Source organism: Chiloscyllium punctatum, chromosome 24 (assembly GCF_047496795.1).
Source record: "Chiloscyllium punctatum isolate Juve2018m chromosome 24, sChiPun1.3, whole genome shotgun sequence".
In the NCBI taxonomy this organism is placed as follows: domain Eukaryota; kingdom Metazoa; phylum Chordata; class Chondrichthyes; order Orectolobiformes; family Hemiscylliidae; genus Chiloscyllium; species Chiloscyllium punctatum.
In genome coordinates, this window is record NC_092762.1 from 57,938,470 (window position 1) to 58,191,266 (window position 252,797).

Genomic DNA, 252,797 nt, shown 5'->3' on the forward strand with positions numbered 1-252,797 from the left:
GAAAAGAGCTCATACTGTTAGGGGTCAGGTACTGGCACCGAGAGAGGATTGGCTGACACACAGAAGGCAGAGAGTGAGGATAAAGGGGGTTTTTTCAAGCTGGCAGGTGTGACTCGTGGAGTTCTTCAGGGGTCAGTGATGGAACCACACCAATTTACGTTATGCAATAACTATCTGGACAAAAGAATTGAGGGCATGGTTGCCAAGTTTACGGATGATACAAAGATAGGTGGAGGGACAGTTGAGGAAATAGACAAGCTACAGAAAGACTTGGACAGGCAGGGAGAGTAGACAAAGAAGTAGCAAATGGAATACAGTGTGGGAAAGTGTGAGATGATGCACCTTTTGAGGGAAGAGTAGAGTTTTAAACAATTTTCTTAATGGGAAAAGTTTCTGAAATCTGAAGCACAAAGGGATTTAGGAGTCCTAGTCCGGATTTTCTTAAGGTTAACATGCAGGTTTATTTGGCAATTTGAAAGGCAAATGCAGTGTTAGCACTCATTTCAAGAGGGCCAGAATACAAGAATAGAGATGTACTGCTGAGGTTGTATAAGGCTCTGGTGAGACTGCATTTGGGATTTTATGAGCAGTTTTTGGTCATGTATCTAAGGAAGGATGTGTTCACTGTGGAAGGGGTCCAGAGGAGGTTTACAAGAATTATCCCGTGGATGAAGGACTTGTCTTATGAGGAGGGATTGAAAACTCTGGATCACTCAGTGGAATTTAGAAGGATAATGTGCGATCTAATTGACGTTTACAGAATACTGAGAGGCCACTATTGAGTGGACCTAGAAAAGATGTTTCCACTTGTAGGACAAACCAGGACCTGAATGCACAGCCTCAGTATGAAGGAACAATGCATTAGAACCGAGATGAAAAGGAACTTCTTCAGCCAGAGGACGGTAAATAAATGGGATTCATTGCTGTACAGGCCAAGTCATTGAGTGTTTTTAAAGACAGAGATGGACAGATAGGATTTTGATTAGCAAGGGAATCAAAGGTCACAGGGAGAAGGCAGGAAAATAGAGTTAAGAAACATATCAGCCATGATCAAATGGTAGAGCAGACTTGATGGGTTGAATGGCCTAATTCTGCTTCTACATCTTATAGTTTTCTGATTGTGCTTCTACAAAGTGTCTCAGGAGGTTTTACTGCGTTAACATTTTACAGTTTGCTATTTAAATGTATTATATGATTGTTGCAGTACTGATGTAATATCTGAAAACACTTTAGAACAAATTAAAATATTCTTGAAGTTCAGTCACCATGTGGAAAGCTCAAAGTCATCATCTTCCGTCCCCGTTGCAGATTCAGTTCCCTAGCTACCATTCTCAGCCGTCTCCCTAGCAACTATCTAAGGCTCAACCAGACCAATTACAATCTCAATGTCATATTTGATGCTGAGGTGAGTTTCGATCTAGATTTCCATGTCGTCACTTCTGTAATACTGCTCATTACTGCCCCTGCCTCTAGATCAACAGCTGGAAGTTTCACCAAATCTTTGTTACCTCCAGACTTGTCCATATTAATGTAATTGTCTTCAATCCAAAAAAGGTACGTACTCCTTGACTCAAGCATTTGCGTCAGCTTAAATATGGTGCCATTTAAATTTTGTGTTTCAATTTAAAAATAACCAGCAATACACCTTTATATTTTATAAAAGAGCAATTTAGTTTATTACACAAGTATTGCTGAAAGTTATTGAAAAATAATAAAGTTGTTGGCTACATTATACAGACAAAGATCTGAAGTAAATGACCATGAAAGTTGTGCGTGAAGATGAAAATGAGTTAGGTTTGTAACATTGTTGTTGGCCTAGCATGCTTGATGATTCTCACTCCAAAGTGAAGGCGCTGAAAGTGGAAATGCAAATGGGCAGCTGTGAAGACTTCTGTAGTTGAATAGTGGAGGTTGCTCCCACAAATGGACTGAGAGGAATGGGCCCTGAGAATTAGTGGAGGCTCCTTTTTTTCACTTTTAAAACAATATAGGTTTTAGCTTTCGGTAGGCTGATCCATCACAGCAATCCCACCTACTTCCCTCCTTGTTGGTGTTCAGATGATTCTCCTAGGACCTCTGTCCATAATGGTCGCTCACAATCAGACTTTTACAATGTTCAAAACTTAAAAACTTTAAAAAACAATGTTATCCCAAGCTGTTGGCCGATATTACCATATTTGGTGTTGGGTTAGCACAGATCTGGGGCTCAGATCCATCCACTGCCTGTTGGTCAAGTTAATTAATATGTTACCTGTCCCAGTCATTATCTGGGATGACTCTCAATCAGTCAGGTTTTTGGTGAGCGAGGAAATGCTATGTACATCTCCAGGGAAGCCACTGTGAATTAGTTTCAATTAATCCTTGGAAATGTTCTTGGAAATTCTTGTGATCCTTCTTGAGATAAGAATAGTCAAGTACAAATACTAGCTGAATTTATAAGGGAAGGCATGTGGACTCTGGGAGCCATGATGTTAGACTCCTTGTGTCTACGTTAAGGACAGATTAGCTTTCTTTGTAAATTGTGTAGTATAACAGCACATTCATGACACACAGTCCTGGCTGTCCTCACACATTCTATTTCTGTAAAATTACATCATTCCAAAACACTGCTTCCCATGCCCCAACTTGCATTAAATAATGTTGGCAACATCAACATGTTCTTGCTGAGCTGTATTGGTTCCTGATTAAAAGACTCCCAACTCTTAAAGTTGTCACCTCACTGGTGACAGAATCTCTCCATGGCCACACCATTCTGACCTCTGCCATCTCCTCCAGCCCCACAACACCCTGCACTCCTTGAATTCCTGACTCTTGAGTAGTCCCAATCATTGGTAATTTCTGTGGTTCGAATCTCTGGGTATCCTCGCCATGGCTCTCTACCCCATATTCCTCCTTTAAGAACCCTCTTAAAATGTACAAATTTGACTAAACTTTTGATCACCTGATCTAACATTTGCTTTTGCGTTTCAGTGTCATATTTTGTTTGATCATGTTCATGTTAGGCACCTTGTATTGTTTACATTAAAGCTACATAAACACTTATTTTGTTGCTGTAATGTAGCAATCACAGTGATTTACACACAGCAATTTTGGACAAACTGCTGTTTGATTAAATGACGATATATTCTGCATTTAAACATTGGTTGGAAAATATTGTCCAGAACCTTAGAGAGAACACTGCTGTTCATCTCTATTTAATGCCGTGAGAATTTTTACATTCATCAGACCTGTTAGACCAGGCCTTTTGACATCTCATCTGAAAGATGGTTCCTCCAACAGTTCAGTATTGCCTCAGTGTTGCTGAGGATATCAGCTGAAATTTTGTCCTCTAGTCCCTGGAGACACAGAAAGATTTTTCTTGATTATGAATGTAAGAACTTGAGAATGACAAAAGTCAAAGTTAATATGTGGAAGCAGGAACATATTTTTTAAAATTACTCAAGACTAAAGGTCTGCAGTCACGTTAAAGCTTGTAGCCTCATTAAGGGAGATGGATTCTTTAGGTGGCAGGGATAACCTTTAGTAATAGCACTCCCTTGTGGCAATATTTAATTCAAATCAATAGACAGACTGGATTGTGTTCTGACCTTTGACGATCAGCTTCACAGACTGTTGGTATATACATTTCTGCCAGTTTTTAAAAAATGACCCATTGTTCTTGATGGTGAAAATTCAGGGTAGTGCTGTCTGCTCATTTTGCTTTTTGTTCAAGTCTTCTTTGTAGACGGGAATATTGTCCCTCGGGCACAGCCAGAGTTTGATAGTTTTACAGACAATGTAGGTTTTCCTATAGATTTGCTGAATCTATAATATAGTAAAATGTCCCATACCTTCTCATAGAAGAGGAGCTCTGATGATAGTTATAAGAGGAGTTCTGACAATGGTTTTGAAAGGAGGTCAGTGTCATGGGGGAATGGACTGAAGCATAAGATTTGAAGGGTTTGGGAAGGAGTTCTGATTGGGGTGGTTGCAATGGTTAAAAACTCTGCCCCAACAAAGGTTATACAGACTGCTAGAGGCAATAGATTGGGGCAGGGGAGAAATTGTAGGAGTGAAAATAGGCCAAGTGTGAAAATTGTGGCATGAAAATAAGCAAAGTATTTCAACAGATTTTTTAGGAGGTTTGCACATCATGCAAATAGAATATACAGTGCCCCAAATTTATTCTTGTGTTGTAAGTAGGAATGGGATATTTTACATACATGTAAAATGGAGTGAGGGGGATGCAAGTACAGAGATGCTTTCGGGAATGGCTCCTAGAAAACGATATTGACTTTATTATTGGGATGATCTGTCCCAGATTTGTTTCTATAGAATTTATATGTTCTTGCTACAGCTTCGCAATCTTTCACATGGAATGGATTGCTACATGCACCACTTTGTAGTTCCCTTAGATATGGAGAAGTCCAGTTGGATTAGTGTTAGGTTGAGATACGAATTTCTCACTCTGTGCAAGTGAATATGATATTGATGACATTAAAAAAATTAATACATGAAGACGTTTTTTAACATTGCATGGTTGAAAATACTGATTTTTATTGACTCAAGATCTCATTAATTTCCTGATTTTACACTCTCTGCATCTTATCTGTGTGTGGAAATCGATCAGATACGCAAAGATATTAGTTGTCAGAGCTACATTTCACAAGGCCTTGGGGCAAAGACTGGACAAGACTGTAACAAGGCAGCTGCTCAATGGATTTTGATGTTCTAATTTACTATAGTCACATGAGGATTAGCCACCTCTTGAGAAAATGAACTGCTTGCTGTCAGTAAGGCTGAAATGCTCTCAAAATGCTGTTAGCTAGGGAATTCAGAGTATTTATTCAAATCCAGATGGTGTATGCCTTGTATGGGAGTCATGACCTGGAGATGCCGGTGTTGGACTGGGGTGTACAAAGTTAAAAATCACACAACACCAAGTTATAGTCCAACAGGTGTGCTTCCAATTAAACTTGTTGGACTATAACCTGGTGTTGTGTGATTTTTAACTTTGTATGGGAGTGGTTGTGTTCCCACACTCCTGCTGCCTTTGTCATTTTTGTTATTCACTCATGGGATGTGAGTATCGCTGGCTGACCAGCGTTATTGCCCATTGCCTTTGAGAAGGTGGTGCTGAGCTGCCTTCTTGAATCGCTGCGATCCACTTGCTATACGTTGACCCACAATACCCTGAGGAGGGAAATCCAGGATTTTGACCCAGCAACAGTGAAGGAATGGCAAGGAATTCCAAGGCAAGATGGTGAGTGGATTGGAGGTGAACTCGAAGGTGGCGATGCTCCCATCTATCTGCTGCCTATGTCCTTCTAGATGGAAGTGGTCATGGGTTTGGAGGGTGCTTGTCAAAGGATCGTTGGTGGATTTCTGCAGTACATTTCTAGATTGTACACAGTGCTAATACTGAGCGTCGGTGGTGGAGTCAGTGGATGCTGGTGCATGTGATGCTAATCAAGTAGGCTACTTTGTCCTGGATGGTGTTAAGCTTCTTGAGTGTAATTGAAGCTGCATCCATCCAGACATGTGATAAGTATTCCATCACACTCCTGACTTCTGCCTTGTAGATATTGGACAGGCTTTTGAGAGTCAAGAGGTCAAGAGGTCATAAGAGTCATAGAGATATACAGCATGGAAACAGACCTTTCGGTCCAACCCGTCCATGCCGACCAGATATCCTAACCCGATCTAGTCCCACCTGCCAGCACCTGGCCCGAATCCCATCAAACTCTCCCTATTCATATATCCATCCAAATGCCTCTTAAATGTTGCAATTGTACCAGCCTCCACCACTTCCTCTGGCAGCTCATTCCATACATGTGCCATCCTCTGTGTGAAAAAGTTGCCCCGTAGGTTTCTTTTATATCTTTCCTCTCTCACACTAAATCTATGCACTCTTGTTCTGGACTTCTCCACCCCAGGGAAAAGACTTTGCCTATTTACTCTATCAATGCCCCTCATATTTTTGTAAACCTCTATAAGGTCACCCTCAGCCTCCGACACTCAGGGAAAACAGCCCCAGCCTATTCAGCCTCTCCCTATAGCTCAAATCCTCTAACCCTGGCAACATCCTTGCAAATCTTTTCTGAACCTGTTCAAGTTTCACAACATCTTTCCGATAGGAAGGAGACCAGAATTGCAGCCAATGTTCCAACAGTGGCCTAACCAATGTCCTGTACAGATGCAACATGACCTCCCAACCCCTGTACTCAATACTCTGACCAATAAAAGAAAGTATGCCAAACGCCTTCCTCACTATCCTATCTACCTGTGACTCTACATTCAAGGAGCTATGAACCTGTACTCCAAGGTCTCTTTGTTCAGCAACACTGCCTAAGACCTCACCATTAAGTATATAAGTCCTGCTAAGATTTGCTTTCCCAAAATGCAGCATCTCGCATTTATCTGAATTAAACTCCATCTGCCACTTCTCAGCCCATTGTCCCATCTGGTCAAGGTCCTGTTGTAATCTGAGGTACCCCTCTTCACTGTCCACTACACCTCCAATTTTGGTGTCACCTGCAAACTTACTAACTGTACCTTTTATGCTCACATCCAACTCATTTATATAAATGACAAAAAGTAGAGGACCCAGCACCGATCCTTGTGGCACTCCACTGGTCACAGACTTCCAGTCTGAAAAACAACCCTCCACCACCACTCTCTGGCTTCTACCTTTGAGCCAGTTCTGTCCCCAAATGGCTAGTTCTCTCTGTATTCCATGAGCTCTAACCTTGCTAATCAGTCTCCCATGGGGAACCTTGTCAAACGCCTTACTGAAGTCCATATAGATCACATCTACCACTCTGCCCTCATCAATCCTCTTTGTTACTTCTTCAAAAAACTCAATCAAGTTTGTGAGACATGATTTTCCACACACAAAACCATGCTGACTAGCCCTAATCAGTCCTTGCCTTTCCAAATACATGTACATCCTGTCCCTCAGGATTCCCGCCAACAACTTGCCCACCACCAACATCAGGCTAACTGGTCTATAGTTCGCTGGATTGTCCTTACCACCCTTCTTAAACAGTGGAACCACGTTAGCCAACCTCCAGTCTTCTGGCACCTCACCTGTGACTACTGATGCCACTAATATCTCAGCAAGAGGCCTAGCATTCACTTCTCTAGCTTCCCACAGAGTTCTAGGGTACACCTGATCAGGTCCTGGGGATTTATCCACTTTTATGCATTTCAAGACATCCAGCACTTCCTTCTCTATAATATGGACATTTTTGAAGATGTCACCATCTATTTCCCTAGTCTATACCTTCCATGTCATTTTCCACAGTAAATACTGATGCAAAATACTCATTTAGTATCTCCCCCATTTTCTGCAGCTCCACACAAAGGCCGCCTTGCTAATCTTTGAGGGGCCCTATTCTCTCCCTAGTTACCCTTTTGTCCTTAATGTATTTGAAAAACTCTTTTGGATTCTCCTTAATTCTATTTGCCAAAGCTATCTCATGTCCCCTTTTTGCCCTCCTGATTTCCCTCTTAAGTATATTCCTACTGCCTTTATACTCTAAGGATTCACTCAATCTATCCTGTCTTTACCTGACATATGCTTCCTTCTTTTTCTTAACCAGACCCTCAATTTCTTTAGTTATCCAGCATTGCCTAGACCTACCAGCCTTTCCTTTCACCCAAACAGGAATATACTTTCTCTGGATTCTCGTTATCTAATTTCTGAAGGCTTCCCATTTTCCAGCCGTCCCTTTACTTGCAAACGTCTGCCCCCAGTCAGCTTTCGAAAGTTCTTGCCTAATACTGTCAAAATTGGCCTTTCTCCAATTTAGAACTTTAACTTTTAGATCTGGTCTATCCTTTTCCATCACTATTTTAAATCTAATAGAATTATGGTCGCTGGCCCCAAAGTGCTCCCCCACTGATACCTCAGTCACCTGCCCTGCCTTATTTCCCAAGAGTAGGTCACGTTTTGCACCTTCTCTAGTAGGTACATCCACATACTGAATCAGAAAGTTTTCTTGTACACACTTAACAAATTCCTCTCCATCTAAACCCTTAACACTATGGCAGTCCCAGTCGATGTTTGTAAAGTTAAAATCCCCTACCATAACCACCCTATTTTTCTTACAGATAGCTGAGATCTCCTTACAAGTTTGTTTCTCAATTTCCCTCTAACTATTAGGGGGTCTATAATACAATCCCAATAAGGTTATCATCCCTTTCTTATTTCTCAGTTCCACCCAAAAAACCTCCCTTGATGTATTTCCAGGAATATTCTCCCTCAGCATAGCTGAAATGCTATCCCGATTCATAAATGCCACCCCCCTTCTCTCTTGCCTCCCTTTCTATCCTTCCTGTAGCATTTGTATCCTGGAACATTAAGCTGCCAGTCCTGCCCATCCCTGAACCATGTTTCTGTAATTGCTATGATATCCCAGTCCCGTGTTCCTAACCATGCCCTGAGTTCATCTGCCTTCCCTGTTAGGCCCCTTGCATTGAAATAAATGCTGTTTAATTTATTAGTCCTACCTTGTCCCTGTCTGCCCTGACTGTTTGACTCGCTTCTGTTCCCAACTGTACCAGTCTCAGATTGATCTCTTTCCTCACTATCTCCCTGGGTCCCACCCCTACCTTACTAGTTTAAATCCTCCTGAGCAGCTCGAGCAGTCCTCTTCCAATTTAGATGCAATCCATCCTTCTTGTACATGTCACTTCTACCCCAAAAAAGATTCCAATGATCCAAAAATGCGAATCTTTCTCCCATACACCAGCTCCTCAGCCATGCATTCATCTGCTCTATCCTCCTATTCGTGTCCTCACTAGCTAGTAGCACTGCGAGTAATCCAGAAATTACTACTCTCGAGGACCTCCTTTTTAAATTTCTGCCTAACTCTCTGTGATCTCCCTTCAGAATCTCAACCGTTTCCCTCCCTATGTCGTTGGTTCCAATGTGTACAATGACCTCTTGCTGGCCCCTCTCCCCCGTGAGAACATTCTGCACCCTCTCTGAGACATCCTTGATCCTGGCACCAGGGAAGCAACACACCATTCTACTTTTTCGCTGCTGGCCACAGAAACATCTGTCTGTACCTTGAAACAGAAAATCTGAGTTACTTGCTGGAGTAATCCTAGTCTCTGACCTGTTCTTATAGCCACTGTGCTTATGTGTTGAGTCCAGTTGAGTTTCTGGTCAATAGTAACCCCCAGGATGTTGATAGTGTGGGATTCAGTGGCATCACTGAATATCAAGGGGCGGTAGTTAGATTTTTTCTTATTGGAGATGGTCATTGCCTAGCACTTGTCTGGCACGCATGTTAATTGCTACTTCTCAGCCCAAGCCTGAATATTGTCCACGTCTTGTTGCATTTGAACACTGTTTTAGTATCTGAGGAGACGTGAATGTGGCTGAACATTGTGCAATCATTGGTGAACATCCCTATTTCTGACCTTATGATGGAGGGAAGGTCACTGACGAAACAGCTGAGAATGATTATGCCTAGGACACTACACTGAGGAACACCTGCGGAGATATCCTGGAGCTCAGGTGTCTAACCTCCAATAAACACAACCATCTTCCTATATGACTCCAACCAATGGAAAGTTTGCCCCCAATACCTATTGATTCCAGTTTCGCTAGGGTTCCTTGATAACACTCTCTGTTGAATGCAGCCTTGATGTAAAGGGCTGTCACTCTCACCTCACTTCTGGAATTCAGCTCTTTGCTCCATGATTGAATCAAGGCTGTAATGAGATCAGGAGCTGAGTGGCCCCATTGGAACCCAAACTGGGCATCACTGAGCACGTTATTGCTGAGCAGGTGCTGCTTGATAGTACTGTTGATGACAACTTCCACTGATGATCGAGAGTAGACAGATGGGACGGTAATTGGCCAGATTAGATTTGTCCTGCTTTTAATGAACGTGACATCCCTGGGCAATTTTTCACATTATTGGGTAGATGTCAGTGTTGTAACTGTACTTGGAGAGCTTGGCTCAGGGAGTGGCACATTTTGGAGTGTAAGTATTCAATACTATTGCCAGAATATTGTCGGGGCCCACACCCTTTGCAGTAGCCACGTGTGTCCAACCATTTGTTGATGTCACGCGGAGTGAATCAAATTGGCAGAAGATTGGTAACTGTGATGCCGGGGACCGCTGGAGAAGGCCGAGATGGATCATCTGCTCAGCAGTTCAGGATGCAGATTGATTCAAATGTATCATCCTTATCTTTTACGCTGATGTGTTGGGTGGGCTCTTCCATCATTGAGGATGGGGATATTTGTGGAGCCTCCTCCTCCTCTGAGTTGTTTAACTGTCCACCACCATTCATGACTTGATGTGGAAGGATTGCAGAGCCTAGATCTGATCTGTTGGTTGTGGGATTACTTAGCTCTGTCTATCATTTGCTGCTTATACTGTTTGGCATGCAAGTAGTCCTGTTTGGTAGCTTCTCTGAGTTGACCCCTCATTTTTAGGTATGCCAGTTGCTGATCCTGGCATGCCCTCCTGCACTCTCCATTGAACCAGGGTTGATCCCCTTGCTTGATGGTAATGGTTGAGTGGGGGATAGTGACAGGCTGTGAGTTTGCAGATTGTGCTGGAGTGCAATTCTACTGCTATTGATGGCCCACACAGGCCTCATGGACACCCAGTCTTGAGTTGCTAGATCTGATCCAAGTCTGTCCCATTTAGCACTGTGACATTGCCATGCAATGCGAAGGGAGGTATTCTTATTGTGAAGGTGAGGCTTCATCTTCATAAGGGCTAAATGATTGTCACTCTTAATGAGACTGTCATCTGTAAACTGTCAGACTGGTAAGGATAAGGTCAAGTATGTTTTTCTCTCTTTTTGACCCCCTCACCAAATGCTGCAGACCCAGTCTAACAGCTGTGGCCATCTAGTGAGTCATTGGGTTTGCAAGATGCTGTCAACAATGTCTTGAAGTGTTGCTTCCATTCACCTTGTAGATAACAGTGATTCAGAAAGTGGCTATGACATCCTCTGCACCACCTGTTATACCTGCAAGTGCTTAGTTCCACTGTTGTCTGTTCAGGCAAAATAGCAAAATGTATCAGACAACAGCTACGTTTCATCGATGTCAATTAAAAAGAGCAAATTATCAGTGGAGAGCAATCCTCAAATCTTACCCAACCACAGCAACAACAGTTGTAGCGGCGGGAGCAGTGAGAGCGAGGAGCTGAGTGGGAGCGGTCAAATTGTGCTTTGGGAAAGTGAGTGAACTGATATATTTGGGCAGCAGCTGAACCCGAGACACTACACGTGTAGTGTCTCCCACCCGCCCTCCTCTTCCAACCAAAAAAGAGACTCTGTGGTGTGTTTATAAGGTAAGGCTTTTCTATTTCTTTTTTGTTGTGTGATTGGTATAAATTTTTCTTTTCTTTTCCTTTTACATTGATCTATAACTTGATATTATAGTTGAACTAAATTAAGCATAAGATTAAAAATGGCAAGAGATTTCAGACCCATGTTATGCTCCTCTAGCTCACTGTGGGAGCTCAGGAATGCAGCTGATGTTCCTGATTTCTTCACATGCAGGAAGTGTGTCCAGCTGCAGCTCTTGTTAGACCGCATGATGGCTCTGGAGCTGCAGATGGACTCAGTTCGGAGCTTACGGCATGCTGAGAAGGTCATGGATAGCACGTCTAGTGAATTGGTCACATCACAGATTAGGATTGCTGAGGGAGAAAGGGAATGGGTGACCAAAATGCAGAGACAGAGCAGGAAGGCAGTGCAGGTGTCCCCTGTGGTCATCTCCCTCCAAAACAGGTATACCATTTTGGATACTGTTGGGGGAGATAGCTCACCAGGAGAAGGCAGCAGTAGCCAGATTCATGGCACTATGGCTAGCTCTGCTGTACAGAAGGGCAGCAAAAAGAGTGGAAGAGCTATAGTCATAGGGAATTCAATTGTAAAGGGAGTAGATTGGCGTTTCTGCTGTAGAACATTCTGAGGGGGGAGCTAGGTGAACAGTCAGTTTCCATGGTGCATATAGGCACCAATGATATTGGTAAAAAATGGTTGAGCCAAGTGCTAACGAGGTGGGGAATAGGGAGAAATGTTGAACATGTGGCTACAGAGATGGTGCAGGAGTGAGGGATTGGGATACCTGGATAATTGGCACTTATTCTGGGGTAGATGGGTCCTCTACAAATGGGATGGTCTACACTTGAACCAGAGGGGTACCAATATCTTTGGAGGGGGGGGGGGCAGATTTGCTAATGCTCTTCGAGAGTGTTTAAATTAATCCAGCAGGGAGATGGGAACCTGAATTGTTGCTCCAGTGTATAGGAAATTGAGAGTAGTGAGATCATAGACAAGATTTCAAGGTTGCAAGAGTGTACCAGCAAGCAGGAAGGTGGTTTGAAGTGTGTCTGCTTCAATGCCAGGAGCATCCGGAATACGGTGGGTGAACTTGCAGCATGGGTTGGTACCTGTGACTTTGATGTTGTGGCCATTTCGGAGACATGGATAGAGCAGGGACAGGAATAGTTGTTGCAGGTTCTGGGGTTGATGTTTCAGTCAGAACAGGGAAGGTGGCAAAAGAGGGGGAGGTGTGTCATTGTTTAGTCAAGTACAGTATTACGGTGGCAAAAAGAACATTTGATGAGGACTTGTCTACTGAGGTAGTATGGGCTGAGGTTAGAAACAGGAAGGAGATGTCACCCTGTTGGGAGTTTTCTATAGGCCTCTGAAAAGTTCTAGAGATGTAGACGAAAGGATTGCAAAGTTGATTTTGAACAGGAGCAAAAGTAACAGGGTAGTCGTTATGAGGACTTTAATTTTTTTCAAATATTGACTGGAAACACTATAGTTTGAGTACTTTAGATGGGTCAGTTTTTGTCCAATGTTTCCTGACACAGTATTATGCAGATAGGCCAACAAGAGGAAAAGCCACATTGGATTTGGTACCGGGCAATGAGCCAGGTCAGGTGTTAGATTTGGAGGTAGATGAACACTTTGATGATTGTGACTACAATTTGGTTACATTTACTTTAGCAATGGATAGGGATAAGTAAATATCACAGGGCAAGAGTTATAGCTGGGAGAAAGGTAATTATGATGCAATTAGGCAAGATTTAGATGCATAGGATGGGGAAGGAAACTGCAGGGGATGGGCACAATTGAAATACGGGGCTTGTTCAAGGAACCTGTGAAGCAGGGAGTAAGTGGTCCCTGGAACCTTGGTTTACTAAACACATTAAATCTCTTGTCAAGAGGAAGATGGAGGCTTATGTAAAGATGAGATGTGAAAGCTCTGTTAGGCGCTTGAGAGTTACAGAGTAGCCAGGAAGGACCGAAAGAGAGAGCTAAGAGGAACCAGGAGGGATATGAGAAGTCTTTGGCAGGTAGGATCAAGGAATGCCCTAAAGCTTTCTTTTGGTTTGTCAGGAATAAAAGAATGACAGGTGAATGAAGATTAGGGCTAATCACGGACACTAGTGGGAGTTGTGCGAGGAGTCTGAGGAGATAGGTGAAGCACTAAATGAATATTTTTTGTCAGTATTCACACTGGAAAAAGACAATGTTGTTGAGGAGAATACTGAGAAACAGGCTATTAGAATAGACGGGATTGAAGTTCATAAAGAGGAGGTGTTAGCAATTCTGGAAAGTGTGAAAATAGGTACGTCTCCTGGCCTGGATGGGATTTATCCTAGGATTCTCTGGGAAGCTGGAAGAAGATTGCAGAACCTTTGGTTTTGATCTTTATGTCATCATTGTCTACAGGTATAGTGCCAGAAAACTGGAGAATAGCAAATGTTGTTCCCTTGTTCAAAAAAGGGAATAGAGACAACCCTGGTAATTATAGATTAGTGAGCCTTATTTTGGTTGTGGGTAAAGTGTTAGAAAGGATTATAAGAGACAGGATTTATAATAATCTAGAAAGGAATAATTTAATTAGGGCCAGTAAACATAGTTTTGTGAAGGGTAGGTCAAGCCTCACAAACAATGTCTTATTGAGTTCTTTGAGAAGGTGACCAAACAAGTGGATGAGAGTAAAGCAGTTGATGTGGTGTATATAGATTTCAGTAAAGTGTTTGATAAGGTTCCCCACGGTAGGCTATTGTACAAAATATGGAGGCATGGGATTGAGGGTGATTTAGTGTTTTGTATCAGACATTGGCGAGCTGAAAGAAGACAGAAGGTGGTGATTTAAAGGAAATGTTCATCCTGGAGTTCAGTTATTATGGTGTACCACAAGGATCTGTTTTGGGACCACTGCTGTTTGTAATTTTTATAAATGACCTAGATAAGGGTGTAGAAGGATGTATTAGTGGAGAGGCACATGGATGTTGAGATTAAGGATAGATGTTTGATTATTCGAGGACAAGTCGACATAAGGAAGGAGAAAGTGTTGGGTATTCTAAATGGTATTAAGATGGACAAGTTCCCAAGTCTGGATGGGATCTATCCCAGGTTACTGAGGGAAGTGATAGAGGAAATACCTGGGGCCTTAATAGATATCTTTGCAGCATCTTTGAATGTGGGTGAGGTTCTGGAGCACTGGAGAATTGCTAATGTTGTCCCTTTGTTTAAGAAGGGTGGCAGGGGGACTTGGCAAGATGGCAGCAATTCATTAGAACTGCTGTGGACAGCTCTGCCTAACAGCCAAGGCATATTAGTGTTTTTTTTTGCCATACCTGGCTAAGTTCTATGAAGGAATTGTAAATTTAAAACTTTGAGAACACATATTTGTTCACATTTTGGAGTGGGAAGGATGCCAAAGGGAAAGGGAGCAAGAAAACAGCAGCGGGGAGGACAAAGTCCTACAGTACTGGACACGTCTCCTGAACCCCCGAGGGACTTCACAGACCTGCAGGAATTGGCGGCGGCGATGGTGAGACTTGCTGTGAAGATTGAGGCTGCGGTCAAGGAGATTCGTGCCCAGATTCAACCCATCGCATCCATGCTGCAAAAGCATAAATGGGAGCTCCAGCGCCTCAGGGCATGGGTGGAGGAGGTGGAGGATCGAACAACGGTCTCTGAAGCAATGATTAAGTCCTCGTCCAGGCAGATCCAGGTTCTGGAACAGCAAAAATCGACGTCGGAGGACCAATCTGCCGATTGTTGGGCTTCCAGAGGGTGAAGAAGGTGAGCAGCCAGTCAGCTTATTCGAACACTGACTGCCACAGTTCCTGGGCCTTCAAATCGAGCCTGGCCAGCTGCACATTGAAGGGGCCTATCAGGTGGCAGTGCACAGGTCCGGGGATCGGTACAGCGCCTCCACCCGGCCTAGTGCACTTCCACACATACAAGGACATGCAAAGAGTGATAGAAGCCTTCAGATCACTGGGGAAAATTCACAGGTACTGCTGCACAAGGGGTCAAAAATTATGTTCTTCCAAGATTTCTCGGCAGCTGTACACCAAAAAAGGAAGCTTTTCAATGAAGTTAAGAAGAAGCTGAGGAACCTGTGCATCCAGTACTCCATGAAGTACCCTGCAGTGTTCCGTTTCAGCCATGAGGATTCAGTTTTTACATTTGACTTGGTGGATAAAGCCAAGAACTTTGTGGACGCTCTCAAATAGACTGACCGATCTGAAGAATATGGTTAATGTTTATCCTCTTTTCCTTCTTTCCCTGTGTTTTTCCTTTTCTCCTTTTTTTCCTCTCGCTCTAATAATTTTTTAAAGTGGAAATAAATAATCTTGGAATATGTTGTTCCTATTATATTTTTATAACTGGACTTTATCATGGGAAATTTTATGGATGTTCTTTAACAGGGAGAGAGTTGATATCGCCCTGTTGCAGGATCCCCACCCTGACAATGGGGAACACCTGACGTTACAACAGGGGGGTTATGACCGGGTATTCTTTTCATCCTTTACTACTAAAAGTAGGGGAGTGGCGGTACTTATCCAGAAACATTTTCTGTTCACCTTATTAGAGCAGGTGAAAGATGAGCAGAAACGCTTTGTGATACTTAAGGCCCTGATACATGGGGAGAAATATGGCATCTTAAATATCTACTGTCCCCCTGCACATCTCCTCAAATTTTTGATTAGTGCCTTCTCTAAGCTGAGTGATTTTGGAACACGGCACGTTATTATAGGGGGAGATTTCAATTGCCTTTTGGATCTGACAGTGGACAGGATGCCTAGTCAGCCCTCAACTATCTCTTTATAGGCCAAGCAGGAGCTTATGCAAGGAGTTGGGGCTGGTGGACATTTGGAGATGTCTTCACCCTACCGGCAGGGACTTCACCTTTTTTTCAAACCCACATAAATGTCACACAAGGATTGATCTTTTTCTGATGCCCTTGACCCTTCTGGGTATGATTATGGGTTGTTAAATTGGGAACTTAGCTATTTCTGATCACGCGGCAGTATATTTGGAGGTTAAGGCCAAGAGCGAGGGGTTAGGTTCACAGCACTGGCATTTGGACCCTTTTCTTCTCAAGAATTCCAAATTTGTGGAAGACATTTTGAGGAGTTTCAGGAGGTTTTGACTATCAACTCAGGCACGGCTAGTAGTCTGTCTATGCTATGGGAGACTGCTAAGGCCTTTGCTGGGGGATTCGCTATTTCCTATTCTGCTAGCCAGAAATGACAGAAGCAGAACAGCAGCTGAGATGTGGCAGAAACCCGCTGAGACGGCACATTTTTCAAGGCCTCCGGTGACCAAGCTACAACGGATCAAGGCCCTCCGGGCTGCCCTGAATTCCGAACTTATACAAACCGCAAAGAAAGAACTTGTTTTTGCTAGACAAAGGCAGTTCAAGTATGGGGATAGGCCAGGGAAGTATTTAGCGTATCTGACTAGGAAAAGGCGTTCTCCCCAATCCATTACTGCAATCAGAGACAGCGCCAGGGTCCTTCCATACGATGCCAAAAGGATTAATGAGGCTTTTCAGAGTGTTGACTCTGAATTGTATTGGTCTGAAGGATGCAAGGATAGGAAGGCCAAGATGGAAACCTTTTTTAAGTGCTTTGACTTCTTGGGAGTAACCTTGGAACAGGCCTCTTTCCTTAATGCTCCCATTGACAGTTCAGGAAATACAGGAAGCAGCAAGGCAACTTCAGAGTGAAAGCGCCTGGCCCTGATGGTCTCCCAGGTGAGTTTTAGAAGGATTTTATAGGGATTTTGTCAGGGCCGATGCTGGAAATGTACAATCACTCCTATATGCATGACTGCCTACTACCATCTTTGAAAGAAGCTAATATTTCCCTTATTCTTAAGAAGGGGAAGGTTCCTGAGGATTGTGCCTCTCTATTAAATTCAGATTTTAAAATTCTGTCTAAGATCTTGGCGCTGAGATTGGAGAAGGTGTTGCTCTATATCGTCCAAGAGGACCAGACAGGTTTTATAAAGGGCCATATGTCCACTAATAATATTAGAAGGTTGCTGAATATGATCCAACTTTGTCAGCAACGATTGATCCAGGGGTTGATGATTTTCTTAAATGCAGAGAAAGCATTTGACAGGGTGTAGTGGCCGTATCTCTTTTATGTCTTAGAGCAGTTTGGGTTTGGCGGGGTCTTTGCTAGGTGGGTAGAGGTTTTATATCGACACCCTCTGGCCGTGGTCATCATCACCAACAGGGTGAAGTCTGGGAACTTTAGGATTAGCAGGGGTAGTTGTCGAGGCTGCCCCCTCTCACCATTGTTGTTTACATTGGTGATCGAGCCACTGTCAGAGACCATTCATCAGAATGTTCACATAATTGCTCCAGACATGGGACCGAGGGTACACAAGATTATAGTATATGTGGATGATGTCCTTCTGATTTTATCAGACCTGATGATTGCTGTACCCCATCTGATACAATGTATTAAATCATTTGGAGCTATTTCAGGGAATAAGATCAACTTTACAAAGTCGGAGGCTATGCCTTTGGGGGAACCTTAAGGAAGTGCCAGAGGTTGAAAGTGGCCCTAGGTTCCCCTTTAAGTGGTCACGGGAGGATTTCCAATACCTAGGTATTTTTATTACCCCCATGTTTGATCGGTTTTTCACCTGCTTGACAATATGTGGTGGGACCTCCAGAGATGGGAGGTTGGGACGAATAGCTCTTATTAAGATGAATGTCCTTCCTCGTTTGCTTTATTCCATGCGTATGCTCCCTATAATGTTTCCTAGGTCAATGTTGCAGAGACGTTGGTTCAGTTCTTTCGTTTGGCATCGTGGGTGGCCCCTCATCAAACTTACTAAATTGCAGTTGCATCAAGGATGGGAAGGAGTTGGTTTCCCTGACATCAGGAGGTATCAGTTGTGTTCCCTGCTGTTCTTTGTGCGCGATTGGGCAGGTAACAATCCAATCTCAATATGGCTGGATATTGAGGCCTCCCAGGTAAAGTGCCCTCTTATGAACCTGTTGTTCATGGATAAGATAAGGACTGTTATGGACCAGTGCTGGAATCTCATCGTTACTAGTACAGTCAAGGCATGGAGGGTGATGCATAAGAGTGACAGTTGCTTATCCAAGACTTTGCCATTCACCCCCAAAGTTGGTATGCCAGGGTTCCAACCAAGAATGATGGACTCACGGTTCAAACTATGGGCAGCAAGAGGTGTATCCGGCTTGGGAGACTTGTTTGAGGGGGAGGTTATGAAATCCTTTGAGCAACTGAGCCACAAATACAGGGTGCCCAGCAGAGATCCTTTTCATTTTTTTCATCCAGAAGAAGACTATGCCCTATAAGCCCGATGCAGAGAGGTTGTTGTTATGTTCCACAAGCACCCTCTTGGTTAGTGCCCTCTATCACCTATTGGATGGTATGGCTTGGTAAGATATTAACCGGCTAGGAGCAAGAGCTAGGAGTGGCGATCTCTTCTGAAATGTGGGACGACATATGGGAGAATGCGCAAAAGAGCTCAATCTGTAATAGGAGATACACTATGCAGTTAAAATCTTTGCATAGGGTTCATCTAGCACCAGACCGTTTGGTGAAGTTTAAAAATAGGGTACCTCCAATGTGCCCCAAATGTATAATAAGTGTAGGTACTCTTACACATTGCTTCTGGACATGCCACAGGCTCATGTTTATTGGAGCGCTGTGGTGGCAGAGATAGGGAGGGTATTGAGGACCAAAATTAATGTAGACCCAACATCTCTCCTCCTAGGTGTACTGAATTTATCATCTTTAGACGGGCATGGGAAGAAACTATTCAATATTCTTACTTACCGTGCACAGAAGAATATCCTGATGAATTGAGTGTCTGACAACCCGGTGAGCTTGCTAGGATGGCGAAAATTAATTATGGAGCACATTCCATTGGATTCTTTCACAAATATGGTGCACCATACAACAGACTTTTTAAATAAGACACGGCAGCTCTTTTTGAGTTATTTGCCTACAGATTTGACTGCTATCTTAACTAGGTGTTCGTTTAACCAGGATAGTTAGGTTTGCTGAGCCCTGGGCCCTGGAAGGGAGACTCCTGAGTGAACATGAGTACATATACAACGCTACCGTTTGTTATTGGTATTAGTTATATTTTTATAACTTTATATTTTTGTAAATATACTTACAAAATAAAAAGAAGGGTGGCAGGGATAATCCAGGGGATTATAGACTGGTGAGCCTGACATAAGTGGTAGGGAAGCTGCTGGAGAAGGTACTGAGGGATAGGATCTATTCCCATTTGGAAGAAAATGGACCTATCAGTGATAGGCAATATGGTTTTGTGCAGGGAAGGTCATGTCTTACCAACTTAATAGAATTCTTTGAGGAAGTGACAAAGTTGATTGATGAGTGAAGGACTGTAGTTGTCATATACATGGATATCAGTAAGGCATTTGATAAGATTCCCCATAATAGGCTGATGGAGAAAATGAAGTCGCATGGGGTCCAGGGTGTACTAGCTAGATAGATTAAAAAAAACTGGCTGGGCAACAAGAGACAGAGAGTAGTAGTGGAAGGGAATTTCTCAAAATGGAGAACTGTGACCAGTCGTGCTCCACAGGGATCCATGACCACTGCTGTTTGTGACATACATAAATGATCTGGAGGAAGGTATAGGTGGTTTGATTGATCGAGTAGCAGATAGTGAAGGGGACCATCAGAGAATATAGCAGATATAAATAGATTGGAGAGTTGAGCAGAGAAATAGCAGGTGGAGTCCAATCTGGGCAAACGTGAGGTGATGTATTTTGGAAGATCCAATTCAAGAACAAAATACATGGGAACCTCGATTATCCGAATATCAATTATCCGAATTTCAGATTATATGAAGGAGATCTCAAGGTCCCAATAGAAACATTACACCAAAGAGCTGTTTCAACCCTGATGGTATCTTTTGTTTACAGGTACAATAATTAAAAATGAACTCAGCTCACTGAAATACTGCCAAGGACAGTCCTAGACATCGATGGGAGCCTAGGCACCATCTTCAAATGGCTGACTTCCTGCCCTCTCTCTCTCTCTCCCCCCCTTCACACTTTCCCTGGAGTTCTACATAGGGGTAAACCTTAAATCCCCCTTCCCCAGATAATCTCTCCAACATTGTCCTGTACAGGACAGAGGTGGAACTTGTCAAAATGTTGCAGTAAAAAGTTATGTGCATGTGGTGGCGGGGTGGGTGGACAGGGAGGCAGTGTTGGGGGGGTGGATTGGGGCGGACAGTGGGAGTGGGGTGGAGTCGGACAGGGGCGATGTTGGGGGGTGGGTGGGGGTGGGCGTGGTGCGGTGTGGTGGTGGATGGGATTAGGAAGTGGGCAGGCAGGCGGGGGCACAGGTTGTGGGCGTGCAAGGGAGCGGAGGGGTTTGGAGGCAGGTTTGGGGAGGTGGGGGCTTGCGCGCAGTGTGCTGCTGCCTAGTCTCCTGAACAGGGAACAGACATAACAGAAAACTCTGAGCCCCAGAGGAAATCAATTAACCAAATAATTAATTATCCGAACAAAATAATGTCTGCCCATCTCATTCGGATAATCAAGGTTCCTCTATACACGGAAAATGGAAAAGCCCTGGGGAAAATTGATGTACAGAGAGTTCTAGATGTTCATGTCCATTGTACCCTGAAGGTTGCAACACAGGTCGATAGAGTGGTCAAGAAAGCATACAATATGCTTTCCTTCATTGGAAGAGGTATGTTGTAGTTATATAGGGCTTTGGTTCGGTCACATTTGGAATACTGCATACAGTTCTGATTTCCACATTACCAAAACGATGTGGATGCTTTGTAAAAGATGCAAAGGAGGTTCCCCAGGATGTTGCCTGGTATGGAGGGCGCTAGCTATGAAGAAAGGTTGAGTAAATTAGGATTATTTTCATTAGAAAGACAAAAGTTGATGGGGGACCTGATTGAGGTTTACAAATTTATGAGCAGTATAGACGGGGTGGATAGCAAAAAGCTTTTTCCCAGAGTGAGGGACTCAATTACTAAGGGTGATGAGTTCAAGGTGACAGGGGAAAGGTTTCAGGGAGATATGTGTGGACAGTTCTTTTTGCAAAGGGTGGTGGGTGCTTGGAACACATTGCCAGCGGAGATGGTAGAAGCGGGCACGATAACATCATTTAAAATGTATCCGGAGAGATACATGAATGGTCAGGGAGTAGGGGGATACAGATTCGTTAAAAAATAGGTGACAGGTTTAGATATAGGATCTGGATTGGCGCAGGCTTGGAGAGCTGAAGGGCCAGTTCTTTGCTGTAATTTTCTTTGTTCTTCTTTGTTCTAGTTACAGGATGCCAAAATAGAGCTTAATCTCAATGTTTCCTAAACTGTTTGTTTCTAGATCATACACCCTGTGGAAAGCAATCTGTTCTAATCCTGCTCAGTCAGTAATGGGAATACAGCAGTTTCATTGATACATGTTCCATCGGTAATGGATTGGTCAGTTACATCTATGTACATAATTTTCCGTTATACATTTTCAGTTACCATTTCTTTCCTCATGCTACTGGGGGACTGTTCTAGAGATGTGAAGAAACATTAGATTACATTATAGTGTGGAAACAGGCCCTTCGGCCCAACAAGTCCACACCGCCCCGCCGAAGCGCAACCCACCCATACCCCTACATTTACCCCTTACCTAACACTAGGGGCAATTTAGCATGGCCAATTCACCTGACCTGCACATCTTTGGACTGTGGAAGGAAACCGGAGCACCCGGAGGAAACCCACACAGACACGGGGAGAACGTGCAAACTCCACACAGTCAGTCGCCTGAGGCGGGAATTGAACCCGGATCTCTGGTGCTGTGAGGCAGCAGTGCTAACCACTGTGCCACCGTGCTGCCCATAAATTCTTCATTACTTCTCCAAGTTGTTTTTCTTTCTGTGTTATCCCAGACAGTGATCATCAATTTGTTATTATGTTGTGTCAGTCATTTCAGCAGAGCCCAAGCCTACTCTTGTCTATACAGCCTATACAGACTTCCTTGCGGCAATTACTCACTACCTCTCCTCTCCTAAATCAAGAGCCAGTGAAGCCAATCGTATAATCCCACTTCCACTGTTGGACATAATACTTCTTAACTGATTCTCTTCAGAGCTCCACTAAAATCTGAAGTGTGTAACATTATCTGTCAGAGTGTAAGGGTGTGATTCTATTTGTCTGAGTGTAACTGTGTGCCTGTATATGTCTGAATGTAACAATGTCTGTGTGTCTGCGTGTAACAGTGTATCTCTAATAGAAGCAAAACACTGCAGATGCTGGAAATCTGAAACAAGCACAGAAAATATTGCAGAAACTCAATAGGTCTGGCAGTATCTGTGGTAGAGACACAGAGTTAATGTTTTGAGTCCAGTATGATTTTTCTTCAGAGTTTTGTATGTTGGGCTGGAGTGAATATTTAGCTATAAAACCAAAGAATAACGTATGGGCAGACTATACCATGCCCATACCATGGCTGTGATAGCTAGTTGATGACCACACAATTGTACATTTGATCATAGATTTCAAAGTTAAGTTGGAGTACTAGTATTTTATAATAAATGGTCTTGTAGAGTGCAATTAACTGTTTAAATAGTTCCTTGCTGCTGACTGTCGCCATATTATTAAAGTCCTCAAAGCTCTGAAGAAAATGTATACCGGACTCAAAATGTTTCTCTTTTCACAGATGCTGCCAGACTTGCTGGGTCCCTCCAACATTCTCTGTGTAAGATTCTTGAGGGACTTGAAAGGGTAGATGCAGAGAGGTTGTTTCTCCTTGTGGGAAAAATCTCAGAATAAGGTGTCAAATATTTATGACAGAGATGAGGAAGAATTTCTTCTCTCATAGGGTAGTGAATGTGTGGAATTTGTTATGACAGAGGGCTGGTGAGGCTGGGTCAGTATGTATATTCAAGGCTGATGTAGACAGTTTTTTATTCAGTAAGGAAATCAAGGGTTATAGAGAAAACCAGCAAAGAGGAGTTGAGGAAATCAGCCGTGATTTCAATGAATGGCAAAACAAACTCGATGGGCTGAATGGCCTACTTCTATTCTGACATCTTATGGATTTATGGTAATAGTGTGTCTGTATGTGTTCAAATGTAAACATGGGTCTGTAAATCTCTAAGTTTAACAATGGGCTGAACTTCTACTCTGAGGAAGAGGTTTGTTTGGAGATGAGTGTGTTCAAAAACTCCCAGAGCAGAGAGACATGCTAGTTAATATCATCCATTCAGTTTATTTCTGAGATTTCACAGTGACCCTCTCAAAGTGGCAGCTACAGTAATCACTTGAGGTAGTTCATGAACCACCTGATCTATTTGTAGAGCTGGTGCTGATACTGGAGACAATATACAACAGACTTCAGCTCAGCCCAAGAGGTTGCACAGCAGGAGCGTCTCCTGACTTTGCATATATGATGGAATAAGCAAATAGGAGCTCATACCTTAGCCACTGTGTAAGCCAAGTTGAATTGGATCAGGATCCAAAATAGTCCCCACATTGGATATGGTTCCTGAAATGAAGCCTGGTAACTTCATGCGACAATTTGATTGTGTGTGCAGTTGTATCTGTGAGTGATGGAGCATCTATGTGTGACACTGTAAATTTATGTGACGGCATACTGTGTATAACAGCATGTCCCTGTATGACAGTGGTACCATGTGCGTAAAGTTTATCAGTATACATGTCTCTTTGCAAGGCAAATTTTACACAAAAACTTCACCTGTATAGATTTCTCGATGGCTCTGACATGTGGTAATTGCTATCCTTGCAAACACTTAGCTGACAGGCTCAGAAGTAATATGACCATTAGGAACTAGCTCCACGCAAACTCTATTTCACAATAAGCTCTTCAGAATCAAAAACAAAAACATTGAGAGAACAAGCACTTCAGATGAACACCAGAGGGGGCTCTTGTAGAAAGTAACGTGAATCAAAGTTGCTGAACCCATCAAAACAGAACCCATAATAGAAATTGTTTGTGGATATATTGCCAGGTAAAGAGGGCGCTGTGCATATACAGTTTTTGTGTAAATATACCCTCTGCAACTTGGCACAGTCTAAATACAAATTTTGAAAGGCTGAAAGACTGCTTGGATACTAGTTAATCAGATGTAGGAATTGCCACATAGCACAACTTAACTAGTCCAGTGACATTAATGTCAATAAAATGGATGCTATGACAATTATTCTGAAAAGTCTTGTTAAGCTGGGTGTTTGAACACGCACTACAATCATACTGATCCATCATGTTACCTGATATTCCTAATCTGAACTAAGTACTGAAGTGATCTTGTAGATTAATGATGAGGTAGACTGCTTATTCGCTTGTTATGGATATTAAGTTTAAAAATAAATGTTTGGGAGTTGTTAATTATGGTTGAAGCTGTAAAACCCTTCATGAAGCCATTGAAAAAATCTTAGATGTATCTATCTGTTTTCAAATTCTCATTTCTAAATGAATCCTTAGTAAATGTATGACAAATCATTTAAACTATGAGGATGTTGACACAAATAACATCAATTTGCGTCCAGCTTTTGCATTTTTCAGTTTTCAGCACAGATACAATGGGCTGAATTGTCTCTGTGTCAAATCTTTAGCATGATTTTGTTTTTACTTATATAACTCTCTTAACATAGAAAACCGCTCCAAGGTTCTTCACATGAACATTGTCAAACAAACTTTTGCATAATGCCACATAAAGAGATAATGATGACCATAATTTCTATCAAAAAAATAGTTTTAAGGGGATGGAGAAAGAAAGAGAGTTTCAGCGATAGAAAAGTTTCAGCAAGGGTTTAAACCAAGGCAGCTGAAGGTACAAATGTCAATGGTAGAATGATGAAAACAGTTCACAAGCAAGGGGCCAGAATTGATGTAGTGCAGTCAACTCAAAAGGTTTTGGAGGAGGTTACAGAGATTGGAAAGGGAATGCAAAAGGCATTTGAAAACAAGGATGAGAATGTTAAAATCAAGACCTTTGCTGGATTAGAAGCTAGTATAAGCTGGCCAGCCCAAGTGATTTTCTTTCTTATTCATTTATCGGATGTGGGTGTCGTTGACTGGGCCAACATTTACTTCCCATCCCGTGTTGTCCTTCAGACAGTGCTAGTGAGCTGCCATCTTGAATCACAACAGTCCGTTTGGTGTAGTTACATCCAGAATGTGGTTAGGAGGTTCAAGGATTTTCACCCAGTGACACTGAAGGACAACTCTATATTTCCAAATCAGGATGGTGAGTGGCTTGGAGAGGAACTTTCAGGTGGCAGTGTTCCCATCTACTGCCCTTGTCGTTCTAGATGGAAGTGGTCAGAGGTTTCCAATGTGACGTCAAAGGAACCTTGGTGAATTTCTGCAGCGCCTCTTATATACTGTATACACTGCTATTACTGTGTTTGATAAAGAGAGTGAATGTGGTGTGGATGTGATGACAATGAAGCGGCTTCTTTGTCCTGGATGGTGTCAGATGAACTCTCTACAGCACCTGAATATAAACCTTGCATCGTAGACTGTGATCCTCCCATTACAAATGTTTGGTTAGAACTGATACTCAAATTCAATTGTGCTAATTGAATTGAATTGAATTAAATTAGTTGTATTGTCACATGTACTCAATTGAATACAGTGAAAAGTTTATAAGGTGCCACTTAATGTGCCACCTTAGGTACGGAGTAATAAAGAAATTAAGAAAATACAACAATACAGAGCTAAATACAGTATAGCTATCCACAGTACAACCATAGGTTAGAAAAACGAGAAGCAAAGTCAAAAAGACAAACATCAGTCTCTCTCTAAAGGGTCCCAGCAGCAGACTAGCGCAGGGTGCCTCCATGTGGTCTGACTGCTGGCTGCCCCACGACCAACAAATTGGTTGATGTTTCTATCCCAGAAACCCTGCAGATGTGTCAGATTGTCTCATAATGCTTTGTGCAATGTTTCTTGCATGCTTACACTGAAGGCTGATTTAGGGCATCCAACGAGCATCATATTTCTAACAAAGTAGCATGAGTCGATGCCAAACACATATAGGTCAGTGAGAAAAATCGACCAGTTCCCAAGCATATATCTGCAAGTTACAATTAAGACTTCCAGGTTTTGGTTTAAACTGACTAAATTAGTAAAACCTCCAATAAACAGAATCAGATGGAAACGATATAACATTATTGAACCAGAGAATGTCGGAATGTTTATTGGAGACTTCAAAACAGATATTTTAAATCAGTTTGCATCTACACTGAAAGATTTTTCAGCTTTCTGTACATTTTTAATGCTCTTTCTATTAGCTAGCTGAGAATATTGCATAAACCAGTGTGCATTACCCCCTCAGTAAGGCCCCTGAAGTATCACCCTACCATTTATTGCTGAGAGCACAATATACACTTAACAATGCAGAACCGCCATGAATTAGAAAGTGCTGGAACAACTCACTAGGTCTGGCAGTGTCTGTGGAGAGAAAGCAGAGTTAATGTAAACCAGTTCTGAAGAAGGGTCACTGAACCCAGAACATTAACTCTGCTTTCTCTCCACAGATGGTGCCAAAGCTTTTCCAGCAATTTCTGTTTCCATTCACTGGTTTAGAAGGCTTGACATTATAAAGAAAGAATTTAGTAATTCTAGAGTGACATTCGTGAATTTAGTATGCCCCACAGGGTTTTGTACCAAATGAAGCCCTTCTAAACTAAAGTCACTGTTGGAAACACAACAATTTTGCTACTGTAGAGCAAGCTCCCAGAAAAAGCAATGTAATAATGACCAGATAATCTATTTTAGCAGTGAAAGGATAACTATTAGCCAGGTCACTAGATGGAACATCCCTGCTCTTCTTGGAAACAATACCTTGCAAGCTTTTACCTGAAAAGGCAGACAGAGCCTTGGCTTAGGATCTCACTTGCAGGACAGCCCCTCCAAACGTGCAGTACCCCCTCAGTAAGACCCCTGAAGTGTCACCCTACCATTTCTGCTTATTGCTGAGAACACAACATACACTTAACAATGCAGAACCACCATGAATTAGAAAGTGCTCCCAAAAAACACTGCAGTAACCAATATATCACCTCTATCCAAAATAGTCATCATGGTTTCTGCAGAGAGACAATATTGCTTGGAAACTGACATGAGTCAGGAACCAGAGTGACATTAGCCTGAAACTTGAAACTACTGCCGTTATGTCTGTCTATATCTGAATAAGCATGTTGATTTTAAATTAAAGGTACTTTCCCACTATTAATTAATGATTTTCTGAACAAATTTAGTGGCTGCAATTGCGTCAGACCTGCAAATTCCAGGTTTAATCCCCAGTCAGCACTTGCGTGAAATAAAATCAGCCATAATGCTGCAATTAATCCAAGTACCATTGATTACAGAGTGGAAATTGAACATTTAGGGTTGCCAATCTTCCAACCTTGACCTGGAGTCTCCAGCAATTAAAGATTAACCACCACTACATTGTTGACAACGATGCAAAAGTTGGTGAGAATCTGCACTTACACAGAGCCGTTGATAATTTCTGAGTGTCCCCGGTGCTTTATTGCTATTGAAACAATTTGAAATGTAATCACTGTTGTAATGCAGGAAAAATAGCAGCTAAGTTGTGCTGCAGCAAACTGCCACAAACATCAATGTGGTAATGACATTCATTAATGATATTGATTCAGGTATAAGGAATGAGATCACCCTCTTGCTTTTTTGCAAAGTAGCACCAGAGAATCTGTTACATTCACCTCAGAAAGCAGTACTTACGCAGTGTAGCACTCTCTCAGCACAGCACTGAAATATCAGAGTTCATTTTTATGCTAGGCGACATTGGTGCATTTTCCAATTCTCTTTCAATACTATGTTGTAGATGAAGAGTAAGTGGTGTTATGGTGGTAATGTCAATGGATTACTAATCCAGAGGTTCATGCTAATGCTCTGAAATCTCACCATGAATGTGAACTCTCTTAATAAATCTGGAATATAAAGCTAGTGCATGAAACTATAATTGATAAAACCCATCTGGTTCAGTAATGTCCTTCTGGGAAGGAAAGCTACCATACGTAAAGACTATTCCCTCTGTGACTACCTTGTCAGGTCATGCCCCTCCCAACATCCCACCCTCCCCTCCAGCACCTTCTCCTGCCACTGCAGGAATTGCAAAACCTGTGCCCACACCTCCCCCCTCACCTGCGTCCTAGGTCCCAAAGGAGCCTTCTGCATCCATCAAAGTTTCACCTGCACTTCCACACATATCATTTACAGTATCTATTGCTCCTGATGCAGTCTCCTCTACATGGGGGAGACAGGGTGCCTACACACAGACCACTTCAGAGAACATCTCCGGGACACCCGCACCAACCAACCCCACACCCCCGTGGCTGAACACTTCAACTCCCCTTCCCATTCCACAGAGGACATGCAGGTCCCGGGTGTCCTTCATTGCTACTCCCTTACCACCCGACACTTGGAGAAAGAACATCTCATCTTCTGCCTCGGGACCCTACAACCCTATTGCATCAATGTGGATTTCACGAGTTTCCTCATTTTCCCTACCCCCACCTTATCCCAGTTCCAACTTCCAGCTCAGCACCATCCTCATGACCTGTCCTATCTGTCCATCTTTCTTCCCAACTAAGCGCTCCACTTTCCCCTCTGACCTATCACCTTTACCCCCACATCCATCCACCTATCGCGCTCTCAGCTACCTTCTCGCCAGCCCCATCCCCCCTCCCATTTATCTCTCCACCCCAAGGGCTCCAGCGTCATTCCTGATGAAGGGCTTTTGGCCCAAATGTCGATTTTTCTAGTCCTTGGATGCTGCCTGACCTGCTGCGCTTTTCCAGCACCACACCCTCAAATCTAATCTCCAGCATCTGTAGTCCTCACTTTCGCCTACCATCCTTACTTGGTCTGGCCTACATGTGATTTCAGAAGCATAGTAACGTGGTTAATTCTTAACTGCCCTAGAAATAGCTCTCGGGAGCCATTCCATTCAAGGGCTTTCAGGCACATTAAAAAATGCTGAGTTAGTTTTCAATGTCCACATCCCATGAAGGAATAAAAACAAAGATTGAAGGAATGTCACAAACTTTTATTTCCTGACCATCAATTGTAGAATTTTAAAAAAGAGAAATTATCATAAACTTGTATTGAAACCTGGCTAAATCACACTTGGAATAGTCACCATACAATGACAATAATATAGAAGCACTGGAGAATGTACACATAAGATTTACACAGAAGAGATGGTAACTACAAGTGTATACCTATCAGGAAAGGATGAACAGGCTGAATCTCCAGTCTCTTAAAAAGAGAAGGTTGAGGGGTTAACTCACAATTTTTAAATCAATGAAAAGTTTCAATGAAATGGACAGAGTTAGAGAATGTTCCCACCTGTGGGGACAGCAAACTGGAAGAGGCCATCAATATGAAATAGTTACTAATAAATCCGATCGGGAATTCAGAGAAAATATTTTCACTTAGAGACCAGCGAGAATGTGAAACTCTCAACCACAGTGGGGTATTTGAAGAGGCATTTCAGGGTAAGTTTTTATAAGCATTTTAAGGGTTAATGTCATAGAGTCATAGAGTCGTACGTGATTCATATGTGATTCATAGCTGCAGAATTACCTTTTAAGTGTGATCATCAACCACTTTTTATCTGCAAAGACCCACAGATAGCATTAAAAGCCAGTCTGTGGACTTCTGATATTTCACAGAATCAATTACTTTTATTTGTTTCTAGTTGACACAGTTAATGACGTAGAAATAAATAGTAGAATCACAGAAATTGATCAATACCACATTTAAGTAAACATATTTAAAGATTCTCCTTCTCCTTTGATGGTGCCTGACCTGCTGCGCTTTTCCAGCAACACATTTTTAAGCTCTGATCCCCAGCATCTGCAGTCCTCACTTTCTCCATATTTAAAGAAAACTCAATCTCCTGACTTTGGTTGAGAAATGAAACTACTCAGAAACTTCCTGGAAGAACAAAATGGAGAAGGCGCTGTGCTGCTACTAATAAGAGATAGAAGCAAGAGCAAAACAAAGAAAAAGTCTATTAATGACAGCTTCAACATTACTTGAAGATCAGTGTGTGAGCTCCATTATCAAAGTGATGGCAGTAATATTTCTATCTAAACTGGTTCCTCAGATATTCATTGGTTTCCATTGTTGGAACAAGGAATGTTCCACATATCCTCACAAAGACATAAGCATAACTGAGGCTCATATGGACACCCATAGCCAATTCTTTGACCTGGAGAGAGTGAGACAAGTTAAAGGAGAAGTTGTTCAAAGTGAGAGTGAGCTCAGCCAGGCTGTGGTGGGAAGGGATGGGAATTTTTCAGGCCTCTTTTTAAAGAAGGGCGCAGAGTCTTCAGTCCATCGGGATTGAGGATGGACAGATAGAGGGATCACATATCCATGGTGACAGGGGAAGCAGCTAGGGGTAAAGAATAAAGAAATAAGTTAAAATGTTCAACACTAGAGTTTTTCTTAGTGTAAAATAGAAAAACAAAATTAAACGTTAAAAGTCCTTTCTTAAGCCATGGGCTTGCAGATGCTCCATGATGGGCTTTCCTCATGAGGGGCAGGAGAATTGACATTTTGGGAATAAGCCCTTCACGAGAATTCCTGATGAAAGGCTTATGCCCGAAACGTCGATTCCCCTGCTCCTTGGATGCTGCCTGATCTGCTGTGCTTTTCCAGTACCCCACTCTTGGCTCTGATCTCCAGCATCTGCAGTTCTTGCTTTCTCCTAGTTTCCTCATGAGGGTTCCCTCATTCCCCCCCACTGGGCACGCTTTCACCATGCTAGGTTAAGTCCTGCCCAGGCTCACCAGCTGGTTCACCACTGACCTTTGCTTCGCCACTGACCACCATCGGGGCTTTCCAGGCTTTGCCACTGACCAGTTGGCGATGCCCATTAAAGGAAGATAACTTCTTATTCAAAGGTGCATAATATCTTAAAAGGTGTTTACAAAAATATTAATTGACCTGTTTAAAATAGTGTCAATTATTTACCTCAAATGGAGACCAAATAGGTCAAGTCTCTTCCAGCCTACTCAGCTGCTGTGTAATGGTATTGTATGTTGGGTCCAGCCTTGGTTTGGGAAGTAGGCAGCCAAAGCAGAGAGAAGTATTTAAGGATTCACACAGAACTGTATAAATATACAGAAACAGCCATTCAGCTCAACCAGTCAATGTCATCATTTATGTTCCACTTCATCTAAAGTTTAAGAGAATTTTGGAAGAAGGAAAAGAGCCAAATAAAGTAAAAGTTTTTAAATCCAAGAACACTTGTTAATTAACAAATTACTATTGATGTGTAGTTACTTGTGTTGAGCAGATAAATGCAGCATCTCATTCTGTACAACAAGATACAATGACCAGTTTTTGCATTTGCCTGTACCACTTTCTCTTCATTCATAAGATTTATAAAAAGTACACCACATGACCATTCCAAATTGAGTTTACATAAAGATAAGTAAAAACACAATTTAAGTTTACAATATTTATTCCTTGGCAAGCACAAAGCCCAAGGGTTTAAATAGTATTATAGGAACTTTACGACCAGTTTGAATTGCCAGATGGAGTTTTGGTTTGACACCTCACTGACCGGAAAGCACACTTTACAATATAACACAATCACAGTATTGCAATTACATATTTTAGAAGAAAGACTTCATTTATATAGCAGTTTTCATGAATTCCAGATATTCATATTTGAACTATCATACCCCAAATAGTGTAGCATTCTCTCCAATCTACACTACAGTGTGCCATATATTTGGTAAGAATGGCAAACTATTGCTTTAAGAATTTGATCATGTGATATAATGATGATGTCATCTACCATTTGGGAGGGAAACAGCTTAATCTATCCTTGTTGCCTGTAGAATGAAGCCTCCTTAATAAAGCTGCTGTTGTGGTTAAACACTATGGCTTCCTGGTCCTTCTTGAAATGTGACACAAGAATAAAAGTATTGATGAGGATAAACACTGCTTCGATATCCATCAGATGAATCTGCTGACTCGTTGTGTCCTAACTGCAAATGTTGGAGACACCCTTGATGAAAAGGTAATTTCAAATTTAACCTTCTTTGCAGCAGTAACTTTACATTCCTCAGTCTGTTTGATCACCAAATGACCTTTGTATATTATGATTTGCCTGTACTATATGCTAAACAAAACTTTTCACTGTACCTAGGTACATGTGACAATAATAAATCAAATCAAAGTATTGTCCCTTACTATCAATGATACAGCCAAAATATTTTATGAAAAATATCACTGCATTGAAACAGGTAAAGTCAATTTTAAAAAAAAATCACCCTATCAAAGAGGTGAACAGTGCAAAAGAAGCTCACCTTATGCTCCACCCTATAGAAACAATGTGAGTATTGAGTGTCCTACACAGAGGGAAATGTTTTGAGCTGTAGTGTAGTCTTGGAAAAAACAGTTTCAGGGATATATTGTTTTAAATGGGAAGATGCAAGGTAGTACTAAACTCTGCATGGTACTTCATGCTGGACAGGTGATTCCCATTAAAAATAGCAAAAAAGCTTGATGCTGTAAAACTTTATTATGAAAATACAGAGAGCTGGAACTCTACACAAAGAGATTTTGTTATTTTGTTCATGCTAACAAAATTAAAGCAGATATTGTCGCCTGTGAGTTCTTGAGTATTGTGGGAGAGCAAAACCTTCAACCTCCTGAGGAATCTGGTAGAGGCAGAAAAGTCAGATTCCAAAACTTCTGAAGGAACAGAAGTAATCCTACTGAACCATTTTCACCAAAACCATTGGTGGTTGCTGAAAGGTTCAGGTTCCATAAACAAAACCAAATGGGGATCTGAAAGGCATGGAAAAGATGTCAGTCAAATTGAAAATCAAGGATGAGAATTAAGGCGAGTTGTTGCAAGAATAAATCATTGCTTTATGTAATAAGACCGAAGGTCAAGGCAGAATTAGTGGCTGGTCAAGGCAGGACTCCTTTAACCTGTTAATGCAAGTGATTGAGTCACACCTACTGTACCAATGATAAAATAATATGGACTGATACGCATCTGTGCTGATTTTAAGTTCACTGTTAATCTGATTCTGTATGCTGAATAGTATCCCTTGCCTTTAATTGATTACCTATTTGCTGGACTAGTTGGAAGTCAACTTTTCAATAAAACTGACTTTTGTCAAGCCTATCTCCAGATGAATGTAAATCCGGAATCACGGAAACACTTAAATATTATAACACATAAAGGACTATTCAAATATGAGAGACTTCCATTTAGAATCACATCTGCACTTGTGTTATTCAACATGCCTCAGATCAGATTTTAAGTGGATCAGGAGTCCAATATTACCTTGACAATATTTAATCAAGGTGGATATTCCTGATGAAGGGCTTATACCAGAAACATTGACTCTCCTGCTTCTCAGATGCTGCCTAACCTGCTGTGCTTTTCCAGCACCACACGCTTTGACCCTGACTCACCAGCATGTGCAGTCCTCACTTTCTCCTAATATTTTAGTTATGGGGAGAAATGAAAAAGAAAATTTCCATAATTTAGAGTCTACTCTGTCAACGCTTCAAGATTATGGCCCAAAAGTGAGGAAAAATAAATGTGATTTTCCAAATATTTTTCATAAAATATTTCACTCATTTCATTGATACTAAGAAACAATACTTTGATTTGATGTATTATCGTCACATGTACCTAGGTACAGTAAAAAGTTTTGTTTTGCACCTAATACAGGCAAATCATAGGATGATTGAACAGAATGAGGAATGTAAAGTTACGGCTGCAAAGAAAGTTAGATTTGAAATCTGAGAGGTCCATTCAGATGTCTAATAACCTTGGGGACGAAGCTGTTCTTGAACCTCTGGTATGTTCATTTAAGTTTTTGTGTTTTCTGCCAAATGGAAGAAGTTGGAAGAGATGATAACCAGGGTCTTTGATGATGTTGGCTGCCTTCCCAAGGTAGAGAGAAATGTAGATGGAGTCCATGAATGAAAGGCTGGTTTGCGTGATGGACTGGGCTGTGTTCACAAGTCTCAGTAGTTTCTTATGGTCCTAGGCAGAGCAGTTGCCGTACCAAGCCATGATATATCCGGATAGAATGTTTTCTGTGGCCTATCTATAAAAGTTGGTGAAAGTCCTTATGGACAGGGAGAATTTCCTTGGCCTTCCTGAGAAAGAAGAGGCGTTGTTGTGCTGTCTTCACCAAATGGCATAATTATGTATCCATTTCCCTAATTGTGCTGTCAGTCTAATTTACATTGGATTGCTGTTGGGCTTTCTAGATTACCTTTACCTCCAGCTAAACATATGGGCTTCCTTGTCCACAGTATTGGCTCAGGTTTTGTTGTCAAGTCTTTGGACTGTGGCCCTGTTTGAAAGATAATATTGCTGCTACTGAGCCAAGCTGACAAGGGAACAGTTTTGAAAGAGCGGGTATAATAAGATTAAAAATGTATATCTAAATGTATATCTATTATAACATAGCTTTTTTCTGTCCTCATTTTCTGATTGATCGGTGTGGCTACTTAGTGGCTGAAGCCTGATGCATGTATGACAGTCCCTGAGCTCCATCTCACTGCTCCTGACCTCAGATTTTGGGCTCCATCTCTTGCTGTTCCTGAGATACTGCGCTCCATCTCTCACTGCTGCCAGTCTCATGTACTGCACTATCTCTTGCTGAACTCCAGTCTCAGTTACTAGGCTGCAACTTTCTCTTTCTCACTGTGCTAGCAACCACTGACAACTCCTGACAACAATGGTGAGGCTGTGAAGGCATTTGGGAGAGGTGTCGGGGAAGTTATGTCATGGGGCAGGGAAGGCATGGAATGGAAAGAGCAGATGGATAGCAGTGATGGGTGCCAGGATGGTTGGGGAAGGCAATGCCAGGGATTGTCAGGGAATTATGTAGTACTTGGGATGTGGTAATGTGGGGGAAGAAGGCGTTGGAGGCAGGGTGGAATAAATGGAACGAATTTAGTGGTGTGGCAGGGAGGTGTGTGAGGACATGGAATAAAGGGTGTGACTAAATGGAGGAATAGGGTCAGGCAGGGAGTGTGGTATGGATGATATGAGAAAGGGAATGGAAGAGATGTGGAGAAAGTCAGAAATCACACTACATCAGATTATAGTCCAACGGGTTTATTTAAAATCTCAAGTGCTGCTCCTTCGTCAGGTGAAGGGAGAGATGTAAATTGGAAGATAAGGTGATCGGGATTTAAAGAAATACTGTTGCAACAAGGATATTAATTTCAATGCACATTTTCTTCAATTCTCTACAGTCTGCCCCATCGAAACTGCAACTGAACCAAAGCTCTCCAAATTGTATCCTAGACTTCTCGGTTTATCCAATCAGAGGTAGGCTAAAGTGTTGCAATGTTGGGCAATGCGGATAGTTGACAAGCATTCCAGCCAAAGGCAGCGCCGGATGGGCGGGCGGGGCTCTGGGAGAGAGCCAATAAGAGTGTTAGGTGGGTGGGACTTGGACCAGCGGCGCTGAGGGGAGAGAGAGTGAGCGAGCTCGCGGATGGTCGCCGGAGGTAAAGAGCAGAGTTAAATATTGCAGCATGGAGCTAGGGACAGCTACAAGCTGATAGCAACGACAAAAAAAAAGGTACAAATGGCGTGTTTGACAACGGTCCAGTAAGGTTCGAGAGAAGCTGCTGATCAATAATTTACAGTAGGTACGGGAAAGGCTAGGGAGGGATGCTGTCAGCTTCCAGCTTGCCTCAGATATTGTTGCATTAGGTTTTATTACAGCTGCATTCTCTTGTAGGGGGTTTGTCCTTGTAATTCACACTAGAATTAGAATCCACCTGTACTTCATCTGTGCTTGTCAATGTGTCATTTTTGTTTGCAGTACTGTAATTATATATTGCCTAACTGGTGATGCCTTATTAGTGTTTTTTAAATGAAGTCCACCTAATGTTATCAACATTTTATATTTTTAAATGTTGTAAGCAAATTCTGGATTTATAATGTGAACCTTTACGTTTATATTGCAACATTTTATGTTGCCTTTAACTATTAATGTATTTTCAATCTATATGATTTGTTATGAGTTGTCTCACTTGTAAGTTATTTGGACTTATATTTTTCAGAAGTTTCTTATTGTTGACAGCAATACAATTTAGAGATTGTTGATATTTTCTATGCAATATTTCCTTCTATTAGTCACTGTCTTCCACAATCGAGTTTTAACTCTAATATTGTCTTGTCTGTGTTTTTTTTTAAATCATTGATCAGAGTCAGGATCACAGTATTCATGTTGCTGGTGGTAAGCAAATAGACAGTGGCTTTTTGGTTGTGAACTTAGCTACTGTTAGCTAGGAGAGTATTTGGGCATTACAAGTGTTCCTGGCTTAAAATCTGATCAGATCTAGTGCCCTAGAAAGTTGGTTGGTGACCTTTTGCTGAAAGTACTGGATTATAGATGTCAGAAATGTATGATTAAATTTGAGTTGTCCAGCTCCCTTGTTGCGTGTGAGGATGGCCAATTAGGTCAGAGCCAGATGATGCCTTCTGTTTTGGAGAGGTGGGTAGAAAATAAGCAGTTAAAAAGGGTGAGGCTAACTGTCACTGAAAAGTGGCAGCTGTCTGAGTTTTTTTGTTTATAACACAGTATGCACTTGGGGAACGTGTGAGGATTCACCACATGTAGGTAGCTCATCCCTCTCTTGCTGACAGTGGGGATGGCTAACTTGTTTTACTGAGTGGCAGAATTTTTGTTGTATGACTGACAGCCTCACTCCAGGTGGGTCAAACCACTGGATGTGTTTGAGGGTGTGACTATTATGCTAGATTGATGTAGTCCGGGTGCAGTAATGACAGTCTAGCTCAAGGTATATTTAAGTGTATTTTGTAAACATACATTAAACTCACTTACTAAATTTGGTACTGGAATATAATAACAGGACATCAGTACTGCATGGCTTTAATTTGCAAATAAAAATAAATTGACTACTAGGTGACTGGTTCAGTGGGTGAGACATTGACCTTTAACTTTGTGATCAGATCCAATCCAGCCTCTTCCAAAGAAAGTCTTCTGTCTCTTTTTCTTTTTAAAGTCAGTTTTTAAAAATTCATTTATTCTGTGCTTGGTGTATATGAAACTGTGTAGCTCAATATTCTCCCTAATTTGGTAATAAACAGTCACTTGCTGAGAGGATGCAGACAGGTGTATGAGAATGAATGAATGAAAACCAAAAGAACTGCAGATGCTGTAAGTCAGAAACAAAAACACAAGTTGCTGAAGAACTAAGGAAGGGTCACTGGACCTGAAATGTTAACTCTGATTTCTCTTCACAGATGCTGCCAGATCAGCTGAGCTTTTCCAGCAACTTCGGTTTCTATGCTTAAGAATGAAAATGTTGATGTACTGTGGGACAAGGCAGTTTTACACTCCATCTGCTCCTATCCTGGGAACAATTGATCAGTGTGGATGGGTCTTTGCTGTACTCAAGCCCATAAAGCAACTTTTAGTGAAATAATCCCTCTTAGGTGCAATAAAAATATCATGGGTGTATCAATATAAAATTTGATGCAAATTACATAAGCATAAGAGTGGGTGACCAAAGTCGTCATCTAAAGAGGTCAGTCTGAAAGTGGCATAATTAGATACTTTTAGAGAGGGAATTCTTATCTTGGGACCTTGCAGCTGAAGACATAGCTGCCAGTGGTAGAACAATTAAAATTGGGTAGCCTCCTAAATGGAGTGATGCAGATAAGGTTGTGTGGAGGGGATTAGGCCATAAAAAGATTGAAAATTAAGGTGAGTATTTAATAGAGGCTTTGGTTGATGAGAACCAATATAGTTCAGCCAATATAGATGTAACAAGTGAACTAGGCTTGGTGTGAATTAAGACACCTGAATTTACATAGGGCCGAATGTGGGAGATAGAAGGTGAGTACATGGAAATAGTCAACAAGGAAAGGCACTGATGATAAAGACTTAGCTAATGGTGCAAAAATCAAAATACACTAGTCCATTTTAGTGGTGGTGCTTAAATGTGATTAGAATGTCATAAATATAACACAATGGTTTAGAACTGTCCAAATCAACCTCAGTTGCCAGGAAGAGATGGATTGTGGTGAAAGAATGGTGTGGAAACTGAAGTAAATGGGCTTGGACTTCTCACTTACTGGACAGAAATGTTGGTTCATCCAAACTGCATGTCAGACAAGCACACTGACAGTTCGGAGCTGGAGCAGGTGTTGAAAAATGTGCTAGTAAGGTGGAGTTAGTTGTTTGTATATGAATACTGACTGTTTCTGATGCTGAGGGGAAGCGTGAAGGTGTGGAGATAGACGCAGGCCAAGGGCAGATCCTCAGGGGACTCCAAAGGCCAGAGTGGGAATAATGTAACTCGATCTTAAGGATTGTTTTGGCTCCTACACAGGCAACAACCTAATTGGAGAGCTTCAAATGTTGGAGTTTTGGGAAATTTGGGCACAGGTTTGAGATCAGAGGAGAGGAAAGTTGAGGATAAGGATTGTAATTACAATGATTGAGGTGTTGACAGTTTCTTTTCTGAGCAGGACAACAGATTTAAAGGATGGAAGAACAATTAACAACAGTATTAGCCAAATTGGAAGTCTGGAAGAGAAGTTAGCAAATACAATTTAATGGATATAGGATGAAGGCAGCTGGGGTTGGGTCCCATGGACATATGAGAAGAGTTGGGAGAGAACCTGGAGAATTGTATAAATTCAGGAATTGGGTAGAGGGGTCCTCACATTTTGTCTCTTGATAGAAAGAACAAAATGGCAGTGTCAAGTGATCTTGGTGACAAAACAGATCAGGAGTTCCTTGTATGTATTTCTGCATTGTAGATTGCTGTAATTTTTACAACAGACAGCAAGACCAGATGATGCTTTGTGATCCAGTCACCTCTGGTAGTGAATGTCTCAAACAGTTTTATTGTCTTTGTTGGTAGGATGTGGGATTTGGTGTCTTGGCTGGCTATTAATCTTTCCCTGTTTGCTCTTGAGGTATTTTCAAGTTGGTGGTTTGGTGAGACAAGCTACTGCTTGTCCTTACTCCTGCAGTTCAGCATCCCCCAGGTGGTCATTGATGTATCCTGAATGTCTGTCCGGTGTTTACTTTGAAACCAGTTCAGCATATCTGTTCATATTTCCATCCTTAAGTCCAAGGGATAGAGACGAGTCATGTGCCTTAGAATAAGGATAGGGTGACTGAGTCAGTTTTGTTGTGAGTATAATGTCAAAGTTGAGCTTAATATGTGATTGAGCAAATCAATATTGCAGAGATGTCATGGTGAATGCTGCACAGCTAGAATTTTGAAAGTGCAGGTGTGTCAACAAGGAAGGGGCAAAATGTGGTTGAGTGGTACAAGGAAGTTATTGGGCATGGTCTTATCTGTGATTGCTATGTTTGGAAGGAGTGAGTCCATGTGAGATGCAATGCTGAAAGATTTGATCATGTAAATTGGGGCATTCCTGTCTTGTGTTTGACCATACAGCATAGAGGGACTGTTCTTTTGTAATGTAGGCAAAAGTGAAGACTGCAGATGCTAGAGGTTACAGTCGGAATTACAGTGGTGCTGAAAGTGCACAGCAGGTCAGGCAGCATCTGAGGAGCAGGAAAATCGACGTTTCGGGCAGGAGCCCTTCGTCAGGAAATGAAGGGCTCCTGCCCAAAACGTCTAAATTCCTGATGCTGCCTGACCTGTGCATTTCCAGCATCACTCTAATCCTGACTGTTTGTTTTGTAATATACCCACACTCTTTTCTGACATATCGGAATCTTTAGAATGAGAGCTACATACATGCGAACCATTTCTACCCAATGATTATGGTAGATATTGGGATCTCCACTTTCCTGTCTGCATTTTGATTTCCTGAGACAAATGTTTAAGTCCATCCCAGACTTAAGTAATCAATTATACCTGCAAACTCATCCATTGGATTAAAAGAAATGCCAAAGATATGCTACCCTTAGTGAAGAGATTTCTTCTCATCTGTTTAAAATCAATTGCTATTCTTCAATTGTGCCCCTTGGTCTCGATTTCCCGGGGAACTTTTTCTGCATGGATCTCCTACATTACCTGACTGGAAGTACTTGATAGGAAATTATAAAATGTGCATTATATCTTTCTTCACATGCCTTCTAAGGAATTGTTGAAAAATGTAGTCATTTATTCCATCACTTATTTGGGCAATTTTCCAACTAATTTATTCTGGGGTAGCTAGCTGGAATTCAGTAGTTAACTGATTGCAAAATATGCTGACCAGTTGAATACAATATTGGGAAAAGTGGAATAGTGACTGAGATTGATGGATCTTTTGAAAGGTAAGCAATATGGAATGGAAATATTAGAGTTAAGATACAGATCAACTGTGATTGAATTTACTGGTGGAACAGACAAAGGGCTGAATGAATAACTTTTCTGGTGCAGTGCACGTAATTCTTCGTGTTTACTGAGAAGTGATAAGCTAGTTGTTCCCTCCAATTCTTGTGTTACAATACACAAGAATGCAATTATGTTGTACATTACTAGCACTTTCACAAATAGTTCAGTGACAGTCTCGCCCCATGATTGAATATAAATAAAAATAAAATCACAGGCCAATATCACTTTAGGTCAAACTGATCACCACAAAAGCAAATTGCTTTTTGTTGGACTGGAAAGAGTTAAATGCTTCAAGTTAGCCACATTTCATTGGAACTGACCACTCCAGTCTTGCAACAATGTTATTTTGAGGTAGTAAAATGGGATGAAGGCAAGGAAAGTAGAAGACACCTGTTCGAAGCTCTAAAAAAATCAAAAATGATAGTTAATTAAGACTAAACCAGGATTTTATTACCCCCCCCCCCCCCCCCCCCCCCACCCCGCCCTTAGGTTCTGTAGAGGGGGAAAGGACATACAATTTCTCCCTTAAAATGTAATTCTCTCTATCACTGAGTCTGAATTTCAACAAAGTGAAGAGGTGAATAGAATTCTTTGAGAAGCTTGAGGAGCTCCTACTATAATGGTATTTATGTTGAAGAGAACAAAGTGAGTTTGACAGTTACTGAACGAAATTCTAAAGTCACTTTTTTAACAGAATTGTCTATTCTTGGTATTTGTATATGGACTAAGAAAATTTTAATTGGCTGGAGATTGTTATAGCCTTTAAAATTGTATGCAGAGCAAGGAAGGAGCTTGTTGATTTAACCTGCTGATATTCCATTCGCTCCATATTGGCTGGTTCTGCAAAAATATATTTTAAGGTAGCAAGAGATTGGGTATGAAGAGAAAAAGGAAATGATGATCCTGAACTTTTCACACCTATCAACAATTGAATTGTGTATTCTATTATCCATGTGATATTTCAGCTTTTAAATTTAAAAAAAATAATAAAACCAAGAATAGCACAAGCTGGAAATCTGAAACGAGCAGAAATTGCTGGAGAAATTCAGCAAGTCTGACAGCTGACTCCTCTGTGGAGAGGAAGCAGAGTTAATGTTTCAGATTTGGTGACCTTTCTTTAGAACTAGTTGCATATAGGAATGGACTTGTCCTACTTGCCTATCTCCTTTTCCACCTCTCCTCCTTGACCTATCACCTTCATCCCCTCCCCCACTCACCCATTGTACTCTATGCTACTTTCTCCCCACTCCCACCCTCCTCCAGTTTATCTCTCCATGCTTCAGGCTCACTGTCTTTATTCCTGATGAAGGGCTTTTTCCTGAAACGTCGATTTTCGAAGCTGTTTGGATGCTGTCTGAACTGCTGTGCTCTTCCAGCACCACTAATCCACAAAGGTGGTTTGTGCTGAATGACCGGTGGGGGAGAGGAGGTTAATGGAATGAATGTAGGTGGAAACAATCCAGTGAGACAGTTATGCAAAGATGGGGATACTTGCCAAACCTACTGAGTTTCTCCAGCAATTTCTATTTTTGTATATTAAGTTGGGAAATTTGTTTGAACTGTCAAGATTAACTATTAACAAACTTACAATAAGGGCTTGCATTTACAAAAAATCAGACATTTAATCTTTCAGTCTGAATCCACTTTTTTATTCCCATTATTAAACCTCATTAATCATATTCATTCCCACTGCACTCTGCCCAGTTAACAACAGCATTCTGTATTGCATGTACTTTAAGTACAGGACTCTCAAACCCCACCCCAAACCACTGTCTACCTCCACTAACCTAGGCTGTACTTGGGACCTTTCCTCCTTGCTACATACACCCTCTGTGGGCAAATGTCCTAACTGTCTGCTACATGTCCTTTGTTCAGTCTTATGCTGCTCAAAGATGCAGCCAGCTAAGCAGGAAGGGCTTAGTTAATGATGATCTAGATGAGCTAATTCTGGTCCAGTAGTGGGTTGCTATAACTATCCATGGTAGTGCAATTGTGGGAGTGGTAAGTGTTGGGAGGGAGGGATGCAAGGCAGTGGGGCCTTCAGAGTTGTAAGTGTGAAACAAGATGTTTGAGAAAGGCATTAGTTTATTTATTTTAACCCCTGGCCTTAATGCTTGATCCAATAAAGCCAGCACCAGATAAAAGGTTTAAAATTAATAATAGAATTTATGCTTTGTGTATTCAGATCATTCTCATTGTCTAAGAACATGTCACTTCCAGTCAGATGTCCCTTATTTTTGGACTGGAGAATTGAACTTTCTGTATGTCTATACCAGAAAGAAGCCAACCCCTCTCCCTTTACACAATTTATCATTGCAATGTATCCATTGTTGTAGCAGAAAATGAATGATACACTTCCTAAGATTCTGCCCTGGTTTAAATTACCAAGTTATTTTTAAAAGTTGTTAGACTATTATGTAAATAGTACAGCACTCAGCAGAAAAGAATCAAATATGAATAAAACCAGAAGTGATCCAACTTTGCTCTCCATCATCTGTAAAGAATATTGAGATTGAGGAAACTGAATAGTAAAGAAATAGGAAAGTTTTAACTGTCGATAAACCATTCCATCTACCAGCATTCTTCAGATTTTAATGCGTCGTACTCATCTTACTAGAATTCACATCACATCTATTGCCACCTTATCACATCAGCCACCTTAACCCCAACTACCCACTTTTATTGTATCCTTTGTTTTAACCTTGCTTATCCATCTCCTTGTCATATAACTTGACCTTATCCACTTGTAATTATTTCAATGAATTTACCTGGTAACTTCACCATCCCTAATTGGGGGCACAGAGGGTGGTTAGAGTGCCCCTATTGATATTCTAGAAAAGCAAATGAAGGATAGAACTAGGGCTAATTTCACACTTTTATTTTTATGGATTTAATTACAGACATGCACATTACAACATGAGCATCACATAAATCAGACCAGGGTTTGCCTATTTCTATCTAATAGGGGTTCGTGAGTCATCAGTTAATACTGATCCCCTTCATTTATTTAAATACGATAAATACCTAATTGCCTCCTGAGATCCATTATGCAATGCAGTTATTTTTGGGCTTGCAGTCCTGAGTGTGGCTATGTTGTACACTGTATGCATACCTTTGAAGGGTACTTCTCTCTTGTGTATTGTCCATTGCTTAATACTATTCTGCCTTGCCTTTGTTACTCACATCCTCTCTTTAATTGAGTACCTGGGTTTTGAACTGTTGCCAGGGAATAGATTAGGTTTTTTGGCTGCTTCAGCCTGTTTGTCAGTTCAATATTTTGGCTGATCTGTGACCTAACTCTACATCCTGGCCTCTGCCCTATATCTCGACATGAAAATCTATCAATCTCTACTGTAATATGAACTCTTTATTTAGTATCAGTAGATATTTGCAGTAGAGAATTCTGAACTTCCACTAACCTTTACATGAAAAGTTTCTTATTGTCGTTTCTGAAATGTCTGGCTCGAAGTTTTTGACTGTGCCTACCAGTCCTACACCCATTGAATAGTCTCATAGCAATTTTGTTTTTGTCTGCCACAAAAGCTGTTTACATGTTGGCAATAGCTTGTATTTATGTATGGGAATTGTCCAAGTTAAAATCCCTCTTTAATTAGATGGGGTGGGTGGGTACAAAGGAAAAGTAAAGGATGAGGCCCCAGGTGTGTTCATGGTAAGAATTTTGGAGCATTTTGAATATTTGTGAATAGGGGAATCCCCTAATTCTTCCACCTCAATTGAGGTGAGAGTGTAATGGTTTTCAACACTGCCATCAATAAATGTGGAAAGGGCAGAGAGTCAAAGGTTTTAAGTGTGGAAGCATTGGGAAAGTAGGACTGGAAAGAATTGCAGAGATTGGAGCTGTCTGCATCATTCCCCTTTAAGTGTCTGCTGCATATACAGATTGGGAACTGTGGTTGATGACTGACTGGCTGACTGCAGCTTGTGGATACAAGGATGCAGCCTATTGTATTTCTGTGTCCTAGATATAATTTAATTTGTCTGGAGTAATGGAAATATTGTTACAGTGGCTCAGACTGCAGTGAAGATGAATCAAACTTCTGAATTTTGAGTCTTGGGAATTCACACTTTGAGACTGTAATGATGACAGAATTGTAGATTATTTAGGCAGAGGTGGATAGATGCCTGACAGAACAGGTGAGTCATAAGGTAACTGGGATAACCAGGAAGTGGAGTTGAGTACAATCAGATCAGCCAAGAATTTACTGAATGGCAGAGCAGGCTGAATGGTCTACACTCATGACTGTGCCTACCTCTGCTTACAGGTCGTTCTAATACTAAAGTTGTTTACTGAAGGAAGACACTTCCTTGCTTGGTATTGAGGCTCGTGGATTAGGAAGGGCCTGGTTCAAGTTTCTCTGTACAGTTATCCTTGTACACCTGGATCTAGCTTGGCTGAGTGAAGTTGGGGGGATGTTCTAATCGCAGATCCCTGTTGGAATGTAGACATGGCTATTAGCTGAAGGTAAGGTCAGGTCTGGTTGGATGGTGTGGAGTGATCATAGATCATAGCGATGTACAGCATGGAAACAGACCCTTCGGTCCAACTCATCCATGCAGACCAGATATCTTAACTTAATCTAGCCCCATTTGCCAGCTCTTGGCCCATATCCCTCTAAATCCATCCTATTCAAATACCCATCCAGAAACCTTTTAAATGTTGTAATTGTACCAGCCTCCACCAGTGGTGGCTCATTCCATAGACGCACCTCCCTTTGCTTGAAAAAGTGGTCTCTTAGGTCCCTTTTAAATTTTTCCCCTCACCCTAGTTCTGGACTTCCCCCACCCCAGGGAAAAGACCATGTCTATTTATCCAATCCATACCCCTCATGATTTTATAAGCCTCTTTCAAGGCCACCCCTCAGCCTCCAATACTCCATGGAAAACAGCCCCAGCCTATTCGGCCTCTTCCTATCACTAAAACATCAGGAATGATAGCCCCATCAAATTTTTCATGTCTGAAAAATTTCTGTGTATGTCCTATCAAAATTGACCAATTTCTGTAATAGAATGTCCCATTGGCACTGGGTGCTAGGCAATTTAGAGGAGTTCCTGGCAGTTGTGCACTGATTCCAAGGAGTCAGTACTAGCAGAAGATAAGGAAGGAAAAGTTTGGACTAGAGATAAAAGCTAGAAGTAGTGAAATTCTTACTTCCCACCACAGGCCTATTGAGTATGTGGCAGCCTTGGGTATGTTTGTGTATGTGTGAATCTAACTGCTTTATAACAAGGAGTCCCCACTCTTATTTGTGGGTTGTTGGTTGGGCACCATGAAACATTAGGATTTAATGTTTTGATGTGACTGTAATTGGCAAATTGGCATTGTGGTGTCCATTTACTGAATTGTCACCATTGAAACAACTCTTGCTGAGGCAGTATCCTCAAATCTTTAAGGGCCATAAAATTCAAACAGAACAAAATGAGAATAAGAAATAGCTGCATGAGAATAAATTGAATTATGAAGTAGTAGAGATGTACAACAGAAACCGACTTGTCCATGCCAACCAGAACCTAAATTAATCTAGTCCCATTTGCCAGCATTTAACCCATATTCCCCCAAGCCCTTTCCAGTCATATACCCATCCAGATGCAGTTTAAATGTTCTGATTGCACCAGCCTCTACTTCCTCTAACAGTTAAATTTTCAGAATTGTGTATGGAATGCCATTGGTGCATGAAAGGTTAGGTTCTGAAGACTAGTGACCAGAACATGATGCCTTTCTCTCCCCTTCATCAATCCCCATCAAATTTTAAATAGAGCTGGAAAATGTTTCTATTAAAGTTAGACATGCACATAATTCTCAATTCAGATGCCAGCAAAGATATTTGTGTATTAGGTATTTGTACTGCATTGATACCAATCTTCTCCTTCAGCAAAAGTTTGATTGAGGGTTCACTTTGCCTGTTTGTGGTTCATGTGAAGTTAAAGATACTATGACCCCATTGGAATTGGTACAGGAAATAGATGAAAGTGTTGGACAAGCACCCAAAAATGGATTAGTTGATGATTTATCATCTTGATCTATTCCTGGCCTTATTTCTGTTTTTTAATATTGTTTGTGGGATATGACTGAGAATTGCTTCCTAACTTTCAACACTTGCTGCAATTCAGTGTAACTTGTTGTCTGGCCCACTTTGAGAAGTTTAATATGTACCTCCAATTTCTGAGGCTGAAATTTTGAGGTCACTATTTTCAGCCTAGTGGATAAAACAAAATGTTTACTTCATCCCTGATGTCCACTGAAGTAGCTCCAGAGGCTGGTGTGCCGTCACCATGTGTAAATAAAGGGTGACTTGGAAAGTCTTCGACACCCATCCAGCTTCCTTAGATCCAGTTCTGAGTGAACAGAACTTCTGACACTCCTCTTTTTTTTTTATTTTATTTTATTTTATAACTGACTTTTTAAAAAGAATTAGATTCCCTACAGTGTGGAAACAGGCCCTTCAGCCCATCCAGTCCACACTGACCCTCCGAAGAGTAACCCACCCAGACCCATTTCCCTCTGACTAATGCACCTAACACTATGGGTAATTTAGCATGGCCAATTCACCTGACTTGCATGTCTTTGGACTGTGGGAGGAAACCGGAGCACCTGGAGGAAACCCATGCAGACACTGAGAATGTACAAACTCCACACATTCACCCAAGGCTGGAATTGAACCTGGGACCCTGGTGCTGAGGCAGCAGTGCTAACCACTGAGCCACCGTGCCACCCCTTGACACTCCTGTTTATATCTCAGCCAGAGCTCCCTCATTGGATCAGATTAACAGCACCAATCCGGGAAATCTTCATCTATGATTGTCCATCTGGCTGACCTTGTTAGAATTACTATATATACCTATAATCAATGTGCTATTAGACTCTGCACCCCTGTTGAAATGGTCATTCCTGCCTTTTTCCTCCCATTACTTTCTCCTGGTTATCCCTGGTCATACAATGCAGGAAGATGGCTGAGAGTTGCACATAGAGTGCAAGTTGAGAAGTGCTATTCCACCAGGTGTTGAAAACTGACTGGATGCTGTCATACTGTTTCAGTGATGTCACCAAGGTGATAGAGGGGTGATGGCTGTCTGGAGCAGAAGCTTGGGGAGCAAATGGGTTTTGAGGTAGAGAATTGAATTAATCTGAGACTTTGTAGCAGCAAGAGAGATCATGGAGATATTGCAGAATAAAATCTCAAATTCAATTAGTTCTGACTTACACTGAAATTAGCAGTTCTAGTGTATGTAAAGGACATGATCTAGTGGGATAAGTGTGCAGAGTTGCAATCTATTCTGAGAAATGCCAACATGTTTGCTATTCCCAATAGACCTATGTTGTATAGCTTTCAGCATACGCTTTGAAATAACAGTTTGCAAAACAAATAAAAATTTATCCTGCATTTGTTCTAGGGCCGTGTTACTCCCTGACCTATGACGATCACAATCCCCAGTTTGTTTGCATTTGTCCTTTGGAAAATGTACTCGTTCCACTCTAGGGACAGAAGGGGCACTTGTATCACCCCTTATGGAGATTGTGGTCTTAAGTCATTCTGCACCTAATCCCTCCCTGATAGGCAAGATATATTTGATTGACTTAAAATTCCAATATAATGAAAGGGTTGCTCTGTGGCCACTTCCTAACTGGTGGATAGTGGATATTGAATCCTGGTTTTAAACAAGGTCCAGGGGAACATTGCACATAGTTCAGGGACTGTTATGAACGTCACTTATCTAACGCCTGATTAGAATATGATTCATGGATCTTTCTCCTGGAAAAATAAATTGCTGTCTCAGAGGAGCTTTGCAGTGTTTTGAAATGTTTGCGGTTATCCAGCAAGGCCAGTCTTCTGAAGTGAAGCAGTCTGTAACAAGAGTAATTGACTGAATAACAGGCTGAGGGAAGGAGGGAGGAAGGAAAGCTTATTTGCTGAAATGTATCTCCACTGTTCTTACACTTAGATTGTGGCATTTTAATTTTTTTAATTTAACTGAGTGAGCCAGTATTGCCCTTTTTGTGCTGCTAGTTGTGAGCCAGTTTAAATTGTTGAAGAGTGAGATGGAAACTATTACAACATTTTATCATTTTCAGTTTTCTCTGGTGGTTAAATTTGGGCTGCTCTGCTTTCTCACCCAAGTGACCATCCTTCAAATATCAGCCTCTACTGTGATCATCAGCAAACTGTTTGTTTTACTGTGAAAGAATCACACCTTTTGCTCTCTCCCCATTATTCTTTTTTAACCTGATTTGATGGGTAAGATCAGAATTGGGGACTGAATAACTCTTGCATTTCCTGTCCCTCCATAATCCAGGGACTGAGTTTGATTGTAGTATCCTTCCCACCATTACAGCTGAAGTGAGCAAATCTCACCAATAGAGTATTTACCAACAAATCACTATCTTTATCCTTTACTACTCTTGGTGTGAACATCATTTTTACACAATTGGGTAACTGTGAAAAGGTCAAATACAGGTGTACAAAAATCTTGGTAGGGAAATCGTATCTGTGTAGGTGGATCCAACTGAAGTGCTAGAACTGGTAAAAACTTAATTAGCTGAATGAGATTGTTCTGTAATTTATACTCCATATGGAGAGAGGTATATATTGAAATGTAGTAGAAGCTGAACAGGAAGTGCTCACTACTAATATCTAATTATGCTCATATGGTCAGTTCCATTGGGACTATTGTGGGTAAATGTCTGTGCTAACCTTCTCATGCTGTTAACTTGTCTCTTCTTTAGGACGTTAAGTAAAATCCTTAAAATATTTTTATAAGGGTTTTTTAGTGGGAGGATTTCTTTCCCTTTTTTTTTTTTTAAAACCATAATTTGATCCCCAGACTTGGTTTGCTTGATTCCTATCTGAGGAGTTGCTGACTGGCTTCTAGAACACTGGAAGTTTGTCAGCAGATACTGGAGACCACGTGAGGTCCAGCGATACTTATTCAAGACTCTTCTCAGGAGCAGGATGAAATAAATATGTTCACCGTATTCAAAAATGGAATTTTCCAATGTGTTGCTTGAATGTATTGGCTTTTAAGAGGTTTTACATGTTAATATTTGTGCTATTTAAATCTTAAAGATTTAATGCTACTTTTAAGCAGTCTGGGAATTTAGAGTGGTAGAGATTTCACTTCATAATTAAAATATTGAAATGTGTCTATGTTCAGTTATTGTCTACTACTGCTTAAATAACACTCACTGAAATCTCTAGTATGAGAAAGTCTTGACTGAGAAGTAGCCAATAGTGATTGGAACTAATATAAACTGTACATAGATGATGTTCCATCAGAAGAGCAGAGAAAATTTGAACTGAAGAGATCCTTATTTTCCTGCTTGTGGAAATTAAAATAAATCGAAGAAACTTGTGCTGTTCTTGTTCAATGGATGTTCCTCTCTCCAATCCAGTGCTTAAGGTGAAGCCACTGCTGAGTAAATTGTCCAGCCATCCAGACTACAAAGATCCTAGTTTTAGTCCTCAGTCTGTGCTGCTTTAACTAATGAACCAGAATAGAATCTGGGCTGCCATAGCTTAGTTAATCCATTCTCAGTCTTGTTGTCTAACTTGTGACTGTATATCACTTTGCTTTTGCATTTCCCATCATGCAGAGTTGATAAACTAATCACATTTTGGTTGAAAGTTCTATACTATAAGTTCTCTTTGTAGATATTTTCAACCTATTTAGATGTTATTACACATTATCTCCCCCTGCCTACTTGCTTACTAAAATCCACATCCATCTGCTTACCTCAAGACTTGACTATTCTAATATCTTTCTGATCAGCTTCCCATGTTCAATCCTTTGACTTGAGGTCATAAAACCTAACTGCCTGTGTTCTCACTTGAAGTCCTGTTTATTGCTAGAGGAAATTTAGTAAAACATAGGTAGGCTATCCTTTGTCTCACCAGCCCGCTACATTAACCAATGTGGTACTTTGCATGGTGTTGGATATCTTTCTTCAAGGCAGAAAGGATAGTTTCACTTGAGGAAAGGTACATGCTAGGCTTCTGTGCTAGAGTTGAATGAGAGACCACTGGATTGAAATGTAAAGTCCTCTGGGGTCTTGACAGGGTAGATAGAGAGGATGCTCCCTCTTACAGGAGAATCTAGATTTATGGATTGCATATTTAAGAGGCAAAATTATTTTGTCATGAGTTTTGGTAATTCCATGAAAAGCTAGTGGAAGCAGTGTCCTTGAATGACCTATTTTCCTTTTAGTATGTTTGTATTCACATTAATTTGTAGAGCTATATTGATTTAGTTAAGCAAAGTGACAATTTCAAAAAAAATTATTTTCAAATCCCTCCATGATCTCCCCTACATCTGCAATCTTCAGCAGTATAACCATCCTGAGAAGGCTATTTTCCTCCAGAGATGTGAAACACCACTTGGGGCAGGTGGGACTTGAACCTGGGCCTCCTGGCTCAGGTAGGGATACTACCAATGTGCCATAGGAGTCGTGCTTTACTGTGATATCAGGCAGTATTCCAATTATTATCTATTTACCATCCTTTATTTTAATCACTCCACAAGTTGTTTCACCTGCCAAAGCATTAACAGCTAGAATCTTAAACCTATGCCTAATCTTGTTTTTCTTAAGACTCTTTGAAATCTATTATTTTGTCTATGCCTTTAGCCATCTGCTCTAATTTCCTGATATGGTTTGGTGTCAAATGGTGCTTATGCTCCTATGAAGCATCTTGAGAAATTGACTGTGTTTAATGCTTTGCAAATACCAGTTGTACTTGTCATCTAACTTATGTTGCAGTCATCCTGAGATTATTCACATTTACTATCCACTCTCTTTTGTTTCTTGTAATAAACTGACCATAAAATGAGGTTTGAGCTCTGAGATCCTGGTTCATCTATGACTTTCCATTGAAACAAGAGGAAAGCTCCATATTCAGTTTCTGGTCTTTGTGCAAGGATGGTTTGGCTGGAGGTGGTTGTCTGGATAGTTGACTTTAACACTGAGTGATAGAAAAGACTGGGTTATTCCTCCACTAGTAGCTGATCCAACAGGGTTGGGCTTGGGCTTGGGCTATGATACTTCTGTCAATACCAAAATAATATTCAGTGGAGAACATGGTGGGTGGAATCTATTTTCTCTCATTTCTTGTGAAAATAAGCTGGAGGTGTTGAACACATTTTGGCAGTTCCCACATGTCAGGGCCTGGCTGAAAGTGCTAGTTGGAGGTGGCAGTACAAAATGACTTTCTCCTTGTTGGAAAAACCAAAGGCCAGGTTTAAAATGAGTCGACTCCCATTCTCTTGGGGTGCTAACTAAAGCTGATTCTGACCAACAATTGACTGTTGAGGAGAAAGAGGTAAAACAAGTTGTTGGTGTGTCATTTTGCAGTCTATTATGCTATGTAATGAAGCTAATACTGGGGCTTTAAGAGGTGTATTTTCTGATTTCTTTTGAGTTTGAATGAGAAGTGATAAGCATCCTATAAGAAAGTAAATGGGGTTTGAGGCCTTGTTTTCTTTAAAGTTGGCTCAATAGAAGCAGCCTGAATGGGTGTGGTCAGATTCCCATAGAACCAGGACTTTTTTAGTTTTAGTTTTCAGCAGGTGCTGTTGGGGAAGTGACAGCTATATTTCCCCTTGGCTATAGCCAAAAGCTAGGGATTTTCTGTTTGTCTCACAAGCACCTCCAGTAGCAATCTGATTCTAAATTTGCTTTTTTGCCCAGGTGTATTTGAGGTGTTACTGTATCTAATATTCTAAGTTTTCCAATAGTTGTTACAATTCATTTCCTTTTTTTTGTATTTTAACATTGTGGGTGAATTAGTATGCTTTTGCTTTAAATCTGGTAGTTTGACCAGGCAAATTGCATCTGGAACACAACACCTTGTATTTACCTTTTTTGTTTTATTAAAGCAAGAAAAGGTTAGGATCTAGGCTACTTAATATTTTGAGGGGGTTTGGGTCTGGTCTGTAACAGATGGGTGTGCCTGAGTCTCTCTTGGATAGGAACAGTTGACATTTGGCACAAGATATCAAGGGTTCTCAAAGATTAAGTAGGAGTGAGTGCTTTAAGAGAAATATTATGAGCTGCTACTTAAAAATCTCCTCCTTTTTGTTATCTTGTTGTTTTGTCTATACCTGAGTGTTCACGAACTCTACTTGCATTCCTCCCTGTCTTGGGTGCAGTTACTCCTCCCTGCACCCTTGCTAGTTTTGAAATCATCTGCTCTTATTTACTTCCAGGACTTAAGAGCTTATCACTCCTTCAGTCTTCCCTTCCTCCTACAATCTATAGGTTATTAAAACCAAACCAGCTTAGCCTTGGGGGCCAGAGTTGAGTCAAAGATCTGGAAAGATCCAGATAATTCAGCTGTACTTAATCTTGCTTGTTAGTAGTTGGTTTGTTCTATTGAAGCTGAGAGCCTGGTGTGTTTTGACAGGGTTGTTCTTAGCATTGTTGCTTGGTGAGCAAGTCTTAGTGCCAAAGATCTCCTGATGTGAATGAAGACTGAGGTTCTTGCGTTCTGTGACATGCAAATAAGCATCCCATAAATACCATAAACCTGTCTCTGACCTCACTGTTTGTTTCTGTTTTTCTCCTGAGTAATCTTTTCATCCTTTATGCTGTGCTGTCATGTAAGCCTTGGACTTTTTGCCTAAATTCTAGATTTAAAATAAAAATCTGAAGGGTGAGGGTAATGTCAGTTTTTCTGACTTGTACATTTCAACCTTCAGATGCACTTTGTGTTTGTCACTGTCTTGATAAAGATTTTAAAATGTATATTATTAAATGACTCATGTTTACCACATACAAGTTTTGTTTTAATGCATATATGCTACGTCAACATGTTATGTTCTTCATGTTTGTGACAATCTGAACAAAAGTTAACTTTAATGTTCATTTTTAAAAAAATAAAAATCCCTGTACATGACTCTTAAACCTCTTCTTACACTGAAGTGCCAAAAAATTGCTTGATGCTGATGGGCCAAATCAATAATGCATCTGAGTGAAACTCAAACTTGCACACTGCCTAATGATCTTATTTGCATTGACTAACAAAGGTCATGTGTGGGAACTACAGCTAATTTAAAATATTATTTTCCCACAAACCCATAGGCACTCAGGCCAGTTGTAAAGCCTCCGCCAATAACCCTTACTGAAATTGGCTAGTTGTCATAGAACAAAGAACAATACAGCACAAGAACAGGCCCTTCATCATTTGCCACCCTTTGTGTGAAAACCTTGCCTCCTACATCTCTTTAACACATGCACCATGTCCCCTAGTAATTGACCCTTCCATCCTGAGGAAAAACCCTCTTTTTTTTTTTCCATTCTATCTATACAAAAGATTTGGAGTTGTGAATAGTATAATCCTCAAACTTACGAACGAGACCAGCTATGTTTTCCTCCAAATCATTTATGTAGATCACTTCCAGCAGAGGCCCCAACACTGGGACACCACTCGTCAAGGCCCTCCATTCCGAAAAGCATGCTCTCACTGCTACCCTCCAGCTCCTATGACTGAGCCAGTTCTATATCCATCTTGCCAGTTCACCCCAATAACATATGACTTTATTTCTTTGTACCAACCTGTTATGAGGGACCTTGTTAAAGGCTTTACTGAAGTCCTTGTAGACAACATCAACAGTTTTCCCGTCCATCATCATTGTCACCTCAAAAATCAGATTAGTGATGGATGACCTCACCTGCACAAAACCATGCTGTCTGTTGCTAATGTTAATTTGCTTCTAAATGCACAAAGACCTTGTCCCTGACAATAATTTCCCTACCACTGCCGTGAGACTCACAAGCCTGTAATTTCCAGTACTATCCCTGCTACCCTTTATTAATAATAGGACTGGAGAATAGCCAATGTTGTCCCATGGAACCTCACCTGTGTCTAAAGAGCTAAAGGGGTTTGTCAATGCTCCAGCAATTTATCATGTCTCCCTTGATATTCTGGGATGGATCCCATTAGGACCCAAGGACTTTTCTACCTTTTTTTAATATTTGAGAGACACAGCACCTCTTCCTTTTCAATTGCAACTTAGCTGAGACACTTGACAGTCTCTGAGATCATCCTTCCTCAATTCCTTTCTCTTCGGTGAATACTGACCTAAAGTACAGTATTGGTTTAGGACCTCACCTACCTCTTCCAGCTCCACTCATAGACTCCTTGCTTTTTCCCTTGAGTGGTCCAACCTTTCTCCTGGCTACCCTCTTGCTTTTTATAGATGTATTAAAAAGCCTTGGGATTCTTCTTTTAATCCTGATCACTAACAACTTTTCATGACCCCCTTTAGCTCTTCTAATTCCTTAAGTTCTTTCCTACTTTCCTTGTATTTGAAGGATTTTGCCAGTTCCTTTCCTCCTAGACCTTACATATGCTTCCTTTTTTTTGCTTTTTGACCAAGGTCATAATATCCCTGATCATCCAAGGTTCATGTAATTTTCCATACCCTCTCCTTCATTCTTGCAGGAACATACTGCTCCTGAACTCTTATCAACTGCCATTTGAAATACTTCCACGTGTCCCATGTGGATTTACCCTCAAAAAGCCACCTCCAATCAAAATCCTGCCTAATATTGTTGTAGTTCACCTGTCCCAATTTAACACTTCACCTGAGGACTGCTGTTTTCCCTATCCATGAATATCTTAAAACCCACGGTATTATGGTCACTGATCCCAAAATGGTCCCCCACTGAAGCTTCACTCACCTGGCCAGGCTCCTTTCCAAACACAATGTCCAGTATAACCCCTTCCCTCATCCGTTTACATAGTGTCAAGAGTCCTTGAGCTCCTGACTTGGTATCAGTGAACTTGTCAATGGTGCAACTGGGGAGTGGGAAAGCTGACTGTGGGATATCTCAAAGCCACCTTGGTTGGGAATGGGCTTGGTGAAGTTAAAATAAAAGTAAAAGGGGGAAAAAACCAGTTTATATAATACAACTTGCATAAAACATTTTATAGCTAAGGAACTACTTTGACATGTAGTCAGTGATGTAATATGGGAAAGCCAACCTGTTCCTGCTGGAGTGGCAGCAGACTGGAGTGTTCAGCTGTTTGACTGTGGCAGGAATCTCATTGGATCCTAAACTCCACTATAATGTTTTTAGAACCCTGACATTGTAATGGCCTGAGTCTCTGAGGATATACTCTATACAGCAAAACAACTTGAAGAGGAGGAAGCCCTGTAATGTATGACACTGTTCAGCAGTACAGGGAGAGCAGAGCATCCTCTAAATCCAGAAGGGAAGTCTGGGAATGCACAGTCAACCACAAAAGCCAATAATGTTCCAGCAATAAATTCCTACCTGGCTATACCTTTTTATAAATTATCTTTGAATGAGAATCTGAGCACTGCTGTCAAAGGACAAGACTATTCTAAACACAGGTCTGTATTAAAAACAAAAATTTGAAGCCTGTTTTGGATCATAGGAGGGCTACAGCTGGTGTACAAAAACCGTACCCCCAAAGTAAAACCATGGGAGATGGGCAAAAGAGCTTGAAGTTGAAACTTGGGTACAGTCTAACTTTCCTCCATCTTTTGTAAAAGCAGTTCTCTGATAACACCTTAAGTCTCTCTCTCACATGCCAAATCCAGACATCCTTAAAGCAGAGTTGTCTAGTTGGCTGGTAACAAGTTGTTTGTTTCTGTACAGGAGTTTTTTTACTCCTGTTTACACTTGACTTCTGTGCCAGTGCAGCTTCTAATTCATGGGCTGAATTATCCAGCTCAGTGATTCCACTGTGAATGGCCAGAAGCTGACCATTGCAAGAGCAAATCTTTAACAGCCAGTCAAAGAGTACCACTTTTGAATTCTTACCCCATTAAAGCAGTCATCTGTTTCTTGGGTTATGACAAGATTTCTGCCTAACCCAGTATTCCATTTGACGTGTTTTAGAGTCATAGTCATAAGAGATGTACAGCATGGAAACAGACCCTTTGGTCCAACCCGTCCATGTCGACCAGATATTTAACCCAATCTAGTCCCACCTGCCAGCACCTGACCCTTTTCCTTCCCAACTCTTCCTGTTCATATACTCATCCAAATGCCCCTTAAATGTTGCAATTGTACCTGCCACCTCCACATCCTCTGGCAGCTCATTCCATACACATACCACCCTCTGTGCAAACGTTGCCCCTTAGGTCTTTTATCTTTCCCCTCTCACTCTAAACCTATGCCCTCTAGTTCTGGACTCCCCAACCCCAGGGGAAAGGCTGTGTCTATTTATCCTATCCATGCTCCTCATAATTTTATAAACCTCTATAAGGTCACCCCTCAGCCTCCGACACTCCAGGGAAAACAGCCCCAGCCTGTTCGTCCTCTCCCTATAGCTCAAATCCTCCAACCCTGACAACCTCCTTTGTAAATCTTTTCTGAACCCTTTCAAGTTTCACAACATCTTTCCGATAGGAAGGAGACCAGAATTGCACGCAATATTCCAGCAGTGGCCTAACCAATGTCCTTTACAGCTGCAACATGACCTCCCAACTCCTGTACTCAATACTGACCAATAAAGGAAAGCATACCAAATGCTTTCTTCACTATCCTATCTACCTGCGACTCCACTTTCAAGGAGCTATAAACCTGCACTCCAAGGTCTCTTTGTTCAGCAACACTCCCTAGGACCTTACCATTAAGTGTATAAGTCCTGCTAAGATTGGCTTTCCCAAAATGCAGCACCTTGCGTTTATCGGAGTTAAACTCCATCTGCCACTTCTCAGCCCATTGGCCCATCTGGTCCAGGTCCTGTTGTAATCTGAGGTCACCCTCTTTGCTGTCCACTACATCTCCAATTTTTGGTGTTATCTGCAAACTTACTAACTGTACCCCTTATGCTCTCATCCAAATCATTATGTAAATGACAAAAAGTAGTTATTGAGCATACATAATTTTTTTTTCCCTAAAATTTCTTCCATTTCATCCCCTCCTGAATACATCTGGAGTGCATGACAGACATGGACTCCTAAATTCACTGACATCTGCATGTGCACATGACACTGGTTCTCAACAGTTGTACATGCTGGGCAGGCCTTAGTCACCCTTCTTCTTCCCATTTCCCAGTATCCTTCTACCCTCACCCTTCACAACATGTCACTTTCTGAAACAACCCATCAAAATGAGTGGCCTGTACTCTGAATAAAAGTGTGCAAGAAAGATGCAGTGGTACAGGCTGTGAGGTGTTGTTTTGCCTTCTCTGGAACAAGTAGACTCTGGACTCTGCTCCTGTGCAGCTGGCTCTGAGGCAGGTATAGAAAAGGTGGTGAGAGATTGGGTACCATCAGATGCTTACACAGCTGGTTTGTTAAAAGGGGAGCAGGGCATCCCCTGAGCTGGGGAGGTTTGCTTATTCGAGCATCCCTATAACATACCACCCTTGGTAGAGCAAGGGCCAATGTGCTGGTGATGCAGCCTCATTACCCAGACATGCCCTCTTTTGCTATCCCCATGGTTCATTTCCAAACTGGCTGCAAGGAAAAGAAAAATGCTGTTGAACTTGGGAGTCCCCCCACCATATCCTCTCTAGGCCATGAATGAAATCTTGAGTGATAAGCTGTAGTCTGCACTCCGCCTCATGTCCAACATGATTCTGACCTCTTTTACTCATCATGGTTTGAGTACATCCTTTCCCCCTGATTAGGAGAATTGTCCTCCAGCTGGCAACAAGGTTGATCTTGGGATTAAACTTCTTGGACCTAAGCAGGTCACTGCAATGTTTCTGGCACTGCACCCAGTTTTTGTCACTCCTTGCTGCTGACTTCCTCAGCCTGGCAGAGTAGCTCTGCCACTGACAAGGACTAGGATTTATACACAGTCACTCATTACCTCTGGTATCTTTAAAAATCAGGGGACAGGGAAGTGATCATCCTAGCATCCTCCTTGCCAACTGCCCTCCATTCAGTGCCTCTTTTGAGACACATTGCAACAGCTGCCTCTTGCTCTTAAAGTTGAGTCAGTGCTTATGTTCCATGTCCTTTCCACATTCTGCTCCCAATTCTGAACCCTGCTCTAGTACAATTAACTGACTAGTGTTAGAATTGTAGTGCATACACATTGCTGAAAATAGTGAGTGGTAGATCCAGGGGTGAGCACATCTAGTTTCTGACATTAGAATTGAAATCTCACCATGACATGTTTGCTCGAAACTAAACGATCTGGGGTGGAGGGAAGTGGTGAAAAGCTCCTGTCACTGGACTAATCCAAAAGCCCGTGTTAGTGGTGTGGGGTCATTTGGTTCAAATCCAGTTCATATATTCAGTTAATACCTGGAGTTAGTTTTTGGCAACGTTTTCAGATAACCTCTAATGTGTCATTTTAAAAACACATTTTGTAGGGAATCTGTTATGTCAGGCAAGGACAATGTGGTTAACTGCCCTCTGAAATGACCCACTGAGACACTCCATTTTATTAAACCTCTACAAAGTCTCAAAGGAATTAAACCAGGTGATTCAGCCAGTGTTGACTGGCACTGGAAATGATGAGAAACTCCGCCTGTCAATCCTGCAAAATCCTCCTTTATGGCCAAGTAGGGGCTTGTGCAGCTCTCCAACATTAGTGAAGTAACAACCTGACATTTGTCTGTATTGAGTGTGAGACTATGTCCCAGACAAAAACACCACCATACCTGGGTATGCCTTATCCTAGGTATACAAGCAGAAGGGAGTTGCCCTGGGAGTCCTCAACATCCAGATCCAATGATGTCTCCTGCAGGAAGGAAACTCTTCCCTGCTGATTATCAACTACTCCCTGCCAGCATCCCACCACTCAATGGCTGTACTGACTCCAGTAATTCTGGGACTTACAACCAAAATGCTGTTAGGAAGAATCTATGTCACGTGGACAATGGTAATTCAAGTGCAGCTTACAACCAAAATCTCTTGGACAAATGTGAATGGATAATACATTTTGGCCTAGCCAGTAAAACTCTAATCACAGGTGGGGTGTGGGGGTGTGGAAAGAATGTCAAAGTCTAGTGATATCCAATGTAGTTTTTGCATCGTTTCAATTATTTAAACATGTTTTGTGAATCTGAACACAACTTCCCCATCTCCTTTTTGATTATGATATTAATTATGAAATCTTGTTTTCTCTTTCTGTTAGAGGTTAAACAAGTATGTGTAAAAGCCATGAACATCTGATTCGATCACTGGAATACTATTTTTACACTCCAGGCTGTTTTCCTAATTAATCATGAGGCAATCTCCAAGATGCTTGGGCCACTTAGGGGACAGATTTCCACTGAACACTCAGATGTGATGCATAAAGAAATACCCCATAACTGCTCCTTCTACCTGTGACCCAGTGTTAATCTGGTAGCTGTGACAGTATTGTCCTGGTTTTGTTTACCTTTTTTCTTCATTTGCAAACTGGTTTTCCAGAGGGGAAACTGGTGACAACTAACATCTACCTGGCTCTTCCAGACTCCATTGTCTCATCCATCAATTAGCTGTTTGCAAGTTGTAAAAAACTTTTATCCTGAGCTTACTTTAAGATTGAAATTGGAAGAACTCCAGCTCAACTTGCTTTTTGTCTGAAACCTGCTTTTAACATACTTTCAAGATCTTGGAACCAGCTCATGCCTATCCAATGCATTCTCAATTTTTTATAAAGCCCCAACAAGCTTATTCTGCCAGATCAATGTTATTGATATTCACATTTAAAACAGTTGTAATGCTGTCCGCAGCTGAATAGCCAACCATACTGCAGATTTGGACAGGTGTATGATGAATGATAGTTTGAATAAGGTACTAGAGGGCAGCAGTGAATCTCCTTCCCATTAAGAATCCATGCCCATGAAGTCATCTCATATGGAGATAAACAGCATTTGTAGAATGGAGTACAGGATCCTGCCCCTCAGACAGATTCCGTTTCCTAAATGGCTCAGTAAATAACACTCCTCTAAATCACACATTTCAAGGTCCACTCCTCATACCTGAGCACAAATGAGGCTGGGGCTCCAGTACTAAGCAAAATGTACGCTGTGCTAACAGGTGTTTTGTTTTGGATGGGATTTTTAAGTACAGTTGTCATGTTCATACATATAAGAATATTTTAAAAGCTATGTTCGTTTAAATTTTTAAAATGGACTTTACCAGAATAAAGTATCAAATGCATTCCGTTTGGCTGTAGTTCTGGGAAATTCTAAGTGGTAATTACAAGGATATAGTTCTGAAACCATGGAATAACTCAACTTCCAATGGGTGGCCATCACAGTCCACCCAACACTGAGCAGTATCTCTCCAACAGCATCTGTAAACATCTGGGAGCTATTGAAAATCATTGTACCTAAAATGTTTGGGAGTCAATTTAAGTCAGTTGGCTGGATGGCTGGCTTGTGATGCAGAATACACAGCAACAAAGAGTTCAATTGCTGCAAGGTTTGTGAAGGTTTGTAGCTCAGGTTGAGGTTTAGGGTGTAGGTTTGCTCACTGAACTGTAGGTTTGATATCCAGACGTTTCATTACCTGGCTAGGTAATATCATCAGTGGCGACCTCCAAGTGAAGTGAAGCTGTTGTCTCCTGCTTTCTATTTGTTTGTCCTGGATGGGGTTCATGGGGTTTGTGCTGATGTCATTTCCTGTTCATTTTCTGAGGGGTTGATAGATGGTATCTAGATCTGTTTTGTTTATGGCGTTGTGGTTGGAGTGCCAGGCCTCTAGAAATTCTCTGGCATGTCTTTGCTTAGCCTGTCCCAGGATAGATGTGTTGTCCCAGTCGAAATGGTGTTTTTTTTTCCTCAGTGTGTAGGGCTACGAGGGAGAGGGTCATAGCTTTTTGTGGCTAGCTGGTGTTAGTGTATCCTGGTGGCTAACTGTTTGTTTCTTCCTGTTTGTCCTACGTAGTGTTTGTGGCAGTCCTTGCATGGAATTTTGTAGACAACGTTGGTTTTGTCCATGGGTTGTACTGGGTCTCTTAAAACCAATGTAGTCTACAACATTTCCATGCAAGGACTGCCACAAACACTACGTAGGTGTGGTGACTTTCCAATTAAACCACCACCAGTCATCTGAGTGGTGCTCTGGGTCTATGGTGACTTTACCTTTTACTTAAAGTGGTGCTAATTGTTCAACAGTTATTTCATTCAATAAACAATAGCTTTTGCCAAGTGAAACAGAAATAGTTGTTTTTAACTCCAATTCATCCTTAAGCCCATCAGATACAAAGAAACTCCCTATCTTTTGAAAGAGATGCTTTTCACATTTTTTTGAACCTTGCGTTCTAGTAAAAGTCTTTAAATCTACTGTTGAAATCACTGTCTGCAAAATTTTTTTCCTCACCAATGCGCCCCCCCCCCCTCCAAAGAAAAACCAAAAAAGACTCCAGGCTGAGCCAACTCCACCTCTGGCCTAAAGTTGCATTGAAGCCTTGTTTCTGGAAGGTTCCTGATCTCCATGAGCATGGACCAATTCTGTACACTAACCTTATCTAGCTAAACCTAATCAAACTCTAAAGGAATTCTGCAACTTCAGCCAACTGCACACACCTAAATTAAAGTCCTACAAGAAAGAAGCTTTCACTAAATATCTGAAATAAAAGTAACATAATGCAGGTGCTGAGGAAACTCAGCAGGTCTGTCATCTGATGAATGAAATAGCTAAGGCTTTTGAATCTGATTTGACTCTTCAGGGATTCAGTGTTTAACTGTTTCTCACTCCACAGGTGCTGACAGACCTGTTAAGTTCTTCCAACACTTCATTTACATTTCACTAGAAGTTGATGGTTTGGATTCAGTCAATCATATGAATTGCTGTCTATATTTTTTGACTTAAGTTATTCTTAATTGAGTGTTTGGTTTTTTCCCTCTCTATGTACATATATTAATCATCCTGAGGTTTGAACGTATAAACCATTCATTTTTGTTTTAACCCTGAAGAGTTTGTTGTAGGTCATTTTAAAAATTGCACTTCGCAAACAGGATTTCAGGGGAATACAGCATATTTCAAAAGCCTTTCATTTGATGAAATGATTTGAGGCTTACTGCTTGTGGAAGGTGCTAGAAAAATGAAAATCTCTTTGGGAGGTGGAGGCAAAATGTAAGTAACTTGAGGGTTTGACATTCTTTCTTTGCAATGCAGGTGACCTCTGCTGCCCATGTACGATAAGGACAAAAATGAGCTTCTGGATACAGCTTGGGCTCCTCCTTTGGAAGAATTTCACCTATCGGAAAAGACAGATTGTGAGTTAGATCTATTAAGCTGATGTGACCCTGGTCTTTAATTGTTTTTGCTATCTTTGGTGTTTCCTGTTTGTAGTCTTGGTGGTTTCTGCAGAGTAGCTCTTAAAGTGGCAGTGTCTGACTTACTGAGAAAGTTTATTATAAAATACTATTCCTTAACTTGCATCTCTTGAAGTCTCACTATTTGTTCAAGGAAATTCCTTAGGTCTAGTCAGCTCTGATATTTAAGTTAACCATTTGTCTTGTCTTAATGGCTACTTCATGGAGGGTATAGGAGTATAACTATCTGTTTTTTTAAACTTAGTTGTCTGTCACTTGAATGAGTTTTGTTGTACTCTGGTTAGTTTTCCTTTTTTTTTTCCCATGTCACAGGGACAGTGACACCAGTTGTGACCCTGAACCACAATCAAAATTTGCTAAGTTTTTGGAGAGCGATGGTTTGGAAACTGCTTTAGAATTATATTTCCTTTGGGGCATTAGCATAGAAATACTTTAAAATAATTTGTAAACATGGTGACAGTGTGACATTTGTTGTAATACTTCTAAAAGTTAGGAAAATCATAGCAGGTACACTTGTGCAGGGTGCAATTTTGGCTTCCACTTCTCCTGGCTTGATGGATTCTAAGATAGCAGAGACCAGCATGCTATCTGTAAACTCTTCCACACAAGGTGGCAGGTGATGCTGAAGATTTTATCCTCTTTTGATGCTGATACTTCAGTGCTGCATGCTAGGTCTCCTGTTGTGTTTGGTATCTTCCCAAATGATCCTTCTCTATTTTAGTCCAGCACAAGCAAGTGTCTCCCAGAGGCGATGTCCCGAAAACTGAGGTCAAACATCCCCTCATGCTGCTTTTGCTTCACTTATTTCACAACTAGCTTCACCCTATTTTTCAAAAATTGTGATTTCTTACCTTTCCAGGACTCAAAGGGCCTTCTGGCCTTTCATGAGTTTGCATGATGTGCAATGAGAAATGTTCCAAACTGTGCTCAAATTTCCATTAAAATGGGATAGTCAAATAATCCCCTTTTCTTGACGTCCCAGTTGGAAAGCAGTTGTATCTACCACAAACCTACCTTCACTGGATACTACATTTCCATCTGTAAATAGATTAGTTTTATTGGCAACTTCAAATAACGTTAAGCCATTTATTTACTAGCTAGCTTGATACTGAAATAGAACACATCAAAGCTAGCTGTCAGGATAATGGCTATCCTGACATGTTGAGAATGGTTCTAACTGCAAATTCATGAAGACCCTAAAGCGGTTATGCTTGGTCATGAGAAGTGATTTGTCTATCTTGGTATACCAGGTAAAGTGTCTCAAATATTTGAGCAACAGGTGAAGCTGGCCACTTGCTGCCATTTATGCAGCAGAAGGGGAGGTTGTAGTATTATCGCTAAGTATTAATCCAGAGTATATCTGTGTAATGTTCTTGGAACCTGGGTTTGAATCCCACCATCACAGATGGTGGAATTTGAATTAGATTTTAAAAATAAAATCTGGAATTGAATTTGATGATCATTAAGTTTGTTGGAAAAACCCATCCAGTTCATCAGTGCCCTTTAGTGCCAGAAGGAAACTGCCATCTTTCTGACCTACATGTGACTCCAGACCCATAGCAATGTGGCTGACAGTCAGAACTGTCCTTTGGACCATTGGGAATGGGCATTAAATGCTGACCTACCCAGCAGTTTCCCTCATCCCAGAAATAAATAAAAGAACAGAAGTGGTGTCCTCCTCTGACAGGATGACATTGTCATGTCAAAAACATGTTCTGTCGGTCACAAATGACTGACCTGATATAGGAATTTCAGAGCTGGAGTGATGCCAAGTTTGTAACCATAGGACCCAAAGATAATATTAACTTGTGTATCCATTAGCCGTTTGCAACGAGCAAGCTAATGACTGGATAACCAATCAACCTGTGATTACAAAATTCAAGTGGCCAAAAATAGACAAACAAGAGACTGGAAGAACACAGCAAGTCAGACATCATTAGGAAGTGGAGGAGTCAACATTTTGTGTATTAAGCCTTCAGGACTATATGTGGGGGTAGGGGACGCTACAGTTATGGTCAGGAGGGGAGAACAGTGGAAAGAAGAGGTAGTGATAGGTGTGATCTGGTTGGTTGATCAGCTAGATGAATCCAGTTCGTAGGTGGAATGGAAGGGAGGAGGGGTGGAAAGGTTACTTGAAGTTGAACTGTTAAGTCCTCCAGGCTGTAGACAGCTCAAGTGGGAGAAAAGTGGTATTCCTCCAATTTTGCAGTCTGATTCACTAGCAATGGAGGAGGCCAAGGATGAACATATTTGAGGGGGAGTTGAAATGGGCAGTGACCAGGAAGGCAGGCTGGCTGTTTTGGGTCAGATGAAGATGCTCTGACATCTGGGATGTTTAGAAGTGGGACATCTTGTCAGAGCAGATGTGATTCTGCAATTGGGTGTATTTGCTGGATAATTTTGTGAAGAATTAGACTGATTAGGGTTGTCAGTTGGTGCCTCAATGTGTCTGTCTGGCATGTACTAGTACAGAGATTTAACATTGCTAGTCTGTGCAGTTTATGGGTCGAGAGAGTGCTGGAAAAGCGCAGCAGGTCAGCAGCATCCAAAGGGCAGGAGAATCAGTGTTTCGGGTCTGAGCCCTTCATCAGGAATGGGGTTGGGAGCCTTTTGGGTGTATCTCCACCCCCGAGGCTCCCAGCCTCCTCCCTGATGAAGGGCTCTGGCCCAAAACGCCGATTCTCCTGCTCCTCTGATGCTGCCTGACCTGCTGTGCTTTTCGAGCAATACGCTCACGACTCCGATCTCCAGCATCTGCAGACCTCCCTTTCTCCCTGTGCAGTTTATAGCTCTACTCTGCCCTATGCCATTTCCCTGTAGGTGGGCTAGGGGGTAGTACCTGCCTGCATCTACCAAGTAGCCAATTAAGCAGAGCCAATCCTGTTCTTAAAGGCTGAATGAGATTTTTCACTCAGCTCCTGGTGTCCATTGGCAACATTAAATATTGCAGCTCCATGTAGTTTACCTGGGGCTCAGTATTCCAGATAGGAATTCTGTGCAGGATGAGCTATGCCACCTTGAGCTCAGCAGTAGCCAAAGGCTTCTGAAATCCTATCTCCATTACAGAAAGCCTTTAGTTTGTTTACATTCCAGAAAAGTTGAAGTGGTAACACATCCATTTTTGGGTGCTCTGTACATTAAGCCTTATTGTATTCTGCTGCTGCTTTCAAACTATTGGCTCTGCTAATCACCATTGAGCTTTGTGGGCCTTGCTGCTATCTTTCTCTCTAACTATGAGGAAACCTTGTGGCACAGTGGGCAGCATCTCTGCCTGTGAGCCAGAGTTTCATGGTGCACTCCAGACCTTGCTGCTCATGGAAGGGCCATTAATGTAATTGAGTTCATAATCAGCCCATTATTCCTTCCACTCCCTTTCCACTACTTCCAAAGAAAGGAAAAAGTGTAAAGTTCTTGTCCAGGAATCTAGGCTGAATAAATCTCTAACGTTGATTCATTAATGCCCAAAGAAAATTTTGGGGAAAATCACATGAAGGGGTAGTTTCTTGTAACAGTTTTCTGATCCCCATATGAACATGATGACTGAATCCTGAAGCCTGCAGGAAAATCCTCCAAGTACCATTGTACCATCCTTTTAAGTTTTGAGTGACACATACCCTGTTGACATTACAATCTAAACTTACTTTTCAGCTTACAAAATCCAGCTTGTAAAGAAATAAAACTGCATTTTAAAATGTTGCTGATTTGAAATTTCAGATTTTGTATGGAAGCCAGTTTGAGCAAGAAGGCATCATTTAAAAAGCTCCGTTGATCCATTACTCAAGGTCACACCCATTCACTTCTGGGGATCAATGAGTTGTGACCAACTGTTGGGACCTTGTTTGAAAACCAGCACCTTTCCTGACACAAGGTGGTTGTGTAAAATAGAAGTGCCTCTTGCTAATACCCCACTTATGAAAAACTATTCATACTGTGGCCAGTATGAATAAGACCTAACATTCTCCCTTTTTATATCTGGCTGCTGTGCCCATATGCAGAAATTGAGTGATAGTCCTGTTGCCTTAGCTGAATATAAAACATTTCTCCAATTATTAGTTTAAAATGATCACAAGTGCTGAAAGTAGAATTTAAATTTCCCTGATGTTTTGTATTCTTCATCACCTTTTAGGGATTGATCAGACAGTACCTGATAACAATCTAATAACAAGTGGCTTTCACCTGTTCTCAACCTTGAGATAGAGGTGCCAATGTCGGGAGCTATTTCTTGACAATGTTGGCAACCCAGTCATCCATGGGCGATCATCGCTGAGCCTGATTTTGTGTGCAATATCTGTAGTTTCTTGGTGTTGTCACTTAGTGACCAAGAGCAGAAACCCTAGCTCCCCTTCCAACTCCATTATGGTTAACCCTTTCTCTACCTTATTTCATTGCTTTTAATGGGCTCTGCACATAAATTCGACACTTGGAAACACAGGTGACTTACTGGTGGTGGTTAATGACAGAAAATATCATGAGTGATCTGGTGCTGAGAAAAGATGTTCTGTTGTGTGGTAGGACTTCCACATGTAAAAAGTGGAAATATTAAAAAGGACAAAAACCGTGGTTCAATATTCTGTTTGGTCTCTCTGCACTCATTGTCTTAGATCAATTGTATTGCTCCAATTATAAAATCACATGAACCTTAATTTACCTTTTACAACAGAAATAATGCAAAAGATTTAGGTTAGCACTTCATTTGTTCTAGAATGATGGACTAGAGTTAGCTTTGCACCACTGTCTTCTGACTGAGGTTAGACTAGTAACAACTACTGGATGTCAATTAACTTAAGCTAAAGTTGGATTAAATTAATCTCAACCTGTTAACTGGTTTTGATTTTAAATCATTGTTACCCTCCTTTTTCAATTCATCTGCATTGCTTACTTAGTTCAACCTTACAATATTAAAACAGAAATAAGGCTAAGTTCCAGCTCTCAGAAAAGATGTAATATTAATTTTCCAAAATAGTCAAATTTTCTGTCTGGAGTAGCATTTGTGTTCAGTTTACAAGGCAAAAGTTGGACATGTCTTCCCTTGAAATGTACTTTCAGTGTTTGAACTTCAGTGCCATCAAAGACCATTTTTGTTATGCAATCTGCATCTTTAAATACTTGCTACAAACAGCACACAGCAATAGCAATATGTACCATCCATAAAAGATGACAGCAATTCACCTCCCTAAAACTTTCCAAACCTACAACAGAACTGCCCAGGATAAAAGGCAGCGGGCATTTGGGAACTTGTAGATGGTAGTGTTACCCTCCAAATCCACTGCCCAGTCTTGGAAATGTACTGCTTTTCCATTATTGTGACTGCATCAAAATCCCTACCTGACAGCATAGTTGGTAATCCTACACCATAAGGACTACATTAGTTCAAGATGGTAGCACACTGCCAATTTACTGAGCAATTTGGATGGACAGTAATCACTGTCTTGCCTGCAATACTCACATCTCATGAACACTAACTCCAAGCTGCTCCTGGCTGAAATGCAGCCCTTTAGTACCATAATTTCCAATTACCCAGTGACTCAAAAGTTGATTACCTGGCCAGTTTAAAATTGTAGACTGATTTAATTGTTTCCCAAATCTGGGTGTTTGCACAATTGTTTTTTGTTTTCAAAGTAATGTTGTATAACTTAGTTTTTCAACATGAGTGGTCCTTGACCCCAACAGCTCTAGCTGGTATTAGATGTTTTCCAATAAACCTCTGGAATAGGTGGGACTTGAACCAGGCCTCCAGAGGATATGGTAATCAAAGTGAATCAAACAGCGAGAAGGCTCATATACAGCCTAAAACCAGAGGGTTCTTGTGGTGCAATGGTAGTGCCCTCTGAACCAAGCCTCCTGGTTCAGAGGGCACTACCATTGCACCACAAGAACCCTCTGGTTTTAGGCTGTATATGAGCCTTCTCGCTGTTTGATTCACTTTGATTACCATATCCTCATTTTTCTTAAATACACTTGATTTGTGGGAAATTTGGCATAGTAGAGACAATCTCTGAAGGTATTTCACTCAAACGTTTTTGGAAATTTTGATTTTTGTGTTGTTCCTCTAGCCACTACAGGTTAGGACAGGAGGAAGTGGAAGTAAACAGACCAGGAAGGGAACCTGTAAAGATTGAGGAGAGTTTTTAAGTGATAGGTGCAAAATTGGGAGGATTTGAGTCTGAAACCAAGATTGGTTGCTGCTACATATACACAGACACTGGGATGCAGTTTGAGGCACTGATAACAGATTTACTTGTGAGTTAGAAATTGATTGCATTGCGGAGATTGGAACATTAAGTCTAGGTAACTCTCCAGTGCTGAGTGCTAAGCTATTGGAATTTTTTTCACTTCGATGAGACGGTTAACAGAGGCCCTGTTTGCTTAAGATGTCGAAGATCTTGTACACACTATAGGCAGTGTATCTCCAATCTGGTTATTGCAAACTAGATACTACTTAATTATCTAAAAGATTTAAAAAGCTTACCTGGACAATGTTTGGTTAGGTGCTTTGCATTGTGGCTCCAGACCAGTTATTGGTTTTACTACTGCTCTATTCTGTGCTCCTGGATCACACCAGACTGCTCATAGCTCAAACCACCCAAGCTGAAATCTGGAAATAGCCAAAATCTGGTGTCCCCTGAGTGTACAGGATTTGAAGTACTGCACTTGAATTTTGAAGAACAGGAGAGAATTCCCTTTATCCTGGCCATAATTAACCACTTCAAGATTTCTCAGGCAGTTCATATCATTTTCTTATTGCTTTTTGTCCTCCCCAGCAATTTGATTCCTGTATTTTCTGCATTACAACAATGATAAAATTTTGGAGATACTTAATTGGTTCTAAAATAGTTTGGATGGTTTGCCACACCCTGATGTCTGTACACCCGAAATGCACTATACAATCACAAGCTCTTTGTCTTAAAATTAAGAGACTTCATCACTGCTCTCCCTGTGACTTTTCCTCCTTGTTTTCGTATGAAATCTGTGTAAGAAGTCATGTTTACTTACAGACCAAAAGGCATTGCTGGTCTGAAATGCTTAAGAATTGGACTTTATATTGCCTGATCTTATCACAAAGCTAAGCTGAATGAACTGATTATTACTGCAGTCTTCAGTACATTGTGAAGGATTCTGGCACAGAGTGATCACTGCAATGAGTTTAAAACATGCATCAACATTTCTTAATTCGTGGCATTTGTTTTCCAGGTTCAGCTGGTTATTGAGATTCTGTGGCCTCTCTTCCTCTTCTTTATATTAGTCTCCGTGCGTCAGTCCCATCCATCATTTGAGCAGAATGAATGTAAGTGATCTAGCAGTTGATGTATGAATACTGTTTAGTGTATCTCCATTTCTCTCCAGTCTCTGCCTATCATCATGGAGGGGCTAGGGATCAGGTACTCAATTATTGCCACTTGCTTGGTTATGAGTGTGGAGAATTCTGTTTTCCCAACTTGTATTCAACCCCAAGATTAACAAGGAAACAAATTCTTAAACTCAAATGATTCCAGATAATCATTGAGTTTGTTCCAAATGATAGTGTTCCACAGATGCATAATTCTCTCTGGCCTTGTGTATTTCACCATTCTTAAAGTGTCAACTTTGGAAAAGATTGTCAGCAGGATAGTTAAGCCTTTCATAGTATAAATAGATTTGTATTCTGCTGCGACGATGACTTAAATGAGCTTTATACGATGCTGCTGCTCCCCAGATTCTGTCTTGTGCCCAAACCTTCCCTTCTCTCCAATCCCTCTTCCTTATGGGAAAGACGTTGTAGCTCATTCTATGAAAATTCCTCACCAACTCCTCCACATCAAGCTGCAAGAAGCTAGGGGCGCTCTGTTTATTCCGCTATGCTTGTTGAAGCTGAACTCCACACTCCTCCTCCTCTCAAATTCCAACAGGGACCTAATCTGAAAATGACATTTTTGAAAAAAATTAATTTAAAACAAACCTCCATATCTAATAAGGGCCAGTATTGGTGGAAAATTACCTTTTGAACCATTTAGTACGGTCATCATATAATTTGATGTGAAATAGTACTTGTGACCATATGTACAAAGATTTTTTATTCACTGGGTGCGTGTTGCTGACTAGGCCGACCTGTATTGCTCGAGGGCTGTTGAGTCAACTGTTTTTGGTTTCAAGTCCCGTGTAGGACAGTCTAAGAACAGCAGATTTCCTTCTAGTGAACTTGATGGATTTTTGATGACAGTTGACAATTAAATGATTGCTATTAGATCAGCTTTTTAAATTCCAAAAATCTAATTTCACCATGGGATTCAAACCATGAACATTATCCTGAGATTCTGGATTAATAGTCCAGCGATGTTACCACTACATCACCACATCCCCTGATCCTGTGTACTGACACATAAAAGCTTATGTAATAGGATTTTATATGGGTGTTTGCAAAACATAGTTCAGTTCAATTCAATGCATAGGTTGCATACAACATCAGTACTGCATGGTTTCAGGAAGTAAAACCAATGTGAGCAGACTGTCACAATGTAGTTGCATGCAAGAATATTGACCAATGAGTTGGGACTTGAGCCATGTGAAGTTAATCCAAACATGAAGGTTTTGCCAACATTGGAGTGACTGGCAGAAAGCCAATACTCAAGGGTAAATATCACTCAGCAGATTCTGCATAATATACTTGAAAGATGCCTTGTGAACCAGATATTGGGGCTCTGTCCCTTGCTGTTCATGTCTCTGTCTGTCTGTCTTTTTATTGCAATAGATGATCTATTTTTTTTCTTGCAATTCATTTGTCATCATTCCAAATTTGAAGTAATTATTTCTGTTGGGTATTGGCTCCATGCAGCTTTTGAGCTACCTTGCCTGTTGTTTAATTGCAGTTTAGACCAACTTACTATAGTTCAGCTGAAGCTTTTGATTACATAAAAATAATTTGGGGGAAATTATCTATGGCTGATGGAAATAATTTTTTTCTATAAATCTTGAACTGCGTGCATGTTCAATTATTGAGCCAAATAAAAGGATTTATTCTGTGTGGAATATATACTTAACATGACCTGGTAAAGCTTGATAGGCTGATATAAATGGCATTATACTCTGTATTTAACCTGTGCTTATCCTGACTTTGGTGTGCTTCATGGGTTACTGCACAAGGAGGATTGTTTTATGTTTAGATCATGCCCTCTAGATCTGGGGAATGCTTAAAGGCAGAAATGTTCTATTTTACAACATTTAAAACTCTCTCAGAGATTAATTGTTACCATTGAGTCCTTTGCTTTATGACAGCTAGGACTAAACAACAGATCACTTTCCAAATAGTGCTACCATCGGTTTTCTGTTTTGCTTGTTCAATGTGGCATTGTGCACTTTGAGAAACTGACTCTCAGGCTAATATTTACTGTTCAGTCACTTTTGATCCATAGAAAAGAATGGCCTGGGGTGATCAGTGATATTTTGAAATAAAAACATAAAATGCTGCAGAAACTCAGCAGATAGGCAACATCTATATGTAAAACAATTAACATAGAGTCCAAAATGGCTCTTAGGAAGTTCTGAAGTGTCATTGGACCTGAAGTGCTAATTCTTTCTTTCTCTCCAGATATGCTGAGTTTGTCCAGAATTTTGTTTTGCTTTCAGGTTTCCATTATCTGTAGAACTTTGCTTTTTTATTTAAGATATGTTATGAACATGGGAATACCAAAATGGAAACTGTCTTCACTCCATGGAAGTAACTAGTGTTCCAGTTTTATTTTATATATGTAATATGTATATGATTTACACACAGCAAACTGTTTTGTACTCTCTCTTCTCTCCACTTGGGTAGCTGACTTTTCATTGATTTATGTTCATCACTTGTCAAATTCATTGAATGAAATATTCCAATCACATCATTGAAATTTGAACATTAGATGGAAAACCGTAATAATCAAAGTGGTGGCTGTCATTATCAATGCTGCCTCAGCACCAAGGACCCAGGTTCAATTCCAGCCTTTGGCGACTGTCTCTGTGGAGTTTGCATGTTCTCGCCATGTGTGGCTTCCACTGGGTGCTCCAGTTTCTTCCACACAGTCAAAGATATGCAAGTTAGGTGGATTGGCGATGCTAAATGGCCCATAGTGTCCAGGAATATGCAGGCTAAGTGGGTTACCCATGGGAATTGCAAGGCTACAGAGATAAGGTACTGGGTTGGGTCTAAGTGGGATGCTCTTCAGAAGGTCAGTGTGGACCTGATGGACTGAATGTAGGGATTCTATGAAAAATTGAAGATTTGAGGCTAGGTGTGAGAAGGTTGAAGTTTGATTTTAATTTTTCACTTTGCTAATTCTTGCAGGTCACTTTCCAAACCATGCATTACCATCAGCAGGGACACTGCCATGGATACAGGGAATCATCTGTAATATTAAAAATCCTTGCTTCCAGTATGCTACCCCAGGAGAAACTCCAGGAAATGTGGGGAATTTCAATCAATCCATGTAAGTACTAATGGCACATTCTTCTACCTAAAGAGTCTATATTCAAGCAACAAATGCTGAACTAGCATAGCTTGAACAACCGAATACAAGCCAGATACAGTTGTGGTCAATTGTTTGTTGTAATTCTAGACCAAACTGCTCAGTTTGTGAATTGCCTAGGGGCTAGTAACATTTTCAAAAAGATTTTTGTTGGAGATGTAGGCATTACTGGCTGGGCCACCATTTGATGCCCATCCTTCATTGCTTAGAGGGCAGTCAAGAGGCATCTACATTATTAATGCGCCTGGAGTTGCAAGTAAGCCAGACCAGGGAAGGATGACAAATTACTTTTCATTAAAGAATGTTAGTGAGCCAGATGGGTTTTATTATGATTGGCAGTTACATGGCAAACCACACCTGATGGTGACCATGATGTAATTGAAAATGTCCCTGGAGCATTAGTCTGGGGTTCTGGATTAGATGTCCAGTGACGTTGCTTCTACTCCACTGCCTTCTCCCAAATACTTAGAAAATAAAGGATTTAAATTCCTTGCCATGTCAGTACATGAATTGGCATTGTAATGGGATGGAAGTGGGTGGATCTGCACCAATGCTGATTGGGGTTGAATATTTAAAAAGTTGAGTTCCTTGGCGCTGAGGTAAGGCTACCAATCATTGTGATCAGTGTTACATTTTGTACAAGAAACATGAGTAATGATTGACATTTTTTCTTGTTTGCAGTCTTTCACGTTTGCTATCTGATGCTCAGAAGGTGCTACTTCATGCTAATCAGGACCACATCCTGCAAAGCTTCAATCAACTCCTGAACGCATTGAAAAAGCTCAATGAAAACAGCCTTCCATTATCTGGTATGATTTGTTTATTGCCTAAAGTGCGATGATGCAGCAACTTGAGTTGCTTCTCTGATGTCTTTGTCTTTATTTTCCTTATTAAAAACTGCTATTTGTCATTCCAGTACAGTCGGTTCTGATGTAATGTGGTAGTTCTTTTCTTGTATGATTTTTGCATTATAAGAAAACCTTGCAATAGATGAGCCATTTAAACTAATGTGGCCTGAATTGAATTATAGTCAATACAGGTAAGGAATTTATGTTCTACAAATAATGGTCTAAATTCTTCAATTGTGTTAAAGCCAATTTGCATTGAAGAGACACGCATTGGAGCAGAACTGATTGCATGACTTCCTTTCTTCCATACCCAGAAACTGGCATCATTATCTATAGTATGTTGATGTTGTAGTGCTTTTGTCTTTTCTGCAAAAAGTAACTGAATTATAAACTTGTGGCTAATGGGTCAAAAAAATGGGAAAATGCTTTGGAAAACTGTTTTTAGAGACTTTGGCCAATGAGGACATTCCTGTGTTATGTCTTAGTCAGTATATTGTACCTGAAGAGCCATGCTCATGAGATTGATCAATGTAACTTGGGGTATAAAGATCACACTCCATCTTAACAAGGGATAACTTGAGGCATGGCACAATTGAGAGCATATTTTTGTTGTAATTGAATAACTAATTTTATTTGGTTCTTGAAGTGACTGTGAATGTAATACCTCTATATAATACTGGATTAGTGGTGCTGGAAGAGCACAGCAGTTCAGGCAGCATCCAACGAGCAGCGAAATCAACGTTTCGGGCAAAAGCCCTTCATCAGGAATAAAGGCAGTGAGCCTGCAGCATGGAGAGATAAGCTAGAGGAGGGTGGGGGTGGGGAGAGAGTAGCATAGAGTACAATGGGTGAGTGGGGGAGGGGATGAAGGTGATAGGTCAAGGAGGAGAGAGTGGAGTGGATAGGTGGAAAAGAAGATAGGCAGGTCAGACAAGTCAAGGAGACAGTAACTGAGCTGGAAGTTTGAAACTAGGATGAGGTGGGGGAAGGGGAAATGAGGAAGCTGTTGAAGTCCACATTGATGCCCTGGGGTTGAAGTGTTCCGAGGCGGAAGATGAGGCGTTCTTCCTCCAGGCGTCTGGTGGTGAGGGAGCGGCGGTGAAGGAGGCCCAGGATCTCCATGTCCTCGGCAGAGTGGGAGGGGGAGTTGAAATGTTGGGCCACGGGGCGGTTTGGTTGATTGGTGCGGGTGTCTCGGAGATGTTCCCTAAAGCGCTCTGCTAGGAGGCGCTTGCTGAAATCCATGTAGAACACATCTACTGCCCTGCCTTTGTCAATGTTCCTGGTCACTTCTTCAAAGAGCTATAACAAATTTGAGACATGATCTCCCACGCACAAAGCCATGCTGACTTACTAATCGCATCCTGTCTTTACAATGCATGTATATCATATCCCTCAGGATATTCTCAAGTAACTTACCCACCACAGATGTTAAGTTTACTGGTCTATAGTTCCCAGGCTTTTCTTTGCAGCCCTCCTTGAATGAGGGCACAACATTGGCTGCTCTCCAGTGTTCTGGGACCTCCCCTGTGGCTAACATTGATGCAAAAATATCAGCCAGAGCCCCTGCAATTTATTTTCCAGCCTCTTGCAGTGTTTATGGATAGATCTGGTCAGGACCAAAATCTATCCATCTTCATACATTCTAATACATCCAACAACACCTCCTGTGATATGGACTGTCCCCACTAACTTCCCAAGTTCCCGAGTCATCTTTTCTTTCTCCATGGTAAACACAGGAGAAGCATTCATCTGAGGACCCTGCCCATGTTCTGCAGTTCTACACATACATGTCCATTTTGGTCCTTGAGGGTCTCTCTAGTTCTTTTTCCTTTTAATATACTTAAACCTCTTTGGATTCACCATAATTATCTCAGCCAAATCTATGGGCAGCAGTGATTCAGTGGTTAGCACTGCTGCCTTACCGTGCCAGGGACCTGGGTTCAATTCCAACCTCCGGCCACTGTCTGTGCGGAGTTTGCATATTTTCCCGTGTTTCCTCTGGGTGCTCTGGTTTCCTTCCACAACCCAAAAATATGCAAGTCAGGTAATATGGCCATGCTAAATTGCTCAGTGTTAGGTGCATTAGTCAGGATATGTGTAGGAGATGTCTGGGTGGGTCAGTGTGGTCTTGGTGGGCCAAATGGCCTGTTTCCACACTGTAGGTAATCTAATCTATCTCATGCCCCTTTTACCCTTCTATATCTCCTATCGCCTGAGCCCTATCTCCTTTCTGGTCAAATTCTCAATAACTCTTGTCATCCAGGGTTCCCAATTCCTGTTAACCTTGCCCTTCACCATTACAGGAACATACAGACCTTGAACACTAGCAATCTCATGCTTAAAGGCCTCCCATTTGCCAGAGGTTCCTTTGCCTGCAAACCAAGTGCTCCAATCAACTCCTGCAAGTTTCTGTCAAATTCCATCAAAATTTCTCTTATCCCAATTTAAAACTTTAACCTTTGGATCACTTTTGTCACTCTCCTTAATTATTTTAATTAATAGAACTATGGTCACTGGTCCCCACTGTCATCTCAGTCATCTGTCCTGCCTGATTTCCCAAGAGTAGGTAAAGATTTGCCCCTTCCTGAGTAGGACCCTCTATATACTGCTTGAGGAAACATTCCTGAATGCACTTAAATTCCACCCCATCTAAGCCCTTAATGCTCTGGCAGTGCCAATCTGTTAGGAAAGTTAAAATCCCCTACTTTTGACAACTGTATTGCTCCTGCAAATCTCCCAATCTCCCTTCATATTTGCTCCTCATTCCCTATTTGGGGGCCTATAGTACAGCCCCAATAATGTCACCATCCCCTTATTTCTTAGCTCCATCCAGAAAGCCTCACTGGATGGTTGTTCAGTTATTTCATTTGAGTACTGCTGTGACACTTGCTTTAATCGAAAATGCAATTTTCCCCCTTCATCCTTCCCACCACCTCTGTGCCTAAAACATCTGTACCCTGACACATTAAGCTGCCAGTCCTGTCAGCCCTTAGCCATGTTTCTGTAATGCTATAACATCCCAGTCTCATGTACATGTCCATGCCCTGAGTTCATTGGCCTTATCTGTCAGCTATCTTGCATTGAATAGATGTAATTTAATCCAACAGACATTCCTTGCTCCCTGTTGTGTTCTAGCCTGACCTGTCTCTTCACTTTACTATTTCTGATTACTGTATCTCCTTCCAGCCTCTCACTTGCCTCCCTGCTGTTGAGGATCCTCCCTCCCTGCCAATCTAGTTTAAACCCTCCCTTATAGCATTAGCAAATGTGGCCGCCAAGATATTGGCCCCTTTCAGTTCAGATGTAACTCTCCCCATTTGAATAGGTCACCTCTGCCCCAGAAAAGATCCCAATGATCTAAAAATCAGAATCCCTGCACAAATTATTTAGCAACACTTTTTTTATCTGACACATCCACCTGTCCTTACACACACTCACTAGCACGTAGCACTGGAAGTAATCTGGAGATTACCACTGACAGGGTCCTGACTTTTAATTGTTTTCCTAGCCCTTTATGATCACTCCGCAGGACCTCATCCCTATTTCAACCTTCGTTTTTGTCAGCATGCACAATATTTGGAAAACTAATTGAAGAGCAATTGGCAGCACAAACCTGTTCTGCGACCCAAAATTATTAACTGATTTTCTCTTCACAGATACTGCCAGACCTACTGAGCTTTTCCAACAGCTTGTGTTTTTGGAAAAGATTCAATGACTTCTCGATGCATGAAATACCAAACTTGTCAACCCCAGCAGCAGAGGTAGCATCTACACAAGATGTACTTAAGCTGCAAGTGTGATAGGACTCAACCAGAACTAATTTCCTCTGTCATTTCTTTTTTTTCTCTCTTCACATTTTAATTTATTACTTTTTTACCTCTGTCATTGGATGGCATTGCCAATGTCCAGGGTAAAAGCCAGTGTGGACTCATGGCCTTGGTGAAGCCCAGCATTGTCTGGGTTGGAAGGATGGTAACTCTGAACTCCATTTCTCCTCTTTTTTTTTTCCCTTCCTGAGAATTGAGTAAGAATCTGTACCCAGGTACCTACGATGGCACCACAAGTGGCAACTTGTAAACCTTTCACTGTATCCATTTGAGTACATGTGACAAAGCTAATTTTAATTGATGTTCTGTCCACTCCTTGGACAAAAGTACCAACAGACTTAGTCATGTCCTTGTGACAGATTACCTCTCCAAATTTCCCATTGTTTGACTTGTTCACATCAAGAAGCATAATTGTTACCATTTTTTTTAGTTTATTCAATTCATTGAAATGAATAGTATCAGATCACATTTCACCAGCAAAATATTTAAAGGTTTAAGTGGCAAATGATCTATATCAGTCATCCCACTATCCCTGTTCTAGTCCAGCAGAATATATGGTATGTACTATCAAATATTAAGTGCCAAGTATCAAAAGGCTTTTTTTTTTTTTGCATGAAAATATTGGAATGTTGACAGAATTATTCTCCCTAGTTTGGAAGGGCAATGTGACTGACATTGCCTAGCAACCAGTTGTCTAACCATCCTGAAATCCAGGATTGTTGTCTTCACATGGAGGGGGAATTGAAAGATGCACAGCAAATGAATAGATCAAGAACAACAAAAACTCTGAACTGGGTAGAGAATGGGTTAGAAATCCAAATACCAATGCAAGCTTCTAAAATGTACAACCAGCCCAGATCATGCAAGGTCATAATAGATCAGGGTGCCATATTGTTTTGAGCTAATTTCTATTCCTTTGCCATGTACGGTCCACCACTGTGCCACCAGTGAGGAAGAACACTCCAATGATTGAGAGGTGATGCCACGTGAAAGCAACCTACAACGCAACAAAAAACAATACATGTGTCTCCAGACAGGTGTATAATCAACAGATGAAAGGAGTCTCAAGATTTGCAAAGTGGGCCTTTCAACTGTTAGTTTTCTAGTTTAAAATTTATGGAGAAGGATAAGCTTTGTATAAATGTTCAAGTTCTTAATTGGAGTAAGGCAAATTTTGATTGTATTAGACACTTGATTACAGTAGGCCATTCACAGAGGTGACTGGGAAGTGGGAGGCTTTCAGAAGTGAAATCATGAGTTCAGAGACAGTATGTTAATGTAAAGGGTAATGCTGGTAAGAGTAGGGATCTATGATGAATGAAGATATGAGGGTCTTGTAAAGAACAAGGTGTCATATAAATATTTAGATGCCTACACCCCTTATACTCTGAAAGAGATTAGTTGATCCTAAGTGGAAAATCAGGAGAGCAAGAAAGGGGATATGAAACAGCCTTGGCAGAAGGTTAAGGAGAATCCAAAGATTCTACATATAAAGAGAAACAAAGGAGAGAACAGGGCTTAAAGATCCACAAGGTCATCTGTGGGAAATCACAGGAGATAGGAGAGATAATAATTTGCATCCACATTTTACTGTGGAGAAAAATGGAGGCTAGGGAAATCAGAAATAAATATTAATACCTTAAGCAGTTCACCCTATAGAAGAATGGGCAGCACGGTGGCACAGTGGTTAGCACTGCTGCCTCACAGCGCCCGAGACCCCGGTTCAATTCCCGCCTCAGGCGACTGACTGTGTGGAGTTTGCACGTTCTCCCTGTGTCTGTGTGGGTTTCCTCCGGGTGCTCTGGTTTCCTCCCACAGTCCAAAGATGTGCAGGTCAGGTGAATTGGCCATGTTAAATTGCCCATAGTGTTAGGTAAGGGGTTGATGTAGATGTAGGGGTATGGGTGGGTACGCTTCGGCGGGGCGGTGTGGACTTGTTGGGCCGAAGGGCCTGTTTCCACACTGTAAGTAATCTAATCTAATCTTAAAAAAAAAAGGGGTCCTGGAGGTCTTAAAATGTCTGTTAAATTTCTGGGACTCTATCAAATGTATTCGTGACATTGTGGGAAGCTCAAAGAAGTAGCAAGGTTCCTAGCAGAGATATTTGTATCCTCTTCTGCCATGGGTAATGTGCTGAAGGAAGAGTGTGGCTAACGTTGTGCCTTTATTTAAACTGTAAGAAGCAGCCTGGGAACCATAGATCAGTAAGTCTCTCATCTGTGGGTAAGTTGTTGGAAGGATTCTGAGAGAGGGTTTGTGCATTTGGAGAGGCAAGGACTAACTAGGGTTAGTCAGCATGGCTCTGTGTGCAAAATCATGTCTCAAACTTGATTGAGTTTTTTGAGGATGTAACTAAAAGGATTGAGGGCAGTGTTGGATTTTGTCTACATGGACTTTATTAAAGCCTTTAACAAGGATCCACATGGTACACTAATAGAGTTAGATTAAATGGGATTCGGGGACAGCATGCCAATTGGATAAAAGTAGCTTGATGGTAAGAGACAGGGCGGTGGAGGCCTGTGACCAGTGATCACAAGGATCAGTGCTAGGTCCACTTTTGTCACTTATAGAAACTATTTAAATTAGAATTTAGGAGATATGGTTTGTAACTTTGTGAATGATGCTAGAATTTGATGGTATAGTGGACAGTGAAGAAGGTATCTTGGATTACAAAAATCTTGATTAATTGGGCCAATGGACTGAGGAGTGGCAGATGGAGTTTAATTTAGATGAGTGTGAAGTATGGCATTTTGTAAAACCAGCAAAGACAGAACTCCTACAGTTAATGGTGGTAGAGCCCTAGGTACTGTTATTGAACAGAGACCTAGGGGTTCAAGTGCACAATTCTTCAAAGGTTGCATCACAGGTAGGCAAGGTGGTCAAGAAGGTGTTTAGCACGCTTGCCTTCATTCCTCGACTGTAGAGTATGGGAATTGGAATGTCATGTTGAGGTTGTACAGGACTTTGAGGCCACTTTTGGAATACTGTGTACGGTTCTGGCTGCCCTGCTTTATTAAATTTGGAGAGAGTTCAGAAAGAATTACCAAGATGTTGCTGAGTGGAGGGTTTGAGACATATGGATAGGTTGGATAAACTAAGATTTGTTTTCTCTGAAGTGTAAAGGTGGAGGGTAAGGTTATGGAGGTCTATAAAATCATGAGGTACATAGATAAGGTGAGTAGCAAAAGTCTTTTCCCTAATGGGGATGAATTCAAAACCAGGGGTATATTTTGAAGGTGAGGGGAGAAAGATTTAAAAGGGATCATAGGTGATCTTTTTCACATTCGGGATGTGGCATATATGGAATGATCTGAGAGGAAGTGGTCAATGCAGATACAGTTACAACATTCCAAAGACATTTGGACACATACATGAATAGTAAAGGTTTAAATGGATATGGGCCAAATGCAGGCAAGTGGGACTAGTTTGTTTTGGGAATTTGGTCAGTGTGGATGAGTTGGACTGAAAGATTTGTTTCCACCTTCTGACACTATTGTTTCACTGACTTTTTTATAATTGTGCAACATGTGGCTATGTCTAGCCATGGTTCTGTTTGGGATATATTGTTTATCTCTGGAAAAACAGGATGTGGTGTCCCTTTTTAAGGGACCTGCTCAAGACATCACTCACCATATGTGACTTTGGGGTGTCAAGATCTCCCATCCATCTTAATTGGGAATCACTTGAAGCATGGCCATGCATTGAAAGCATGCTGCTCTGCTGCAACTTTGTTGAGCTACCTACTCCTTTTGAATGTATGTAATGGCTGTAATAAAATAGTGGACCCAGCACCAATCCTTGTAACACTCCACTGGTCACATGCCTCCAGTCTGAAAAACAACCCTACACCATTCTGTCTTCTACCTTTTGTGAGCCAGTTCTGTATCCAAATGACTAGTTCTCCCTGTATTCCATGAGATCTAACCTTGCTCACCAGTCTCCCATGGGATGAAATGATTTTCATTTCTTGAAATTCAGATTGGAACACTTGATTGGAATTGAAGCTTCTGTACTCATAAAAATCAAATAAAGCAGTGTTTCCAAACAATGGTATATTGTTGTATCACTTATTTGGCTCCAACGCAGAGTGAACAAAGTCTTAAATTGGTCTGTAATCATTGCATAAAGTCACAGTTGCTGACCTAAATTGGCATGGATATTTTTGAATCTTAATACTTAATTTGTTTTCACTGTTCCTTGTCCAGGTCTTTCTCTACATTATAATGATTTTGTTTTTTATCTTTTTTTTTGATACTATAGGGTTTTAAGGCTATGGGGGATATAGGGGTAATTGTTAAGATGTTCAGATGTTTTTACGGAGCTTGGATTGACAGGTTCAGGGTGGCATGGAGGCTCAGTGGTTAGCACTGCTGCCTCACAACACCAGGCACCTGGATTCAATTCTGGTCTCTAGCGACTGTGGAGTTTGCACATTCTCGCAGTGTCTGTGTTTTCCTCTGGGTGCTCCAGTTTCCTCCCACAATCCAAAGATGTGCAGGTCAGGTGAATTGGCCATGCTAAATTGCCCATAGTGTTAGGTGTATTAGTCAGGGATAAACGTAGGGTTGGGGAATCGGTCTGGGTGGGTTACTCTTCGGAGGGTCGGTGTGGACTTGTTGGGCCGAAGGGCCTGTTTCCATGCTGTAATCTAATCTAAAGACCTGAGAATTTTGGAGCATCCTGAATTAGTCTCTGAATTCCATGCCTATGTCTGTGATCCACCATGGAGATACAGGAAGGAGGAGCCTGCATTTATACCATCCATTTTATGACCTTGAGGTGTCCCTGAAATATTTCACAGCCAATTAGTACTTTAAATGTAGTCACGGTTGAACATGGGGAAACATAGTAGCCAATTTCTTAAATTTACCCTACATAGCAAACATATGATTTTGGTAAATTTGGTTTTGTGGATCAGTGGCCAAGAAATCTGGAGAATTTTGCATTTACTGCTCTTCAACTAGTGGCAATGGATATCTTACATTCACTTGACAATGCAGATTGGATTGACATTTAACAGCTCGTCTGTAAGATGACATCTAGTAGAACAGCAGTTCCTCGCTACAGCAGAATTAGATTGTTAGCCTGGATTGTGATTCCCTTTCTAAGGGGGCAATTAATTCATAACTTTCTGACTGTTAGGTATAATTGTCATGGAGAAAGTGAGGACTGCAGATGCTGGAGATGAGAGCTGAAAATGTGTTGCTGGCAAAGCGCGGCAGGTCAGGCAGCATCCAAGGAGCAGGGTAATCGACATTTCTGGCATGAGCCTGATCCCTGAAGAAGGGCTGATGCCCAAAATGTCCATTCTCCTGCTCTAATGAGTCATGGATGACATTAAAGAGAGCTTCACAAATATTGCAAGAATTTCTCGGAGTATCCTCAGCCCAAGCATTTTCAGCTGGTTCTTCAGTGACCTTCATTTTATTTTAAAAAATGACAAATAACCATCAGTTCACCTTTTTTGTCATAAGGTCAAGAAACAGGTTGTTCATTGATTCATCATTAAGAACCTTTCACATCTACTTCAACAATAAAGGAGCTCATGGCCTGGCTTTAACAGGAATTGCACTACATCCCACCATCAGCTGATAAAAGCAGGAACTTCCTTTATTCATTAATGGGAATGTGGTCATTGCTGGCAGGTGAGCATTTATTGCCCTTCCCTGGTTGCCCTTGAGGTGATGGTGAGCTGTCTTGCATCGCTGCAATCCACCTACTAGAGATTGACCCACAATGCCCTTAGGGAGGGAAATTCCAAGGCTTTGACCCAGCAATATACTTCCAAATCAGGATGATGAGTGACTTGGAGAACTTGAAAGTGGTCATGTTCCCATATATCTGTTGCTCTTGTCCTTTTTCTATGGAATCGGTTGCGGGTTTAGAAAATGCTGTCTGAGGATCTTTGATAAATTCCTGCAGTGCATCTTGTCAGTAGTAACAGCAGCAGTGTGTACTGAGCATCAGTCGTGGATTTAGTATTTTTTTTAACTTAAATGTGAAATTATGCACTTTTTTGGAGGAACAGATGTCTGGTTAGAAAGCATAGATGTGCAATCAGTCATTGAAGGCTAATATGGAGGTGCAGCAATTATTAGGAAGACTAAGGGAACTTTGGTCTTTTTAGATTAGATTACTTGCAGTGTGGAAACAGGCCCTTCGGCCCAACAAGTCCACACCGCCCCACCGAAGCACAACCCACCCATACCCCTAAATCTACCCCTTACCTAACACTACGGGCAATTTAGCATGGCCAATTCACCTGACCTGCACATCTTTGGACTGTGGGAGGAAACCGGAGCACCCGGAGGAAACCCACGCAGACACTGGGAGAACGTGCAAACTCCACACAGTCAGTCGCCTGAGGTGGGAATTGAACCCGGGTCTCTGGCACTGTGAGGCAGCAGTGCTAACCACTGTGCCGCCCACAATTTTATTGCAGAGGATTTGAGAATGAAACTATAAAGTTTTGTTTCAATTCTATAAAAGGTAAGATAGAGTGCACCTGGAGTACTCTAGTTCTGGTCATCTCTCTTCAGGAAGAATATTTTAGTGATAGAGGAAATGTAATGCCAATTCATCAGACTTGTTCCTAGGGTGGTGGCATTGCTGGTTTTTCTGAAGAGATTGGACAAACTGGCCATGTAGTCTGAGTGAGGTGATATAGTTGAAAGCCAGACAATATCTAAATTGGAGAGACTGGTAATACTGTTAGGATGCCTAGAATCAGCAGGCACAATTTCATAAATAAGATTCCATTTAGCACTGAAACAAGAAATTATTTTACTCCATGCTGAGAGTCTTTGGAAGTTTCTATCCCAGAGGGCTGTGGAAGCTCAGTTTTTGCATATGTTTTAGAGGTTGATAAATTCTTTGGTTATCAATGGCACAAAGGGTTTTGGGTATAGTGAGGGGTAGGGGAAAGTGTTGAAGTGTTCAATCAACTATGATTTGTATTAAATGATGAAACGCACTCAACAGTCCAATTGACTTGCTTGTTCCTGTTTAGTGAAGTGTGATAATTAGATCACTGCCTGACCCTATTATAGACTCCTGATCGCCAAGAAGGCTCATCAATTTAGGGCAAATTCTGTATTCAAAGGAATGGGTGTAGTCATAATTCTCCAGGAACTCAACACCTTTCAGGAATGAGCAGTTCGTTTAAGTAATGCCTCTGCCAATGGTCTGTATCCACTTCCCCATTGGCACACTGGTGATGAGTCCTATCTATTGGATGTACTACAACTGTAACCAGCATGCTGATATGAGCAAAAGAAGCATATTCAATGGGATGATCATCACTTTCATTTTAATCTCCCTGATGTATTACCATTTATCACCTGGGTCATTCTGTTGTCAGGGGTATCACTACTGGAAGGGAAGATTTGAAATCAGCAAAATGGCTGAAGAAACTCAGCAGGTCTGGCAGTATTTGCGGAGAGAAAGCAGAGTTAACATTTCAAGTCCAGTAACCTACCTTGAATTCTGGAGATGGGTCACTGGACCTGAAACATTAACTGTTTTCTTTCTGCAAATGCTACCAGACTTGTTGAATTTCTCCAGCAATTTATGTTTGAGTTGTTATCTCAAGCTGCCTAGTAAGTAAAACCTCACCAATTTTTTCCAATGCAGAAAACTGATCTAACATTTTGAAGATTGGATTTGTGGTGTTCTTGGGCAAATAGCTTGGATTACCACTGAATCACACTTCCTTTATTTACTAAATGACACCTGAATGGCATTAAACCCATAATGAAGCAGCTGTTTGTTTTGGCTGATGGGTCTATGCGAGGTGTTTTAGGGCTTTTAAAAGTGGCAGTAGTGCAGAGAATGCCAGAAATTAAAAATAGAATAATTTTTTTGCCTTCACACCGGTCATGGAATAATCCATAGGAGCCTGTACATCAGATAGCTTAGCACTGAATTTTAAGCAGTTAAGCTATCAAAAGTAGATCTCTGGCAGAATGACTGGTCAGTATGAATTATTTTAAGCCACCAAAGGGCAGGGAAGTGATAAGTCTGAGACCCTGACCTAACTTTGAGACAATGATAGCTATTTCTAACCTGAAAATATTTATTACTGTGCATCAACTGAAGTGATGGGCTGAATTACCTATCAACTTCAGAATCTTGGCAGCTGGATGAAAAAAATGGATCCTCTAGTCCACTCTAACTGATTCCGGGATTTCACAGGTGGCTCAAGTTCTACTCAAAGAACTGTGCTGCTGCGTTTGTTGCTGGGATTCCAATCACTGGCAGCTTGTGGTTTGATGCTGCCATGAACTTAAACCTTAAGGAGAAGAAGCTCATCTCAAAAAGATGTATGGATAGCAATCATGTACAGTAAATTGCAAGTTACAGTGGTAAGACAAACTTCTTACTAAGACTAAGGTGACCTGATCTTCACTCCATGAGATCCTTGGATATTCTGCTTGATCCTCACTCAAGCCTGAGTGGAGCTGAATGCAGCCTCCAACATTAACCCTTTCAGGACCATACCTTATGTAATGAAGGGCTTTTGCCTGAAACATCGATTTCAAAGCTATTTGGATGTTGCCTGAACTGCTGTGCTCTTCCAGCACCACTAATCCAGAATCTGATTTCCAGCATCTGCAGTCATTGTTTTTACCTTATGTAATAGCTGCCAGCCCAATCAGAGGGCTTCAGTCTGCAACCTCCATAACCGCACAGGGAGAGATGGGCCACAGCAAAATATCAAAGGGGGAAATGCTTCAAATCACTGGAGCTGTAGGGGAGTTAATAGTGGAAGGTCACTCCTATTTGTGGGCCTTCAAGGCACTTGAAATCCCTGGGTGGCAGAGCTTACTGTCCAAGCTAATATCAAACCAGCTTAGAATTTGGTAACTTGGATAAAGTTGCAACCTGTTTCTCTGTGATTAATTATTACCCAATGGAAATAATAATTTCACATTAATCAATTAATTTGTATATTTATAACATGGTGTTATGTTGCTTACATTTTCCCTTTTGAAGCTTGAAACAATAAATCATCTTATTGGCTTGTGTAGTTTACATTTTTTTGGAAAATCATGTTTCTGCTGTTTTTAATGCATATTTGATCTGCTGGAGAAACTGCTGAGTCACTTGCTGTTAAAGAATATGGAAGGGCACTATCACAAATTAAACACTGACACAGTTATGCCATCAGTGGATATGCAAAGGATTTAACTCCCCCAGATCTCAGTCCCTGAATTCTGCAGAGCTGAGAATTTACTTACCTACCTCCTGGTGTGGTTTTTACACTGAGTACAGCCTTTAAAGGTGCTGAATGTTCAAGTGTCTATGCACCTTGACCCTGCTGTAAATGCACAAGTAGTACAATACAAAGAGCATGCTATTTTCATCATTAAGTAACTTAAATATTTAAAACTATCCTGTTTGAACTTGCAAGTTAGCTGTTCTTAGGAATGAGCTATTAAGAATGCTAAGTTTTTGCTGAACAGCTAGGGAAGACTGGAATAATCTGCTTTACCTGAACAATTTCAGCCAAGTCTGTATGACTTGGAGGATGTTACTTCTAATGCTTTTAACGTTAAAAGCCATAATTTGCATCAATAAATTGACAAAGGAGTATATTGACTTGCAGCTGATGAGAAAGAGTTCCATTCAATTCTTGCAATTTCTTTTCACTTTTGATAACTGATACAAGTGTGCAATGTTATTTATTGGGCTAAGGAAGCTGTGCATTTTTTATATGCTTTTATTATAAATGCATCTCAGGCACTTCACAGGATTATAATCAGTCAAAAATTGATGCTGCATCCCATAGAGATATTGGACTAGGTGAATAAAAGTTTGTTTGGAAGTAGGTTTTAGGGGAATTCTTAGAGTTGGAAAGGGAGGTAAAAATAAAATGAGAGGGAATTTCGGAGCCTGGGTAGCTGAAGGTACAGTCACCAAGGCTGGAGACATTAAAATTGGTGATGTGCAAGTGCTCAGAGTTGGAGTACAGAAATCTTTAAAGGTTGTAGGGCTAAAGAGGTTAGAGATGGAGAGGAGAAGATTTACTTCTTTTTAAAATTGACCTGTCAACAGAATAGCCATAGAATCCCTTCAGTGTGAAAACAGACCATTTGGCCCAACACGTCCAAACTGACCCTCTGAAGAGCAATCCACCCAGACCCATTCCCCTACCCTATTATCCTATATTTACCCCAATTAATGCACCTAACCTACACATCCCTGAACACAATGGGCAGTTTAGCATAGCCAATTCACCTAACCTGGGCATTTATTTCAATTGTGGGAGGAAACTGGAGGACCTGGAGGAAACCCACGCAGACACAGGCAGAATGTGCAAAGACCACACAGTCGCTTGAGGCAGGAATTGAACCTGAGTCCCTGGTGCTGAGAGGCAGCAGTGCTAACCGCTGAGCTGACGTTCTGCCCCTCCTTCAATACATAAGTTACAAACAGAAATTTTCATTGGCTCCATATTCAATGTAGTGATGGGTAAATGAAAAGGAGGCAAGTTACAATGTAGGTAGAAATGTTGGAGCATGTGATACTTTGAGGACCCAAAACTAGCATTTTACATGTGAAATATGCGTTTCCTGCACTGACTAAGAGGATCCGAATTTCCCCCTCCTTGACCGGCATTAGAAGTTGGCATGAAATGAGTTTGTCGTCTCAGCTAGGTTTCCTAAACGGTGAATATAGGCACAAACTGTAAACAGACTTGCTAGTTTTTAAGAACTAGGGTCAATCAGTCTCAGCAGCTGTTGCCTGGAACTAAAATACTTGTGCCGTTTTTGGGTTCAGCTCAGTTTGGTTCTGCTGCCATGGTTTTGCCTTCATTTTAACATGAAAAGACAGGAGTTAAGCAAAATACAGCTCTCTCAAGTTTCAACTACAATGAATAAAAATGCAACCTTTTGAGTGAGGCGTGAAACCAAAGATGTTCTTTCTCCTGTTTGGGAGACCCGAAAAATTCCACGGTGCTATGCCGAGCAAGAGTTTTCCTGGTGGCCTGACCACTGTCCCTCCTTCAGTACACAGTTACAAACAGAATTTTTCATTGAATATATGAGCTTGTTGTGCACGTACGTTCGTGACAGAACTGGGGGAGTGTATGTCAATAACAATTAGATGTAAACCACATTTAACATCCTGAAGACTTGCTAGTTCTTCTTGTGGTTATTCCCTGCTATATTTGAACTGAGAGTTTGACAGTGACCAAAAGGCAGTGAGATATTGGACGTGCTTGAGAGCCAGAGTTACATTTTCTGATATAGCAAGAAAAGGTTGGTCAAGTTGAAGTGTAATAAGTGCCTTTACCTAATTACATTCAGCAACCCTGAATTATAAATTCCTGTCACTTTTCAAAAAAAAACATCTAGAGGTAGTTATCAACAAAATAAAGACAACTCTGTGGTTCTGGTAATTTCTGGGCCTGTTATGTCTGCAGACGCTCAATTGAGCTTCCCATAAAGCTCTCCTGTGTTTTGGTCTGCAGCCTGACTAACACATCTTTGAATGAACACGCCCAATGTATAGTTAACATTAAATATTGCAGCTTTACCTCTCAATTTAGCTGCAGAATATACATTCACTTCGAAATTGCTAGAAAATTAATGGTGAATTCAGGGCACAAGCTATCATTAGTGTCTTTTTTTAAATGAAACAATAATTTGCGGAATTGAAGAGACATGCCTTGAGTCACAAATAGCCATGAGTTTCTGGTCCATTTATGCTGCTCATTGCATGTAGACAACCTTGTTGTCGTCTTCCTCACAAATGTTTAGAAATTGTAGATTTGCATCAAAAATACAAATGAAAGTTGGTGCAAAAGTTTTGGGGTTACTAGGATTGCTATTTCTTATTTTTCTGAGCATCATGTCAATGATATAATTTATGGTCCTGATCTGAAACTCAATGTTGGACGCTAAGAAAAAGATCTATTTATCAATTGGTATTTAGTGCAGTCAAATGCCACAAAAATGCAATGAAGAGTGAGGATTAGCATCCAATTCATGGCATTTACTTCGAGTTTTGTGCTGTAGCAATCTTTGGGTCAGTGTGTTTTCCATATCATAATGACCGTGCCTTTATACATCACCTTTTTAAAAATTAATTTTTAAAAGGTGAACGTTGCTGGCTGAATCAATAATTGTCGCCATACTTACTGAATCTAAAGATGGTACGTCACCTCTTTGAACCACTAAACACCATATACTGTCAGTACACTCCGTGCTTTCAGAAGGGAGTTTCAGGATTTTGACCCAAAAACAATGGAAAAATACTGCTACAGTTCCAAGTCAGGACAATGTGTGGCCTGGGAATGTACTTGCAAGTGGTTGTCTTCACATCTATCTGTTACCACAGTTCCTAGGTGGTTCAGTTTACAGATATGGAAGGTGCTGTCAGAGCAACCTTCAAGTTACTTCAGGGTATCTCTTGAATGGTATATGTTGCTACCACTCTGCATTGGTGGTAGAAGAAATGCATGATTTAAGGTGATGTATTGGCTGCTGATCACACTCTGCTTTGTCCTGGATTGTCCAGGTTAATGAGTAGTGTTGTAGTTGCACTCTTCCTTGTGCATAGTGGAATAGGCCTTGGGGAGACAGGGAGTAAGTTGATCACTGTAGCCTTTCGAACCTTGGACCTGCACTTGCAGCCACAGTATGATACAGGTAGTTCAGTTTTACCCCTATAATGCTGATAGTGGGACATTCAGCAATGGTAATGTTATTGAATGTTGAGGGGAGATGGTTAGACTCTCTCTTGTGGGCCACTGGCTCGTACTTGTTCAGCATGATTATTACTTTTTGCTTGTCAGCTCAAGCCTGAATGTTGTCCAGGTCTTACTGGATGCAAGTATGGATTGTTTCATTATTTGAAAAGTTGCAGGTAGTCCTGAGCAGTTTTTCTCATTTCTGATATAATGAACAAGATGATGAGACATCCCCTCATGGATTATTTTGAAATGTAGATATCATATGCTTATTGTCACATTCCAGTCAAGCTAAAGTATAAGCAAACAACAAACCAGGGCATATAACTTTTCATAGACGTTCCTGACTTGGAGATAGAAGTTAGTAATTGGATTACAATGTATCAACTCACGTCACAGTGAACAATTAAAATTTGATTTACCATAGACCTAGCTTATAAACAGCTCATTTTTGAGGCACCAAAATGCATATTTAATCCTTAATGTGGCCTACAAACCTTCCACCCCTATTGCTTCAGCTAATAAGTGCGTGATCAGTGCTGTTAAGAGTCTACCTTAATTTCTCAGCTCAGAAATACACGTTTACCATTATATTTGACTGGTAAATTGGCACGTAGGATCAAATAGGTGATATGGCTGTGTGCCCAAGAGAATATTTAAAACATGCCCACATCGATCAAACAACATGTGGCAACTAATAGACAGATGTGTGTCCAGTTGCAAACAGAATAAAATACAAAATTCTCTTCAAAGTCATCAGAATGGTTGCGTCATCACCAGAAGTGCAGTGCATATACACTCAAGTGGACTAAATCAAACAGAGATACAGACTGCAGAACAACAGCTGGTTGGTGCCACTACTTTACACAGCAATGTCTACCATTGCAATCGTAGACCAAGACCACTCGGGCTACTAAAAGACCATGATGCTAAAACAACCAGATTCTAGTAATTCATAATCAGGCAAAAGCCTAAGTGCCCATTATGTCACATCCACAATAAACCTGGAACGCCTACAAATTATGATAGAACCAGCAACCAGATGTTCAGATTATTTCAATGAATGGTGAATTTGATTAGTTGTGGAGAATGGTTGAGACTGAAATACCAAATCTGGGGTATAGAGTGTGATCCTTATGATGATGCCTTTGTCAAAGTGGCTGAGGATAAGTTCAAATACTTAATCATTTTTAGTACCTAGTCCATTTTTGATTTATGCGATTATAGGACATGTTTAATCAGCACGGTACAGATATGATTGCAATTTCAACTATCCTCCCAGAATCAATTTATTCATTAAAATATTGTATATTGATTTAATTTGATTAACTTTTTTTTAAAATCACATTTCAAAATACTGACCACATCCACCAGCACCAGTGGTTCATATTCTATATTCGCTGTGCAAATCAAGGATTTTTCAAAGGTCAACTTGTATGATGTAGTCAATGGTAATCCAAATATATAACTTCTAAGAGTTATAGAGTCATAAACTCATACAGCATGGAAACAGACCCTTCAATCTAACTCATCTGCGCTGACCAGACATCCCAATCTGACTGAGTACCATTTGCCAGCATTTGGCCTATATCCCTCTTATACTCTTCCTATTTGTATGCTCATCCAAATGTCTTTTAAATGCTGTAATTGTAGCTGCCTCCAGCACTCCCTCTGGAAGCTCATTCTGTACATGCACCACCCTCTATGTGAAAAACTGTTGCTTGGGTCACTTTTTAAATCTTTCCTCTCTCACCTTTTGGACTCCCCCACCCTAGGAAAAAGACTTTGGATATTTATCCTATCCATGCACCTTATAATTTTATAGACAAAAGTTGATTAAATTGGACTGATCCTGAGCTAAGCAGCAGTATAATGCCCCATTTTATATAATGAAAACATTCTCTGACTTGAAATGAACAGCATCAAGAAAGATCTACTGGTCCTTACCCAGACTGGTCCATAAGTAATCCAGTCGTTCACCAATTGTGCTGGATTTTATCCTCACCATCTATTGCACGTGAAGATGGGTGAACAGTGAGTAGCCCTCTTGTTGACTCTTCACCTGCTCTAAATCTTCCAGCTCTTCCTTGTATTAAAATCTTTGACAAGTAGCCCATGCCGCATGGCTGCCACATCATTCATGCCATTCACCGCCCATGCCCTTTACAATCCTAATACCAATTTAATGTGAACCTTGCTCCTAAATTTGTCCCTTGCATCTACCTTGTCAATTCATGTTATATCCATGATGGAGAGACTGCAGGACCTATGCTGAGGTGAGATAAAATAAAGTTATTACATGTGAAAGAAAACTTATAAAAACCTATTTATTACAATTAGTTGTCTCTAATCCTTTAGAAGATCAAGGATTAGAATTCATAGTCCCACTTCAAAGTTTCTAATCACTGAGCTATCAATCAAACTGTGACCTGAGGGGCACTCCACTGTGATAATGGATTTTTGTGAAAGCAATCTTATAATTATAGCATTCAGGCTTCAGTCAACAGACAAAATGAAATAAAGCAGTTTTTCAATTATTTCAACAGAAGATATTTTAAATACCTTGACAGCTTTGACAGTTCATTTTGACAATTTTGGTTAGTTTGTGCACTTTTGTGCCTAGGTTTAACAAGCCAGTAGGTCACCTGGTCTCTCCTCAAGGTATTCTGGAACCACATCCAAAAGGACAAGTCACCTCTCCTACCTTCTATTAAACTTTGCAAGATTTAGTCCTGTCCTATGAAGTTTAATCTGCAAACATCACATTTTTCACTTCTGGCTAATAAAAGATCAGGCATGGCTGAAGGCAGCGATAATACATGGGTAGCTGCTTCAGTCAACTACAGATGTACAGAACCTGCCTCTGTTTCTCGCCATCCAGACCAATTGCACATATAATAAGTTCCATGTTTTGGTGCAGGAGTTCCTCATTCAGGCCCTCCAGAGCAATTTTGCAGCAATGGAAATCAGATCTAGTCATTATTGACTCTGCAAAAAGACCGGAAGAAAATGGAATATGGAGCAGATTATGATTTGCTATAATAAAACACATTGAAATTTAGCTTTTCTCACATCCAGATTAAACATTGGCTATGTATTCATTTAAACAGCTTGCTGTATAATTGTACATTAATTCTAGCGTTGGAGTGTGGAGCTTGAAAGTAGGTTTGGTAGCTCTGATATTTCACATACTGAAAGAATTTTCATGAATTCAAATAGATGTTTTTTTCCTGGAATCGTCCCTCACTTGTGTTTTCCTGTGTTCCAAGGACAGAAGCTGAAATGATTACACAGGTATTGACTCTGTAACATCAAGGTCAAGATTAGAGTGGTGCTGGAAAAGCACAGCAGGTCAGGCAGCATCTGAGGAGCAGGAAGCGTAACATCAAATTTGGATTTGAAAAGTAGATGTCTGTAGGTGCAAGGAAACAATCGTGAAAGGTGAAGTTCTGGGAAAGGATCAGGTAGAGTGGGAGTTTTTTTTAGTAATGGCAGTGGTGGGAGGAGAAAAAGCAAGGAGGATTGAACAATTGGGACTTAAATGCAAGAGAGTAAAATTCAGAGAAGTAATCCCTGTGGATGTTTTGATAAAATAAAGATGAGAAAGAGTGGAGATCAAAGAGGAATCATCTCTCAGATCCATCTCCTTGTTTTGTTGGTGTTTCCAAAATCAGCCCAGAATTGAAATCTTGGACAGATTTTACAATCTTTAATCAAGAATGACTAATTTTCATGCTATTTTTGGTTTTCTCTCCCTGAGCTTTCTAATATAAAAATTTGTAATCCAGAAGAAATTATTTTGAAGTTTGATGTGCAAGTGCAATCAATGCAAAGATTTACCTTTTATTCTTTTTTTTAGGTTTACCAATCAAAGAATACCTGCAGAAGAATCAGACTTTATCTGAGTTTTTCCTGAACAATGCATCACTTCCCACAGAGGTGGTCAATGATTTGATGGCAGCAAAAATAAATCTCAGTCAGGTAATCAGCTTTAAAATGTAGTTATATGTAAGGTTCTTACAGGGGAGCTGTATCAAGTTGCTGCCGGGTATCATGTGATACAATAATCAAAACAGCATTCATAGTGATAGTTCTAATGACCATTGTGTAGGCACATTGAAAAAATCCAATGCCCTGTCTTATTATGAGTAAGTATTGGCAGTGGTACTTTTGTGACAAAGAGAACAAAGCAACCAAGGTTTCTACTGATTGCTACGTATAAAGTCCTGATGGAAAGTTTGCAAACTAATCATGCAGGATTGAATAGTGCACCAGCCTCTTTTATCTGGTGCCATATAGAAAGAATGACCTCTTCCTGAGCACGATAACTGCAAGAGAGTTAGGATTATCTATATAGATTACGTTACAGTGTGGAAACAGGCCCTTCGGCCCAACAAGTCCACACCGACCCACTGAAGCGCAACCCACCCATGCCCCTACATTTACCCCTTACCTAACACTACGGGCAATTTAGCATGGCCAATCCACCTGACCTGCACATCTTTGGACTGTGGGAGGAAACCGGAGCCCCCGGAGGAAACCCACGCAGACACGGGGAGAACATGCAAACTCTACACAGTCAGTCGCCTGAGGCGGGAATTGAACCCGGGTCTCGGGCGCTATGAGGCAGCAGTGCTAACCACTGTGCCACCGTGCCGCCCACTAATATAATTCTACTTGGGTGGATTTTCATAGCCCTGAGACGCTCCGAAGGTTCTGCCTTCCACTATAACTTTGGTAGGAGAACAGCGGAAGTCCAAGAAAAATGACAAAACAAACATAGGAGTTTGCGTGAACCCTTGTAGAAATTCAGGATCCATATCTTTAAGGCAAAGCTGAGGGAAACAAAAAAAGTATCATTCAAAAAAGTGATAACATGAAATACTGGAGTGGAAAGGGTCAGCGATCATTGCCTGTGCCTCCTTTTGAGTTCGCAGTGTACATGCCCACTTTCTGTACTATACAGTGGAACCTCGATTATCCTAACGAGATGGGCGGGCACTATTTCGCTCAGATAATTGATTATTCGGAAAATTGATTAAATGCCTTTCCTCTGGGGCTTGAAATTTTAAAGTCTGCTCCCTGTTTAGGTGACTAGCAGCAGCACACATTGCGTGACACCCCACCCCCAACAGCTCCTGCCCCCACCATCCACCACTGTATCCCAACCCGGTCCAACACCGCCCCCAGCACAAAGTGCGTGAGACCCCGCCCCCAACCTGGTCCAAATCTGCCCCCTGACCCCCACTCGGTCCAACCCCGTCCAAACCCACTGCCCGCCCCCCAAACTTGTCCAACCCAGCCCTGCGCACACCCAACCCGGTCCAACACAGCCCCCGAACCCCCCAGCACAAAGCGCATGTTTTAGTTTGAAAAAATAATGCATGGCTTGTCAGCAGCAGTTCAAAACCTGAGCCAATTATTCACTGAAAAATTGACCCCCATCCGCAAGTGCACACACGCTGACCGATCACTTGGCTGCTCCAATGGCGCTCAGCTTTCAAGACCAGGCAGCTCATTTAACCTAAGTTCAATGCACCACCTTAAACATTCAGTTCTTCCACCAATGGTGCCAATTTGAAGCAGGGTTCACTATCCACAAGATGCAGTGTAGAAACTTGGCAAGCTCTCTTCGTGCCATTTTCCAAACCTGTGACCTCTACCATATAGGACAAGGTCAGAAGATGCATGGAAACACAATCATCCACGTGGGCCCCTCCAAGTCACTTGCCCTCCTGTTTCTTTATTGCTGTTTCTTTACTGTCACTTTTTTAAAAAACTTGGAAAGCATCACCTTCTCAAAAGCATTAGGAATGTAAAATTAATGCTGTCTTTGCCAGTGATGTTCACCTTGCATGCACAAATTACTTAAATAAAAATCTCAATGTGGAGTTATTAAATGGTTAAGTGTCAACAGAGCAGTGGAAAAGAAAATTCTTCTGTTAGATTTCTACGTAGTTGGACCTGACTTTAGTCTACCTGGGTTTGGATTTTGCAGATACCCCTTGCTGGATCAAGGGAAAATTTTAAAGAGGTTGTTTGCAACAAGTCTCATCTCTCCAGTTTCTTGGCTACAAAGAATATGAAGGCATTCAACCGTTTGCACAAGAATTTGTGTGCCTTACCAGAGGGAACACTGCAAAACGCAACAACTATTTTCCTTTCTGAAGTCAACTTCTCCAAACTCTTGGCGGTTAGTTTGTTTTTGTTATTCAATCATATAAAGCCTGCATGATTATATTAAAGTATTTGTGTGGCTTGTTAACTATGTTCGCTAACTTCACTTGCTCCATGCTGAAGCTCAGTTATACAGCTTCAACATAGCAGTAGTTTAACATATTCTGTGTTACACAATTCCTGCCTTCATCCTTAAACTTATCATGAGCAACAGCAGAGGAAATCGGGTAATATGAAAGCATCCCATTAGGTCATTGAGCCCAACATTGCAGAATACATATCTAATCATCATCTAGCAGGAGCAAATTACTGCTGGAATCTGTTGGAATCTGTACCGAAAACAACAGACACTGGAGATCAAAGAGGGTCAGGCAACATCCATGCAGAGAGAGCAAGCTAACGTTTCAAATTTAGATCACTCTTCATCAGAGCTGAAGAGAAACCAAACGCCGGTTGGGTGATTGCTTTGCAGAACCCTTCCAAGCTGTGCACAAGCATGACCCCGATCTTCCCACAGTTGGTCGTTTTAACACAGCATCCTGCTCTCATGTCCACTTGTCTGACCTTGGCATGCTGCAGTTCTCCAGTGAACCACAGTGCAAACTGGAGGAACAACATCTCACCTTCAGACTAGGCACTTAACAGCCATCTGAACTTAATATTGAGTTCAACACCTTCAAGTTGTGAACCCATTCCCACTCCTATCCTTTCATTTAGTTTTACTTGTTAACATTCTCTGTCACCATGATGTCTCTCCCCTGCGCCCACCCCAGTGGGACTGTCTGTTATTTTAAGTATGACAGTTGGACACACCATTGTTCTGACATTCTCCCATTCCAATCACTTAATTTGCACTGTCAGCACCCTTTCTTCTCTAGTATTATCCCCCTCACATTATAGCATAAATGCTGCCCCCTCCACACTTCACGTCTGCTCTGGAGAGTTACCTAGACTCAAAATGTTAGCTTGCTCTCTCTCTCATGGATGCTGCCTGACCCACTGTGATTTCCAGCATTCGTTGTTTTCTAATCATCACCTTGCTGTTATGCTTTCTTAAAATACACCTATACAATAATGGCTCTTGATTTAACATTTCATCTGAAGGATAACATTGTTAACATTGTAGTGTACTCTCAGCATCCCACTGCTGTCCATCGCGCTGACTGATTAAAAGCAAATTACTGCGGATGCTGGAATCTGAAACCAAAAGAGAAAATGCTGGAAAATCTCAGTAGGTCTGGCAGCATCTGTAAGGAGAGAAAAGAGCTGACGTTTCGAGTCTAACTTACCCTTTGACAAAGAGTCAGTTAGATTCGAAACGTCAGCTCTTTTCTCTCCTTACAGATGCTGCCAAACCTACTGAGATTTTCCAGCATTTTCTCTTTTGGTGCTGACTGATTATTTTGGGTGGTACAGTGGCTCAGTGGTTTGCACTGCTGCCTCACAGCACCAGGGACCCAGGTTCAATTCCAGCCTTGGGCGACTGTCTGTGTGGAGTTTGCACAATCTCCCCGTGTCTGCACCGGTTTCCTCCGGGTGCTCCCACAATCCAATGATGTGCAGGTCAGATGAATTGGCCATTCTAAGGTGCCCATAGGTTAGGTGCATGAGTCAGGGGAAATGTAGGGGAATGGTATGGGTGGGATACTCTTTGGAGGGTCGGTGTGGACCTGTTGGGCTAAAGGGCCTGTTTCCACACAGTAGGGATACGAATTACACTGGCGTGTCAGCCTGAATGTGTCCTAGGATATAGATTGATCCTTCTGATATTTGCACAGATATATTAGAAGCTTAATTCAAGGTATCACTTTTACTTTGCTTAGCAAACAGAGAAAACTACTGTATTGTCCATTTACTAACATTTCTGATTGACACAGACATAGCTGTACAATTTTAATAACTGTATTCTCTCTTTATTTTGGCCTTTGTAGCTCAGAGCTTGGAGTTTTAAGGTGGGGAATCTTTTAACAGTTGTACAGGACATTGGAATACTGTGTACAGTTTTGGTCCCTTAAGAAAGGATATGCTACCAGTGAAGGCAATTCAAACAAGATTCATAGGGCTGATCCCTGGGATAAACAGATTGCCTTATCAAAGAGCTAAACAGGCTAAGCCTTTGTCCATTAGAATTTAGAAGAATTAGGGGTGATCTTATTGTAAGACTATAAGACGGTAAGAAATAGGAACAGGATTAGACCACCAAACCTCCTGCATCATTCAGTAAGATCATGGCTGAATTGACATTCCTCACACTCACTCTCCTGCCTTTTCTCTGTAATCCTTCATTCCCCTGCTGATCAAAATCTATCTATCTCAGCCTTAAATATAGACACAACAACTCTACCCCCATAGCTCTCTGTGACAGGGAGTTCCAAAGAAGATGTACAGGATTGAGAGGATGCTTGACAGGGTAGACTTTGAGAAGATGTTTCTATTCACAGACAAGACTTGATGAAGGGACGATAGTTACAGAATAAAGGGACACTCATCTAAAATTGAGAGGACAAGGAATTTCTTCTCAGAGGGTAGGTGAATGTATGAAATTCTCCATCCCGGTTGGATCACTGAGAGCATTTAAAGAGGAGCTGAATGCATTTTTGAAATATTGATGAATTGAAGACTATGAGAAGCTGATATGAAAGTGGAGTTGAGGCCTGGAGCAGATCAGCTATGATTTGTTGAATTGTGGGGCAGGCTTGAAAGCTAAATATCCTAGTCCTGCTCCTATTTCTTGAATTCTAATATCATAATAAGGCTTTACTTTAGTGACATTTGCCAAATGATGCAATCTTGCTAATGATTTTCCCTTTATAAGAAACACTGTCCTTTGTAGTGTCAGAACATTTTGTATTTCATCTGGTGTTGCTGTTGCATTCTTGAGTTGATTGAAATATGGCAATAGGCAAATCCTGTTTATTCTCATTTTATACAGTAACAGTACAACTACCTGTTTCTGATGACTTGTTTCCTCTGCAGGAACGGGTTACATTTAGTGCTGGGAATGCACTTGATGCATCTAATGCCCTTAACAGTTTTATACTCAGAGTGGGATCTCTTGTGCAGCAGGTAAGTACTGTCTTCTTTTTGTATATTTCCTTCTCTCATCTTCTGTCTGCAAGTGCATTTCTTCACCTTTTCTTGATAGTCTCTGAATATCAGCCAATTAGCCAACTTTTCTGAGAGTATTGAAGAAAGATCCGCAGAGCAAATTGTGGATCTTCCAAACCCTAATGCCAGTTGCTTTAATGAGGTGCGTTCATGTAGATCCAACATGCAGATCTCCATTTCATATCCCAGCAGAAACTGGGATATCTATAATTGTATGGGATATTATAAGTTCATAAGATATAGGAGCAGAATTAGGCCTTTGGGCCCATTTGAGTCTGCTCCACCATTCGATCATGGCTAATATGCTCCTCACCCCCATTAGATTATGATAATCCAGTGGTTATGCAGCTGGACCACTAATCCTGGGAGTAAGAGTTCAAATCCCAACAAGGCCATTTGAGAATACAATTCAGGTTAAAAAGAAATGAACTGGAGGTTAAAAAAAAGCAAAAGCTGTCTGGATTGTCTCACTAATGTCAGTTATTAAGGATGACTGATGTCCTGACCCAACCTATCCTGTACATAACTCCACTCGCCACACCAGGGTGCGTGACTCTTGAACTGTCCTCTGAAGTGGCTTTGCAGCCATTAGTGATGGTTCTTAAACAAGTTCTATTTGATGTCTTTTTCATGACAATTTGAAATAGGCAAGAAATGCCAGGCTTCCCAGAATGAATAAAGAAAAGGAAATTAGGAACCAGGTTGGGGGCAGTATATCATCTTATATTCAGCCATATTGGTCAGTAGCTATTGATGATGGAAACATTGCAACACACACATTCCAAATTGTTAGATGACCTAACTTCAAAATTGTTGAGAGATTCCAGGTCTCTCGTTGTGAGAGTAGTTCTTCAATACAAAGATTAAAAGTTGGACAAGATGCGTCCAGCATTGCAATGTAATGGAAGATCTTTCTTTGTTTATACACCAAAGTCTTTGACCTTGTGATCATAACCCTGTCCCACAAATGTCTAACTTTTTCTTTTAATCTCCCGTGGAAGACTTTGAAATCTTTTTGGTTAAGGTGTCCATTTGATTACGATTTGTCTGTTGTTGCTGATCCTCAAACTTTTGTAAAGTATGCAGTTGAGGAGATGATTGTACAATTATGGAATACATTAGAGCCAGTCTTCTAACCATCTCTCTCTCTCTCTCTCTCTCTCTCTGTGCTCACATGGTGGTTCGGTGGATAACACTCATAGCGCCAGGGACCCTGATTCGATTCAAGATTTGAATGGAGCTGGGAAAGCACTGCAGGTCAGGCAGCATCTGAGGAGCAGAAAAATCGACATTTCAGGCAAAAGCCCTTCACCAGGATGACAGCTTCCTGAAGATGCTGCCTGACCAGCACTACTCTAATCTTGATTCTAATCTCTAGCATCTGCAGTACCCACCTCCACCAAGGTTCAATTCCAACCTCAGGCGACTGTCTGTGTGGAGTTTGCACATTCTCCCCGTGTCTGCATGGGTTTCCTCCAGGTGCTCCGTTTTCCTCTCACAGTATAAGGTGTGCAGATGAGGTGAATTGGCCAAGCTAAATTGTCCAAAATGTTCAGGGATGTGTAGGTTAGGTGCATTAGTCAGGGGTAAATGCAGAGTTATAGGATAAGAGAATGGGTCTGGGTGTGATACTCTTTGGAGGGTCAGTGTTGGGCCAAAGAGCTTCTTTCCACACAGTAGGGATTCTATGATTCATGTTGGTGTGGTGCCAGGGAGAGGTTCACCTTCATTGAATTATATCTTAATGAGACTTTCAGGAAAGAGAGAAGGAGAAATTGGCAAAGTAAAGATTTTTTTAAAAAAAAGCCTGTGGGTGGAGCTTATCCATACAAGGAACTGGTTTTATTTTATTCATGCTTTTCCTGTTATGTATTTTTAAGACTCCATATTGATCTGTTGTTTACATTTCTGCAGTAAGTGTGCAGTACTGGTCACCACAAATACTACATGCTGGTTTAATTACAATCATATTTAATTGGACTTTTTCAACTGCAACTTTTCTGCTTTGTGAATTTATTTGTTTTCTCCCCCATAATTCTCACGAGGTGTTGGACAGAGACTCCAGATAAAACAGATGCCAAGAATTAGTGAAAGGAGTTTAGGGACACTATTAAGAAAGGTTCTTTTCTTGGAGTAGTATGCATGAAGGCATTGTATTGTGTTCAATCCGCTTTCAACATATTCACCACTTGGCTAGAAAATTGGAAAGAATTTAGCTATTACTTGAAATTCCTTTGAACACTACACTATAAAACCTTTGTACCAAAACACGATCTGTTTTTCTCAGATTGTTAATTTGCAACAGCTTGAGTCTGATTCTGACTGATTTTATCTTTAGCTATTTTAGGCTGAGTTTGTTTGGTCTGATGAAGGCCAAACGTCAACTCCACTATCACTTGTTGACTGGCATTCATCATTCAACACTGGCCCTGATATCAATTGCAGAGATGAAATCAATTGAACTAACTAACAATATTTATAGTTTAAATTGAGAATGACTGATGTCCAAGTTGTATGCACAGTGTACCATTATGCATTCCCTCTATTAATTTTATGTTTCAAATGCAGACAAGTTGCTCAGATGGATCTGAAACATTACCATCTGTGTATCTTACTAAGATAGGTAGGACAATAAGGTAGTCAACAAAATGATATCAATAGATTAAATGAATGAAGAAAAAAATTGGCATGTGGAATAAATAGAAAAAAGTGATGAATAATACTTTGGCAGAAAGATAAAAAAGTATTATTTAAATGAAGAAAAACTGCAGAGATCTATGGTACAAAGTATCTAGGTTCCTTGGTACATGGATCACAAAAAGCTAATATGCAGATATAGTTAGTGACTAAGAAGGCAAATGGAATGTTTGGTACAAAGGGAATGGAATATGAAAGTTGGGAAGTTTTGCTACAGTTGAACAGGGTATTGGTGAGAACACGTGGAACATTGGATGCAGTTTTGATCTATTTTTAAAAATTATGTAATTACATTAGAAGCAGTTCTGAGAAGGTTCACTTAAACCTTTCCTCCCAAGGTAAACATTTCATCTCAGGAATGAGTCAACATTTGAGTCTAGAAAAATGAGAGGTGACCCACTTGAAACATACACGATCCTGAAGGGAATTGGCAGGGTGGATCCCGAGATGATGTTTTGTGGGAGAGATTAAAACTAAGGGACACAGGAGAAATATTTTCTCAGTATTGTTAATTCCAGGAATTTACTTCTCATAGAGGAGTGGGGATGTCAAATATTTTTAAGGCTGAGTTGTATAGGTTCTTGATAAAAGGAGTCAGAGGTTAAAGAGGACAAATGGGAAGGTAGATTTGAGATCACAATCATAACAGCCATGAACTTATCAAATGGGAAAGCAGCTACAGGGCTTATTTTTGCTTCTAATTTGTATGGTCATTTGATGTGCCTTTTTGTTGTGTTTTAGAAACAACTTAGTCATTAAATTAAATCTTATTCAAAGCAAGGGCATGTTCAAAGAGTAGCAAGATAAATACATTTCAAAAGATGTAACAGGAGGCTGAACATTTTCTAGATTTTGCATCTGGTTGGACTTATTCTTGGAGATTTCATTACATGACCAATTGCCCTACTGTTTGATTAACCTGTATTCCATTTCTTCTTTAAAAGTATATCAATAGTTTGTAAACAAAAAACACGTTTCTTAATATACTTGGTTACCATATCTGTGCTCAGGGAATTAATCTTTAACTTCTGGAGACCTAAGGACAATCCCAGAGTGATGGCAATGGTACTTCTCAAAGTTCTGTTCAATGAGCTAACAATGATCCTATTTACAGTCATCTGTTATTTGAAATTCATATAGTCTCACATTATAGAACTACATTACTTTACAAATACTGGATTTCACTGGCTTGGTGAAAATATTTAATGCATCGGTGCAAACATGTAACAATATGAATCAGAATGCAGTGTGACATAAATGTAGCAAGAGTAACTGATGTGTCAACTTTGTAAGTATTGTCTCTGATCCATTTCAAATGTATCAAATTGATGGAATAAGATTTTGTTGGCTGCACTTCACTTGGTAGAATCATCCTCATTGTATGAATTTATCATCTAATCAGTTTTTAAAATTGCCTCCTTGGAGCTCCTCTGTTTTTGCAATCAACTTGGCAACTTTTAAAACCAGCACTTCTGGGAAAAATCTCAAAGGTTGTCTGTCCCAAGTTAAATTAAACAATGTCTCATGCAACTTTCTGATTAACCTAGGAGAAAACTTGTTGGTTGCTTCCTAAACAAATAAATAATATTGATATGAAAATCTGATTCAAGTTGTTATACAGATGTGGAATTTTATACCAATATTGAGAAGTGCCCTTAACACACACAATAGGGAATATGCATCTCTGTTTAGTGGAAAAAATATTCAGATGTATAAATCTCACTACGTTAGTTGTTTGGTTCATTGCTTAATCAGTTCAGTCCCTCCACCAATGAACAAACCAGTTATTTTTACTTGCTACTGTCTCTCAATTGAATAAATCAGTTTCCTTGCTATTTCAATCAGGTGTAACTTAAAATGTCATTGTCAGAAATAAATAAGTGACAATTTGCTACAACGTTCCTTCAAAATTAACCTGACCCATTAACCTAAACACATTAACACATAACCAACAACTATCTATTCAATAATCAACATACTTTGCACTGTAAGTAGGGCAGGACCCAAACGTGACCACAGGAATTGTGGTAGCTGATTAACCTGGGCCTGCTTCTGATGTGAGCAGCAAGCTAACTTTGTGCTCCTTGCTAATTTAAGCAATTGAAGTGTGCAATATGCTAAATGATCGGTCAAGTGGTTGCAAGCTTGGACAGGGGTTTGGGAAATTAAGAGGCCAGCCTACACTACTTAAAGTAGGCCTACACCATCTTGAGGATGCCACATTGTGGTTGGAACAGAATCTATGGATGGAGTTGTGGGTAACCCTTGGCAAAGAACACAAAACTGCTGGAAGAGGGGGAGCAGTGCCCATCGCACAAAAAGTTCTTAGAACTTGGCCTTCAGTAACTTTAGGGAAACTATTAAAAGGTAATGCATGAAGAAAATCATCTTGGGAAATACGTGATTGAAGAGAAGAGAAAATATTTTCTCATTCCAAAAATTCTTTGTGCCAAATGGAATGAAAGCTTCAGATGCCAGTCATTAACAAAGACCTTACTTTCTGGTGTTTCACAAGAAAAATTATGATTCTAAAGATCACTGGGAAAAATTACATTGTGAGCTTATCTGTTCACAACTTGAGTACTCTGCCCAGTTTTGGTCTCATAGTTTTGTAAAGGCTAAGAAAGAAAGGCCTATTTTACGAAAAAAGAATTTGCTTTTAACCCTTGGAAGGTGTTGACTGGACAGGGATCTCATTGAGATATCCAAAATAGTAAAAAGTAAATCTGTAAAACAGAACCCTGAGATTCAATCTGGTAATAAAACAATTTTCTCATTTATTTCAAGTGTTAACTTGCAACTACCGGTAAATTTACATTGCCATAACTCAATTTGGTTCCTGTATTGCTGGTGTCTTGCAGTTATACATTGGTTCTCAACTGGATTTGCAATAGTATGACATCTGTTCATGTGTTTTGTATTTTTTTTCTGTTTTCTTATGATTGTGTCACAAGTTTTCCAATATGACCAGCTTTTCTGAATTCTGGGATGCAGTTCAGTGGTTAAATAGTCCAAACGCTACTAGATCACCAACCATGATGTTTCAAACAATATCGAAGATTGTTTGTGGGCATTTGGATGGAGGTGGGCTGCAAATACCTTTCATGAACTGGTATGAAGATGATAACTACAAGGCCTTCTTTGGCAGGAATAGCACAGATGAGAAAATTATCACTTTTAACAATTTAACATGTGAGTACAATATGATTATGCTCTCAATACATACTGAAAGAAAACAATTTGCATACTTATCTTGAGTTGAAGCAGTCTTGGCTCAGCTTCAAATGGATATGGGTCTGCTGTACAAAGCATGCACTAATTCAATAGTAATTTACAGTCTTATTGAAGAGAATTCACAGGTTGGCTCATATAGAAACTGGAAATCCCAAACTCCTGACCTGATCTGTGGGCACCCTTTGTGAATATGGGTGGACAGATCTGAGGATTGCTTGGCTGCTCCTGGAAGTGGCCAAGAGGACCACTAACAAGTCCGCACAGTGGTCTGTGAAAAAGGCCATAATTTTCATCGATCTGCCTCTTCTCCATGGTTACATCCATATATGTTGACCATGGAGAGGGATATGCTGATTCCGTGGGTGCAGTAGAGGCCTTTAGAGACCAGTGGGCTCTACAGGTACTGGTGCACCATCACCCCGGTAACAACATTTGATTTAATTTTGATCAGTTTCCATTTTGGGAACATAGAAACAGGAGTAGGCTAGTCAGCATCTTGTGCCTGTTCCACTATTCAACGAGATCATAGTCGATCTGTGGCCTGACTCCATATACCAGCTTTTGGCCCTTAATATCTATGCTTATCAAAATTTTATCTTAGTGAGTTTTGAGAAGATTTAGCTCAGGTTGAGGTTTCTGGATGTAGGTTTGCTCGCAGAGCTGGAAGGTTCATTTTCAGACATTGTGTCACCATCCTCAGTAACATCATCAATGAGCCTCTGGATGAATCATGGTGGTATGGCCCGCTTTCTATTTATGCGTTTAGGTTTCCTTGAGTTGGTGATATCATTTGCTGTGTTTTTTTAGGGGGTGTTAAATGGGATGTGATGTCCTTCCTCATCTGTATGTAAGGATACTAGTGAGAGTGGGTCATGTCTTTTTGTGGCTAGTTAATGTTCATGTATATCATAAGGAAGGACACCACTTCGACTGGGACAACACATTCACCCTGGGATAAGCCAAACACACATGCACAAGAATTCCTAGAAGCATGAAATTCCAACCGGAACTCTATCAACAAACACATTGACTTGAATCCCATTTACCACCCCCGAGAAAAAGAATAGGAAATGATGTCACCACAGGAAATGATATCACCAACCCAAGGAAACCTAAACACATAAATAGAAAGCAGGCCATACTATCAGTGCTTCATCCAGAGGCTCACTGATGTTGTTACCTAATGTGGTGATGAAACATCTGAAAACGAACCTTCCAGCTCAGCGAGCAAACCTACATCCAAAAATTTATCTATCTCCAATTTGATATTTCACAACTGATCCAACATCCACTGCCATTTGTGGAAGAGAATTCCAAATCTTTATCACCTTTAGTGTGTAGAAGTGCTTTCTAATTCTTTCTGAAAACTCTAGCCCTAATTCTCTGACTATGCCCCCTAATTCTAGAACCCCAAGTGGTAATAGTTTATCTTTATCTACCCTGTTTTTTTCCTGTTAATACTTAAGACTTGGATCAGATCACCACTTAATCTACTAAATTCTAGAAAATCAGGCCTAATTTGTATAATCTCTTCTCATAACTTAACCCAGGTATCCAGGTTGCCTTTTGAATGTTTTGTTACAGAGACTTACCAGTGGCTACCTAAACAATATTTATGTGGAGGAGCCGATGTTGGACTTGGGTAGATAAAGTTAAAAATCACACAACACTAGGTATAGTCTAATAGGTTTATTTGGAAGCACTAGCTTTCGGAGAGCTGCTCCTTCATCAGGTGGCTGTGGGATAGGATCATAAGATGTCGAATTTATAGCAAAATATTTCAGTGTCATGCAACTGAAATTATGTTGAACAAACTTAGATTGCTATTAAGTCTTTCATCTTTTAGAATGGGTTGCAGGTTTTGGTTCATTAATATGTAAATCCCAGAACTTTTTTTAAGTCACATTCGTGAGATAGCTTAAGGATTTATTTTTTTAAAAATGACATCTCCGCTCAGACAATGCATTAAAGGTGTAAGGTTAGAGTCTCTCTGTATCCCAATTTTGAGTCAGACTGGTTCTATTTCCAAAGTAGGAATTTATAAAGTATTGCATAGATTGACTGCCTGCAGGTTGTGCACTTTTTGAGTAGAATAGGATGTATCTGCAAATATAATTCTACAAGTGCAAATTCATCCTGTAGTGCATGAGAGAGAGAGAGTGTGTGTGTGTGTGTGTGTGTGTGTGTGTGTGTGTGTATGTATGTGACAGACTGTGTGTATGCTTGGTAAAGTGTGTGTGTGAGTGTCATAGAGTCATAGAGATGTACAGCATGGAAACAGACCCTTCAGTCCAACCCATCCATGCCGACCAGGTATCCCAACCCAATCTAGACCCACCTACCAGCACCCGCCCCATATCCCTCCAAACTCTTCCTATTCATATACCCATCAAATGCCTCTTAAATGTTGCAAATTGTACCAGCCTCCATCACATCCTCTGGCAGCTCATTCCATACACGTACCACCCTCTGCATGAAAAAGTTGCCCCTTAGGTCTCTTTTATATCTTGTTCCCTTCACCCTAAACCTATGCCCTCTGGTTCTGGACTCCCCAATCCCAGGGAAAAGACTTTGTCTATTTATCCTAACCATGTCCCTCATAATTTTGTAAACCCCTATAAGTTCACTCCTCAGCCTCCGACGCTCCAGGGAAAACAGCCCCAGCCTGTTCAGCCTCTCCCTGTAGGTCAGATCCTCCAACCCTGGCAACATCCTTGTAAATCTTTTCTGAACCCTTTCAAGTTTCACAACATCTTTCCGATAGGAAGGAGACCAGAATCGCATGCAATATTCCAATAGTGGCCTAACCAATGTCCTGTACAGCCGCAACATAACCTCCCAAATCCTACTCAATACTCTGACCAATAAAAGAAAGCATACCAAATGCCTTCTTCACTATCCTGTCTACCTCGGACTCCACTTTCAAGGAGCTATGAACCTGCACTCCAAGTTCTCTTTGTTCGGCAACACTCCCTAGGACCTTGCCATTAAGTGTATAAGTCCTGCTAAGATTTGCTTTCCCAAAATGCAGCACCTGACATTTATCTGAATTAAACTCCATCTGCCACTTCTCAGCCCATTGGCCCATCTGGTCAAGATCCTGTTGTAATCTGAGGTAACCCTATTCGCTGTCCACTAAACCTCCAATTTTGGTGTCATCTGCAAACTTACTAACTGTACCTCTTATGCTCACATCCAAATCATTTATGTAAATGACAAAAAGTAGAGGGTGATGGAGTATAAGCCAGTGAGAGGGTGTGTGTGTGGGTAAATGTGGGGGGTGTACGTGTGTATGAGAGAAGGTCTGCATGAATGTGTGTGTATGTGAGAGTGTATAGTGTGGTGAAGTCATCTGTAGTGTGACATGAACTCCAGGTCCCAGTTGAGACCATCCTCATGAGTTCTAAACTTGGCTATCAGCTCTGCTTCACCACTGCGTTGTTGCATATCCTGAAGTCCACCTTGAAGGTTGGTCACCTGAAGATCCGAGGCTGAATGTCTTTGACTGCTGAAGCGTTCCCCAACTGGGAGGGAACATCCCTGTCTGGCGATTGTTGCGCAGTGTCCATTCATCTGTTGTTGTAATGTCTGCTTGGTCTTGCCAATATACCATGCCTTGGGGCATCCTTGTCTGCAGCATATGAGATAGTTGGCCCAAGTTGTCTATGAGTACCTGCTGCATAAATGGTGGGTGGTGTCCCCACGTGTCATGGTGGTATCCGTGTCGACACTTTGACACGTCTTGCAGTGGTTGCCATGACAAGGATGTATGGTGTTGTGGTGTTGTGACCCATGTTGTCCTGAAGGCTGGGCAGTTTGTGAACAATGGTCTGTTTAAGGTTTGGCGGTTGTTTAAAGGCGAGAAGTGGAGGTGTAGGGAAGATCTTGGCGAAGTGCTCATCCTCATCAATAATGTGTTGCAGGCATTGAAGAACATGGCATAGTTTCTCCGCTTGCAGGAACTACTGGACAACAAAGGGTACCCTATCGGTTACATCCCATGTCTGTCTCCTGAGGATGTCATTACGGTTTCTCGTCATGGCACATTAGAACTGACGATCAATGAGTTGAGCATCGTACCCTGTTCTTATGAAGGCAGACTTGAGCACCTTCAGGTATCAGTCACGTTCCTCTTCATCTGAACAGATGGGTTTGTTCAATATATTCTGTGCCTTATGATCCTGTCCCATAGCTATCTGATGAAGGAGCAGTGCTCCCTAAAGCTAGTGCTTCCAACTAAATCTATTGGACTATAACCTGGTGTTGTGTGATTTTTAACTTAACCAATATTGTTCATTTAAAAGGGTTGAATGTGGAAATCTCATTCTCATAATCGATGGATACACTGTGCAATGAGAGTCGAGCAAATCTTAGGATCTCCCACTGGGCTGCTCCTGGACCTAGTTAATGTGGCCATTGATGGTTCAATTAGCAGCCAATGTGCTCATCAAGGGGGAGCATGAAGAGTCCATTGGTACAGTAAAGACCTTTTGTGATTGGTGGACACTGCAGGGGATGGGTTGCATCATCATCCTCAGAGATGATATTTTAAGTTTGATAAGCTTCTGTTTTCATTTTGTAAGTTTCTATCAGCCTTTCATTTTTGTTACAGTGCCCCAGTAGTGGTTGTTCAAATCATTGTTTTACATTAAAATAATAGAAACTGAAAATCTATCACTTGGAACCATGGTGAAGTTAGAATTATTGTGCATCATTAAGTGTTCACCATTAGAAGTCAGGCTAAGTAGATCAGAAAATGAATTAGGAGGTGCTTGAAGTTACTTAGAAAGGGAGGTTGTTGGAGAAGGGAAAGTGAATCAAAAATGAAGAAGGTGGGCAAGTTGTTTGAATCTCCTGAAGCTAATGTAGAATATAGGTTGAATGTTTGGAAGTATGTCATGCAGAGAAGGTGGGTGAGGACTGGGATGATATCGGAACCATTTAGGAGACCTGGTATGGATTTCAGGTTGAGTTCACATACTGCTGGAAAAAAATCAATGTGGAGGTGATAATGTTGTGAGTAAAAAGACTGTGCACTCCACTGCTTAAAGAGACTCACAACATATTAAAAATAGAAGTAGGTAGTCATGGTAATGGATGTGCTACAGTGCTTGAATCTGAGTATAGAATCTAAGTAGCCTGAAGGTTTTCTACCATTGGGTGAGTTTTTGAACAGGACTATGGAGATTGCATTAAAGTATTAAGCTTCCAAAGACAGATTTTGATCTTGTTAAGTTGTCCTGCTGTTGGACAGATAAATGGACTGATGATATGAACAATGCAGTGTGTATGTATCATATTGGAGAAAATCAGATAGGCTAAGAGGGAAACTTCAGATAAACAGGAGGTGGCTTTATTTAGGAAAGTTTACTCTGTACCTGTCCCATGATATACTAGAAGGGATAAATATGTCCACCTCTGACTGTTATCTCAAGTAGCTGAAAAGAAAAAACACAGGAGAAAATCTGGAGAATGCTGTTCAGTATCCTGGCCAGTATTTATCCCTTAGCTAATAACGTTATAAACAAAGGATCAAAGCACATGGGATCTTATTGTGGTAAAATTGCCAGCTATGTTTTCTACATTTCAACAGTGACTGTACATGAAGAATTTCTCTTCTCAGAAAGTATATTGTTATATTCTAAGGTTGTGAAAGTTTACAAAGGCATGATATTTATTTCATTGTAATGGTGCCAAAGTTTAGTCTTGAATTCCTGGTTTTTATTAGTTAAAAGTTTTTATTTTGAGTACTTTAAGATCTTAGAACAACTGAGGTGATGGTGGAGCTCAGTGCCAATAATGTACAAGTTGTAAAAGGATTGTAAATGTGATCTGCTGAACTGAATCTCTTGCTTTCCATAGCACCTCACTGTAATGATCTACTTAAGACTCTTGAATCTTACTCTTCGATCATGTGGAAAAGTATCAAGCCACTATTTGTAGGGAAGATACTGTACAGTCCAGATACTCCAGCTACACTGAAGATAATGAAAGAGGTACTTGATTTTAGGGACAAAAATGTCTGACTAAAATCTGTGTAATTTGAGTGGTCACTGTCCATAAACTACAAAATCAGAACAAGTTTTGAATGCTTATCAGGGGTCAGTTTCTATTAACCGCAATGATTTCAGTCAGTCTGAAGCTTTTTATACTTGAACAAGTTGTTTTTATATAGTAGCTCGCTACTTAGAATTTCTAATGGGCAGTGAAATTTCTAACTTTCAGTGACATGCTGGGTTGGGACCACTCAACAAAATGATAAAGAATTAGATTTGTACATTCCGACCATGAACAAACTGAAATGTTTTAACTGATTTTTGGAATACTGCATGCAATTCTGGTCTCCCTGCTATAGGAAAGATGTTGTGGAACTTGAAAGTGCTCAGAAAAGATTTACAAGAATGTTGCCAGAGTTGGAGGGTTTGAGGTATAGGGAGCGGCTGAACAGTTTGGGGCTATCTTCCCTTGAGCATCGGAAGCTGAGGGGTGAGCTTTATAGAGGTTTATAAAATCATGAAGAGCATGGATAGGGTAAATAAACAAGGTCTTTTCCATGGTATAGGGCGTAGTTTTAAGGTGAGAGGGGAAACATTTAAAAGGGACCTAAGGGCCACATTTTTCATGCAGAGGGTGGTGCGTGTATGGAATGAGTTGCCCAAGGAAGTGGTGGAGGCTGGTACAATTCCAACATTTAAAAGGCATCTGGATGGATAAATGAATAGGAAGGATTCAGAGGGATATGGGTGAAATGCTGGCAAATGGAACTAGATTTATTTAAGATATCTGGTTGGCATGGACAACTTGGAATGAAGGGTCTGTTTTCATGCTGTACATCTCTATGACCAAACTAGCTGTTTTCACTACTTTATGTATTCAAACCGAATTAACTAAAATCCAACAACTGAATATCCAACAATTCCTACTTTATTGGATATAAGTAAATGGGAGCCGTGATGTGTCAATGCAGGATGACCATGTCTTGACAATTGGAATTGAAAACCTGGCTAGAATATTTTGGAGTTGCTAACAGTTTTTTCTTATCGCTGACAGGTGAACAGAACGTTTGAGGATCTAAGCTTGTTACAAGAGGTACGAGGAGCCTGGAATGAAGCTGGACCCCAGATCTGGAAGTTTATGGAAAGTAGTCAGGAAATCCGTCTCCTGCAAGTTAGTGCTCCCATTACTCTTGTTTTCCCACATTTAATAGTTTGCCTCAGTTGGAAATCTCTCTTCTGTGTAAGAAATGTTAAGGCTAGAGTTGGCAATGTTTAATTATTGCTATGTGCAATATTGAAGTGTGGGAATGAAGGGGTGCTTCACTGGGCAAGACTTTGAACCCAGACACATTTGCTGAGTCAGCTGTTAATGGAAAATTCTATGGTATTTTTTTGAAAAGAAAGAAAGATGTACTGTGTTCCATCAGGTGGCTTTTTGTGAATAGTTACTGATGCACAATGACAGATGCATCTTTCATATAATTATCACCTTGAGTGGACAATGAGGTACAATATAAAAACTGGTTAACAATTATGTGAAGGATGAATTGCCTCCAAGTATTTTGAGACAGATAATGTGTCAATGTGTCAACCAAGCTAAGGCTATAGCAGGTACATGCTGCTTCAACTCGATAGAGGTTTTATTGAAGAGGGCAGAGTTGGGATCTCTATAAATTATAATCTCGATTTCTTGAGGCGTAGGCTGTTGACAGCAGCATCTCATAAAAGGTTGAAAGGTGCTATCAGGAAAGGAGATTTTGGAGAATCTGTTTCATGTTAAAAGCTCAATTATGTTGTGAAAGAACAGTGTCTAAAGATATCAACTGAAGTATATGGTAACTAGATTCGGTTAGTTAGCAGTTCTCAAGGTGCTTATGAATTGGCATTATGTATAATAGCTTTATGATTTTTCATTTTAGTTGTGATTTTTCTAGTGAATAGATCTGTGTTGAACAACTGGTAGATTAGTTATTTCGATCGCATGTGTGGAAATAGGCAGCTATGCTAGCCTTGAAGTCCATTCTGGAACTAGGTCCCAGTGCTAACACAGAGTCAGCAAATCTGTGGTATAATGAACTAATGGTAGTTTGTGTAAACTGAGGGTAATGGTCATGGAGAGGGTATGGTTTAATGACTCCTATCTAAGTGGTAAAGTGAAACTTAACACAGAATTAGAAACTTCCATTGCTGATCATAGTGTCTAATTCTGATGACATACAATCAGCTAATGGCTGGAGTTGAGTGCTGTCACTAATTTTCCATTCTAGATATTTTCCAGTCAACCTGATTCAAGGATATTATTGCACATCTCTGGAGCAGTGGGACTTGAAGACAGGCCTCCTGATTTAGAGATAGGTACACTACCACTGCACTACAAGAACTCCAAAAATTGGTCTCAGGAAAGAACCCAGCTCATTTTATATTTTCAAACAACCTAATTCAGGGCTGATACTAGATACCTCTGGGGCACATGGGGCTTGAATCCAGGCCTCCTAGTTTACAGGTAGGACATTACAACTGCGCCACCAAAGCCCCTTAGACTAAATCTAGAATAGAGAATTAAGACTTTATTAGATTATCAGTGATAGAAGATGAACCAGGAATGTGTCTTAACAAGAAGAGGTACTTGTCTTAACACGATATATGTATAAGTTTTATTGGCTACTTAAACAATTTCTAAAACAAACAGGAAAGGAGAGTGAGGTGTTTCTCTCTCTCCATTGGGACCTCATGCCAGATTCCTGATTCTCCACCAAGACTGACATCATCAGATTGGATGGAGCTAAATACAGCTTCCAACATTAACACCATCAGAACTTTTTCAACATTATAGAACATCACCCTCAAGCTTCCATCTATAATTAAAATCTGTTCATTCATGTATATAGTTACGTTTACCACCACATCATTCACTTCCCTCCACCAAAGTCTTTGACTTCCACAAATACAGATGATCTGGAGTTTTTACAGATTTTTTTAGAATTATCTGTCTTTGGACTTGGAAGATTGGAACTCTCTTGCTAGAAGACTGTTGACCCAAATTCTGATCTTCACCCTGATTGGTCTGTAATCATTTTTCCAATCTTTTATTTCTTGAATGTTCTTTGTAAAAGATGTTGTTCCCTCTAAGTCTGGTAATTGATCTTCTTTTCCAGCAAGAAGATCTGTAGTCTCCTGAATTTCCTTCACCAAGGGATTCTTCCCTGTTGGATCAGGTAGTTGTCCCATAACCTCATTCTTGGGACCTTGTAGTCTCATCAGTGCCCAGTATGGGAGTTTGCCACTCTGTTGAAACGAGTATTTTCTTCCTTGCAGCATCCTGTAATTTTAGATCAGGCAACTATTTGTTTGACTGTGTCCTGATACTATGGCTCCCTGTGTCCTGATACTATGGCTCCCTGTGTCCTGATACTATGGCTCCCTGTGTCCTGATACTATGGCTCCCTGTGTCCTGATACTATGGCTCCCTGTGTCCTGATACTATGGCTCCCTGGGTCCTGATACTATGGCTCCCTGGGTCCTGATACTATGGCTCCCTGGGTCCTGATACTATGGCTCCCTGGGTCCTGATACTATGGCTCCCTGGGTCCTGATACTATGGCTCCCTGGGTCCTGATACTATGGCTCCCTGGGTCCTGATACTATGGCTCCCTGGGTCCTGATACTATGGCTCCCTGGGTCCTGATACTATGGCTCCCTGGGTCCTGATACTATGGCTCCCTGGGTCCTGATACTATGGCTCCCTGGGTCCTGATACTATGGCTCCCTGGGTCCTGATACCATGGCTCCCTGGGTCCTGATACCATGGCTCCCTGGGTCCTGATACTATGGCTCCCTGGGTCCTGATACTATGGCTCCCTGGGTCCTGATACTATGGCTCCCTGGGTCCTGATACTATGGCTCCCTGGGTCCTGATACTATGGCTCCCTGGGTCCTGATACTATGGCTCCCTGGGTCCTGATACTATGGCTCCCTGGGTCCTGATACTATGGCTCCCTGGGTCCTGATACCATGGCTCCCTGGGTCCTGATACCATGGCTCCCTGGGTCCTGATACCATGGCTCCCTGGGTCCTGATACCATGGCTCCCTGGGTCCTGATACCATGACTCCCTGGGTCCTGATACCATGACTCCCTGGGTCCTGATACCATGACTCCCTGGGTCCTGATACCATGACTCCCTGGGTCCTGATACCATGACTCCCTGTGTCCTGATACCATGACTCCCTGGGTCCTGATACCATGACTCCCTGTGTCCTGATACCATGGCTCCCTGGGACCTGATACCATGACTCCCTGGGTCCTGATACCATGACTCCCTGGGTCCTGATACTATGACTCCCTGGGTCCTGATACTATGACTCCCTGTGTTTCCATGAAGTCACACGCAGCTCATCTCCATTTTATTTGAGCAATTTTTTTATTTTTAATTTGCTCTTACATCCGTGCTGAAAGACGTAAGTGCTTTACCTAAACTTTTTAAATAGATTGGACATCATTTGCTCTCTGTGGATGTCTTTACATTGAACTAGACGTTCATGTCCTCCTCAGTCATGGTACGAGAGGATTACTGCTTACCTAGCATTATCTCTGTCACTGGTACTGATCATTCTGATTTGGGAGACAAAAGAGTGAACTAGTGATGGCTTGTCATCTGACATCACTGTCAAATCTGGTGTATCAGTTTGTTCATCAAAATATTTTTTTGCCTGCGCAATCTCAACTAGAGATTTCTCAATTAGCTCAAATGTTGAAGTGCTCATTCTTATTCTTAGTATTTGATTGTTGTGCCAAACTTATGTCTTATGTCTTCTGATCTGCCTTCAGTGATGATAGGACTGTTTTCTAGACTTGACAATCTGTGTAATTGCATATTCCACAGTGGGTTATGAAATCTTTAATCGCTTTCGAGATGTCTGTCCACTAAACTGCTGACTGAGCCCTGGCTGCACAAATTAGCAATAACCAAGACTTTCTGATGTATCCTTTCCAGGAGTGATTTGTCGAATTAGAATATGGTTACAGAGCACTTAAAGTGTTGGTGATTCACAAAGAGATTAATATAGCAGGGTAAATATCGTTAGGAAGTATAACTGAGGGATTCCTAGGAGAAATTGGTGATCCACCTGGTTTGAATTTGATGGAATGTTTTTCTGACTATGGAGATCTGTGACTTTATGCTTGATACAGGGGTGAATACCATTGCAAAAGAAAAAGAAGTTATGGCTGACAGAAATGACACTTAATGGCACAGGGAGAATAACTCTCAAGGGCCAGGGTATGCTGGAAACAACACTGGAATGCAGAGCATCAGAAAATTAAGATTATCCCAAGTCAGGCTTCAGCAAGAGGGAATGATGAACAGGGAGTGGGAGGAGAAAAGTAAAGGGTTGTTTCCCTCTACTCAATCCCATGCCAGGCCTGGCTAAGAGTGGGCCTGAAAAGCTGGACACTTGGTGATAACCTCTATTACTTCCGGTATAGTTTTAATGCTCCCCTGCTATCCCCTTCCTGGTGACCTGTAAGTTTCCAGCCGTCAGTAATCCTGCAACTTTTTCATCATTTGTGTGTCTTTTGCATTAACAGTTCCTCAAGTAAATTTGAGTGTCTCAAACTCTCATTTCTGGTGTAGTGTTATGACATAGATTCCAGACGAGACAAATGGTTTAAGATGTTTACCTGACATCAAGGGATATGATATTTTGGAATAAAAATATCACTTTTGCCTTAGTTATTCTCTATATGATGTGTGTTTATAATGTACAATAATATCAATAAATACAGAATCCAGACTGTAAGTCTGATATTGTAGATACTTTGTGTTTTTGATAAATTTCATGATAGCTGACTCAACAAGAACCCAAGTCTCTTTGATATGTATTTGACGGACAATATTGAAAATCCACAACTGGCAGAGGAACAAAGAAGGGACACATTGCCCAATTTGATAACACTTGTTAAATTAAGTAACCCTGTGTTTTGTCTTCATCAGAAAATGCTAAGAAACCCTGCTATCGCTCCCCTTATTGATCTACAACTTAATTCTACCTCTTGGACTGCAGAAAGTATTGCCAACTTTCTGACGAGCCAATCTGAAGGGAGCGAGAATTCCAATTACACCTGGAAACAAGTTTATGAAGAATTAGATCAAGTGGTCAACTCTTTCTCCCAGGTCTTTGAGGTATGTTTCTATTAAACCTACAGTGATTAAACGTTCTCCAGTTCAGAGAGAAATCCTCAATTTGGTCAAAGCTCCAAAGCTGGGGTACAGACTTTAAAAAACAAATCTATTCCTTTTGGAAATCATGCACCTCTATAATTGGAAAAGAAGTTTCATAATAAAGAAAATTTGGACTGTGATTCATTTTCTAAATGTTTGTAATCCTGATATCTAATCAAGTCAAGCGGGGGAATACTTAAATTTAGTTTAAGGGAATTGTTTTGATTATTTCTCTGGGTTCTGAAAAAAACTAAACTATAATTTAGTGGTGAATTAGTTAGTGTTAAGAGTGATATATCTTTTCACTCATCCCTGAGGCATTTTCATATTGCTATAAATTTGGCTAGAGTTAAACTATGAAGTGGAATACAGCCTGAATCTGATGTTTAGCAATAAAAACATTAGCTATTTGTTAAAAAACTAAAAATATTTTCTGAATTGCCAGTCACAAATATGAATGTTTGTGAAACATGAAAGATCAGACTCGCAGATCGATTTGAGAAACTGTCATTAAATGTCACCAAGCTTTTCATGTTTAAATCAAATAACTTCATAGGTTATGTTTCATAATAACCCTCCATAACTATAAATGTTGCTATTGTCAATTAAATTGAATATTATCTTCATGCTCTTTCTTATTGTGAAATGGCAACTTCTTGATGTGAAGAAGCTGACAATAGTATTTATGCCACTGTGAAATACACATACATTGCCAGTGATCTTTGTAGGTTACTGATAAGTCGAGAAGCAGTTCCCCACAGGGTAAATTTTATAGCATGGGCTTACCCAAAGTAATAATCTGGGTTCCCTAACAATATCAGAGTGGGACTTCTGCCCCTCAGAGCAAAGAAGCTCAACCTTGAGCGACTAGCCAATGTGCTTACAAGCTCAGTAGTCCCAGAGATATCCTGTGCTTGAACTGTGAGGGAGTCTTAAGAAGAAGGTAATACCAAGCTGAAAGGTTTTTGATCATAGAAAGTGAAGTAAACACAAGGCGGTCTGAAATTCTGTAGCAGTCTTTGAAAAGAATGAGTTAGTATAGAAGACGTGAGATGATCTTGACTACAGCAGGAAGGACGAAGGCTGTATCTGATAATCAAGCTTGGGAGGAACATAAGTGGAAAAGTTGAGGACTAATCGCTGACCAAATTGAAATTTGAGAAAGTCCCAATAGAGCAAGGCAGAGAATGAGGCTTTAAATAAATCTCTCTCAAATAATTTTGTTTACATGGACACCTGATGATCAGTTCATATTAGCATATGTGCCTGAGCCAGCTGTGCCTGTTTATATTTTCAGTTCTCAGTGGACTACCTCCATCCCTCTCTATCCTGCGTTTTCCCAAAGGTAACTAATAGAGACCTTAGCACATGTACTTATACATGTGAGCAAATCCCTGCTGTCAGGATAGTGGAACTGGTCATTAGTGGAAGCTGGAGTCTCTGGTTTAAACTCTGATGCCTCTGGGTTTGGTACAACATGCAACCTGTTCTCAAGATTATGTTCCCTGACACCTGTAACTTTTGACACACAAGGAGATTTTACAGGTAGCCCATTGTGCCTCAATGTCATTGTTGGCACTGATTTATTTAGACTGGTGAGAATTAAGACATGAAATGCAATGTTCTCTCACTGCCACTCTTTGTGATGCTACTATAGTCAATGCTCTTTCATTTCTCTAAGGTTCCACGTAACTTTGTCATACACAATCTTCTTCATTGTCGTTGATGCTTTTCTCCAGATTGAAGTCAAGACTTGAGTCATTCTTTGTCAGGATTATGTACTGCTTGAGACGTTAACTTGTCTGTTGTCTCCATTGTTACTGACTGACATGCATGTTTCTGTTTCTATTTGATTTCCAGCGTGTACTAGTGAATTGCCTCCAGTTATTGTCTATAATGTTCTAAAGTGGCAATGCAGCATAATCTAGACATTAGCTTTTGATTCAAGTCAATTTCTCTCCAACTCTTTCTTTAAGATTTAACATCCTACACTACTTGACTATTTACCTGGATTTTCTAAAGAAGTATAAACCACAATCCTACCTTAAATCACACTTTTTCTGTTTCCTCATGGACATTGTTCTGAGTAAAGATTATCTAAAAATATTGCTCTTTCTTGACAGTGCATATCTTTGAATAAACTAGAAGCTGTTCCGACCGAAGAGAAGTTAGTGGTCCGTGCATTGCAGCTTCTGGAGGAGAGACAGTTCTGGGCTGGAGTTGTGTTTTTAGTTGATGAGCCAACAGGTAGTGAGATTCACACTCTTCAGCCCCACATCAAATACAAGATTAGGATGGACATTGATTATGTCGCTCCAACCCACAAAATCAAGGACAGGTATGTTGGCATGTTAATCAAATTCAGTTCCTTTTTGGAATGTAGACTGAGAATTTCCTCAGATGTTCTTGGTCCTCGTAATTTCACCAGAAATCTCATTCATGTTGATGACGATTTTCCTGCTGTATTTGTTATAGGGTTTTGGTGGAGAAACAAAGTCAACACCTGGGAAATTCCAGGCTGTATTCATTTACTATTTTCTATGTCTGTCCAGAATTTCCCTCAAGTGATCAAATATTCAAGCCTGCTGTCAGATTTCAGTGATTAACTGTTGTATTCTAGAAAATACAAAACCACTTTCCATTAACTTCAGCTATGACGTTATCTCTCGGTGGTTGTTTGTTTATTTTTATTAATGGAGAGGAAGTGTGGCAGCAGTCTATGAGCACGCAGTGTCTGTGTGAGATTCTTTGAGTTAGTTTATCTAAAGTATTATCTTTGCCATTTATTTCTGAACTACCATCATGATTTGAAGTGACAGAATAGGGTAATTATTCCATCTCAAGCTTGACTTATTTTTAGGGAAGCTGCTGGTGTTTTGAGGTTGCCCATCTGTCCTGGAAAAGGATCAAACCAGCTGAATATTAAATGTGTTTAATTTCCTATTGCCAAATTAGTCATTTTTGTTAGCCAACATTGTGTCTGTATGTGACCACAAGTGTCGTTGCAGTTTATGAAGGAGAGGTATGCCATTGCTTAGTGTTTTGCATTTTCATATCAACACAGCCAAGAGGCTGGGACTAGTAGAGATGGCACACAAGTGTGATAAAGTAAACTTTGTGTGGATATGATTTTTAACATGCCATTGATATGGGTGGAGCATATGATTATACTGGAGTTTAATCTTTAATTATATGACCAAAAAAAAATCGGAAAACCTCTTGTGGTTGCCCTGTCAATTGCCCATGATAGAACTACATGAAAAAGCACCATGAATTTCATTTTTGCTATCAGAAATGTACTTCAGCTGGTTAGAAATTTGGAGTTTCATTGTTGCACAAGCTGAGGGAAGTTGCATTGCTATTGGCAGGAAGACAATATTTTGAGCAGTGCCTCCAAATTGAGCATGACTTGCCTGCACTTTGGTTTAATGGGTTTTGAGATGGCTATACACCTGCAAATTCTACCATACGCAGGAGAGGCGGTGTTTGGAGGTTGGTGCACTCTGTCTCTAATGCCTCAACGTCATCTTATGTGCTGCCACTTCACCCCCCAACTGTGTTTGGTGCATTCCTGAATAAACCTCCATTTTTGGCCGGTGGCACATCACTCCCAAGGGTTGGTAAAACTGTTTGATCTCTTTAGGTCTACTTTAAGGATATCCCTGAAATGTTTCTGCTGCTGTCCCAGGGAAGGGGGGGGGGGGGGGGGGGGGGGGGGGGTGGGTGGGGGTGGGGGTGGAAGGGGATGCGGGGCGGGGCGGGGTGGGGTGGGGAGTGTCTCCTGTCATGACTGAATTCTGAGCAGAGCAGCTGCTTTGGGAATTTCGTGCAACTTGCAAATGACATGTCTCATCCAGCCCAAGCAGAAAGACTGAATGACAGCGAGACTTCTTTATCAATGTCCGATATATGTAGGAATTTGGCTGAGATGAATTGTATTTTGCTGTGTTACCTCTTAGGTTTTGGGACCCAGGACCTGAAGCCCTCACAATTCGGGACCTTCAGTACATCTGGGGAGGATTTGTTTACATCCAGGATTTGGTGGAACAGGCAATTATTCGAGTACAGACCAATGAACACAAGAGAACTGGACTTTATTTACAACAAATGCCATATCCATGCTATGTGGATGATGGGTAAGTGCCAGAACACATCTCGATGATTTATGAATATAAAAGATACTGTAGCAGAGCAGTAATATATTTGGCAAGTGATTTATGGCCCATGCTAATGCTATGGAGCCTTGTTGATAAATTTGTAAGCTCCAGCTAAAGTATGATGGGCATATTAACCCTTGCCTCAGTTTGACCTAGTATCTGGGGACCAACCTACCTTTGGGCGATTTGCCTAGAGTCTGGATGGGAGTACAGCAGAGCTACCCACCCACAAATGGGGGGTAACAAATTGTCTTTGATTTTACGCCGGGTGTCAGAGAATGAATAAAATTTTCCAGGTCATAACCAGGTTCCCAGAGGTGTCAAGTAAGTGGTAGCTGCCTGGAAATGACTTCACAGTGGCAGACCAAGATGACAGCACTGTCTTGTTAGAGAGTTGTCTCAATGACTACTCAAGCAATTGGCTATTATGTCATACTCACCAAAGCATACCATACAACCAATGTTACAGACACCTCCATCAACATCTCTATCCTCTCCATAGGCAGAACAGACTCATCAGAGTTGGCAGCAGAATAGTAGACAGTTTAGTTCAGCTGCAATCTGGGATTCTTCAACATTGTCTGTGGTTCCTGATGTTTCATTGGATCAGGTCTAAAATACTCAAAGAAACCTCCTCCTGATATTTTATCCAAGCTAACAATGGTTAAGCAGATTTTATTGCCAGCTCATTTTGACTGTTCAAAAATAATGAATATGTGAATTTCATATCCACAATATGTATGGAGTGCTAACTTTACTCATCAAATTACTGAAGTGGCTTAATGCTCCACTCATTTGCTGATGACTTCTCACTTTCTTTTCCTTGAAGGAATACACACAACCAAAACTGAACTCAAAGTTTCAGAAGGATCAACACTAAACGTGATCAACACAGCTATGATATTCAGAGTAAATGGAACATTTAGTTAGACAACCAAAGCCCTAGAACAAACCACAGGAAGAAGTGTTCAATGTGTAAAATAATCTGGTCATACACCACATCTATCTTGCTTCTTGCTGATCAGAATTGGATATTACAGCATGGGTGGTTCAGTATTGAAGGTCAAAGATATTGGAAAGTGTTGGAGAGATTCGGACTTTTCAGCCTGGAAGGGAGAGGTTTCCTGAGTGGTGATCTTACAAAGGCATATAAGATAGTTAAGGGAATGTAAAAAGATTAGAGTGAAGAGGAACGAGTTTAAGCTAATGAAGAAATAAATTTCAGGTCTTCTGTCCCTTAGACCCTCCGATCCTCAGATTGGAGGAGGCATATATCTGAAGCATTTAGAAAATCATTGGATCCTGCAGTGGGAGGGTTATGACAATAGGCTCTTTTTATAATGATTAATGTAAAAGGACTAAATGCTCTTTGTCAAAAATAATTACCTTACAATTTTGCAACTTAAGACACATTTAATGTTTTGAATTCAATTTTAAATACCAGCAGCAGGATAATTTGAATCATGTTTATTTTTCTAGCTGATACTAAATTGAATTAATTGATGAAATGTAACCATTATTTGAAAAAGTATATTTGAAACAATTATAATATGTTAGTTATATTGTGCCAAGAGATGTAGTAAATTTTAGATAATCAATTCTAAATGTCTGTTTAACATTGCTATAACACAAGGTTTTTTTTTTCTATAGCGCTCTAATGGATCCTCTTTCTCTCTTGAAGTCTCTTGTTGGCATTTAGTTCTCCCAATTCCTCTGCCTCTGCCACATCTGCTCGGAAGAAGAGACATTCCACTCCCAAGCATCCGCGATGTCCACCTATTTCAAAAACATGCTTTTCCCCCACTCTGTCATCCAGACAGCCCTCCACTGAACCACCTCCATTCCTCGTTCCACTGCTCTAACCACCCCCCTAACAAATGCAATGAAATCAGAGTCCCCCTTGTCCTCACCCACCATCCTACCAGTCTCCTCATCCAGCACATCATCCTTACACACTTCCGCCAACTCCAAATAGACCTCAACACCAAGAACATCTTCCCTTTCCCACTCGCCTCTGCCTTCCACAGGACTGTTCCCTTCGACAGTCCTTACTTTGCGCCACTCTACCCACCAACACTCCTGAACGCCAAGGTACCTTTCCCTGTAACTGGAAAAGATGTAAAACCTGCGATACACCTCACTCACTTCCATCCGTGGCCCCAAACAGTCCTTCCAGGTGAGACAGAGGTTCACCTGCCTCTCTTCCAACCTGTATCAGGTGTTCCCGATGTGGTCTTCTCTACATCTATGAGATCAAATGTAAACTTAGAGAACGGTTTGCCAAGCATCTCATCCAGCCCCGCAGTGGCTGACCAGATCTCCCAATCACTGCCCATTTTAATTCCCCTTCCCACTTCATTTCCGACATGACTATCCTTGGCTTCCTCCATTTCTACAACAAACCAAACTGCAAATTGGAGGAACAACACCTCCTGGGCATCCTACAGCATGGAGGACTCAACATTGAGTTCTCCAATTTCAAATAACTTCCCTTCCCAGCTCCTCCCCCTCCAACTTCTCCCTGCCACAAGCCCAATTCATTCCTCCCACTGACCAACCAGGTCAACCTTCTGTCTGTCTTCATCTATCCCCACTTCACCAACCTGCTCCCACCACCCACTTTATCTGCAGCTTCCCCTATACCCACCCCGAGTCCTGAAGAAGGGTTATACCCAAAATGTCGACTTCTTTACACAGAGAGTTGTGAGAGCATGGAATGCGTTGCCAGCAGCAGTTGTGAAAGCAAGGTCATTGAGGACATTTAAGAGACTACTGGACGTGCATATGGTCACCAAAATTTGAGGGTGCATACATGAAGATCCGTGTTTGGCACAACATCATGGGCTGAAGGGCCTGTTCTGTGCTGTACTGTTCTATGTTCTCCACATCCTGATGCTGCCTGGCTCGCTGTGTTCTTCCAGTCTCCTGCTTGTCTACTCTCAATTCCAGCATCTGCAGTTTTTTGTTCCTTGGCATTTGGTTCCTGGCCATTTTCCAATACCTCATCCCGGGACCATAGATAGTTTAGACAATGTCAATAGACCATTTAAATTGATGGCACAAGTTGGGTTTATACGCATGTGTGTCGAGGAAGAAACTGAAATCTGATACTCATTCCTTTTATTAATTTTTTGCCAAACTAATTTAGAGTGTGAACCAATTGCCCAAACCATCGTCCTGACTGAAACCAATAATTTACTTTGAGATTCCTGGTCTGTGGCTTCTGTATCCCTAGTTCATTCCTTGTGAACCTACTATCTCTTCAAATAGTCTGAACAGTTTTAAATAATGTTCTCCTTCTGAACTCAACTCTGTATTCCAAACTATTTAGCTGATTGTCTTCTTCCAAATAGATGATTAATTTTGATTTTCTCTTAAATCAGTTTTTTGCGAGTTTTGAACCGTTCGTTGCCCCTCTTCATGATCCTGTCTTGGATTTACTCAGTAGCGATGATAGTCAAGAGGCTGGTTCATGAGAAGGAGGCACGGCTAAAGGAGACAATGAAGATGATGGGACTGTCTAATGGAATTTTGTGGGTCAGCTGGTTCATCAGTAGCTTTATCCCTTTCCTCATCAGTGCTGCTTTTCTCACGTTAATCCTGAAGGTAAATGCCCTATAATGATTGAAGTTAACAAAACTTTTTGAACAAGATAAAGGATGTTTTAAACTTATTCAGTTAATCTTCAAATTGAAAACTATTGCTGAGTGAGTTATAGATCTTTGTTCCTGTGCACACCTTGCAACTGCCTGTCATTTCAGACTAAGCACTAACCCCAGTGACCTCTTTACTCCAAGTCCCAGTGGATTCTAGTGCAGATGTTAAATTCACCTAACTTTGACGATGTCTCATAGATTGGTTTTCACCCTGAAAACCTTTTCTGGACATCAACAATAACTGTCTTCTGATCATGGCAAGCCCATCTGTGTTTCCCTTGGCTTTTCATGTATTTCCCTCTATGTCTCATTGAGCCCACAAGTGTGTTATACTGTGGCATCATATATAACTGCACACATGACAGTTGGGAGATGTTAACTTGAGCTTATTCCTATTTTGTGGTGATTAATTATATGAAATGCCTCTATAGATTGGCAATGTGCTGCAGAATTCGAACTGGTGATGATCATTAACTATGCTCTTTGAAAAAGCTTTCTCATTTGCACCAAACTTTTGAATTTATTCTTTATTTGAAGATTTGCACTTTACAATTTTCTTTGCAGTATTCACTCCTCCTTTCCTGTTTTGTTTCAGTATATGTAAAGGAGTCCACCTGGGAGAAAGTGAGGACTGCAGATGCTGGAGATCAGAATCAAGAGTGTGGTGCTGGAAAAGCACAGCAGGTCAGGCAGCATCCCAGGAGCAGGAGAATCGACATTTCGGGCATAAGCAATTCCTGATGAAGGGCTTATGCCCAAATCGTCGATTCTCCTCCTGCTCTTCAGATGCTGCCTGACCGGCTTTACCAGCACCACACTCTTGACAAAGGACTCCACCTATCGAGATTAAACTTTGAGCTCATCAACATATTTAAAGCACAATTGATTTCAAAGTATATTAATTCAACAGAAAAGTACTAAGAATGATCTCTGATGCAATTTAAAGTGTGGTTAGATTAAATTCAACAGACACTTAGCTGTTCATTTGGTTATCTGTAAATGTAAATGTTAATCTCTCCTATGTGTTATGGTTCCAAAAGTTTCATTTCTAAGTCTGCTGGACTGAATAAAATAGATTTATTTTTGGTGGATCTCTGTTGCTCAGAGGCCTATTAATCACATAATTGCTGTGATAATCATCAATGTATCATTTCTGTTTGTAAATTGCATGTTTAAATTGCACTGCTACTTAAGCTACCTCATCAATTGCATTTATATATCCAGTGCTGAGTATGCCATTGTTCATATCAAACCAGAAGGGCTCTATGTTCAGTTTCAGTTCTGTTCAGAGTTAGCTGATCCCAGCTGGGCTGTTATAATTCACTTCAATACCCAAATGTTATGGGACGGGGAAGTAAACAGTCCACATTCCTGAACTCAGCTCCATCGTCCGGGTTCACACTTTAGGCAGGATGAAAATGTCATAGATGTTTTGGCAGATACAAGCAGGCATTTTCTGGAGAGTAGGAGATAAAATAAATTCCCCATCCACCGCCATCAACATTCACTTCCTTGACAACTAACACACTAGCCATGGGCACTCGCATGGGCCCCAGCTATGCCTGCCTCTTCGTAGGATATGTGGAACAGTCCATCTTCCGCAGCTAAACTGGCACTACCCCCCACCTTTTCCTCCGCTACATCGACGACTGTTTCGGTGCTGCCTCGTGCTCCCACGAGGAGGTTGAACAGTTCATCCACTTTACTAACACCTTCCACCCCCATCTTAAATTTACCTGGACCGTCTCAGACTCTTCCCTCCCCTTCCTAGACCTCTCCATTTCTATCTTGGGCGACCGAATCAATACTGACATTTACTATATACTGACCGACTCTCACAGCTACCTAGACTACACCTTCTCCCACCCTGCCCCTGTACAAACACCATCCCATATTCCCAATTCCTTTGTCTCCGCTGCATCTGCTCCCAGGAGGACCAGTTCCAATACCGAACAACCCAGATGGCCTCCTTCTTCAAAGACCGCAATTTCCCCCCAGACATGGTCCACCACATCTCCACTTCCCGCTCCTCCGCCCTTGAGCCCCAACCCTCCAATCGCCACCAGGCCAGAACCCCACTGGTCCTCACCTACCACCCCACCAACCTCCATATACATCATATCATCCGTCGTCATTTCCGCCACCTCCAAACGGACCCCACCACCAGGGATATATTTCCCTCCCCTCCCCTATCAGCGTAACGAAAAGACCACTCCCTCCGTGACTCCCTCGTCAGGTCCACAACCCCCACCAACCCAACCTCCACTCCTGGCACCTTCCCCTGCAACTGCAAGAAATGCAAACCTTGCGCCCACACCTTTCCCCTTACTTCCCTCCAAGGTCCCAAGGGATCCTTCCATATCAACCACAAATTCACCTGCACATCCACACATTATTTACTGCATCCGCTGCACCCGATGTGGCCTCCGCTATATTGGGGAGACAGGCTACCTACTTGCGGAACGTTTCAGAGAACATCTCTGGGACACCCAGACCAACCAACCCAACCATCCCGTGGCTCAACACTTCAACTCCCCCTCCCACTCCACCAAGAACATGCAGGTCCTCGGACTCCTCCATCGCCAGACCATAGCAACACGACGGTTGGAGGAAGAGCGCCTCATCTTCCACCTAGGAACCCTCCAACCACAAAGGATGAACTCTGATTTCTCCAGTTTCCTCATTTCCCTCCCCCCCCCCCCCCCAACCTTGTCTCAGTCTCAACCCTCGAGCCCAGCACCACCTTCCTAACCTGCAATCTTCTTCCTGACCTCTCTGCCCCCACCCCCACTCCAGCCTATCACTCTCACCTTAACCTCCTTCCACCTATCGCATTTCCAACGCCCCTCCCAAGTTCCTCCTCCCTACCTTTTATCTTAGGCTGCTGGGCACACTTTCCTCATTCCTGAAGAAAGGCTCATGCCCGAAATGTCGATTCTCCTGCTCCTTGGATGCTGCCTGACCTGCTGCGCTTTTCCAACAACACATTTTCAGCTCTGATCTCCAGCATCTGCAGTCCTCACTTTCTCCTAACTAACACAGAGTGGCAGCATGTGTGTCATATATAAGATGTACTACAGTAAATCACAAATGCTCCTTTGACAGCACCTTCCAATCCTATCACCGAGAAAGACAAAGGTAGCAAAGGCACCACCTTCTGCAAGTTTCCCTCCAAGCCCCACTTGGAAATATATCACCGTTCCTGTCATTGGGTCACAATCATGGAACTCCCTCCCTAACAGCATTATGGGTGTACACATGGGCTGTATTTATTTAAGAAGGTCGCTCAATAAGTGTCAGTGTAACCAGTGATGGGTGGAGATTAGTGATGCCCACTTTCTGTAAATAAAAGATGATGGGGGAATGAAAGGGACACTTCCTGACATAAACAGAACAGCCCTGTATTTTCATGAGGTTTTTTGAAGTAATGTGGTTTGTGGTTTTCCAGCTGACTATTGTACAATGATAGTGGAAGCTCTGGACACATCTGGAGTAATTAGTTTGCATGTAGTAAGTGGCAAAGTAAACCGATAACAAAATGTTCAATTTCCACAATCCGATCTCTTTTTATTTTAAATCTGCGTTTCATTCCAGCTATGCTATTTGGCTTTTTGTTACTGCAACATCATACTTAGTGGGATGTCATCATCTTTTATTTGAAACTTATATAATAATAATCTCAAAGAGAAAATAAACAATTCACAAAGACATTTTGTGTACACAATAAAAGATCAGTGAGCTTGTCCTGAACAGGAACATAGAATTGTGAGTAGGCAATTCAGTGCATCACACCTTCTCCAACATTCAATCATGGCTGATCATCTACCTCAAAACCACCTTTCCACACAAACCTTGTGTCTACTGAAAGCAATGGTGTCCAGAAATCTATTGATTTCTTTCTAGAGCTAGCTCAATGAATGAGCTTCCACAGCCCTATGTGATAGACAATTGCAAAGATTCACTGCCTTGAGTGAAGAGGTTCCTCCTTAATTCAGTCCTAAATAGCTTACTGCTTATTTTAGAGTATATCCCCTGGTCCTAGACTAACAACCGGGAAAACATCCAATATCTGTGCATCATGTCGGGTAAAAGTTTTGTATGTTCCAGTGAGATCTTCAAACCTGTACAGAATGTTCAGAACAAAGAATTATATTTCTTTTTTCTTTTGTTACAGAAAGGAGAGATTCTCCCGTACAGCAGTCCCTCTGTTGTATTTGTATTCCTTGCAACCTTTGCTATTTCCACCATCATGCTGTGTTTCCTGATCAGCACGTTCTTCTCTGGTGCAAACCTAGCAGCCGCTTGTGGTGGAATCATTTACTTCTCCCTCTACCTTCCATTTGTCCTGTGTGTGGCATGGAGAAACTCGGTCACTTTCCCACTCCAAATATTTGTGGTGAGTTTAATGGTTATTATTGGCATGATCCAGAATGGCTCCCGTAATTGTAGTTACTGGATGAATTCACATATTGTTCATTCTGAAGTAAACAAAACAAGTGTTGACAATGCAGTCTGTTGAAGTCCGAGGAAGTAGGTTATCATGGTAAAACTTTGGGTAGGGCTCTTCAGCACTAAAACAAAAGCTCATAGGGCTTGAGAAATTCCACTGGCCTTGTATCTATGGAGAGAGGGACAGAGCTAATGCTTCAAGTCCACTATGACTCTTCTTCACAACTTAATTTTGAGTCCTAGTGGACTCGAAATGTTAACTTTTTGTTTCTCTGTCCACAGATGCTGCCAGACCTACTGAGTTACTTCAGCACTTTGTTTTTATTTGGTGGCATCTGCAGTAATTTGCTTTTATGTGAAGCCTGCAGCACTAACTAACTTAGTTTATGGAAGTCTGTAGAGTGTACAAAGGAACTGAAAGCAGTGCATATGGAGGGAAGTTTGATTGGGATAGAGAACAGTTGGTAGTATATGGGATAGTAGTCAAGCTGGTAAAGTAAATCTGGGATGGGAGTACACAGTCACATCAAACATTCCAGCATTGGGTATAGCATAGTGAAGTAGGACATTAAAGCTCTGTTTACTTCAATCCAACTCTGTCTCAGTCCAAACCTCAAGATTGTAAAGATATGGAAATTATCGATTTCTCCTCAGATGTAATGCATTCTTGCTAAGTAAGAATATTGTTTACAGATACTTTTAGGGTATTTTCGCTTAAATTGGAATGAGATTGTACTCATTAAATATGAGGCCTTTAAAACCAGAAGCCACAGAAAATTTTCATCCCATCAGTTTACGATTAAAGCAGATCAAAGAGGGAATGAAAGTCTCACCCTCTAATTCATTTTTCAGCTGGATACATAATTAGGCTGGGTGTACTGAAAATACCTGCAAATATCAGAACAGAGCTATGTCTAATGGGTATTAAATAATAAATGACATGACTCACTGTATCTGGAAATAAATTGGATTGCTGAATACATGGTAAGCAATTTCCATCAATGTTGCCTCCATCCCAATTTAATCATCTTATTGAGAGCAATGAGGAAATGGTCTTGTATTGAACAGAGGAAAAAAGTGAACCAATTCACAGGCTATTCAGTCGCTAGGCTCCTGTTCTAAATTTCCACTCAATAATTGCACTGACGCTAGCCAAAGATTTGACTCAGTTGTGTTCTACTGGGTTGCTTGGTTTGGGGTACAGAAAGGAGCTGGGTTTTACCTCTATGCTTTTTTATTGCATTTATTTCAAGTGAAGTACTTAATCAAAGCACAGTGAAGTACATCAAAAAGCAATAATTTCTGTCAACAAAAATGGGATCCAAAAAGCTGAAGATTGTGGAGGATGGGGAGACTGAGACTCTATAGTCTAGAAAGAGTGGGTTAAACCAGGGGAGAGATTTTGCATCAGAACTAAAAAGGGAGGTCAATTCAAGTAGTATGTAATGATTGGAAAGCTGACTGCCAAATACAAATATTAATGAGCTAAGAATTGCTATTGTTTAAAATATATAGGAATAATATGAAAAGCTGCTATACAAACCTAATCTCAGACAGTGGTGAATCAAATTGAGCTAGGTAGTCAGACTATGGGAACTTGGATTTCCAAATTGGAAAACTATGGGTACTATGCTGCGTCCAGCATAGGTTGGATTACTGCTCAAATCAGCCATGCTGGTCAGTGTGCCAGTTCACTGATTTCATCAAACCATATTTACAGAGGTAGGATGGCTGGCAGCACAATCACCAATCGGACCATGGCAGCTGGCACAGCTCATTAAGAACCTACTGAGGTTGATGAGGACTTTCCAGTTGTCTCCAGGTTCCTGAAGATTTCCCTTAATTAATCTGCACTTCTCTAAATGACTTCATTTTATCTAGGATTACAGTTATTTTAATTCTAGCAACTGCAGAAGATGTTAATCTTACACCTGTTTTCTGGCTAAGGATATCACATTTGCAATTTCCTAGTCCACCACCACCTAAATCTGGTTGGGAAATTTGGGCGTGCCACTGACATTTCCTGCCTATCGGTCTTCGGCATCTGCAGATGCACCGTTCCATTATTAGTTTCTTATCAACTTGAAGTACACCAAGCCATTTTAATACCTCCTTTTGGCCAATTTTTTCCATGATATTCATTTTCTAAATTTTCAAACTTGTTGAGAACAATATTTGAAACTGAATCTATATTACACAATTTACTGTAACTCCAACATATGTCATAGGTCTTTGGCATAACTGCCAGTTGATTGCATAATAAACAGATTTTCTACTTTTAAACCTTGAGTTTCCTGTTTTGTGACCTTTACGTTTTAAATTCAAAGCTCTGGACATCTAACTTTTGATGTTCTGTGCTATAACATCCCTTGGTGTAGGGTGGCATTGTATCACTGTTAGGAGTCAGGAGTCAGGAGTCAATTACCTCAGTGATGGTAGCAGTATCACATAACTGGAGAATATCCATATCAATGCAAGTTAAAAGAAACATGTTTTAAAGAGTAGTCAAAGATGCAGCTGTTTCCAACCAACATCTACAGTCCCAAAGGCGTTGAGGTCACTGGGAGGAGGTTAAGTAGACTGAATATTTTCCTCTAAGGATTAAGTACTTGATATACTAGTCACAATTAATTGTATTGCCTAAAATTCTGCAAATCGATGAGCATAAACATGGAACAAACTAAACGGCTTTGTGTTGGAATGTTTTGGAATATCTTGTCTACCACGGATATGATGGTAAACAAATAAATCTCAGGGTTTTTTTTGTGTATATGATGCCAGGCCCCCATTATCTAGCCTGAGATGAATGTCTCCTGAGGGTTAGGACCGAACAGGCTCCTCTAACATCCCCTTCTGGAGAAAAGAGGAAATAACCCAATGGAGATGCTGTTCTAGTTTCCTTTTCCCCTCAGGAGTTTGCTCGTCTTCCAATTCGCAACTTGCTGTGGAAGCACAGGTTTAATCGGAGACTGATCAGAGTGTGACAATGTAAACTGGCACTTAGTTCTCCATCCTCCAGCCAGAAGAAGCAGTTCTCCCCATCAACCCTGTCCACACTCTCAATCTTTATTTTTCAATTAGATCACCTTTCACTTCTTCTTAATTCCAGAGAATATAGGCCTATTCTACTAAAGCTGTCCTCACAGAAAACCCCTCTTATTTCTAGAATCAATGAATGAACATTCGTTGAACCCCTATTAAGATTAATGTACCTTCTGAGTTTGAAGAACTTTACAAAGTTCTCCAGCAGTTGTCTCACTAAACATACAAAAGCAAGATAATACTGAAGATGAGGACTCCAGAATTGCTGCTCCCCTAGCCAAGCTGTTCCATACAGATACAATAGTGGCATTGTGAAATGTTGCCCAAATAAATCCTATACGGAAAAGGCAGGATAATTCTAATCATGCCCAATTGCTGTCTCATCATTTCACATTTGATCAGCAGTCAAGTGGTGGAAGGTATCATCAACAATGCTATCGAACAACACTTGCTTAGCAATAACCTGTTCACTGACACTCTGTTTGGATTCTGCCAGGGAACTCAGATCCTGACCTTATTACAGCCTTGGTTCAAACATGCACAAAAAAAGCTTAATTACAGAGGTGAGATGACAGCAACTGCCTTTAACATCAAGACTGCATTTGACCGAATGTGATATCAAGTTCTAGCAATAATTGAGTGAGAGTGTGTGTGTGTGTGTGTGTGTGTGTGTGTGAATGATGATTGTAGCTTTTGGAAATCAGTCATACCAGCTCCAAGTCTTCTCTTCAGGTGTTCCTCAGGGTAGTGCCCCAGCCTCAGCTACTTAATCAATGACCTACCCTCTGTCATAAGTTCCAAAATATTGATATTTACTGTTAATTGCACGATAGCACCATTCATGACTCTATAGACACTGAAGCAGTCAGTATCCAAATGCAGCAAAGCCTGGAGAATAACCAGAATTGCATTGAGAAATGGTAAATAACATTCACTCCACATAAGTGCCAGGCAATGACTAGTTCCAACCAGGGAAACTCTAACCATCACCCCTTGATATTCCCTTGCAAGATGTCTTCCATGTCACTCACCATCCTAACTTGGAAATATGTCACTGTCCCTGAAGTTTTGCTGGTTCAAAGTTCTGGTACTCCCTCCTTAACAGCGCAGTGGGTGTACCTACACCTATGGAGTGCAGTGGTTCAAAAGACAGTTCATCACCATCTTCTCAAAGGCAGCTAGAGATGGACAATAACTTGGTCCATCCAGCAACGTGCACATTACATTGGATGCTGGAAATCTGAAATAAACAGAAAATACTGGAAAACAATTGGTGTATCAGGGAGTTTGTGGGAAGAGAAACTTCTTTAATAGCCACTTCTGTAACAAGTTGGTGGTGGGGAAAGAGGTTGGAGAGTGGCCAGGAGAAACGTGTCGCGTTTCTGTACCCACCTTGATTGAGTCTATGGCAGAAAGTCACACTGTAGCCTTCCTCTCCCACCACCAATTCAGGCCCTTAAGTTAGTATTAATGCTCATGTAAGGGCCTCATTCCATCTTCACTGATATTAATTCAGCAGAAGGCTTTTTTGAGTGGAAGAATAATGACTAAACCCATGCAAAGTTACCAGGGGGATGTGTCATGTTTAATCAGGAACTGATTGAGGAAGCTGATGTTATAAGCCCAAGCTGTTACTTTGGACTCCCTTCTCATAACCCCAACTACTGCCATCATTAATATGTAGCCTGGGTTCCTTTATGATTCTAGGCCTTGGGAGGGTTTATTACTGAAATCAGCAGCCACCTGTCTGGTGGTGCTACCAGTCAGTAGTGCATCTGGCCTCTGAATAGGGACATCTGCACTCAGGCTCCTTGATCCCAGGGAAGACATGTTGCTAGCACCTAATTCAACAGGGCTTTCTGAAAAGAGTCTCCATTAAATGTCAACCAGTTTTAAGCAGGTGAAATGAAACTCCTGTTTCAGTTGAGGTTTCTTAGGTCACAGACACTTTGCAGATTTGGTAACTCAAGGTCTCATTGGTCTCCACCAACTCCCACGCAGAGCAGTAATAATACTCTACCAGCCCTGCCCTCCCTAATTAACCTTATTTAATATACTTAATTAAAGTTAATTAAAGTTTTTAATTTACTTGATATTTTTAGTTTTGTTTCATCTCATCTGATTTTAGTTATTAATTTAATAGAGTAATACAGATTCTCAGCTTCTCCGTTTAAACTACTGACCCAACTTAAAGCAAAACATGATAATACTCATCAGTCAATTGCCCACTCGCTACCATGTAACATGAACCTTGATGATCTTTTGTGCCCTCCGCTATAATGCCATTTAAGAAATGCCAGACCTGTTTGACTGAAAACTGGTTGCTCCAACAGTGAGCCTCCAGACCCTGGCAAAGCCTAAAGAAAACAAAAATAAGTCACACATTTTTCTGCTTCAAAGGGAGTGAGTGTGCCTGTTTTCAAAAAAGATAACATTATCTCCCCTGGGATTCTCTTTCTTTTGGCCTTTGTTTTACCCTGAATGAAACTTTTTAGTTCTCAGCTGCCAAGAATTCTGTAAGGTCTTAATAAAATTCACCAAAATGTCTCCAGATGCATTACCCACACTTGCTGTCAAAACCTGAGGCCGAACTTACCTAAGGCAGAAACCCAGCAGATTAAAGTTCTACCCCATATTGTCTCTTGAGTAATCTACTCCCATTATGTTCTTCCAAGGCTCAGAACCGGAGGATTGGTTAGAAAAAAGTTCTCTCTCTGCTCGGCTCAAAGCTGCTCTCAAACTCCAAATGATTAATTCTGTTACTCAGAAGTCTCACATAAATGTGAAACAAAAAAATATATCTCCGCAACCCATCCTCATGGCAATGTGACACACATGGAATATCTAGGATATAGATTTCAGCTAATTAACTTCAATTCCTAAATGTTTCCTTTTGTTCAGGGAAGCCATGTGAAGAACTAAAACCCTTACCAAGAAGATTGTGGACATTTTGTCTTCAACACAAAACTCTGAAATACGTTGTTTAAGGTTCTCCCACATCAAGCTCTGTTTTTATTGAATGCATACCTTTGCATTGTAATTACTTTTGGTCTGTTTATCATCCTCTCAAACCATACATTGCATGTAAAGACTTCAATTCTTATAAAAAAAGTCTTGCACCTAAGACATAGGTACCATGAAATGAGACATTTTCCAACATTTCACATTTTCATGTTTTATCAAGTGTTTCTGAATGCTCATGGGATTAAAACTTGCATTCAGTGGTTTTTGAAGTCTCTTGTAATTTTTCTCACAGAGTCTGTTATCTCCAGTTGCATTTGGTTTTGGATGTGAATATTTCTCTCTCTACGAGGAGCAAGGAATTGGTCTCCAGTGGTTTAACCTTGTCTCCAGCCCTGTAGAGGGCGATGCATACAATTTTACAACTTCAATCATCCTCATGGTGTTTGATGCTCTCCTCTATGGCCTTGCAGCATGGTATATTGAAGCAGTGTTTCCAGGTAATTATTTACTTTTATCAAGTAATGTTCTGGCAAAAGTGTAATGCAAATGTTCCATTAATCTTGTGGGACTGAAAAAAACATATATTTTCAAGTAAATCTCATAAGTTTGTTTACCTTTAGGATGAATGAACATTGTTTTCAAAATGCTTCACTTTAGAGAAGCTTTTCTGATAGCTTGAGTCTGGAATACATTGTACAGTGCATTATTTGAGGCGTACAGATCAGGCCAACCTGTGTTTCTTCACATTGAATTAGCCACTTTCAATTGTGTGGCTTTCAGAAAGCTGCTATTTATTGCCTTCGCCTGGGCTTAGAGATAAAGATGGTCAGCTGGGTTTCCAGTGATCTGTTGACTGCTGCTGCTAGAAGGTGCAAGTAAAAGCATTAACTTAGAACTAATCAGGCTAGTCCAAGATTGCCCTATAGCTAATTACCCTTCCAACTCACAAATATATAGGTTCTTACATGAAAGTAAGCAATACGTGTCAACCAAATCTCAAGAAGAGGCAGTTTTTTTTGAAAAATGTGAAAAGCATCAATAGAACATAAACCTGCTGTGCTATTGGTTCACATTCCCTTGGATGTCACATTGTTGATTATATTGGAGAATTAATTGACTAGCCAGTTTTTGTCCTCTTCTGCAAGTCTGCCCACATCGATGCTTCTCCCTAGTTTAGAGATTACACATTCTGAATTTACGTGCTAACTCTCTCGATTTCTCATTATTCCCTGCTGGTTTAACTCCTCTCCCATTAATTCATTCATGGTCCCACACTCCACACTTGGCAGCTGGTTCTTTGGCCACTGTCCTCTGGTCTTTTGTGATATCCTGTTTCTCTGAGGCAAAAGATTCTGGTAATGCCCTATTTCAGGTCTTTGAGTCTGTAACCTAGGTTGATGCATCAACACAGCACTTTGGGTGTTTCGTTGGAAATGTTTTTCAGACAAAACGTTAAATTGAGGCTTTGTTTACTGTTTAAATGAGTATGATAGAATCTGCTGCATAATTTGCAGGACAGGGAGTTATCTTGATTCCATGACTAACATTCATCCCTCAACTAGTGCCATCAAAATAACTATTGACTGGGTCATCCAACTTATGTGTTGAGGGACTTTATAGCATGGAAATTGGACATGATTTACCTAAGATAAACATTGACTGCACTTCAACAGCAATTCATTGACAGATGTGAAATTTACAATGAAATGCATGTTCCTTCTGATACATTTCCTACTTTCTTGTTTTTTCTACTTTCAAAGTTCATCAACAAGACTCCTTCTCTTTGATTCATTCACCATCCTTATTCTCCCCAATCCTTCTGCATTTTCCAAGACTTGATTTTGGAAAAATGTGTCTCCCTATTGCAAAGTTTATTTGAGATGTCTTTCTGCACATGAAATGCTGTCTGAAAGAAAGTATTGGAACAGGCCCCTTCCTCCCAACAAGTCCACACCGACCCTCTGAAGAGCAACCCACCCAGACCCATTCCCTGAAATTCACCCCTGACTAATGCACCTAACACTATGGGCAATTTAGTTTGGCCAATTCACCTAACCTGCACATCTTTGGACTGTGAGAGGAAACCGGAGCACCTGGAGGAAACCCACACAGACACTGGGAGAATGTACAAACCACACAGACAGTCGCCCAAGGTTGGAATCGAACCTGGGTCCCTCGTGCTGTGAGGCAGCAGTGCTAACCACTGGATGCTGAGCAGGTGGATGATTCTGATCACCTATTATTGGATATTTTTTCTTGTAGGTCAATATGGAGTTCCCAAACCCTGGTATTTCCCCGTCCTCAGGAGTTACTGGTGTGGAGAGTTCTATTGTAAAGAGGATTTGTTTGAATTCCCTGGTAACAGCAGCACTAATAAAGGTGAGTAACCCAGTCCTACCATTTCAGCTTATTTTTGTGTCTTCAATCATTTTAAGATTGCCCGCAGTCTGAAAGATCATTGACCTGAAATGGTAAATCTCTCTCTCTACAGATGCCACTAGACTTGCTAAATACTTCTAGCATTTTCTGTTTTTAAATTTGGATTTTTAGTATCAGTATTCCAGTATTTTACGTTTGTCTTGCCAGTATGTGGCCACATTATATTCCAATTAACTGTTTTATCCAAAAGCTCGCTTACCCATATCGTTACCCATATAGTTACTTACCCATATTGTTACTTACCCATATTGTTGACTGAGCTGGCCAAAAGTCTCATAACTTTATCATCGGAGATGCTTCTGATGACCAAATTGTGAATCAACTTTGAATGCTCAATATTGAGATGTCTGTACAGGTCCTCCAGGATTCCCATGACCTCTAGGATCTCTGATTTAAATCATACTTACTCTATTTACAAGATTCCATTTTGGGATGAAATATCCATTGAATATCTGTAATAATTACAGCTCTGCAGTGGTCCCTTCTGCCCACAGTGGCATGAGGATTTTGTCAGAAATATGCTCAACTAACAACAGGAATGTACTAACATGGTGCTTTCTGCTCTTTGACATACAACCCAATGCTGTTTGATGACTTTGTGGAATTGCTTCTTACATAATTGCCAGTGTTTATTTTTCTGAGCACTTTGAGTTTTCCATAGGCAGTGAATGTACACCATCATCACTGACTACAGATCTGATCAAGGCCACTCTTCTGATTTTCTTCTCTTGAAATCTGCTGCTGATATTTCCTTTGTATATTTTTTGTCATTTAGCTCCAGTTGATAATTGTCCTGGTTAGTCTGTCTTCCTGATTTGAGCTGACGTGAGGTTTGGGACATGGCTGTATCCTGCACTTTGAAGAGGTTTCTATCTTAGGCTCAAACCCCCATGTTTTTGTAATACGTGTCCTTAATGGTTCCTCCCGTGTGACTCTTGTTGGTTTTTTGCGAACCTTTTTTAGTGTCACTACACATAATGCTGATCTCTATTATACATATAGTCTACAGCACAGAAAAAAGGCCCCTTTAGTCTACGCTGGTCAAAAACAACCACCTAACTATTCTTCTTCAGGACTGGACTAAAAATATTGACACTGCTTTCTGCCCAAAGATGCTACCAGACCTGCTGAGTTTTTCCAGCAGTTTCTGCTCTTGCTTCTGATTTTCAGCATCTGTAGTCCTTTGAATTTCTTTTCACCTAACTATTCTAATCACTTTTTCCAGCAGTTGGCCTTGGCATCACAAGTTTACATTTAAATGCTTTTCAAGGGTTGTGGAGATTTCTTCCTCTACCACCCTTTATCGGCAATGAGCTCCAGATTCCTACCACTGTCTGGGTGAAAATGTTTTTCTTTACATTCCCTTTAAACCTTCTGCTCTTACGTTAAATCTATACCTATCTGGTCATTGATACTGCACAAGTGGGAGATGTTTCTTTCTGCTCCAAGAGAAACAAATCTAGTCTATCAAATCTGTTTGCATAATTAAAAATCTCCCAGCCCAGTAACATCCTGGTAAATCCTGCACCATCTCCAGCACAATCACATCCCTCCCACGATGGTGATTCCAAAATGGCTCACAATACTGTACTCTAGTTATGGCCTAACCAACATTCTATACAATTTCAGCATCACTCCGTGCTCTTAAACTCTTTATCTTGGCTAATAAAGACAAGTAGTCGAAGAGTGTGGTGCTGGAAATGCACAGCCAGTCAGGCAGCATCCGAGGAGCAGGAGGATCTATGTTTTGAGCATAAGCCCTTCATCGGGAATGAGGCTTGTGGCCCAAGGGGGCTGAGAGATAAATGGGAGAGGGGTGGGCTGGGGGAAAGGTAGCTGGGAATGCAGTAGGTAGGTGAAGGTGGGGGTCAAGGTGCTAGGTTGGAGAGGAGACTGGAGCAGATAGGTGGGAAGAAAGATGAACAAGTAGGACAGTTCAAGAGGACAGTGCTGAGTTGGAAGGTTGAATCTGGGATAAGGTGGGGGGGGGGGGGAGGGGAAAACAAGGAAACTAGTGAAATCTACATTGATCCCATGTGGTTTTAGGGTCCCAAGGTGGAAACTGAGGGATTCTTCCTCCGGGCGTCAGGCGGTTAGGGTTTGGTGATGGAGGAGGCTCAGGATTTCCATGTCCTTGCTGAAGTGGGAGGGGAAGTTCAAGTGTTCGGCCACAGGGCAGTGGGGTTGTTTAGTGCACGTGTCCCAGGGATGTTCTCTGAAACGTTCCACAAGTTGGTGTCCTGTCTCCCCTATGTAGAGCAGACTACATCAGGAGCAATGGACACAGTAGATGACATGTGTGGAAGTACAGGTAAGTCTCTGGATGTGGAAGGATCCTTTAGATCTTGCATGGAGGTAAGGGGGGAGGTGTGTGCAGATTTTGCACTACTTGTGGTGGAAGGGGAGTGGGTTGAGAACCATTCTCACCATGCCTCATCTTCCGCCTTGGGAACTTCCAACCATATGGGATCTATGTAGATTTCACCAGTTTCCTCATTTCCTCTCCCCCACCTTTATCCCAGATTCAACCTTCCAACTCAACACTGCCTTCTTGAACTGTCCTACTTGGCCATTTTCATTCCCATCCATCTGCTCCACCCTCCTCTCCGACCTATCACCTTCAACCCTACTTTCACCAACTTTGCGCATTCCCAGCTACCTTTCCCCAGCCCCATCCCCCCGCCCATTTACCGTCAGCCCCCTTGGGCCACAAGCCTCGTTATTGATGAACAACTTATGCTTGAAATGTCAGTTCTCCTGCTCCTCGGATGCTCCAGCACCACACTCTTCAACTCTGATGTCCAGCATCTGCAGTCCTCACTTTCTCCTAATAAAGACAAGTATCCAATATGCCTTTACAACTTTTCTCTACTTGTCCCACTGCCTTAAGGGATTGGTGGATATGCACACGAAAGCTCCCCCGATCCTCAGATCCTACCATTCATGATGTATTCCCTTATTTATCCTGCCCAGGTGTGTCACTTCCTGCTTATCTCTCTCGTGTAAGTTTTCCATCCTTTGTTCTCTAACATGTGACCACTGATATTACTGTTACAGTATGCTATTCATCACCATCTCGGATATTATTCTATCCATTATCATTAGGCTACAAGCAATTCATCTCCCATTTTTAAAGACAAAACTGGTGTTAATTGTAGTCCTGGTCCTCCTACCCATTTTGGAGAAGAATATGAATAAGGGAAAGCGTAAGGGAGATAAAGAATAAGTTGATATTGCTGTCACTTTGTTTAAGTGTCAAGTAAAGGAAAATCTTGTGGCAATTTAAAATTAGCAAAAGGAGTAAATGTTGAAACTTGTCTTGTTTGCTGTGTGACTGAGTTTGTGACAACTTTGTATAACTAACATTTAAGAACATCTTTTTTGATTCTTCCAGTCCATCTGGAGCAGGAACCAACTCACCTCAAATTGGGGGTGTCCATCCAGAACCTAGTGAAGGTTTATGGAAATGGGAAGAAGGTGGCTATTAATGGACTTAGCGTTAATTTCTATGAGGGCCAAATCACCTCATTTTTGGGGCATAATGGAGCTGGAAAAACGACTACCATGTAAGACTTGTTTTGTTGGGTGGTTGATGGAGATGTGTAGGTGTGGGGAGGTCTTACCTGGCTAAGAATATTTAATGTTAAATAAACAGTACTGTATTACAATATTTCATCTGATAATGATTGACAATTGGCTATCGTTATGCCACTGAAATGTATATTGTAGTTTTCCAGATAACTTAATGAAGATTATGAGTTACTGAAATGAACTTAAACACGAATGTCAGATGGGCTTCATGGGCGGTTCTGATCAAACAATTCAGGAAAAGATCAAATGAAATTGCGCAACTTTTCACAGAAAGAACTGTCACATTATCCTTGACACATTTCACATGTTCTTGACCACTCTGCTCTGTTGTTCATTTATTTTGACAAGTTTCTCCCTCAGGCTTTCCCTTTGACATTTCCTTTTTCTCTTATTTCTCTGTCTCTCCACTTACCTCCACCTCTTTATTTCCCTCATCCCCATTTTTTTCAACATTCCCCCCCGCCACCCCACTTTCCTTGCTGCACACTCTTAGTTCCTTGCCCTCTTTTTTAATTTCTGTCCTCCCCGTTCCCCCGTCCCCCTTTTCTCAATCTCCGCATCACCTCTGTACTTTCTCAGACTGTCAGTCTCGTACTGTCTTCATTTCTGTTTCCTTTTCGATCTCTCTACCTCACTCGTCCACCCCTTGAAAAAACATTATCTCATTTTTGGAACAGCGCACAAAATAAATGTCAAATGATAATTTATTGACAAATTACTGTTATAAATGTTGCAGTCTCAGGGATGAGCTTGGTCAGCTAGTGTTCTTAGTTTAAGGAAAGAGCCTGCTTGGCTTTTTCTTTGAGTTCTCTCCATGTCATGGCTCACATTCAAAACTTGCATAAAAATTTTATAAGCTGTTTTCAGTTACTTTTAAAGGCAACAATTGTTAGATTCAAAGTCTGAAGCTGGTGTTCTCTGCCTCTGGAATTTGAATCTCTTTTTGTGATTAAGCACATATTTTGTTGGATTGTGAAATGGAACACACCAAAACATTGTTGCTTGCAGATCTTGCATTGGATAAATAAAATTGTCACATGTGAGGCAAGTTATTGTGCAGCCAAACTGAAAAAGTAACCTTAGAGCTTTAAAGCAAGGGAGACGTCTTTGTACCTGTACCTTTCATTTCAGGTAGAGCTCAGGCGTTTCACAGCTGTTGGACCATTTCAAATTGTACTGACATTTTCATAAGCAAATGTTACAATTGTTCAGCACACTGCAAAATCTTACAAACATTATAAAATGTATTTGACTGAAGAAAGCCATTCAGCCCATCATTCTATTACCAGCTCTCCAAATGAACTTGTGCTCATTTTATTTCCTTATCTATTCCCATTATTCTTTGATATTTAATCAGTTCATCTGTTCTTGATGGTTTGATTAAGAAAAAAATGTTGGTCAGGACAGCTTACATTCCTTACACTTTTTACGTCATATCATGAAAACAGACTTTCCAATGTTGCAGACCATATAGGGTATTGCCAAGTGTTGGATAAGCTATTGACAGAAGATTTGGAGTAAAACATGAATCTATAATCTAACTTGACTGAGAATACAACCAAATGAGGGTAGTCCAGCATCTATAGGACATAGTTCAATCAGAACCTGGAAGTAAACTGATTGATTAGTGTCCCATTTGGCACTTCTCATGATATGTGCATTATAGCAGAATGACATGTAATCAGTGCAAATTCGCTATAAAGCACTTGACAAATTGGGGACATTGCTTTTAAAGCATGAACCTTTAAAACATGTGTGTGGCTGTAATGCAATTCCATTGCCAACACTTTTCAGCGCTGTTTCTAAAATGTGATTTTTCTATAATGCGGGTTTGCACAAGGATACAACTATCACATTATAGAAGGACTGCCTGTACGTATGACAGGTGCAGTGGGCTAAATATCAGTTCAAGGCTCTCTTAGGTGAGCTGCAAAAATATTGGAAAGCAAGAGAGCTGAACAAAGAGGTGAATGGCAAAACTGATTCAAATATTTGGAGGAAGATGAGAAAGAGCAGAAATGGGTGGCATTCCAGTTATTTTGAAATCAGGCTAGAGGGTTGAAAATTGCTCTGCATGGAAGTGAAATACTGTTTCTGAGATTCGCCTTAACAAATTCCAACACTTGAAATCTGAGTCTTTTCCATTGCTAGATGTTGAAGAATCTCCCATGAACCTCCATTATTTTTCATTTCAGCTTTTCTAGTGTCACTTCAGTTATAGTCTCAGATTATGTTTGTTGTTGCTTGCAAGGTCCATCCTGACTGGATTGTTCCCACCCACCTCTGGGACAGCATATATTCTGGGCAGAAATATCTTCACAGAGATGGATACAATCAGAAAGTCACTAGGGATGTGCCCACAGCACAATGTACTTTTTGACATGTAAGTATATATTTTAAAAATAATTACTTTTACGTCAACTGATCAAAGATGGTTGTGGATGACAGGCTATCGCTGTATTCCAGCTTATTAACAGAAGTACTTCAAATAACAGCACTCCCCATCTGTGCCTTTGTCAACTTTAGACTTTACTATGCCAATGCTTTCCAGACATGGTCCCAAACTTCCCTTTCCATAAACTTGAAGTCATCCAAAACTCTACACCTATCCTAACTCCTACCATGCTGAGCCCACCATTGTACACACTGACATTTATCTCCTTGTCTAGCAATACCTCCATTTTAAAATATTTCCCTTAATTTTGAACTCTTTAATGGTCTTGCCCTTCCTTCTCTCTTGCCATCTCCAGTCCTTTAGCTTTCCCTAATATCTGTACTCTTCTAATTCTGGTCTCTTCCAATTTTAATTTCTCCAACATTGGCAGCTGCATCTTCAGTAATCAAGGCTTAAGCTCTGGAATTATCTTGCTAAACCATTCCTGTAACCCTTTGTCCCTCTCCTCTTCTCCTCCCTTAAGCTTCTACTTAAAGTCTACCTCTTTGACAGGCTCTTTGACCAAGATTTAGATCATATGTCCTAATATCATTATGCGGCTTGGTATCATTTTATTTGATAACAAACTAGTGAAAAGGAATTCTATGAATATACTTTAAAATACTTTATTTAGCACCTTTGATTTGGTAAAGACAAGTTGATATTATTTCAGAATTAATTAATTCCAAGAGCTTATTTTAATTTTCAATACCATACCCAACTATTGATTCGTTTTTGTGAAGATCATCCTCATATTCATCCTATGTTTGTCTTTCTCCATTTCTAACCAATTCTCTAGTATTTATTGCAGTAAAAAGAAAAACATCACAAAGTTCATGCCCATTATTGTTGGTTACTGACTACTTTGTCTGAGTTGTAAGTGGGAACAATCAATGATGCAAACAGGGGACCTGCGAGTCAACAAGAGCCTTGCATTACTCCTTTGTGGTAGGCTTACCAAATAAATAGCTGTGGCCAGCAGCAATGCTTCCCTGTGATCAGGGAGTGGAGATCCTGGTCCTAGGTTGCCATCCTAAGGCCAGCAACTGTTCGTGGCAGGCAGTGCTGACAGGAGAGGTAACAGCTACTGACAATTCAGCCAGAAAGTGACTTAGGTGGTGAGGGGCATAATAGGTAACTAATGAAGGACAGGAGGTTGTTCGTGATGCTGGTTGCCTCATCTAAAGTTAATCAAAGCAGAGGTGAGAACATGGCTGCAACATACCTGACACTGCCTCACACTATTAAATACCAAGCTAACCAGATTTCTCTCTCCCTGTAAGTGGAAAAGAAACAGCACTAAAAACTCAAAAGAAAAACTTCTAATTCAAGGACAAGACCTAGGTTCAACTGACTGAATTAAGGATTGCTGCAGTCAACAATAACATGATATCACTAAAAACCAAAAGAACTGATAGTGGTACCTCATTCCACAATTTGTGAATTATTGAACCATGGTATTTATTTCATTTTTACTTGTATTATTCACCCATGATATTTCTGCAAAAACAGTCCTGTCCATTTTATTTGTGAATAAATGTGACCATATTTTGGATTTAAAGAGAGTATAGTTACATTTGTATATTAGTAATTGATAATCCATGTTGTCACTTCCTAAAGGATGGGGTTGCTATAATAAATAAACATTTTTGTTTACTTGATTATTGACAAAGCTTGGTGGAAGTCTGTTATAGTAGGTTGTGGTCTCAGTTGGTCAAATTGCCGTCTTAATGCCTAGATTGGTCAGTTACACATGTATGAGTTTGCGATAGTGGGGCTTGATTTCCAGTGTACACTTCCCATCAGAGATGTGATCAATAGAAAGAAGCCTTAATTTGTCTTTTGCCCCATGTCCATGTGCAAATTTTCCAGCTGCTGGAACACAAGGTCAAGATTGTGAGGACTGAATCTGCTTACGACATGAGTTCAGTTGTTGCACCCTAGCCTCCACATTATTAAAGGTCAGCTTTTTCATTACAAGTCAAAGGACAGGCCCAAGACTAATCCTCATCTGCCGGGTGTGGCTTAAAACTGGATGAAATGTTTGGCCACAGAAACAGTGAGAAATGTGAGAAATGGATTCATTGCTTCCAGGGAGAGCAGTCTTCTTGAACATTAAACGTTAATAAATGTTCAGCTTCAAAGCTGAGGCTTGGTGGATAACAAGAGATCAGTGACATTTGCATACCTTCTTCAATCGAAATCTATAAAAGATCAATGGAGAAGGGATCCTACAAGGCAGAATCGTCTCTTGTTCTAACGTTTAGTTGTTAAACTGTCATTTTTAGACTGACTGTGGAGGAGCACATCTGGTTTTATGGAAGGCTTAAGGGGCTGACTGAGGAGGAGGTAAATGAAGAAATTAAGTTGATGATTGATGATGTGGATTTGGTGCACAAACGTAGAGAACAAACAAAAAATCTCTCAGGTGAGGAGTCAATTCTTCCCATGCCCCAGTTTAGGAGGTCACTGTATTTTGTTTCTGCTGAAATGTATAAAATTTCTACTTCATTTATTCTCAGGTGGCATGCAACGAAAGCTTTCAGTCGCTATTGCATTTGTTGGCGGGTCAAAGGTTGTTATTTTAGATGAACCAACTGCTGGCGTTGACCCTTACTCCCGCCGAGGAATATGGGAGCTCTTGCTTAAATACAGAAAAGGTAACAAATGACTGTGTTAACTTGTCAGGGAGACTAAAGCTGAATTATTGAATTGCGGTTAGGTCGATAATAAGTTGGTGAATTGTCTCTGCCAAATGTTTTGTTGTTTTGTGCCCACATTGCTAATGTAAACTTTAAAATATATGGAAGAAATGTGATGAATTCAATTCAAAGGGAACATAGGGAAACAGAATTCCTCAATGGGCAGAGGCTTCAGGTCACATACAGCTTAGTTCCCTTTGCTAAGTCTTCACCCTCTCTTCCTCCAGTCCAATGTCACCTCTCTCCCTAACAATGATTTCCTTGCAGTTGCTTTTGTGACGAAGATCAACATCTGAACAGCATTTTACAATGCAGCTGCATCTCCACAAACCAAATTTTAATCCAAATTTAGGATTTTGTTGTTGATCCTTTAAATTTTTGTTCCAGAAGCAAGGTCAACAATCATGGAACTGAAACAAATGCTTCCATGATTGGCTGTATGAAGACCACTCATGCCAGGTTTTCCACTCTTAACATTTAAATGTCTTAAACATATACCTGTTGCCGGGGTGAAGGTGCTGGATTTCCTTTGGTACTTTCTCCCAGTGGTCGAGCTTCCTGTCTGTTGCCAGATAGTTTAGACTATGGAGGAAATCAGAGCCAATTTCTATGCACTTTAGCTGGGAATAACCGGAAATGATCAATTGTAGGATACCAGCTGATTTCTATCTCTTCCTTCCTAACACTCCATAACCTCCCTCACCCCACATCCTGACCTTCTCCACCACCAGCAGTCCCCATTCCTCATCCTAAGGGCTACTGAGAGCAATTTTAATGGCATTGATTGCTGTGCAAGCTGAGATCAGCTCACTCATTACTGACCGGGGATTGACTTTGGGAGCGTGACCAATCTGTAATTATTTCTGGGTTTTTTATTAAGAAAATTACTTTTGTTATCTTTGCAGGCCGCACTATAATATTGTCAACCCATTACATGGATGAGGCGGACCTCCTCGGGGACAGAATTGCCATCATCTCCCATGGAAAGCTCTGCTGCTGTGGCTCTTCACTCTTCCTTAAAAACCATTTAGGAACTGGCTATTACCTGACTTTAGTGAAAAAAGAGAATGACAAGACAACGCCAGCCAGCTCCAGCAGCACCACAATTGGTCTGAGGAAGGTACCACAAGAATTGTATCTGCATATGTTCCTCTTATGCTATTGAGTATAATGTGAGTGGCTAAAGAGTTCCCTTTGACAGCTATTTAAGGTGGAAAGTTTGTGGCAATATAGATTACTCTGCTGGCAATAAGTGGTGGAGTTGCCATTTCTGTGGGCTAGAATTTAGGCTTTAATGCAGCTAATGTTTTTTTTTGATTGGGGAAGGATTTTCTTTTGACCCAAGTGACGAGTTTTTATTTGACCAGAATGACGATTCAATTAATTTGTTCAAAGTTTGGATTTTCTTTAATTTATAAAAATGCTGTCTGGGTGAGATAAGTAAATTATGGCGGCACGGTGGTTCAGTGGTTAGCACTGCTGCCTCCCAACGCCAGGGACCCGGGTTCAATTCCTGCCTCGGGCAACTGTCTATGTGGAGTTTGCACATTCTCCACGTTCTCCGGTTTCCTCCCACATTCCATAGATGTGCAGGTTAGGTAATTGGTCATGCTAAATTGCCCATAGTGTTCAGGGATGTGTAGGTTAGGTGCATCAGTCAGGGTAAATATAGGGTAGGGAAATGGGTCTGGGTGGGATAGTCTTCAGAGGATGGTTGTGATGTGTTGGGCCGAAGGATCTGTTCCACACTGTTGGGATTCCATAATGTCTCCATAGTCCTACCAGACCATAGGAATGCTTTTTTTGTTACAGCGTAATGACTGGTTTTGGTTTAATCTGAGGGTCATCACACTGCAAGTGCGAGGAGAGGTTGAGAAGGAGAGTACTTCTTGGTAATCTCTGCCAGTGGGAGACATTGACTCATGCTGTTGGAATCACTCTGCATTGTAAACCAACCATCCAACCAACTGTCCCCTGTGCACCAAGGTCTAGATCATTAATATATATCAGGAAAAGCAACGGTTCCAAACCCAAATCCAGGGAACTCCACAAACCAACCTCCAGCCCAGAAAATATTCATTAACTATTACTCTGTTTCCTATCCTCAGCCAATTTCATATCAATGTTGCTTCTTTCATTTATTCCATGAACTCTAACTTTTCTCATCAACCTGTCATGTGACACAGTATTGAAGACCTTTTAGAAGTTTATGCACATCACATCAACAGCCTTCCCTAATCAACTCTGCTACTTCATAAAATCTTCAAGTTAGTTAAATATGATCATTCCATATGAAATCCATACTGGCTATTCCTAATTAGCCCACACCTATCCGTATGATTTATAAGTTTTAGGCCACTATTTAAAGCCAAATCCCAGTATCTGTTTGTTCATTTAATGCATTAACAATTTGGGCAATGGGAGACCATATGCTGAGATAACTCAGGAAACATCCCTTGAGTTATAAAGTATTACTTATCAAAGCAGGGCAGTTACTTTATGGCTTACTAGAGTTCTTGCTTTCTTGATTGACTAGTGCACATAGTTGACATCCAATCTGTCGCTTCTCTCCAACACGTCTGGTGTCTTCTACTTCTGGACTCTATGAACTTAAATTTCAAACTTGGTGCACACACTTTGATCACTGAAAGTTGTTGCCAATTAACTCTTTCCAAGCCATAGTCCACGATGTTAGGCATGATCAGTTGTGTTATCATATACTGATTGGGCTTGGCAATACACTTTTCAGTTGGCTCCAGGGTGCGTGATCAATCTGTGACTGGCTCTTGAGTGTGTTGGCATCTTCAAGATTTCACTTCCACTGTTTCAAGTTTGGTTCCTTAAGGTGTCAGTTATCCATGGGTCCATCCTGTTCATTCTGGTCTGTTTTTGTTACTTCTATGACTCCTCGATGAGATAAGATCATTTGTTGTGATATCTACCTTGCCCATTTGTTCAGGGTGGGCTTTGTAAGCTGCCATGTCCTCATGATTGATATCCTAAGGTCACTGCCTCAGTTTTTACTTAATTGGTAAGAGTCCATCATGAAACCAAGCACCGTATCAGTGGCTGCTGTGTTTAGAGGCTATATTTTAGGGATGGCTTTTTCTCTGTGGTTGTGGGTGCCACAAGAATATAGTGTAAAAGCTTTTTTAAAACCATTGGTGAAAACCTCGGTCCAAAGATGTGCAAGTTAGGTAGACTGACCATGCTAAATTGCCCCCCAGTGTCCAGGGATGTGCAGACTCAGTACATTAACCGTGGGAAATGCAGGGTTATGGGGATGGGTCTGGGTGGGATGCTCTTCAGGGGATCAGTGCAGACTTGATGGGTTTTGTTTTGCTGTGTGGTGATTCTATACCCCGGCCTCCATATATGAATCTCCTAAAGCAGCCAGACTCCGCTTTGTACCATCGTTTTACTATAAATGTATTTTATGAAGATTTTGAGATTCCCCTTTATTAGCTCCTACTCTTTTACTCATTGTCCCTCTTTGCTAACCTTACTTGAGGTTTCTTACCTTTGATCCTTCTATATTCAGTTTAACTCTGAGTTGTATTTTCTATTTCAAACATTTTTTTCAATTTTATCTTAATCCCTGTTTTCTTTTTCATCCAGGAAGCTCAGTTTGTTTATTGCCTTGTGTTAAATTTAAGGCTGAAATTGCCATATATCTTTAACTTCCAAAAAGTTCAACCTCATTGTCTTTCCTCAAGAGAATAATCTGATAGAACTGTGGTAGAATGGGATATCAATGTGATAATGATGTAACTGATGTTGCTTTGAATCACTAGGACGGAGAAGAGCAGGGCAAACTAGAAAGAAGAACTGGAATAAAATATTATGAGAGTACTCAGTTAAATGTGTAAATAAAGACATTGAGGATACTACAAAGAGTGAGAAAGCCTTGCTTTAGGGTACGGATGAGCTAGAGGAGAAGAAGCCTGGTAACCAGGGAGCAGCCTCAAAGAGTGTATGTATAGACACACAAAACCCATGGAAGTGACAGATAATCCAGTGTAAGCACAGAGTATAGAGGAAACCAGAATCATTTTGAAATAGGTACTGCATGTTGAATCAGTAGTGGACACAAAATGGGGAACACTATGATGGGCCAAAAGGCCTTTACTCATCAATGACTTTGTTGTTTACCTAATATTACCAGGAGGACAGTGATTCCGAGAGGAGCTATGATACTGGGCTTGGCAGTGAACAGTGCAGTGAAACTGGTGCATTGGGTAAGTTTCACACCCTTTATTACTATGAATGAGATGTGCTGTGTCATTGTGTCTCACTGTAGCTAACAGCAATTATAATTCAACTGAGCACTTGGATACTTTTACCTTTTGTACTCCAACTAGATCCCATTTCAGTGGAATGATGCCTGCATGTCATTCTCTAACATTTACATTTGCAACATGTTCCCATGGGCTCTTAAAGGGGAACACTTGCAAAAACATCACCTTTGTCCTTACTGCAAAATAACAAGTCCAGCTAATTGTTGCTGCTTGTTCAGAATAGATAGTCCATTGAACAAATGATGTGTTTCAGTAAGTGTAACAATGCGGGGAGAATCTTGGAGAGACACTGGGTGGCCTTGGGCTTCTTCAGAGCTGGAGATACCCTACCTATTTCCAATTCACGCCTTGGAAGGAAGATCCACTGTATCTTGTAGTGCTCAGACACTGATATGCCTGAACCAAGGACTCCTGGGAGAAGTAGTCCTGGCCACTGTGCTTCCTGCATGGTGAACCTCTGCCTTGTTTCTGAGATAACAGGAATAGAAGTGGGATGAGGCCCTTAAGCTTGGCATTTATTGCCCATGAAGCACAAAACCCAGCAGGGGGCCTTCGCAGCATGGATTTGACTATGGTGGAAGAGGGGAAGAGTTGGAGTTCCCACCTGCCAACTTTCTCTTTGATTAAATTCCACCACCACCAAACTCACCATGCATGAAGGCACCCAATTTCACAAAGTGGTGGGATTGAGCCTTAGGGTAATTCTCTTATCTCAGTTTAATGTATTGGTCCAAAAAGATCAGGATGATTTTAAATAAGTACGTCATTGGAGACAGGAGTCTTGAAAGACTTTTGGCATTTTGATAAAGCACCATTGAAGCATTTTACTATGCTAAATGAGTTATATAAGTTATTGTCAACAATAACCAACCTATCCAGGTATAGCAAGGATACTTATAACCTTTAATGGGATGCATGGAGTTATATACAATCAAACTTCAACTGTCGAATAATTTCTTGTTTTGGAGGAAGCTAAGGTTCCACGGCTCAGTTTTTAAAAAGCGCTTAATTGAATTCATTAAAAGAAGAACTGAGTGTAGTTGTTTTGGGTATTATTAGTAATGGCCTCCTAAGAAATTCCTTTTTCCCACTTTAATAAAAACTTTAGCTTTAGATGAGTAGGCCAAAGCACCAAGGAACAGGCGTTCTTTTTAAGTTCTATATGAACTCAAATGAAGTTTTATGGTAGAGTTTTATTTCATGAGATGGTTTTTGACTTAACTCCAATTTCTCTCTGGTGTTATGACTAAGATTGTTGGTGAGGAGGAGGGGGTGTTGCACTGTTTCATTTTCTTGTCCCACTACTCACTGGTCAGAGAACACTTTTAAAATTTAACCAAGTTGGTGCTATTGCCAATTATATAGGTTTTGGATTGCATCAGTTTCAGTATTAAGAACTAGTCAAACAGGTTTTATTAGTTTGCAATTTTTGAGAAGATTTGTACCTCAGGTTGATGATAAGTCTGTAAATTAGCTTGCTGAGCTTGAAGGTTTGTTTTCAGGTGTTTTGTCACCATACTAGGTACCATCATTCTCACTGATGATGTTACCTAGTATGGTGATGAAACGTCTGAAAACAAACCTTCCAGCTCAGCAAGCTAACTTACAGACTGAGGTTTTGTTAGTCAATAATGAAAAACTGGCTTATTAGCAAAACTAATTTTTTTTCAAAGATGCAAAAATTATTGATGAACAGTTTAGATTATCCAAATATAGTTACCTCTGAAACAAAACTCATGAGTACTCGAGTTGGAGAAACATGAAAAATGAGAACTCTGCAGAGTTTATGCATTAAACTGCTTTGATTAAGTAATAATTAAACTCATGAAAAAATACATGGATTGTCCCAACTGATGTTCTGATCCTAAAGTTATTCACAATCTTAATACTGAGGTGGCTCCCTGGAACAATTGTATTTAACTGAATTCGCTTTGCTAGAGATGGTGAGGTAGATTTCAATGAATCTTCTCGAGGAATCCTCCACAAGTGGGCAAGATGATTGCTGGATTGGTTTTAGATCTTACGTTTTGTTGAGAGGAGTTGCTAAGAAAGAGAGAGCAACAGATTGTGGGCTTGCTGGCTGGCTTGGCCAACATTTATTGCCCGTCCCCAAGTTAAGAATTTGGTGGTGAGCTCCTTCTTGAACTGATGCAGTCCATTTGCTGTTGATACACCCATAATGCTGAAGAGAATTCCAGCATTTTGCCATAGGGACAGTAATGAACATCAATATAATTCCAATTCAGAAGGGCTTGGAATGGAACTTCCAAATGGTGCTGTTCCCAAGTATCTGTTGCCCTTGTTGAGTTGATAGTGGTTATGGGTAGAAGGTGTTGTCTAAGGAGCCTTTGTGAATTTCTGCAGTGCATCTTGTCAATAGTACAACTGCTGCAATTGAGTGTCATGGTGGAGGGAGTAGATGATTCTGGATGTGGTGCCAGTCAAGTGCGTTGCTTTGTCCTGGATGGTATCAAGCTTATTGAGTGTTGTTAGAGCTGCACTCATCCAGACATGTGAGGAGTATTCAATCACATTCCTGACTTGTGCCTTGTAGATGGTGGGCAGGCTTTGGGGAAGGTGAGTTACTTATTGCAGGATTCTTGCTGTTGTAACCATGGCATTTATAAGGCTAGTCCAGTTCAGTTTCTGGTCACGGTTAACACCCAGGTTATTGATGGTCGTGTATTCAGCGATGGTAATGCCATTTGAACATCAAGGAATGGTGATGAGATTTTCTGTAGTTGGAAATGGTCAATACTTGGCATTTGTATGGAACAACTATTTCCTGCCACTTGTCAGATCAGAGCTGCAAATTAACAGGCCCTGGTGCATTTGGAAATAGATTGCATCAGTATCTGAGGAGTTACATCTGATCCTGATCATTGTGCAAACCATCAGTGAACATCCCCATTTCTGACCTTATGATGGAGGCAAGGTTGAAGATGGGGCAATTGGGTCTAGGACCCTACTCTAAGGAGCACCTGAAGGGAGATCTTGGATCTAGATGACTGATCTCAAATAACCACAACCATCTTCTTTTGTGCCAGGAATGACTCCAACCATTGGACAGTATTCCTCCTGATTCCAATTGACTCAAATTTTGCTAGGGTTGCTTAATGTCAGACTCTGTTAAATACGGCACATTAATGTCAAAGACTTCCACTTTTGACTTTACTCTGGAGTTCAGCTCTTTCTCTGTCGCTGGAATGAGATCAGGAGGTGGCCCTGGTGGAACCCAGACTGAGTATTAGTAAGAAAGTTATTACTAAGTAAGTGCTGCTTGATAGCATTGTTGATGAACCTTCCATCATTTAATTGATGATCAAGAGTAGACAGCTGGGGTGGTAAATGGCTAGCTTGGACTCACTTGAAATTGATTCTTTCAAGTGGAGCTTAACATGGAAGAGTACCGATCCATCAGCTGAGGGGGCACTGAAGGTGGCAACTAATTAGGAGGTTTCCTTGAGTATTTTTGGCCTGATGTCATAATACTTGGGGTTTGGAGTCAATATTGAGGACTCCCAGGACAACTCTCTCCTGTCTGTATGCCATTGTGAGGCCACCTCCGGAAGGTCTATCTTCCTGTTGGGATACAGGTGGTATTACCTGGGATATTACAGTATCTGTAGGGTGTATTTCATGAGAATGATTATGTCAGGCTTTTGCTTGACTCCTCTGTGAGCAAGGACTCCCAATTTTGTCACTAGCTCCCAGATATTAGCAGGAGGACTTTGCAGGGTTTAGAGAGCTGATTTTGTTTAGTTCCGGTGCTTAGGTTGATGCCAGGAGGTCCATCTAGTTTCAGCAACATTTCAGGCAGTCCAAATTCTCTCTTTCTGTGTTTAGAAAATGCAATAATTTAATCTCACACCATAAACTGGGCCTTGAGACCAGTCTCTGAGAGTCCTGTAGACTGAGTCTAGCTGAGCTCCTTGCAAGTGCGAAGTTATTGCTGTTATAACCATTACCTTTTCCTTAGCGAACTCTCCTTTATTTAAAAGTTTGAGATATATTCTACAGGTCCACAATGTTCAAAAACTAATACTTGGATCACATATCTTCACAACACTGGTTACAATATGTTAATCACTTTTTAATATTCAGTTCTGATTTTCATATTGCAGTTCCTGGAATCCCTCCCTCTGAGACCTGGCAGATTTGTTGCTGTATGCTTCTCTGGGCTTTTATCTGCAGTCTTCTGATTTTGGAAAGTGACCAAGTTGTGGGAGAGGAGAATAAAGAAAAGAGAGGAAGCTAGTTTTTAATAATTAGTGTCTAGTATTTTGAAAAAATGTTTGTATGGTTTGCTTTATGGTGGCTTTGTGAGAGTGCTTGATGTTGAGACCCAGGTTCAGTCTGAGAATGAAAGTCGCTCAGCAGGAATGATATTGAATGATGATGACTGGTTGAGCGACTTGCTCAAGATAATTATTCTGACCCATTGCCTTTTGGGTAGCATAGCTATATCAGTGGCATAAATCTCCCTCTGTTGTATAACTGGCTAAGAACGGACCCGAATATGTGTTGCTGGAAAAGTGCAGCAGGTCAGGCAGCATCCAAGGAACAAGAGAATCGACGTTTCGGGCATAAGCCCTTCTTCAGGAATGAGGAAAGTGTGTCCAGCAGGCTAAGATAAAAGGTAGGGAGGAGGGACTTGGGGGAGGGGCGTTGGAAATGCGATAGGCGGAAGGAGGTCAAGGTGAGGGTGATAGGCCAGAGTGGGGGTGGGGGCAGAGAGGTCAGGAAGAAGATTGCAGGTTAGGAAGGCGGTGCTGAGTTCGAGGGATTTGACTGAGACAAGGGGGGGGGAAGGGAAATGAGGAAACTGGAGAAATCTGAGTTCATCCCTTGTGGTTGGAGGGTTCCTAGGCGGAAGATGAGGCACTCTTCCTCCAACCGTCATGTTGCTATGGTCTGGCGATGGAAGAGTCCAAGGACCTGCATGTCCTTGGTGGAGTGGGAGGGGGAGTTGAAGTGTTGAGCCACGGGGTGGTTGGGTTGGTTGGGTGGGTGTCCCAGAGGTGTTCTCTGAAACGTTCCGCAAGTAGGCGGCCTGTCTCCCCAATATAGAGGAGGCCACATCAGGTGCAGCGGATGCAGTAAATGATGTGTGTGGAGGTGCAGGTGAATTTGTGGCGGATATGGAAGTATCCCTTGGGGCCTTGGAGGGAAGTAAGTGGGGAGGTGTGGGCGCAAGTTTTGCATTTCTTCAGTCAAATCCCTCGAACTCAGCACCGCCTTCCTAGCCTGCAATCTTCTTCCTGACCTCTCCGCCCCCACCCCCTCTCCAGCCTATCACCCTCACCTTGACCTCCTTCCACCTATCGCATTTCCAACGCCCCTCCCCCAACTCCCTCCTCCCTACCTTTTATCTTAGTCTGCTGGACACACTTCCCTCATTCCTGAAGAAGGGCTGATGCCTGAAACGTCGATTCTCTTGTTCCTTGGATGCTGTCTGACCTGCTGCGCTTTTCCAGCAACACATTTTCAGCTTTGATCTCCAGCATCTGCAGTCCTCACTTTCTCCTGGAAGAATGGACCCTGACAGGTAAGCTAGCTAGGACCATAGGTCAGGGTGTGGATTTCATGTTTGTCTTCTTGTTTTCTGTTTCCTAGATGTATCAACCGTCCTAGCACTAGTCCAGAAATATGTATCCAATGCACGTCTGGTGGAAGATTTTGGGCATGAAATGACTTTTATTTTACCCTATGTTGGTGCAAAAGATGGTGCTTTTGTAGAACTCTTCCAGGAATTGGACAGCCATCTCTGTGAACTTGGAATTTCCAGCTATGGCATCTCAGACACTAGCCTGGAAGAGGTAAGCATGTGGAGGAAAATAGTAAATATGGACATAACCTAGTGAAGCTTCATTTTTGAAATTCTCATCCCTGTGTCCAATCTCAACCATCTTGTTTGTTCCTCCCCACTTCTCAAATATTCTTTGACTGTAAACCCTCCGAGGTCACCGCACTCCTCCACTTCTGGCCTCCTGTATATCTGAAGTTTTGTTGCTCTCGTGTTGGCAGATTTACCTTCAGCCATCTAGTTCACACGTTCTGAATTTGCTCTTTAACCTCTACAGCTCACAGTCTTTCTCTGTCTTTGTCTCTGTCTCTCTGCCTCTGTCTTTCTCTGTGTGTTAAACCTCCTTCATTACTGAGTTATTCCCTGTGTCTCAGTGTCAAATTTTGATAATGCTGTTGTGAAACACTTAAAGATATTTCACTTCATTCAATATACATTAACCTGGCAGACACAGTAGCATGTCAGAATATATATCTAGAGCAAGTCCCTCTAAGAACCAGTCATTGTCATTCAATATCATCTGTTTATGAGTTCAATGGCAGAAATGGAAGAAGAACAGATGAGTTCCACTCCCCACATCACCCCTCACCAGAAACTGGAACTGTTGTTCCAGTTAGCAATAGTTGAAGACGGGCAGCTAAATTATCCTCATTGTCCTGGTCAATATTGTTCAAAAAATAGACTATCTGGTCATTATCCTGTTGCTTTTTATGGATATCTGCTGCGCTCAAATTGGTTTGGTACAATTTATATGTTACAGCAATTACTGCATTTCAAATTTCTTCATTTGCAAGGAGCTTTTGAGGTTTCCAATCGTTGTGAAAAGCACTCTAGGAATCCGAGTCATAATTGATATATTTTTAATGTGTAATATGTCCTCTAGATTTTTCTTAAAGTGGCTGAAAACACTGGAGTGGACAGTGATATTGCAGGTAATTCTGAAGTTTTCATTTTACATTTTTAAATCACTCTCAATGTCTCATGCTCATGAATCAATAACTTATCTTGAAAACTCTACTTGTTGGGAGGGTTAGTAATAGACCTTAGTAAGACATAGGCAGGTTGGTGGAATTGTCAGGCGAATGGTAGATTAAATTCATTGTGTTAATCAGAAGAAAGTGCAAGAACACAGATTGTGGTTGTGGCTGGAGAGCATTTAGACACAAATTACTGATGGTAGCAGAACAAGTTGATAAAGGAATTGCAAAGATTTGGGGACTTAAATTGAGGTATAGCGTACAAAATACTGGAAGGTATGCTGAATAGATTTAGAAGCTGGGGTTCTTCTTCAAGTGGAGATAGTCAAATGGAGTTTTGATTGAGGTGTTGAATATTAGAGTATTTGGATACAATAGTTGCAAAGAAACTCTTTCTAGTGACTGAACAAATACCCAGAGAACACAGTACACAAAAGAATTATGGGTGAAACTGGGCAGTACTTCATCACACAATGCGCTGCTAAGACTTAGAATGCTTTGAAAGGATGTTGAATCTTAATACACTGACTTTCAGATGGAGATTGATAACAATTTAGAGAAAATAATGTTGCCGGCAATAAAATGGATTACTGTTTGAAAGAGCCAGTGCAGATCTGCTGGGCTGAATGTTCATCTTCCATGTGACGCAATTCTGTGCAGAAGGCGTGATGTTTGTCTAGATGAAAGAGCTGGACAATGTCCATTGGAGTTGGATAGCTGTTGCTTTTAATGGTGCTACCATAGCATGAACGTACCTGGGAAAGGTGGGGTGGGGTGGAAGGGGGTGGGGAGAGAGAGAAACAGAGAGAGATATTTTGCTAGGGTTGCTTAAGAGATTGCCTCTTTGCATTTCGGGCTAGTGTACAATTGATTAGAAGCATTATGTGTTCAAAGTGTAGGAAGCTTGAGAGGAGAAAATAAGTTTGGATTCCAAAATTCACCAACCATGTGGTTTTCTGCATATTATATCTGGGTCTCTTGTCTTTCAGTGATTAGTTAATAACTTCATTGTCATTCCAAATAACTGTTGACATGCTAGACGGACCTAGGTGTTTTCTCTGAAAACAATTATAGTGTTTCTGTGCACTTTGTTTTTAAGTATCAGCTTTCCTGAATACTCCATTCAGAGGATGATCTCATGTTAAGTATGTATGAGCACAAGTTAGAGTTCTTATGATGTGGGGATAGTGTCCCTACCTCTGAACCTGGAGGTCTAAATTTAAATCTCACCAGCTGCAGAGGTGTGTCATAGCATATGTGAACATGTTAATTAAAAATATCTGTAAACATGATTATTGTAGTTGGAACAGAGCCTGTGGAGTCATCCATGATTTCTGCTTAACTTCTGGATTCCAACTTGGATTCTGTGCTTACCAAAGTTTGGGGACATTGGGGTCTCTGGAGTATTTTTGTTTCATTTAAATGTTCATCTGAGATGGTATCTGGGAGAAGGAATTTTGGTAAATCGTCAAAATTTTGATTCTTGGGCTCTTAGCCTCCAAGCTATGTGGGTGTGCAACTGCACAGAAATGTATAATCTTATATACAGTCAGCAAGCAGGCTTTGCAGACCTAATGTTCACTTTCCAAAACATGTGTGCATGGCTGCAGAGGATTATGAAAGGGCCAGTCAGTGCATGAAAACAAGTAGACACTGCCAAGGGAAATTAAAGGAAACTTTAGCCCAGGTTCCATCCATTGTGTTTCTTACCAGTGAAAGATCCATTTGAGGTGTGATTTCATGCCTGATCAGATGTTGTTGCTCGTTAATAGTTGCAGCAAATGGAGGACAGCTTATTGCAATGAACACTGAAACATGATTGATGCATTAACAGAAGGACCCATTCTGCCATTGCAGTACTCATTCATTTTTTTGTCTGTTTTATTGACTGAAGATTTATTTCTCGCTTTCTGTATCCTTACTATTTTTACTTGGTCTCACAGATGGAAATGTTCCCATTAAAAGAGTCAGATGTTCACGATCCAGTGAGCACACACTGCAGCCAGTCAGTGAGGAAGGGGATTTTGAGCTACCTGACACAGAACCTGGTAATATGCATATTCAATGATGTTACTAAATTTTAGAGACAATATTGTTGTGACTGAAGTTCAATTTAAGGTTCAGGGGGGTAAATGAAATCTGCTCCTGCCAACTGGCATGATATGGCCCTGACAGCTTTAGGGATCAGAATGATGAAAAGAGTAAAATGGCAAAAATAAAAACACTTGGTCATGAAATGAATGATTATTAATAAGATAGAAAATGAAAAGTGCACAGAATTTTACCCAATTATTCCATGTTATTATCTCCAAATTTAACAATATGAATATTATTCATGCCTTCACTACTTGTTCCAACTATGGAAACAATACATCCAAGAATTTGATGCAAATTCAGATTACTTTAAATTTGTTTGTTAAATGTTTATTGTATTGAATATGTTGTCTCTCTTTCTCTAATGCTTCCTAAATGCCAGTAAAAAGGAAAGGTCGAAGGAAAGGTATGACTTAAATATAAATTGGATTGGGTTTTGTTTCAAGTTAATCTGTTAGGAGCATGTGCAAATCCTGAAACAGAAGCTGTTTTAGAGCCAGTTACACTTGTCCAATATTTAAGTAATTAACTCGTAGGGTAACATTTAAGCAAGGAAGTGACATTGATGACAGAATTAAGGCTGACCATCAGTGGAACTGATGTTAGGGAGCTTTGTCACTGGTTTGAGAAGAAACTAGCTGGAGGTTTAGATTAGATTAGATTACTTACAGTGTGGAAACAGGCCCTTCGGCCCAACAAGTCCACACCGCCCCACCGAAGCGTAACCCACCCATACATCTACCCCTTACCTAACACTATGGGCAATTTAGCATGGGCAATTCACCTGACCTGCACATCTTTGGACTGTGGGAGGAAACCGGAGCACCCGGAGGAAATCCACGCAGACATGGGGAGAATGTGCAAACTCCACACAGTCAGTCGCCTGAGGAGGGAATTGAACCCGGGTCTCCGGCGCTGTGAGGCAGCAGTGCTAACCACTGTGCCACCGTGCCACCCACAGGTTCCTGAACCAGATTTCACACAATGCTCCACATGTCTCAATATCTCTCTTAATTATGTTACTAAATTTTAGAGGCAATATTGTTGTGACTGAAGCTCAGTCTCAGGTTCAGGGAGTAAATAAAATCTGCTCCTGTGTGGATGAGCAGAGAGATCTCAGTGTCCATGTGCATAGGTCCCTGAAAGTTGCCAACCAGGTTGATAGGGTTGTTAAAAAGGTGTACGGTATGTTAGCTTTTATTGGTAGAGAGATTGAGTTTTGGAGCCATAAGGTCATGTTGCAGCTGTACAAAGCTCTGGTGTGGCCACACTTGGAGTATTGCGTACAGTTCTGGTTGCCGCATTATAGGAAGGACGTGGAAGCATTGGAAAGGATGCAGAGGAGATTTACCAGGATGTTGTCTGGTATGGAGGGAAGGTCTTATGAGGAAAGGCTGAGGGACTTGAGACTATTTTCATTAGAGAGAATAAGTTTAAGAGGTAACTTTATAGAGGCATACAAGATGATCAGAGGATTAGATAGGGTGATCAGTGAGAGCCTGTTTCCTCAGATGGTAATGGCTTGCACTAGGGGACATAGCTTTAAACTGAGGGGTGATAGATATAGGACAGATGTTAGAGGTAGGTTCTTTAATCAGGGAATGGTAAGGTTGTGGAATGCCCTGCCTGCAGCAGTAGTAGACTTGCCAACTTTAAGGGCAGTTAAATGGTCATTAGATAAATAGATGGATGATGTATGTTAGATGGGCTTCAGATCAGTATCACAGACCGGCGCGACATCGAGGGCTGAAGGGCATGTACTGCACTGTAATGTTCTATGGTCAGTGACATCTGATCAGGATTGGCTGCGATGTATCTTACAGCCCATTTGCAGAAATGTGATGTCTAGGGTCACCTGTGAAGGATGGTGAAATAAAGAAGTTACAATATTGTCTGGGATCTATACAAAGTGGAAACTGAGAAGGGAATATTTTAGAGGAAGCAGAGATATGTGAGAGTTTAAATTGATTATTTTCTAAATACAGCTTTAGCAATGAACACGGTTCTCAGTGCAGTAATTAAACAGCAGAATGTATCTATCAACATTTGGAAAATAAAAACCTTAGCGCATTAATAATTTGTTGAATTTTAGCAATCTTCACTAAGATAATTTCATATTAAAGGCTGGTGTTTTATGGAACATCAAGGTAAAAGCATTGCCATTTTATAATAAAAGTATTTTTTTAAAACCTGATCAGAACCCAAGGAGACTGACTTTATGCAATGTATGGAAGGCAGAGGTTCATTCCAGTTACGTGGCTGGCAGCTCACCCGACAACAGTTCCATTCCTTGTTCATCAAGCGCTTCCTGTATGCTCGCCGAAGTCGCAGAGGACTTTTTGCTCAGGTAGTTTTAATGATCCATAGGATGCTGTTTCCCACATTGACTCTTTTACCTGCACTGCTCCTCCATTTGCTCAACATCACCGAAAATGGCTGACATTTGTTGGGATATAGTTCTACATGCTATTCTTAAACTATTCATGACTCCCAGCCCCATACCAGAGTAGTTGACTCTTAACTGTCATTAGAAGTGGCCTAACAAAGCCACTGACTGGCATGAAACCACTAAGTGATTTGATTGGAAGACCTACCACCAGCACCTTTCAGGGCAATTAGGGACATGCCAACCTTGTTGACAACCATCGTATCCTCGGAACAAACATCTTTAAATGAACACCTTACTCCCCAAAAGCAGATCAGTTGCTGGGATTCAATTTAACAACTGTTGCTCCCCCTAGTTTCTTATCCATGTATCAGCCTTGGCATTGGGCTGTAACAGTGTGGGCTATGTGCCCAAGCTAACATCGTGTGCGTACTTCCTGGAAGAGTCACTGAAAACATTTGAGTGCTTGGACACTGGCTGAGGTTACGTTTCCATTGTCGCAACTATTTTCCACTGCTGGGATGAAACGTGACCTAGAGATTCATTAATGTTCCCCATCTCTGGTAGGTTTAAGACTCCAAGGTGGTCTATGAAGGAAGTGGAATGCTCACACTGGTAATATATAGAGTGCATTTCTGACCGATAATGAACAAGAATCTTCAGCATTTAACCTATGTTCAATCTGCTTGAGAGTATTGTATGCTGACACTGAGGGGTTTTCAACTCCTCCTTTTCTCCCTCCTTCAACCTGCCAGAGAGTGAGCAAAGAGAGCCATTAAAATGGAAGCTGGGACTTTCCCATTGACTTTGCGCTCGGAAGCTGCAAATGGAAATTGACATTTGCTGCCACTAAATAAATGCACCTTATTTGATGGGGTCCTCGTTTAATCTACATAAAATACAGCACATCAATGCTGGGGAAGACAGTATAAGTATGATTGGACCGTATAAGTATGACTGGGATCATTGAACTAATGGATGTTTCCTGTTATTTCTTTCCAGATTGTGCTGCCTGCATTGTTTGTGTTTATTGCTCTGTTCTTCAGTATGATTGTGCCTCCATTTGGGAAATATCCACCATTAGAACTGAGTCCCTCGATGTATGGAGAACAGTACACTTTCATCAGGTACTCAACTTGATTTATATTTATATTTTTATTGTTCAAAATGACCAGTCATTCGCTGTTGAGACATTGTGAGTCAGAGCCCTAAGGAAGTATTTGAATTGTACAATGTCTTATGACATATCTCAGATATTTCAAAATGAGTGCACCATGAGTTTTTTTTTTAAGTACAGCAGTCACTGGTTTCATGTAGCAGTCATTTTGTAATCTGTCAGATTCCACACTGAGAAGAGTGACTAGTCCATCTCTTTTTGGAAGTGATTGATGATTGAGGAAGGAATGTTGGCCAGGATAAAATAGCTTATTTGTATAGTGAATATCCTGGAACCCTCATCCTGGAGTGAGGCTCAAACCTTTGGACTGACAAGCAGGAGTACTCCTGACTAGACAAAGCTAGCAAACAATGGCATTTGGACCACTAAACACACTCCTTTCAATCCATTCGTTTATGATTTTCATAAAGAAGTTCATATAAATGCTCCCAAATTGAATCAGGTAATACTCCAGAATTATCATTTGTTATTCCAATTCAACCACTCAAAAGTTATGGAATGTTTGATCATTTCAGTCTGCATGCAAACTTTGATTTTACATCCCTTAAATACTTACAGAATGGTCATAAAGATGTTTTATAAAGATCAGTAACATTAGGTAATGTATCAGTACAATGTAGTTTTACATCAGTTTTCATGCCTTTTAAAGACAGCAATTCTCAATAGGTTTCCATGCATGAAGCTTCTTTCCACTACCTCACTTGTGTGTGATCCACAGCAGTGAATGCCAGGCTGATATCCAGTCCCTTTGTCATGTTACTAATTTACTGCATGTGAATCCAAGTGGAATAGTTCCCTTTTGAAACATTGAGGGATGACTTTTGTGGTTGGGTTGAAATCTCAATGTCTGGTGTTTTTCCAGACCCCAATCCTGCTCATGTTTGTGATTGATCTGTGCCTGATGTGATTTTTGATAAGCTGTCATATTTGTGGCCAGTGGAAGCTGAAGGGCCAACATTGAGAGATGAGCAGTCCCAATGTCAGAGGTGGTAACTACCAAATTATGTTGGACAGAGAGAGATGTCATCTCAAGCTGGAGGCATGCCGCCAGGTCTCTGCTGTGTTTGAAAAACCCTTGGTCTCCATGCAGATCCCAAAAAGATGACTGGAGGCAATTGGCTGTTCACCTCCATTTAATGTGCCCCCTGAGCTGGCATGTTGTAAAATATTCCAGAAGGAAACAACATAACAGAACATGGGCAGGTCAAAGAATCGCAAACCTATCCAGCTCTGGTCACACCCTTTAAACGTTTAGTCCTAAGGATCACTGGATGCCAGGAAAAGCCTTAGCCTTTTGCTGAATAAATGAACGAAGCTTAGCTGAATGCCCTTATCTGTGATGATGATATGCAGTGTTGAGACCCACAATTGAGCTCTTCTCTCGACGTTGACATACATGCACTTCCCAGTAGGACCATTTCCTCCACCATCTCCACTGACTGTCAAGGATGGTGAAGCCACATTCCAGATTTGGAACCCATCTGGCTGTAGTCAGTCACCTTGGTACAGACTAAGAATGGGTTGTGTGGCTCCGTGTCATGCCGGGGAGGGAATTCATCCACCGAGCTTGTTATGTTCAAGTAAGTAGACAATTGTAATGATCCTTGCTGGTGTCTTGATCTGCTGCCTGTTGATTTGAGATTAGGGAGGTGGGTTGCTTATGGTATCTTATTCAACTTTATCCAAGTGTATACACAGTTTATGTTTCGGATTGTGAACAGATCTATTATGTCCTAGTCATTGATCTACTTTATCTATTTGGCCCATCAGTGATGATTTCCCAGAGGATCCAGTCACTCATGATCTGATCAGTGCACTCCTCAGTGACCCTGGATTTGGCACCAAATGTATGGAGAGTGGAAAGAATGAGTAAGTATTCATCAGAGGTTCCTTTATCCTTCAGCTATTGTACAATGTTTAGACATAATTTATCCTCTTTACCACCTACCCCCTCTTGCACCATACTTCCATCACCCCCACCTCTTGCCTGTTGCTTTTCAATTGGATGATAGAAATATCTGTTGATGATATTATCGTAATCAGCTTTCTCTGTCTAATCCCCGCAACACTATTTTAATGGCCATGTTACAAATTTTAGACTTGCTTCAGATTACAGCCTTAGTGAGACACTCCATCTATTCTCTGTGAAGACATCGGAATGAGACAGTTGATAAGAGTACTGTATCAATGAGGTCATGCATGAGGCATCTTTCAAATGCCTAATAAACAGAATAACACCTCCACTGCATCTGTTAAAGGCCCACACAAGAATAATTTTGAACCTTGCACAGTGGAGCCAAATTTGAGCGCATGAATCCCTAGTCAATCCGTTCATTTCTACCTAGAATTCCTATTTACTGATTTAGTTTTGCTGGTTTTCAAGTAGCTATTCTTATTGTATTTCTTCATAGGTAGGTGGAACCTAAATCAGCATAGCAGAGGTCTGATTGTATCAGCAACTTGAACTGCTTATGAATGTTCAAAATGTATACTCTGTGACTATCAGCATTCTAGGGCACACCAATTACCCGACAAAGGTAAACCTTTAGGGCAGTTACATTAGCTTGTATGTATATAGCAACTTTACTATTGGAAAATCTGTGCTGTACAAGGATGTGTGAAACAAAAATTGACAGCAAGTCATAACAGATGTTGGAGCAGATGACCAATAGCTTAGTTAAAGAGGTTGGTTTCAAAGGGCATGTAAAAAGAGGGATGGGAGACAGAGAGATTTAGGAAGGAAATTTCAAACCTTGAGATCTTGACATTTGAATGCAAGACAGTCAGAGATGAGGATAAGCTCAGGGACTGGGTGGGGAGGCAGAAATCTCTCAGCTGGAAGGAGAGGTGATTGCCAGAAGGAATAGATGCAAGGATTGATGGAGAGATGTGATGGAGTAGGGATGTCATCTGCAGATTGAGGTGGGTGTGTGTCTAGGTTGGGGAGGGGGGGAAGGAGCAGGGTGGGGCGGGGAAGCGGAGGGTGGTGGCCGTGGGCATTGTATCTGAAGTTGCAAAAGGGCTTTGAGAAAGCTATGTGAGGCCAGCCAGAAAACTATTCTAACACTTGACTATAAAAGTTACGAGACATGAATGAGGGTTTCAGCAGCAAATGACCTAAAGCAGGGTTGGAGTTGGGCAATTGAGGTGAACATAGTCTTAGAGATGACTTATAGAGTCATAGAGATGTACAGCATGGAAACAGACCCTTCGGTCCAACCCGTCCATGCCGACCAGATATCCCAACCCAATCTAGTCCCACCTGCCAGCACCCGGCCCATATCCCTCCAAACCCTCCCTATTCATATACCCATCCAAATGCCTCTTAAATGTTGCTATTGTACCAGCCTCTACCACATTTTCTGGCAGCTCATTCCATACATGTACTACGTACACATAGTTTGTGAAACAGTCTGACTTAGCCTTGAGGCAGATGCTGGGGAGTCAGTAACTGGGAAATAGTTGGAAAGTTCCCTCCCTAGACATTCTTTCCCCATTAATTTGTAATCAATTTTGAACCATTATGTTTATAGTGTTTGAGTGTTAAGGATTTCATTTTACATTGAGTCCCTTCCAATAGTTTCCTTGCCCTTTTCTCCTCCTGCACCCCAGAAGTATGCAGTGCCAAGATGGTGGAACTGATTGGATAACTCCCCAAGTTTCAGAATCCATCCTGAAGATCTTTCACAGTGGTAACTGGACTATGCAAAACCCATCCCCTGCGTGTGTGTGCAGCTCAAAGGAGACCCAGAGGATGTTGCCTTTATGTGGAGAAGGAGCAGGAGGGCTCCCGCCCCCTCAGGTAAGTTTGACATGTCTGAGGTGGTGAGTACAGTTGTAGGTGTTTTAGCCTGGCCTGCTGTCTCTGTGGTGCTAATGCTTTTGCTGTCTGTTTAAAAACTATCGAAAAGTCTCAAATTTATTTTAACATTTGTCCGATTTCCACATTGAGATTTCTTGCTAATTTATTGGGAATTCAGAACAGATCCTAGAGAGTGTAATTTACACTATCATGTGTCAAAATATCGTTAATATTTTTTGTGAAATTGTAAATAGAATCTGGCCTGGGGAAAGTTTGCTGCATTCGTTTTGATGTCACTGTACACGCTCAGATTTTTGTATCTGACACAGTTGGAGTGTGGTTGTAATTCTGAAATCTGTATCTGTATTAGAAAGTTTATGTTTGCATGCGATTCTTATCTGCATACTTTGCTTTCTGTTTGCTATGTTTGTCTAATTTTTTTTCAAACTCCTTTATTCTTCATCAATTCTTCTATCCACATTTTTCATAAAGTTGCCAAATTGTCACAATTTGTGCATGATATTCTTGGCCACCATTTTGATTATTTTTGTTTCTGTTTTCATATAAGATTTTTTTTTTTGAAAAGCTGTTTTGTACAGGCAAAATATTAACTTGTTTTCCTTTTTTTTGAAGAGAGTTCTCTTTATTTTTAATGGTCTCCTTTTAACAGGGATTTCAGAAGTAGAGGCAGCATTTATTTTTAACAGATCTGAAAGGGTTAAATCTGAGGTGTACATGAGCACCAGCCAATACAATGTCATAGGGACATGAGGACAATCAACTGTGGATCTCAAAGATCTCACATCAACTTTTTCCTTGTAGACACAGTAACGGTCTCTAACATACTGATATAACTTGTATCTAGTTGCTAAGATGCAATGAACTATTAGACAAGAGCCTATTATTACATGGCCAAGTGTTTTTTCTCTATGGCACTAAATCTGAGCAGTGTCTATAGATCCCTTCCAGGAAAAATGATGAAAGCAAAATTACTATGGTGAATCCTCTACTATAACAAGCTGAAGTGAGAATTCCTCTAACATCAATGGTTGACTCCCTCGAGGAAGTACCCCTGACTGATGTCCAGTCCCCCTCAATTGATTACCTTTGATTGAAAGATGCTCCTTCAAATTCCCAAACCCTGGGACGACAAGCTGCCTATAAGGTAGCAGCTGCTGTGTACACCACATGGCAATGGGCCCGCTTTTGGTTAAGTTCATCTTAATGACATTGGGCTGAGTCCATTGAGTGTCCTCAGCTAACCAGTTAAGGGCTTCAATCAGTGTGAGGTGAATAGGTCAACCGTTGCCTTTCCTACCCAAAAGGTTATTTCTGGTGAAGGAGGGATTCGAGCACATAACTGCTTGCCTAATTAAATATCCTTCCCGTCTCCAGGCTCACCACACAAAGGCAAAAGATTCCACCCATTTATTCTGAAAATGTTATCATGCCATTCATTGAGCCATTGGCTGTTGTTTCTATAGTGTTCATTTTAACCCGATCTAAGCTCCTCCCACTATCCTAAATGGCTGATGGTTGGGCTTGGTGCTACTCTTCATTAATATTTTAATTTAAGGTCTTCTGACTGCTATTTAAAATTTATATAGTATATAGTTGTGAATTGTCCATCTTCCACACTGGTTCTGGAGATATGATTCAGTGCTCCGCCCTGAATCTCTCAGAATCTTGGATTTAATGAACAGCATTGGTTTCCTGAAATACTCTAGTAGAATAAATTAACCTTTCAACTCTCTGACATCTGGACACAACTATAAAGGCTCTTCCTATATTTGTTTAACCCCAATCTAAATTCTCTCTCCATTGGCAAGGAAGGTGTAATTACATTTTAATGGCTGTTTTGTGCATGGTTGTGACTGTAATTGGGAATAGTATAATTTTGCTTTGTGCTGACAGAATCAAATTTCTATTTTTGAATAGTTGCAGCGAAATACTGGGGACATTCTTCAGAATCTAACTGGCAGGAATGTATCTGACTACCTCGTGAAAACCTACCCCCAGATCATTAGTAAAAGGTACAGAGTGACAGCAACTTGGGAGCAAACCAAATACATTTGTCTTTATACCTGTACTGAATTACTTAAATATGCTTTTAAAACCATATGTTTTGTTTTGATCAGCATACTGTATGTAACTTGAGCCTCTTTTTCATTTTACAGTCTGAAAACTAAGAAGTGGGTGAACGAGTTCAGGTAAGTACTTACATCCAAGTTAATAGGAAAGAGATACATTGCACAATGTCCAGAATGAAGAGATTTGTATTCACCTACTGATGGTGCAAATATTAAGGGGCATGTGTACTTTACTGGCCAAAATAAAAATAATCTGCTTCATCTGTAAGTTGATATTCAATGATGTCAGACACTGTCAGACTATTGATAATGTTCTCTGTACCTAAAATGTGCAATCTTGGTTAATTTTCATAAATTTTATTCTTGACACTCATTCCTGAACATAACATGGTTGAAAGCTTTATATTCTCAAATTCCCACTTTACAGTTGGTTCTGCTCTAACACGGTAGCTCTGTTCACATGCAATCCTGTGTTATAAGAAAATTGCATAATAGCAGCATAATTTAAACTAATGGGGCTGGAAAGGCATTATAACCAATATACCCTTTAAAAGTTTGCGCTTTAGAAACAGTGTCCCCCATTCATTGATCACGTTACAGCAAATTCATATGAATGAAATTCATGTTATAGCAGAACAACCTGTAATTGTAATAAAACACCCATGGCAATCTTGTCAATATTTGAAAAAGAAATATCTGGCTAATGAATTGAGAAACACCAATGTGTCTTATTTTCCCTTTAGCTGCTGACAAATTGTGCACTTGTGAAATTGTCTGTGCTTATTGTTTGATTTTCAACTTCTGCAGTTTTTTAAAATTAAAGTAATGTAAAAATGTGCACTGTAAAACTGTAATGTTTTCATGTCCTGTCTGGGCTTTAAAGAGAATCAGAACCTTCATGATAATGTGTTGTAGGTATGGAGGATTCTCATTGGGAGCACGAAGTTCCCAGGTTTTACCTTCCTTGAGTGAAGTTAATATCTCCACTATTGAGATCAGGTCACGATTGAATGTCACAAAGGTATGGAATTGGTCTGAATATTTGCACTGTTTAATTCGTAATTTCTATTACAAGTCTGTTAGGTGTTGGGTAATCTACAACCCAGTCCATGAGCAAATTAGGAATGATTCTGAACTTTATTGCAATCTGCTTTGGGAAATGAAACACTTAGCTATTTCATAGAGCATATGCATCATGCATTCTTAGATCAGATCCATTACTAGTTAGAAATAACATTTGTTCCCTTTATACTATCTACTCAAACACTCCAAGGGAATCTACAACAGAGGTTGAGAGTAAAACTTGCACTTAACCCAAGCTTCTGTAGAGTTCCAACTTGCTAAACTGTGATATTTTTCCATTTTCCTTACCAATTGGAATACTGTTACCTCTGAATGATGTTGATATTTGGAATTTGAGCCAGTTTAGTAGCAGTTAATTGTGACTGTCTGAAGTTGTTTTAGGTTGGATTTTACATTCAGCAGACAGAAAACTTTAAACTCAGGCTTCAGAATGATTCATAAATCTGCTTGCTCAGTGTCTAAGGCATTAGGAACACAAGCGTTTGTCAGCTCATGCTGATGTAAATTCTCATCAGTTCAGAGATGCTTATTTGATTTTTATATGTGTTGTTTATGTAGTTATAGAGCTTTCAGTTTAAATCTAAATCTCTCCTTCAACATAAATGCATTTTGAATCCCACATTCTGGTTAAAAGTGGCCAGTTTCGTGTTGACTGTACTTGTTGGGATCTAATCCTTGTGCAACCAGTGTAAAATAACCATTGCCTTTCAATTAAATGTTGCAATTATTAAATACATACTGGAAGTAATCTATAGGATTGTAATGTGACAGATTTTTCAAAATGACACATTCCATATTCTCAAGTTGCTGCATTTCCTTCCATCCTTGTCGACTGGTGGCTCAGGCTAGAGTGCCATCAGCAGACACTTGATGGAACTGCAGTCTGTTTCACAATAAAATATTGTAATAATGATGTGGAGGTGCCAGTGTTGGACCAGGGTGGACAAAGTTAAAAATCACACAACGTCAGGTTATAGTCGCCCAGTAGGTTTATTTGGAAGTACAAGCTTTCACAATGCTGCTCCTTCATCAGGTAGCTCGTGGGGCAGGATCATAGGACACAAGATTTATCGTAAAAGATAAGACCGATGTAGTTGTATGACACTTTGATCTTTTACTATTGTAGTAATGATCAGCATTTTTGTATTCCAGGTTAGTATACATGTAACCTCCATAAAAACATAGACTCATTCATTTCTCTCTTGTCTTATCTGGGTCTATGACTGTCAGTTTAAATGTGTTTTTAAGAATTATTTTGTCCTTTCACTTTAAGTTATTCATGTTCAATTTTCTATTGATGTTAGGGTAGTTCCATGGACCGACTGCTGGGAAACATCGGAAACTTTATCGAGAGCTTGAACACAAATAATAATGTGAAAGTACGTTTGAAGAACTTCTACTTTTTTCCTGCCTGTCTGAAGTCTGTCTTTAGTTTTTGGTCCATTACACTTTGAAGTGTTATAAGTATTTTAAACCAATTATTTGCTGCTATTTATTGATCTAGAGCCAAATATTTACAAGTAATCACCAATCTAAATGCTTCCCTCATAACAGCAATCAAATTTCAATTCACTTCCATTAAATCACATGGTCTTAAGGCTACATTTAACCCCACAGTACAGGTGAACAGCATATTTTCTGAAATTCTAGTGAAATACTGAAGAGATAAAGCAACAGAAGGATTATACTAATAGTTACAAAAAGAAGGCAACTCCTATGGAGCATAAATACTGATGTATATCAGATGGAGCAAAAGTCCTGTCTATGTGGTGTAACATAGTATGCCTTTGACCTATGAATAGTATACTTTACATCAATAATCCTGTCAACAATACATTAGCTGATTTGACATCTATAATAATATTGACGGTCTTATTTCTCAGTTTAAACACTGAAGGCTGGATGGGCACTTTTATCTAGTTACACTGCAGTCCAATGTTCTTGCTGGTGTCTGCCAAGTGGGGCAAGGATAGATTTTCCATTAAATAAAAAGCCCAAGAACTATGGAAAGTTTTGAGGAAGGGTCACTGGACCCGAAACATTAACTCTGGTTTCTCTCTGCAGATGCTGCCAGACCTGCTGAGTTTCTGCAGCAATTTCTATTTTTGTTACAGATTTTCTGTTAGATGCTGTTCGGCAAGTAACTATGTGGTGCATATGCACACGGCTCACAGTGTCTGCTGGAATATTGGGTGTGCACCAGTCAGCCGATGCTAGTACTATTTTGTGCTTGCACAAACATTAAGTTGCTCACTTGGATGCTCACTCAGTGTCCTGCCTACTGCTGGCCCTCTCTTGTTGTCATCTTGAGCTCTGGTTGCAAGAGGCTTCAAACTCTGGCTGCTGTGATCCATGTCCCACTGGTAACCATCTTAACACTCTGAGGTGTTGTTCTTTACACTGCTTTACAAATAGCTCGAGTACACCACCTTAGCCAGTGATTATTCTTTCTGGGCAACATAACATTCATTGTTGTTCTTGTCTATGTATTAGTTCCCCATTCCCTGGTTCGTGGTCACAGAATAAAGTTGATCAGTTTCCCTAGAAATGGTATATCCAGTTAGTTCAGCGTGTGAACAATTTGTAGATACATGCTCAGTTTATTTTCAACAATGGGGTCTTCCTGGAAGAATACCAGCCAAGTGCAGTACCAGGTTCATCTGTTATACCTCTACAGCAGAATAGCCAACTCAAGGAGAAAGAGGGCCACTGGGAAAAGTTGCTGAAAGACTGACAAAGAGATGACACCCATTGGAAAAGAGGAGAGGAAGTTAGGCATAGGTTGAAAGAGGTTGATTCTTGGGATAACGTTCCAGTAGAATGTAGCTTGTATGTAATTAACTCCATTGTAATTACCAGTATATTGTGGCTGCCTGTTGCCCAACTGTGTAGTCTTTAGAAGCAACTGAATTACAAAACAAGTGGCTCAAGTGTACTTGTAAAAATACAGAAAGAATCTTTATTGTTTTCTTTTGTAGGTCTGGTTCAACAACAAAGGCTGGCATGCCATGGTGAGTTTTGTGAACGTTATGAGCAATGCAGTGCTGAGAGCAAATCTTCCACCAGGGAAAGATCCCAGAAGGTTTGGGATTACTGCATTCAATCACCCACTGAATCTGACCAAAGAACAGTTCACTGAAGTCGCGCTGTAAGTAACTGGTAGAACCTCATAAGTATCCATACAAGTTAAAATGCAATCACTGGAATTGAGCCAGAGAAATTGGGGGTCCTTTCTTTGATCTCAGTCAGCACAGTAGGAGTGATGCAGTTGGTCCCAAAACTCCCAACTAGGGGAAGTGGGCAAAACGGATAGGGTTGCTACTTGTGTGGACACTGTTTGATGGTTCTGGGATTTTGTGAGTGTGAATCTGAGGTAAAGTCAGCATTGTGCTTGACTGTGGTGCCTTCTACAAACAAAAACTCTGCTTTTGGGGCTCATATACAAATAGAAACAAGAAATGCTGGAGAACAACAGGCCTGGCAGCATCTACAGAGAGAGAAACAGTTAACATTTCAGACCTCCAACGTCTGCAGCAATTTGCTTTTATTCATGGATGAATGATTGCCATTTACAGTATAGAATGAAGCTCTGTCTACATTGCTGTATGTTTACTTGTAACTAATAGATTAAATTGGATACCCACTACACCAGGCATCTTTTCTTTCCTACTAGAATATCTAAAAGCCTTCTCCCTTTCCCTTCCATCCTTTGTAAAAAGTGTGAGAAGTTCAAGTATTTCTTTGTCGCTGAGGTTGAGATCATTCACTTCACTGCGTTCTAGTCATACTAGATTCTAGATATTAACTGTTTCTCTCTCCAGAGATGCTACCAGATGTGTTGTGTTTTTCCAGCATGTTTTGTTTATATTCAGAATTCCAGTATCCATTTTGCTTTTAATGGACACCAGAGCCATTGTCTTCAGCTCAACCACAAACTTTAACTTTGCCTCCCTTTCCCAGACACTCTCAGGTTAAACAAACACTTTGCAACTGGAGTATCCTAATTAACACAAAGCTGAGCTTCCACCCTCTATTCTCTTCATATCAGATACAAACTACTTCAGCAGCTAAAATATTGGACTTTGTTACCTTCAACCTCCAACCATTCTATTCCTTCCTTGGCTGTCTTCCATCCACTGTAACTTCAGCTCAAACAAAACCATTCATTTCACACACATTCCCCTTCACCTATTACCCATATCTTCACTGACACGCATGAAATTCTGTTTCCAAGAGCCTCAAATTTGAAATTCTCATTTGTGTTTAAATCCATACGAGTGCCGCTTTAACTCTTCAGTGACTTTTCCCAGCTCTGTATCTCCTCACTGTCCAACCCCAAATTCTCTGCACAACTCACTTGGTCCTATAACTTGATGCCACAGAGTTTTAGTTCCAGACAGACGAGTTGAGGAGTTGGCAAAATAAAGAACCATCTTCTGGTTTAGACTTGAAAATATTGTGTATTAATACTAAATACTGCTACACATGAAACTAGATTCTGATCTTGTAGTTAGATTATGTAACAATTAATCTGTCTCCTTCTTGATGTTCATGTGCTTTCAATACTTTGATTCAAGAGTATGGTGTAGTCCAACTCCACCAGTGCTGTCCTATTTATACTCAGTAACATGCAGCTCCATGTCATCATCATAACGTGGCTGCAGTTGAAGTTCTAACATTACAGTAGTCTGTCCCACAATCTGCGATTCCATTCCTAAACTCCTTTGCCTTACCACCATCCCCTTGATCTTTAAAAGCTTCATTAAAACCCAAACTGCCGATTAAGCATTTTATTGCCAGATTATAATGTTTGGATAAGCGTCCTTTTTTTGATTGCTTCTGTGTAGAAGCATCAAGAATAATGTGCAAGTGAAAGTTGATGTTGATTGAAATTCACTGGGCTGCTTGTTCTGATCTATTGCTTTATCTATACCACGCGTATATCTCTTTAGATGATGTGATTTGCAATGTGCATTGAAGAAAGTGATATCCAAAATCATTGTTTGTGCGACTATGTGGTAACATCAAGTGTATGATGCAGAGCCTGTCTCCCTTTGTTTTAGGATAGGTACCTCTGTTGATTTGCTCGTCTCCATTTGTGTCATCTTTGCCATGTCCTTTGTGCCAGCCAGCTTTGTTCTCTTCCTTATTGAAGAACGTGTCAGCAAAGCCAAGCACCTTCAATTTGTTAGTGGTGTGAAACCTGGCATTTATTGGCTTGCAAACTTTGCATGGGATATGGTAAGTTCTTGATAGAGTAAATTGTCCATGTGCTGTGGAAAGAAACTGAATAAATGTAGTAGAGTCTTAAATAGTACACTGACTGGATGGGATTGAAGAGCAGTCGAACACTGTTAGTCAAAATAGGAGAAAGTTTCTGATCATTTAGATGTACAGAGAAGCTATTGTGGATTTATGAAAGGCAAGCCACTTCTTAAATATGTGGCTAACTGGGTGAGGGTGATGTATCAGGTGTGATGTAGAAGGTGGAGTGGAGAGTTTGTTCAGAAACTTCTTTCCTTCAACGCAGAAAGAATATGACAGTGTTAGTTCACAGAGAGAAAACAATCTACAGCGAATAGGCTTTGCTGAGTCTAGAGAGTGACTGAAGTAAACCCCTAGGGTTAGGGCTGGATCTTGGCCTACTTTTGTTTGCTGTATATATTGATGACTTGTGTATCAAAAGCACAATCCTAAAATTTATTGATACACGTTAAAGTAGTGGGCGGCACGGTGGCACAGTGGTTAGCACTGCTGCCTCACAGCACCGGAGACCCAGGTTCAATTCCCGCCTCAGGTGACTGACTGTGTGGAGTTTGCACATTCTCCCCATGTCTGCGTCGGTTTCCTCCGGGTGCTCTGGTTTCCTCCCACAGTCCAAAGATGTGCAGGTCAGGTGAATTAGCCATGCTAAATTGCCCGTAGTGTTAGGTAAGGGGTAAATGTAGGGGTATGGGTGGGTTGCGCTTCGGTGGGTCGGTGTGGACTTGTTGGGCCGAAGGGCCTGTGTCCACACTGTAATGTAATCTAGTTTGGTAAACTGTGAAGCTAAGTCTGAACAGTTTTAGGATGACATAGTCAAAATGGGCAGACAGGGAGTGGGTGTGATTTAACATGGATAAGTAAGTGGTAATGTACTTTGGGAGAAAAGTGTTGAATGGGTAGATTATACAATGGAAGGGGTATCATTTAACAGAGTGGCTTGGGATTCAAGTACTCAATTCACCAAAAGTACAAATTTGTGATTTAATAAGTTGAATTATAGATTATGAGAACAAAGGAGTACAATACAATACAATGCAGCACAGCACAGGGACAGGCCCTTTGGCCCACCAAGCCTGCCCCAATGCCTAACCCTTCCCACTACTTATTACCCATGCCTGGTTTCTATCCCTCTGTTCACCTCCCGTTCATGTGTCTATCAAGAAATGCCTTATATATCACTAACATGCCTGCTTCCACCACCACCACTGGCAATGCATTCCAAGCACTCACCACCCTCTGTGAAGAATTTTTCCTGCACTTCTCCCTTCAACTCCCCCCCCCCTTACCTTAAATCTGTGTCCTCTTGTAGTTGACGTTTCCACCCAGGGCAAAAGCCTCTGATTATCCACCCCCTATCTATGCTTCTCATAATTTTGTAGCTCTGTATCAGATCCCCCCTTCAGCCTCCATCTTTCCAGTGAAAACAATCCAAGTTTACCCAACCCCACCTCATAACTAAAACCTTCCAGACCAGACAATATCCTGGTAAACCTTCTCCAAAGCATCTATGTCCTTCAGGTAGTGTGGCAACCAGAACTGCACACAATATTCCAAATATTGCGTAACTAAGCTTTTGTACAGCTGTAGCATAACATAATGGTATATTTATACAGAATATATTCTCAGTCATTATTTGAGTATTGTGTGCAGTATTGTGCTTCTCATACAGAAAACAAGAGATAAAATGCAACATGAACTCACCAGGATGATTACAGGAAGGAAAACTAGTCATGAGATGACACTTGAAATACTGAATTATTTTCACAACTGCTGGCAAAGCTGAGAAAGTTTCACAAAGTTTCAAACTGATGAAAAGGAGTTGGGTGATAACCTAAACTGTAGTACTACTGAAAAAGTCACAATCTTTTCAAAGCGTTTTGTTTTCACCTGTTAGGACAATTTCAACAAGCAATGTGAATTTCAACAATGTGAAGGGAAAAACAATACTTATACTATGTGAAAGGACAATGCTGATGAGTTGGAAAGTGGACTGATGAATAGAGGGGCTATCATGGAGAATCCACGAGTTAGATGATGACCAACTTTCAAGTTTTGTTTAAGTTTTAAATTAGACATTTTGACTCTAACTGGTCAAGACATTGTCCTGAGAAACGAACTAGACAATGGCTGTCACCTCTTTTTTTGCTAAGTTGAAATAGTGCAATGTATGTACATGTTCTTTCTGTTTGCAGTGACCAGGATCTTGTGTATTAATATATGCAGCTAAGCTCAGGTTGCTTGTCAATGTAATTCTTTGCACACTCAGGATTATTTAGCAAATGCCGTCTAAACACAATCACATTTAATTCTGGACACTCCATTTTGAGTTTTGCAAAGTGGCTGGTTGTGACCAACTGAAGGGACATGCTGTTTGGGATGGATGGCCAACATATCTGGCATCCCTCCAGCAGTGAAATCTATGTACTGCATTACTGAATTATGTGATGTGCAGCGTATCTTTTTGGTTTGATGCCAGCATCCTGTTAATGGTAAACACTACTTGTGCTGCTACTGCATGTAGCAGTTCAAAACCATTAGCTTCACTGGTTGTTTAAACTTATAAAATACATTACCCAATCTGAGGTATACTTGGCACTTTTCAGGACCAAAAGTGATGACATTCGCCGATTCATGAGTTTAGTTCTGGAGTCCATGACCAGATACTATCAATTTCAAGAGCGAAAAGAGTGATTAAGGCAATTTATGCAGTGTTAATGCATGAAATCCTTTTCCATGGAGAGACTGAAACAACAGGTTATTACATTTTTGAAGGGCTACTACACAAAGTATTTGAAGCAGGTGAAGACACCAACTACATAGAGAGAGCACATCAGTGGATGAGTTTTTCAAAGTACCTCACATACACATCTCAGTCATTGAATGAGTCCCTGTTTTTCCTAAATCTTAATGATAGTATGGAGTTCACACATAGTGAAAGAAGAGTAGGTGAGTCACATGGAGTCCATGATGGGGTAGATTATTCTTTTGAAGGAGCAGATTGATAATCAGTCAATTATCTCATTCTGTACCTTTTCCTTTCCAGTGTAATTACGCAGTGTCAGCAACACTGGTAGTGATCATCTTCATCTGCTTTCAACAAAAATCTTACGTATCTGCCCCCAATTTGCCAGCACTGATCCTCCTGCTGTTCCTTTATGGGTAAGTGGGCAAGGCCTTTCATCTCCAAACCCTAAATACAATTGAATTTGTGAAAGTTCTCCTAGTGCCCTTTCTATTTCGTTTCATGTTTGTTGGTTCTGTTTCTTCAGCTGGTCCATCACTCCCCTCATGTATCCAGCATCCTTTTTGTTCAGTATCCCCAGTTCTGCCTATGTGGCACTAACCTGTGTAAATCTGTTCATCGGTATCAATGGCAGCGTGGCCACCTTTGTCCTAGAGCTCTTCCACGACAAGGTAATACACCATTTTCCTGTTTTGTTACATAAGTAGTACCTGGTAATGTTCAGGAATCTTGAGGGAAGTCTGAAGTAATTGTCAGATAATGAGGTTGTACTAAGCCTGTTCCTGAGTTGAAGGGCTTATTTAATGAAGAAAGGTTGAATAGGTTGGGGCCACATCCATTAGAGTTTAGAATAATGAGAAGTGATCTTATTGAAATGTGAAAGATTTTGAGGGGACTAAATGGGATGAAACTGGAGGAAGTTTCACCTTGTGGGAGCAAGTAATACTAGGAGACATTCTTCATTAAAAAAAAGTAGTCTCCCTTTTGTTATGAAGATGTAGAGGTGTACTGCACCTTCAAGAGAGTTGAAAAAACTAGCAAAGACTGACAAAACATAGAGAGTGCTGAATAAAGTAAGAATGTAACACTTGGAAAACAAATAGTTGCAGATGAGTCGCCATGAAACAAAAACAAATTCAAATTTGGGTAATCAGTTTAAATTGTGCCGCAAGGTACCAAAATCCAATCAAATTTGAATTTAGTATTTTGATAATATTAAAACCAATGAAATGATCCAGTGTTTTTGGGGTATAAAACTGGATATTTTGAACAGTTAGAGGAAGAACTATCAAGGACATCCACAAATACAGACTAGTAGTTGAAGAACTCTCTGAAAGGTACCTGTCTATAAGAAGTTTGCACAGCAGAACATCAAAACCGACATAGAGAGAATCTACAAAGGAGAATCAACAAAGCTGACTGGATTTAAAATTTTATAAAATCTTAATTAGGATTTTTTTTTATCAGACTAATATTGTAGATTGGGAGGTAAAAGATAGGTTTAAGAAAAAGGAGTTGTAAATAGTTGTTGGGTTTAATATATTCTGTTGGACTTAAAGAATAAAGTTGTTATTTTTTATTTTAAATAATGACCTCGGGATAGTTCCTTGCCTCTCGAATTTTAAAGGATTCTGGCGTGAGGTGAACTTTTTCTGTGTGGCTGGTTTAAATTAGCAGAGGGCTTTACCCCGTGTCATAACACTTTAAAGACCAAGTTAAGGTTTTTTGTTTCTCTAAAGGATCGTTAGTGTGTGGGGCTCTGATTCCCAGAATGTAATGGAAACTGGATCTTTGAATGTACTCAAGACTGAGGTGGATGTTTGAGAAAAAGAGAGCTAAAGGTCACAGGGTGCAGACAGGAAAGTGAAGTTGATACCACAAACAAATCAACCAAGATCTTGTTCAATAATGGAGCAGGCTCAAAGTGTCAACTCCTGCTTTCAAGACCTATATTGCTGCATGCTATTGCTACCATTGTGCATTTTCAGTGTAATGGTACAGATATACTGTTGGATAATTGCTCCTAAATCTTTTCCTATTTTCTGACTACTTTTGCATGATATTTAATATATCTTCTCAAACTGCACCATTTTCATGTCAGACTGGTATACATCAAAATTTCACCCTGGTGTTAACCCCTGTCCATGCTGATACCACTGGGTGTTGATGCCCTGTTACTGGGTATTGATGTCTTGGTATTCGCCTATGTCACTGGGTGTTGGTATTTCACACACCACTCAGAATTCTTGCAGTACAGAAAGAGGCCATTTAGCCTGTAGTGCCTGTGCCACATCCAGTGCCATTTCTCCCATTTTCTCCCTGTAATCCTGCAATTTTTTTTAAAATTCCAATTCCAATTCCCCCTTGAACATTTTAACTGAACCCTAACCCTCCACCCACCACAATTTCAGACAGTGCATGTTAGATCCTAACCTGTAACCTCAAGTAAAGGTTTCTGCACATGTGTCCATTTCCCTTATCTGTGTCTTACCTGTACATTGTATAGTTCTTGATTCTTCCACCAGTTGGAAGTTCTTCTCTATCAATTCTGTCCAGATGATTCTCATGATCTTAAATCCTTTTCTCAATGCTTACCTTCTTGAAGGAAAAGAGTCCAATCTTCTCCAACATATCCAGATAACAAAGCTCCTCATCCTGGAACCATTCCTGTGAATCTTTACTGCACCATCTCTAACACCTTCACATACTTCCTAATGTGTAGTACCTGAATAAAGTGCAATTGATTTAAAATTGCTTCTAGTTTATGCCAAACCAAACTTTTATACAAGCTTAGCAAGTCCTCCTTGCTATTTAACTCTTGTACTTATGCCTTTATTAGTAAATCCCAGGATACTGTATAATTTATTGACTATACTCTCAATCTGTGCTGCTGTCTTTAATGTCTTATGCACATGTATACTTAGGTTCACTTGCTGCTGTACTCCCTTTAGAATTGGACCTTTTGTTTTATATTGTCTCTCCCTGTTCTGTTCATCAAATTAATCATTTCCTCAATTCTCTACATTAAGCTTCATCTGCCATTTGTCCACCACTTGGCATTATACGTTTTGAAATTTTACATTATGCTTTTCATAGTTCACAAAGTTTTGTAGCTTTGAAACATTGAAATTGTGTCCTGTACCACAAGGCCAATATTATTAGTATAAATCGGGAAAAGCAAAGGTCCCATTACTGACACCTGGGGATAAACAGTACAAATGTTCCTCCAGTCCAAAAAACATCCATAACCACTATTCCATTTAGCATGAGTTAACTTTGTATCCATGTGGTTACTGTCTCCTTTATTCACTGAGCAATAACGTTGCTCACAAGTCTGTGCGGTTCAATATCAAATGCCTTTTTGGAAGTTTCTGTACCTGCATTACTCTTGCCAACCCTTTGCTATGTCTGCAACAAAACTTCAAGTTAGTTAAATACACTTGCTCTTGACAAATCCCTGCTGGCTTTTCTCAACTAACCCCCACTCGCTGAAGTGACTAATTTGCTCCCAAATATATTTTGGAAGTTTCCCCACTGTCAAAGCTAAACTGACTGGCCTAAACCTGTAGTTGCGGGGCTTATCTTTACACCATTCTTTTTAACAAGGACATAAGGCTAGTCATTCTCCAGTCCTCTTGTACCACTGATTCCAAGGAAGATTGCACAATAATAGGGCCAGGGCATCTGAAATTTCCACTTGCACTTCCCTCAGCATCCTCAGCTAAATCCCATCTGATCCTGGTGTTATCCTAACATTAAAGTACACACAGCCTATACAATATCTCATCATTATTCATTTTAAATCCTGGAACATTGGAGGTTGAGGGTTGACCTTATAGAGGTTTATAAAATCATGAGGAGCGTGGTAGCCAAGGTATTTTTCCGAGGATGTGGGTGTCCAAAACTAGATGGTGAGAGAGGAAATATTTAAAAAGGACCTGAGGGGCAAACCTTTTCACACAGCAGGTGGTGTGTGCATGGAATAAGCTGCTAGAGGAAGTGGTGGAAGTGGGTACAATTACAACATTTAAAAGGCATCTGGATAGGCACATGAATAGGAAGGTTTTAAAAGGATATGGGTCAAGTGCTGGCAAATGAGACTAGGTCAGATTAGGATACCTGGTCGGCGCAGACAAGCTGGACTGAAGGGTCTGTTTCTGTGCTGAATGATTCTATGACTCTGAGTAAGGAAGTTACAGGTTCAAACCCATTGCAGTGCTTAAGCGTACACTGGCATCAGCGCCGTATTTAGAGAGCTCTGCATTGTTGGATGTGCTGTCCTTCTTTAAACCAAGGCGCTATATACCTGTTCAAATTATTCATTTGGATATTAAATGAGTGGAGGTGACGTTTTCATCACCCTTTCTCCCTGGCAACCAATAGACCGAGGTTGCACTCACTGCAGTTCTCCATAATTTGCTATGATTAGTGCTTGAGAAATTCAAATAAAGTGCTGAAACATATTAGCCAGAATCTCCCAAACAAGATTAATCTTAGCTGGTGCAGTAATGAGAATCCAGTAATGAGAATCCTGTAATCCTTATTTAGGAAGAGAAAAAGCATCCAGGCTCCCTCCTTCTGATCAACTTTCTAGTTACCTGCACTGGAGAGTATGTATTTGATATCAGATAAGGTCAGGAACATGCATGCAAAACTCCACCTTCAATCTGGACTGGTACTTGGATAAGGGGCTCTTTAGTGGGGTGTTTAATGTCCAAAGAGTAAGAATTAGTGCCCAAGAAAGTGGAGATTAAATGGTTTAATTCCTGACTCTGTCTTTCCTCTGTGTAGAAATTGGATGACGTCAATCAAATCCTGAAAAAGGTTTTCCTCATTTTCCCACATTTCTGCCTGGGCCGAGGCATGATTGACATGGTGAAGAATCAAGCTATGGCAGATGCATATGAGAGGATTGGTCAGTAAATGTTTCTAATAATTTTACTAAATCTAGCCAGTACCAGATTGTATGCCTTATATTTTGAGCTGATAAACTTCAGGTCTGAATGTTTTTGAAGATTAGTTCAAGATTCTCAATGTCTGAGGAATCTAAATTAATTAACATAATTAATTTAAAGCAGTCACTTAATTAAGGACAGATGGGCCATGTTAATTTAAATTTTCTGCACATAAACTTAATATCCAAGACTTCTAGCTTTTAGTACATTTCTTTAGGCAATTTAACTCTGAGTAATGAAGAATAAAACATTTATTTGGTCAAAAAGTGCATATTTCAAGGCTACAGATCCCATGATCTCATTAATGAACCCCTCATTACAACAATAAATTACTGTACAGAATAAAGCCAGTCATTGAGTAATTTGAAAGATCATTTTGGTTCATCTAATTACCCAGGTTTTTTTTCCTTATTCCGAAGTTAACCTTCTTCAATTGTTTGTCCTGTTTGCTTTCGAAGGTTGTTATTGAATCCGACTGTACAACTGTAGCACATTCCAAATCCCAACCTCCCAGCAGTTGTTTTCTAATATCACCTTTGGTTCTTTTGCTAATCACCTTTAAATTTGCACCACCTAATTATCCACCTTCAACCTTAGAAACAGTTGCTTATCTATTCTATCTAAATCATGATTATAAACTCATCTATTAAATTTCAGCTTTGCCTTCTCCACTTTAAGGAGACAAATTTGTAGTTTTTCAAGTTGATTAATATAGCTATGACCCTCATTGTATTCTTGTAAATCACTTCTACGCCCTCTCTAAAGCTTTTACTGCCTTTTGACAGTCTGGTGCCCAATATCAGACAGAATACTTCAGCTGGCCAAATGATGTAGAGTCAAGAGTGTGTTGCTGGAAAAACACAGCAGGTCAGGCAGCATCCGAGGAGCAGGAGAATCACTGTTTCGGGACAGAGCCCTTCATCAGGACTGAGGCTGAGAGCCTTGGGAATGTAGTGATTTAGCCTAGATTTAGCCTCACTTTGTGGCATTGTGCCTCTATTTACAAAGTACAGGATCCAGTATGATTTATTAATAGCTTTGTTAACCTGTCTTGCGAAATATCGCTTCACAAACATCTCCAGGTCTTGTTGCTTGCACCCCATTTAAAATAGTACCCTGATTTTGTAATGACATGGCCATTAATCAAAATACAAAACCTCTATATTTGCTGTGTTCCCCAAACTGAAACATGCACTTTTTTCATAGCCAGATTGTTTTATTCCTTGCCCTCCTCCTGTGAGAGTGCTGATTCAGGCTGTTTCACAGGCACTCTGGACAGCAGTCACCTTTCGCCATTTTGCCCCAATGTCCCTTTCTCATGTGTAAACATTGAACTTTAAATCTGTGCAGTGGTCTGTGAATGAAAGATCGCTCAGCCAAGCCCTGTCAGGCTTTGGCTCATATCCAGCTGTGCACGAATCCTTAGGGAGGCTTGAGAAGTGTGGACTGTGGTTGGATACTGAAAGATGAAGAGGATTAGGAACATTTATTAGTAGCAATGGGGGGCACTGAGGTCAAATGTAGCAGTCTTGACTGGGTTGGGGTTAAGGGGATGGAAGGTGGTGTAGTTGTAATGTCACTGAACTAGTGATCTTGAGACCCACGTTAATGCTGCGGAGTCAATGTTTCAAATCCCATTAGGGCAAATGGTGAAGTTTCAATTCAATAAAAAGTCAGTACTAGTTTAATAGTGATCATGTAAACCCCCACCTGTTTTACTAATGACAGTGAGGGAAGGAAAATTTCCATCCTGGTCTGGCCTCCATGTGACTCCAGACCCAGAGCAATGTTGTTTAAAACCTAGGTCAGTGACTTTGTGAAAGTCAGCAGGAGAAGTCTCGAACATTAACATTCCAGATTTGGTAAAATGACAAATGTTTCTATTGTTCCGAAACAGAGTAAGAACTTTCCATACATTTGCTTTGTGATTCAGGGGAGAAGATGTTCACGTCTCCACTCTCCTGGGACCTGGTGGGAAAGAACCTGTTTGCCATGGCTGTCCAGGGAATCGTCTTCTTTCTGTTCACAATTCTACTGCAGTACAAATTCTTCTTCAAAATGAGGTGAGGTACCCAGATGTCGGTTTCTAGTTTTACTGCAGCACCTTTTTATTTTAGGGAAGTAATTTCTGTTCAGTACGTTGCTGCACATTGTTTAATAATGCAAATAGTATATCTGACCCTCTGTTGCAGTTTATGTTAGTAAACCGTAACAATGGATTAGACCTTTTGACTCTGAGGTGTGGATTTTCACCTAGCATTAACTGATGGAGTGAAAATCTCTTTGCTGATTGTGAGAACTCTAGCTTGTAGAGTGTGAAGTTTCAGTCCATTTCCTAGTGGACATGAATATATATTAGAAAATGGTTCCTAAATCAGGAGAGTTATTTACTTTTATCAGTTAAATGTAGCTTGTTTGCAGGTACTGATTGCAAGTTTACGATACAAATTGCTAATTTAGTGTTGCTTATGATAGATAGCATTGCTGACTCCTGACCCTCCACCACAGTTCCGATGTTCACTGTTTATTTGAGGGTTGATAATAGGGATTCTTTTTCTCCTGTGTCCTCACTTCTGCAGAACCTTCACTTTGCAATATGGATATTTTGCAAAGTCTACATCCACTGATACAAGTTGACCTCTTTTGTCTTACACAGGAAGAATGCTCAGTTATTTGGGCCTTCACAATGCATTAATAGACTGCAATCAGGGCACACTACCAAATGTAAATTTATGGAAACTCCCTCTGTTCCATTTCAGAGCTGGGGTCTCACTCACTCACTTGTAGCATCCTCAGCGTGATAATAAATGCACTGCATAGGACCATGTCTTCAGTGTGCTCACATTATATGGTCACATCTCTCCACAGTGTACATGCATGAAGTTGTAAATGTGCGTGAGTGGGAGAATGTTTGGAGCCGACAATGGAGGGAAGCATGATGTGTATGATGACCTAATGAGGCAGGATGGAAAATTACAATCTCCCACCAATGTGCTGAAATGCAAAGATTAAGTCAGTGTTATGCAAGTTCAGCCAGCTATGTCCAACTGAATGGTCAGAATAACTTTGGACATAAATGAGTGTTAAATAAAGAGTGAACACAGAAACACAGCCTTATTAGCAGCTTAACATCACTTTCCCACACTCAGAGGTAAATGTTATATCTGTTTAATGTAACACTCTCAAGGATCCATGTACAGGCTACAAACTATTTGGCTTCATATTTGTTTTACAATCAACACCTGGCTTATTGTTTTTTCCTCCACAGATCTCTGTCTTTAAAACTTCCACCATTGGAAACAGAGGATGAGGATGTAGCCAGAGAGAGGCAAAGGGTTATGTATGGTGGAAGTGATGGTGATATTCTAGTCATCAAGGATCTCACCAAAGTAAGACAGATTCCAGTTTTTGCTGTTCACTCTGTCTGTTAAGGCTGTGCTTGTAACAGCCTGATCGTTATAGCACAAAAGATGAAGTTCACTGTTCGGAAATGCAACACAGCTTTATCATTTGGTAGCTACATTTCCCTGTTTGGGGCTCAGTCAAACAGAGCATTGAGTCGCTAGTTTGATTTCTGTTATGTTGCTGAGTGTGTGCTCTTAATATTTGTGGAAGCATCTTGGCATTGCTGCGAGCTATTGTGTAAATGGCAGAATAATGATGGCAATACACACACATGTCAAATGGTAAGTTATGCTGCTCCTGTGATGCCCCGATACCTAACATTCTGCAAGTGAGGTTAAATCTTATTGGTTGATAATTAAATAGCGATTATCCTTCCCATTTGAGTCGTAGAGGATTGATAGGGAGGAATGTGGTCATGGAGGAGGCAACTGACATTTCAGAGTTGGATTAAGGTTGACAAATCTAATAATGGTGGTTGAACAAGCTAATCTGCAAAACCACATAGCACCTCTAACAATTGACTGCCTGGCTCACTAATGGAATCAGGAAAGATAGACTGCTGGGTTTTAGAGCTAACCTACAACCATTTGCACTGTTGATGAGGTGGCTCCAGCTAGCTTACTCAGTACCATGTGCCTTGCCAACCTGGGCATATTTTCTTCAGATATGGTTTGAATGAAGATGGGGAGAGTGGGGTTGAGGTTTGAATGGGGAAGTTATAGTTTGGGAATATACAATTTGTTTATTTGGTAAACAGATGCTAGGGATAGATTTTTCTATGTCAAATACGAAAAGAAAACCACAGCTATTAGTTAACTATAAGTCACTTTATTTGGTCTCTTAGGTTTACAGAAGGAAAAAGAAACCAGCTGTGGACCGACTGTGTGTGGGAATTCCTCCTGGCGAGGTAAGAACTGGCATGTGCGTGCATGAGTTTGCAAATAGCGTTGTTACATTTGGCATAGTTTGAATATCATGTTTTCATATCCAATGACATTTGCTGAGAAGTGCATTTATTGTAAATATCAAGTGAAGAGAGGACTGGTTTCAGCTCCACTCAGAAAAACACCTGTTTAAGAGTAGGAATAAATGAGTCTTTTTCCAAGTGGTAGGCATTGACTATTGGGGTACACAGGAGTCTGTACTTAGACCCCATCTAATTAACAATATTCACAGTGATTTAGGTGGGGGGAGCTAAATGGAACAACTCCATGTTTGCAGATGACACAAAGCTAAGTGGGAAGGTGAGGAGGGTGTAGAGTGATTTGGTGATTGGCTTCATTGTGATTTGGACAAGGCCAGTGATTGGGCAGATGCATGGGCAGATGAAGTACAATGTGGATAAACATGAGGTTATCCATTTTGGTAGTAAAAACAGGAAGACAGAGTATAAATAGAATGGCAATAATCTGGGAAAGGGGAAGTACAATGAAACCCGGGTATCCTTGTGCACCAGTCACTGAAAGTAAGGAGGTGGTGCCGAAGCCAAATAGTATGTTGGTTTTCATAGTGAGAGAACTTGAGTCCAGGAACAGGGATGTCTTGGTGAGACCACACTTGGAACATTATTTGCAGTTTTGGTCTCCTTATCTGAGGATGTTCTGGCTATGGAGGGAGTGACTCTTAGGATGGCAGAACTGATGTATGAAGAGAGATGGATCAGTTAGGACTGTATTCACTGAAATTTAGAAGAATGAGGGGGATTTCGTAGAAACCTATAAAATTCAAATGGTATTAGACAAGATAAATGCAGGAAGGACCTTCGCGATGATTGGAGATTTCAGAACCAGGGGTTGCAGTTTAAGGATATGGGATAGGCCATTTCCAACTGAGATGAGGAGAAATTTCTTCATCCAAAGAGTGGCGATCCTATAGAATTCCCTGTCACTGAAAGTGATTGAGACCAAAACATGGGATATTTTCAAGGAGGATTTTAGATATAGTTGTTAGGGCTAAAGCGATCAAAGTGTATGATGAGAAAACAGGAACAGGGTACTGAGTTGGATGATCAGCCATGATCATGTTAAATGGCAGAGAAGGCTGGAAGGATCGAATGGCCTTTTCCTCCAGTTTTCTATGTTTCTATGTTGCCTGTCTAGATTAACTGACTGGTCTTGTTTAACACACTGGTTGAGATATCAGAGATGACCAAATGCTGTGGGGCTCATATCTGGGAAAGAGTCAGTACCTTAGCAGAAATGGAGAGATTAATGAAGTTTAAAAATAACTGCCGTTCTCTACCCTGCTCTTGTTAGCTTTACTCGAGATGATGGCAAAACCGATCTCTCCTGAAGTTTCTATAAATGGTTCCTTACAGTGCTTTGGACTGCTGGGGATCAATGGAGCTGGGAAAACATCCACGTTTAAGATGCTTACAGGTGACACTGAGGTCAGCAGTGGTGAAGCCTTCCTTGATGGATATAGGTAATAATTCATTTATAAATTATATTTGGTGATTCCTGCGATATAAATTTTTTAGCTAGTGGTGTCTAAATTGTCAGTAGATGAAATACATTCCTAAAATCTAGGATTTATTACTGTCCTGTTTGAAATTAATGGTCTGGGGGTTTGTATGGATATAGTACAACCCAATTATCTCATTGGTGCAAGGATTTATTATTCTAAGCAGACTGTATGAAATGGGATTGTATTTCAGTTTGATATATTGTCCCTGAGGTCCTGAGTCACCCACTAAGATATCCCTGTGCAAAATAATTAATTACTTTCACACAATTCATATTGAGGAAAGGCTATTTATATTCAGTAAATATTTGATAGGTCAATGCTTCCTATCTGACTTCTCTCCATATCTGCCAATCATCTTCCTCATCCATTTCACTCTAACCATCAATACTGTCCTACCCACCATCTTATCATGTTCCTCATCCAGCCTACATTCATCTCCAGTATATCCTTAAATCACCTCTTACCACCACTTCTCCATTTCAGTCAATCCCCAACTCTCCCTTTACTACACTCCACATTCTTCAGCTTCAGATAATTCCACCACGTTCAGCAATCTCCCTTTTTCTCCAAAGACAATGTTTTGAGGAGAGATAGACTTTTCAGTGAAATTGTGTGTGTATATATTTCAAAGAAGTATTCACACTGCTACTACTGAGCGTCTGTAGTAGATGGAGTGGATGTTTGTAGATGTGGTGCCAATCAAGTGGGCTGTTTTGATCTGGCTGGTATCAAGCTTCTTGAGTGTTGTTGGAGCTGTACCCATCTAGGCAAATATGGAGTATTGGGAGAAAGTGAGGACTGCAGATGCTGGAGATCAGAACTGAAAAATGTTTCAGGCATAAGCCCTTCTTCAGGAATCCTTCTTCTGGAAGAAGGGCTTATGCCGGAAACATCGATTCTCCTGCTCCTTGGATGCTGCCTGACCTGCTGCGCTTTTCCAGCAACACATTTTTCAAATATGGAGTATTCCATCACACTCTTGTGCATTGTAGATGGTGGACAGGCTCTGTGGAGGAGTCAGGAAGTGCGTTACTTTCCACAGTATTCGTAGCCTCTGACCTAGTCTTGAAGCCACTGTATTTATGTGTTGAATCCAGTTAAGTTTCTGGTCAATAGTAACCCCAGGATGTTGGTAGTGGGGGATTCAGTGATGGTAATACCATTGAATGTCAATTGTGATTGTTAGATTGTCTCTTATTATAGATGGTCATTGTCCAGCATTTGTGTGACACAAATGTTACTTGCCACTTTCCAGCCCAAGCCTGGATATTGTCCACATCTTGTTGCATTTGAACATGGACTGCTTCAGTATCCAAGGAGTTATGATTGGTGCTGAACATTGTGCAATCATTGGCGAACATTCCCACTTCTGACCTTATGATGGAGGGAAGGTCATTGATGAAGCAGCTGAAGATAGTTGGACCTAGGACAATACCCTGACGAATTCAGTATAGTTCATAAGATATAGGAGCAGAATTAGGTCATTCGGCCCATTGAGTCTGCTCTGCCATTGAATCATAGATGATATGTCCTTCACCCCCATTTTCCTGCCTTCTCTTCATATCCCTTCAACTCATTACCAATTAAAAATCTGTCTAACTTCTCCTTAAATTTACTCACTGTCCCAGCATCCACTGCACTTTGGGGGAGTGAATTCCACAGATTGACAACTCTTTGGGTGAAGTAGCTTCTCCTCAACTCTGTTTTAAATTTGCCACCATTTATGCAATAATATGACCTCTCGTCCTAGAATGCCCTACAAGAGGTAGCATCCACTCCATGTCAATTTTATCCATACCTTTTATCATCTTGAATACCTCAATTTGATCTCCCCTCATTCTTCTAAATTCCAGAGTGTAAACTGCTCAATCTCTCTTCATACGACAAACCCCTTATCTCTGGGATCAATCTAGTGAACTCTTGCAGAGAGATCTGGAGCTGAGATGACTATCCTCCAACAACCACAACCATCTTCCTATATGCCAAGTCTGACTCCAATCCGTTGGCACCCTGAAACCCGTTGATTCCAATTTGGCGAAGATTTCTTGCTGCCACACCTGATTTAATGTGGCCTTGGTAAAGGGCTGTCACTCTCATCTCACTTCTGGAATTCAGCTCTTTTGTCCATGTTTGAACCAAGGCTGTAATGAGGTCAGGAGTTGAGTGGAGCTGGGGTATCCCACACTGAGCAGATTATTGTCACTAATCTGTCACTGAGCAGATTATTGCTGAGCATAGAACTATTGATGACACTTTCCATCACTTTACTGGTGATCAAGAGGAGACTGAAGAGATAGTAATTGGCCATGTTGTGTTTGCCCTACATTTTCTGTATATGCCAGTATTGTGGCTGTACTGGAGGAGCTTGGCTAGGGCAGTGTCAAGTTCTGGAGAACAAGTCTTCAGTATTATTGCCAGAACCTTGACAGGGGCCAAAGCCTTTGCAGTATTCATTGCCTGCAACCATTCCTTGAAATCACATGGAGTGAAGCAAATTGGCTGAAGACTGGCATCTGTGATGCTGGGGACCACCGGAGAAGTTCAGAAGGATCAATGTTCCTAAACTTTGACACTTTGCTTTAGAATCGACAGCAAATAGTTTTCAGAGCCAGCCCACTGACAGGAAAGCAATGAAAGCTGCTTGAGATTGTCCAAAATGCTTCATTGCATTTTCCTATGAATACATGACTCACTGTTATTGTGTTCATACAGGGGTAGATGTAGGAGTATGGGTGGGTTGCGCTTCGGCGGGGCGGTGTGGACTTGTTGGGCCGAAGGGCCTGTTTCCACACTGTAAGTAATCTAAAGTAATCTAATCTAATCTAATAGACCTGACAAGTTCTGGGACATTTAAATTGTTACCAGAATACAGCAGTTAGTGCTATATAAAGGGGATGTGACTTCTGAACAGATGCTGTCTGCCCTCTGCTGAAGATATTTTGCAGATTCCTCCATTGGAAGATTAGCCAGAGGAATTAAATGGAAATTTATCTGGATTAGTGGTGCTGGAAGAGCACAGCAGTTCAGGCAGCATCCAAGGAGCTTTGAAATCGATGTTTCGGGCAAAAGCCCTTCATCAGGAATAAAGGCAGTGAGCCTGAAGCGTGGAGAGATAAGCTAGAGGAGGGTAGGGGTGGGGAGAAAGTAGCATAGAGTACAGTGGGTGAGTGGGGGAGGGGATGAAGGTGATAGGTCAGGGAGGAGAGGGTGGAGTGGTTAGGTGGAAAAGGAGATAGGCAGGTAGGACAAGTCCGGACAAGTCATGGGGACAGTTACTGAGCTGGAAGTTTAGAACTAGGGTGAGGTGGGGGAAGGGGAAATGAGGAAACTGTTGAAGTCCACATTGATGCCCTGGGGTTGAAGTGTTCCGAGGCGGAAGGTGAGGCGTTCTTCCTCCAGGCGTCTGGTGGTGAGGGAGCGGCGGTGAAGGAGGCCCAGGACCTCCATGTCCTCGGCAGAGTGGGAGGGGGAGTTGAAATGTTGGGCCACGGGGGGGGGGGTGTGGTTGATTGGTGCGGGTGTCTCGGAGATGTTCCTTAAAGCGCTCTGCTAGGAGGCGCCCAGTCTCCCCAGTGTAGAGGAGACCGCATCGGGAGCAACGGATACAATAAATGATATTAGTGGATGTGCAAGTAAAACTTTGGATGTGGAAGGCTCCTTTAGGGCCTTGGATAGAGGTGAGGGAGGAGGTGTGGGCGCAGGCTTTACAGTTCCTGCGGTGGCAGGGGAAAGTGGGAGGGTGGGTTATAGGGGGATGTGGACCTGACCAGGTAGTCACGGAGGGAACGGACTTTGCAGAAGGCGGAAAGGGGTGGGGAGGGAAATATATCCCTGGTAGTGGGGTCTGTTTGGAGCTGGCGGAAATGTCAGTGGATGATTTGGTTGATGCGAAGGTTGGTAGGGTGGAAGGTGAGCACCAGGGGCGTTCTGTCCTTGTTATAGTTGGAGGGGTGGGATCTGAGGGCGGAGGTGCGGGATGTAGACGAGATGCATTGGAGGGCATCTTTAACGACGTGGGAAGGGAAATTGCAGTCTCTAAAGAAGGAGGCCATCTGGTGTGTTCTGTGGTGGAACTGGTCTTCCTGGGAGCAGATCCGGCGGAGGCGGAGGAATTGGGAATATGGGATGGCATTTTTGCAAGAGGTAGGGTGGGAAGAGGTGTGATCCAGGTAGCTGTGGGAGTCGGTGGGTTTGTAAAAAATGTCAGTCGTCATTAATGGAGATGGAGAGGTCCAGGAAGGGGAGGGAGGTGTCAGAGATGGTCCAGGTAAATTTAAGGTCAGGGTGGAATGTGTTGGTGAAGTTGATGAATTGCTCAACCTCCTCGCGGGAGCACGAGGTGGCACCAATGCAGTCATCAGTGTAGCGGAGGAAGAGGTGGGGAGTGGTGCTGGTGTAATTACGGAAGATCAGCTGCTCTACGTAGCCAACAAAGAGACAGGCATAGCTGAGGCCCATACGTGTGCCCATGGCTACCCCTTTGGTCTGGAGGAAGTGGGAGGATTCAAAGGAGAAATTGTTAAGGGTGAGGACCAGTTCGGCCAAACGAATGAGAGTGTGCTCTAGAAAGAGGCTCCAATACTGATCAGAAGATTAGCACCTGCAAAACCTGATTTCCTTTATAGTGTTTTGCTTGAGTGGTAACCCCTGAGTAACATGTTGCACTTCAGGTGAGAAGATTCCTCCTGGCTTTCTTTATTCAGGCTAATGGGTCATTTTGCAATTCCATTCCATCTTGACCTCTATCTGCTGTAAATTTTAGTTTGATTGCCTAAGAGGCTGCCTCTTTAGCAAGAGAAGCAAGACCAGCTTCCTGAGCCTTGCATCCTTATTTAGATTCCCAATGCCCAGAATTAACACCATGGTCCTCTTGCAAAGGGAGGAGTGTAATCCATTGACCAGAGCTGCACAGAATATTCTCACCTCCAGAGTGTCTGTGTTCACTGACCCTTAAAGTGATGGGAAGGAATTGCCTAAAATTAGGATGTGGGTTACCATTTTTTAATCATTTATTTTAACAACTAAGTATCTTACCTCCCCTAGCATTCTGTCTAACATCCAGGACGTGCATCAGAACATGGGATACTGCCCTCAGTTTGATGCCATCAACAAACTGCTGACAGGTCGGGAACATGTTGAATTCTACTCACGACTACGTGGCATTCCTGAGCACGAGGTTGCTAAGGTATGTTGAATTTTACAAAGTATGAAATGAAATCTTGGTATCGTCTTGTACTGCAGGGCAAAGAATAACTGAAGCCAACCAAGGAGTAAATATCCTTGTACACAGCCCCTAGTCCTTAAATAATATTGCTGTTTAACAACCTAAGTACATATCTAGGCAAGAGGAATCTGCAGAAAGATATTTTCTTTTTCTCTTTGTTTACTTTTATTGCTTTGTTCTTTTAGCAAATACACAAGGTTATGGCCTGTCAACATATTTTTCTACCTCCTAAGATCCAGTGTTCATGATGCGCACGCGCACACACACTCTTCCCAAATCCCTAAATCCTCACTGTATTGAAATTCAAATTATTACAACCCCCTAAATTAAATCATCCCTCTCTACCCTAAACACTACCACATCTTTTTATCTCCCTCATCCTTTTCATCCTTAACTAATCTGAAGACTATTGAAATACTAGCTTGAGATTATTTAGCGACTGAATTTTCAAAGTTATTTTGTCTTCTGCATCTTGTTCCTTTCAATCTTGGCCATATCTTACAGTATAGGGCACCCTGGATTATGGGACTGGGGCCTTCGTCTGGGAGGCCCTACACAATGGGACCTGGGGTCTTTGCCTGGGACACCCTACACTATGGGATTGGGGTCTTTGCCTGGGACACCCTGCACTGTGGGATAGGGGTCTTTGCCTGGGACACCCTGCGGTGTGGGACTGGGGTCTTTGCCTGGGACACCCTGCACTACGGGATTGGGGCCTTTGCCTGGGACGCCCTGCACTATGGGACTGGGGCCTTCGCCTGGGACACCCTACGCTGTAGTACCTGGGGCCTTCGCCTGGGACACCCTACAATGTGGTCTCAGTTCCTTGAGGTGGGCTTCAACAGTGTCCTCTTTGCTGGTTGGAGTGCTTATTTATATTGATGGAGTGAGAGGTTTGTTTGCAGTTTACACTAAGATCTAGGATTCTTTTTGGTAGGTCACTGAATGGGCCGTGAAGAAACTAGGACTCTCACGCTATGCAGACAGACCTTCTGGGACGTATAGCGGTGGAAACAAACGGAAATTGTCGACTGCCATCGCACTGATTGGATGCCCACCAGTCATCTTTCTGGTTAGTGAGAAAGTGCTATCTATGATTAACAAAGGCAATAACGGGAATTTTCTTGGAGTTAGTCTTACTCTAATTTCTACTCACATCTGCAGCAGAGTGGGAGACACTCCATGGAATTCCTGAACAGTTTCTGACTAGAACACGAAAGCTGCTAAGGGTTCAGAAAGTTTTAACGAAACAGGATTACAAACATTGTTGATGATGAGTTTCATATTGTGGTGCAGTTGGGGTACAGGTACAGGGTGATTCAGGGGGGCCATACAGATCCAGGCATATTCATGGATCAGTCTTTGTTCCCTTCAGCATTTACTGATTTAAGGCAGATTGTCATCTAGCATGATCTAAATTTCTTTGAGGAGGGAAAAGAAAATCATCCACGGTTTGCCTGAGAGGAGCAGGCTTGTCTTGTGCTTTCCACAGGGCTGAATAGTCTACCAACTGTTGCTATCCCGTTTCTCAAGCTATAGGATAGTTGACAATATACTGTCCTTATGTGTCTCTAGAGCTAGTTCCGGCAAGAGTAACAAACATCAAGAAAAGGTAGAGCAAAGTTTATAACATTTATTGCCACCACAGAGCTGTAGTTATTCTTCTTTTTTTAATGGCAGGATGAACCTACGACAGGAATGGATCCCAAGGCCAGGCGGTTCCTCTGGAATTGCATCCTGAGTGTGATCAGAGAAGGGAGATCAGTGGTACTCACCTCACACAGGTTCGTGGCCATTAACTGCTGCTTCATTAGAGATAAATTCTTTGGGAAATGTGTTCCCAGGCCCACATACAGCCTGTTAGTGGTGTGTTTAGTTTCAGCTGGCCAATTGCAGTGACTTAATGATTTAGATTAAAATTGTTGTGTCTAGAAATGAGGTATTTACAATTATTAATGCATTTATTTAGGTGTGTCAATATGTGAGCCTCCTAATATCTGGCTCTCCTTACTCCTTTCTTTTGACCAGTTTTATTCTTATGAAAGTGATGTGTTAATATTGGAGACTAGAAATGTTTTGACTGCAGGTTCACAGAGCTGGATTTATACCCCCTGCAGCAGGAAATTCCAGCAACTGCCTGCCCCACCCCAACCTGTCCGAACTTTGATGGAGGTTAAGGGGACAAGGAACAAGTCGAGAAGCCCCTGGGGTCCACGGAGTCTCTCAAGTGGCTGTCAGTTGAGGGTATTATCCTGCTCACATTGCTACGTGGGGGATGGGGGGAAGTAGTGCCCATGCCATGTAGGTAATCTGGCAGGTTTAAGTTTGCAGACTGGTGCCAGGCAAGGGGGCTTGGACACTCTCAAACCCATTCCACCAGGATAGTTAACCACCTCCTCCCCTCACCCCCAACTATAATGTGTGCCTCAAACCCTTGAACGCAGTTTCCCAACCCCTTTGCTAAGATTTTGGATTTGTCCCTTGGTGCAATTGCCTGTATGGTCCCAGCAGTTGTCACCACTCCCAGATGACACTGCTGGGACTACAGCATTTCTGGCCATGCATTGAGCTGGCAGCTCTTGAAGGCAGGGTGTTCTTGCTTGGTTTCTAGTAAATAGCAACATATTCCATTAGGAAAATCAAATTGAAGGTTGTGTGGTCAGTACCTCATTTGACTTTTTCACCTTGCCCAACAATACTTCCCTTTGACTTCCCATTGTCTAAGTCCTGAATCTATACCTTCATTCTTATGTCCTCACACTCCTCCAAGCTCACATTACATTGAAACCACTCCTGCTGCACCCAACGTGTCTTCCAAGAATGACCCCTATTCTTGCTGATTTTGGCAATAGTTTTCTCTCCTCAGGTACAAGACATCTTCCTTTTCAAAACTGTCTCCCTTCAGATATTGTTTCAGGTTGAAGTCAACTGTTCATAAATTCAGTGTCCTGTTTGACTCTGAGCCGAGTCTCTGCCGTTACATCCGATCTGTCACAGAAGTTGCTGACATGTATTTGTAACATGTCCCATGTCAGCCTCTCTGCTGCTGAAACCCTCATCTATGCTTCTATTTAAACTACTGCAGTGATCTCCTGACTGGCGTCTCATCCTCCCCCCTTAATAATCTTCCAAAAGTATCTGACTCTTGTCCTACCCCTGTCAATGCCAGTTGATTGCTAGCTTCCCAATGTCTCCAATTAAAGATAAAGGACATGACTATGGTGTGGTTTGAGCCTATTTTACATGTACATGGCAACTTGTGCATGGCTGCAGAAGATGTCAGCAGGTTACCAAATGAGCATTTTGTCTCGATCTTCACAAAGGAGACAGCTAATGGACACATTCTAGTTAGAGAGGAGGAGTGCGAAATAAGTATAAGAGGTCAGTGCTGGTGAAACTGACCTCCTTGAAGATGAATAAATCACCAGGACTGGATGAATTGCATCCCATGCTGTTAAAGGAGGAAATAATGAAAGTTCAGAGGATCATGTTCAAGATACATTTGGTACCAGAGGATTGGAGGTCTATAAATAAAGTACTATATTCAAAAAGGATAGGAGGACTAAGCCAATAAAAAGAGAACTTGGCGTTCGGCAATTTCTTGCAATCAACATAGACGGAGACAATTAACTTGAAGAGGTGTACAGCATGGAAACAGACCATTCGGTCCACCTCGTCCATGCCGACCAGATACCCTAAACTAATGTACTTGACCCAGCACTTGACCCATATCCCTCTAAACCCTTCCTATTCATATACCCATCCAGATGCCTTTTAAATGCTATAATTGTACCAGCCTCCACCACTTCTTCTGGCAGCTCATTCCATACACACACTACCCTCTGCGTGAAAAGGTTGCCCCTTAATTCTCTTTTATATCTTTGCCCTCTCACTCTAAACCTATACCCTCTAGTTCTGGACTCCCCCACCTCAGGGAAAAGATCTTGTCTATTTACCCTGTCCATGCCCCCTCATGATTTTATAAACTTCTATAAAGTCACCCCTCAGCCTCCAATGCTCGAGGGAAAACGGCCCCAGCCTATTCAGCCTCTCCCTATAGCTGACCAATAAAGGAAATCATACCAAATGCCTTCTCTATCCTATCTACCTTCGACTCTACTTTCAAGGAACTATGAACCTGCACTCCAAAGTCTCTTTTTGTTCAGGAACACTCCCCAGGATCTTAGCATTAAGTGTGTAAGTCCTGTTCTGATTTGCTTTTCCAAAATGCAGACCCTTGTATTTATCTAAATTAAACTCCATCTGCCACTCCTCAGCCCATTGGCCCATCCGATCAAGATCCCATTGTACTCTGAGGTAATCTTCTTCACTGTCCACTGCACCTCCAATTTTGGTGTTGTTTGCAAACTTACTATCTATACCTCCTATGTTCACATGCAAATCATTTAGATAAATGACGAAAAGTGACAGATTAATCAGGGATAGTCAACATGGTTTTGTTTAGGGAATGTGATTTCTTCCTTTACTTTGAGGAAGTTGCAAGGAACATTTGAGGGCACTGGATGTTGTCTGCATGGATTTTAATGAGGAATTTGATAAGATCCCACATGACAGACTGTTAAGAAAATATAAAATGGGAACGTGCTAAGTTGGATCCAAAATCAGCTCATTGACCGGAAGAAAAGGTCATGGTCTTCAGATGTTTTTAAAAATGGCAACTGGTTTCCGGTGATGAGGGCTTTCCTGGCCTCAGTTTTTTGACTCCCTTGCTGTTTGTTGTATTTAAGACTTAAATGTGGGAGACAGGACTGGGAAATTTGCAGATGAGACACAATCCCAAAGTTTACCAGTAGATGACAGGAATGACTATGGCTTTGACTGCAGGATATCAGTGGATTGGTTGAGTGGTGGAAAAGTGGTAAATGGAATTCATTACATGCAATGTGAGAGGTTATGCATTTGGAGAAATCAATAAAAGCATATAAATATAATGTAAAGGAGAGCGAGGGTGAACATATACTTCAAGTGAGAGACCTTGAGGTATATGTTCACAGCTCCTTGAAGGTGGCAGGACTGGTGGTTAAGGTGCCAATGAAGGCATTGAGGTGCCTTCCTTCATTGGGTGTGGTATTGAATTGATGAAGGGCCTATGCCCAAAACGTCGATTCTCCTGCTCCTTGGTTGCTGCCTGACCTGCTGTGTTTTTCCAGTTTTTGACTGTAGAGTTGAATACAAGAGCAGAGATGTAATGCTGGAATTATGTAAGACTCTAGTTAGGCCACAGCAAACGTTTAGTATTCAGTTCTGATCACCACATTACAAGAAGGACCTAATTGCTCTAGAAAAGGTACAGAAGAGATTAACAAAAATATTGTCAGGGCTTTAAAATTGCAGATTGAGGAAAGATTGGACAGGCTAGTCTTGTTTTCCTTGGAACTGAGGAGGCTGAGGGATGACTTAATGAAGAGCTAGGGTAGAGTGGGCAGGGTAAACCTGTTTTCCACAGCAGAAAAGGTAGTTACTAGGGGACACAAATTAAAGGTGTTTGGTAGAAAGATTAGAGGGAATATGAGGATTTGTTTTCACATGGAGTCTGGCAGATGTCTGGAATTTGCTGTGCAGTTTGGCAGAAATCCTCAATTAATCTGAATCAGCAAGTGAAGCAGTGTTCGGCTATGGATCAGGTGCTAGAAAGTGGGATTCGAATGGCAGCCTAGATTTTCCAGCCAGTGCAGACAAGATGGGCAGAATGGCCTATGCTGTTAATTTTCTATGAAAATGTTGAAGTCCATTCATGACCTTGCCTATCCCTGACTCTAATCTATTCCTGTTCTATAACCTATTAAGAACTACCTCTTCTTCCAATGCCTTGACATGACTATCTTCAGCTGCCTAGGCTCCAGGTTCTCTCATCCCTCTTCCTTTAAACACCACTCTTCAGTCAACTCTTCTAATCTCTGTCTTTGGCTCAAATACAACCATTTCCTGATGAGAGACTCCTGTGAAGTGGCTTGTCACATTTTCACTGTTAAAGAAGCCCTGTTGATGGAGATTGTACAGGTGATTCAGACCCGGGCCTCAGCTTGCCACCAAACCTGATAGGATGCAGTGAGTCCAGTCAGGCAGTGGAGAAAGTTTGAATAAAGTTGAACTTTAGATAAAAAGCAGTTCTAAAAAGAGAAAAGGAACAGACGAGAAATAGAAGATAAAGTAATGTTGGGGTCTGATCCAAGCTAACCACATGACTGTGCAATCCAGTCAGAAATGTTAACTCATTATAAGCACAAGATTTTTAATGTTTGTCTGCTTTGGTTGAGAAATTAACCATGATCTGCAGGTTTCTGTGTAAGTAAAAGGATGACAGTATATGTGTATCTAATGATACTTTTATTTCTTGTTAGCATGGAGGAATGTGAGGCTCTGTGCACAAGGATGGCCATCATGGTGAATGGACGATTCCGTTGCCTTGGCAGTGTACAGCACTTGAAGAGCAGGTAACTTCATTCACATTGTCCTTTCAAGTCAAACTAGGACTCAAGCTATGATGCCTGCATGTTTCATTGTATATCAGGAGCCATACTAGTATTATGTCTCCTGGATTTTTGGATAAATCTAATCTATTCTTTTTTTAACTCATTGAATTGTGATTTTGTTCTTTTGCAATGCACCCATCAGAAGAAGCCATGTGAGGTTCTTGTGTTAGATTGGTCTATTGAAATCACAAAAGGCATCGAATAAGCTAACAATTTCTCCAAACTTTCTTTTAACCTTCGATTGCCTCCTGTTGAGGGTGCTGTCAGTATTTATTTAGGCTAATGCATGGCAATGCTGAAACATCACTGATGTTACCCACAGTAATAATGTTCTGGTCATTTGAATCACAGTTACTGTAACAGTTACACAATTACTGTTTGTTTCAGCATCACTGCCCATCAAGTTGCCATTAGTTATCTGACTCCTTAATTGGATTAGTGCCATGTAATTCACAACCAGCCACTCAGCCTCTCCTGTACAATTTAGAACAGAAAGATGAAGATAAATTGACCTTTCAAATGATGTTGATAGTGCTGGCCCCTACGTCTGACCTACTTAACATTAACTTGCCTGAATCGATAGTGCTCTGCTCTTGAGACGGAGGATTGTTATGTCAGATCACACTCCAACACAATTCTACACTGACGCTGCAGTGTGCTGACAAGGGGACGCTGATGAAACCTTAAACCAAAACTCTAATCTCCTTGTTCAGGTGGATATTAAACATTTCCAGGGTACAGTTTGGAGATCTAGCAGTTCCTCCATAACCTGGTCTATATCCAAACTGGCCTCTGGTTGCATGTTATTTGTTGGACATTGCTCGGCAAAAAAATAATTACAGTAATCACCTTATATGGTAACCTTACTCAAGTTCCTTCTCAAAGACAAAAGTGAGTAAGTAAATGCAACTGATGTTCTCATTAATAGTTCCATTAAGTGACTACCCAGGCATCACGTTTTGTGCTTTCTTCCAGACTTTGTTTTCCATTTGGGTTTTTTTTCCTGCAATATTTAATTTTCTCCGCTTATTTGACCTGGTGCCTCTGTAACCAAAAAGATAAGCCTCTTGTGGTGTAGAGATAGTGTCCCAACATCTGAGCCAGGTGACCCTGGTTCTACCTGCTCTATCGGTGTGTAATAACATCACTGAACAGATTGCTTAGGAAATATCTACATCCCACATGCCTCAGCTTCGTAAGGTCATAGAGCTGTACAGCACAGAAGCAGACCCTCCCAGTCAAACTCGTCCATGCTGACTAGATATCCTAAATTAGTCTGGGCCCATTCACCAGCATTTGGCCCATATCCCTCTAAACCCTTCCTATTCATAAATCCATTCAGATGCCTTTTAAATGTTGTAAATGTACAAGGCTCCACCACAACCTCTAGCAGCTCATTCCACACATGCACCACCCTGTGAATAAAAATGTTGCCCTTTAGGTCCCTTTTAAATCTTTCCCCTTTCACCTTAAACCTGTGCCCTCTAATTTTGGACCTTACCATTAAGTGTATAAGTCCTGCCTAACCAAAATACAGCAGCTCAGATTTCGCTAAACTCCATTTGCCACTCCTTGGCCCATTTGCCCATGTAATAAAGATCACTTTGTACTTGAGGCAACCTTCTGTGCTGTCCACTACACCACCAATTTTGGTGTCATCTGCAAACCTTACCTCTTATATAAATGATTGGATGTAAACATAAATGACACAAAGTAGTGGACCCAGTGCCCATCCTTGCATCTCCTCAGATGTTGTAGCCTCTCTCTGATCCAATGAGCTAGGATTTGGAGCAGAAATCTGCAACTTGTGTCACCTCCGGCATGTGCTACGTGTGGACTCTTTGTTCTGCTTTCACACGTGACATATTCTTAATATTTTTGTAAAGCATTGCATTAAGAGGAGCAAGGATCAAAACTGTGATGAAAGTTGAAATAGTTGCCATCAATACCTGTATTTGGAAATTTTCTGCAGTCCAATTGATTAATCTTTCCATAGGTTTGGAGACGGTTACACCATCATCCTGAGGATGGATAGTACTACGCTGGACTTGTCTAATGTTGAAGAATTCATGTTATTCACGTTCCCAGGCTGTGTGTTGAAGGAAAAGCACCACAGCATGTTGCAATATCAGATACCAACAGGGTGCTGCTCCCTGGCCAAAATCTTCAGCGCCCTCATGACCAACAAAGAAAAACTGAAGATTGAAGACTATTCAGTGTCTCAAACTACATTAGATCAAGTAAGAGCTAATTTGCCAGATATACCAGTGATACAGTAGACAGTAGCTTCAAAACCAGGGCTGAGACCCTGCTGAGTAGCAAACCACCAGTTGTAATGTTTGCCACTAGCCCAGGAAAGGCAAGCCCTGAAGGTCCGCACGCTGAGAAATACTGTGTCCACATAGCAGTTCAACTTCATAAACAGCTGAAACTCAATTGCAAACATTTTAAAGATTCGGTATGTTTATATAAATTATTGCCAAAACTAAATCAGGTAATTTTAACATTTGCATTAATTCAAGTTATACTGCAGCAGATGTATATTCTGGGAATATGAGGGTGCTCAATGGAAATTATTTTGAGATGTATTTCTGTCCACCAACTGCTAATGGTTGTGTTGCTGAAAAGGTACGATCTGTTCCCCTCCACCATCACTTCATCTTCCAAGTTTGTTTTGCCCTCTTCCCTGGCCAGTTCCACAACCTTTTACCCCACTGCCCCTTCAATAATAAACCTGCCAGTAAAGATATTGAATATAACACAATGGGGACATAACTAGCTCGAGTGTGCATTTTCTTGTGTACTGAGCTGCCCCTCGAGTCGAACTTGCCACAATGGAAACAGAGGACTACAAAAACAAACTTAACAACAAACTCCAGCAGTATAGGCAGATGGTAATTCCACTTGGTATCATAATTGTGGGAAAAGAAAAGAAATAAGCTGCTGCACCTACCCATCTCTTCTGAATTTGCAGAAGAGTTGAAAAATCTGTGTTTAGCCATTCTGTGAGCAACATATTGTTATAATTATTTCCCATTTCATGTTGAAATATGGTCATGTCAGAGAATCATCTTTGTTGAATATCAGTCAAGACAAATATAATTTGTATTAAAATATAAAAATATAATGCAAATAAAGGCATTACTTTACTACAAATCAGGAACATTAAGGACAATGGGTTTAGAGTAACAGATATGTTTTCAGACTCTGCTGACATTCATCTTCCAAACTCGCAAGCGATATTGGTTCCTTGTATGAAGTAACAGACAATTATCCATACTATTACACTTCACTGGGATAGCCCATTGGAAATCAAGCCTCACTATTCCCAGAATCTTCACAAAGGTTAAAGATCCTAAAATATAGGCAGAATTCCCCAATTTATGTGTCTTTTAGGATAAGGTGGACAGACCGTATGGACCAGGTTTCTATGCTTAAAAAGAATTACTATTTATTACAAATAAATAGATTCTAGCTTCAAGTAAACAATTGTGAACTATTGACATATAATTCTATTGGTTAAAAATCTAATCCACTTCTAAAACTCCTGTCTACATAAAAATATAGCCAAACACAAAGAAAGGATGTTATAAGTGAAGGGAAAGATGGGGGTGGGTGGGAAACGACAGTCTATTAGTCCCTGTCCACAGGGATTGCTGAGATGATTCAAACACTGTTTATCCATCTTCCTTTGTCAGATATTTTCACTTGTTTGCAGGAAGCACAGTGTCTGGTTATAACAGTCTCTTGATTATTAATTAGAAGTCCCAGCTTACAGCAATTTATGATGGGAAGTGAACTAGCTATCATCATACTTGAGATACTTTCTACTGAAGAACAAAAACTGCTCCTTCTCCAAAGATCCAGTGACTCACCTCAAACATTCACATCCCCGAGTTGGTCAGCTGCGTGGGAGCTAATCATATAGCAAAACTAACCAAAGAACTGCAGATGCTGGAAATCAGAAACAAAGCAAATTGCTGGAAAAACTCAGGTCAGGCAGCAGCTGTGGAGAGAAAGCAAAGTTAACATTTAGTGATCTAGCAGTTCCTCCATATCCTGGTGGGTATCCCAAATTGGCCACTTGGTGCATGCTATTTGGTGGACATTACTGTACTAAAAGCAGCTACTGCTTTGTTAGACTGGAGTTTTTTGATGTATGTTCTATCCGCAAAAATGAGCCTGAGCTTGCTGTCGCCTGCCATTTCAAAACACCACTGTGTTCCCTGGCTAACGTCTGTGTCTGAGGCTTGCTGCAGTGCTCCAGCAAATGTGGGCAGCACGGTGGCTCAGTGGTTAGCATTGCTGCCTCACAGTGCCAGGGACCCGGGTTCAATTTCCACCTCTGACAACTGTCTGTGTGGAGTTTCTCCCCATGTCTGCATGGGTTTCCTCCAGGTGCTCCGGTTTCCTCCCACAGTTCAAAGATGTGCAGGTTAGGTGAATTGGCCATGCTAAATTGCCCATAGTGTTAGGTTTTCCACTTGGGGACCCTACAACTTTCAGGACTCAATATCAAGTTCAATAACTTTAGGGCCTAAGCATCTTCTCCTATTTCCTTACCCTAACCCCACACATCAGGCCTTTTCATCACACGGGCTGTTACCACAAACATTGTCATCAATTAATGGTCCCCATTAGCAGCTGTTGATTCTCCCAGACTGACCTTTACCCATTCCCTTGTCTGCCCAGCCTTTTTACTCTCTCTTGGGGCTCTTATCCTCCCCTGTCCTTTACTACTCCTCCTACCCCAGCTTTACTGTATACCAAACTTTCTCTAGCCTACATTAATTATGAAGAAAGGTCACTGAACCTGAAGCATTAACTCTGTTTTCTTTTTACAGATGCTGCCAGACCTGCTGAGTTTTTCCATAAGTTTCTGTTTTTGTTGCTAATCATATTGCTGTTGGCAGGCAGAAGGCCTTTCTTATCATTAACTGGTCTCTAGTCGCAGACTAATCAGCTTCTTGTTGCCAACGAAATCTCCATTTGTACCCAGCCCAGACTCCAGCTCATCTCTTATTAAACCTTCCCTACAGCTTGAACAAGTAGCTGTGAAAATAGCATTTACCATGAGCATTTTTACAAGGTGTAGCAAAGCAACAACTATCCTGGACTTTTAAATCAATTCTTTTTCATTTCCAATGCACAATCAAAAATACAGAACATTGAAAATATATCTTTACAATACTGTTAGACACTTCTCAAGGAGTAGCATTTACGGGAATGTGGGAGAATTAAAATCCAATAAAATAATTCACATACATGTTTAAACAGATATTTTTAATTCTTGGATCTGGAATTTTCACGTTCCATTAGTTTAACTTCTCCCTTTTCTTTCCAGGTATTTGTCAATTTTGCCAAGGACCAAAGTGAAGACTACTATTTGAAGGACATTTTCACACACGGACCCCAACACAAGGACACTATGAAGCGCATCACAAATTTTTTAGCAGACGAGAACATGAGAGAGAGTTCAGTATGATCCGGATATGACCAAAACCACTTCCCAATCTGCAATGCAAATAGAAGCTTCCAAATACAACAAGTTGAGGATTGTTCCAGGACTGAACCATCTGTCGCTAGACGATCAACAATCAATTCCTCAACTACAAACATATCTTCTGGGCCCCGGTTTCAAGTTACCATTAATTACCTTCTCAACCTTAAATCTTTCTGGATTTGTATGAACAATGGTTCAAATGTACAAACTGATTTATTTATACAGTTTCTTTACAACTTTCAGTACATTTTTGGATTTTGTTTAGCTGTTGCAGCTGTTGACAGTTTTGTCTGGAATTTTCTGAAACAGAAAAACAAAGAAAAATATCATGACGATACATTGCAGTACACTTCCACTTATCCCTCTTAATGGGTCTGCCCTACCAAAGGGAGCCATGGTATTTTGCTTATTTGATGATGAGGGGCATTATATTGCTAGATGTGGGAGAGCGAGAAATCCAGGGGTTAACGGTTTTTTTAAAAATACATTGCATAAGGTATGGCCTAATAAAATTAAGATAGGATCAGATTGGCACATTACACTGGAAGCATTTGAGATTCTCTCCATTCTTTACCCATACTGCTATAAAATTATTTATAGGTATCAGTCTTATCTACATGAGCCCCTCCCCAACTGTTAACATCACTGTCCCAAAATCAGGATTTTGTTCAGTTTGTGTGCATCTAATTTTCATGTACTCAGTGTAAGTGAACCAGGGTAGCTCTTACACTGAACAGAATGCAACCACTGCTGTCTCACTTCTGACTTAGAAGGTTGTGAGTTTGTGTCCCAATTCAGGGACTCAGTGCACACAGGCTTACAATTCTTGCTGTTCTGAAATTAAAAAAACAATTTTTTAAAGCAATAAACAAATTAATTCCTTCTCTTAAAGCACCTTTTCTAAAAATAAAATCTCTGTTTACAGTTCAGGTCTGATATATAAACACTGCCTGACCAGTGCAATTTTGACAACCAGGCACATGTCTTATACTTAGGATGTTTAAAATCACTGTGTCTTGTACCTTTTCTAGCATTGTTGGTGGGTGTGCACATTTCATTTTGAGTCCAGATATTTATTTAATCTCTGGGTTTTACTTGCAGGATGTGAGCTGATTTGTTTTAAGAATAATTGCAGGAGTATTTCCAGCATGGATTTCTGCACCAGGGAGCTTCCCCTAATCAATGAACTAAGTCATTGTTCGAGCTGCCCTAAGCACAGGCAGAAAGTGCCACCTCTCCCAGTGCATGAAGATCCTTCATACACGACATTTGTTAACATCTTCCTTATCAGTTAGTTGGATTGGATCTCCAGTGCATTACTAATGAAATGTCAAACCAAATCCTCACCCTGATATTTAATTTAAGTCCAATGCTGTGACTACAAGGTCATTTTCTAAATGTATACATAAAACAGAGAACAATCATATGGAGCTGCAGTGGACAGTTAGCCATTGGTCACAATTGGCTGTAATGGTTATTCTTGCTGTCAACCTTAATGTGGGCTTGAAAGATAAATGGAAGTTTCATCAGTTACAAGGAATTTCCATTTCTGTTACACATCAATGAAAAATGGCTGACGGAGAAATAAATGGTCTATCTCTGTGCCTTGCATCTAGAGGTGTGTTAAAATAAATAAAGCTTTCATTTTTATAGTGCTTTTCGTTACCTCAGGATGCTTTGCAATCAATGAAGTACTTGTGAACTATAGGAAAAGTAGCAGCCAATTTGTCCACAGCAAGATTCTACAAACAGGAATGTGATAATGACCAGATAAAAATACGAGTGTTGGCTAGGACCCTGGGAGAATACCCTGCTCCTCTTCAACATAGCATCACAGAATCTTTTATGTTAACCTCAGATTGGGCCTATGTTTAACGTATCAAGAGATAGATGACACCTTCAGCAGTGCAGCACTCCCACGTACTGCAAAAACTGAAGTCTTTGGGGTGGGACATGTGCTCAGAGGCAAGAGAGGGGAGAACAGAATGAATCAACCTGACATTAATTTACAAGTGGAAAAAGACTTGAGAGTGATTAATATTAAATGGTGCTTATGTGCCTAACGATAATATTACCTTTGAGAAGCAGCTTCATCCAAAAGTGTACCTTACAAAAAGCATCCTTTATTAAGGTGCAGTATCAGAGTCCTTGTGTATTTAATGTTTAACTGTTATTGGGGTAGAATCCTTATACGCCTAGCCATTCAACTTAATTGATATTTACCTGTGAAGATTTGCTACAACAAGCTACAAGTTTGGAGGATGTCACATTTGATATTTTTGTGGGAATTTCAGACCATTTCCCCCACTCCAGTCATTTGACAACATGACAAAAAACAGTTCAGAAGAACCATTGAAACAAAGGCAGGAGTTTGCCTGTCATTTTCCCATGTGATTGGAATATAAACATCTGTGTTCAGCAGCCAAAGATGGCATCACCCAGAAGACAGGGGATGTCCACTCCAAATATGCAAAACATGGCCTAGTGATATACTTGGCCTGTGTGCAATGTTAGCCTAATCTAAGTCATGACTTTTCTACTATGCCAAGCCTGCTGAGAACTGCAGAAAGGACCAGGAGACGCTCTACGAGGTAAGTTGTTTTAGGTATCTTTGTGACTTGCAGGGCAGGAATGTTTGTTTGGATCTCTAAGCAAGTGATGAGCTTTCCCATCATATCAACAATGAGTCAGGTCCTGAGATCATCTTACCCTGGCAACAAATTTGTCCAGTTAAAATTGAACTCTGTAGAGTAATGGAATTTATGCACAGGCGAGAAGTTATATGCGGCCCACCAATCTGCACCAATAGCTATTGTCCTGGCTAGACATCTCCGAGTTTCCATTTGTAATATCTTTGGAATGTTGACAGGGCTTAGTGCAGTTCTCCACTTTCTCTTCACTGCTAGAGTTGTTGCAGTCTCCACAGAACCAGTGAACAGGCCCAACTAATATGTAATTAGTGAACTTATTGTTTTTGTCTTGTGGGGAATGGAGTCCTCTGGTTAACTGGCCCAACTTGACTAAAATAGGGTATCATAGGTACCGATCAACTCCGGTCCCAATAGTCTGAGAGCAGTGGTACCTTGCTGTTGAGAAATGCATTAGCTATTGCCTTCATTGAAAGTTCAGCAATACTGGTGCTTAGTTCTTGAAATCAGTCCTATCTTGGTGCTTGTTCATGATGCATTGGTCTGTTGATGGGTACGCCACTTCCTGGATGAGTAGCCTTTGAGGGATCAATGTGGAGAATTGAGTACAGCTGTGTGAAAATCCAGTTAATAATAGCTTTCCTGTGAAGCATTAGAGTGAGGGTTTCAATCATAAATTTTGATGCTGATCAGTGATGGAAAACCAACACTTGAAAAGGGTTCATGGTCGAAGTGTTTCATTCTTTGCTGTTTTGCTTTATTACTTTGCACTTTTGTATTTGCAATGTTGTGTAACAAGCCAGAAAACAAAAAGCCGTGAATATTGGCAATGAATTCCACATAATTCAGCAGAATGTGAACAGGACACTGAAATGAGGGGCAATACTGAAATTGTCAGTAAATCGAGGTGTTATTCAACTTTTCCAGCTCCTTCCGTCACCTGACTGAAGAACAGGGAAAGTCTGGAGAAGGGGTACCTTTTGTTCACAATACAGTACTGTCAGTGTGATAGCAGATGTCCTTGCCAGATTACATTTTCTTCACTGCTTGCAAACCAATACCCAAAATTTGCATCTTGTGGATCTGGACTTCTTCAGGTGGCTCTGATGTCTTGGTCTATGAAGAGTTTCCTATGAAACCACTCAGGGATGGTCCTGGCCATTGATGACACTGGAGCCACCTAGCAGGGCAAGTTGCTCAACTCCAGGTCCCTCCTCAAAGCGCGCCAACCAAAATTCTTGCCTGTCTGTTACTCCATAAAATGAAGAATATGTATTTTGCAGGAACTATGTCTCTCCAGAAACTACTTCTTCACTTGCACAATGAGATGTGACAGAATTATTTTCTGGATATTCTGGAAATTTAAAGGCTGAGGAACGTTTTTAAGGCAGTTTAGAAAAGACCATTGCTTTCCATCAAGCCTGTCCTATAATATCAACCAGCACTAAGACTGCTTTGAACAAGATGCCAGATACGATTCTGGTTCCTGGAGTTAATCATGTTAATCTTTTCTAGTTTGAGTTTCCTGACTGATTTTTAGTCCGGGTGATAGGAGCCTCAATTGACATTAGGGATACCATAACGTTTGGGTGATAGGTACAATGGGAAAATTAGCTGGGATTCCTGTCCCTGACAGCCATCCATTGGCCCTGTTAGCAAAGGTACGTATGAGATTGTCAGGTGAGGAGAGTATTGACTGTCGTTAGTCTGAAGCGTTGAGGTTGATCATAACACAATAGTTTCTGAGCTTGACTGATCCATTAATTCTAATAGTGACAGGCAATGGGGCTTGGAACTTTCAAAATCAGATAGTCATAGAATGTTGTGGAGATGGTGATCTGGAGTTGCTGTATTTAATTCTAAGTACAGTTCCTGAAAAACACATCATTTTATGGGTAAGATAGATGTTTCAGGGTACACAATGCATAACAGTAAAATGTGTGTATATTTGAACTGAGTTTTAACTCTCTCTTGAGCCGCTTTTATGCTGCTTCTGTTCATGGTCCCATTCGTTACTATATTGGACAGTGTACTAATTTTGACATCAAAATAAAGACTGACACTGAAGAGTGTTTGCCTCCAATATCTTCATTAACGATTTATGTCTATTGTGTTGAGTTGGATAACTGGTGACTGTGCAGTCTGTGTTTAAATTTGCCTACTTGGAAACAGATTTCTACTATCCCAGGATTATCCAATAACTCGTGTCTTCAAGATTTTGTGGCAGAGCAATGAGCGTAGTTTTACTTAAATGAAGTATTATCTTATTGACAATTGAACTTCAGAATGTGAAAGAAATTGGGTCAGACTGGGATCAAAGCAAATGTGTTTGTGTTCCCAATAAATCTGGTGCAACTGGACAAGGGCAGAATTTTCCTTTCCATTGAGACTAAGTCTGGAATCATGGGCAGAAGTGAAAGGAACATCTGCTCAGGTGAAGAAGACTTTTTCCTGCACAATTACATCCTTCTCCGTTCATTACACATTCAAGCACCAGTAAAATGACAGAATTTGTTGGCGCAAGTTCAGAAGCCAATCAGAATCTTCCAGGCTCCAACATCTGGAGTCATAGAGTCCTACAGTGTGGAGGCAGGCCATTTGGCCCATTGTGTCCACACCAACCCTCCCAGGAGCATCTTTCCACGTTTAACCCTGTGTAACCCATGGCTGGCCCAACTAGCTTACACATCTCTGGACACTATGGACAATTTAGCAAGGCTAATCCCCCCTGACCTGCACATCTTTGGACATGTTTAAAAGGAACTCAGGTGGCACTTCAGTGCTCATTATTCCTCAAATATCCCTGGAGATGTCAGAGACCAGGCAAAATGCTGCTTTTGCTTTAGCAGTACCTAACTAGAGGTTTGCCTGAAGACTGAGAAGAGAGGGATGTTCTTTTCCCTGAGATCGCAGCCTGGATGGAGGTGGCTGTGGAGGTCAGTGCTCCATGACTGACTCGAGCCTGGCCCTCATGGCACAACAGGATGAATGATTTGTTGCACTTTGCCAGGCTATATACCAAACTCTACTTAATGCATCGTGATGCTACAAGTGAGTTAGCATTTACAGTTGTTTGCCATTGCAGAGGATATCACACAGGAGCTTGAGTGTGAGGTATTTCGATTGGATGCTTCATATGCGATCAATATCTGTCACTTCATTACCATTACCAATATAACACCATTGGCACAGCAGAGATACTGCCTCTTTCACATGTCTGAGTCAGGTTTGCTTACATCAGCCTGTGTCATTTGGATAGGCATGTTAACTTGATTAGACTTGATCCCTTTTACCGCAAGTGTTTAACAACACTATACCTGAGGCCGCACATGAGCTGATCAACATGGGGAGGTTTCACCCTTCACTTCTTTGCAAAGAAACACCTTGGTTATGAAGAAACAACCAGGTTACTGAAGACATTTGTACTCACCAGAACATGGAAGATGAAGTCTACCCCACCAGGTACTTGCCACACATAAATAATCTGGTTCCCCAATATAAGATTGTGCCCATGAACACTAGGAAACAGGGGAGTTCATGAAGACTCATGACATGCCAATGAATATTTGAAAGATTCCTGGATTTGGAAGGCTGACCCACCTGAAAGGTTCTGCGAATTAAATAGCAAAATCTTAACCTGCCATTGGAAAATTTGAAATTTTGTTTTCTGCCCAAGGTTGCTGTCAGTTGGGGGATCAGACTGGGTGTTCTGGTTGCCCAAAAACTTTTAAAATGTACGGTGGACTTATTCAATTTAATGAGTATAATAATTACACATTATACATGTGTGCTTCAGAAGATAGGGACCGTAGGTAATAACCTGAATTTGCTGAGATGTTTTTGTTATTAACAGGAAACAGAATCACAACGTACATTCCCCCTTTTGAGAAGGATCCTGCTTAGCAGGTGGAATATTGAGATTAACATGTGACATAAAGAGGTTAGAATTTATTCTTCACAGCAAACAATCTAGGGTGTATGTTCACATCATTGTGGTGAGATAAAATGTATAAACCTAAATCACTTGTTTTCATCTACAAATTACATAAAAATAAGATTTTCAATATAGAGATGTACAGCATGGAAGCAGACCCTTTGGTCCAACCCATCCATGCCGATCAGATATCCTAACCTACTCTAGTCTCTTTTGCCAGCACTTGGCCCATATCCCTCCAAACCTTCCCATTCATATACCCATCTAGCTGCATTTTAAATGTTGCAATTGTATCAGCCTCCACCACTTCCACTTCCTCTGACAGCTCATTCCATTCACAAATTCTGAATTTCTGTTTTCTGTGCAAATTTACATCTTCCAATAAGTTTTATTTGTAACTTTAGCCTGAATTGTATGGTGTGCCAATGCGAAGTTATCTGCCTGTTATAGCAAACACAATTATATTGAGCATCGGTCTACCCCTGAGAATATAGTAAAATGATAACTAAACCATTCACAAGGTTTACAATTTATTTTAGTTTCTAGACATACTAATGGAAATTTCCATGTCAGTCTGAACTTCAGCGGAACTGTAAAAATTCCTGATTTGTAGAAATTGCAATCAGCAGGAGGTGGGAAGGATATTGCAATTTGGGATGTACTCTAAAGATGTCAAAGAAGTTTAAATGTGATGTCGAAATATGATAGAAGGTTGGGATTGGAGTCTGGCCAAGGTGGGAGAAGAGAAGGAAAGAATGCTTTTGGATCAGTGTCCAGGTTTTCAGAGTTATCTCTGAAGTAGATGAAATAAATTAAGAAATACCTCAATTAAGACCATAAGAAATAGAAACAGGAGTAGGCCATTTGGCGCCTCAAGTCTGTTCAGCCATTCAATAGGTTCACAGCTGACCTAACGTTCCCCACATCTACATTCCTGTTTTTCCCATGTAACCCTTAATTCCTCTACTGATCAAGATTCTATCTCAGCATTAAATGTACTCAAAGATCCTGGCCCCACTTCTCTCTGTGTCAAGATGTTCCAAAGACACTTAACCCTGAGAGAAGAAATTTCCCTCATCCCACTCTTAAATTGGTGCCCCTTCATTCTGAGACCCTGTCCTCTGGTCTAGACTCTCCCCTGAGGGGAAATGTCCGCTCAGCATTTACTATGTCAAGCCCCTTAAGAATCTTATATGTTTCAATGAGGTCACCTCTCATTCTTATAAACTCCAGTGAATAGAATCACAACAGTTTAGCCTTCACTCATAAGACAATCCCTTCATATTGAGGATTGTCCTAGTAAATCTTCTCTGAATGGCTTCCAATAAATAATAAGAGGGCCAAAACTGCTCACAGTACTCCCGATGTGATTTCATCAGCAACTTGTACCACTGCAGTAAAATTTCCCTCCTGTTATTTTCCAACCCTCCTGAAATAAGGGTCAACATTCCATTAGCCTTCCTGATTACCTGCTTCACCTGTGTGCTAGCTTTGTGTTGTATAATACCTTTCACAACCTCATGACATCTCAAAATGCTTCACAATTAAGTAATTCCTAACTGCAGTAAACATGTCAGTCAATATGCTTCCTGCAAGACCCTTCAAGCAGCATTGTGACAACATCCAGACAATCTCTATTTTAAATAATAGTTGAGGGAGCAATGTTGGTCAGCAGACCAGAAGAAATCATGTTTACTGCAGTTAGGAACTTCATTGTCTGTGAAGCATTTTGAGATGTCTTCAGGTTGTGAAAGGTGTTATACAACACAAAGCTAGCACACAGGTGCAGCAGGTGATCAAGAAGGAGAATGGAATGTTGATCCTTATTTCAGGAGGGGTGGAGTATAACAGTAGAGAAGTTTTACTGCAGTGGTACAAGGTGCTGGTGAAATCACAGCAGAAGTACTTCGAGTCTTTTAGCTCTTTGCTCTTTGAACAGTACCACAAGATCTTTGAAGAACAGTGGAGAGAGCAGATGGGGTTCTTACTTTAAAATTTGACTATTTAGTGACTGATTTACTTAGCCTGTATTTTCTGCTTCAACACTAGATGATGCTAAATATTCCAAGATCTGTGGATGGCTGACTAATTGACACTTTTACTGATTAGATTCCCTACAGTGTGAAAACAGCCCCTTCAGCCCAACAAGTCCACACTGACCCTCTGAAGAGTAATTCACCCAGTCCTATTTCCATCTAACTAATACACCTCACACTATAGGCAATTTAGCAAGGCCAATTCACCTGACCTGCACACCTTTGGACTGTGGGAGGAAAACCACGCAGATATGGGGAGAATGTGTAAACTCCACACAGACAGTCGCCCAAGGCTAGAATCGAACCTGGGACGCTGGTGCTGTAAGGCAGCAGTGCTAACACTGAGCCACCAATGCTGAACAAAGTCTGATCGATTTTAACAAGATTTCCACAGGCTATTACCTTGGATTCAAAGTTCAACCAAACCCTAGTTGTTGATTATAACTTCCCACAGAAGGATTTACATTTTAATTGGTCTCCTGTGCAAAGGCACTCTCAGATTTGACCTGTGTTTTGTGCTGATGTAGCTCCTCCTAAGCAGAATAGTAAGGGAGAAGATCAAACAAAACCCAGATTGTGTCTGATTATCCTGTGCCAACACTGTGAAGTAAGTGTGATATCAGAATTATAAATCGTTATGTTGTAATCTAGTCTAAAGTAATCAAGATTACATTTGTTTTACTTTGCTAAGAACCTTTAAACTAAATACACTACAGAATGAAGATTATTAACAGGGATATTAAAATACAGAACAGCAAACAGCACCTGCTTACAAGAAGATTAAGCTGCACCAGCTCTGATTTACACAGGTCTCCAGATTCAAATGCAGTATTTCTTGTAAATTGTCAGATTTGAATTCTGCCATTTTCTGGCTAACTTGCTCTCAGCTGCTCTATCTCGGGTATATCTGGAAATTCGTCATCCAACAGGAGCTGTGATACTAGAGCAGAGAGATTACTGGAATGAACATCACCGTTCCCAATCCTGAGGGAAAACGTTTTCCCATGACAAAGAATTGTCCCAGATAAGCACAGGGATGGAAGGTTCTGGGGTTAAAATGGATGAGACCAGATGGTTGTATTTGGTGTGTAAGTACTTCTAGGCAACAGCTCAGGAGAAATGGAGAACTGGAAGAGGGAAGTGGGAGATGGGTGAGGCTGTATGCATTGTCCTGTTTACATTGAAGAGTACATTGCAAAGTAGCTAGAGAATGCAGAAAAATAACCAAGATGGTTTTAAGCATTGAATGACAAGTTTATTAAGTGCCCAAATGGTTCGCTGACCTCTACACCTCTTGTTGGAAAACACACATTCCCAGCCTCTGAGGAATCCTTGTAGCCACAGTGCATGGATGGCTAGTCCAGGTGGTTTCTGCTTACGAATGTTGATGGTGGGGGGGGTCTGACAATGGTAATGTTGTTGGCTGTTGAGGGGAAGCCATCGTACTCTCTTGCTGCAGATGGTCATTGCGTGATGCTTGTGTAATGCAGATTTCACTTGTCGTTTTTCAGACTAAGTCAATATGTTGTACAGGTTTGGCTGTAAGCAAGCACACACTACTTCAACATTTGAGTTATAAATAGAACTGCACACTGCGCAATCATCAGTGACTTTTCACACCTACATCTCCAGGTTGGAGAGAAATTCATTAATGAAGTTGCTGATGATAAAATACCATCCTGAGGAACTCCTGCAACAATGTTCTGGGGCTGAGCTGATTGGTATTCAACAAGCAGAACCATCTTCCTTTCTGCTAGGTGCGAGTCCAGTCAGAGCACATTTTTTGCCGTAATGCCCAGTGACTTCAAATGCACTACGGCTCCCTGGCGTCTTGTGCAGTGAAAAGCTGCCTGGGTGTCACACAGGTACTCACAACTCACATCAAGTTCAGTTCCATAATGGATGGTGAAAGGACCCATTGCTCCACCAGAGGGAGCCTAGGTATACAGTTTCAACATGAGCGCTGAGTATTTATAATCGGGGATTTCTCTTCCACCATCTGACCATCACCCACAGCCTGAAGGTGCTATAGAGACCTGTTTGTGAACAAACTGATCCTGACAGGCAACTTGTTTCTGAACTGGTCAGACGCCTGCCATGTGCATTTTGTCTTGACTTCAGCTCTGTTCTCTGCCCTTTGTTGGAATGGAGCATCTCTTCTGAAGTGTTGAGCATGGAGACTGGCGGGGAAGGTTGGGGGGTTGGGGGGTTGTGGGGGGGGGGGGGGTAGAAATATGATAATCAATTAAACACATAACAATCAGTAGGAAGTCCTTTAAAAGCTTTGGTGCTCAGATTAGGGGCCAACTATAAACAAAAACAGAAATTGCTGGAAAAGTTCAGCAGGTCTGGGAGCACCTGTGGAGAGAAATCAGAGTTAATGCTTCGGGCCCAGTGACCCTTCCTCAGAGCCAATTACAAATGTAATTTTGCCAACCACTGCTTAATTGGCAGCACTACTTTAAACATAAACTGCCTCCATGAGCCCAGGTAGCTCAGTTAGTAGAACACTGAGCTGTTAACAGGATCGTGTAGTGATCATGTCACTAAACTTGCATTCCAGAGACCCAAACTAAACATGCATCATGCTCTTTCCTGTGAGGATTGAGCCAGCAGTGTCCAAATCCTAACCATTTGGTTAAAAAGAAATAAGCTCATGATTTCAGGATGTGGTGGGGTCCTATGCTCCTAAAGGCTGCAGAGGGAGCAGGACTAGAGACTGATACATTGTAAAAATAATCAGAAGATATTGACTGCCATAGTTAACCACTGGGTTAGAAATGAGAGATGTCATCTGTGCTTCCTGCTCCCCCTCACCATCCACTCACCCAATTGTATCTGTACTCTGTGAGTGAATGATGGATTTTGGCTCCGAAAGTGCTACTCATCTTGGTCACCTTCCCAAGAGATCATTCTCTATACAAGTCTGCATTGTGAGGCCTGCAGACTACTGATTATGGGATCACCACATTTAAGGTCTTCAAGCTTCTACTCTCCAGAAAGGCATTACCAAACAGTGACTATGAGCAGGAGTTTGCCCTTTCTGAGGACAATTGTAGTTCAACAACCACCTTACCTCACAAATCAGCTAAATGCAGCAAACGGCATCAGCAGACTTGGTGAATTTCTCAGTGCTGCTTCAGTAACTGCACTTAATCACGGAGCCACCGGAGAGAACAGAGCCGTGGCACTTACTATTTCAGGTGGCTGTATTCTGGTTGTTCGGGCACTGACCACAGGTCCTCCCTCAGACTCTTCAGTACCTCAGTAATCAGCACATGGTTCACTCTGGACGTTCTTTTCCTCATTTGATGTAGTAGCTGATGAAATGGGATGGCAGATTCCTCAACAGACTTGATGAAACTTGGATCCATTCTCTTCGTTTGCGGGTCTGGCGATCTGATCTGAAAGTTTAGATGTGTCAGTAATGATAATCTACATTTTTACACAAAGTTAATTTCCAAATAACGTGAAGTGAGTGTGAGGGGTCCATCCACCAGCCAAGTGACCAAAAGTACATTGCAACCCTATAACTAGGTTAAAGTACAATCCAGGGAGACAGTCCTCACAGAGATGGACGGAAAATTTGGAAGATTACGGTCAAGTGATTTGAATCCACAATGTGTATCTGTGGCCCATGGTATAACTGGCTCAGTGTTTGCTGGGTTAGATGAGATGGCAAAATTGGTTGGGAGTACATATGAAGATATGATGGAATTTGACTTTTACTCTTCATATGAAAGAGAAGGCTGCCAACTTCTCCACAATAGGATCACATGTTAGTAATAAATAGGGAATAGTTGAGGCACATGTGCCCCATTGAAAGGGGCATAATCTCAGAGTAAAGGGGTCACCCATTTAAGTAAGAGATGGAGAGGATATTTTTCTCTGAGGGCAGTCAATCTTTCCAGAATTCTTTAGAGCTGAGAGCTATCAAGGCTGCATTATTAATAATGTTTGAGAGTGAGATAGAAAGATTTTTATTCTGTAAAGGAATCAAATATTATTGGGATAACGCTGGAAAGTGGAGTAAATTAGCCATGCTCTAACTGAATCAGAGAGCAGACTTGGGCCGAGTAGCATACATCCTACAGTAGGTAGAAACCTATTGGTAACACTCACATCTCTGGGAGGACTGGATGTTCCCTCTGAGGTAAGAGAAAACAGGAGTTAGTTAGAACTGGTTCCCAATGAGGCATCCTCTTATTTGGCATGGAGATAGATTCTCCCTATCTAATTCATAATGAGTTCTCAAAGTTGGAGGGTCAATCAACCACCTTCCAATTTGAGAGGAAAAGGCTACAGTGGCAGGTATGTCAGGGAGAGGAGTGTTCTCACTAACACTTTTAAAACTTCCTTTCAATTGTACTTTGAGCACCCAGGCCCCCATTGTTCAGAGGTTTGGAGAAGAGGCAGAGTTGGCAAATAATCTCTGGGTGATGCGCCACACTGATACACCAACAGGTTAAGGCCTCCAGCCCTACCTACACTGCCAGCACCTCTGGCTTGCCACTAGGCATCTACTTTGCACCCCTGTGGTTGCAGGAATCTGGAATTTGGCTGGAAGTGGTAATGCTGACATATGTGGGGTAGGTAATGCAGTGAGACTGATTGACCTTTGCAGACATGATGGGAATCCCATCAGGAAATCGGGCCAGTACTGGTACTTTCTGGTCTTGCCCACCTCTAATCCCATTCCTGATGGCACTTCAAATTCAGGCCAGGAAACTGAGTTCAAATCTCATTCCATAAACTGGTAGTCCAAGGACAGGTTGGAGATGGGGGAGATATGCTTCTGTTGGAGGTGTTGCCAAACAGAAAACCACACTGGTGCACAGAAAAGATCTCGTGGTATTATTTCAGAGATCGGGGTGTCCCAAACAATACTTTTGCCAAATATTTACCCTAACATTATTAAAACAGATTTTTTTGCTCATTGTCACATGATTTGCAGGGCGGCACGGTGGCACAGTGGTTAGCACTGCTGCCTCACAGCGCCGGAGACCCGGGTTCAATTCCCGCCTCAGGCGACTGACTGTGTGGAGTTTGCACGTTCTCCCCGTGTCTGCGTGGGTTTCCTCCGGGTGCTCCGGTTTCCTCCCACAGTCCAAAGATGTGCAGGTTAGGTGAATTGGCCATGTTAAATTGCCCGTAGTGTTAGGTGAGGGGTAAATGTAGGGGTATGGGTGGGTTGCGCTTCGGCAGGTCGGTGTGGACTTGTTGGGCTGAAGGGCCTGTTTCCACACTGTAATGTAATCTAATTTAATCTAATCTGATGTGCAACAGTCTTTCAGGAGAAATGCAGTGGTGAAAGGCACTGGCAGGAGAGTGAGGTTGTGAAAGGTTCTCTATAAATGTAAGTTCTTTACTTCATGTGTCCTCACTGACCTGCTCTGTACTGCACTCTGTATCTCAGTGAGAATCATTAATAAGCCCTGTGATAGGGGTATAACAGTGGGACCTCATGTTGCAAAGGGCACATACAAGTCTGTCTGAACATCAACTAGGGACTGGAATTGATACTCCTGGGTCGGGATGTGTACACTGCTACCAAGGTGGGAGAAAGAGGTTCCCCTTCATTGGTGCCGGGAGAGGCGGAGGGGCCAGGCTGTTTTACCAGAATAAGGGGAAGGTGAGGCCACACGTTCCTCACCTCTTTCTGTGAGCTCCAGCCGCTGCCTGTCCGAAGGAGCTTTGGCAACGAGACGAAGGGTGTCCCCACCGGGGGGTCGCGATGGTCAGTGATGGCTCCGGCGCCGTGTGGACTCCTCGGCAGGGGAGGGGGCTTCACCAAGGCTGGCAGAGACGTCTTCATTTTCCACAGTCCGTCTCTCTTGGCACAGATCCGGGGGGAGCCCCTGGGCACTGCCTGTCTCTGTCGTTTGGTTTTATTCTGGGTCATAGTGGATCTGTGTGAGGGATCTCCCTGAGAGAGATCTCCCTGAGAGGGATCTCCCTGAGAGGGATCTACCCAAGAGGGATTTCTCCGAGTTGGATCTAACCCAGAGGGATTTAACAGGGAGGGATTTTCCTGAAAGGGATCTACCCGAGAGGGGTCTCTCTGAGAAGGGTCTCTCTGAGAAGGATCTAACCCAGAGGGATCTACCTCAGGGGTTTGGAGGTCTGGGGGTGAGGGGTCTGCCCCCGGGGGTGTGGGACCCCCAGGGGGTGGGGAATCCCCGATCTCCTCAGGCGGCTCATGCACTCGGGCTAAGGCGGCGCGGAGATCCACTGTGATCCTTCTCACTGGCCCGGGGCCCGGGCGCCCGGAGGGGGTCGGCAGGTGAGCAGCAGCTTGGCCGTGCCGCTGGGGCTGTCTGTATGACCCCCCGGGGGGAGGGAGCACCCCGGTTCTCCAGCCGCTCCGAGTGCCCCCTGCCCCGGGGAGCGGCTCCTTGGCCCCGTGGCGGAGGCAGCGACCCAGCAGCGCGCTGATGTCGAGCTGCTGAGCGGCTGGTCCCTGCGTCTGACTCGGTCTGCTCGCCCTGGCTGCCCGGAGGCGGGGGTCCATGCTCTACCCCCCACCCCGGGGAGGGGGAGCGGCTGGAACCACAAAGTGCTCGTCAGTGTCACCCGACAAAACTGGGCACCAAACATTCACTCTTTATACATTCCATCATTGCTCTCCTGAAGGCGCCGTCTCCTGTTCGAGGCCGGTCCCCGCTGCGATCCACTTCCCTTCTGGATGGTAGTCCACACAGAGTGCCTCCCCCCCCCCCCCCCCCAACAGGCTGATTGACTGTGGGAGGCACTGCAGGCAAACCGGGTCCTGTACAGGCGCTTTCCAGCTGCGGGCGGGGGGCGTGTCACAAAAGTGGGGAGAGGGAGTGGGGTCACTGAGGTTATTGGAATGGGGAGAGGGGAGTCACTGAGGTGGGGAGAAGGATCACTGAGGGGGGGAGAGGGGAGACACTGAAGTGGGGAGAGGGGAGTCGCTAAGGTGAGGAGAGGGGAATCACTAAGGTGGAGAGAGGGGAATCACTAAGGTGAGGAGAGGGGAATCACTGAAGTGGGGAAAGGGGATTCAATGGGGTGGGGAGAGGGGAGTCACTGTGGTGGAGAGAGGAGAGACACTGAGGTGGGGAGAGGGGTATCAGTGGAATGTGGAAGGGGAGTCACTGAGGTGGGGAGAGGGGAGTCACTGAAGTGGAGAGAGGGGAATCAATAGGATGGGGAGAGGGAAATCACTGGGTTGGGGGGAGGGGAGTCACTGAGGTGGGGAGAGGGGAGTCACTGAGGTGGGGAAGGGGAGTCACTGGGTAGAGAAAAGGGATCACTGTGTTAAGGAGAGCAGCCACTGGATTGGGGATAGGGGCCATCGGGCAAGGAGAGATGAATCTCAAACCTATAGTAACAAGGCAAAGAATAATTTTGGGACTAGCATGGAAATTATAGGGATGTAACTGTAAACAATGGTTTCTATACACACCGCTAGGAACACAATGGTGCCAGTCAGTCTGAAAATATTTCCTCCTTTCTCTGTAACCAGTGCTGTTCCGACTGATTTTACAAATGGTTGTTGGTAAATATACCACTAGGAATATTCAGTTTTCATTTTATGCTGTTAAGACAGTAACAGACGGGGGAGAGCAGTTTGTGTTATAATTGGTCTCCATATTCTGCATTCTTCACTCTTAACTGTTATCAAGTGACTACTTCCGTAAAGTATACGTAGACATATGCTTAGGACAGATTAGTTGTATCATGTAAACATACGTGAAAAACTACAATTTTGCTCAGGTAGTAGGGAGGGCAGCTGTCCTGGGAATATTTAAATCTTTCATGGGACAGGACATCAATGGTAAGTCCAACATTTGTTACAGAACCCAAATTGCCTAGGCCATTTTAGAGAGCAGTTATGTGTCAACCACATTACTATGGGTCTGGAATCACGTGTGGAAGAGACGTTAAATGCTTTTAGATGAAGTCCAGTCTCCATTTTAAAGTTTGAGTTTTAGTTCAACCAACCATCCACCGTAAAAGCCTCTGACTTTGGGTTGATTCTTTTTAATGTTTACACTGTATTCTTTTTTTTAATTAACTGATTTGGACTTGTTGGGAAAGTAGCACTTGAGAATGCAGGCCTAACTGTATGCCACAAAACTCTAAATCAGACCTAATACACTTTTGGCAAAAACAAAACAAAACAAAATTGAATCAAATTAAGGATAGCATATACAGTACTGTTGATAAAGAGAAAACTGAAGATCAATTTAAAATGTCATTGATGGGGCAAATATGCAACCCAATCCTCCCAGTGCCCAACAGCCTCTAACATTTTTGAATGTTCCATCAGACATCACATGCTCCCTCTCCAAGGAGACCCTGCAAGTGCGTGATCTGTTGAAAGAGCAGCAGGTAATCAGGAATCACAAAACCTCCCCCCCTCCACCCCTCACCATCTGCTGCCTGGACCTATTAGTGGCTATTTTAGACACATCCAGGAGCAGAAGAGCTTTTCAGAGTTGCCAATTCCCTTGCACTGTGGCTCCAAAGATCAGGAACCACAAATTCAACACATCCCTTAAGTAAGAAAACAGTCTCCTTGCAATCAATGTAGATGGGGTCTATAGAAAATGCAGTTGGCCTGGGGTGGAGAATTCCAAATATCCACCAATGAATAAATTTCCCCCCATCTCAATGTAAATGGTTTGTTCCATACCCTGAAACTATATTCCTAGTTCTGGACTCAACAGTTGGGGAAGTTTTTGCCTCTATTCTGTCTATCTCTTTCAGAATTTTGTAAATTTCTCTGAAATCATCTCTCCTTCTAAACTGATTTTTGTAAATACAATTGTTTGCCAAGCAAAACAATGTAAATGTTGATTTTTGTCACTTGCTCCTTTATTTTAGATTCCATGTTACCTTCTTCAGGCACATAACTGGGCAGTGATGGGTCTTACCTAGGACCAAGGATCCTGGTGTGTGCCTGGTAATCAGAGGCTGGCAGTTGTGTGCCACTCAGCAATGCCACTGAGGAATCAGTGGCCAAAGCTATTAATACAGCCCCTTGAGACAGGATGGCCAAGGGAGCCAGGCCATAGTTGTGCGATGGTAGGAATGGGGAATTGGGAGTTAGCAGAAAGGGCAATGGCATGACTCTCAGTGGGCACCCCCTCATATCCTGCTGATGCCAGGTCTCTGGATCAGGCAGAGATTGCCTTTGAAAGAGATGGGTTGTTTCTCAGGCTGCTCACATGGTGAGTTGTCCCTGGCTGAAAACAGGAGTGGCAGGATGAGGTCCTTAACTGTGATTACCTGTTCTGCCCATGGAACTTCCTGACAATGACTCAATCAGAGCAGAAGCTGGAAAGCAGCATGGTCCCTCCCACCTGAACAAATGAACCTCACCACCCCTCACCAAACTCTCTGTTAGGGAAGCATGGTAACTTCCAGCCAGAGAGACTGTTTCCTTTGTGGTGAACAAAACTAGGGGCTATCATTATGAGATAATCAGCAACAGGTCAAGCAGAATTCAAGGAATCTTCTTTACCCAGAGAGTAGTGAGAAGGTGGAGCTCACCTCCATGATGAGTAGTGATGTGAATGGTAAAATTCCATTGATGGGGATGTTAAATATACATATGTGAGAGAGGGGCTTGGTGTTATTCTGACCAGAGTTACATGAGAAAGGATGGGAGGAGCTCGAGTGGAGTATAATTGCCAGCGCAAACATATTCTGTACATGCTACATAGTACTTCTTTGCAACACAGTAATCGGATTTTGTTTTTAACAGATAAGTCAACTAGGCACCACTGTCTTAAGAGATGAATAATGCACTTTAGCAGAAGAATATTGTAGAATCCCTACAGTACAGATGGAGCCCATTGAGTCTGCACTAACGTTCCGAAGAGCATCTCACCCAGACCCAACACCCACACCCTATCCCTGTAACCCTGCATTTCCCATGGCTAATTTACTTAGCTTGCACATCCCTGGATACTATGAAGCAATTTTGCATGGCAGTTCCACATAAACTGCACATCTCTGGACTGTGGAAGGAAACTGGAGCACACAGCGGAAACCAAACAGTCTCGGGGAGAATGTGCAAACTCCACACAGAATGTTTGATGTACATTTTGTATTGTGTTGCATATAGCAATAGGCATCTGTTATAATGAAATATAATTAAAAAGGGAAAGCCAGGTGACAGATTGAGCAGCCATAACGCCTGAAATCTGACAGTCATTACATACATAACTAAGCAAAAAAGCAAGGAATGAGAATAAACAGAGATACCACAATGAAAAAATATTAGTGACAGGGTTTGGTACAAGCTTTATGTTGTTGTTTCAAGAAACAACATAAAAAATAAATCTCTATTTACACAGCACCTTTCGTGACTTCAGAATCAAATGTTTCACAGTCAATGAAATAGGTGACGTTTGAAGTGGACTTGGTATGAGTTTGGAAGCACAGCTGTCAATTTAGGCAAAAGAAAGATCCACAAATAGTGATTAGCTAATGGTCAGTGGAAGACATTTAGTGATGTTGATTGCAGGATAACAGTGAAAACACCACTGCTCTTCCTCAAACAATACTATGAACCTTTTACATCCATCTTTGCCAGTGTTATATCACTTACTCAATATTGAAGTGTTGGCCTGGATTATGTGCTGAAGTCTCTGGAGTGAGTTTTGAAGTCAGAATGCTCTTACTCAAAGGTGAAGGGGCTGTTTGCTGAGCCATGGCCAATATTTAAGAAAAACAGAGCAACTTACAAGTGTCCTATGTCGCAGCATAATCTGTAGTAAATATCACATCTGCCTCATAGTTTAAATGACAGCTGTCACGTAATCTACACAGATTCTTTCATTCTTTATTCTTATTGTATGGTCTATTTTATTTGTTGATGCAGAGATGTATAATCTAGGTCTAAGTCTTCCCCAGATTAATTTGGCTGTTGTTTTCATGCAACCAGGTAGATTCTTTACAAATTACTGGGTATACACCCTCAGTAACACAACAGAGCAACAAAAAGTGTAATGTTTCTGCTATTGACACTCCCTTTCCAAGTGCTTGGTAACAGGGTGATATGGTCTGGCATAGATTGGTGTATGGGTCTTGTTTCAGGCATTTAATCAATAGCATTTACAGATGACTAAAGCTAACCTGCATTTGCTAAAAGCTGTGAAGTGTTTCTTTAACAGTTTCTTTAATGGAATTTCACTGTCAGAACAGTTTTGACTAATGAAGTAAAGGTATTACATTCTGGATTTTATAGAACCATCCCACAATTGAAACAGTTGTCCCACAAGTCCTGTCTGTTTTGTAGTTTTTAAACAGTGACTTGGAGACTGCATTGAATGGCTGAGATGGTTCAAGGGGTCTTCTCCTGCTCCTCATTCATACGTCTCCTCTTCTTGAAGATTCTTGATTCTCATTTGTACACATACTCATCTGTACACTGCAAGGTCCCACTGACTGAACATCCCCACCAATGCCACTACCTCATCCCCGTGCCACCAACCACTTCCACCCTGCTCCTAGGGACACTCCAACCAAACTAGTTTGTTCCCTAAACGTTGGTCACTCTGTGCAGGTTGCTGATAGTGATCTATTTTCCTCAAAAGATATTGTCTCCTTCTCTATTCCTGCCACTTAATCTTCACCTCTATATCCCTGAGGGATTCATGCTTCAGTGCAGCTTCAACACATGCTGGCTGATTTGTAGCACCTCACCTAAAATTAAACCTTAGCAGAATTTTTTCCTATGTATTTTATTAAAGTCCCTCAAATTTATTTAATTGATGCTCATCATAAAGTCTTTAATTCTTGATATAATTTTAGTCAATCTGATTTGAGCATTTTTCGTTCATCCTAAAAGAGACCAAAACTAGGCACAATATTAATTGGAATATCTAAGATAGTTCATATAGATTTACTCTATTCTCTTTTCATAAAAGCTAGAGACTCCTTTTTTACAGCTTTGTTTGCTTGGTCTTCCATTTTTTAAAGATTTATCCTCCTGACGAGACTCCTGAATTAAATTCATCTGACATCTAATTGCCCAATCTGGAAATGTTATTGTCTCTTTGAAATTATTTACAATATTTTTGTACAGTTTGACATTATCTATTTATGTATTACTGACAAAATTTGATATTTCTTGTGCTTTGTAAAGGTTCTCAGATTACATATATTGGGAAGAAGAGTTTCAATACTAATCTCTTGATGATTACGTGGTGTATATTTCTCCAGTCTTAAGCAGACATTAACCATTACTTCTTGTTCTGTGCACTCTTCATATCCAAGCTTCCCACTTGTTTTAAGGTCACTGCTTTATTTTATCAAATCTTTTATGCAGCTTATTTATCTTATCAATTGCTTTTTGAAAATTCATATAGATGTCTATATCAGCACACTCAATTATTCATTTACAAAATGCTACTAAATTTGTCAAACACAATAAAATTTGAGCTGACCATCCATCAACTTGTGTCCTCATCGGAGAGTATTAAATTTGCCCTGTAGTTTAGCCGTATTAATGTCATGCTGGTACTGAACCACAAAATATCCAGGTTCCAGCTCCATGCAATGTGAATGTGATTTACAACAATTCAGCACCAATATGTTGGGCTCAGAGTACGGTATGTTCAGATGAGACACCTGATCATTATACCATAATCCAACTGGAACCTGAATCCATAAATATCCGATAAACACCACGTGGTGCTTCTGTGGTTATTATCTATGTTGATAAGAATGATCATTGAATGAACATAGATTGGGAGAGGGAGACAAACGCCTGTCAGAATGGTAGTGAATTTCAGGAGTGTATCAACATAGTACAGTACAGGGATAGGCCCTTCTGCCCACTATGTCTGCACTGCCCATGATGCCATTCTAAATTAATCCCTTCTGCCTGCAAATAGTCTGTACCCCTCAATTTCCTGCCTGTTCATGTGTCTGTCTAAATGCCTCTTAAATGTTGCTATAATATCTGTTCCTACCATCTTCCCTAGCAGCAGGTTCCAAATCTCTGTGTAAAAAAACTTGCCTTGCACATCTCCTTTAAACTTTCTCCCTTGCACATTGAAACTATATCCCTTATTATTGACATTTCCACCCTGAGAAAAAGACTCTGATTATCCACTCCTCTCATAATTTTATATACTTCTATCAGGTCATCCCTCAGCCTCTGATTCTCCAGTGAAACCAATCCAAGTTTGTTCAATCTCTCCTTATAGCTAATACACTTCAAATCAGGAAAAATCCTGGTAAACCTTTTTTGCATCCTTTCCAAAGCCTCCACCTCCTTCCTACAGTGTGGTGACCAGGATTACTCTCAATAATCAAAATGTGGCCCGTATCCTAATGCATTATACTGCTGTGACATGACTTGCTAACTTTTATACTCACTGCCCTGAATAATCTTAAAATCCCTACAGTATGGAAATAGGCCCTTCGGCCCAACAAGTCCACACCAACTTGTTGGTGCATCCCACCCAAATCCATTCCCTATTACTTTACATTTACCCCTGAGTAATTCACCTAACCTGCACATCTTTGGATTGTGGGAGGAAACCAGAGCTCCCAGAGGAAACCCATGCAGACACAGGGAGAATTTGCATGTTGCCACTATCAGGGAGCTATGCACTTGCATCCCAAGATCCCTCTGTATATCAATGCTCCTAAGGATCCTTCCATTTATTGTATACGTTCCTCTTGTATTTGACCACCCGAAATAAATCACTTCATTTATCCAGATTAAATATCATCTTCCATTTCTCCACCCAACTTTCCAACTGACTTATATCCTGCTGTATCCTTAACAACCTTCATCACTGTGCAGAATTCCACCAATCTTTGTGTCAACTGCAAGCCTACTAAACAGATAGCCTACCTTGTCATCCAAATAATTTATAGATGTTACAAATAACAGATCCCAGCACTGAACCTTTAAGAACACCACTGGTCACAGACCTCCAGTCTGAAAACAGTCCTCCTCTGTCTTCTATGACCAAGTCAATTTTGTGTCCAACTTACCAACTCACCTTGAATCCTATGTGACTTAATCTTCTAGACCAACCTACCATAAGGGATTGGTATAGTTCCCTACAGCAGTATGTCCCAGATGTAACAAGTAGACAACCAAAGCCAAAAAGGGGACAAGCAATATTGGATTTAGTAATGAGAAATGAGCTAGAATTAATTAATATTCTGCTTGTGTGAGCACATTTGTCAAATAGTGATCATAACATCATCAAGTTCAATGTAGCTTTTGAAAGCGAGAAGAACGAATCAACGACTAGAGTTATAGATTTAGGTAAGGCTGACTATAACGATATGTGACAGAGACTGTCCATAGTCAACTGGGAAAATCTGCTAATGAGTAAAACAATTGAAGAACAGTGAAGGATATTTAGAGAAACATGTAACACAATACAAAACCCGTTTATACTCGTGAGATGGAAAAGCTCCACTTCACTGGAAAAGCAGCCATTGACAACTTAAGAGGGAAGGAACAGTATAAAGCTAAAAGAAAGGGCTTACAAAAATATAAAAAACAGCACATATCCTCCTGAATGAGAAAGATAGAAAGACCCACAAGGGGTCACAAAGCAGCTTATAAAAACTACCTCAAACAGATTCTGAAAGGAAACTTACTAGGAACATCAAAATCAATACGAAGAAACGTTATGGTTACGTAAAGGGAAAGCAGATTATGAGGAGCAATGTTAGCCTACTAAAGAATGAAAGTGGGAATATTGTCAATGACTATGGGGAAGTGGATGACATGTTATATCATTACTTTGCCTCAATATTTACAGTAGAAAAGGAGGACAGCTTGCCTGAGGTCCCAATGAAATTAATAGTGGATTGGGAACAGGAACTGAATAAAATTAATGTAAGTAAAGCATTGCTAATGAGAAAATTGATGGAATTAAAGAGTAACAAATCCCCAGGATCTGACCATTTCCATCCAAGGGCATTAAGTATGGGAGCACATTGTAGACACCCTAACTATAATCTTTCAGAGTTCCCTAGAAACAGGAGTTGTCCCTTTGGTTTGGAAAGCTACACACGTCACTCTGCTTTTTAAGAGGGGAAAAAGAGAAAATAAAGGGAATTATAGACCAGTTAGTCTAACATCTGTCTTGGGGAAATTGTTGGAACCTATAATCAAGGATGGGTAAGTGAATCCCTTAAAATTTTCAGTTCATCAAGTATAGCCAGTATAGATTCATGACAGGTAGGTCAACCCTGACCAGCCTCATTGAATTTTTTGACGAGGTCACTAAGGTTGTGGGCAGGGGAATGTCTATAGATGTTGTTTATTTGGACTTCCAGAAGGTATTTGAGAAAGTTTCACATAACAGACTGTTAACTAATGTAGGAGCCCATGGAACTGACAGTAAATTACAGACATGGCTGGGAAATTGGTTGAGTGGCAGGCATCAGAAAGTAGGTACTCCAATGGGTAGATACTCAAATTGGCAGGATGTGACCAATGATACCCCATATGGACCTGTGTTAGGACCTCAATTATTCCCATTATTTGTTAATGACTTGGCTAATGCCATAAGAAGTCATAAATCCACATTTGCTGACGACACAGGGTTAGGCTGCATTGCAGACAGCACTGACACTAACATAAAATTACAAAGGGATATGATAGACTAAGTGAATAGGCAAACCTGTGGTAGATGCAGTTCAATATAAGCAAATGTGAGGTTATCCATTTTCGACTGAAAAAGAATAGATCAAGAAATATTTTAGATGGTATGAGGTTAAATACAAGGGATGTCCAAAGAGACTTAGGGTTCGGGTACCTAGATCATTAAAATATCACAAACAGGTGCAAAAAATAGTCAAGAAAACTGATAAAATGCTGATCTTTATAACTAGAGCACTGGAGAACATACAGATGTTAAGGTGCAGTTACACAAAATCCTGGTTAGATCCCACTTGGGGAACTGACAGCAGATCTGAGCACCATATGTTAGAAAGGATTAGATTATCTACAGTGTGGAAACAGGCTATTCAACCCAACAAGTCCACACCAACCCTCTGAAGAGTAACCCACCCAGACCCATTTCCCTCTGACTAATGTACCTAACACTACAGGCAATTTAGAATGGCCAATTCACCTAACTTGCTCATCTTTGGATTGTGGGAGAAAACCCACCCAGACACAGGGAGAATATGCAAATTCCACACAAACAATTGCCAAAGGCTCGAATCGAACCTGGGTCCCTGGTACTGTGCAGCAGCAGTGTTAACCACTGAGCCACCATGCCACCCTGATATATTGGCCTTGGAGGGAGTATAACATAGGATTACAAGAATGATAACTGGAGAGGAGAGATTATACAAATTAAGTTTCCTCATGAATTTAGAAGTTTAAGGGGTGATCTAATCAAAGTCTTCAAGATATTAGAAGAAAAAGACAGGGTAGGTAAATGATTTCCACTATTTGAGGATTCCAGAACTAGGAACATAGCCTGAGAATTAAGGCCAGACCATTCAGGAGAGATGTTAGGAAGCGCTTCTATACATAAAGGGTGGTAAATGTTTGGAAGTCTCTCCCACAAATGGCAGTGAATGCTGAATCAGTTGTTAATTTTAAATCTGAGATGGATGCTTCTTTTTTAAACAAAGCTATTAAGTGATATCAGTCAAAGACAGGTACAGTATATGGAGTAAGGCGACAGACCAACCACGATCTCATTGAATGGTGGAACAGGCTTGAGGGGCTAAATGGCCTACTCCTGTTCCTATGTTCCTAATAAGGAGTGGCAGGGAGGGTAGGGGTGTGTGGCTATCCCACTGAAATTCTATACAAGCATTATAGTACTTGACTACTGTAACTTATATTCCATGATTTATTAATAGAGTTGGGACAAATTTTGATTTATTTGTTTAATTTAAGATTTGGATCAGAAAACCAAATGGGATTGTTCTTTGATTTAATGGATTCTTTGATGTGAAAAAGCTTATTGTGTAGTGTGAAGTGTTTGCAGCTGATGTGTGAGTGGTTCGAACTTGTCAGGATAATGCCAAGACAAAAATAAATCTGCATGTCTGTCCTAAGTATCAATTCCCCTTTTTGTACAATTCACCGTTTCTTGATTAATTCCTGTAACAACTACAATAATAACGACTACTAACTGTATTTATATTATGCCTTCAATATAAGGGAATATCACAAGCTGCTTCAGGAGCAATATAAAACAAAACACACCAGCGAATCCCTTGAGAAGATATTTGATCAGGTGACCAAAAGAATTGGTCAGAGGGGTAGGATGTAAGGAATACTTTAAAAGAAGAAACTGAGGAGAGATGGATGGGCTGAGTAACCGACTTCTGCTCCTTGTTCAGATGTTAACAAACCACTAAGTAACATTGTGCTCTGCTATTCTCAGATGAGCTCAAAGGCAACCACATTGGTTTGCATAAAATATTCCACATCTTCATCAAGCAACTCTTCCTTGTCTGCAGGTACTAGTGGCACACAGCACCAGGCCCAGTGCAACAGGCTGACATTCAATGTTCTTATCACCGTGATGGCTCCAGTGTGTAAGCATTTGGCTGCTTCCATGGAAAGGATGGTGGCTGCTTTGGAGAACCAGATCCAGGAGAATGTTCAAAGGCTGCTGGATATTCATACCAGCATTAGCAGCAGGAGTAGGCCATTTGACCCCTTAAACCCACCCTGCCATTCAATATGATGCTGATCTGCTTACAGCACCTTCCTGCTTACCCCCAACTGCCTTTCCCTCACATGCCGGTATCAAGAATCTATCCAACTCTCCCTGAAAAATATTCAAAGACTCTGCTTTTGCTACCTTTGCAGAAAGTGAGTTCCAAAGACACACAGCCCTCCATGAGAGAAAAAGACAATTTTCTCTTGCTTTCTAAATGGACAACATTTTATTTGTAAACAGTGGCCACGAGTTATAGATTGGCCCACAAGACGAAACATGCTGTCCATATCTACCATGTCAATACCCCTTCGGATCTTATATGTTTCATTAAGTGGTCTATTACTTTACAATGGTTACAAGCCTAGCCTGTCCAACCTTTCCTCATAGGACAACCCACTCATTCTAATGTAGTGAACCTTCTCTGAATTGCATCCTTCCTTAAATAAGGTGACCAGTTCTGTATACTCCAAATGTGGTCCCACCAATACCCTGCAGAACAGAAACATAACCTCTCTACATCTGTAACACTTCACTATAATCAAGAATATTTTATTGTCTTTCCAAATTCCTTGATGTACCCACATGCCAACCTTGTGGATAGTTTGGAAGATATCAAAGCATGAGCTGAATCTTGCCATATTGGCTGTAATTTTTACTAGGTTTTATGCAGCATGTTGTGTGTAAACACACCACAGAGTGCCTTTGATTCAGCTACTTATTAAGAAATCTCAGACAATCAAGTACTTAAACAATGATTTAAACTTTATTGCATGTAGCAACAAAAAAAATCCCTCAAGTAAGTAAGTTAAGCCTCTCAACCCAATCTAGCTATTCCCTGATTAATGGCAGAATCTGGCTATGATTCCACCAACAGTGTCTGTCTCTGGAAGTGTCCAGGTTTCAATTCTTATGCAGTGCTGTTCTTCGACGTTCTATGACTAAATTGTTCTGGTATTGGATTCTTATGCAATTTTGTCTCTTTCAAGCTTGTGGGCATTATGATGAACCTTTAGATTATTTCATCCCCGACACTGATTATACTTCTGAAGACTTCAAGTCTGTAGATTACCTTCTTATCAGAAGTAGCTCCCTTGTTCCTTGTTATATTCAGAAATAGCTTTATATTTAAAACATAGCCTGTCCTGCAATTAACCCCTTTACTTCAGAACATTTCTTCTTCATGAAGGCACAATTGCCCATTTGTCATGAGGCAGATTGTTATCAAGAGTGTTATCTCCTCTCTCCCAGGAAACAGATAGTTTATGTTGTTTCTTTCCAGGGATGGTTAATTCGCATATTGCTTTTAATTCCTTTACAACAGTTTCTCTTTGCCCCTTTCATCTTGAGAAACAATTTATTCCAGAAAGAGCTATTGCTGCTTCTTTCAATCCATTAAGTTATTCAAGCTTTGAAGTTTACGTTGTCACAAAGATTTCTCTCCATAAGGTCTAGCACATTCACTCAAGCGATTGCCCCAAACTCACCTCATGAACGACCTACCATGTCCCAATGGCGTCCCTCTCACCTGGTGCTAGCCTGACTCTCCCACGCATTGTAGCTAGAAACTCCACCACTGATAAGACATCTCAGGATTCCAGGTGCTGATACCATCTTTAAAAGGCCGCTGTATACCTAGCCAAGCATTTGCAGTCTAGAACTGTCCTGCACATTTGTGAAATTTGCCCTGAATGGCAGGTGAGGAAAGGCACTTGGGGTAATGGTGGACACAGTGGTGCGGAGAAGGGACATTCTCTTCTCTCAAGATCGACAGAGGAGGCCATGAGAGCAGATCCTGTCAGCTTGCTCCAAGGTTGGCATCTGTGTCATTGTGGTCTGGAGGAAAGCATAGCAATGCTGCAGGAAGGTCGATAACCATCTACAAGGTAAGAGCCACCATCTTTTCCCTGATACCTCACACTCACTCTAGCTTTGCTCCTGCACCCGTCTCCTGCCAAGTCTCTGTTCTAGGTGATTTTTGAGACAAGTAGGATGATAACGACAGGAGTTTGATACAGGCTAACCGTTTCAAAAATTTAGGCTTGCTGGGAACACAGACTTTGGACTGAATTTTATCTTTGCAAACAAAAGGCAAGTTTTAGTTGGGTGGGAGTTTAACTCTCAGAAATTTCTTTCCCAAGCAAACCCATCTGAAACCTACCCATTTCCAGTGTTAACTAAGGCCAGACTGATTGGCACCACGTTCACAAACATTCACTCCCTTCACCACTAATGCTCAGTAGCAGCACTGTGTGTTATCTTCAAGATTCACTGCAGAAATTTATCAAAGGTCCTTAGACAGCACCTTCCAAACCCAGGACCCATCCAGACTAGGGCAGCAGATACATGGGAATTCCTGGAAGGTGTATGTTCCCCTCTCAGGCACTCAGCACCCTGTCTTAGAAATATATCACCTGCAGTGTCACTGGATTCAGGTATGATCCTGAGAAGTCTCCACAATTTGACATTTCACCCCAATACAGGCTGGATCTAGTGCATTGCAGTGGGAAATAAGGCAACTGGTTCCACATGGAGAGTTCCCACATCAGTCTCCTGGCAACAGCAAACCCTTCCCCAATTAAAGCAGAGGGTGCAAGAGACTAATGTGGGATTCTCAGCCTGGAGTAGAAGGTTGTCAGATAGATTCATGGATGATCAAACTGATGCCTGTTGAGCCCACAGCAATTTTTCTGGCTCTTCAGAAATTAAATAGGTATCCCAGCTTTTCAGATGCTGCCTGGCAAAGCCTGTCATGCTTGCAGTGCCCACCCAGGGTTATTGGGGAGGGATCCACTCTCTATCAGGACTTCTATGCCTGATTGAGTTATGCAGCAGCTTCAGTCTGGATTCCACAGACATCAAGGATCTTTAGAGGATGAATTGCTGCCAGCTGTCACCAGTCCAGTTGATGTCATCAGGAGCTGATGGCCTATCACTGGCTGAAAACTCTTAGTGGACAGGACTTCTGCCACCGGGGCCCTCAAAAATGGGAATGGCCGTTGCACCCACTTTGCCTGCTACCATCTAGCCTCCTAATAGACTTGACAGGCTCTCCACTGGTCCTCTTACTGGTGGGCAAGACTGCTGTTGACCCAACAGAATCCCAGAAAACACTTTTCCTGAGACCTCTGATTCCTTTGTGAGGCCTCTGATTCACCATCACTCTCCACACCATTAGCTGACGTCCATCCTCTCTGCCCCATCCACTAACATCACATGGTTCTAATTCTACCCTCAACCACTAGCCCTCCCCAACCCAGTCTGTTAACCACCACCACCAGGCCTCAGATCCGAACACAAGCATTCCTTAAAATGCCAGGATTACAATGGGGGAGTATGAGAAAGTGTTGTAAGCAAGAAACAAGTGCAATAAAATGTCCTGTTTCAAATGTTTTGTTGTAAATCTGTCACTCCCATGCAGCAAATTGCCAGATTCTCTGAGGACATGTAAAACCCTCTCATAAAGACTGTACATAGAACATTCAGATCTGAATGATAATGGACCTGGAACAATGCTGATATCTGTATCTTTCCTGCTATCATGCCCAGAACCCATCCACCATCCCCTACCCACTAGCCCTTGTCTTACCCACCACATGATATGCACTTCCCTCACTTAGGGCCCTGATTTCTCACCCACTTCTTCGAATTGGCTGAGCATCTGATCACCTATCCCTAATCCTAAAGTTCCCCTCTCTAGTCAACATCAGCAGACCCTTCCCCTCTAATCAACCCACCTTTCATTTCCCCCGTCACTGTCAGGTTGGTCTCTGGGCAGGGAATGGTCATGGATGTTAGTCCCGCCTTATGGAGTTAAAGTGCCACATCATTGGAACCTCCACTGTTGACACTCCTAGAATCTGAGCTTGAGTACCTAGTAAATACAAACCACCATTGATGGTGGAAATCTGAAACAAACACAGAGAATGCTGGAGAAACTCAGCAACTCTGGCAGACCAGTGGAAGAAGAAACTGAGTTAATGCTATGAGTCCAGTATTTCTCTTCTTCAGTACTGGGTTCTCTAATTTCAATTTCATTGCTAATGACCCATTTCACCAAAGACAAACCTAGGGTAACCAGCATAAACAGGATAAAAAGGAGGTACTGGAAAATTGCTCACTTCATCAACACAATCATGGCCAATTGCCATTGTTCCAAACTCTGTTAGCAGGAAGCTAATCTCTAATTGCACCTTGAGGATTTCTGCTGCAGGTTCGGCCTCAACTCCAAGATGGACTCTATTATCAGCTACATATTATATCCAGTAATCCAAACTGAAAATGGGGTATTGCTTAGCCCATTTTGTAGGGTATAGAATAAGTATAGTTCCCATACGGTACAATCCAAGGTCTCCTTCAAGACATCACTGTTAGATGCTTGAGAGAGAAAGCATTCCTTAAAATGCCAGGATTACAATGGGGGAGTATGAGAAAGTGTTGTAAGCAAGAAACAAGTGCAATAAAATGTCCTGTTTCAAATGTTTTTGTTGTATTTAAATCTGTCACTCCCATGCAGCAAATTGCCAGATTCTCTGAGACCCTATAAAACCCTCTCATAAAGATTGTATATAGAACATTCAGATCTGAATGATAATGGACCTGGAACAATGCTGATATCTGGAACATTTTATTGTTGTTTGCTTCTGCGATGTGGGTGTGGCTGGTTGGGCCAGCGTTTATTGCCCATCCCTATTTGCTTTTGAAAAGGTGGTGGTGAGCTGCCTTTTTGAACAGGCCACCTGCTGCAGGTTGACACACAATGTCCTCAGGGAGGGAATTCCAGTATTTTGTCTCAGTGACAGAGAAGATCAGGATGGTAAGTGGCTTGGAGCAGAATGTGTAGCTGGTGGTGTTCCCATCTATCTGCTGCCCTTGTTCTTCCAGATGAAGGTGGACGTGGGTTTAGAAGGAATTTTCTAAGGACTGTTGGTGAATTTCTGCAGTGCAACTTGTAGACAGTACACACTGTGGCTGTTAAGCATTGGTGTTGGAGGGAGTGGATGCTTGTTGATATGGTTCCAATCAAATGGGCTGCTTTCTCCTGGATGGCATCAAGCTTCTTGAGTGTTGTTGGAGCTTCACCCATCCAGGCAGGTGGGGGGAGTATACCATCACACTCCTGACATGTGCCTTGTAGATGCTGGACAGGTTTGGAGAGTGAGGAGGTGAATTACCCACAACAGAATTCCTTGCCTCTGACTTGTAGCCACTATATTTATATAGGGAGTCCAGTTGAGCTTCTAGTCAATGGTAACCTCAAGGATGTCAATAGTAGGGGTTTCAGTGATGGTAACAGATTGTCTCTTGTTGAAGATAGCCTTGAATTTCAACAAATATAATGCCCCAGGCTTCCAGCAACCTGATCATTTTTCGTACAGGTTGCAGTGCTTTCGATAGATGGCTTTCTCTGTCAAAACTTATTCGGCAGCTTGGAAATGGTCTCTCTTACCCCACCTTCCCATCCTGCTATCAGATAAAGAGTAATTGAATCCAAGACAGTTTCCAAATTGGATGCAACATATTGTCAACACTGAGGTCTCACTGGCTTTTCTTGAGAGCATGGCAGTTGGTGATGACAGGAGGAACAGACAGAGCTGATGTCCAGCATCAGATTGATTATGATTTATTCAAGGGTACAGAAAAAAAATTACAAGTATGTTGCCAGGACTGGAGGATTTGAGCTATAGGGAGAGGCTGGGACTTTTCTCCTTGGAGCATCAGAGGTTGATAAAATCATGAGGGGAATGGATAGGATGAATAGACAAGGTCTTTTTCTCAGGGTAGGGGAGTCCAAAATAGACGACAAAGGTTTAAGGTGAGAGGAGAAAAATTTAAAAGGGACCCTAGGGGCACCTTTCTCACACAGAGGGTGGTGCGTGGACGGAATGACCTGCCAGAGGAAGTGGTGGAGGCTGGTACAATAACAACATTTAAAAGGCATCTGGATGGGTACATAAATAGAAAGGGTTTAGAGGGATATGGGCCAAACACAGGCAGATGAGACTCGTTCAGTTTAGGAAACTTGGTTGGCATGCATGAATGGACCAAAGAGTCTGTTTACGTGCTGTATGACTCTATCACTGTATAAACCTGTTTGTGAACCTGTTTGAATAGTGTTGTTGCAAACAGAATTAAAGGGGTCTGCAATATGTGGATTGTCTTTGGAAGCCATTGGATGCAATTATATAACAGAGATATATTGGAATTCTGAGATAAGCAGTCCATCCCCTGACTCAACCCTGACCATCATCTACAAGACCCACGTCAGGACTGTTATGGAATACTTTACAGCTGGATGTTTGCAGCTCCAACAACATTAAAGCAGCTCAACACCAGCAAGGACAATGCAGCCTGCTAGATTCACACCATATTCATTAACTTAAACATTCACCCTTTCCCACCACTAGTGGCAGCTGTGTGTACTGTATACAAAACACACTGCAGCAACTCACCCAAGTTCTGTCAATAAGACTGTACATATCATGATCTCTAACAATTAGAGAAGCAAACATATAGGTACATCATCTCCTGCATGTTCCCCTACAAGTCACTTACCAAGCAATCCTTCACTGTTGTTGGAAGCAAATTCTGGAACTCCATGTCTAACAGCACTGTTGGTCAACTTATACCAGATATAGAAATAATTGCCCAGATCCTATGCTCTCAACGTATCTTTCATTGAGACATTCCTTCAAAGCAGTTTCTCTGTCAAAGCTTTCATTCTCTTAAACTAATAGCCCTGTGCTACACTTCAATTTGTAATACACCTGTGAAGTGCCTTGGGATGTTTCATTAAAGGTAAAATATAAATATAAGTTGCTATTGTTGTTATTGATATATAATGCAGTACTGAAGAATCGTTGCATTGTTAGAGGTACTGTTTCTCAGATGAAACATTAAATAGCTGAGACTTTTCTCTCTGGTGGGGTGGAAATGAAAGATTCCATTGTGCTACTCTATGAAGAGCAGGGAGTTCTCTGTGTGACCTGGATCAACAGATTAACGAGTCATTGATATCATCTGCTGTCTGACTGACCTTGCCTGAACTGCTGTGCTCTTCCAGCACCACTAATCCAGTGTTTGATTTTCAGCATCTGCAGTCATTGTTTTTGCCTTGTATACAACTTGGCTGCTGCAGATATTTACATAACAACAGTGACTAAAGCTGTAAAATAATGCATTGGCTGTCAGCGACTCTGGAAAATCCTGAGAGTGTGAAAGGGTCATAGGGTTGTACAGCACGGAAACAGACCTTTCTGTCCAATTGGTCCACGCCTGCCAGATAACCCAAATTGATCTAGTCCCATTTACCAGCATTTGGCCCATATCCCTCTAAACCCTTCCTATTCATGTACCCATCCAGATGCCTTTTAAATGTTGTAATTGTGCCCATCTCCACTAACTCCTCTAGCAGAGTATTCTTGCACCTCAGTTTAATCCATCTGAAGTACATCACCCCTATCAGTATGGCACTTTCTCAGGACTGAAAGAATTCAGCCTTTTTGTTTAAATTCCTGTCTCTGGACTGCAGGTTGAACCCACAACGTTCTAATGCAGATGTAAGACTGCTCCTAACTGGGCTACAGGAGGGTCTTGAATTTATGATCTTTCTGATTCAATGTTGACAGTACTACATGATTAAGTGGGCCAAACCACCCAGGAACTGTCCGCGGTGACAGTCACTACCTGGTCCTTTACCAATGTCTGTGGTTCTCCATTGAGACATTCTGGAGGCCCACAAAAAAATAAGTAAAAGGGGCATAAAAACACAGGAGGGAGAAGGAGGTTTTCTAATATTACATAATACTGTTATTTGCAAAAGTGTTCCAAGTGTTTTAACAATGTTCTCAAAAGAACAGTAATTATTAGTTCGGGAGGGCTACTTTACTGATAATGGACAGTGGAGGGACAAACTAAACAAATCAAAGAAAAAGGAAAAATTTGACTTTGTTAACATTCTTGTTAATTTATAAACGAACAATAATTAGAGATAGTCCAACATAGTATGTGTAAATTACCCTTCTTTATTGACATGGATATCTCGACAGCATGGTTTTCAGCATTAAGTCTCACATTTACTTTCAGATTGAGGAAAAGGGTGGTTAGAGGTCAGATGCTGATCTTACACATGGGTACATTTAATTTTGACTCATGAATAATTCTCATTATAATGCCACCTGGCTTATAATTTCCAGCAAGTTTCTGCCTATAATAAGCTTTTCTTGGTTAATTCCTGTAATTGCAGAAATGTTGTCAGCTTGACATATGAAATCTTCCACTTCATTGCCAAAATGCAAATTCCTTGAATGCTTAAATAACATTGAGAGACTGGTTGTGTTTGTAAAGATCTGTAAAATAATTCCAAGAATTTCATTTTCAAGTAGACACTTTGTAATTGAATTGGAAGGAAATATATATGTTAATATGAAGTTCCTTATTAAAATTGCAAAAGTAATTTTCTTGGAGCTTATTAAACATTTAATTTTTTAAAAATTTACTTGTTTGACGTGGGCATCGCTGGCTGGCCAGCATTTATTACCTGCCTCTTGTTGCACTTGAAGAGGAGGTGGTGAGCTGCCTTCTTGAACCGCTGCAGTTCATGTGCTGTCGGTTGACCCTTAGGGTGGGAATTCCAGGATTTTAACCCAATGACACTGAAGGACCTGTGATCTATTTGCATGTGGTGGTGTTCCCAAGTATTCGCTGCCCTTGTCCTTCAAATGGAAGTGATCATGGGCTGGGAAGGTGCTGTCTGAGGATCTTTGGTGAATTTTTGCAGTGCATCTTGTAGATAGGAAACACTGCTGTTACTGAGCATTGCTGGTGAAGGGAGTGGATGCTTGTGGATGCGATGCCTATCAAGTGGGCTGCTTTGTCCTGAATGGTCTGAGCTTCATGAACTTTGTTGGAGCTGCATCCATCCAGGAAAGAGCGGAGTATTCCATTACACTCCTGACTTGTGCCTAATTGATGGTGGACTTTGGGGAGTTAAGAGGTGTTTTACTTGCTACAATATTCCTTGCTTATGACTTGATCTTGAAGTCTTGAGTTTCTAGTCAATGGTAACTCCAAGGCTATTAATATTGGGGTATTCAGTGATGGTCACACCATCGAATGGCAAGGGGCAGTAGTTAGATTGTCACTTATTGGAGATGGTCATTGTCTGGCATGTGTGTTGTTCAAACTTTACTTGCCACTTGTCAGCCCAAGCCTGGATATTGTCCAGATCTTTTTGCATTTGAACATGCACTGTTCAGGACTGGAGGAGTCGTGAATGGTACTGAACATTGCACAATAATTAGTGAATGTCCCCACTTCAGACGTTATGATGGAGGAAAGGCTGTTGATGAAGCAGCTGAAGATAGTTGGGCTGAGGACACTATCCTGAGGAACTCCTACATAGATATTCTAGAGCTGAAATAACTGACCTCAAACAACCATGACCATCTTCCTACGTGACAGGTCTGACTCCAACCAATGGTGAGTTTCCACCTTCAGGCACATTGATTTCAGTTTTGTTAGGGTGAGACTTCTGTTACGTCAGGTGTTCCCTATAATTATTTTTCAGGGCCACCAGTACTAACTATGGGGAAAGGAATAAGAGACACTGGGCCAGAGAAGCAGGGGTGTTAGGGGATTCAGAGAAGGGCCTGTAAGTGATGGGTTGACATCGACAGTGACTGGGAGAGGTACTGAGATGGGTTTTGTTCTAGCAAGGGTGGAGCAGCAGTGGGAAGTTGGTAGGAAATGTGATAGCTGGCCTGGTCAGCCACCTTCCTAATACTTCCTACTCATTTCAAGTAGTTGTCAACAAAAGTGGCAATTATGATAAAGAAGAAAGAGTGTTCTTTTGACAGACATCAGGCAGAAAATACAATTCAGTGCTATGTTGCTAGACATCTGGTTAGTGGGTAGTCAGTGGATATTACACAATTGTTTATTTGTATTACATAATTCAATAAAGATTCCAGTCCACTGTCTCCCTTTCCTGGCCAACTCCCTTTCCTGACCAACTCCCTTCTGGTATAAGCTATTTAATGGGCTGACTACTTAAAGTTGACAATGCACCAGGACTGCATCAGTTGCATCTTAGGATTGAAGGAAATGAGAATAGAAATTGTAGAGACACTGGCAATAATTTTTCAGTGTTCCTTAGACCCAGGGGTGGTACCAGAGGATTACAGAATTGCAAATGTTATGCCCTTCTTCATAAAAACATGTAAGGGTAAGTCAAGCAACTACGGACCTCAGAAACAACAATTCAGGATGAAATTAATAGTCACATGGACACATGCTGGTTAATTCAGAAGAGGTATTGTGGATATATTAATGGAAAAATCACATTTAACTAACTTAATGGAGTCTTTTGATGAAACAATAGCAAGGGTTGATTGGCATTACCATTGATATGGTATGTGTGGACTTCCACAAGGCATTTGACACAATGCCACACAACAGACGTGAGCAAAGTTAGAGCTCACAGACAAAAATGTACATTACTAACATAGATATAAAATTGGCTGATTGATTTGAAACAGAGTGTAATAGTTAAAAGATGTTTTTGAGACTAGAGGAAGTTATGTAGAGTAGTTGCTCAGGTTTCAGTGTTGAGTATATTCATAAACCAGATCTTGCTGTACAGAGGACAATTTTAAAATTTACAGATGATATGAAACTTGGAAAAGTTCCAAACTGAGACAGATACTGGAAAACTCCAAAAAGATATGTAGCTGTAGATTGGACGGAGAAGTGCAATGGAGACGAGTGTGAGGCGATGCATTTTGGCAAGGAGAACGTGAAGAGTCAACATAAAATAAAGGGTACAACTTTAAAAGGGTGCAGGAGCAGGAAAGCTGAGTACGTGACTCAGTCATCAAAGGTGGTAGGACAGGTTGAGAAAGCTGTCAATAAAGCAAACAGTATCTTAGATTTTATTAGTAGAGAAATTGCGTAGGAGCAAGAAGGTTATGTTGAACTTATACAAGACACTAGTCTGGCTTCAGATCATCACTCAACCTCTGATGCTCTAGTGAAAAAAATCCAAGCTGGTCTAACTACTCCAATATAGACAACATCCTGGTAATCTCTTTTGCACCCTCTCCAAAGCTTCCGTATCCTTCCTTTAGTGTGGTGACCAGAACTGCACACAATACTCCAGTTGTAGCTGAATTAAAGTCTTAGACAGCTGCAACATGACTTACCAGCTTTTACATTCAATTCCCCAACTGATGGAGGCAAACATGTTGTATGCCTTCTTTACCACCATATCCACTTGTGTTGCCACTTCCAGGTTGCTATGGACTCGCACCCCGAGATCCCTCTAAACAAGTCATTCCTCCATATCCGCGAGGGTTCCATTCCTGAGAACCCCTATGAATGATAAACTTGACGAGTGTGGAGCTCATTAAAAATAAGTTAAAAATAATGGATACATGTATTTGCCCAGGGGGTACCCACTGCCCCACAACTACAGGCAACCGAGAACTGTGATCCTCTGACAGTCCCATTGTCAGACACAGAGCTGGACAGTGAGGACCCTTGCCTTGGCTCAATGACACCAGAGCGGGTAAATGACCCCAGTGAGGAGCAGCATAGCTACCTCAGCCCAGCGAAGGTCCAGCAGTTCGTGCTTACGATGGGGATGTAGACAGCCACCCCAGAGACAGGACAGTCATATGGACAATGGTAACCCCATAAACTGGGGGTTAAAGAAGTTTCATTTGCTTTCATATAACAGGGGACCCACTCTTTAGGTGGGTTCCGCTGAAGCCACAGCCAAATACCAAGAGACTGGATAGTTAATAAAGGTAACTGTTAATAGGATAACTGTGAATTCGATTAATTAAATTTGTTCTTTATAATGTTAAGACATGCAATGTATATAACTATGAACAACATAGAAAATTGTACAAGTACCAAAGATTTATTTACATGAATAAAGTATATTTTGAAATATAAAAAAAATTTTTCTGCTGAAACAGAGAATTGGTCCATTACCTGATCTGAACGTACTTTAATTTCCTTTACAGAGAAACTCTTTCCTTTTGAAATTGGTAATTGCCCCATAATATAATCTGTGGGACCTTTAATTCTGTAACTATTCCTCTCCTCTATACCAAGGAATTTCTTCTTGATTCAGTCCTGAAGCTGTTGGCATTGGTCATCCTACCACAATGGTGGTTTCCATGGAGCCATATCTTCAATCTGTGCAAGTATATGTTATTCTCAATCTGCCAGCCAATATATGCTGAGATATGTAAATGATATACTTCAACGTGTTGATTTGTTTGGAGATTTGCAGTGGCCCCATGTCTTACTAGTGATCCTGGCACATTCACTTCCTCAGTATTTCTACTTGGGATTGCTGTTAAATAATAATGAACCTGTAATTGGTACTGATGATTCTTTATTGAAAAATTAAGAATTAAAATGTTCCTCTTGGACTGTGTCATACATCATCTAACATCTGTAAATAACAAGTTGTTCATCAGGCTGAGATGTTTCCTAATCAATTTCAGTTAAAGATTCATCACTGAGCTGAACTGGATTATAATGTTCATTATCTTTTTCATCAGTTCTGGTTTCTCATAAACCTTACTGATTTTTGTCAACTAAAGTATCATCAGGGTTGACAGAAATTGATAACTTTCTCTACCAACACAGTTTAATTGCAAATCTCCATTCTCTTGGAAGTAAGAAAGAATTCCCTAATGCCAACACAGAATCTACTGTGATTACCTTTCTTTTGGTTTTCAGCCATGAGCCAAGGAAGACAAATTAAAGTTTCCACTGCTTGACAGGGTGGTTAAGAAAGCACTCAGTATCCTGGCCTTCTTTGCTCAGTCCTATGAGTACAGAAGTTAGGAAGTCATCTTGAAGCCATACAGAACATTGGTGAGGTCTGTTCTGAAATACTGTGTCTAGTTTTAGTAGCCCAGTTATAGGAAGGATATTATTAATCTAGAGAAGGTTCAAAGAGATTTACCAGGATGTTGCCAGGTATGGTAGGTTTGAGTATTAAAGAAAGGCTGGGACTTTTTTCACTGGAATGTAGGAGATTGAGAAGTGACCTTACAGAGGTTTATACAATTATGAGGGTATGGATAGGGTTAATGGTAGGCGGATTTTCCCCAGGATTGGGGATTTCAAGACTAGGGAGCATATTTTTAAGGTGAGAGGAGAGAGATTTTAAAAAGACATGAGGGGCAAATGTTTTACACAGAGGGTGGTTCACATGTGAAATGAATTTTCTGAGGAAGTGATGGATGTGGGCACAGTTATAACATTTATAAGACAATTAGATAAGTAATAGGACAGGTTTGGAGGGATATGGGCCAGGAGCAGGCAGGTGGGACTGGATTAGTTTCAGATTATATTTGGCATGGACTGGTTCGACCAAAAGGTCTGTTTCCGTGTAGTATGACTCTATAACTTAAAAGTGGGAAATCATGATGTCAAAATCCTACAAATTTTTCTACTTCTTACACCCTTTGTGTTATAAGGTTGCATGTAGCATAAACCCTAATCTTATGCGATATACCTTTGAGATTATTTAGCTGCACTGTTATAGTCTGTTCACAGTGTTTCTTCACTCATGGTATATGATAATATACTGAGGTAAAAACAATGTCTCTACCCTTCAGGCACTCTGCCTGTATTCCTGAAGAAGGGCTTTTGCCCGAAACGTCGATCTTACTGCTCCTCGGATGCTGCCTGAACTGCTGTGCTTTCCCAGCACCACTCTAATCCTGATAATCTCATCTTCTGTAAGACTTAAAACTAATAAGATGTCCATTGACATAAATTGCTTCTTGTCAAACCTAATTAGATTTTGTGCTTAGTTTAGAAGCAATTCTGTAAATAACTGTTTACTCTATCATGTCCAGTACTATGTTCTATTTAGCCCATCTCTAAAATTCAATTTATTTTCGGGAAACATTTGATTTTCACTTATTATGAGTTGCTCTAACTCACTAATGTTTTTGTTTGAATAACTAGTCTTTTGTTGGTCCATAACTGTCCAACTTTAGTACTTTTTCTGAAAGTAACCAATTCTTTACAAATAGAGCATATAGCATTCTTATTTAATAGCTGGGCACTGCTTGAGCCTGAGGTTTCCTTGTTCCACAGTGCTGTCACTGGCTCTTAATGTTCTCTGTACTGTTATCGCATGTGAGTCTTTAGGGGTTTTTTTTACCTTTAAGTGGTGAATGGCTTCTGCAAATCTCTTGTCATAATATTGGTCTTCTCCTCTTTCCAGACTTCTGCTTCACTCACTATCTTAACTTTTTTTTCCAAAATAAAACCGTCTTTGGACTACAATAAATTTGTCAAAAACTCATCAGCAATTCCAATAAAAACTCTGTCTCTTATGAATTCTAACTTTAAAACTCCATAGTCACAATGTCATAAGCCTGGGTGTGGAACAGTCATATCAATTCTTACTCTTTTACACATTATATTTGTGCTAAGATCATCAAAAGCCGTAGAACTTCATCAAAAGTATATGTGTCTTTTTTCATGCCTTGGTGAGCTACAGTATCAACAGCTTTAATCCCAGTTGAAGGCAAAAGTATATTTATTCAGCTGCAGATTTTGTGCTTAGTTTAGAAGCAATTCTGTAAATAACTGTTTACTCTATCATGTCCAGTACTATGTTCTATTTAGCCCATCTCCAAAATTAAATCTTTCTGACAATATTATTTCTCCTCCCATTTCTCAAAAGTGATTATTTATTCATCATATCTTAAATATTTACAATTCTGCAGTGTCTCAAAGGTGCTTTATTCTCTCTGTCTGAAAGAACAAATAAATGTGCTGTATTGCATTACTCTTTACCGTCCTTGCTTTAAAACCTTTTAATTTTGCAGAATAAGAATGATACTTTTCCATACCATTATTGCTGCTAAAATGGAGGATCCCAGCTCTCACAGCTTAATAAAGTCTTCATGTCTTCTTTCACAGAATTATCAAGTAAACACTGCTGCGGTTTCTTTTTTAATATATATATTGAAATATTTTTACTCCTTTACAAAAAAGAAAACAAGAAGTTATAAAAGTACAAAAATATAGAAAAATAGAAATAATACCACATTACTATATTACAGTAATGTTAACAATAAACTACCTACTACTTTTTGGGATACAATCATCTCATATTTACTTAACCCAAGTTAAAATAAACTCAAATTAAGTGAAATACTATTAAATTAAAATCCAATAAAATTAAGTTACATTACTCCACTCACTGCACCTCCACTGAAGTTCCTGTCCATGGGATTAACAGTTATTATACCTATATTTACTAGGCCTCCCTTCCCCACGGTCCCCAGACCACCATATACGGCCCTCTCGGCTATAAAGGCCCTAATCAGTACCACCAATAGGTCGAAGTCTATGTAATTTAGAAATGGCCGCCATGTCTTATAAAATTGCTCTGTTCCATGGCTAACCATACTCATCCGGTAATCTTGGGGGATGTGCTCCATCACAAGTCTGCACCACCCGGCAAGACCTGGAGGTTTTTCTGTTACCCAGTTCATTAGAATGTTCTTCCTTGCACAGTGTCTAAGAATGTTAAATAAAATATTCCTGTGCTCACCCAGAGAGGGCAGATTCGGTAGTCCCAAACGAAGGGATACTGGATCCTCCTTAACTTCCATTCCCAGGATCTTCTGCAGCTCATTCACTATGGCACCCCAGTATCCGCGAAGCTTGTAGCAAGACCAAAAGCAATGTGTGAGGGTGCCTATGCTGATTTTACATTTGGGACATCTCGGAGACGATCCTTTCTCAAACTTTGCAAACCGCTCTGGTGCCATATGGGCCCTGTGAAGGATCTTCTATTGCATAGCTTGTGCTTTATTGCATATTGAAATTTTCTCTACATTCCTCCAATGTTACCGATGAAACTTCTTCCCCTAACTCCTGATTCCAGATCCCATGGAGCCTCTCCATATCCCCCAAGGTGTTCCCTCTCTGCAGATGGTATATGGTACTAACCGAGAGAGAGCCCCCACATCGGAGCACTCTACATTCTATATCCGACTTATAAGGCTGAGCCAAGGGCGTGGTCTTCTTCTGTATATAATCCCTGAACTGAAAGTATCAGGGAAAGTCCCTATTAGGAATACCGTATTTCTTACTTAATTGGTTGAAAGACAGGAAGACCTCTCCCTCGATTGAATCTCCCAAACAGGAGATTCCCTTATCTCCCATGCTCTAAAGCCAGAGTCCATTGATCCCGGTCTGAATCCTGGGGCTCCTACTAATGGGGTGAACGGTGAAGTCTTAAGCAAATTGCCCTCACCCTGCCACATTATCCTCCAAGCTTTCACCATATTTAAGATAATTGGGCTGTCACAGTGCTCAGCCACAGATCTCACTTTGTCCATAAACAGTAAGTTGGTGAGGGGATATCATATTCCTGCGGAAGTTGCAACTTGATAAATTTAATTAGGGGGTACCTACGGCATCAAATAGAGGATCCAAGCCAATTGGTAAACCTCCACAGCACCTGGCTGGGTAACAAAAACAGGAGCATCCTCATAGGTGTTCTGCGTCCTTTACACTGTCAATTTTTCTTAGGAATGGCTTGTAGTGGGGTAGAAGTCCACCTTGCCTAGGATATGGCACAGAGCACAACACAGCAAACTTCTCAGACTGCCACCATTTTGAATCTCCACTGCTGTGGTTTTAAAGTAAAACCTGTTCTCGATTATACCTCTCCCTAGATGAATCATGTTGTTTGCATACTTCTAACATTTATTGCCTTATGATTTTAATAAATATTGCTGTGTGCTTTCACAGATTCTCCAGATGTATTCCACCTTAATACATTCCTTCTGGCTTAATCTTGGCTTCAATTATGAATCACCTACACTTATTGTTGCTTCAATAGTTTCTTTATTTCCTCCCACTGGTAGAGTCTGTCTGCTTTATGCTTCTAAATTGTTCCTTTATCACTTCAAGTCTGGTTTTGCAATAGTGCCAGTGCTGTAATCTTGGTTTTAAGTCACTTTTATGGCATTGATTTCCATTATGGCTGCTATGCCTCATGGCATCTGCCCACTACGGTGGAGATGCTACCTCTGAGCTTTAAATACATCTTTGTTACTTGTAACCCTTACAGCCCCTAAATGTGTTTTTTTTTTGAAAAGATTTTCCTTTGTCAACCAAGGATATTAATTTTAGTCAAAAAGCCTTCACCATCCTCCACCACTATTGCCACCGCGCTCCATTGAATAACCTCATGACCCAGCCCCTACAGTCCTCTGCAATGAAAAATTCTACAGTTTCATTACCTTCTGAGAGAAGTTTTTCATCTTATTCTGAGGATATGCCCTCTGGTCCTAGATTCTTCCACAAGGGGAAACAAAGTTTCAGTATACAGGGTATACCCTGTCAAGTACCCTAGGAATCTTGTATGTTTCAACAAGGTCATCTCTCATTCTAATTTCTATGAGTCTAGGCCCAACCTACTCAACCTATCCTCATAAAACTGTTCCTCCATACCCAGGATCAACCTAGTGAACCTTCTCTGGACTGCCTCCAATGCCAGTATATCTTTCCTTAGAATAAGGGGACCAAAACTGTTCACAGTATTCTAGAAGTGGCTTGACTAATACCATCAGCCTCTGTTTCCTCTCACAGCAAATTTTGCATCCAACATGCTACTTTGCCTTGTTACTCCTTGGGTTTTCAATTTCTTGGCCAGTCTGTCATGAGGGATCTTATCAAAAGCCTTGCTGAAGTCCAATACAACATCACCCTCATCAACAGTCCTGGTTACCTCCTCCAAACATTTGATCTAATTTGTTTAACATAAGCTTCCCTTCACAAATCCATGCTAACTCTGATAATCTTTAACTATCTCCAAGTACAGATATATTCTGTACTTCAGAATTCTTTCTAATAACTTCCCCACCACCAAGGTTAAACTGACTGGTGTATAATTTCCTCACTTATATCCTCTTTTTTTTCAAAACAAAAGTACTGTTAACAGTTCTCCAATCCTCTGGCAATACACCTGTGGCCAGAGAGGATGTGAAAATTACTACGTGTAGCCTTGATATCTCCTCAGCAAAATATTTATCATCAGATTTTCAACATTAAGCCTATCAGAGTCATTACCTTAGACCAGTGGTTTTCAACTGCTTTTTTGGATACCGCACCCTTGGGAGCTCTTCTCAGGTTCCAGGGACCCCCTTTCAAACAGGGATATCGAACAGATAGACAGAAAATCATCTATTATTGAACACAAAGAAAACTTGAATATTCTGACATACTGGACAAAACTTAAAGAAAGACTGTATGAAATTAAATATTTATCAGACCTAATGCGATTTTTGAGCTTGGGGCTTTTCTGCAAGTTTCATGACATCAGGCTCCAAGTTAGGTTTGGCTTGGGTATTTCATCGGTTCAGTCACCAGGGCCCTCATAAACCCTTGGGGCTCCCCTTCTCACAGTTTTCAGTCTGTGGCCCTGTTTAAATGTGACAGGGCCCCTAAGGGGGCCATATGGCCCCTGTTTAGAATGGCTGCCTTAGGCAATAATGAGTTTCAATGTGCTTGATCTTGGTTTGATAGTGTCTGAAATTATTGTTGACCTCATAAGATACCCTCATATGAATGGGGTATGATGCTCAACTCATCAAACACTAGTTCCAATGTGCCATAGTGAGAAATTGTAATGACCTCCTCAGGAGACAGACACGAGCTGCAACTGATAGGGTTTCCTTTGTTGTCCAGTACTTCCCGGGAGTCGAAAAACTACACACTATTCTTCGCAATATGCAACTTATTATAGATGGGGATGAGCACCTAACCAGGAACTTCCCCACGCCTCCACTTCTCGCCCTTAAACAACCACCAAACCTCAAAAAGATCCTTGTTCGCAGCAAGCTGCAAGACGTGTTAGAGTGTCGACACAGATACCACCACTACACGTGGAGACACAACCCACCATGTACTCAGCAAGTACACAATGTTGTCTATCTCATACGCTGCAGGCAAGGATGCCCTGAGACATGGCACATTGGCGATACTGAGCAGAGGCTGTGGCACCAGATGAATGGGCACCACACAACAATCAGCAGCCAGGAGTGTTCCCTCTCAGTCGGGGAACACTTCAGCGGTTCGGGACATTCAACCGTGGACCTTC

General features: G+C 41.2%; 2 protein-coding genes across 2 annotated transcripts; one reads left to right on the plus strand and one right to left on the minus strand.

Moving 5' to 3' along the window:
• The first annotated feature begins 35,778 nt into the window (after positions 1–35,778).
• LOC140494578 (phospholipid-transporting ATPase ABCA1-like) lies at positions 35,779–212,072 on the plus strand. The gene is made up of 51 exons (XM_072593913.1): positions 35,779–35,839; positions 62,726–62,826; positions 70,078–70,171; positions 73,181–73,322; positions 74,043–74,170; positions 94,596–94,717; positions 96,735–96,929; positions 99,890–99,979; positions 105,673–105,910; positions 111,815–111,948; positions 113,003–113,119; positions 117,940–118,128; positions 120,291–120,505; positions 122,127–122,303; positions 125,708–125,930; positions 130,155–130,376; positions 136,728–136,932; positions 138,698–138,814; positions 142,269–142,440; positions 144,717–144,848; positions 147,188–147,327; positions 147,422–147,559; positions 148,507–148,721; positions 151,767–151,839; positions 157,516–157,718; positions 158,589–158,637; positions 160,626–160,730; positions 161,159–161,182; positions 162,975–163,123; positions 164,165–164,289; positions 166,110–166,208; positions 167,952–168,141; positions 170,080–170,174; positions 170,319–170,351; positions 171,147–171,252; positions 172,619–172,693; positions 174,293–174,462; positions 176,378–176,555; positions 179,623–179,738; positions 179,849–179,993; positions 184,114–184,237; positions 186,211–186,340; positions 187,546–187,666; positions 188,527–188,589; positions 190,000–190,106; positions 195,192–195,333; positions 196,310–196,444; positions 197,053–197,156; positions 201,735–201,827; positions 203,863–204,106; positions 207,211–212,072. The coding sequence occupies exons 1-51, from the start codon at positions 35,827–35,829 to the stop codon at positions 207,349–207,351; spliced, it is 6,858 nt and encodes a 2,285-aa protein (XP_072450014.1). The 5' UTR covers positions 35,779–35,826; the 3' UTR covers positions 207,352–212,072.
• Positions 212,073–217,220: 5,148 nt separating this feature from the next.
• Positions 217,221–222,683, minus strand: LOC140494579 (uncharacterized). Its single transcript, XM_072593914.1, has 3 exons — positions 221,641–222,683; positions 219,183–219,391; positions 217,221–218,167 (listed from the first exon to the last, which is right to left on the minus strand). The coding sequence occupies exons 1-3, from the start codon at positions 222,496–222,498 to the stop codon at positions 218,014–218,016; spliced, it is 1,221 nt and encodes a 406-aa protein (XP_072450015.1). The 5' UTR covers positions 222,499–222,683; the 3' UTR covers positions 217,221–218,013.
• Positions 222,684–252,797: the final 30,114 nt, after the last annotated feature.

Excerpts from the sequence above, each read along its gene's own strand:
- LOC140494579 (XM_072593914.1), bottom strand. The coding sequence starts at position 222,498 with ATGGACCCCCGCCTCCGGGCAGCCAGGGCGAGCAGACCGAGTCAGACG. Across the intron at positions 219,392-221,640 it reads GCTGGAGCTCACAGAAAGAG|ATCAGATCGCCAGACCCGCA; the intron begins GTGAGGAACGTG and ends CTAAACTTTCAG. Across the intron at positions 218,168-219,182 it reads GAATACAGCCACCTGAAATA|TCTCCATGCTCAACACTTCA; the intron begins GTAAGTGCCACG and ends CTTCCCCGCCAG.
- LOC140494578 (XM_072593913.1), top strand. Across the intron at positions 111,949-113,002 it reads CACTGAAGATAATGAAAGAG|GTGAACAGAACGTTTGAGGA; the intron begins GTACTTGATTTT and ends TATCGCTGACAG. Across the intron at positions 157,719-158,588 it reads CAGACACTAGCCTGGAAGAG|ATTTTTCTTAAAGTGGCTGA; the intron begins GTAAGCATGTGG and ends TATGTCCTCTAG.